The following is a 288,358-nucleotide window of genomic DNA, read 5'->3' on the forward strand; positions in this document are numbered from 1 at the left end:
AAAACTGTGATGTTCTCTGTGTTACTACTCCAAGGAAAGATTGTGCCTTAATTTTTCCTTCCCCTTTTATTTAATAAGAATTAAATCCAGGGAATCCCATTTATGTCTTACAAATCAGAAATTGGGCTTGAATTGTTTTTATTTCTGAGATAGAACCAAGTGTATTTTGTGTCAGTGATTACAAATGAAATATTAGCATTGTGGGTATTCACAAGGTCATGTTTCAAATGCAAATTCCTATTAATAAGTTTTCCAATTCATTCTGTGTTATTAGCCCTCGAGAATCTTTGTAAACTTCTAAAGATGGTGTCATTAATTACACGTTGAAAATTCAAAGTAAGGAATGAACTAGGTTTCCCCTGTGCTAGTTGGTTCTTATGAAATTGTATTATAAAGAGAAAGTCAACCCAATAGATTATTTTACCATAGGATCAGTTCTCATTTAACTATTGTTGTCATCCTGATCTTTATGAGAGTTACTTCTGATCTTTATTGAGAGTTTTGCTGTTATCAATCTCTTATTTCCTAAGGGCAAGTCCCTTAATGTTTCCTTGAGAGAAAAATAACTTTCAATACATAGACAATTAAAAAAAAAAGGTGGACAAGATCAAATCAATTTAAAGATGATCTAATAATTTCAAGTGTGGCTTGCATCTCTTTTATCATTGCTGAAATAATCTGTCCCTTTAATAAGAAGACGTATGCACTGTTCTCAACTCTTAAAAGAAAAATATGTTGAACCAACTTTCTGAGCTAGGGAATAAAAAGCCAGCAGAACAAACAGATGAAGCTTCAGTATGTTGTCAATCTGTAAATTAAGGATTCCTTACGTGGTCTTTATGCCTTCTGCCTGCATCAGACATCTGCTTGTTTCTCTGTTCCAGTGGGGCAGCACTTTATTCTTTCAATTTCTCTCCAAAATTTTCCTTTATTTTTTGATTTCTAGAAAGGCTACTAAATGATGGTTATATTTATTCTTTTTATAGCTCTTGGTATAATAAAATTTATCTCTGCATCTCATCTACATTTAAGCTGAGTGACTTCTCATCTTTTTGGTTAGTGTTTGCACCACTTAGGGTTTTGAATCTGTTCTGTGAAAAGGATGCTGAGAACCTCTTTCCAAGAGGTTAAGTAACCTTCTACTTAGAATCTTCAGCTCTATTATCTTTTAGTTGATTTTCCCTTAGTTCTTTTCCCTCCATTTCTCTGTCCTTTATTCTTCTCTCTGACCCTCTTCTTCTGGACTTCCTTATTATTCAAGAAAGGCTGAGAGAACAAAAATTACCCACTGGCTCTCATCCTCTCTTCTGGGACCCAAAAGGGACTCTGTCCACCTTGACTAGATAACTACTGGTAACATCAAGCAAGGGCACAGCTTCTACCTTGTAACCATGGGGATCTGATGCTGGGCTGCAGCCAATGATGACATCAGAACATCATACTTGTTAAGAAAAGGAGACATAGTAAGCAACTTATCACAAACCAATAGAAGTGGGTGAACTTAGAGAGAGGGATGTAGTTTTCAAAATTGTTGTGAACTCAACTGAACAGATTTATCTCTCTGCTTCTAAGGAACCTACCACCCTAATCCTGCTGAAGATGTCATTTTGAGAAAATATTCACTCATGGTGCAGAAGAGTCTTGGATGAATTCATGGATCTCTCCAGCACCCTCCAACTGAAGGCTAACTAGTGTTTTTATTTGGGTTTAATCTGCTGGACATTGCTCACTTTGTCCTCAGAGTTTTTGCTAATAGTTTGTCTCCTGAGTCTTTCTGCCCTTACTCCAAACACCAGGAATTATCTTCAGAAGTCCAAGTGGCAACAAAGTTTTGTGTATATTTTTACTCTTTGATCCCAATATACTAACTGTCCTTCTAAGCTGATGGCTGACTATCTGAATTTAAGGCTTAATTTATCAAGGTATATTCCATAACTAGCTAGGTCTTCCACTTCTCTAGAGAGGAGCTGTCACCAGCTATACCAGCTACAATTAATTTATAATATACCTTTTACAAATAAACATAATGCTTTCTGAACTTTTTAAAAAATTAGAAGAAAGAGAAAACATGACAACCATTAACAATACATTTTTGAGATTCTAGTTAGCTAAGGCCAAAAGGGAAAGCTGATGAATTGACATTATCTGACAAAAGGAAATACCAATTCCTCAAAGAACATTTTTCTAAATTTTAATTTCTTAATGCAATTGAATAGATTACAACATTTCAACAATCTCAGCATCTTCAATCTTCTAGAATACTCTCACATATACTCAAAATATGTAAAATAGCAATAATATAGTATTCCTTCCCTTATCCAAGATCCCCTGTGAATGCCTGAAACCATAAATAATACTGGACCCTATCTATATTATGTTTTTTCCTATATATACATAATTATGATAAAGATTAATTTATAGTATGAAATTAACAATAACAACTAATAATAAAAGAGAACAATTATAGCAATATGCCAGCATCACTACCATTGCATTTTATTAAGTAAAGTAATTGGGTTATTTGAACACAAACACTGCAGTACCAGGACAGCTGATCTGATAACTGAGATGGCTCCTTAGGCACTAACAAGTGGGAGTGTCTACAGAGTGCATGTGCTGGACAAAGGGATGATTTGCATCCTGGTCAGGAGGGAGCAGGGTGACATGCGATTTCATCAAGCTACTGAGAACAATGTTCAATTTAAAACTTGTGCTTTGATTACTTCTGAAATTTTTCATTTAATATTTTTGAACTAAAGTTGACTGTGAGTAACTAAAACTGTGGAAAGCAAAACTGTAGATGGTGGTAGGGGACAATGTCATAGTGACTGTTACAAATTATCATTTCTGTAGGTAAAAAAGAGTCAAATATTGCCAGTTTTATGTGAGTTAACCCAATACCTCATGGAGTTGAGAAAATTAATTATATAGAGCAAAATTCTTCCCACCTCTATCTCCATCCAACCCTATTGCTCCTATTAATGGTCTATTACGTCTCTTTCCAGAATATCAGTATATCATTATAAGCAAATAAAAATAAATATTCTTTATTTTTCTTTTCTAACACAAAAATGGAATATATCTACTCAGCACCCTTAGCTCAGTGGTTAAGGGACTGGCTATATGCACCGGAGCTGGTGGGTTGAAACCTGGCCAGGGCCTGCTAAAACAACAATGAGAACAATAACAAAAAAACAGCCAGGCATTGTGGTGGGCGCCTGTAGTCCCAGCTACTGGAAGGCTGAGGCAGAGAATTGCTTAAGCCCAAGAGTTTGAGGTTACTGTGAACTGTGATGCCACAGCACTTGGCTGAGGGCGACATAGTGAAACTCTGTCTCAAAAAAAAAAAAGAATATATCATATTCTTTATGTGCGTGGCTCTAAAAACATTTAACGAGTTCTACATGAGCTTTTGCTCACCTTCCCTCCTTTTAATTCAAATGTCTGTAAGTATTCCATGGTAAGAATATAACAAAATCTATTTTACCAGCCCTGATTGACAATTTTTCAGGTTGATGTTATTTTTTAAGGTCACTACGGATAACATCATTAATAATTTGCTATTATTAATATAAACAATGTGGTAGTAAATAACATTGACATTATATCCATGTATGCAGATGGACAATAAGATGAATTTTCAGGCTGGGGGTGGTGGCTCACACCTATAACCCCAGCACTCAGAGAGACTGAGGCAGGAGGATTGCTTGAATTTATGAGTTTGAGACCAGCCTGAGTGAAAGTGACACCCCATCTCAACTAAAAATAGAAAAATTAACTGGGCATTGTGGCAGGCTCTTATAATTCCAGCTACTGGGGAGGCTGAGACAGGAGGTAGGCTTGAATCCAGGAGTTTGAGGTTGCTGTGAAAAAGCTGATACCATAACACTCTAGCCTGGGACAACTCTGTCTCAAAAAATTTTTTAAAAAGATGAATTCTCAGAAATGGAGTTTCTGAATCAAATGGTAAACATATTTGTGATTTTGGTAGTTACTGCCACCTTTGCCTCCTCAGTGACAGTTTCCTACCAACATTGAATGAAAATGTCATTTCCCCACAACTTCACGGCCAAGGTGGGTGGATTGCATGAGATTACGGGTTCGAGACCAGCCTAAGCCAGAGTGAGACCTCATCTTTAAAAGTAGCCAGGCGTTGTGGTGGGTGCCTGTAGTCCCAACTACCAGGGAGGCTGAGGCAAGAGAATCCCTTAAACCCAAGAATTTGAGGTTTCTGTGAGCTGTGACGCCACAGCACTCTACCAAGGGCGACAAAGTGAGACTATCTCAAAAAAAAAAATTAAAAAATCCTATTGATAATTTTTAGATTACATTGCATTTCTAAATTCACTGGGGAAGAAGTGACATCTTTATGATGTTAAATCTTTCACTCAAGACTATCCTTTAATTTGCTTGTGTCTTCTCTTGTGTCCTTCTGAACTGCTTGCCTCGCATAGGAATTATATAGTTCTTACTGTTTTTCTCCAGGCATATCTTTTTTGATGAAATTAGAAATGGGACCTTTTTTCTCCTATTACATTTCCTAACTGGTACCTGGTATACATTAAAATCTATTGATTTCAATACATTAATTTTATACTCTGCTACCTTATTGCATTCTCTTACTACTTGTAGTACTTTTCTGTTCATTTAAAAAAGTTTTCCGGGCGGCTCCTGTGGGTCAGTCGGTAAGGCACCGGCCCCATATACCAAGGGTGGCGGGTTCAAACCCGGCCCCCGCTGAACTGCAACCAAAAAATAGCCGGACGTTGTGGCGGGTGCCTGTAGTCCCAGCTACTCGGGAGGCTGAGGCAAGAGAATCGCTTAAGCCCAGGAGTTGGAGGTTGCTGTGAGCTGTGTGATGCCATGGCACTCTACCAAGGGCCATAAAGTGAGACTCTGTCTCTACAAAAAAAAAAAAAAAAAAGAAAAAAGTTTTCCAAGTATAAAATCATATAATCTGCAAGTAGTGACAGTTTTATTTTCTCCTTCCCATTTTGTATAAGCAATATATGAATGTATTATCATTATATAAAATGGCAAACAATATAGGAATATTTTGAATCACAAACAAGAATCTTTCCTAATTTTTCCCATTAATTATCCTTTCAAAATGTAACCATTATTCATCTAAAGCTCTATATGCATATTTACATAGGTTTGTATGTAAAATAATATGTAATTCTGTTTTCTTATGCATAGCTTCAATATACTTAAAACATGTTTTAGCTGCAATATACTTAAAACATGTTTTTAGGGACAGGGTCTTGCTACATTTCCCAGGATGGTCTCAAGTGACCCTACACACTTAGCCTCCCAAAACATTGGAATTACAGGTATGAACCAACACCCTCAGCCTATATTTAGAATATACTTTATCTACTATTATTTAATCTAGTTGTCTTTTAAAATATTTTTTGAAACAGCTACAAACCTACAGAGAAATTGCACAAACAAAGGACCTATTTGCTAAACCATTTAAAAGTAAGCTACTGACCTGATTGATCCTCCATGACCCTGAATACAAGAATGTTATCCAACTGAACTTTCAAAAGTCAGGTAATTGGTGCTGGGAGAACTGGATAACCACATATAAAAGACTAAAACTGGACCCACACCTTTCATCACTTACAAAAATTGACTCAAGATGGATAACAGATTTAAATCTAAGACATAAAATAATAAAAAAGATAAAAAATAATCTTAGAAGAAAGTGTGGGGAAAACCCTTAATGATGTTGAACTGGGGAAAGATTTTATGACAAAGACTTCAGCAGCCATAGCAACAACAAAAAAAAATTAACAAATGGGACTTAATTAAGCTGAAAAGCTTCAGCACAGCTAAGGATACAACAAGTAAAGAAAAAAGAAAACCTTCAGAATGGGAAAAGATATTTGCAGAGTATCAACCTGACCAAGGGTTGTTAACTAGAATCTACAGAGAGCTCAAATTAATCAACAAAAAAGAACAAATAATCCCATCTACCACTGGGTAAGAGATAGGAACAGAATCTTCTCTGATAAAGACAGACAAATGGTTAACAAACATTTGAAAAAAATGTTCATTGTTCCTGAACAAAGAGAAATACAAATCAATACCACCCTGAGACATTACATAAGCCCAGTGACAATAACCCACATCTCAGAGTCTCAAAGCTGCAGATGCTGACGTGGATGTGGAGAGAAGGGAACACTTTACACTGTTGGTGTGGGACTACAAACTAATACAACTTGTCTTTCAAAGAAAGTATAGAGAATCCTTAAGGAACTCAAATTACATCCTGACATTTGATCCTGCAATCCCTTTACTAGGCATCTACCCAGAAGAAAGAAAAATCATTTTATCATAAGGACATTTTCACTAGACTGTTATCACAGCTTAATTAAGAATCACTAAAGGCCCATCAACCCAGGAATGTATTAACACACTGTGGTAGATGTATACCACAGAATACTATTCAGTCATTAAAAAAGATGGAGACAGATCATGCGGAGTGGCTTATGCCTGTAATCCCAGCACTCTGGGAAGCTGAGGCAGGTGGACTGCCTGAGCTCACAGGTTCAAGATCAGCCTGGGCCAGAGCCAGACCCCGCCTCTAAAAATAGCTGGGCATTGTGACAGGCACCTGTAGTCCCAGCTACTCTGGAGATAAGATAATTGCTTGAGCCCAAGAGTGAGAGGTTGCTGTGAGCTATGCCATGGCACTTACCAAGGGTGACAAAGTGAGACTCTGTCTCAAAAAAAAGAAAAAGAAAAAAGAAAATAAAAGAAATAAAGAAAGAAAAGAAAAAGAAACTGTATCCTCGATACAGTTGGAACACATTCTTTGTAGTACAGTATCACAAGAAAGGAGAAGCAAGAATTCAATGTACTCAATTCTAATATGAAGCCAGTAGATGATCTAATACATACCCACATAAGAAAAAACTCAAATCAATTCAAGGTAGGGGGCAGGGGAATAAGGGAGCAGGGAGAGGGGCAGAGGGAGGGGAAGGGTGGTTAAGGTGTATGGCACACCGTCTGAGGGCAAGACACAACTATAAGAGGGACTTTACCTAACACATGCAAACAGTGTAACATAATTCTTTGTACCCTCAATGAATCTGAGCCAATAAAAAAAGTAAATTCAGGTAATCAATATCAATATATCAAAACCGTATGTACTAGTAAGGTCAGAGAAACAGAACCAATAGATTATATACATACATAAAGAGATTTATTAGAAGGTACATATTGGCTCTTATGATTATAAAGGCTAAATCTCATGATCTGCTGTCTGCAAGTGGGAGATCCGAGAAAGCTAGTGGCGTGAAGATCTGAGATCCAGAGAGCTGATGGTGTAGATGCCAGCTGAGTCTACAGCCCTGAGAACGAGGAGCACCAAGCATAGGAGAAGACCAGTATCCTAGTTAAAAGTCAGGTGAAGGACAATTTCAACTTCCCCTTTTGTTCCATTCAGGCCCTCAGCAGACCAGGGCCTGGAGAGGGCCCTGTGCTCTACCCAGGCCACCAATTGAAATGCTGATGTCTTTTAGATACACCTTCATAGACACACCCAGAAATAACATTTAACCAATTATCTCTGCATCCCATGGCCCACTCAAGTTGACACATAAAATTGACCACTAGGCCATATCATCTGAGACCTCATTCATATTTCAAAAATTGTCTCCACGTTCTTTATGGCGAAAGGTTCCAGGTTCAGTATCACAAGTTGCATTTTGTTCTGACATCTCTTTAGTTATTTCAGTCTATCCTTGACTTCCCTGACCTTGATATTTTTGTAGATTACTGACCTTGTTTATTTTGCCTGTTCTTGAACTTCATAGTGATGAACTCATTTTTTTTTTTCTGGCTTCTTTCAATCAACATAATATTTTGTATGTGTTAGTGGTTCAACACCTTCTTTTTTCTTTCTATTTTTTTTTTTTTTTGAGACAGAGTCTCATTTGTCGCCCTCAGTAGAGTGCCATGGCATCACAGCTCACAGCAATCTCCAGCTCTTGGGGAGCTGGTTTAATTATGGCAAATTTCTTCAACATGTCTATGTCATTAAAGTATTTTATTTCTGCATCAAAAATGAAACTCAGTTTAGCTGGATACAGGATCCTGGCCAGGAAGTTGTTTTGTTTTAGGAGACTGAAGGTCAATGACCATCTTCTTCTGGCCTGAAAAGTTTCAGCTGAGAGATCTGCAGCCGATATTTCTGATATTTCTCCCTTTGTAGGCGATGCTTTTCTTATGTCTGGCTGCTTACAGAATTTTCTCCTTTGTCTTAAGTTTGGCAAAGTTAATCACAATGTGTCTAGGAGATGCTTTATTTGGATTGAGTCTTGCTGGGGTTCTGAAACGGTCTGCTATCTGAATTTCTGTATCTCTTGCAATGCTTGGGAAATTCTCCTCCAAAATTTCTTGGAGTACAGCATCTGTACCTTTAGGACCATCCTCTTCTCCTTTGGGAATTCCTATAAAACAAATGTTTGATATTTTGGAGTGATCCCAGAACTCTCTGTTAATTTTTATCATTGTTTCTTTTCTTTTCCATTGATTTTCACTTTTCTTTATTATCTTTCTTCTTTCTACTTACTTTAGGTTTAATTTTCTCTTCTTTTTGCAGCTTCTTAAGGTGAAACTAATTAAGACCTGTATGGCCTAGCAAAAGTTCTATCTCACGTGAATGTTCCATGTGGATTCCACAGTTGTTGGCTGTATTGATTTATGTTGCGTAGTGTGTTCAACAGGCCACTCAAGTTGGTCTACTCCTTAGATACTTAATACATAAACATTTTATTTTAGTTTTATATATGGTAAGAGGTGGGGATTTAATTTTTTAAAATGCATAGCCAATTGTTATAGTATCTGTTACAGTTGGTCTGAAATGCTATTTTTTTTTTCATATCAGTGACCTTTCTTGACTTATGTATTCCTTCTTGAGGGTCATGTACATAGTCACCTAATATGAGACCTGGCCAAAAAAAAAAAACCATTCTACTTATTTGCTAGAAGTGTATGTTCTGAATAAATGTAATTCACAAACACCATTATAGTTCCTCTTGGCTTGTCTTTGGTATTGTGACACACACTATACATTCTACATTATATATATTCTAACTATAAAATGAATAGATATGTTCAGGGCAATGCTAAAAATTCTTCCACAGCACCCTATGCAAGAAATCACTAAGAAATATCTGTCAAGACAGTGCAGTTTTAGAGAAACCATGACTTTTGCTAAATAAATGTTCAGCCTATAAAAAGTAATTTGATTCAGCTTTAATTACTGATATTCTTTCTTAACTCCTGAAAATAATACTATTCAGGGTGCTAGAATCTTTACATGATTGAACTGTTAAAGAAGTTTTAGCATGTCTAACATATTTCCTTGGAAGAACTTGTTTATTTTAAATCAGTACCTCTCTTTGAGATTAGCAGTGAGTCAAAAGCTCTACTCCCATGATATAGTGTGAGTCGGTGGTGTTGGTTGTTTGGACTAGGGAGTGGGCATGTGGTTGTGGGCTGACCAACACTTTCTTTAGACATTTTACCTTTTCCTGAGCCACCTTGGCTAGAATTAATTCTTCCCTTTTAGAATGATTAGAACTTCTCTCTTAGGATGTTGATCACATACTGATTTGTACTATTATTCAAAGACATGACCTACTTTGCCTACTGATATGTTCCTCTTGGGGACAAGAAGCATGTCTTAATCATCCTTGTAAGTGTAACTGCCCTTCTACTTCAGCATTTGGGATGCTGAAGTGATTAAGTCTTCTAGACCACCAGAAGATGAGGGCCAGGGACAGTGCTAGGGGCTACCAAGTGCTGTTTCCGCCTTCTTCCCCTGGAGAAGAGTGTGGCTTATTTGGTTATGTTTTAGTTTTAGAACCTGCTCAGTATTAACTCTTTTAAATGAGAATGTCTGGATTGTCAAAGTAAATTCTTGTGGACTGGACAACTGAAGTCCCACAATAAAGAGGCAGTAGGAGGCAGGTTTTCTCAGGAGCTGCAACTTGCAGCTGCTGTGCACCATCTGTGAGCCAAGGCTTCGGGGAGAAACTTCCCAAGACAGGCTGCATCTTTTCCTGCTCCATATTGCTACCTGTCTTCCCTTAATGTCAGGCTCCCCAGTTAAGTAAATTAGGAATTTCAAGTCTATGTAAATAGTCTTTTCCACCAAACTCTAATCTGAAAAAAAGAAAAAATGAGAAGCCAGAAAAAAAATCAAAACACTGAGCCAAGGGAGAAGAGGGAAGAGGAAAAGGAATGAAGCTCTCCAAATGGAACTACGGAGGAAACCAGTGGATGCCTGGACAGATTGTATATTTTCTCTACCTATCTTTCTGGGTGATTTTAATTTGTAAATAAGGGGGGAAAATCAAATAGCAACTTTGTATGCAACACAAAGATGGCAAGTGAAAAATATACTCAAGGATGCCCTCAGTTTTAAAAACCAAACTGATCAATTCAAGAGACAAATTTTAGTTATGAGTGATGTATTCACATGTGACCAAAGCTGTGTACAAACAGAAGAACACACAAAAACATGGCCTAGCCACCCTTACATTTTTAGCTACTAAGATTTCTGATTATGCCATTAGTAATCTTCATATCCTTGGTTAAGCAACTCAAACTCTTTAGTACTTTGTTTCCCATTCTACCAAAGGAAAGCTTTTATCAGGCTTCCATATTTCATTTATTTGTTTCTTAAATTTCAAACACAGTATAAAGACATGAGTAGTTCATGATGAGCAAAAGAGAAATTTTGCTCTCGAGTTTACTCTAAGTGGAGAAAATTCAGTCTCAAACTTCATACACAACCAAATCCAAGAAAACTTTTTTAGATTCTATCTATAGTTTTATCATAGTCTTTTTGTATTAAAAATTCTATGCCTTCATGGGAAATGAGGTTTATAAAAGTGGTTTGAAAATGAAAATTGCAATACGAATTTTATCATCACTATCCCTAACCCTAAAAGAACCCAAAATCAAATTAAATTTGCAATTGATTAATGGTTTTGTTCTTGAGGAAGAAAAATTAACAGACAGTATGTTGTAGTAAAGATTTGTGCAGAGAGAGATGTACCTTTGTTTAATAGAAAATGACCTATTGCTCCTTTATCCACTGACAGGTGGATATCTTAAACAGATTTATATGAAATTTGGACACCATTTGAATATTGTGAGAGGTGGTTTAGCTATGGAGTTTCAAATATATTCAATTGAATAAAATCATCTTCAATGGCAGACAGTTATATAAATTAGTAATATTGGGAGAAAATTTGGCAATTTCTATAAAAATTTCTGTCAAAATATTAAAAATGAAAATACTTTGTATCTAGTGATTCACATCCTATTCAAAATCAAATTACACACCAAGATACATATACAAGGCTGTTTAGTACATTTTTGTAATAGCAAAAGATATAAAAGGTTTAAATTCCAGGTGTTAAAGGAATACTTAAAATGCTGGGCTATTGAAACATTCAGGGTAGATCTAGAGATATAGATTAAAAAATATCTCAAGGTACATTGCTATGTTAAAAAAAAAAGACAAATCATAGAAAAATACATAGTCATTGACTTAATATGTGCAAAAGAGGCTAGATACATGTTTGTGCATTAAGCTATAGTCAGTGGTTACCTGTGAAGGAAAAAGAGAATTTTGGTGGGAGGTAAAAGAAGATTTTAGTTTTTTGCCTTATATAGTGATAGGTTGGTCTTGCTAACAAATAGAAAAAGTAAACTATCTAACAGAAAAAGAGGGAAAAATTCATACCAGATAAATGTCCCTTTGAAGAAGAAGATCATAGCACACAACTATCCCTTTGACCACAAAAAAAGGAGAAAACTCAGAACACATAAGTCTCCCTTTGAAGAACAAAATCACAGCACACAACCACCCCATTGATTAACCACCTCTGATGCTTAACTCGTTTTTATGATTAACCACCCGCAGCTAAAATTGTTTTTTCTGAGAGTTTTGTTTTCACAGCACTTCAGAAGAACTGAGCAGATAGAAGGAGCATTAACTTTTCCCCAGCTTGCCAGACCATATTTCAAGGACTCTGAAAAAGTCAGCCACACAGAAAAGAGAACAAAATTAAAAGGAAAAACAGACATAACTGCTTCTCAGCTTCTTCTGTTATCAGCTGACAGCAATCACTTTTTTTCTTTCCCTTTACCCCATAAAAAATTCTGAACCTCTTACCCTCTGTGCTGATACTTTTGTGTTCTTTCTTTTATGAACTGTGCCCTTCACTCCACCTTTGGAAATAAAGTTTCTACTTCTTTGTATTCTAATCTTTGTGTTAAGACTTCTTTTCTCAGCCCATGCCATGAGTTCTCACCCCAATATGTAGTTTTATAGTTTTGTGTTTCTTGATTCTTTGAACATGAGAATGTTGTCTTTTATTACTTCTGTAAATGTTTTTATTTTAATGATTAAAAAATAGAAAAAATGTGTAATGATTCATGATGTATTGTCATGCAGTATAATGGTTAAGACCATGAACTTCAAGTTGAAACTAATCTGTGATCCAAATCTTATTCTAATACTAACCAGCTTTGTGACCCTGTATGAATCATGTAACTTCTATAGTTCTTCATTTTTTCTATAAAATGAGGATAATAATATCTAAAGGAGATAACATGCATAAAGCATATAATACAGTGTTTGGTGCATAGGGATTCTTTTTTAAGTAGTTAATGCCTTTCTTCCCCTTCTCTTCATAATTATTATTATTTATATCACCAACATCATCTGTGTGTGTACATATATGTTATTTAGAGGTCCTATTTTAGGGTTTATAATGATGACTTCTGTTTGTTAAGTTTCTGAGACCGAGGGAGTTGACTGCAGCATTCCAATAAGCCCTAGGTATAAAGAGCTTCTGCCCTGGACTGAGGACACACATATAAGGCCCCTAAGACACAAAATTTCCTACCCTATGTCCTTCACAGAATACTTGATCATGAATATTTGTGCAACTATGGAGACAGACCCTAATTTGGAGATCGAAGAGAATTTGGGTCGCAAGAGTACAAGATAAGAGAAAAGGCAAATTAATTAACTTATCTAATCTTCCCTCTCAGATATCAGGAATGTACTAGATTTTTGTATAACCAAGCATCTTTCTCTAGTAATGTTCAACATCAATTTTTTTCTTTCTTTTTGTGTTCCAATTTGTGGTTCAGGAAGGACCTATGAACAAACACTATACTCACAGTGACTAAGAAGCATTTTATAATATAAAATAATCCAATATGTGAATATATGGATACATACCTATACACATGTAGATAGATAGGTAGATATATACTATGTCAGAAATTTGATATCTCCTCTTTACATTGGCAATCAGAAGGATATTTAAAGCTATAATTAGGTTGTAATTTTATAAAAACATATCATAAAATTAATAAGATTAAAACCATTAAAAGTTTAAAATGGCTTTTCGAAATAAATTAAATGGTCATCAGTGATAAGCCTATAATAATGGTACTAACATAATTGGTAAAGGAAAGATGAACAAGCCAAAAATTTGACTCAAATCCATGCCTATACTTGGCACTCTTTTGTGTAATTTTTTTGTTCTTGCTACTAGAAGGCTTGGCTTTCACTGTGCCCTTCTCAATGAAATTATTGGAAACAATATGTTGATTATATATGTTTTGGTTCCGTTAAAATATGAAATATTTTCATGAAACCTTATAGCCACTCTTGTACACATAAAAGGATACAAGGTTTACTGTGAGAATTAAATAAAAGATTCTCAATGGGAAAATCATACTCATCACAGAAATTCAAAATAATTTATTATTTTTGCACAGATTTTTGGTATAAGCTAATTAATTTTATTTATAATTATAGGTAAGTCTTAAAGACTTACCCAAACAGATTATAGGTAAGTCTTAAAGACCCAAATAGATGACTTCAGCAGTGATTCCAGCGACAAGCACTTCTCTGAGAAAGCTTCTGCTCATTCACACGCACAAGAACTTAAAGAGCAAGAGGAAGTGAAAGGAAAATTAGGGCAAGGAAACAGATAAAAGAAATCACTCATGAGGAAGAATCAGCAGAAAACGCCAGGCAACATGAAGAACCAGTCCAGAACAACCCCGCCAAGGGACCATGAGGTAGCTACTGCAGAGGATTCCACCTATACAGAAATGTTAGGAATGACAGAAAGGGAATTTAGAATACACATGTTGAAAACAATGAAAGAAATGATGGAAACAATGAAGGAAATTGCTAATAAAGTGGAAAATAACCAAAAGGAAATCCAAAAACAGAATCAAATAAGAGATGAACGATATGAAGAATATAAAAAGGATACAGCAGAACTGAAGGAAATGAAACAGTCAATCAGGGAACTTAAAGATGCAATGGAAAATATCAGAAACAGGTTAGACCATGCAGAACAAAGAATTTCAGAGGTAGAAGACAAAGTTCTTGAGATAACTCAGATAGTAAAAGAGGCAGAAGAGAGAGAAAGCAGAATGTTCACTGTCAGAATTATGGGACTTTATGAAGCGTTCCAACATACGAGTTATAGGAATTCCAGAAGGGGAAGAAGAATGCCCCAGAGGAATGGAAGCCATACTAGAGAATATTATAAAAGAAAATTTCCCAAATATCACCAAAGATTCTGACACACTGCTTTCAGAGGGCTATCGGACCCCAGGTCGCCTCAACTCTAACCGAGCTTCTCCAAGACACATTGTGATGAACCTGTCCAAAGTCAAGACAAAAGAAAAGATTCTGCAAGCTGCCAGGAGTAAGCACCAGTTGACCTACAGGGGCAAATCCATCAGAGTGACCGCAGACTTCTCTAATGAAACTTTCCAAGCAAGAAGACAATGGTCATCTACCTTTAATCTACTCAAAAAGAAAAATTTCCAGCCCAGAATTCTGTACCCTGCTAAGCTAAGCTTCAAAATTGATGGAGAAATCAAATCATTTACAGATATACAAACATTGAGGAAATTCGCCACAACAAGACCAGCTCTACAGGAAATACTTCAACCTGTTCTGCACACTGACCACCACAATGGATTGGCAGCAAAGTAAGAACTCAGAAATTAAAGGACAGAACCTAACCTCCACACTGATGCAAAAGATAAAACTAAGCAATGGACTCTCACAAAATAAGACGAATAGAATACTACCACACTTATCAATTATCTTAATAAATGTTAATGGCTTGAATTCCCCACTGAAGAGACATAGATTGGCTGACTGGATTAGAAAACACAAGCCATCCATTTGCTGTCTGCAAGAAACACACCTGGCTTCAAAAGACAAATTAAAGCTCCGAGTCAAGGGTTGGAAGACAATTTTTCAGGCAAATGGAATTCAGAAGAAAAGAGGAGTTGCAATCTTATTTTCAGATACATGTGGATTTAAAGCAACTAAAGTCAAAAAAGACAAAGATGGTCACTTTATATTGGTCAAGGGAAAACTACAACAAGAAGACATTTCAATTCTAAATATCTATGCACCCAATTTAAATGCTCCCAGATTCTTGAAACAGACCTTACTCAGTCTGAGCAATATGATATCTGATAATACCATAATAACAGGGGACCTTAACACTCCTCTTACAGAGCTGGACAGATCCTCTAAACAGAAATTAAACAAGGATATAAGAGACTTAAATGAGAACCTAGAACAACTGTGCTTGATAGACGCATATAGAACACTCCATCCCAAAGATAAAGAATATACATTCTTCTGATAACCCCATGGAACATTCTCCAAAATTGATCATTTCCTGGGACACAAAACAAATATCAACAGAATCAAAAGAATTGAAATTTTACCTTGTATCTTCTCAGACCATAAGGCACTAAAGGTGGAACTCAACTCTAACAAAATTCTCGACCCCACCCAAAGGCATGGAAACTAAACAATCTTCTGTTGAATAACAGATGGGTGAAGGAAGAAATAAAACAGGAAATCATGAACTTCCTTGAGCATAACAACAATGAAGACACAAGCTACCAAAACCTGTGGGATACTGCAAAAGCAGTTTTGAGAGGAAAATTCATCGCTTTAGATGCCTACATTCGAAAAACAGAAAGAGAGCACATCAACAATCTCACAAGAGATCTTATGGAATTGGAAAAAGAAGAACAATCTAAGCCTAAACTCAGTAGAAGAAAAGAAATCTCCAAAATCAAATCAGAGATCAATGAAATTGAAAACAAAAGAATCATTCAGAAAATTAATGAAACAAGGAGTTGGTTTTTTAAAAAAATAAATAAAATAGATAAACCATTGGCCAGACTAACGAGGAATAGAAAAGTAAAATCTCTAGTAACCTCAATCAGAAATGATAAAGGGGAAATAACAACTGATCCCACAGAGATACAAGAGATCATCTCTGAATACTACCAGAAACTCTATGCCCAGAAATTTGACAATGTGAAAGAAATGGATCAATATTTGGAATCACACCCTCTCCCTAGACTCAGCCAGGAAGAAATAGAGCTCCTGAACAGACCAATTTCAAGCACTTAGATCAAAGAAACAATAAAAAATCTTCCAACCAAAAAATGCCCTGGTCCAGATGGCTTCACTCCAGAATTCTATCAAACCTTCAAGGAAGAGCTTATTCCTGTACTGCAGAAATTATTCCAAAAAATTGATGAAGAAGGAATCTTCCCCAACACATTCTATGAAGCAAACATCACCCCGATACCAAAACCAAGAAAAGACCCAAACAAAAAGGAGAATTTCAGACCAATCTCACTCATGAATATAGATGGAAAAATTCTCAACAAAATCCTAGCCAATAGATTATAGCTCATCATCAAAAAAGTCATTCATCATGATCAAGTAGGCTTCATCCCAGGGATGCAAGGCTGGTTTAACATACGCAAGTCTATAAACGTTATCCATCATATTAACAGAGGCAAAAATAAAGATCACATGATCCTCCCAATAGATGCAGAAAAAGCATTTGATAAAATCCAGCATCCTTTTCTAATTAGAACACTGAAGAGTATAGGCATAGGTGGCACATTTCTAAAACTGATTGAAGCTATCTATGACAAACCTACAGCCAATATTTTACTGAATGGAGTAAAACTGAAAGCTTTTCCTCTTAGAACTGGAACCAGACAAGGTTGTCCTCTGTCACCTTTACTATTCAACGTAGTGCTAGAAGTTCTAGCCAATACAATTAGGCAAGACAAGGAAATAAAGGGAATCCAAATGGGAGCAGAGGAGGTCAAACTCTCCCTCTTTGCTGACGACATGATCTTATACTTAGAGAACCCCAAAGACTCAACCACAAGACTCCTAGAAGTCATCAAAAAATACAGTAATGTTTCAGGATATAAAATCAATGTCCACAAGTCAGTGGCCTTTGTGTACACTAATAACAGTCAAGATGAGAAGCTAATTAAGGACAGAACTCTCTTCACCATAGTCTCAAAGAAAATGAAATACCTAGGAATATACCTAACGAAGGAGGTGAAGGACCTCTGTAAAGAAAACTATGAAAACCTCAGAAAGGAAATAGCAGAGGATATTAACAAATGGAAGAACATACCATTCTCATGGATGGGAAGAATCAACATTGTTAAAATGTCTATACTTCCCAAAGCAATCTACCTATTCAATGCCATTCCTATCAAAATACCAACATCGTACTTTCAAGATTTGGAAAAGATGATTCTGCGTTTTGTATGGAACCAGAAAAAACCCCCGTATAGCTAAGGCAGTTCTCTGTAACAAAAATAAAGCTTGGGGCATCAGCATACCAGATTTTAGTCTGTACTACAAAGCCATAGTGCTCAAGACAGCATGGTACTGGCACAAAAACAGAGACATAGACACTTGGAATCGAATTGAAAACCAAGAAATGAAACTAACATTTTACAACCACCTAATCTTTGATAAACCAAACAAGAACATACCTTGGGGGAAAGACTCCCTATTCAATAAATGGTGTTGGGAGAGCTGGATGTCTACATGTAAAAGACTGAAACTGGACCCACACCTTTCCCCACTCACAAAAATTGATTCAAGATGGATAAAGGACTTAAATTGAAGGCATGAAACAATAAAAATCCTCCAAGAAAGCATAGGAAAAACACTGGAAGATATTGGCCTGGGGAAAGACTTCATGAAGAAGACTGCCATGGCAATTGCAACAACAACAAAAATAAACAAATGGGACTTATTAAACTGAAAAGCTTCTGTACAGCTAAGGAGACAATAACCAAAGCAAAGAGACAACCTACACAATGGGAAAGGATATTTGCATATTTTCAATCAGACAAAGCTTGATAACTAGGATCTATAGAGAACTCAAATTAATCCACATGAAAAAAGCCAACAATCCCTTATATCAATGGGCAAGAGACATGAATGGAACTTTCTCTAAAGACGACAGACGAATGGCTAAGAAACACATGAAAAAATGTTCATCATCTCTATATATTAGAGAAATGCAAATCAAAACAACCCTGAGATATCATCTAACCCCAGTGAGAATGGCCCACATCACAAAATCTCAAAACTGCAGATGCTGGCGTGGATGTGGAGAGAAGGGAACACTTTGACACTGCTGGTGGGACTGCAAACTAGTACAACCTTTCTGGAGGGAAGTATGGAGAAACCTCAAGGCACTCAAGCTAGACCTCCCATTTGATCCTGCAGTCCCATTACTGGGCATCTACCCGGAGGGAAAGAAATCCTTTTATCATAAGGACACTTGTACTAGACTGTTTATTGCAGCTCAATTTACAATGGCGAAAATGTGGAAAGAGCCTAAATGCCCACCAAACCAGGAATGGATTAACAAGCTGTGGTATATGTATACCATGGAATACTATTCAGCCATTAAAAAAAATGGAGATTTTACATCCTTCGTATTAACCTGGATGGTCGTGGAAGACATTATTCTTAGTAAAGCATCACAAGAATGGAGAAGCATGAATCCTATGTACTCAATTTTGATATGAGGACAATTAATGACAGTTGTGGTTATGGGGGGGGAAATAGAAAGAGGGAGGGAGGGAGGTGGGTGGGGCCTTGGTGTGTGTCACACTTTGTGGGGGCAAGACATGATTGCAAGAGGGACTTTGCCTGACAGTTGCAATCAGTGTAGCCTGGCTTGTTGTACCCTCAGTGAATCCCCAACAATAAAAAAAAAAAAAAACTCTCAAAAAAAAAAAAAAAAAAGACCCAAACAGATACAGTCTTATTTTTAAAAGACCTAATACACACATTTATAATATATATGTATATAATACATCATAGTTTTTAATTATAAAATATATTTCAATAATAAAAATCTACACGAGTTACACAACAAAAATGTTATTTCAATAAAATAATTTTTTTCAAGAAAATTAGAGGTTGAAAACAAAAATGACCCTAAGAAGAAGCAAATAATGTGCACGAATAATCCTAAAACTAATTTTTGAGGAAACTGTTTTCAGTTAGGTATAGATTAGGATATAGTCCCTATTAATAAGAAATTAAAACAAACCTTACAGCATGCTACAATTTTCAGGGTTTTTTTCTAATCATCCCACCATGAATGTATTTGAAATAAGAACTTTAAGAAATAAAGAATGCCTCTAGAAGCTGCATTAAGTAATGGTTAAAACTGTGACATAAGTGACAGCAATTTTATGATTAAATTAGATGCGTCTTTTTCTGTTAATTATAAATTTTCACATGTAAATGAGCAATTTTGTTTGAACATGATCTATGAAATTCGTGAGTTATACTTGAATCTAGGTATTGTTTTAAGCATTTTTTTGAAAATACCACTTGATTTTTGCCTCAGTACAAGTTTCTCAAGATTAAAATTCATAAAAGGTATATTTGTTAAACTGACTGAATAGAACATACTTCACTTAACAATTTGTAGCACAAAATATAACTTTGAAATAATGAGGCATATACTCTTGGTTCTCCATTTGTATTCTTCTCCCAAGCCCCATAAATTGTGAGGATGGCCTGGTGTGTTGTGAACATTTATAAAGATCATTAATTACATTACTGTTGAGAGATGTTCAAAGCATAGTAAGTATATTCTTTTATTTTTGATCAATACAATTTAAGTGTACCATAGAAGTTTAACTATGGGTTCAAGTGTTCCGTGACATAAAAAAAGGTTGAAAGTAGGGTGGCGCCTATGGCTCAAGAAGTAGGGCGCCAGCCCCACATACCAGGGGTGGTGGGTTTAAGCCCAGCCCCTGCCAAACAACTGAAAAAAAAAAAAAAAGATTGAATATAAAGGAGAGAATAGACTCTCTTCTCTATTCCTTTATTTTCTTCCTATTCTCTCTTCATGTGCCAATGCTGTGGGTTAAATTATGTCCCCTAAAACCACATTATGTCCCCTGGTACCCATGAATGTGACCCTATTTAAAAATAGATCTTTGCAGATCTAATCAAGTTTAGATGAGGTCACAGGGAGTAGGGTAGGTCTAAAATGCAATGTCTACCACCTTTATAAGAAGAACATGGGAAACAAAGTCAAGAGAAGAAGACCATATGGGTGAAGACAGAGGCAGGGGCTGCAATGATGAGGCCACAAACTGAGAGAAGCTGGAAGAGGTAGGAAGGATTCAGACTTCAGAGAGGGCATGGCCCTGAAGACAAGCTGATTTCAGACTTTCAGCCCTTGGAACCACGAGAGAACACTTTCCTGTGTTTTAAGTCACCCAGTTTGCAGCAGTGCTTTGTTACAGCAGCCTTAGGAAACCAGCACAACAAGCATCGTGGTGTTCTAAGCTTGTGGGCTGAACTCACAAGATTCTTTCTCCCAGAAATACCCTCTCATCTGTATTCACTTAAGTGTTTCCTATTTATCCTTTCCGTGCTATTCACGGTTTCCTTTGTTGGCAGCCCAAGGCAGGTCTGGCTTCATGCTGTCGGAGGGAGTGGGCTACAAGTAGATTGTGGCCAGGAAGATGGCCATGCTTCTTCCAGTCTGGCATAAGGCTCTTTCCCGCTTGCAGCTGGGAAGAGTCAGGTGCAGGCTGTGGCAGCAGCAAGTCTTCCCGATTTGTTCCTGGTAGCAAAGTGTAACTAATTAGACGAGTGTAGCTGTGGTTGAATGCTGGTTCCTTCTAATGCCACCCTTTTGGAAGGCAGCAGCCATGGCCAGAGCTATTCATGGTCTAGGAAGGACAGCTGTCTCAACACTCATGCATCTGCAGAAGAAAACAGCCTTTTGGCTCAGTGGATAGCCCCACCAGATGCGATGGCTCAGCACCCCAAATCTCCAATGCCACCTACCTGGTATTCATGTCAGGAGCAGCATTTTCTTTCTTTTTTTTTTTTTTTATTAAATCATAACTGTATACAATGATACGATTATGGGGCATCATTTTCAAAGGGACTCTGATGTCAGCAGCTGCTTGTGTGGAGAACACGAGGTATAATCATCCACTTACATTCTCAGATTAAGGATTGATTGGGCCAATTGTGTCCAGATCATTTTTCCTATATGAACAATGGTAGCTGTAGAGAATGTTTTTCAAAAATTTAGTCTAAAGTGCAAGAAAAGGATACTGTTTTCCTTTTTCTTGGAAAGGGGAAAAGAGATTTGGACTGAGCCCCTGAAATATATTTTATCTCTTCTTGGGTTTCAATAGCAAGCGTAATGTAGCAGTGTGTTGAAAAGCAGCATTTTAATCTGGAGAGAAGGAGTTTGCCCTCACAAGAAATTGAAATTTTTTTTACCATAAAACACTTGAGCTTTAATATGCAAATGATCCCCTCATAGGAATAATCATTTGTGATTTTTTCACAAGGAAATAATTGATGAACATTGTGGTGTATGACAGCATTAAGATTCATCAAGTCTCAATTCTTTGGATCTCTCCGCTTGTCAAAAAGAAGATGTTTGATTTTGTGGCCTTGCTGGTGAAACATTAGATTCTTTCTCTTGGTACACAATTTAGTCACCTCCTATAATTTGCTTTGAAATGAACACAATCTGGCATCATATATCTTCTATTTAATGAGCAATATTACAAACCAGATTAAAAGAAATGGCTATAAAGCTGTTATTTCTGAAAATTAAATTTGGCAAGATACTCCTATAGGCAACTAATGAACTTACTAGATACATTATCAAGACTAATGGTCATACTTAAAAATAACATCATTTTCTTTACAAACTTTGGTAAATGTGTAGGGAGATTTTGTCGGTCAAATGCTAACAATTATAGAAATTCTAGGATGAATTCCAGCAACTTCATGTGGTTAAGTTTTATTTTATTTATTTATTTTCTTTTATTAAATCATAGCTGTCTACATTAGTATGATCATGGGGCACCATACACTTGGTTCATAGACTGTTTGACACATGTTCATCACACTAGTTAACATAGCTTTCCTGGCATTTTCTTAGTTATTTTGCTAAGACCTTTACATTCCACATTTACTAAGATTCACATATACCCTTGTAAGAAGCACCGCAGGTGTGGAGGAAGGGGGATTAATGGGATTACACCTGTGGTGGTTCAGTTTTCGATGCAAATCAAAAGTGATCATTTGTTCACATAAATTTTATTGCTAACGAGCCTTTGAGACAAAATCGACAAACTATAAATTTAACAACTTTTACTGTTTATTGTTACTGTGTTACTCCATTTAGACTGCTATAACAAAAATATCATGGACTGGGTAGCTTTAACAAGAAATTTTTATTTTTTACAGTTTCGGGGGCTGTACAAGATCAAGTTGCCAGCACTTCTGCATATGGTAAGACCTGCTTTCTGGCCCACAGACAACGGTCTTCTCACTGTGTTTTCACAGGGTCAACAGTGTGCAAGAACCTCCCTGGGGTTTCTTTTGTAAGGCACTAATTTTATTCACAAGGGCTCTTCTCTCATGACCTAATCTCCTCATAAATTCTCCACCTCCAAATGCCATCACACTGGGGATTATGTTCTATCAGTAATTTGGGGGCAACATAAACATCTCAGTCTATAGCAACTACTGATGTTAATAATAACAGTTACCAATTAATTAAAGGTGGTTACCATATGGCAGCTATTGTATTTAGTGCTTTTCACTTAATCCTTACTGAAATATAAGGAGATAAGAAGTACCGTTGTTGCCATTTTCAAATGAATAATGTGAGGGCTTTAAACATAAACTTGCTTAAGATCAACAGAAAAGAATAGTCAGAATTCCACCTATGGCCATGTGACTCTAAAGCCTGTTGTACTTTTAGTTACTGGGTTAAATGTTTCAGAGCTAAAGAGGAGCATTGTACATTGAGAATTTCCACATATCCTGATTCCCTTAGACCACCAGTCTAGATACAGGGAAGACACAGCCCTAGGGAAAATAACAGATGGGCATGGTTCTCCTTTCAGGTTCTGGTTTCTCTTAAAGAACAGAAGTTTGGTACTTCTGGAACCAGTGCACAAAGGAAGCTTTTGGGTGTACTGATTAATGTGATTTTGATTCGGAGCTTTCTGCGGCAGTTAATTCAAAATGATTCTCCCCCAGATATTTGTGCCTCCCTTCTTTTTGCCATTTTCTGACCTCCAAATACTTGGTTTTCTGGTCTCCCTTGAGCGAGGTGTGGCCCTGTCACCCACATTTAGCCCATAGTAAATAAGTGCAAGTCCATGGGAGTGTGTTCTGATTTAGCTTCTGCTCTCCTGATGAAGGAGAAGGAGGAGACTGTTTATCTACACTACCAATTCCCGTAAGTGCCTGCTTTAGGATCGGTCTATGAGAAAAATAAACCCAACCATTAAAGTTGCTGTGAGGTGATTCATTTATTCCTATTTTTTTTTATTAAGTCTTTTGTACATAGATCATAAATACATTTATGCCATTTTCTTTTTTTTTTTTTTGGTTTTTGGCCAGGGCTGGGTTTGAACCCGCCACCTTCGGCATATGGGACCGGCACCCTACTCCTTGAGCCACAGGCGCCGCCCATTTATGCCATTTTCAATGTGTTGATTATTCATACAAATTGGAGTGCTTACATCATACTGATCAACATAGCTTTACCTCATTTACCCAATTATAGCATCAGGACATTTGTGTTCTACATGTGATAGATCCAACTTGTACTTGCAATGTGCTCCATAGGTGTGGTCCCCTACTATCTCCTACTATCCCACCCACCCCTCCTCTCCCCTCTCCCTCCCCTTCCCTCCTTCATCCTAGGCTAAAGTTGTGTTTCATTTTTCATATGCAAGTGTGAGTGATTATAAATTGGTTTCACAGTAGTACTGAGTACATTAGATACTTTTTTTTCCATCCCTGATCTACATTCCTATTAACTAAAACACATTCTTAATTGCTGCAGCTCCTGATATTTCATAACATTTAAAAATTTTCTCATTCAGTCTAATTAGGTCAACAATGACAGGGATTAGCATGATCATATCTCCACTTTAAAGATAAAGAGAACACTCTCTAGGGTGACAAAGCTACCCAGGACAAGATTCAGGTTCAGAACCCAGGACTTCTCACTCCAGCTTTGGAGCTTTTAAACCTTCAGTGCAGAGGCCTGAGAGGTGAACAGCAGGGATGCAGATGTGGTGGGTTATTTCCTGATCTTTGCCATTAGAACCACACAGGGCTCCAACTTCAATACAGGTTGAAAATGGAAAAGGGGAAACACCTATCAGAAACAGTCCTCTGAAAGATGAAGGGCATCATTTATGTAATAGAGAGAATTAGCTTACCAAATGTGATTAATAGGAGAGAGAATTCTTCACCTGAAAAGGGCAGGGAAATGGAGGAAAATGAATACAAGCTTCTATTACGATAGCAAATAGGCTAAGGAATTAGCCTGCATAAAGGGGAAAGGGAATTTACCTAAATCTTTCAATGTGAGCCTTTTATTCAAACCTAAGTAAAGAGAGCATGAGTTAATGAATGGAGACCCAGTAGACGAGATTAAAGGAATGGGAAAGAGAGAAAGAATTAATAGAAAGAGCAGAAGAAAAAGAGGATGAGAGTGTGTGAGAGCTCTGAGTTGGAGCAACCATGTGAATTTCCCAACTGAGAGAAACATGAATCAACACAGAACAGATTTTGACCTTCCTTTCCCTCTGTTGAGAATGGAGTCTTTGAAAGGATACTATTTCAAGTCCTCCCACTGGCATTTGGAGAAAGTTAAATGGTGTTCTACCATGATGATTGCAAGCTGTCACTTTTGTGATGCCTACAGACACTTTCTTTGTCAAAGAAGACAACTCCACATACCTGATAATCTGGCTGGCTCTGGTCCAAGACATTGAGTGTTTCATTTAAAAAGCACATGTCTGACAGGCAAGAGCCATTGCCTCTCAAAGACATAATAAGTCAGAATGCACCAAAGACATATAAGTCAAAAGATAGCTAGAGATTAAGGGCGTGGGTGTGCAGGCAGTGACAAATTTGGAATTTGAGGCCCTTATTATCAGGCCTGGCTGGAGTTAATGTAAGAGTAGGCTAAAGATTCGTAGATGAGTTGCACTACCTGGCCAAGATGACAGAGGGATGGTCAAAGAATTCTTTGTCCACCCTTTTCCAAAGTGGATGAGTTTAAAAACTCAACAACGCATAAGATTCCTGAGAAGTCTCATCCCTACCAGGGTTGTGGTTACCACCTATATGTCAATGACTCACAAAAGCATGTCTGTGGTCTGATGCTTCTGTTTGAGTTATATTCTTTAGTTTTTGCAGTATAACAAACAACTTGAAAAGCTTGGTGGTTTGTGACAATGCTCACGGGTCTGCAGATGAGTGAGACAAAGCAGTGCTCAGCTGGATCAGTTTGGACTCAGCCTCCAAATTGTATTGGGGTCAACTCCATGTCTTCATCCTGGGGTTAGGATGGAGGGGCAGTGGCTACCTAAACATGCTCTTCTCATGGAGGATCATAAGATCACAAGAAGACAGGCCAAACATGAAAGCATGTTAAAAGTCTCTGCTTGCATCTCATCTATGGACCTTCTACTGACCAAAGTGAGTTACTGGGCCAACTTCAAAATCAGTGGGGTAGAGAAATATGCTTCTCTCACTGCCACTGGTAAGAGGCACTGACAGGTAAAAGGCAAAGGATGTGGGTATAAAATCCTATTATAGGTGAGTAACAAATTGGAAGCAATAATCCAACCTCTCACAGAATTCTAGCCCCATCTATCTAGGTGCTGACTAGAGACAAATGCATTTGGAGACCTGTAAGTCATTTTAAATTCAACAAGAGCAAAACTAAACTTATGAGCCATCTCCTCCCCACCCCGTACATTCACACAGAGCCCATTCCTCCTCCAGTGTCCTGTCTTGTTAAATGGCACCACCATCCATCTACCCACCTGGGTAAGCCAAAACCCAGAGTTACCCTTGACATCCCTCTCTCTATCACTCCTTGCTAACTAATCAATTGCCAAGTCCTATCAATTTATTTCCCAAATATATCCTGAGACCATCCACTTTCCTCCAGTTCTAATACCACTGTCCTTTACTCCAACTGCCATCTCCTTTTGTCTGGGTTACTGCAGTACATCCTGACAGGTCTCCTTAAATACATTCTCACCCACCTCCATCACAGCCTTTGCACCATAGACAGAGTGATCATTTAAGCAGTGCATTTATATTGTATCATTCTTCTGTTTAAGGCTCTTCAATTTATTCTTGATTTCCTTGTGATAGCTACCAAAGTCTTAAACACAGCCTATGGCCTGCATGACCCCTTCTCTTCCTAACTGTTGCCCAATGCTATGACCTGCTCTCTCCGAAGCTCACAGCCCTGAGCTCCTTTGACTTAGGGCCGTGGCCTAGCTGTTCTCTCTTCTAGGAACCCTTTTATTTATTTATTTATTTATTTTTTAAGATTTTATTTTTTTTTTTATTTATTTTTTTATTTATTTTTTTATTGTTGGGGATTCATTGAGGGTACAATAAGCCAGGTTACACTGATTGCAATTGTTAGGTAAAGTCCCTCTTACAATCATGTCTTGCCCCCATAAAGCGTGACACACACCAAGGCCCCACCCCCCTCCCTCCATCCCTAACCAAATTCTTTGCCTGTTAACTTTGATTCATCCCTCCCATATGAGCTCAAATGTTTCTTCTGCAGAGAAGCTTCTTTTGATCATGAAGTCTAAGCCAGAGCTTGGATTGTCCTCTCTTTGCACAATATTTTTTTCTTTTTTTGGCCCTCATCATAGCTTTTACTCTTGTGTGATTTCCTGGGAAGAAAACCTATGCCAGGAGGAACCCAGTGAAGGGAATTGGCTACAGAGGTGCTGGATACATGGGAGACAACCTCTAGAAGCTACTGCCATCCTCGAGCCCAGAGAGAAGTGGGGAGCCTATGTCTTCAGAGCCCAGAGTTGGGGCCTGGCTGGTGGGTGCTGGGAGAATTAGTGTTGGGGAGAAACATCTCATGGCTCTTCCTTTCTTCCTACCCATCAATCTCCCACCAGTGTCTTGTGCTAATTGAATACACCAGAAAGGCAGAAGGCAAGGAAATTGCAACAGAGCAGGAGAAGAGCAAGAAATAGTTCTGAGAGCAAAAAAGCACAGGCCCACGGCTGGCAGGTTATGTATTTGTGTGGTGATTTGCTTGCTGTCTCCCATGCTAGACTGAGCTCTTTGAGCCAGAGGACACACTGATTTTACTGACCATTGATTCCTTAGCGTTTTTTTAATAGAGATTAATTCTTCTTTAATATTTAATGAATGAACGAATGAGAGACAATTGAGAATGCCTAGAATGGAAACAAAATTATCTATTGCAATCTTGAGAATGGGCATACTTTCTCACTCCACCTCTTTCTTTCCTCTATCCCAGTGTTTTTTAAGCTTTTTATCTCATGGCACACTTGAGCCATGTGATTAACTTCTGCATGCCCTGGAAGTTTAACTATAAACTTAAACTTTACCTTAAGTTTAAACTATTTAAATTATATTGATCCAAAAAAAAAAAAGAGTAAAAAAAAAAGAAGGAGGTTTCCAATTAGGGCTTATTGCTCACACTTTTGTTGGTGGTGAGATGATAAAAGTAGAGGAGACTGTGAGGCTAATTTTTCACATTCTTTCTCTCTCTTTCTCTGTTTTCAAAGAATAGTGTTCCTTTCTCTTCCCTCAGATACAAAAGTAGGGCCATGGAGAAAGTCTGGTTTACAGAAGCTGTTTCTGTCATGGAAGAGTCTGTGGAAAACTGGGCAGATGCCAGGCTGTTGTTCTCCATCATGAATATGAAAATGGCTTCTAGTCCCTCCTCTGATTACAGCAACATGTGAAATAAAATAAAAATGAAAGTGGTTATGCTTATAACCATGTCACAAAATGATCAAACAAGGTTATTTGAAAATGTGTTTTTGGCCCTATTTTCGGAACTTGTCATGGAAGTCTTTTCAGTGTTTGAGGGGGGCATTGGTATTTTGTGTAAACTTCCTTTTGGGAATTACAACTTCAAGGAGAGTGAGTATGAAGCTGGTGGCAGAATCTGGGAGGAATGTGAGACAAGCCTCAAGGTGTCCCTTCTAACTGATTATATTTTCTGCATAAAACTGTCTAAGAACTCCCCAGGACCACTGTCTCAGCACTAGTAGGAAAGTAAGGCAGACAAAGACCAGGCTCACGGGCCTACAGACATGCCCTTGCTTTCGTGTTGTTGCCTTGATTCCCTTAGTCACCAAAACGGGAGAGGCAGTGGTCTCCTCAAATATTCCAGTTGCTTCCTCACACCTCCCAGAAGCCTTGCAGGTAGGCAGGGTTGCCGGACTGGTTCTGGCTAATGCACTGTGGCTAGGAATAGTGTGTGTCACTTCTAGTCCCAAGCTTACACAAGCCACCATATCACCTGAATTGGACTCAGCATTAAGATGTGCAGCTTGGATTGCTGAGTCACACATGAAGGAAAGTTGCTCTAGAGAGCTAGTGTGGACCCACAGCAGACATTGTGTGAGCAAGAAGGAAGCATCTATCATGGTAGACAACTGAGATTTTGAGAATATTGGTTACTACAGGATAATCTAGCCTATTCTGACCAATAACATATGTCCAATCTCATTTCTAGACTGTTGTCAATCATGTCTATTCAAGGAAGTCTCCATTAAAGGCCCAAGAGGACAGAGACAAGTTCAAGATATCTCAGACAGCCGAACACATGGACTCCCCTAGAGGGTGGTGGGCCCAGGAAGGGCATGGAAGCTCTGGCTTCTTCTCATCCCTTCCCCTATGCATCTCTTCCTCTGTACATTTGTAATGTCCTTTATAATAAACCCATGAGTGAGTGTAAGTGCTTCCCTGAGTTCTGTGAGCTGCTCTAGCAAATTAATTAAACCCAATAAGGGGACCGTGGAATCCCTAATCTCTATTACCAGTCAGTCAGAAGCACAGGTAAACACTAGGGCTTGCAACTGGCATCAGAAGTGAGGGGGCAGCCTTGGGTGACTGAGCCTTGCCCTATGAGATCTGACACTATCCCCAGGTATATCGCATCAGAATTGAACTAAATTGGAGGATGTCCAGTTGTTGTTCACGGAAGAACTGATTGCTTGCTTGTGGAGGGGGAAACTTCCCCACATCTTTGATCAAAAAAGTCTTATGTGTTGATAGTTGTGGTGTGAGAGCAGAGGAAATAGAGTTCAAATTTTTTCACCCAGAGGGTGAAAGTTAACAAAGTCTCAAAGTAAGACTTAGAGTTTGTTTGTGACAGTCTTTATTCCTAATATATTGAAGTTAGGTCTAACAATAAAAGAAAGAAATCTTAGTTAAAGTGCACAGACAAAATTCTTCTTTTAAGGCCTTTAAACTTTACAACAGAATAGCTCCTGTGGAATATTCCTGGGTAGAATCTCCAGGCATCATGTGAGGTGGGAAGGGGTGTTGGACAAGGGGTTCTTTTACTTCAAATTACCTTCTACTATCCCTCAAGATGATGTATGTGTCCCTTATTAACATCCAACATTCATATGATGAGAATTTAGGAAGACATTGAGGATGAAAAGATGGAAGATTCCTTCGATGTCCTAAGGAGTTCATAGGGCAATAGTTTTATGGTCACAGCAAGACATTTAGTCTTATTGTCATAGCAAGACATTAAAACCAGGGTCAGCCATGTCAGAGTTCTGTGGTTAGAGTGTACAAGGCTGACCACATTTAATTACTTTGTTTGATTGTTTTATTTCTTCTGTATCCCTTAACATAATCTGAATTTCTTTTAGTTTATCTGCATGTTATCTCTGCCCTCCACAGTGCCACAGGAGCTAGGGAGTTATCTGTGTTCATCACTGTATCTCCAGGGTCCAAAGAGTGGATGCTTGATAATGTATTTGAAAAACGATTGCGTGAACAAATGATTGAATAAACGACATGCATGGAGAGGTGCTACTGTCTGCATTTGGAGACTCAGTACCTGGGGAAATCAAGGCTGGATGGGAGTTGAGCTCTCTTATGGATCAGCATTAGAATCTTGTGAATCTGAGACTCTGGCTAATAGGGAAGGTGAGAGAATTGTTGTCAAATAAAAAAAAATTGAGAGTGGGGTAAGGAAAGGCAACCCTCGTGTTTTTGCCTTGGAATCAGTGCTAGAAGTTCCACCCTGGTTAAAAGGGTAACACTAAATAAAGCCTTAGAAACACCCTCTTACTCCTCTACCAGTTTACCTTTCCTGATTGAGGGCAGCAAATCCTGTGGCTGCAGAGTAAAGCAGGGAGAGTTTATCGTTAAAAGAGACAAGAAATGTGTTCCATGAAGCTCAGTAATATTTCTGAGGCTAGGTGGTTTTTTGCCAGTGTCTGTGTCCATAGCCCCTACAAGAATTCCCAAATGAGTCATTTTGGTGGATTGCTTGATGACACTCTTCTTATGAAGAGTAATAGAAAAAAAAAATACAAATTGTCTATATTTTGGAAAAATGAAGTAATCCCTGAAGTAATTATGAAGTATGTTCTGAACTGACCCCTCTTAAGCACCATATAAGGTCCTGACAACCTTGCCTTCCACTGGGCTTTTGGTCACTTGTTTGGCCACAGGGGCTGCTTTTGCTTTGTCTGAATTCACATGGGTACAATCTGGTGGTGCTTGACCCCAGTTGGAATTGTCTTCCTTGAAAATTTGGAAGATGATGGACTATTCTGGTAGACACCACTTGGAGGTATGGGGAGTGGGGTGAACACAAAGTAAGAGGCAAATCTTTGACCAATGAGACACACAAGTTGAGAAGAAATATATTCTTCCTTTCTCCCTGGAGAGTGGTCCAACCTGAGTCCTAGTTATATAGAAGGCCTCCTGGATGAGTGCTCCTTGAGATCCAGCAAGTGGCAGCCAGCTTAGTGACCATTCCTTCCCTGCCTCTCTCCAATCTCCCTTCTTCCTTCTTCTTCCTTATTCCTGCTTCCTCCAAACTGCATTCTCTCAACACCACATATTAGCATATATGTTTTGCCTCAGGCTATACCTCCTAGGAACCCACAGTCAAATTTTGTTTAAACATTTTCTTCCAGACATTATGATAACCATCAAAAGAAAAATAGGACTTGAGGGCTAAATATTTATTGTGTATGTATTTTGTTTTATGTTTACACCTAATATAAAGAAGGTCAACTTTTTTTCGGATTCTGTGGAGGTTCAGATGAAATAAAATTCAAATTTCTGCCATCAGAATTGTTCCTGTGGATTGCAGAAAATAGTGAGAGACCATATAAAGAGAATTAGTTACTTTAATTGTAAGCTCTTTACAATGTTGATACACTGACACATCATTTTGTCTTTTACCTCTGTGACACTTTTACATAAGAGGAAATTAAAAATAAGAGGTTCTACTGAAGTGTTCAAAGACAAAGAATAAGAAGGCACTAGTGTGGCTTTTTAAAGTCCAGGTTTCCTGGGCTTCATCAAGGAGAGTCTTCTGCTCTCCTCCCCCACTTGTGTCTCCAGACCCAGCCCTGTTAAAAGTGCACAGAAGGATATACATGAATACCTGGAGGCAAAAAGAAAGCCCATTGGATGAAATTGGTAGAAGAACACTTAGTAATTTTAGTTTATACAAACCTCAAGTTTCAAAGATGATCCTGCTGCCTGGAAGAGAACTTAAATGCTTTGTCCCATAATATAATGTTAATAGGTTGGCTGGCAATTTATGAGTATAACCTAATAGTCCAGATACTTTGTGCCCAATTATTGAATACAAAGTGTGAGAACAAAGAAAAAGAATACTAATTTAGAATAATGATAGACTAACTAGTAAAGAAATCTTGAGTTATTATGAAATGAAGAGTCACGAGTCTGTAATTTATTTTGCCATTTAAAATGTTCAAAAGATAGTATTTTCAAGTATATTCCTCTAGGGAGGTGTTTGGCTGACATTGACTCTAAAAGGGAAGAGGTGACTAGGGCTCACTCAGGTTAGAATGGATGGGCTGGGATGAAGGATGCTGACGGAGGGCTGAGGATCTGAACTCAGAGCCCTTTTTGCATCCTTGAATAGAAAGGACAAGTTGGAGATGCAGAAGAAGTTTATTGACTGTTTTCCTGGTGTCAAAGAAAAAGGCCACAGAGGCCATCACTGGGTAAGAGTGGGGATAGAGATTCTCCCCACTAAAATAGATGGCTGCCACTCGCCCACACTGGTGTGAGCCTTTGCATGAAGTAGAAGGCCCAGTCCCCTCCAGAGACCTCTGTTGACACTGCCCTTAGGTGAAGACTGCTCAGCTGTCACATCTCCTTGATGGGAATTGCTGCTAGCTCACTAGCTTTAGGGGAATAAACAGCACTCTTGGAAACTCTCCCACTCAGCACAACCAAAACACATGGGGGTAGGATTTCTACCTATAGTTGACTATTGATTTGGGAGATCAGAAATACAACTCAGATTACAGCTTACAGTGGCTATAGGCTGAGCTTACAGATTCTAACTATATCATACAGTGGCTACCAGCAGGGCTGAGCTTACAGATTCAGTCTAACTAAAGCTTACAGTAGCTACCAGCAGGACTGAGTGTGCAGATTCTAACTGAAGCTTACAGTGGCTACCAGCAGAGCTGAGCTTACAGATTCTAACTGCAGTGTCCTCTGAGCAGGTCCTTGTCACCTAGTCCTGATCTGTAGCCATGTGGCAGGGACCACTCAAAATGCCTGCCTTCCCAGAAAGCACCAAGGAGCCTTCTTTCCTTGAAATTTATACCTAATCATCCTGTCTCTTGCTTTCAAAATACTTGCAATTCAAGGGAAAGAAAGAAGGCTTTCCCTGTCAAGTTTGTTCACATCCTGGAATTAGGATCATCCAAGGATGCTTGACAATGGGAGGACTTATTCCTCTGGGGTGGGGAAATTGTTTCTTTACACTCAGGATGGGATCTGGCCTAGGATGCCTTCCCAGTCTTGTTTGTTCAACTGTTCAGTGGCACAAGTGGAGACTGTCCTTTCCATCCCAGTAGCAAAGTGCCAAGTTCAGTCTTCTCATACCTACTGCCTTTCCTCCAGCACCAAGGGTGGAAAGCAGGTCTGTGTTCCCCTCCTGAGATCAGCTGGTCTCAGTGTTCATCCCTTAGGAATAATTAGTAATTTGAAAATTCACTTGCATCTCTCAATAACAAACCATAATTTTCAAGCAGAGGACTATTTAATCCTACTTTAGGGTGAAAAATTTATTTACCACTTTGGGGACACACTTTGCTAGAATGTCCAACTTACATTGCTATCCAGCTTCCTTACTATTTAGTCTTAAGAAGTTATATCTGCTACATTCAAAGCTTCCCCAAGGATGATATATGAGATATATATATATATATATATATATATATATATAAATGTAAACTAAAACTTAGTTTACATTTGTGTGACTAAAAAGTGTCATTTTAAGAACGAAGGGAAAATAGACCACAAATACAAATTAAGGTTTGTGGACCAGAACACCAGAAACTGCACAGGACCACATGACAGGTGCTTGACTTTAAAAATCCTGAACCCTCAGTCCCTTGGAGTGGTAAACCATATTCATCTGCATGAGGACACTGGGCGAGCCTTCATCAGGGGTACTCAAGGGACTGTTCTGGCTTTGTATTTGATAACTATTTTTGGTGTCCACCCTAGTCCCCATATTTCATACTTTAACGCACTCAAGTATTTACTTCCTTATAGCAGGGCAAATATTCCAGAGGTAATGAATTTCTGTCTGATTCTGATACTAAATACAGAGTGTGCATCAACTTTTTATGTGTCCCTAATACTTCTAGTCCTCTTAGCTGCAGTGAGATCCATGCAACCATGAAATAAAGAGGTTTATTCTGTTCGAATCCAGACCATGCCGTGTCTGATCAGCTGCCTGTAAATGAATGACTTTTGATAAAAAGAGGGTCTCTTCCAAATTGAGCGTCACCTGAATGCCCCACTGCCCAGTTCCTATACACAGGGCGCTCCTTCATTTGTACAACTGGAAATTTTCCTTTGACTGCAGCACTTTAGAATTGGCTGTGTGACCACTTTAAGCTAATCTATAGATGGGATACAATCTCTTGTACTTCATATCAGTGAAAGGTCTACGCAGCTGTGCTTCCCTATATTTCCGATCCTCCTTTTTCCGTCCTGGGCTTCAAACTACTGATTGCAAAATTTTTCTGAGTGCCTCAAAAGTATCACAAACCCAAATATCCAAAACCATGCTCTCCATCTTCCTTCATAAATAGGCTTCTTTCAAATCACTGATCTCAGACAAAGATCGGTTAAGCTAGTCATTCGTTTGCCACGTTTCCTGACTCATCTTAGAGGCCTCTCTCTCACTAGATATCTCATATCTATTCTGTAACCAAGCTCAAGTATTTCTTCTTTCTATCTCTGGATGCTCATTCTTCCTCGCCTCTACTGCACGGTTCTTCCTCATGCCTCCTGAAGACATTTCAGCCCAGTGATAATTGATCCCAAAGGCTCAGCTCATGGAGCTTGGAGGTCCCAATGCCAGGGTTCAAATCTGGTCTGCTACATCCTGGTCTTGGATTACTTCTCCGAGCCTCACATTATGAATTTATAAACTAGAGACCATATTAATTAGCATGACAATTAAATGAGATAATGCACTTAGATGTGTTTATAAGACTGTGTAGCACATATTGTGTGTTAGCTTAAAAACTCAGCGAAGCCAGAGACCTGTCCTTCTTAGCCACCACCCCCTTCCCAGGGCCAAGCACAGCAGAATGTATGGCCTATAACAAGTGCTTGGTTACACGGAACCAATGAGTAAGACTTCATCATGTCTCTCCAATCTATTCTCCACAAGCCTTCCAGAGAATGGTACGTTGTGTTATTGATGGTTCAAAATGTTTCTGCCCATCCCTCCCAGGGGATTATTCTTCCCTTATCCACAGTGTAGGCTTGGCTATGTGAGCTGCTCTGGTCAATGAAGTAGGAAGCAGTATGTCCTGTAACGTATTTAAGCAGAAACCACAAGGGCCTGCATATGGTGTACTAACTCCTCTTTTCCCTCTGCAGTGAGACCAGTAATAATATTCCAGGGAGAAGTTGCTCTATCACCGAGTCCTGGAGTGAAGTGAAGTAGAACTGAGCTGGGGACTAATAGCATCCAACATGTAGAATCAACAAGAAATAAACCCTTACTCTGTAAGCCACCTAGACTCTTGGCTTGGTTTTTTTCTTAGTTTATCCTGACCGATCATTCAGAAACACATTTATGAATATGTTGTTTTCCATTAGCTGCAGAATAAGGGCACGATGTCCTGAGTGTGACATACGTGGGCTTTCATAATTAGTCCACAAATCATCTTTTCAATCTACTTCTTCTGCTGTTCTGTTCTGAGACACGGTGTCCTATCCACACAGGCTTTTTTGATGTCTCCTAGAAATTAGTCTAAAGACCTGTTTCCACCTCTATGTGAGATCATCTCTTCCCTTGATGAATGCATTTAAGAGAAACAGAAATATCTTTTGACTGTAGTCAAAGCCTGCTAAGACAGGATTAATAGCAGAATACTAAACAGTTTGTAGGCTTGTTTGGAGGGCTAATGGATCTAACTGCAGACTGAGCTTCCAGGGGTGACTTCTTAAGCCACAATTCAGAGCTGGGCTAACAAGGACGCTGCTACTTGCACCTGTTACTGTGTATGGTGAAACTGCTTTTCATGTCTAGAAGCTGATCATTCATACGGCCACTGAACCTTGCCACTTCTGTTGTAATTGGTACCAGCCAAACCAGGGATATTCACTTAATCCAATTCCATACTCTAACTTTTGTAAATGTATATGATTGAAACAATCCAAATCACACCCAAACTGCTAGTTGCAAGGTTGTCTGAGAAATGTTTATGACTTTGTAGGTACAGAAAGGTATCCTAGAAAGAGATAACAAGGGCTGAGCAGACAGCTCTACACTCTCCAACACACTGTTTATTAATTTTTATGGTGTTCCACCTTCAATAAAGAACCTTCATACATCTTGTCTTATCAAGACCCTTGGAGAATTGAACAGGGATCATTATTCCCACCTCTAAGATGAGAAATCTGAGACTCATGGTGAAGCCAAGGCTCAGTTTACCTAAATTCTAATTAAATGCCCCTCCCATTACGTTGAGGAATCTAAGTTTTACTAAGTCCTAAGGCTCTGAGTATTAGACAATATAGTGACAATTGCTGTTTTGCTAAGGAGAGCTCCTCCTAGAAAAGTCCACTCACTTGTGGGTGGGGACAGTCAGCTCCAGGGAAAATAATTAATCCTACAGTCCTCTGATTCCTAGTAGGATAGCATCTCTGTCATTTGTTATCTTTAAATGAAGCGAAGTGGGTGCTATCAGAAAAGTGGTGCTTCCTGCTCAGCTTGTTGTGAAGTTGGTGGGTAGGGGTGGAGAACACAGAGGAAGCAAAAATATTTTCCACATTTTGATTTTCACTGGAAATTTCCCTTGGCAGAGGTAAGTCTTTGTGGGCCATTCATTTGCTTGGTAAATTCTGTTTTCTGTTTTATAAAATCTGACTAGAAAAGAGAGTTACTGACTTCCCTGGGAATAATAAAAAGCTATTAATGCACACAGTCAGTGTGATTAAAGAGTGCCTGCATGGGAGCGTTACTACAGCAGGTTAGAGGGCTGCTCTTAGAGAACGATTCAGTCCCAGGCCAAAGACATGAATTCTAAAATTCAAGGCTCGGGATTATTAATTCCATAGTTTCTAAATCTAGAAATTACTAAACCCTAAAATGTTTTAGGTGGCAGAAATCTCCCAAATGATATGTCTAGTAGATTTCAACCAAATTCAGAGCCAGGAAAACCTTGTTTCAAACAAGATGTTATAGAAGAACACTGGCCAGAAAATGACACTGTTCTGTATGAAAGGAGGCAAGACAAGTGAGCCTGATGCCTGGAAATTTTCACACAACATCCCCGTGTGACAGGATTCCAGGCTTCGGAAACCACAGTTGGAAGGCCAACAGAATGTCCAGCTGAAGGACACATTGATAGTATGGGCATTAGAATTTGAATCCAGGTGTTCTGATTTCCACAGGCTTTTGAAAAATTCCTTGGTCAAAGTTCTCTTTGTTGACTTTGGCAGCTCTCTCTCTGCCTCCTTCTCACAGCAGCTGGAGGGTCAGCCCCTTTGGCCAGGAAGTCAGCTGGGATTGTCCTGTTCACATGGGGCTTGTCTTTGGTTCTGCCACCTTGCTAGGGCTTAGGGATACACTGAAGACAAGACATGGCCCTGCCTTGGAGGGGAAAAAAGGTCAGGGTTTGCAAAATAGGGAAAACCGGAAACATCTAGAGGAATGACAAGACAGAGACATGGATTTTAGGGAAAATTTTAATTAATTGTGGACAACTCCTGGGTCGTGTCTTTTGTGCTCTCTTTCTAAGGTCTGAATATTTAAAGGGATGGAGCCAAGACAAGCTGTACTTTCTCTACCCTTTTCCATCTTTTCAACCCAAGCACTTGTTTCCAATCTCTCAAGGTGATGGCTTTCAAACTAGCTCCAAGGTTAAATACATGTATGGCATGCATTTGCATAAAAATTAAGTTAATTGGTAGAATTTTTCCAAACTAAAGATTAGCTCTCAAAGTGTTTTTTAGCCTTTAATGTCTGCTATTGCTTGTCTGTCACTGTGAGCTAACAGATGGCAAAAGTAATGAACATAGAGCAAAGGAATATTTATGTAAAACTTAGAAGCAACTGTTCCTACTCAGGTTAATAGCTGGTTTCTTTGCAGACCTGTGGGCTCACGGCTTTATGCTGCACCCATACTGTATAGGCTATTGTGTATTTAGTGAGAATAATAATTAGTAATTCATACAACAAGAATATCAATTTTTGTGCTTATATACACTTAGAATATCTATGCTTCATTGCCAAGAAGCCGGGAATAGTGGTAGTGTCTGGGAAAGATAAAACATCTTAGAGTAAGAGATGGGAAAGAGACTTACCTTTTATTGTATATCTATGTTTATGAGTTGAAATTTTTACCACATGCATCATTTCAGTTTTCAAATAAATTAAAATTGAAATATGTGTGCTTTATACATACCATGCTGGGACAACCCCTCACTCATCCTGACTTCATTGGTCTGAGATGTAAGCTGGACATTGGGTTTTTAAAAACTTTTCAGAGAATTAGAATGTGCCCTTAAAAATTAGAAACACCAAAGGGTATATGTGAAACTTGGTAAACGGTCTGTGAAGCTAGTGAATGATGCCCCATGAATATATCAATGTACACAGCTATGATTTAATAAAAAAAAATTAGAAACACTGCTCTAAGGTATTATTAGAGACTCTTTCATTGTTATATATCCATAATTATAACTTGTTTAAGTCAGGCATTCCTAGCCATTTTGCAAGGGGAAGGGCCTTCCCTTGAATGTCAAACATTTTCATAGTACCTCATACCACAGTTGACATATTCACAGTGACTGAGAACATAAAAAATGTCAGAGAGTTACTATGAATTAATCTCAACAAAATTGCTACAAATTTGAAAAATAATAGTATGTATATAAGTATAGGTGAGAACAAATTCTCTCTGTCAGTAATTTCACATTCTTCTACTTTTTATATAAGTTTTATCTACTCTATGTACAAAGGCTCCTTGTACAATCCCAGGTTTCCCAGAAATATACAGCCTTCAAGGTAGGAATCACTGAATTTAGCAATTCCTTTTTCTGAGAAAGACTGTACCTAGGAAGATATTTTTACCTCCTGGGTAGTAGACCACAAAGAGCTGATATTTCTATAGTGTTGACTTTAGATCTGCTTATTTTTTGTTATTGTTTGATTTAAATTTCTGTTCATATGTCAATATTCTCCAGAATATAAACTATGCCATTGGCGATCTTATTATGAGACCCTCCTAAATAGGCTTTTCTCTCTGGGTGACTTTGCTGGAGCTGTTTACTTGTTTGGAATGACCGTACAGTATGAACCTCCTTCTTTTTGATCTATGCCTTCCTCCATCATGGTGGCATCCCTTCTCCACATAGCTTTTAGTGGAAATTCTCTTTGCACCCTTTGCTAACGTTATGAGATAACTAGTGCTTTAAATATTTGATGCCAGACTGACTTTTCTCTTTGGTCTTTTGTGTTCCTGGTATAAGACACCCAATTCCTCAATAGGGAGGGAGAGGGGCTGCAAGGATTTTTCAGAGTTATTGGCTACTTTAGGGAACCCAAAGAACTTTTGAGCCTCTTTGTAAAATGATGGTATAAATATGAAACCCTTATTAGAAGCTCGTTAAAGGTCTGAAAATTGCCAAACCTGAAGGCTTCATGCTATGCTATCTCAAATTTTTTGTGGTCATAGATTTCCCACTTCCAATCAACAATCAATTTTCATTTAACCAAATTTAACCCACATGCTAGTCTAAGGAGAATTATTCAATATGCTGCATTGTTCTTAGATATATATCACCACACCTGGCACTTGGCATGGTTTGTACTAAGCCTTACACATTTTTTTTTCTGTCAGTTCTGAAAACTGTGGATATTTTTCCTTTTTTGCAAATATATGATTTTATCATTAAAAATCATTAAGGAACCAGAAAGGCATTTCACCCCTTGAATATGTAATAAATATAGAGTTCAAGTTCTATACATTTTGCAAGCAAGCAAGATTACAGCCATCAATCAACCTATAGTAACTTTTACTTAGTTGTATTTTAAAGGTATATGGGGTAACAGTAGTAGCAGAAAAAAAGCCTGTCTCACCTAAATTGTCACATCATAGTTACTAATAATGTTAAAGTATTCACCAGAATGTGCTCATAAGTCTTCAAAAATGACAGCTTGTTCTTCTATAGATTTTATTCTTTGGCTGTTTCTCAGCCATCCTCATGAAATTCTATGTCTATTATAATAAAGATTTTTTTCTACTTTATTTCCTTATAGTCTTTTTTATTTGATCACAAAAATACATGTTTATTATAGAGCATTTTGGAAGAAAAATATATATTAAAATAACCCTCTTAAAGTCAGCTATACCATTCAGAGATAGCCACTCTTAACACTTGGTGCATTTTCTTTTCTCTAGGCAAGGTAAATGTGTGTTAGAGTGTGTGTGCACACATATATTTATATATATATATATACACACACACACATTTATAATTCAAGTAGGAACATACTGAATACAACACATTTTTGTGTTCTGCTTTTTTCTCTATAAATCTCTGGTTAGCGTCTATTTCCCCATTCCCCATGCCCCAATCTTCTCTTTCCTTACATTCGTTTTATCCCAATTTTAGATCTCAATTTTTCTCTTCCATTTGGTTACAGAATTTTCCCTACTGATAGTTTTCTCAGTCCTCATCTTCCTATCCACTGATCCACCCTTAGTGCTGTGGTCAGAAGCAATATTCTACAACAGGGCACAAAATCACACGATTCCCCTGTTTTAAAAGCTATTGACATGTTGCCTCTGCCCACAAACTTAGTCCAAGTTCCCTGAATGACCTTCATCCCCCTACTCAGGCTTATCTCTCCATCACGCCAAGCTGCTCTCTCCCTCTGTGTATTTTATACTGTTGCAGCATTCCTCAAGAAGTGACCCACATACCACTCCTTCAGCATCACATGGTAACTTTGAGCAATGCAGGGTCTCAGGTCATATCCCAAGCACCAGAAACAGAAACTTCAGGCATGAATCCCAGGATTCTGTATTTTTAATAAGTTCTCCAAGTCATTTTTGAATATACTACAGCATGGAAACCTCTTTTCTAAGACTAATTAATTGAGGCCAGGGGTGGTGACTTACACCTATAATCCCAGCATTCTGGGATGGGGTTGCTTGAGCTCAGGATTTCAAAACCATCCTGCCCAAGAGTGAGACCCTGTCTCAAAAAATAGCTGGGTGGCATGGCAGACTCCCATAGTCCCATCTACTTGGGAGGCTGAGGCAAGGGCATCACTTGAGCCTAAGAATTTGAAGTTTAGGCTATGATGCTACAGCACTTTACTGAGGGTAGCAAAGTAAGACTTTATCTCAAAAAAAAAAAGAAACAAAAAAAGATCAACTAATTGAAAAACCTAAAAGTGATGGTTTAAAGGAATTTCCCATCAATTATATACTTCATTTGATCCTCATTGAATTGCTCTGAAGTTGGTTATATCATTATTCTATTCACACACAGATGAGAAAACATACAGATGATCAGATCAAAAGATATCAAGAGATTTGTCCAATTCGCACGGTAAGTAAAGTCCAGAGATAAGGTTCAAATCTGCTTTTCCAATACAAATTCTATGAGCTTTTTGCCCTACAATTACAACTTCCTACTTTTCTCTGTAGTGAGAGTGATGTTGTGTTTTGTGCCCTCGGTAAATTTTGGATCATCTGTTCAGGTACACATTGTGGGTGCCCCTATCATACCTATCCCTCCAGTACTCACCTTTCCAGTACATGTGGCTGGTCAGCATCCTGACACTGGAAGTGTCAGGCCGTTGGTGCCCGCAGGAGCCAATGACAGATGGGAGCTGAAGGATAAGTAACCCAGCTTCTTCCCCTGGAGTAGGGTGCAGAGACTCTGAGATGTGTTCTACACTGTCACCCTGAGTCCCCAGCAGAGTTCACAGTGATATATTGCTTATTAAACTTCCTTTCTTTTTAATTTAACTTTTTAAATTTCAGATTAGTATAAGGGTACATACAATTAGGTCACATTGTTTGCATTTATAAGGTAAAGTGTGAGTTGTAGTTGCGTCCTTCACCCAGGAGGTGTGCCATATAGGGTACCTGTTAGTGGGAACTTACCAAACTCCCTCCCACCTATGTTCTCCCCCCTTCCAGAATTTAATTGTAGACCTGAAGTTATTGATGTACTAGTTGCAACAGAGTACTGAGTACATGGGGTGCTTGCTTTTTATCTCCTTCCATTCTCCCTCTCTCATATTCTCATTCTCCTCCTGTACTGCCTGGGATCACCTCCCAGGTAAACTGCTTGAATATCATCTTAATATGATGCTCTGCTTCAGGGAACTCAGTTTAAGACAAAAACCCAGCTTAAACATGGCTTTTGAATTTCAAGTGGACAGAAACACAAATCACATTGATGGCAACCACCACAATAAACATCAGTGCTCATAGAGCCAAAGGCCCAGGTACAGATTTGGATTCTGAAGTCTGGTAATGTGATGCCTCCAAATTTGTTTTTATTTCTTAGAATTGCATTGGCTATTCAGGGTTTTTACTGTTTCTGTATGAAATGAACTATTATTTTTTCAAGTTCTTCAAAGTATGATGTTGGTATTTTGATGGGGACCGCATTCAATATGTAGATCCTTTGGGTAGTATGGACACATTAACAATGTTGATTCTCCCCAGCCATGAGCATGATATATGGTCAGGGTACAATATCTATAGCACACAGACGATCTTTAGAATGTAAAAAGGTATTTGCATGTTACAAATCTGACAAAGGGATGATAACTAGAGTCTGCAGAGAACTTAAGCTAATCAACAAGAAAAAGACCAAACAATCCCATTTATAAGTGTGCAAGAGACTTGAACAAAACTTTACCTGAAGAAGACATACAAATGGCTAAGAAACACATGAAAGAATGCTCTTTGTCCCTAATCATTAGAGAAATACAAATCAAAACCACTCTGAGATATCACCTAACCCCAGTGAGAATAGCCCACATCACAAAGTCCCAAAGCTGCTGATGCTGTCATGGTTGTGGAAAGAAGGGAACACTTTTATATTGTTGGTGGGGTTTCAAACTAATACAGCCTCTATGGAAAGAAGTATAGAGAATCCTCAAAGTGCTAAAAGTAAACATTCCATCTGATCCCACAATTCCATTACTAGGTATCTACTCTGAAGAAAAAATATCATTTTATCATAAGGACATTTGCACTCAGGAGAATATGTTCCAGGTCCCTCCATGTAAACATAAAAGAGGTAAAGTCTCCGTCTTTTTTTAATGCTGCATACTCCCTGTAGATTCTTGCTCTTAAAGTCTCCTTCATGATATCTAAATGATCACAATTTAGGTGCATAAGGTGAGCAAGGAGCTGAGATCTCCATATCAAAATAATAGTTGAATCTTTTCCCATAAAGATGCTTATTCTAATAAAACTATTTCATCACAGGATTCGCTCCTCTTGCAGTGCAGACTTTTCTATATGGGGCCCGGCATTACTTAAATGGTCATGTTTCCTCCAGACATAATTGTCTGTTTACTCCCATCTTTTTGAACAACTCAATAATTACCCTAGAACTCCTCTGTTTACTCAGTGCTGGATCCTCTGGCAGACATAATGACTAGCAGATAGCATGAAGCCAATTTTCCAAGTGAATGAGGAGTGCTTTATTCCTCATATTACTCTTCACACAACTAGGACAACCTGGCATCCAGTGTGCCAGGAAAGTAGACAGTCTGAGCTTCCTTTGAGGGAAGTATGCAACATGCTAATCTTCTTTCTCAAAGGCAGGTATATTTTTTAGAATTTGGCATGCCTGGAGAACTCTCTTTAGTTTTCTTGGATATGTGACAAGTGAGGATATTTTAAAAATCAATAGTATTTCTCTATGCTAGCAGCCAACAATCAGAACTTAAATTTTAAAAAGTATCACTCAAAGTAAAATAGAAAATATGAAAAATTCTTAGAACTATACTCAAAGACGGGTTAGAGCAATACACTGAAAACTAAACGTTGCTGAGAAAAAGTAAATATGACCTAAAGACAGATGTGTGCTGTATTTATGGAGCAGAAGACTCATTCATTATTGTTGAGAAGTTAGTGCTCACCAAATTAATCTATAGATTCAACAAAATCTTTCAAAATTCCAGCAGGTTTGCTTGTAGAAATTTAAAGGCTGATTCTAAAGTTCACATTGACATGCAAAGGATCTAGAATGTCCAAAACAATTTTGAAAACTGCGTAGTTATTATAAAGTTATAGTAATTGAGACAGTGTGTGGTACTGGCTCCATGACAGACAAATTAATCAATGGAATAAGATAAAGAGTAAAGAAATAGATCCACACATGTGGTTAGCCAATTTTTGATAAATGTCAAAGAGAATTGAGTGGGCAAAGATATTCTATTTAACAAATGATGCTGCAACAATTAGATATTCATATGCAAAAAATATAAACCCCAATGCATGCCTCATGCAATTTATTAAAATTAACATAAATGGATCAGAGACCAATATGTAGAACCCATGGCTATAAAATTTCTAGAAGAAAACATAGGGGATAATCTTTATGACTACGTTAGAGAAAATTTCTTAGATACACTACTAAGAGAACAATTCATAGAATAAAAAATAAATTAGACTTCTTAAAAATGTTCACAGCTATGATTTAATAAAAAAAAAGAGGGGAAAAAATTAAAAATGTTTAACATTTGGAAGATACTATTAAGAGAATGAAAAGCCAAACCATAAACTGGGAGAAAATATTTGCATTTGAAAAGCGTATATCTGATAAAGAATTTGTATTCACTTACAGATAAGGTTGGATCTCATTATTCACAATATTATGTTCTGTAAAGTTACCCAAACACTGAGTTAGTAAAGAAAGAATTATTGGAATTATTGCTCCTTGTGGAAACACATTTTTAGGTTCCTATGAGTCTCTGGTCACAATAATTTCATTAACGAATCAAAAGATAATTTGGTTTACATATGTTTCTGTTTAAGTATATACTTCTATTTAATACACATGTACATTGTTGATTCATTAACATTGAACTCACTGTCAATATCACTATAACTTATGCCTGACTGAAGCTTATGGAACACATGATTTTCTCCATAAGGCAAATCACAGCCTTTTTGCTCTTAGGAACACTAAAAGAATTTTAGCGCTAGACTTGGAGGCTATTTTAAATAGAGACAACACTAACAAAAACTACAAAAATGCAAAAGACCTGGTGCTAAGTAGTCCATGAAAAAAATATCTGAGAGTATGAGAGCTTAATCATTGACTTGTTCAACTGTAGCTGCAACGGAAAGTGGATGTCAGCCACTCAAATTTTTTACTACTCTTTGCATGTCCATAAATGATCTTGAAAATACCATAAGTATTGATTTTGAGATTATAAATACATCTTAGTAAGAAGGAAAATTTGCAAATGCAGAATCCATGCATAATGAGAAACATATATTCAACAACAAGCAAAAATTAACTTAAAAAAGACAATAAAATATTTAAACCCTTCACTAAAGATATATGAATAGCAAATAAGTACACAGTTGTTTAACATTAGTCATTAGGGAAATGTGAGTTGAAACCACAAATTTATACTACTACACATGTATTATAATAGCTAAAATTAAAAACATTGATAATATTGTCAAGAAACTAAAAAGACAACCTACAGAACAGGAAAGAAATTTACAAATTATCTATTTGATAAGATCTACTATCTATAATATACAGGTGTCCACAAAGGTTGTGCATGAACTTTGTGGACACCCTTTATAAAAACTATTGCAACTCAACCACAAAAGACAAAAAGCCCAACTGAAAAATGGGCTAATAATTTGAACAGACATTTCTCCAAAGAAGACATATAAGTGGCTAACAAACATACAAGGTATGACAATTAGGTTTGTGAATGATTCTGGAAAAATTGTCACATACCTCCTTGCTGAATATGACTATGGTCACCTTTGAAGTGCTCCCCTTGGGAAGCTGTGCATTAACACCAGTGCCCAGTACACCTTACAAAGCAATTTTGGAACTTTTTTTCTGAAATGGCCATCAAATCTGTCTTTGTATTACCCTTGATGTCCTGAACATCATCAAAAAATGTCTTCTTTTCAATATTTCCTTTATCTTTAGATAAAGAAAAAAGTCACTGGCAACCAGAACAGCTGAGTAGAGAGGCTGTTCCACTACAGTTATTTGTTCACTGGCTCCTTGTGAGCTAGTGCCTTGTTGGGATACAAGAGCCTGGAGTTGTTGGTCAAGATTTTCAGCTCAAGTATGGAAAAAAAAAAAAAAGTATCCTATGTACTCATTACTACTATGAAATCAATATATAACCACCTACACACTCACATAAATGGCAAAACATAACTCTAGTCCAGAAAGTAAAAGGGAAGAGGAGAGAGAGGGGAGGGGAGGGTATTGGGGGGACCTCACCTAATGTGCATGATGCAATGGTACATTTCAAAACTATTAAGAAATGAGTATAATTGTGATGGATGTGTTACTTAGTTCAATGTAAACATTTTACATTGTATATCGAAGCAGTACCCTGAACCCCATAAATGCATCAATGTACAAAGTTATGATTTAATAAAAAATAATTAAAAAAAAGATTTTCTTAAATTTTCTCAACAGATATTTACTTGGTGAGCTATGCTTCTCACAGTCAGCTGACAATTTTGATGCACGACTTAATGAATTTTTGCAATGTTTTCCTCACTTCTTCTGATTACTCGATTTCCTGATCTCTCTTCATCAGTGATGTTTCTCTGCTGTCAGAAAACATTTAATCCAGGTATACACTGCCATTTGCTTCATGGCATTATCCTTATAAAATGGGACTAACTTGTCCCTGTTTTCACTTTCACTCTTGCCAAGTTTAACTAGAAATTTACAAATGTTTGGTTATTCTTTCTAATTCAAGCTCCAACATTCTTGTGACAGCACACAAGACAACAGAATGAACACCACTCATCACGACTCTGCCATGCATAGACATGAGCACAACTACAAGACACCGACATTCTATGGTTATGAAACTTCACCAAGTTGTTGATTCAGTGCTCCTTCACGAGTGGTCGGTGGCAAGTTTACAAACTTATTTGTTAGACCTTCATATGAAAAGAGGCTCAACATCATTTTTCATTAGGGAAATGCAAATCAAAATCGTGAGATAAAACTTCACATTCACTTCAAGAATGCCCATAATTATTTTATGGAAAATAAGTATTGGCAAGATGACAAGGAATTAGAACCCTAGTACATTGCTGGTGGGGATATAAATTGGTTCCACCACTGTGGAAAGCATTTTGACAATACCTCGAAATTCAAACATAGAATTACCGCATGATCCAATAATTCTACTCCTAGGGATATGCCAAAAAACACTGAAAACAAATATGCAAATACATAATTGTGCATGAATGTTCATAATAGCACTACTCACAGTATCCGAATGTCTCCTAAAGGATGAATGGATAAACAAAATGTGATTATCCATATAATGGAATAAGATTAAACCGTAAAAAGGAACAAAGCACAAAGGAACATCTACATGCTATGATGTGGATGAACCTCAACAACAAGTTACATGAAAGAAGCCAGACATGAAAGATTATGATTATATTAAATAACGCCATTTCCATCAAATCTCCAGAGTGGGTAGATCCATGGAGACAAAGAGTAGATTAGGTCCCTGGGACCTGGAGGCAGGGGCAATGTGGACCGAATGTCTCACGGCCATGGTGTTTCTTTGGAGTTAATACAAATGTTTTAGAACTGAATACAGACAGTAGTTGCACACATTGTAAGGCTGATAATGCCACTGAACTGTACACTTTAAAAGTATCGGTGAGAATGTGGGGAAAAGTAGAACTCTCGTACAAGCCTGGTAGAAATGTAAAATGATCCAGTCACTTGGGAAAATTTGGCAGTTTCTTAAACGTTACACAGTCACCTGCTATATGCCCCACTGATTCCACTTCCAGGTTTTTACTCAAAGGAAAAGAGAGCGTAAAATATACCCAGACAGAGTTGTACACAAGTGTTCATGGTGGGTTTACCTGGAATGGCCAGGAAACTGGAAGCATTCTACATGTCTATCAATGAGTGCACACATAAGCAAGTTGTTTTAAATCTATATAATGGAGTCTTATTCTGCAATCAAAAGGAATAAACTATCAATATGTAGGCAATAACACAGATAAATCTCAAATTAATTATGCTAAATGAAAGAAGCCAGATTACAAAAAAGAACATACTTTTGACTCCAATTACATGTATTTCTAGAAAGTGCATACTAACCTATAATACTGAAAACAAAGCTATGGTTATGTGGGAATAGGGGCAGGGGATGGAGGACAAGGAATGGAGGGAGGAGGGATTAAAGGAGGGATTCGGGGTGGCACCTGTGGCTCAGTGAGCAGGGTGCCGGCCCCATATACTGAGGGTTGTGGGTTCAAACCCAGCCCCGGCCAAACTGCAACAAAAAAATAGCCAGGTGTTGTGGTGGGTGCCTGTAGTCCCAGCTACTCGGGAGACTGAGGCAGGAGGATCGCCTAAGCCCAGGAGTTGGAGGTTGCTGTGAGCTGTGTGATGCCATGGCACTCTACTGAGGGCAATAAAGTGAAACTCAGTCTCTACAAAAAAAAAAAAAAAAAAGGAGGGATTCGAAAATATGGAGGGAGGAGCATATTCATTACCTCCGCCCTAGTCATTTAGCAACATTTACCGAGCACATATGCATACAATATGGCATAGACTATATTAGGTACACAACGTTTTTAAATGTACACAACAACGTTAAGATGAACTTACAATAATTTATGATTTCCAATATTGTCAGGCATTGTTATTGGTACTTTATGTGCATTATGCCATATAATTCTCACAATGACCTTATAAAGGAAGTACAATTATTCTATCCATTTTACAGATATAGACAGTAAGGATGGGAGGAATTAATTTTCCTCTAAATTTACACATGTGTAAGTGATGAAAGCAAAATTTTGAACCTATGTTTCCTAGATCCTGTAGTTCAGGGATATTATTATACATCTGCCAAGAGTTATCATATTGCTCAGTTTAAAAATATGCAGTTTATTTTGGGACAAGTAAACCTCAACAAAACTGTTTAAATAAACCACAGAAGACACACAGCATTCTGTCTGCTCTCTAAAGGTTTTCTTATAGTATATGTGCTGTCATCATTCCAGTTAGTTCATTTAGTTCATTCTTCTTCTGTTTGCAGCAGGACTAAACACAAACTGTGTTAACCTTGAACGTGTGTCCCAAAGAGGTGAGCTAACTCACTGGGGTGGGGGGATCACTGTCATTTCTCACTTGAATCAAAGGAGAGCCAGAGTCTCACCCCTATATCCAAGTGCTACCTTTGCTTTTTTCTATCAGAAGAAAGTGCTTTTCACCTTTTCTTCACATTACTTTTAAAATCTATTAAGTTCATTGGTTCTCATAACCTGAGGGAGTCTAAAGCAGTGCCCTTTAGACTCGTGTGGTGCACAGATGTTTATCATCCTACAGAAAGGTAAGTACAAAAATTCAGAATAGGGGTATAAACATTATAATAGCAAGTTGAAAGAGCAATTTTACATGCATTAAATATAATATATTTATTTTATATGTCCTTTTAATTTTATTCTTTCTGTTTTTTTCATAGTAGTTATAAATTATTTTAATGAAGTGTATATTACTTTCAATTTGGTCGATAATTGAACTGAATATTGGACTAGAAAAGTGTTTATTGCTCCAAATGAAAATATTTTCTCTCTCTCTCTCTCTGTGCATCTCTCTCTCTCTCCACACACACACACACACACACACACACACACACACACACACACACACACACGGTATAGGAAGGAGTAGTTTCACTATAATACAAAAGATCAAGAGTGCTGACTCTGATATCAGACTATTGGGATTTAATTTCTGCCTCTCCCACTTGCTAATTGTGATTCTGGGAAACTACTCTGTGCCTTTTTATTACCTGTTAAATAATAATAATAAGATATTGTTATCAAACTTCCCTTATAGAGTTTCTGTGAGCATATGAAAATTGCCTAGAAGAGGAGCTGGCACATAGTAGATGCTTGAAATTAGTTAATATTTTTAAAAAACAATCAGTCAAATCAAGAAGGCAATAAAATAACACAGATTTTCTCACATTAAAATGTTCCAACTATTTATGATTATTAATTAGAGAATGACCTTCTCAACAGCAAGGGTGTGCCCTGTCCATCTTTGCAGCCCTAGCCTGAGTATGCGTGACAGGTGTGCAGTCAGCACTGCATAAGCTGCCTGGAGCACTCCTCCCCAGGACACGGCAGACCGTCTTCTCCCTGTCCATTCTCAGCTTTTAAAGTCCTGGCCTCAGAAATTAGCTCATCATTCTCCATCATTCTCTGGCCCATCACCTAATTTATCTTCCTCCTATCTCTCGTCACTACCCCAAATTATTTTTTCCTTTATTTATTTATTTATTGTTTTTTTCCTTCCTACTAGAATGTAAGGGCCGGGGACTCAGGAAATGTGCTTGTGTTTTTATTTGCTGTCTTATCACCTCAGGGCCCAATATAGTGTCAGGAACATAGCACAATAGTTTCTGCTCATCTTTTATTGTTTTTTAAGAAAGTATCAATCCACGACTAATTGAAATTTTTTAAAGTAGACACAAAAATGGTCCTTCACCACAGATACTGTGAGACATGGGTTTAATAAGGCTTATTCACTATTTTCACACATATGTAACTGAGCCACAGGGACATTTAGTGACTTGCCTGAGGGCTGACAGGTGGTTACAACAGAGGATCTGAATAAAACCCAGGACCACAGACTCCTGGTCTGATATTCTCTGCTCTCTTCCTGGTGACAAATCCCTCACCTTTAGCAGGATAAGGAATACACTGAGCTTCTCAGATGCCAGAGATGTGTGTGTGGCTAAACTTTTTGATGGCAGGTGGACGTCCATATGCCTCTTACTCTGAATGTTTTCTGATCCCAATATAACAACTGACACCCCACAAAGTTGTGCTGAAACAGTGGGGGTTCTATCTCTGATTCTCTTGGACAGGGCCAGTACTAGATTTGTCTTGATAAGTAAACATGCTTATTTGCTTTTACTATATTAGGCTTTGCTGGGCCAGTACTGATTTTTCATCAGTACTGGATTTGCCTTGATAAGTAAACATGCTTATTTGGTTTTAATATATTAGGCTTTGCTGTGCAGAACTAGATTAAGTTGTCAATCATCGCCCCCATATTTCATATTGTTTCCTCTGGGCAGGGGCATGTGTGATGTTATACATGTCTCGCCAATAAAACAGCCCTCTGGATTGAAATCTGTTCAGGACATATAGCAAGATGTCAAATTAATTGTACCGAAATAATGAGTTAGCACCAAATGCTAATTAAATATTGATGAAAGTCATACTTTCAATTATCTTCATTATGGCCCCCTGTTTTATGCTGGCATTAAATGCTGGTCTATCTGGTAATTAGCTGAGCACTATAAAAAAGCCAGAGTTATTGCCCTCAATATTAAAAGTGCTTAGAAAACACTTAGAAAATGGAAACTCTGAAAAAAATAGTAGTTTTTTTCTCAAAATGTTTGAAATTCTATAAATTTAGTATTTCCTATTTGTAGCACTAAATATTCCTTTATTTACTTATTCATTTATTTTTGAAACTGGGTAAATTAGAAGTCGGAAGGCCACAGAGGTTCTGGGTAAACTCTGCTGATTCATGTCTTTTTCTACTCAAGTTAACTTTTGGCATTTTTTAAACACCAGTACAGCTATCTACTTTTTTCCTTGCCCATAAACCAAATGGCTGCCTCTGGCAAATATCATTATTACCACCCACTGGATCGTGATCAGAAGGCTTCTCACAGCACAGTCCCTGCACCACTAGCATTAGAATCACCTAGGTTACTTCTTCTTCTTCGTCTTTTTTTTTTTTTTGAGATAGAGTCTCACTTTAGCCCAGGCTAAAGTGCCGTATTGTCAGCCTAGTTCACAGCCCTCAGACTCCTGGGTTCCGGCTATCCTCCCGCTTCAGCCTCCTGAGTTGCTGGGACTACAGATGCCCATCAGGACATCAGGCTACTTCTATTTTAGTAGAACCGAATCCTTGGTGGATTCAGAAGCAGACCTTGATAAAGAGTCAGTCATGTGTTACTCATCCACTGGTCTGGGGGCTGCTTTAAGACTCCTTCGATACTGTGGGGGGTTGTTATTAATAGTTCCTGTCCCAGGGTAAGTTTATCTGCATCCTTCACTAAGAGGACAGAGTCCGCTATAATGCGCAAACAAGGGAGCCATCCGAGGCTATTGGGTCGAGTCTTTTGGACAGGTAGGCAACTGGATGAGTCCAGGGTCCCAAAGTTTGGGTAAATACTCCCTTGGCTACCCCTTTATGTTCATCCACCTATAGATGGAAAGGCTTCATGGTATCGGGGAGGCTTAGTGCAGGAGAGGTTAACAGGGCAGTCTTGAGGTCTCTAAAATGCTTGGTCCCTGTCTGCTGACCACTGGAAAGGCTGCTCCTCCTTGGTGGCTTCATAAAGGGGCTTGGCAATTTCGGCAAACACCAGAACCCACAGTCTACAAAATCTGACTGTTCCCAAAAAGTCACACACCTCCCTGGTACTCCCTGGTGGGAGTTGGTATTCTGAGTACAGTTTGTTTTCAGTCTTCACTCAGCCACCTCTGACCACCTTTAAGCACATATCCCAAATAACTTAGCGTTTATTGACAAATCTGGGCTTTCTTCACTGATGCCCGATATCCTAGGTCTCCCAGGACAGCGAGCAGATCCTGTGTTCCTTGCAGGCAGTCTTGTTCAGTGGCAGCCGCTATTAATATGTCATCTACATATTGGAGAAGAGTCAAGCCAGGGTGTGACTTAAGGAACTCACCTAAGTCAGCATGGAGGGGCTCATCAAAAATAGAGAGTTCTTGAAGCCTTGTGGTAAGTGAGTCCAGGTTAACTGTCCGCTGATGCCCTCCTCTGGGTCACTCCACTCAAAGGCAAACATAGCCTGGCTTTGTGGAGCTAGAGGCAGACTAAAGAAGGCATCTTTTAAATCTAAAACGGTGTACCACGTTTGAGTTGGGGCCAAGGCACTTAGGAGAGTATATGGGTTAGGTATGGTTGGGTGAATGTCCATTACCCACTTATTGACCTCCCGTAAGTCCTGTACTGGACAATAGTCATTTGTGAGGGGCTTATTGATAGGCAGCAAGGCAGTATTCCAAACCAATTGGCAGGGGATTAAAATTCCCACCTGTAGGAGGTGTCTGATGTGTGGAAGTATGCCTTTCTTTGCCTCCGTGGCCATGGGGTATTGTTTTACTTTTATGGGTTCTGCTCCGGGCTTAAGTTCTACCAAAACAGGCGGCCAATGAATGGCTAACCCTATCCCTCCTGTCTCGGCCCATGCCAAAGAGTAGGAATGGAGCCATTCACTAATGTCCACTTGGGCCCCTGGTGGGTGGTGTTGATGAAGCTTATACTCATCTTCTAGCTGGACAGTCAGAACCTGTATAAGGTGCCCTTGATTATCTGTGACCTGAGGTCCATCCTGCTTGAAGGATATCTGTGCCCCAATTTTAGTTAACAGATCCCTTCCTAGTAAGGGATATGGGCAGTCTGGGATAACCATGAATGCGTGGGATACCCAGCCCGTGCCCAAATCCACAACTCTTCGGGTAGTCCATGAATATTGTTTCATTCCAGTTGCCCCTTGGACCCAAGATTTTCTTGTATCTAGCTTACCCTGATCCTTTATAAGCACTGAATGTTGAGCTCCAGTGTCCACTAGGAAGTCTATTGGTGTCCCCTTCCACCTTAAGGGTTACCATGGGTTCAGGGAGGGATGCTGAACCCTGACCCCTCTAATCACTCAATTCCCCCATTTCTAAAATGCAGGCTTCACTAGGCCTGCTGATTCTTCTTTTAGGACATTCTTTGGCCCAGTGTCCTATCTCCTTGCAGTAGGCACACTGGTCCCTCTGTAGACATCAGCACCCCCATCCCTGTTTTTCCTCTCCTTCAACTGTTAGTCGCCTTAGTCAAGCCTTCCCATCCTTTGACTTGGCAGCTGTGGCGGCCAGCAGGACTTTAGCCAGGTCTTGTGTTTGCTTGGCCCGAGCCGGAGTCTGCCTTTCTTCTGGTGTCTCTCTATTATAATAGACTTTTTCCACTACTGCAAGCAAATCCTATAAGGATTTCTCAGCTAACCTATCTACTTTCTGAAGTTTCTTGCTTATGTCGGGGGCAGATTGGTTAACAAAAGCCATGATAACTGCTGCTTTGCTACTGTCTTCTTCAGGATTCATGGGAGTATAAGTACAAAATGCTTCCATGATCCCCTCTAGAAAAGCAGCAGGAGACTCATTCTTTTCCTGCTGCACGTTCCTACCTTAGCCAAATTGGTTGGCTTATGGGCCGCTTTCTAGAGACCCCTCATTAGAGTCTGGCAGTAGGCTCGGAGACTCGTCTGACTATTTCCTGTATGAAAGTCCCAATCAGGGCAGGTAAGGGGAAAAACAGCATTAATCTCAGCAGGGTTAGTGGTCACAACTCCATTAGCACCCACAACCGACTTCCAGGCCTCCGACAGAATTCTCTCTCTTTCCTCCGTGGTGAATAGTACCTATAAAAGCTGCTGACAATCATCCCAAGTGGGCTGATGAGTGAAAAGAACAGAATCTAAAAGATTAAGTAAAGCACTAGGTTTTTCAGAAAATGTAGGGTTTTGCATCTTCCAGTTATACAAATCACCAGTGGCAAAGGGCCAATAGTCAAGGTCTTGCACCCGGAGCACATGTTGGGGGCTTGTGGCCCTCAAGGGAAGGACGGTTGAGTGGGCATTTGCCTCTCATTGGGCTTACTGTCTGGTGTATGGCGGACTTCCAGTGGCAGATCTTGCTGCAGTTTCGGCTTCAGCAGCGGGTTCCCCAGCTGCCGCTTCCCCGGGAGGCGTGGGCTCAACCTGTGGAGGGACTGGAGGATGAAACGGAGGAGGACAAAAGAGATCCTGATCCATACTGTCCTGTAAAACAGGGAAAAGTGGTGCAGAAGGTTTGGGTTTAGTGGACTTAGTGGGTTTCTCAATAAGGGGCTTCTCACGCACTGTGAGAACCACTGCACTGTGTTGGACATCATCCGTTGGGGGCAAAATGGCCTTCAGCCAAGGAGGGGGATCTTCCACCAGGTCCATCTAGGTGGTAATGTTCGGAACCTGGTCAGGGTGACCAGTCCGTGAACGATAGACAATGTCTTTAACCTGGAAAATAATGGGAAGGTGAAAGGTCCCCTTGGGAGGCCAGCCAACATTGAAAGTTGGCCACTCGCTCCTGCAAAAAGTAATTAGCTTAGCTTTCTTCATCATGAGTCCCAAGTCTTGAGCTCTAGACTTGAAATCTGAAAAATGATCAAGGAAAAGAGAAAGAAGGGTTGTCTGAGTCTGTCCCATATTTAGAATCAGAGGTGCCCCGTTAGGACCAACCACACTAAAATACCAATAAAACACATAACACACAAAAGGAGAAACAAGACTGATGGTCCGTGGAAACAAAACTGAAAGTAATCCAACGGTCTTTGACCATGCTGCGGGAGCGACCCATTATGCCCAGGCAAAAGGACCATAAGGGGATCTGCAGCTACAGTGCACCCTGGGGATTCCACGTCCCAGGTCAGAGGGCTTGGAACTCCTTCATTTAGTGCCGAGACATCTCCACGGCACTCCTGGCCGGCAGCCTCCAGCGCGTCCGCCTTGACTTTATGCCAACCACACCATACAGACTTACAATTTCAAAGGTAACCATGATAGACAAGACACACACTTACCACTTAATGGCTCTTTGGGTCAGGGGTCCTCAGGGGGCCTTGGGGATCCCAGATGAGCCCCCAAATAATGTGCCCACATCCTGAAGTTCCCAAAGATCACCAGGGAGCTGATTCCAATACAAAAGCAAAAGAGCCTTTTATTGCAAGCTCGAGCTTGGACTCCTGGGGGCTCCACTGCAATGGATCCAAGCCAGGAGCCCCGAGCTCTGAAGCAGGGGATTTTTATAATGCTGCACAGCAAGTGGGGTGTATACAACTTGAACAAAGGGGCTGCTTCTGGATTGGCTGCCATTGGGCCTGCCAGAAGGCAGATTCCTGATTGGGGGCTGGTGACTCATGATTTCCGGGAAATGCCTGCTTTTACAAGAAAATGAAACTTTCAACACAAAATGGTGGAGAAAACAAAACTTAACTCCTAAGATGGTGTCATCCATCCAAGATAGCATCAGTCTGGTTCTCTCAAGACCATGATGCCAAATGAAATAAATTGTCACAAAAAGACAAATTCTGTACAATTCCACTTCAATGAGGGAATTAGTGTTGTCAAAATCACAGGAACAGGAAGCATAATGGTGGTTGCCAGGAGCTGATGCAAAGGTAAATCAGCTTTGGGGAGTTTTTGTTTAATGGGTATAGAATTTACATTTTACAAGATAAAAAGAGTTATGGATACAGGTGGGGGGGGTGATGGCTGTGCAACATTACGAGTATTTAATACCACTGAACCATACATTTGAAATGATCAAGATAACTAATTCATGTTATGGGTATTATATGAAAATTAAAAAAGGAGGGGGATGGGCACAGTGGCTTATACTTGTAATTCCAGCCTTTTGGGAGGACAAGGCAGGGGGATCACTTGAGGTGAGGAATTTAAGAGTACAAGAAGCTATGATCACAACACTATACTCCAGCCTGGACAGCAGGGTGAGACCCTGTCTCTAAAACAACAACGATAACAATAATAATGATAAAGAAACTTTAAAAAATTGGACAAAGCAAAAATAAAACCAATATGTTCACTCTGCTGTTCTTTCAGCTTGGCAGGTTCTTCTCCCAGAGAGGGACAAGTCACATTTCCTCAGCCCCTTCAGATATCAGCTCAAATATCACCTTCTCAGTGAATCCTCCCCTGACCCCCTCTCCCCAGTTAAAACTGCAGCAACCTCCACCTGACTGTGGGACTACCTATGTCCCTTTCATGCTTTATATTTCTTCTTAGCACCTTACATGTATGACCAATTAAGCTGAGTCTGAAATGGTTCCATAAGAAGGAATTGATAAGAGTTTGAGGTGGCTGTGAGCTATGACACCATGGCACTCAACCCTAGGGAAATACTTTAATTAGTTTTAAGTGAGGCCAGAGTACACACACTCTCTCTCCCTCTTTAGACATTCTGTCTCACAAAAAAAAAAAAGGACTTGATAAATATTTGTTCAGTTGATGACTAAATAATTTCATTTCATAATAATTTTTTACGGTAGGGATTGTTATCATTATTGTAGAAATAATCTTAGAATGTTTAACTGCCATTATGTGCTAGAGCATTGACTTAAACTTGAGTGTGTCTGACTCCAAATCTATGCTATCTTCACTCATGCTGCTGCTTCTTTGGTCTCCTAATTGCATCTTCCTTTGTCTAACACTCAGATCCCCAAAGAAGCTGAGTTAGCTGACCAGCCATGTAGTGTGGTTTGAAGGGTGAGCAAAGATGCTTATAACCACCAATAACTCCTTCATCACTATGCTCAAACTGTTCATGACCCCTCCCTCCAAAGCTTTTCATTTTAAATAGGCCTTGGTATCTTCTCACCTAAGAGCATAGCTTGGGGAATGCACTTGATTTTCAGAACTTGATACATGGAGATGAAAAACAGGTAGGACTTACCGGTGAGAATTAGTGAATAAGAAATGTTCATCTAAATTGAGTTATGGCGGAAAGCAAGGAATGGACTAGAATATTTCTTAAGTGTTCCTGCATCCTTGGAGGAGCAGGACTCTTGTCCCACACTTGCCATATTTCCATTGCCATGTTAACTTAACTTAGGGCACTGTTGGCTGTGAGTTGATTTCCATCACATTCTGAAAAAAGATGACCAACTATATTGCTTGCCCAAGTTTCCCCCTTATCCTTGGAAGTTGCATCAGGATGCAAAACAAATGGATCTAGTGGCAAAAAAATTATCTAATTAAGGAGACTTCTCCAAATTTGCCACCCAGAGAGGAATGTGATTAACAATTAAACTGCAGAAAGTGTGGTGGGGCAGGGGTGCAGACCAATTCAAAAGTGTGGAGAGGTCAGTTGTGGTGGCTCGTGCCTGTACCACCAGCACTTTAGGAGGCTGAGGTGTGAGAATGGCTTAAGCCAGGTGTTCCAGACCAGCCTGGGCCGCATGGTGAGACCCTATTTGTATAGAAAATAAAAAGATAATTAGCTGACTGCAGTGGTGGATGCTGGTAGTCCTAGCACTTGGGTGGCTGAGGCAGTAGGACCACTTGAGCTCAGAAGTTCAAGGCTATAGTGAGGTATGATTGTGCCACTGCATGCTAGCCTTGGTGACAGAGTGAGACCTTGTCTCAACAAAATAAAACAAACAAAAACAAAAGTGCAGGATCCGGCCAGTGGGCAAGGTGTCTCTGCAATTCAAGTCTCCAAATTTCTCCTACTGTCAAACATCACAAAACCGGAGATTCCACCCTGGTGTTTGTTCTCCTAGGCTAAGTGTTGCTCTCAAAGTCTCTACTTTTAGACTGTTTATCAGTGCGATGTCAAAAACAGCATAGGATGATGAAAAGGATGGCAGAAAGACTGAAGTGAGAATAGCAAAGTGCCCTTTAGAAAGTTATTTAGGGTTTGTTTGGGTGTGTGCCTTGATTTATCTGTAAAAAAAAAAAAAAAAAAAAACTCATGAGTTATGTGGAGGTTAGGATTGATGTGTAAAATGCAACTAGTACATTAGACACTGGTTGATTCACTTCTGTCAGTAGCTGCTCTAGTCATTGTCATCACCTTTGGAGTTATGTTAGTGAGGTACTTTTTTCTAAGGGGCACTTAATAAACATCTTCTTTAGAATGAGAATGCACTTTTTTTTTTAATTAAATCATGGCTGTGTACAATAATGCAATCATGAGGTACATGTACTGGTTCCATATACAGTCTGAAATATTTTCACCAAACTGGTTAACATAGCCTTCGTGGCATTTTCTTAATTATAATGAGAATGCACTTTTATTTTAGTCATTTGCCTGTTTGTTTTGAGATCCATTCCTTTCAAAGCAAAACAAGCTCAGGGGGAGAATCAGACCTTAGTGGAACAACTTAGCATGGAATCATGAAACAATATGGACTTGAGTCTGAGAGCCCTGGGCAAATCTGATGAATCTTGATGAGGACACTTATTGGCTATGTGACTCTGAGCAAGGTACTTCTCTGGGGGTTCATGTCCTCATGTGTAAAATGGAGGTAATAATGGTAATAATGGAGGTAATAAAATGGAGGTAAATGAAGGTTCCCTTCCCAAGTTGTCATGAACGCTAAGTGAGATGATGTACCCACATGTTAACATGGTGGCTGATCTCCAGTGAAGGCTCAATGTAAGGGAGCTGCCAGGGGGTCCAACTATGACATGAGAAAGGGCCTGGCAGAGATTCAGAGTGAATCTTCATAAATGTCATTTAGGTGCCTTATATTCACTTATTGAGATGGAAATAGAAGGAAAAGAGAGCATTAGAGAGTTGGTTCTGTTGGTTAGGGCTCCAGGCACAGACTAAAACATTGTGTGCTATACAGGTGGCTCTCGTCATCCCTCAAGAGGCTTCTGTCTCCTGCAGGGAAGAGCCAAGCCCTCACCTCGGTCTCAAGTCCGCATACGATCTAGCCCTGGCTGCTGCTTTAGCACCAGTTCTACCACATTCCCCTTGCTCAGTGGTTCCAGCCAGGGTCATTACGATATTACAATATTCAGTGCCCTCAGCCTGGACTACTCTTCCTCAAGCCTTTCTTTAACGTGTGCTCCTCACTGCACTTGGGCTTGAATCACCTCTATGGTAGGCCTTCCCTGACACACCATCTCTGTAGCACTCTCTTGCCACCTCATCCTGTTTCATTTATCTTCCCAGAACTTAGCTAAAGTATACCTCTGCTTGCTTAGTTGTCTGTTCACCCCTGTTAGAAAGTAAACTCCAGAGAGCAAGGGCTTTGTGGGTTCGCTCAGGCATTTAGGCGAGTACTTCACATATATAAGAAGTCCGTGAATATGAGTTGAATGAATTAGTGAATGAGGACAAGGCAGGACAGGGGAAGGAAGCTGGTGTGCTGAACACTTGTTCCTCGCTGGGGGATGGACGAGGCTTCATGACCCCTCTATAGGGTAGTCACCTTCTCACCATCGCACATGTGGATTCAAGACTCACAGAGAATAAGTAGCTTCCACTGCAAAGTGAAAATGTCCAAAATCATAGCCAGGATGTTCCCCTTGAACCTGTTCCAGTGCAGCCTCACACAGTGAGTGCCAGCATCACCTTCCCAGTTATACCAGAAGTTGAGGTTCTCCCTGTGTGCACACACCTCCCTCACTGCCTGTGTCTAATCCATCATGAAGTCATACTGACTTTGCCTCCTAAATATCTCTCAAGTTCATTTGCTTCTCTCCATCTTTATAGTTAACATTATAGTCCAAGGCATAATTATTTTTCTCTTGGATCTTGCAATAGCTTCCTAATTGACTCATTTTCCCCCATGATTACCCCTCTAATAATCCATTCTTTTCAGCGGAACCAGAGCAATCATTACAAAATGGAGGACTGATTATTCTCTGCTCTACTCTTTGCTTAAATATCTCAAATATTCAATATGACTTTTTCTTGTTCTTAGTATAGCACCATGGTCCTAAATTTGGCCCACCAGGCTCTGGACCATCTTGTTCTTGCCTGTTTTCTAGGAATTTCCACTCTGCCTACTGTCTACTGGCCACACTGGCCTGGTGCCGGGTCTCTGACTACTCCTGCTAAGGAATAAAAGATGAATTTGAGAGGTGGGTAAGTGCTGAGGTAGGTAGCAGGTAAGGCCTTCAGGTCATGATAGGAATTTTGCATTTTTTCAAAGCAAATTTGGATGCTGCTGGAGGATTTAAATATTTTTAAAATGTGAGTTTGGTGGGATGTGCCTATAGTCCCAGCTACTCTGGAGGCTGAGGTGGGAGAATTACTTAAGCCTGGGCAACACAGGGAGACTGTTTCTAAAAATTAAACAAATAAAAATAAAAAATAAATATTTTAAAAGCAACTCGAGAGTTCTTTGGCAACCAGAAAGTAGGAGACAAGAAAAGTTACAGTAATAACTCATGGGAGAAAGGATGATGGCCTAGTAGCTCATAGCCATGGGGAAGTGCCAAGATGTGGTCTTATTTGGAAGACGGTTTTGAAGGAAAAGTCAATGGGAGTTCCTGTTAAATTGGGTGTGGAGAATAAAAAAGAATTAATGAAGTTCACTAATTTTTTTTTTTTTGTCTGAGAAACTAAGTCGACGATTGTATCATTTGTCTAGTTTCATTGTGTCGGATAAGAGAATTATAATTAAGGAAAATGAAATTCTAATAAACCTGAGGAAGAAAGTGCTGGGGCAGACACAAAGGATTCTCATCTAGTCGTTTGTAAAGCCTACTGAGTAGCCAATTGATGATATCAAGTGTGCAGTTGGAGATGGGGAGTTCACAATGGAAGGGAAGGAGAAATTGGGGCTGGAGATATAAAGCATATACAAAACTAAGGGAATTCATGAGATCACCTAGTGTCAACAGAGAAGAACCCCGAGCACTATGCTCATGAGTATTCTACCATTTAAATCTCAAATCATAGACTCCTGGCCTCATTAATGAAAAGGCTCTAAGAGGTTAGTTATCAGGTCCAACCTCTCATTTTTTTCAGCAAAGAAACTAAAGCTCAAATGGTTAAATTGCTCATGTCAGGTCACATAATGAGTGCTGACAGAATCCGGCAATGACTGAAGTCTTTGGACTATATACCCACTCCTTCTTAATCTATCTTGTAATTAAAAGAATAACTCCTAGGGTGAAGGATAAAGAGTGAAGATCAATGGTATGAAAGAAAAATAGTGGGGGAACAAACTGTGCTGAACAATCTGTTTGCCCACTCTTCACCCCTTTACCTAAGTACAGAATACATACTAGTGAAGCATAGGGTCTTGGATGACTTTTGTAATATTTCTACTAGGACGGGCCTGCAAAAGTCCTGAACAGCAGCCCCGACTGCAGGAATATTACAAGCATGTTTCAGATTAAATGTGGGAGAATATGAAGCCTTGGGGGTTGGGGGGGAAAGGCAAAACTTCACCCTTTGTTCTCATATCATAGGCCAGAATTTAGTCTGTGTTGGCCCTTGTTTGAGGGCTCTAAATTTGGAGTGTAACTGGCTGGTGAGCAGGGGCTAGGCTGGGCAAAGACAGGATGGAAGCCACAAGGGAGGTAGATAAGGTAGCATTGGTCCTACTAGACCAAATGGGAGGAGGTCAAATTCCAGGACTGAAAAATGACCTTAGAAAGTGATAAGATCAGCTGTATGCCAGGAAAATATTCAGAATGATAAATAAAGAAGAATGTAATAAAAGAGAAAGATGAACCTTGCCAGGGAAGAGACAGAGATTATTCCCATCTGCTATCTCTGGTTAATGCAATTGTTGAACCACACAATGACAAATCCTTTTTTAACTTTATCATTCCACCTGGATTTATTAGTTGGTAATCTCTTGCAGAGTGGGGCTTTATTCCTCCCCCCCCCTCAGATATTTATTCATTGACATTAGCAGGTACTCATGGATTCCTATTTTACTCAAGGATTATGATGTGTTGTGATTCATTTTTATCTCTAATTGTCCTAGGCTTTGCCAAGGGAGCCCCTTTGAACTGGTTCCTGTGCTCCTTTGATTCACCTGTCATTCTTGAGCATTCTTTACTTGTTGGCACAAAAAAGTTTTAGTCTCATTATGAACTTTCCTGATTGTCCTCTCTGGTTCCTCCTCTATTGCCCATTCACTCCATGGCCTGCAAGGCCACTTCTGAGTCCTCACTGGTACAACAGCCACAGGAAGAACATCGCTGTGCTCTCAGGAGCCAGGGTCCCTCAAAGATCTGCAGCCCAGGGACACAGTCCCTCCCTCGCACTTCTCCACCTCCTTCTACAACTCTTCCCAAGTGTAAGCTCGGAGGTGCAGGGTTCCACCTGCTCCTGACTCTCACTTGCTCTGATGTCTCCCTAGTACCTTCCTTAAATAACAAACATACCAGCCAAAACAGTTCCAGTCATAGGGCCTCAAACCCAGTTTACTGGGTGTGTAAGGAGCTGGGTCTTTTCTTCCTATTCACTCAGAGCTTCATTGTCCACACCCCCTTGTCCCTGAATAACAGAGTAGTGCCCTGCCCAGAATGCTGAGGCCCTTCAGCAGACTCCAGAGAGGGGAGTGTGGAGCTAAGTGTGGTCTAGGGCTTAGCCATGCCCACGTCCCACCTCCCTGATCTGTTGGTCTTTTGCTGCTTTTAGTGACAACATTTTCACTCAGCCATAAAAAGGAATGAATGAAATGATGTCTTTTGCAGCAACTTGGATGGAACTGGAGACTATTCTCCTAAGTATCTCAGGAATGGAACAACAAACACCACATGTTCTCACTAGTGAGAGATAAATGACAGACACACATGGGCACGAAGACACAGAGAGGACATTAGAAACCAAGAAGGGTGGAGAAAGACATGGGAAGGTGGGAGGAGGGACAGGCTATCAGGGACAACGGACCTTCACTCTAAATGTCTGGCCTTCAGCATTATACAATGTGCCCATGTAACAAAAACATTTGTACGCCTTTTTCATATTTTGAAATAAATAAATGCAAGTGATTTTGAAATTCTGGCCTTCAGAACTCTAAGATTAAAAAAAAAAAAAAAAAGATAGATTGGGTCACCTCCCATAACCAGCAGTGCCCTGTGGAGCTCCAGAGACAGACACTCTGCTCTAGAGCTGTGCCAGCCACTAGTGGCCTCATGCAGAACCAGGCTGAATGGAACAACACAGCTGTGGGGCTGATGGTGTTGGGTTTCAGGCAGCTGCCAGGGTCCTTGTTTTTAGAGTGCCCTTGTTCAAAGAGAGACCAGACACCCTAAAGGAAGAGAAAGATAGGTTTACAGAGCAAGGAAAAGTTTACAAAGCTAGATATATTCACCATAGAAGGTGAATGGGCCTCCATTGCCATGGCAAATATGTAAGGAGGCCAAGGCTATGGCCAGTGGTTCTCTTTTATACTGCCTGGAGTATACCTGCTAAGACAGTAGTCAGAGGACTAGGAAAAAAACCCACCCTGGTGTTCAGAGGTCACCCGGGAACCAGAGTTACTGCACATGTGGACCCCCACTGAGTCTCTCTGAGAGCCTATGGGTGGGGGTTTGTAAACAGAAATGTAGATTTAAGCTAATGACACAATAATTAGTCTTAAGGCTGCCCTGGTCATGTTTAAGACCCTGTTGTACTTGTTGTTAGGCTAGAAAGTCTTCTACATCCTTTCGTAGTGGGCATGCTAAGTTCTGATTGGCAGATTGGTAGGATAGGCCCTCCATCAGGTGTGAGTAATCATTTGGAACAAAATTAAGGTGGGCAGCACCAACATGGAGGTCAGCTGCTGCCCAACCTATATGTTCTTCTCAGGAGAGCTGTTCCTAGCTAACTACCTAACAATGGCATCCACTGGGTCATAGTATGAGAGTGGTCAGCTTCCAAGTCTCTTACATGTAAAACACAGTTCTGAGTACCTTCTGTATTTCAGACAGTCTTAAGTGGTAAGGTTATATTGATACTTATATACTGAATACTAATAATCTCAATCTTAATAGATATTGTCCTCAACTAATTCACTGTCCAGCATAAGAGACACAAGTGGACAAATGACTGCAATGTATCATATTAAGTGGGATGCCAGAGATATGATGAAAACAGAACCCAGAGAACCTGGCAGAGATGTGAGGAAATGCTTTCAAGTCAAGCTCATGAGCTTTGGATGGGAAGCTGGCATTGGCCAGGCTGAGTTAACAACAGAAACAAAGGCACACAGTGAACAAAAACTTGGAGACTTGGAAGGGAGGCTTGTGTCAGCTGACAGTTATACACCAAAGGTCAGCCTGTACAGTCTTTCCGGAGGACAGTTTACATTTCAATAATCTTGGCCTTTGACCCATTAACTCTGTTTTTATAGCTTTATGCTAAGACAATAGTCAGAGGAATAGAAAACAAAATGTATGCACAAAACTATTTGTCTCGGTATTATTTATAATAGTAAAATACTGAAAATAACTTCTTTGCCTAAAACACTGCACTGTACTGAGGGAAAAGACTTTAAATGTAGTGTTTTAACACATGATTAAATAAAATGGGACATGCTGACATGTTGTTATTCTCATACACAGTTGGTTGCTTTCCCCGTATCCACGTCTCTGCTCCTTCACCAGAGTAGCCTGATCTTCCATTTCTGAGATGTAGTCCTGCATCTCTGGTAAGTCCTGCATATCTGGTTAACCCTGCATCCCTGGTGAGTTCTGCATCTCTGGTGAACCCTGAATTTCTGGTGAGTCCTGCATCTCTGGTGAACCCTGCATCTCTAGTGAGTCCTATATCTCTGATGAGTCCTGCACCTCTGGTGAATGCTGTATCTCTGGTGAACCCTGCATCCCTGTTGAGTCCTGCATCTCTGGTGAACCCTGCATCTCTGGTGAACCCTGCATCCCTGGTGATTCCTGCATTTCTGGTGAGTCCTGCATCTCTGGTGAACCCTGCATCTCTGGTGAACCCTGCACCCTGGTGATTACTGCATTTCTGATGAGTCCTGCATCTCTGGTGAATGCTGTATCTCTGGTGAATCCTGCATCTCTGGTGAACCCTGAATCCCTGGTGAACCCAGCATCTCTGCTGAACCCTGCATCTCTGGTGAGTTTTGCATCTCTGGCGAGTCCTGCATCTCTGGTGAATGCTGCATCCCTGGTGATTACTGCATTTCTGATGAGTCCTGCATCTCTGGTGAATCCTGCATCTCTGGTGAACCCTGAATCCCTGGTGAACCCAGCATCTCTGCTGAACCCTGCATCTGTGGTGAATCCTGTATCTCTGGTGAGTCCTGCATCTCTGATGAGTCCTGCATCTCTGGTGAACCCTGCATCTCTGGTTAACTCTGAATTTCTGCTTGGGAAAGGAGTCACAGAGTCTGGGAAGAATAGACCCCACCTCCCCAATCCCCCTAGCCACAAGCCCTAGAATGGGCTCTGATGGTTTTAAGACCAACAGCTCACCCACTTCTCCACTAGGGAGGGCACCTCACCTCACTGGGGTCATAAAAATGAAACCAAGAGCTTCTGGCTCATGACTCAGAGAGGTCTTCTCTGGATTCCTTTCTGAAGGGAGTGGCACATAGGTACCAAGTCTGAAACTAAAAGGCTACATTTATTGCTATAAATAATGAAGGGAGCCTGAGAATTAAGCCAAGCCATGGGAAGGGCAGAAGTGACAGAATTTCAGAGAAAGGGAGATAGATTCTGGGGAAAAAAAAAACACTATTTTTGGAACTTTCTATCATATTAATTAAGAGATTTCTCTAATGGTTTAAGCCAGTCTGATTTGGAATTTTGGTTACTGACATATGAAAACTCTTCCCTGATGCATTTAAGTGACAACAGCAGTAAATAACAGTAAAAGAAACTGGAAACACATAGTTAATTCCCTACTGTCATATACAATTTATTCCTCAAAATGTTTTCAAAATTCAAATAAGAGTGGAGGTGACAAATGAACTGAAGTGGGAAGATTTAATGCAAGTTGAAGAAGGCAGTGCAGAGGATAGGGAGTCAAGGACAATCAGGGTGGCTGAAGGGGTGTGAACAAGGGAAGCGCAGGGCCAAGTGAGCCTGGGAAAGTTGGGAGGGTCAGATCAGGCAGCTGTTGTCTTTTAAGTCAATTAAGGACAGGTGTCTTCAATCTAAGAGCAGTGGCAAGTCAGTAAAGGTTGGGAGACCCAATAGTGAGAGAGTAATGAGAGAGGACCTGATTTACATTTCGAAAGAGAAAGATTACTCTGGCTGTAGAGTAGAGAACAAATTCAAGGAACAGGTCAGGAAGGAATGAGGTAGACATGCAGGCCTATGTTCTTGTACAAAGGGGCAGGAGACAATTGGATCACACATGGTGAGCAGTGAGGGGGCGGTGTGGGTGACTGGAGAGTAACATCAATGAGACTGCCTGATGGATGGGATATGGGCTGCAGGTCTTGTCGCCATTGAGTGAGCAGAGCATAAAAGCCACTGGTTAGGAATGGCACAGCAGAGAAATCTTTTCTATCAGCACGATTATATCATAATGCTTCCATAGTAGTCACAGACAGCTTACCTCTAGAGTTATTTTACATGAAAAATTTTTTACATGAAATAAATAACACTTTTATTTGCTTAAGTCATTGTGAGTTTTCTATTAGGTGCAGCTGATAAGATGTTCTCTGTCTGTAGTTAACTGTGGAGACCATACTTTTGTAACAGAGGGAATGTCCCCACCAAAAATGGCAAAAAAGTTTTCTGTCTCTTAAGCTTCCCTACTGTTTGGAAACTGAAACCTGAGTTCCTGCCTTGGGCAGGGGTCATGGGGGCAGAGGAACCTCTTTGTTTTTTGTGGTACAGGAGATTGGTAGCTAAACTGGCTTGAAGCCTAGTGCTGCTGGTCCTGCTGGGCCTCCCAGGTGGGCAGAGGTCATGGCAGAGACAGGACTATTAGAATCATTAAGGTAAACTACAATAGCCTAGGACTCAGGATCCTCCCTTTAAAAGATCTGTTTCTGCTTATGTACAGGAAATTTGGACTTTGAGATGGTAAGTCCTCCATTTTTCTTCGTTGCCTGCAAAGTAATAAATAAACTTCCTTTCCTTCTCTTCAACCACTTGTCCCATTCTTCTGATGTGGTTTCCTGAATAAGCGTTGAGCTTTCGGTAACACTTTGGTTATTGATCTGGAAGGAGACTTTAGACTTAAAGGGCATGAACATTTCATTATTGAGTGTTGCCTAAGACTTTCCCTTTTTATCATTTCCTGTGGTTTGTCTTGTTATTTAAAAAAATTGAGTTATCAAATTTAACGGTAGTTGTATGGCTTGTGCCTTAGTGTCATATTTGGAAAGACCTTTAACAGTACATGATTACTCACTTCTGTTTTCCTTAAAAACTTGGTTTCATTTTTTATTAATAAACTAGCATGGCATATCCACTATTTACCCCTCCCATACTCTTGACAGATGTTGCTAATTGATTGTCCCACTCATCCTTACCAGGCATCCACATAAACTACAAGTCTATTCCTATAAGCTGCCTTAATTGCTTTCTTAGACAATAGAAACAGAGAAATAAAATAATCTACTCTTACCTTTAAACAGTATTAGTGAAGTACCACTGAGTGCAGACAAGTAGCTATTAATATTTAACATACTAAGAAAGGAGGAAACTGTTTTTTTGCAGTTTTTGTCTGGGGCCGGGCTTGAACCCACCACCTTCGGTATATGGGGCCTGCGCCCTACTCCTTTGAACCACAGGCACTGCCCAGGAAACATTTTTTTTTCTTTTAGTTGTGTAGCTTCAAGTTTAAAGAGAAAGTACAATCCAAACGATGATAACCCCCAAATGACAAAATCACTGGTCTACAAAAGCAACCAATAACAATTATGTAGCCAGACACATATTTGTGCTTTCTTTTGGCCTCTTTAGCTCCACAATATAGGGTAGCATTGGGTACTCTAAGTGTTTGTGAAAGATATATGCCTGAGGTGTTCAGAACCATTTAACTGAAGGGCTTAAGGAGGATATGAGTTTCTCTGTAAAATAACTCAGACACAGGAGGCAATTATTCATGACTTGGAAACAATAAGTACAGATCTCTGGGAAGCAAAATATTCTTCAGCAGCATTTGAGGAACTAAAGGTAAGAGGAACATCAGTAGTAGATTCTGGAAATAAATTATCAAGATGACATTGGGGAGGGATACAGATTTTCCTTTGACTTTTAACTTGGCCCATTCTCTTCATTCTACCTGTTGTAATCTACCTGTCTCCTGTAGGACTTCCTCTTGCTCCCTGATTAGAATGGCAAATGAAGGTACAATGGCACATGAAATTTGAAAGAAATAATTTTTGAAAATACATATTCCATAGGTGCCTTCAGGGCTTGCTTTATATTATTGAGTCCTAAAAGGAAATGCTAGGACAACCTCTAAAAGCTTCTTTCTAGTCTGCCACTTTGCTACTAACCGAAGATGAGTGGCTTGCTGCTCTGATGTTATCGATGGTGATACCGCAGCATAAAGTAGGAAGAAATAAATGGGACTGGGCTTCATTGGTTTAACCTCAAAAAGAATCATGGAGCTAAGAAGAGAGGTTGTGGGAGGGGATCAATAGTTGACAAATGAAAAGAGTCTCAGTCAGTTGGAAAGGGCATTTATTTTCCTGTTACGTAGCAGAATAAATCACTTGTAGAATCCAAAAACTCCGGATTGTCTTTTGCAAAATAACACTCTCTGCTTTTTCTTTACCTAAAATCTTTGTGCCTTAGAATCAGCAGAAAGTTTTTTCTTCATCATATCATTGGGAAGGTAGGGATCTAACTACCCAGATTGGTGCTGAAAGAGATGCAAACCTATCATCATCATCATTGTCCTGATCAAGTACTTGATGTAACATACAAAATGCATGGAGCAGTGCTAGGTCCTCTGCAGTCTGTTTAGTGAAACATGATCCTTCTTCTCACTCCCTCCCCAGCATAGAAGTATATAGCTCACTCCCTTCTTCAACTTGCATTAAATCTTCCCACTTCAGTTCATTTGTCACCTCCACTCTTATTTGACTTTAGAAAATATTTGAGGAATAAATTGTATATGACAGTAGGAAATTAGCTATGTGTTTCCAATTTCTTTTACTGCTATTTACTGCTGTTGTCACTTAAATGCATCAGGGAAGAGTTTTCATATGTCAGTAACCAAACCAAATGCATCAGTTAAGAGTTTTCATATGTCAGTAATATGACAGAAAGTTCCAAAAATAGTGGGTTTTTTTTTTCTTTTTTTCTGGAATCCAGCTCCCTTTCTCTGAAACTGGTCTTTACATTGATTTGTTTCTCTTACTAGTTCTTTAGGTAAGTCAAATTTGTCTTTCACAATAGAAGGAGTCTTGGTTTGCTACATGTGAAATAGATCAGCTTGAACTATTTTTTTGTTTCTTCTCCATTTCTTCTTCTTCCCCTAGTCTCTGTCCATTTTCCACTACCTTGGTTAGTGGCTAGCACCTGCCACTGTCTTGCTCTATGGTCTGGGCTGCCGAGCCCTGTGGACTCCTTCTCTTGGGCCCTCATGTTGGTTAACCTCTGGTTGGGCTTGGCCATGGGAGGCACCATCATATATGAAAGCAAGAGGACAAAGAGGTCTGGCCATGTCCTTCTTTTCTCTGCTTTTATTTCAGCAGTGGCTGCATTTGCCTGGACCACAACTCCTGCTAAGCAGTGCAGCTCTTTTTTCACTACTCCAGCTTTAACCAGCTCTCAGAATTCTATTTCCCTCTTTTACCTTTGATCTAAGGATGGGAATGGCTTCCACCTGTTGGATATCTATGGCATCATCGCTGTACTTTTCAGCTATTACTGTGGCAACAAACACTAAAAATGTTTAGAATTCTGCTGTATTCTAGCTTAAAACAATAGATATTGGTATTTTTCTCGTGAAACAAGAGAGCTATGGGTTTCAGGTCCCACATGTCTTCTCATTTTGAACATGACGCTGAAGAATATGATGTTTTCATGACATGGTGCAGAAGCTCTCTCTCTGCCAAGAGAGAACCCAACCCAAACTGCGCAATTACATGTGAAGCTTCGACTTGAACAGGACAAATGTCAAGTCTACTCATGACACATGGCCAAACCAACTAACTTGGTCAAGCCCTGAGTCAAATAAGTGGGGACACATACTTACCCCACAGGATAATGAGACCATCTGCGTGACTCCTGGGTGTTACCTGCTAGGACTCTGACGAATACAGTTATTTATAGGGAAAAAAGTCTGTAAAGTGGAAAACTTATTACAATGATGTCTTGCTGAACTCAAAGGTGGATATTGCTGCCAGTCATTAGGAATGAGCCAGAAGGAGAGGTCTGAGTACTTCCAGGACATGCCTTTTGTCACCTCTGTTCCTTTCCATTTGCTAGCTTCTCTTACTTCCATACTGGAAAACCTCGTGGCCAACAACACTCAAGTATAATATTCCAAGATAAACTGTCCTAACTCTAAATTCTCAGAGAAGGCTTCTGAGGGGCCCAGTTGAGTAAAGTGTTCACTCCAGTGTGATAGACAGAGAACAATGGGTAAGGTCACTCTGTGCAAAGTGGCTGCTAAGACCCAGAGATGCAACTACATCAGTCATACAGAAGCAAAGTTCACAGAAAAGGCAAGACCATTCTCTCCCACCATACATACACATCACTTTTTGTCATGGGTTTCCCTTTAATGATCATTTCTATTGTTAAATAACATTTACTAATTAAGTAAAATTAGTGTTGTTTGTTACACTTTTTTGTTTAGTGCAATATTTATTTTCTACCTAAAAGAAATCTAGGCTTGCTTATATGACATTTCTTGTTTATTTAATTAATTAATTAACTTATATTTTTTAGAGACAAAGTCTCACTAAGTTGTTCAGGCTGAATTTTAACTCCTGGGTTGAAGCAATCTTCTCACCTCAGGACCTCAGTAGTTGGGATTATAAGCACATGCCACCTTGTTTTTTAAATCTTTAATTTTTTTCTATGCAAGACATTTTGTTTAAATTTTTGATTTATCCCAAATACAGTTAGAAAGAAAACATCTTAAGTAGACATCTTTCTGAGAATATGTGAGAAGTCCAATTACCTATTACTATACTTATGGCTTTGAGCCAGAAATTTTGGGGTTTGTTTGAAGAAAAACAATAAAGTCTTATTATTTAGACTGGACTTGGTATGTCTACACTGGATAAAATTATTGGTAGCAAAAAAAATAATAGAAGAAGTGTTCTTTAAAATTCTTATCATCCTTTACTGTTCATAATCTATGTGGTATTTACTCAATGTCACAACACTATGAGGCAGATATTATAACTGCATTTTGCAGATAAGTAAACTGAAGCTCAGAGAAGTCGAGCAACTGGCTTTAACACTGCTGTTAAATGACAGAATCAAACATAAATCCAGGTTGGACTTACTCCAAAGTCTATGTTTACACGTAAAGTATCTAAGACGGTGGTGACCAGAGTGGGCATCAATAAACATTAGTTTCTTTTCCCTGTCAAGGTCTTTGACGTCTCTAATGCTATAATTTACATGATTCTTTCATAAAGTGAGTGCAGCGGGATTATAATAATGATAGGCTCCATTTGCTACAATGGATGCCCACAGGGGCTCTGAGAACGAGTTGGCTTCCAAGATTCTATTTGGAGTGGTTCTGAGCTTAATCCTCTTAAGGAGGATTTGTAATTTCTGTTTTGACCAACCAATTTCTGCAAAATTATTTTATATTTCCGGGACAAGAATAATTTTAGCTAACCTCCAACATGTCATAGGGTAAATAACAAAAGAGAAGGTAGAAGGCATTCTATTACTCACATAACCCAGGGGATATTCCATTTGTACCTTCACATCCAGCCATGCACTATTTCCCACTTGTTTTTCTAAGGAATTTTTTTTTTATTTTCTTGTTTCCTTTTTATTACAGTTAAAAGTTTTATATATCAGATAGAATGGTGTATTTATTACATTGTCATACTACACATGATTGCAACTCCATAAAAATTATATGTATACACATGCATATGCATATATACACTCATCTATATGTATGGATAAAAATGAGAAGGAAAACGTAGAATAACTATACTTAATTTGCTGCCAATGGGATTATGGGTAGTATTTTTAATTAAACTTTTCTTTGTTTAACACCTAAAAGATTAAATTCAAAAAGCAGAGAATAATGAATGAATGCACCATATTGCTTCAGCTAACCAGAATGCACATAAAATGTGTCATCCTTAAGAACTATAAGAAATATTTTCGATCATCTAAAATACTTAAAAAATCAAGCTAAGTTATCTCTGCCAGGATATACAAGAAATGAATACTCTAATTGGTCCCTAAAGAAGGACACAAGTATCTACAGAAAAGGTGTATGTGTGTGTGTGTGTGTGTGTGTGTGTGTGGCGGTGGGGGGGTCTTCTGCTGTATATCATGTTGGCACATTTGAATTAGAAATCTGTGTGAATGCATTACCAACAAAAAGTAAAGACAGAAAAAAATTATGATCTTCTCCCTTGTCTTACTAAATAAAATAGTGTAAGAATAATTATTAAGTCTTTTTTATCTATTAAGAATACTCTACCTCTATTTTATATGCACCATTTGTAAAACAATTATTTGAAAGTAAATAACTTCCTATGAAATTTAACACCATGTATATATTGCCTAAAGGCAACAGCTTTATCTGGGTATTGTGGAACATTCAAAAAAGTACAAAATGTGATCTCTGGTTTTGGGGAACCTACTTTTTTTGGGTCAGAGTACACATGAAGCTGTATAAATAATAAAGCAAGCTTAAGCTCGGAGTTGTCCATATGAAATGATTACTGCAATTCCTAGCACAGACTTAAAGAAACAATTCAAACTGACAAAGATCAGAGTGTGCCAGAGAAGATTGCCTGAAATATTTGTCTTAGGTTATGCTTAGTTGCAGTAACAAATCCCTCCTAATAATTCAATGACTTAAAGAATAATGTATTATCTCTTATATGCAGAGCAGTCCAGGGTGGATTTGGGGTTTGCTGAGTGACTCTCTTCCATGACCAAAAAGCACTCGAACAGTGTGTTCCTCGGGGCTCCCATCCCAGCTGGTGGAAGGAAACAGAGAGGAGAGAGGCATGTAAGTGCTTATGTGGTGTTCACGCTTCCATGTGCACATGCCTTCTTTGCACTCTCTATTAACTGCAGCTCAGTGAGGCCACACGCCACTATGTGAGAGGCAGGGGCCTGCACACTAGTTGGCCAGTCACATACCTGACCCTTCCATTGCAATGGGAGAAATGAAATGCATTTTGGTGGATAGCTGAGAGTCTCTACCACAGATTCAGAGCATTAATGAATGATTTGGAAGATTAAAGATAGGAAAGAATGACTCTACTGAGGCAGGAAGAACAGTAAGTATAACTGGGCAATTAAATCTCATCAGGCCTCTGTTTCTTAAGCTGATGAACAAAATTCATTGTTTTTTTTCCTTTTTTTGAGACAGAGTCTTACTATGTCATCCTTGGTAGAGTGCTGTGGCATCACAGCTCACATCAACCTCAAACTCTTGGGCTTAAGCAATTCTCTTGCCTCAGCCTCCCAAGTAGCTGGGACCACAGGTGCCCACCACAACACTTGGCTATTTTTTTTTGTTGCAGTTGTCATTGTTTAGCAGGCCTGGGTTCAAACCTGGCAGCCCTGGTGTATGTGGCTGGTGCCCTAACCACTGAGCATAGGTGCCGAGCCTCAGGTGATTTCTTAAATTTTTTCTGTCATTTAAATCTTGGTGGTTCTGGAAGCTAATGTTCAACAGGTATTGTGTTCAGCTAAAGCAAGGTGTTCACATAGGAAATGGGGCAAGATAACTTATATTATGCAGATAGAGTAAGTCTTGAATAATCACTGGATTCCACTAGAGATTTTAAAAAAAGGAAATGGCAAATATTGACCAAGTGTCCACCTGTGGTTGTTAATTTTATGTGTCAACTGAATAAGGAATGCATAGCTGGTAAGACATCATTTCAGGGTGTGTTTGTGAGGGTGCTTCTTAAAGAGATTAACATTTGAATAGTCCAGGAAGATACACCCTCACCAAAATGGCATATCCTGTCCATGGAGGGCCTGGATAGAACACAAAGGCTAAAGAATGGCAAATGCACTTTCTCAATTCCTCTTTCTGAGCTGCAACATCCATGTTCTCCTGCCCTTGGATATCAGAGCTCCCATTTCTCAGGCCTTTGGACTTGGACTAAATTACACCAACTCTCCCAGTTGATATGCTTGCAGATAGCATATCATGGGATTTCTTAGTCTCCATAATAGTGGGAGCTAATTCCCATAATAAATCTTTATATATATATATGATATGTATATCATATTGGCTCTTTTCTGGAGAACTCTGACTAACATAGTATTACATACTGGACAATCTACCAGACACTGTGAAGGATGCAAAGAATTTAGCTCATTCTCTTAGAGAATAGATTATGTGGTACAGATACTCCTTAACTATGATGCTCCTTAACTCCTGTGTCCTGATAAACCCATTATAAATTCAAAATAGCATAAAGTGAAATGCATTTAATATACTCAACCCACTGATCATTATTAACTCAGCCTAGCCTACGTTAAACATGCTCAGAACACATAAATTAGCATATAGTTGGACAAAATCGTCTAAAACAAAGCCTATTATTTTATAATAGAATGTTGAATATCTCATGTAATTTATTGCATACTGTATTGAGAGTGGAACAGAATGGTTGTTTAGGTACTCGAAGTATAATTAATACGAAGTGTGTATCGCTTTCATACCATCATGAAATGGAGAAAACATTAAATCAAACCACTAAAGTAGGAGACTGCATTTATGGAACAGCTGAGTTGGGTGAAGAGAAGAAAAGATTAAAAATCAAGCAGAATGAGATATGTTGTCAGAGTTCCAGATTTCCAAATATGGGGCAAGAGATTAGGGTGAATATTAAATTATTTCTGAAATTTTAATGATACTTTTCTAAAGGAAAAAGAAATCTTTTATGGGAGCTTGTTCTCCTGCGATTTATCTTTTGCAATTGGCAATATTAAATTGTCATTGATAGAAAGTTCTGATTAATTAACTTTGGGTTAAGTAGGGTTTTATTACAAGTAAAAATGCATGAGTTCAACCTTTATTTTATAGACCAGTTAATTGATTTATGATTCTTTAAGAAGTAAAATCAGACTTGTAGGAAATCAAATTATTCCACACAATTTCATAGTTTCTATGAAAATATATTCTCAGGTGCTATAATCATTTGGAAATTTTTGCCAAATGTGGTGGTCTATTTCAAGTAATTCTTAGCCAGTCATATTTTTAATGTATTCTAGGACTTTTTGGATAAATATTGGCTTATACTGACTTTATTTTCCTATAGTTTTAATTTTTTAAGTTTTGTGTTCATAGATAAATTAGTATCCTAGGTATTTTGGAGGAAGAGAATTTCCACATTTTCCATTTTAGTTGTGGCATCTGGTAATTATTTTTGTTGTCTAAAATACCTGCTTCAATTTAGCTTTCTTATGTAACACAAGATCTGGGACCAGGAGTTGGGAGAAATGCATTTTGGTTGGGTTTACCACTTACTGCTTGGCAAGTCCTCTTGTCCTCCACCCTCATGAGGACTTCAGTTTGTCAAATGAGGGAATAGAAAATACAATGTAGGTTGCATTATTTTTGAAATACTACTGTTCTATAAGTTAATATTGGACTGGTCACTTTTCTTTATTTGATTATAAATCTGCCTGTGTAATTCTAAATTTTAAAAAGTTCTCTTGTTTTAATTTTTGAACAATTTGTGTTTTGAGTGCAATATTAACTTACATGGATGTCCTTCGCCTCAATGACAGTACTTAAAGGCAAAAACGGTTTTGTGGAAAAGTGCATATGTGCTTATTTAAGTGAGGTCTGATTTATACTGTGCCACATCCCATAACTGACAATTATATAGGATTTGGAATGAAAGTATGACTTGGAAATATATATGGCATATGTTCTACTCCAATTTTAAAAGTGCCTATGTAAAACTTAGACAAAAATTCTATAAACTCTACTAAAATCTAAGAGTTGTACAAATCAATGTACAGTTTTTTCTTTGCATAGAAGTTATGTTCAGATATCTCAACTTTTGAACAGCAGATAATTTTAAATCACCTTTCATGATGTAATAATGGTAACAATAATCACAATGGCAGCTCACATTTATAGAGTTCTTACTGAATGCCAGGTTGTGTATCAAGTGCTTTATGTGAATTACCCTTGTACTCTACAGTCTCCTTAGTCAAGCTGCCCTATTTAATATGTAGGCGAGGAAACCTTAATACTAAATTGGTATTAAACACACTAATCACACATACACAAAACAAATGCTTGTGAAGAAAAGAATCAAGGAAAACAGAACATTAAAAAAATAACTACCCTGAAGTCATGTGACAGATCTAGCAAATTCTTTTTATTTACATAGAAATGTGTACGCATACTTTCTCTGTACACAGATAATTCTAAGTATATATACATATATGGTTCCCACATATTTTACAATAAATAATGTTTTACTCTTGTTTCTAGATGAACATAAAAAGATGTCTCAAAATATTACTCACCAACCACAAAGTTACAAAAGCACTCGATGACCTCAGAGAAAACACTTCAAGCCTGTTCTACCACACACTAAGCCTAGGACAATTTTACAGAAGACAAAATTGAACATTGTGCAGGTATTATCAGCAAAAGGAAAGCAACAGAGATATAAGATAGAGAATAGAGCTCTTGGCTTTTGAAGTGTGTTAAGTGTGGTAAGAGTGTGTTTGTAGCTGAGGACTTAGCTTCCTTTAGTTCTCAATTTAATGTTTTACTTTCATTGATATTTTACAGATAAGACAGGGAAAGAAAAGAGTGACCATTCCATAAGTGTCCCGAGTTCCAGAAGCCTTTTTCCTGGCAACCCCAGACCCTGTTCTGTGCTAATTCAATGATTATCCAGTTCCACCATACAGGATTGCTGTGTCCCCGTCAGAGAAAATGAGAAGGGCCTGATAGAGATTTCTTATAATCTCACAGCATCAAATTTGGCAAGAGACTAAAAACATTCATTATTGTTGAAATGACTTATACCTAGATTTGTTTTGCCAATTCACCAGTATTATGACTCAGATGAGAATTATAAAGATGGTGAAGAACACAGAGCTAAGCGCGTGAACTACATTCCATTCAACACTAGCTCAGATGACAATGTACTCGGTTCCACAGTGACGCTGAAACTTCACATACAGTTTTAAAGCAAATTTCACCCTTTCATCTCTCATATCAATAGCAGCACAGATATGAGGGAAAAGATAGTAATAAAAAAAGAATCCGATGTCAGAAACTATTTGTCTTTCTGATACAATTGTTTCAGATACAATTGTTTGAGTTCCTTTACTGGATCTGCTAAAAAAAAAAAAAAAAAAAGGTTATCTTCCAGAACATATTGCAGAGGCAGGCTCCTTTCAAGAACAATGTTTATTACATGCATATTCCAGTTCCTTCTCATCACATGTGGCTACCACCGATGTTTCTTCAAAAGAAACAATATTTCTAGAACTTAGCTATCACACATGAAAATGATGGTTTCATAAATAGTTTGACTCTTTAAAGGTATTTATGATCAAAACAAACACATTTCACATTTAAAGATGTTTCTTATCCTTTTTTTGTTTGTTTTTGTAAATTTGAAAACCTGATAAGGAACTACAATTCATTGCCAGAAACAAAAGGGATCCTGCAGCGTGAAGAGCTGGGCTTGTTTCTTGGTCATTCTAATTACATATGTGCGCGCGCGCGCGCGCGCGTGTGTGTGTGTGTGTGTGTGTGTGTGTGTGTGTGTGTATACCCGTCCCTTGTTTCTATCACTGTGGAAAGATCAGCCAGAAGACAAGTACGGGGTCTCACTATGGTAGTTGTAGTCAGGACAGACCTTTTGCACAAGTTTATAGTCGACACTGTAAAAGGCAATGTAAATGCAAATGACCTTGAAGGGCTTGGAGCACAACCAAGACACGTGGCTCTGAGTCTGCTCCTGGTAGCAGATCTTGGATGGGTCAAAGTTGCACAGGGCGGTCTTCTTTGCCCGATCTGTTTTTTCATACTCAATGCGACAATTGAAAGATTTGGATTCCTTTGTCTCCAAGGTAGACTGGGGGGAAACTTCAAATTCTACTACCTTAGAGGGGGGTACCAAGCTCACCGAAACATTGCCCAGACCTGTTGAATTATGTCGGAAATAAACACTGAAGGTTCCATTTCCATGGTCGACAATTTTCCCTGTGATGAGGAGGTTGAGTTTGACAGTCTTAATGTTGGAATGAAAGTCACCCCATCCAAACATTTTCTTAAATTTTCCTGTTTTTACAATTGGCCGCCGTTTAGTTCTTGCCAGTGGCTCCTGAAGCTCTGTGATGTTGGCCAGCCAATCCCAAAAGTTTTCCATGCTGTCTGCATATGCCATGGGACCCGGCTTGGGCACTGGAGACTGTTTCACAAATAGGCGCAGAGGACTGATGATCCTGGAGTGCATTGTGTTGCCCACCAGTGTCCCTTGTGCATCTTTGTCATCCCAATCCAGTCCCTCTGTTGAATGCACCACTTCTTTACTGTCACAAAATAGCTGTTTGGAAAGAAGAAAGAAATAAACTTGAGGTTAACCTTTGAGTGTGCACAGACACTGCAGTCCATGCACAAGGAAGAAATTCATTCAATATTATTGAGATTCTTGCTAAACAGCATTTCACAAGCACACACATACAGGTGAGCTCAGCAGTGTAACAAGATGAGCATTTAATTTAAACGATGTAAAACTGTGAGTATAAAAATTAAACTGGTGAGGTTAAGAACACAGTATTCTATCTTAATGGTCTGATGTGTTTTTTGTCCCTGTTTCTTAATCTTCCCAATTCTATTTTTTCAGATTGAGAAAAGTAGCATATTTTGGATTTTCATTTGATAAAACCATTCAATTTGTTAAAGTTTTTACTTCCAAGTAGAATACAACTCTAGAATGCTGAATATTTCTGCCAAGAATCCAGAAACTACTTTACTATCATACTAGTAACTCTCTTAAGTGTATTCAGAAATATTAACAGTATTATTAGATTCAAAAGCATATAACATACAATTTCATAATTTTTAATATAATTCCATCCTAAACTCTGTAACAAAGAAGGCATTAGTACTGGGAAGTTCTACAAGAAGTTATAGTTGAAAAAATATAAGTAAAAATTTAGTTGTCTTTATAGAAATAGAAATAATGCAGAAAAGTATATTTTAAATTAATAAGCTATATATGATTTAATAAATTACATTACAACTGAATTGTATCCTAAAAGATAGAAATGCTAAGAAAGTAGTTATCTGCATGTGCTTTGTGGGTTCCACAGTATTTTGTTTCAAATTGAAGCCCCTGAAACATACGACTTTGTGCATTTTTGCATTTGATTTTCCTTTTTATTCTTTTTGTAGTACAAGAGTTCCCATGATTTGTAAAAATCATTTAGTTAAGTAAACATGGATGTTGACGAACAGAATAGTTATATGTAAAACCATTGCCTAGAGATGAATATTTATAAAGTCTGGAAAACAGAGGTTTCTAGTGGAATGCAGATAGCCTCTTATCTCTAATGGTACAAACCACTATTGTAATGATAAACTGTCAGCATGATGGAAAGGATGAGGAGATAATTGAGACTATGTTTATGTGCCGTTTCACCACCAGTTCAAACTTTGCAAAGCACTTGGTAAAACCTGTCTCAGATTATTCTAAAAATTATTGCTTTTAATCCAATTTTGAAAAAGAGAAAGATATAACCTATATTATAAATATTGCACCCAACCCTATGGTATAGTTTTATAACATGAAATCATCTTCTGCATGTTCATAAAAGTTCATTTGTTTATTTATTTGACAGAGTCTCACTCTGTCACCCTGGGTAGAGGGCCATGGCCCACAGCTCACAGCAACCTCAAACTCCTGGGTTTCGGCAATCCTCTTGACTCAGCCTCCCGTGTAACTGGGGCTACAGTGTCCTGACATAATGCCCAGATAGTCTTTCTATTTTTAGTAGAGACAGAGTCTTGATCTTGCCCAGGCTGGTCTCAAACTCTTGAGCTCAGGTGATCTACTCGCCTCGGCCTCCTAAAGTGCTAGGGCTACAGGCATGAGCCATGCGCCTGGTGTTCATAAATGTTTAGAAGTTTAAGGCCTAACAGAGCTTCGTGTAAAGTGTTTTCACCTACATCTAGTTCTGAGATCACTTACAGCAGGACTCCAAGGACTCAAAATGAAATTATTGGTAGTTGTTTTTTTTTTTTTTTTCTTTTTGGTTGTTGTTGTTTTTGCCCAGGGTGTTGTGTGTGTGGTTAAGTAATATACTTCTTTCTTGGATTAATTTCCTAAAGGCTTTTCTTCCTCATTTCTGGAGTTTTTAATAATTATTTTTTTTTCACTTAAATTATTGAGGCTAGTAGAAGAGCAAATTCATATGATGCACATTCTTACTTTTTTGAGAACTTAAATCCACCTCTCCTTAAAGTCTTAAACAAGCTGAATTGATATTTATTTCTCTCTCCTGGTGTTCAAGGGCACATATTCACCAGGGTGAGAGGGATCATTACTCTGTATTTATGGCTTAAAATATTTCTGATACTGTAATTCCAGTATAGTACCTTAATTATAAGGTACACAAACTTGATTCTAATCAGTTGGTCATAGCCCATAGAGTTCAGTACTCTATATCCACTTCTGACTTCAGTCTCCTGAGAATGGAGGCAGCGTGGTCCAAGGGACGTATCCTGGACTCTCTCCAGAGAAAGGGCCAAGGACACAGCAGAAAAGAAGCCTCTTGCTGACCAAGGTATGTTCCTCTTCTCTGGGATCATGATTCTTGCTGCACAAAGTCTATTACTATTTTTCACCTATTTCCTGTATTTCATGAGACTTGCCTTGTTGGGTCAAGGCTGACAGATATACCTACCATTTGCTGAGCATCTGGTGTACAAGAAATGCTCTTTTCCTAATCTATTTGTCTGATCCTGTACTGCTCACTCCCCCTTCCTTTCTTTTGTGGGTTACATCCCTTCTAACTTTTTCCCCTTGAAACTTTTTTTTTTTAAATCTTGATTCTTACTTTTATATATCATGCTACCAATAAATTCTTTATTAGCAGAAATATTAATAAAATATATTTGCTATTCAAAAACATTTTTTAACCAACACTTGTGTTTGTTTTATATCATTTTCCTGAATTTTTCTCTAACTTCATAATTTTTCCTAATTTAGTGCTTTGCCCAAAAAGTGTATCCTCACTCTTTCATTATAAAAACCTATAAACATTGAACTCGTCATTCAACAATAAATAAGTTTGCAGGGCAGCACCTGTGGCTCAGTGAGTAGGGCGCTGGCCCCATATACCGAGGGTGGAGGGTTCGAACCTGGCCCTGGCCAAACTGCAACAAAAAAATAGCCAGGCATTGTGGCGGGCACCTGTAGTCCCAGATACTCAGGAGGCTGAGGTAGAAGATATGGCATCACAGCTCTCAGCAACCTTCAGCTCTTGGGCCTACGTGATTCTTCTATCAAGGGTGACAAAGTGAGACTGTCTCAAAAAAAAACAAAAATTAGTTTGCAATCATGAGAATTGTTAGCTGAGCTTGGTCTGTTTCAGATACATGACAGACACTGACACCTTATGAGGTTCTTCTCTTCTGTCTGTGTCTTCTACTGGGGTAGTTCTGAGATTGTTCAATAATAATAAATAGCTATTTACTGAGACTTCTTAAAGATCTGAAGATTTTCTTGGTATTAATTTATGTTGTAACAGAACTTGACCCACATATATGTGATTCACCTAAGAAATATAAGTGTAAAAAAACTAAGCTTATTAAACATATAAATTGGTTGTGAATTATCTGCTTTTACAAATGTCCTTTAAATCATCAGAAAATATTGAGTTGTCAAAAATTTATTATAACATTCTACTCTGCAGGTCCAAACCTGACCAAGGAACCCTTGATTTAACGATTGGTCTATATAAAAGTAATAAAATTTAGCTAATAGTACAGATCTATAATGTTTTTTTCTTCCAGTGACAATACTTACTGGCAGTATCTTAGATTAAAAAGTACATATATACAAGGTCAAGTAATTAAGTTAATGAACTTATCTTAGAAAAAGTGCTGCACACCTCATTGCTGAATATCACTACATGATATTGAAGTACTGATATGAAGAACTCCCTCTGGGAAGCTATGCACTAATACCACATTATATAAATGTTATTACAGAATATATATGAAAGTATATACAGGGTTTCCATAAAGTTCATGTGCAATTTAAAATAGTTTTAAAATTTTAAATTGCACATGAACTTTATGGAAATCCTGTATATTTTATATTTTAAAGATATTATCACTTTTGTGACAACATTGACCAAGTGGGGACACTGTGTACAACTTCATGGCTGATTTTAACAGATGCTGATTTCCAAATCTAAGCCCATATCTCAAAAAGCTACCAGATAATGACGTACTGGTGGAAGAATGTAATTAGAAGGGTAAACCTATTTCTCTGTACTTTCATAAGCTGACTATTGCACCTCCTCGCTCAATTTTCTCTTCCTTTGGTATAACTTGTTCAGCCTTCCTCTTGTTATACATCTTCTCTTTACAACATCACTGCTAAGAGGGTACCCTCTCCTGTTCCAGGTGTACATAGATGATTGCATGACCTAAGTTGCTAAGGCTCACGCTACCTTCAGAAGAAGGAAGGTTGGAGTGCTGATGAGCCATACCCTGCCCCTCTCCTACCCCACTTATCCATATATTCTCAGTAGGGAACCAACATGATATGGTGGGAAGTATATAGCATTTGGTCACTCCTTGTGTAAGGAAATAACCTGAGCCTCAGTTTTCTCACCTACATCTCCTTTGCTGGTTGACTATGAGGATGAACTAAAGAATAAATGGAAATTACTGAGCCTAATCCTTGGCATTTAGTGACTGACTGCCATTCCATGCTCCAGTGGATAAACTTGTACCTTCTACTCAAGAGGCATCTCTGAAACAATGATTTTCAACTGGTGTGCTACAAAAGGATCTTAGGTGTGCCATGAAAAATTTTAAAGATCATAAATTAAATTATTTTCAAAAGAAGTTCAAAGCACAGTATTTTTAAAAAAAAAAATTGGGGGGGGCGGAGACAAGATGGTTGACTGAAGCCAGCTTTCCACAGAGGCTCCCATCCAGAAGGAACATTAAAGGACAGAAATTTAGCAAGTAACCTGGTGGATTTGAGCTGCACCAAGAGAGAAGTTGAAGAACGCACATCAACCCTGCTGAGGTGAGCTGTGACCCCAAGGATACAAAGAAAAGGTACAAAATCCATCACCAAGCGGACGGGAGTCCCCTCCCCCTTGAGAACGGTTCGGAGTGCCCCACAAACAAATGAGCAGAGTTCAAAGGTCCTCTCACTACACTCCACGGGAGAGACCCTCTGAAAACTGGACATAACTCCACTCCTAGGGTGCCATGGTGTTCTCCTGCTAGGCATAAAACTGTATAAACTGTATATATTCTCTACCTGCAACTCTGAGCTCCCAGCACTCCCCTCCACTCTCACTCTGAGGTCTGGAGGCCTGTCCCCCAGGAGTCCAGATTCTTGGGTGATTTCTCAAGGGGTTTGGACAGGGCCTAAACTGCAGCTGGTCAGTGCTGACTCTGGGGCATGGGAGTGAGGATAGGACAGTTGGCTGAAAGGGAACCACACCGGAGCGGCAGTGCCTCGAGGCGCAGAGCAGCAGCCATCTTTTAGCAACAATAGGGCTCACTCCCAGATATTCCGAAGCCACACCCCCGTCTTCCTGGCCAACCAGAGGAGGCTGGGCATCTACTCAGGTGGCAACCACCAAGGAACAGATCTGTGATGGAAATGCAGGCCCCGTGAGTAAAGGGTTTGCTTGAGGCAGTACCGGCCTGGGTGCAGGGTGGGGACTAGAAACACACGCACAGAGCCGGGAAGTTCCCAGGGCACGACTGACCCAGAGGACTGCTTCACTGAGCCTAAGACGCACCCGGCCCTCAGGGGATTGTCAGCCAATAGACAAAGGAAGACAGGAGGCTAAAACTGACAGGTAACTGAATAAAATCTGTAGGAGCAAAGACAGGTCCTCAGGAGCAGGCTCTGGGAACTCAAAACAGCTTATCTTCTGTGGGGAAATTTAGCAGGGACAGAAACAAATTCCCGCAAAGTTATTCTGTTCTGTTCTGTTCTGTCAGTAACATTAATTAGAGGCGGGGCTGGAACTGAGTAAACATCCCCCAGCTCCATCAAGCACCCGAGGTTGTCAGGCCTCACCTCCCCCTGCTAGATAGAGGCAGAGAGCAGCGGCCTGGCTGAGCAGAAATAGATTTCCTTTTGATTCAGGCCAATGCAAACCCCTGGAGTATCTATTCACTACAGGCAACTGGGTCAAAGCCCTGTGGGTATGACAGAGGTGCAAGGTGGGGAAGGAGGTATCAACCTTCCCAGACTAATCTATTTACTGGGTGGGTCCTCCACAGAGCACTGGAGCAAGCTGTATCAGAGTAGTCACCAGACCCCTGTGATCCAGTTGCCAGAGACCTTTCAAACTCTCCCACCTGAAATAGGTGCTGACTGAGACGATTGATTTGGATCTTTTGAACTGAGCCAATCGCCTGAGGACTATTCAGGTGGTGCCCTGGGTGTGTGGTTGTAGGAAGGTTTGATTTTCCTTTTCCAATTGTTGCCTGTGGAGGGCTGGTTGACTTAATTGCTTGTATTTCTCCACAGCTGAGACTTCAACCCAGAGTAACTGTTTCACTAGGGTCAGACAGAGACCAGCTAAAAACAAGACAGAACCACTTAGCCCCACCACACCAAACATGTCCCCAGTTTCTCAGGCCATATCACTGTATGGGTCCTTGACAAAGCTCCAGGGGAAAAATCAAACAGTGTAAAACAATCATGGGGTAGAATCAGCGGAAAAACTCTGGTAACATAAATAACCAGAATAGATCAACCCCCTCAAGGAAAGATATGGCAGATGTAACTGAAGATCCCATTCATAAATAGCTGTCTGAGATGACAAAATTCAAATTCAGAATTTGGATTGCAAACAAGATTAATAAAGTGGAGGAAAATTTGGAATTAGAAATTCAAGCAGCAATTCAAAAGTCGAAATTAGAAATTCGAGGAGAAATTCAAAAGTTGTCTCAAGAATTTAACTAATTTAAAAACAAAACCACCAAAGATTTTGATGCACTGAAGCAAGAATTTGCAGCCCTCAAAGATATGAAAAATACAGTAGAATCCCTCAGTAACAGAGTGGAGCAAGCAGAAGAAAGGATTTCTGACATTGAAGACAAAGCCTTTGAACTCTCCCAAACTCTCAAAGAGAAAGAGAAATGGAGAGCAAAAATGGATCATTCCCTCAGAGAGCTCTGGGATAATTCAAAGAAGGTTAATATCGGCCTCATTGGAATCTGTGAAAGTGATGAAGTGGCCTCGCTAGGCACAGAGGCCCTTCTCCATGAAATTGTGAAAGAGAATTTTCCACACATGCCAAGAGATTCTGAAATTCAGATAGCAGACAGTTTCAGAACTCCTGCATGACTCAATCCGAATAAGACATCCCCCAGGCATATCATAATTAACTTCACTAAAGTTAATATGAAGGAGAAAATTCTGAAAGCAGCCAGACATAAGAAATCCATTACCGGGCGGCGCCTGTGGCTCAGTGAGTAGGGCGCCGGCCCCATATGCCGAGGGTGGCGGGTTCAAACCCAGCCCCGGCCAAACTGCAACAACAAAAAAAAATAGCCGGGCGTTGTGGCGGGCGCCTGTAGTCCCAGCTGCTCGGGAGGCTGAGGCAAGAGAATCGCGTAAGCCCAGGAGTTAGAGGTTGCTGTGAGCCGTGTGACGCCACGGCTCTCTGCCGGAGGGCGGTACAGTGAGACTCTGTCTCTACAAAAAAAAAGAAAAAAAAAAAAAAAAAAAAGAAATCCATTACCTACAAAGGGAAAAATATTAGAATGACTGCAGATCTCTCTGCTGAAACTTTTCAAGCCAGAAGAGAGTGGTCATCGACTTTTAATCTCCTAAAGCAAAATAACTTTCAACCCTGGATCCTGTATCCAGGTAAACTGAGTTTCATTTATTATGCAGAAATTAAATACTTTAATGACATTCTTATGTTGAAGAAATTTTCCATGACCAAACCAGCTCTTCAGGATATTCTCAGACCTATCCTCCATAATGATCAGCCCAATCCCCTACCACAAAAGAAAACTCACTTAGAAACTTTTGATCCAACTCCAACTTCCACAGTGGTGAAAGGATTAAAAATGTCTCCTGGACTTCCAAAAAATTTGATACCCAAAATTTTACCAGACTTATCAATATTCTCCACAAATGTGAATGGCTTAAACTGTCATCTAAAGAGGCAAAGGTTTGCTGACTGGATACAAAAACTCAGGCCAGATATTTGCTGCATACAAGAGTCACATCTTACCTTAAAAGATAAATATAAACTCAGGGTGAAAGGATGGTCATACATATTTCAGACAAATGGTAATCAGAAAAAAGCATGTGTTGCAAGTCTATTTGTAGATACAATAGGCTTTAAACCAACAAAAGTAAGGAAGGATAAGAATGGTCACTTAATATTTGTTAAGGATAATACTCAATATGATGAGATTTCAATTATTAGTATCTATGCACCCAACCAGAATGCACCTCAATTTATTAGAGAAACTCTAACAGACATGACTAACTTGATTTCCTCCAGCTCCATAATAGTTGGAGATTTCAACACTCCTTTGGCTGTGTTGGATCAATCCTCCAATAAAAAGCTGAGCAAAGAAATTTTAGATTTAAACCTAATCATCCAACATTTGGATTTAGCAGACATCTACAGAACATTTCATCCCAACAAAACTGAATACACATACTTCTCATCAGCCCATGGAACATACTCTCAAATTGATCACATCTTAGGTCACAAGTCTAACTTCAGTAAATTTAAAGGAATAGAAATTAATCTTTGCATCTTCTCAGACCACCATGGAATAAAAGTTGAGCTGAGTAACAACAGGAATCTGCATAATCATACAAAAACATGGAAGTTAAATAACCTTATGCTGAATAATAGCTGGGTCAGAGATGAGATTAAGAAGGAAATTGCCAAATTTCTGGAACAAAACGACAATGAAGACACGGATTATCAGAACCTCTGTGATACCGGAAAGGCAGTCCTAAGAGGGAAATTTATAGAACTGCAAGCCTTCCTGAAGAGAATGGAAAGAGAGGAAGTCAACAACTAAATGGGACATCTCAAGCAACTGAAAAGAAAGAACATTCCAACCCCAAACCCAGTAGAAGAAAAGAAATAACCAAAATTAGAGCAGAATTAAATGAAATTGAAAACAAAAGAATTATACAACAGGTCAATAAATCAAAAAGTTGGTTTTTTGAAAAGGTCAATAAAATAGATAAACCTTTGGTTAACCTAACCAGGAAAAAAAGAGTAAAATCTCTAATCTCATCAATCAGAAATGACAAAGATGAAATAACAACAGACTCCACAGAAATTCAAAAAATCCTTAATGAATATTACAAGAAACTTTATTCTCAGAAATACGAAAATCTGAAGGAAATTGACCAATACTTGGAAGCACGTCACCTTCCAAGACTTAGCCAGAATCAAGTGGAAATGATGAACAAGCCCATATCAAGTTCTGAAATAGCGTCAACCATACAAAACCTCCCTAAAAAGAAAAGCCCAGGACCAGATGGTTTCACGTCAGAATTCTACCAAACCTTTAAAGAGGAATTAGTACCTATACTACTCAACCTGTTTCAAAATGTAGAAAAAGAAGGAAAACTACCCAACACGTTCTATGAAGCAAACATCACCCTGATCCCTAAACCAGGAAAAGACCCAACAAGAAAAGAAAATTATAGACCAATATCACTAATGAATATAGATGCAAAAATATTCAACAAGATCCTAACAAACAGAATCCAGCAACACATCAAACAAATTATACATCATGACCAAGTCGGTTTTATCCCAGGGTCTCAAGGCTGGTTCAATATATGTAAATCTGTAAGTATAATTCAGCACATAAACAAATTAAAAAACAAAAACCATATGATTCTCTCAATTGATGCAGAAAAAGCTTTTGATAATATCTAGCATCCCTTCATGATCAGAACACTTAAGAAAATTGGTATAGAAGGGACATTTCTTAAACTGATAGAGGCAATCTACAGCAAACCCACAGTCAATATCATATTGAATGGACTTAAATTGGAATCATTTCCACTCAGATCAGGAACCCGACAAGGCTGCCCATTGTCTCGACTGCTCTTTAAATTTGTAATGGAAGTTTTAGCCACCTCAATTAGGAAAGAAAAGGTGATCCAGGGTATCCATATAGGGTCAGAAGAGATCAAACTTTCGCTCTTTGCAGATTATATGATTGTATATCTGGAAAACACCAGGGATTCTACCACAAAACTCTTAGAAGTGGTCAAGGAATACAGTAGCATCTCAGGTTACAAAATCAACATTCATAAATTGGTAGCCTTTATATATACCAACAATAGCCAAGTTGAAAAAACAGTTAAGGACTCTATCCCATTCACAGTAGTGCCAAAGAAGATGAAATATCTGGGAGTTTATCTGACAAAGGACGTGAAAAATCTCTATAAAGAGAACTATGAAACTCTAAGAAAAGAAATAGCTGAAAATGTTAACAGATGGAAAAACATACCACGCTCATGGCTGGGAAGAATCAACATTGTTAAAATGTCCATACTACTCAAAGCAATATATAATTTTAATGCCATCCCTATTAAAGTTCCACTGTCATACTTTAAAGATCTTGAAAAAACAATACTTTGTTTCATATGTAATCAGAAAAAACTCAAATAGCCAAGACATTACTCAGAAATAAAAACAAAGCAGGAGGAATCACACTACCAGACCTCAGACTATACTACAAATCGATAGTGATCAAAACAGCATGGTACTGGCACAAAAACAGAGAAGTAGATGTCTGGAACAGAATAGAGAACCAAGAGATGAATCCGGCTACTTACCGTTATTTAATCTTTGACAAGCCAATTAAAAACATTCAGTGGGGCTGAAAGGAGGAAGGGAAGAGCAGCTCCAAAGCAAGGATGGTCTTCCAGGTGACACCAACACCTCACCTGCCTGCCCTCAGCCACACTGCCTGAGATTTGCAGTTCCTTCCTCCTGCTTGTGGACGACCCCCTCAGGAGCGGTCCTTCACTGAGGAGTCTGGATTTCCTGCTCCAAGGAGTGGGTAGCCACAGAAAGGTTTAAGAGGGAAAATGACTTTAAGAGGATTATTACGGGTCAGCCAACTGTAAACTGGATTTAAAAGGCAAGAAATTAAGAAAAGAGAAGCCAGCCCAGAGACGACACACTATCCTGAAAGGGGATGGAGGCTTAAGGGTCAAGCTGTGGAAATGGGGATACAGAGGCAGAAACATTTGGGAGATGTGAGAAAGTAGAATCCATGTGGGTGAAAACTGGATGGACGTGTTGGAGAAAAGTTAGCCGAAGGCGGGTCTAGGGTAGTATTTCCCTACAATAAAATTCACTCCATGGATTTTATTTGACTTTCCATTAAAAAAAAAAAAGTTTTGTGGTCAAAAAAAACATTCAGTGGGGAAAAGATTCCCTATTTAACAAATGGTGCTGGGTGAACTGGCTGGCAACCTGCAGAAGACTGAAACTGGACCCACACCTTTCAGCATTAACTAAGATAGACTCTCACTGGATTAAAGATTTAAACTTAAGACATGAAACTATAAAAATACTAGAAGAGAGTGCAGGGAAAACCCTTGAAGAAATCGGTCTGGCTATTTTATGAGGAGGACCCCCCCCAGGCAATCGAAGCAGTTTCAAAAATACACTGCTGGGACCTGATCAAACTAAAAAGCTTCTGCACAGCCAAGAACACAGTAAGTAAAGCAAGCAAACAGCCCTCAGAATGGGAGAAGATATTTGCAGGTTATGTTTCCGACGAAGGTTTTATAACCAGAATCCACAGAGAACTCAAATGTATAAGCAAGAAAAGAACAAGTGATCCCATCACAGGCTGGGCAAGGGACTTGAAGAGAAACTTCTCTGAAGAAGACAGGTGTACGGCCTACAGACATAAGAAGAAAATGCTCATCATCATTAATCATCAGAGAAATGCAAATAAAAACTACTTTGAGATATCGTCTAACTCTAGTAAGATTAGCCCATATCACAAAATCCCAAGACCAGAGATGTTGACGTGGATGTGGAGAAAAGGGCACACTTCTACACTGCTGGTGGGAATGCAAATTAATACATTCCTTTTGGAAAGATGTTTGGAGAACACTTAGAGATCTAAAAATAGATATGCCATTCAATCCTATAATTCCTCTCCTAGGCATATACCCTGAAGACCAAAAATCACATCAGAATAAAGATATTTGTATCAGAATGTTTATTGCAGCCCTATTCATAATTGGTAAGTAATGGAAAAAGCCCAAGTGCCCATCAATCCATGAAAGGATTAATAAATTGTGGTATATGTACACCATGGAATCTTATGCAGCCTTAAAGAAAATATGGAGACTTTACCTCTTTCATGTTTACATGGATGGAGCTGGAACATATTCTTCTTAGTAAAGTATCTCAAGAATGGAAGAAAAAGTATCCAATGTACTCAGCCCTACTATGAAACTAATTTATGGCTTTCACATGAAAGCTATAACCCAGTTATAGCCTAAGAATAGGCGGAAGGGAGAAAGGGAAGGGAGAGGGGGGGCGGTGGGCGGAGGGCGGGTGATTGTTGTGATTACACCTGTGGTGCATCTTATAAGGGTATATGTGAAACTTAGTAAATGTAGAATGTAAATGTCTTAACACAATAACTAAGAAAATGCCAGGAGGGCTATGTTAACCAGTGTGATGAAAATGTCTCAAACGGTCTATAAATCCAGTGTATGGTGCCCCATGATTGCATTAATGTACACAGCTATGATTTAATAAAAAATAATAATTTTTTTGATTGACATAATTTAAGTGTGATATGGAAGTTTAACTATAGGTTCAAGTGTGCTGTGAGATTAAAAAAAAGAAAAGGTTGAAAAACACTGCTCTAAAGGGTTGTATGCATTCTCAAGCCTTCGGGAAACTGACTAATGGTTAACTGAGCAACTTCTTCAGTACCATGTGATAAATTGATGACCAAGTAGAAATCAACCTTCTCAGCCACATAACATCAGTCAAATGTTTCCCCATGTTTCCAGTCTCACTGGCATCCAAGTTACCTCCAGATCACAAGCACAGGTGAGCTCTTTTGTCCAACAAAATGTGTTTGTGGACCTTTCATTCCAACCCACCAATGAATGAGCAAAGGGAGCAGAAAATGTAAAGTGTCTGGCAGGTGATCTGATACCCAAACAGATGATTTCTATGATAACAACCCAGTGGGAGAAATCTGCAGGTGGTTCTGAACCTACTGGGAAATGAGTGTGTCCAGAGCAAGATTGTTAGATGGTATCTATAAAACACAGACTGTATCCCCCTGGTTACTTCTGTACTTGCTGGGGATCTTCATGTTCATTTCAGAATCACTTCTGTCTTTTGTCCCATCATATTACAACAGCAATGCAAAAACATTTAACCTCAAGCACAAAATGGAGCTTTAAAAAGGGGAAGAAAGAGGAATCGCTGTGCTTTATCTGTTTGAACATTCCCTAATTTCAACACATTTATCAAAGCTTAAGTAATTTATGTCTTGGCAGGGTGTATCAATTTCACAAAATGCACACATTAGCCAGATACAATGATATCATATTAGCTTTTTTATGGATCTTACAGAAGAGCTCAAAAAGATTAATAAAAGCTCAAACCTTCATCAATTAAATGGAGCAGGTAGAAGGAAGGAAGTAGAGGAATAAGACTGTATTTCATTTGAATTCTTTTGTTTTTTAGGGGAGGAAAGCTGACAGGTTCAAATCATTCACCATGGAAAGCTAAAGTTGAATTTCACTGATAATTAAATGCATTTTTTCCCAGGAGGCAGAGAAGCTGCAATGAATTTTATAGTAGTAGATGTGAGAACTGTCACGAATTATGGAAATAATTTGTAAGCTAAAAAGCATCTTCTTCTGCAAACATTATATTAGAAGAGCCTTTTCTCTTACATCTGCTATGTATTTTTTAATAAACATTCTATTTTGGAATAATTTTAGTTTAGAGAAAAAGTTGTATAGTACAAGGAGTTTCCACACACCCTAAACCCAGTATTTTCTACTGTTAACTAAGACTACAGTACACTTGTCAGAAGTAATGAACCAATATTGATACCTTATTATTAAGTAAAACCCAAACTTTACTCACATGTCCTCAGTTTTTTCTTAATGTCCTTTATCTGTCCAGGTTCCCATCCAGGATCCCACAGTACACTGGTCATAGTGAATCCTTTATTGTGGCTGCAATAGTTTCTCAGACTTCCCTTGTTTTGGATAACCTTGAAGGTTTTGTGTGGTACTGGCCAGATATTTTGTAGAAAATATTTCCATGTGGGTTCATCTGATGTTTTTCTCATGATTAGACTTGGATTATGGGTTTGGGGAAGAAACAACACAGAGGCTAAGTGCCTCTGTCATCTTTTGCTCTTACGGGTATAGGCTAAGCAACTTTCATTGTGACTTGTCACTATGATGTTAATCTTTTTTTTTTTTATTTTTTTTTATTAAATCATAACTGTATACATTGATATGATCATGGGGTATCATACACTCGCTTCATAAACCATTTGACACATTTTTATCACAGTGGTTAACATAGCCTTTGATCTCTCAGTTTAGGCAAAGCAGATTTTTTTTTTTTTTAAGTTTTGCTTTTGGAATTTTCCTAAGGCTATAAACTTTTGTTATGAAAGATTGCAAACTTTTGTTATCATAACCTTAGTTAATTTCCCTTTAATTCAGTAGTATTTGGTTTAGGATTGACTTTATTTTTTAAGTCAGAAACTTTCAAAAATATCTATTTATAACTCTGTTAATATCACTAAATTATCTTAAATAATTGCAGAGTTGTTTAAGAAGTTGCAGACTGGCCAGGCATGGTGGCTTGTGCCTGTAACCCCAGCACTCGGTGAGCCTGAGGTGGGAGGATCCCTTGAGCTCAGGACTTTGAGAGCAGCCTGGGCAAGAGCAAGAACCCATCTCTACTAAAAAAGAGAAAAATTAAGATGTGGCGTGGCAGCTCACACCTGTAATCCTAACACTTTAGGAGGGCAAGGCAGGTGAACTGTTTGAACTCAGGAGTTTGAGACTAGCCTGAGCAAGAGCCAGATCCTGTCTCTAAAAATAGCTGCATGTTGTGGCAGATGCCTGTTGTCCCAGCTACTCAGAAGGCTGTGGGAGGAGCCAGGAGTTTGAGGCTTCTGTGAGCTAAGCTGATGGGGATCAGAGTGGGGCAACAGAGTGACTTTGTCTCAAAAAAAAAAAAAAAAAGAAAGAAAGAAAAGAAAAAGAAAAAAAAGAACTCACAGATTATTTCTAAATTATTCTGGCAATTTTATATTCTATTCATATGTTTGTTATCATCATTATTAGTACAGCTATTTTATTTCATATTCATTCCTCAAAAATTGAGTCCACTTTCATAATTGATAGCTCAATAAGGAAGATCTTATTCTCTGAATATCTTTCATAGAATCTGTAATTACTTGCTGGCTGTATTATTCAACCGGCCCTTCTCAGCGTAGGAGCCACTTGATTGTATCTGATTGTACACATCCAAAGAGAAAGTATCAGCCTTCAAGTGGGGCATTCTTTGCATTTCTGCCTGCTTACCAAAGGGAAAAGAGTAATGAAAGAAACCCTCACCAACCACCGTTCTGTATTCCTCCTGCTCAGGTGGTGCAGGGAATGAATGATAACTGGTTCCCTTTGGGTTGCAGGACAGTCACATCATTGCCGTAATATATAGAAAAGAGATATTCTCTTCTGTCTGTTCATCACCGTCATAGCTTTGCTGGTTCTCTGAAACTACATATCCTACCTGGCTGGGTCCTAACTGCGAGGAGAAAAGATTTCTCAACACTCAGTGAATAATAAAAAGGAAATGAAAAGCATTTTTAAACTTCAAATTCCATTGTGCACGTACACACAAATGTGCAAATGTGTCACTGTCAAAATACTGATAACAGGTGGTGTTTTCCTTACTTGAAGAGACATCAGGGAGGAGAAGTTGCCACCCTCCTTGGGGGTCCCAGGCCAGTGTTTAACAATTCTAATGGACACATTTATTTAGCACATGTATGACTCTTTGCTTACATGGAAGCGAGTAGAAGAGGCCTGAATTTCCTAAGTAACTCAACTAAGCCCTTTAAAGGGATTTAATCCATTGCCTCAAAATACACTTCTACTGACTTAGCAAGAACAAACTAGATGACATTAGCACAGCCTGTTTAAGAATGAGAAGCCTAGATCAGTTCAGAAGTATTTCCATGAAAATAAGACTTTATTTTTTCAGGATTAAGTGTGTTGCTTCACTGATTTTTGCCTATACCTGTAATCACAGGGATGTTACTATACTTCTACTTTGCACATGTGAATCATTGGAGTGGGAAGAAAAGTAGAGTATCCACACCAAATCTTGCAGAAAAGAATCTGTTGCTACATTCCCCAGGGGCTCAATTTACACAATCAGAAAAATTCTGCCAAGAACAAAGGAATGAGAGACAAAAAGCAATGGACTCAATAAGGACAGGTAAGATCCAACCAGGGAAGAGGAGAAGACGGAACAGGAGTGCTTTGATTTGCTAGGACTTGGAGTGAGGAACGCAGACATGGAAATTTGGCACTGTGACTTAGCCATCCTACCCTCTTTCTGAGCCTGGGTTTCTTTGTTTTTTTTTTTTTTATTGTTGGGGATTCAATGAGGGTACAATAAGACAGGTTATACTGATTGCAATTGTTAGGTAAAGTCCCTCTTGCAATCCTGTCTTGCCCCCATAAAGTGGGACACACACCAAGGCCCCACCCCCTCCCTCCGTCCCTCTTTCTGCTTTTCCTCCCCCCCATAACCTTAATTGTCATTAATTGTCCTCATATCAAAATTGAGTACATAGGATACATGCTTCTCCATTCTTGTGATGCTTTACTAAGAATAATGTCTTCCACTTCTATCCAGGTTAATACGAAGGATGTAAAGTCTCCATTTTTTTAATAGCTGAATAGTATTCCATGGTATACATATACCACAGCTTGTTAATCCATTCCTGGGTTGGTGGGCATTTAGGCTGTTTCCACATTTTGGTGATTGTAAATTGAGCTGCAATAAACAGTCTAGTACAAGTGTCCTTATGATAAAAGGATTTTTTTCCTTCTGGGTAGATGCCCAGTAATGGGATTGCAGGATCAAATGGGAGGTCTAGCTTGAGTGCTTTGAGGTTTCTCCATACTTCCTTCCAGAAAGGTTGTACTAGTTTGCAGTCCCACCATCAGTGTAAAAGTGTTCCCTTCTGTCCACATCCACGCCAGCATCTGCAGCTTTGAAATTTTGTGATGTGGGCCATTCTCACTGGGGTTAGATGATATCTCAGTGTTGTTTTGATTTGCATTTCTCTTATATATAGAGATGATGAACATTTTTTCATGTGTTTGTTAGCCATTTGTCTGTCATCTTTAGTGAAGGTTCTATTCATGTCTCTTGCCCATTGATATATGGGATTGTTGGCTTTTTTCATGTGGATTAATTGGAGTTTTCTATAGATCCTTGTTATCAAGCTTTTGTCTGATTGAAAATATGCAAATATCCTTTCCCATTGTGTAGGTTGTCTCTTTGCTTTGGTTATTGTCTCCTTAGCTGTACAGAAGCTTTTCAGTTTAATGAAGTCCCATTTGTTTATTTTTCTTGTTGCAATTGCCATGGCCATCTTCTTCATGAAGTCTTTCCCCAGGCCAATATCTTCCAGTGTTTTTCCTATGCTTTCTTGGAGGATTTTTATTGTTTCATGCCTTAAATTTAAGTCCTTTATCCATTTTGAATCAATTTTTGTGAGTGGGGAAAGGTGTGGGTCCAGTTTCAGTCTTTTACATGTAGACATCCAGTTCTCCCAACACCATTTATTGAATAGGGAGTCTTTCCCCCAAGGTATGTTCTTGTTTGGTTTATCGAAGGTTAGGTGGTTATAAGATGTTAGTTTCATTTCTTGGTTTTCAATTCGATTCCAAGTGTCTATGCCTCTGTTTTTGTGCCAGTACCATGCTGTCTTGACTACTATGGATTTGTGGTACAGACTAAAATCAGGTATGCTGATGCCCCCAGCTTTATTTTTATTACTAAGAACTGCCTTAGCTATATGGGTTTTATTCCGGTTCCATACAAAACGCAGAATCATTTTCTCCAAATCTTGAAAGTATGATGTTGGTATTTTGATAGAATGGCATTGAATAGGTAGATTGCTTTGGGAAGTATAGACATTTTAACAATGTTGATTCTTCCCATTCATGAGCATGGTATGTTCTTCCATTTGTTAATATCCTCTGCTATTTCCTTTCTGAGGATTTCATAATTTTCTTTATAGAGGTCCTTCACCTCCTTCGTTAGGTATATTCCTAGGTATTTCATTTTCTTTGAAACTATGGTGAAGGGAGTTGTGTCCTTAATTAGATTCTCATCTTGACTGTTATCGGTGTATACAAAGGCTACTGACTTGTGGACATTGATTTTATATCCTGAAACATTACTGTATTTTTTGATGACTTCTAGGAGTCTTGTGGTTGAGTCTTTGGGATTCTCTAAGTATAAGATCATGTCATCAGCAAAGAGGGAGAGTTTGACCTCCTCTGCTCCCATTTGGATTCCCTTTATTTCCTTGTCTTGCCTAATTGTATTGGCTAGAACTTCCAGCACTATGTTGAATAGTAAAGGTGACAGAGGGCAACCTTGTCTGGTTCCAGTTCTAAGAGGAAAAGCTTTCGGTTTTACTCCATTCAGTAAAATATTGGCTGTGGGTTTGTCATAGATAGCTTCAATCAGTTTTAGAAATGTGCCACCTATGCCTATAGTCTTCAGTGTTCTTTTTTTTTTTTTTATTGTTGGGGATTCATTGAGGGTACAATAAGCCAGGTTACACTGATTGCAATTGTTAGGTAAAGTTCCTCTTGCAATCATGTCTTGCCCCCATAAAGTGTGACACACACCAAGGCCCCACTCCCTCCCCTCCGTCCCTCTTTCTGCTTCCCCCCCCCATAATGTGCCACCTATGCCTATACTCTTCAGTGTTCTAATTAGAAAAGGATGCTGGATTTTATCAAATGCTTTTTCTGCATCTATTGAGAGGATCATGTGATCCTTATTTTTGCCTCTGTTAATATGGTGGATAACATTTATGGACTTGCGTATGTTAAACCAGCCTTGCATCCCTGGGATGAAGCCTACTTGATCATGATGAATGACTTTTTTGATGATAAGCTGTAATCTATTGGCTAGGATTTTGTTGAGAATTTTTGCAATGAAATTGAAAACAAAAGAATCATTCAGAAAATTAATGAAACAAGAAGTTGGTTTTTTGAAAAAATAAATAAAATAGATAAACCATTGGTCAGACTAACGAGAAATAGAAAAGTAAAATCTTTAGTAACCTCAATCGGAAATGATAAAGGGGAAATAACAACTGATCCCACAGAGATACAGGAGATCATCTCTGAATACTACCAGAAACTCTATGCCCAGAAATTTGACAATGTGAAGGAAATGGATCAATATTTGGCATCACACCCTCTCCCTAGACTTAGCCAGGAAGAGATAGAGCTCCTGAACAGACCAATTTCAAGCACTGAGATCAAAGAAACAATCAAAAATCTTCCAACCAAAAAATGCCCTGGTCCAGATGGCTTCACACCAGAATTCTATCAAACCTTCAAGGAAGAGCTTATTCCTGTACTGCAGAAATTATTCCAAAAAATCGAGGAAGAAGGAATCCTCCCCAACACATTCTATGAAGCAAACATCACCCTGATACCAAAACCAGGAAAAGACCCAAACAAAAAGGAGAATTTCAGACCAATCTCACTCATGAATGTAGATGAGCCTGGGTTTCTTAACAGTAAAATGGTAAAAGGCACAAGGTAGGGTTGCACATCAAAGAGATGAGGGTGGCTACAATGTGGGAAGTGAATTAGAGTGAGGCTAGTGTATGGGAAGGACACTTGTGAAGAGGTAAATGAATCCTGTAGTGCAGAGAAGTGGAGAGACCCTTAACAATGCTCACAAATGCATGCATTCGTTTTTTTAATTATTTATTTAACACACACTTTAAATGTGTTCCAGGGGCCCATGTCTGTCCTATAGGGATCAGGAGTATACTGCTGAACAGAACAGATCCAGTTCTTGTCTTCATGCAATTTGCAGAAGGGCAGTGAGAATAAACATTGAAGAAATGATCATACATACATTATAGTTCACTTATTTATAGTTGTAAGGACCTCCCTCTCTGTATATATATATGTATATATATACATATGTGTATATCTTAATGTATCAGGAGGTGGCCCGTGTTAATCCTAATTAAGGGAACAGGATAAGCAATGGGACAGAGAGTGAACAGGACTGAGCAATCACTATCTTTATATGGGTGAGAAAAATGAAATCCGAGATTTAACAGTTGATAGTGGATAAAGAATGAATTTGTGATGGGGAGACAAATCAATCTTTGCATTTATAATCTTTTTCTCTTGTTTGAAATTGTATATCGATTTGTTTGTAATTACTAATGAGAGTGTGATAACACTATAAGACAATAGTTGTAGTTTTTCTAGTGAAAGGATAATTTGGTGACTTTTTTCAAAACCATAAATAGCCTCTGACGTTCCGTCTGTGCTGGATTCCTGACTTGCAGCTGTGGGGCTTGGAAGTGACAGCCTTAGCAGACCTTATTTTTCGCCCTTTAACCTTCAAAGAGCTGTTGAAGGTTTATAATTTACATTCTTGGGTTCTGGGAGCCTTTGTCATGTTTATGTATAATCCTCTTCTACAATTCTACATGATTAATGTTATATATTAATGGTACTTAATATAATAATAATAATTATAATTATTATTAATAATTAGCTAAGTATTCTTTGGATAAATAAGAATACTCTGAAACAATAAAGGTTTGTCTTTATGTTTATAGGTGTGTTACAAATGTGTTAACAACAAATCTAGCTAATATCTCCAATTTTCATGAAGACTGATGAAAGTTCTATTCATCAATAGATTATGTGCTATTTCTGCCCATAATCATAACACTGAAGAGGCATCATACTTTAAGAGACTGTTTTCAGTTTTCTGTGTTTATGCTGAATGTAAAATATTTACAATATACACTGGTTTACTGTGAAAACACTTGCTGTAACATATTGAATGCACAATGAATACATAGACTCCATAGATCACTCACCATTCTGAAGGAAGACTGTAACTATCTTTTAACAGCAAATATGTAGCACTCTACTGACTTGTCAGGACTAGGCAGAATGAACTGAATGCTCCAAATGTGTGGATTTCCAACAAGCTGAGAGAATTGGCTTTTCTTTGATAACAGGACTGACATATGCTCTAAAAGATAAATTGATACAGATCTGTTTTTTTTTTAAAGATGTTTTTTAAAAGCAGCTGGCTTGCCTCTCTTGGGTACTCTAGAAGCATGTATTATTGTTCTTTCAGAATGATGACTATTGCTAAGTACCAGTTCAGAAGAATAAACGTTTTGATTAATAGATTCATTTACAGTGTTGTTAATGATGGAATCTATACAGCTGATCACTAATTATTTCACTGGGGTTACTAGTTTAAGTCAAGAACCCCAAAGTGACCACTGCTATACAATCTAGAGATGGCTTGCAGATCCCTTTATAGCTAAAGAATTACAGAACCTATAATGAAGGGTGGTCTGCAGCCTCATCTTGGTTGCTTATGTATAACTTATATAATTAGATTGCTTTAACAATTCTGTCCTGCCTCCTGCAGTTAAAATGAATATGACAAGCTTCTCAGCAAGAAAATCAAACAAAAACTCCTTAAAACCTATCACAATCAAACACAATATACTATTAAATTTGTGCTTGTACACGAATCTTGGAACGCATGTTATCTGGGTAGAAATTTTACAGAGTATCATTCCAGCTGACAAAACAGAAACACATATCTGCTGGACAACATACAATACTATATTGATGATTAGTAGTATGGCTTGCTCTAGAGACATATTTCTGGTGCTCTATTACAGAACTGTCAAAGCAGATTAAAAGAAGAATGATAAAAAGGAATTAAGAATAATAGCATCAAACATATTACAATATATTAATTGTACCTATTAATATTTTGTAGCATAACGTGGCATTTCAAAATTCATTTCGTAAGTTGAAAAACAAATGATTGCTTAGGAGAAGAAAGCTAAAAAGTGGACATCCTTTCCGCTGAGAGTGGCAAATTCATTTTACCTTCTAAATGCCTTTTAATAGCTACCCTTTACATTTTTCTAAATTGATACAGGAACTAACAGGAAACATAAATGTGAAGACAGATATCTTAACAGTAAGTGCCAAAAAATCTAGATTGCAATGCTTGGCAGTAGTTTTATTGCTAAGGTTAAATATGGCAATTCTTATTTTATCTTGATGACAGTAATCTGAAAAATCAGTGACACTAGCTTCTTCAAAAAAAAAAAGTAATCAGTACAATACACATGTACACACACAATCTAGACACAGAGAAATATTATGTGTACATGCACATACCATAGTTTTCTGTAAACATTTAGGGAAATAGTGTTAAAGAAAACTTAGATTTTATTTTGTATTAGAAAGCTTCATTAAAAAGCTCTTTAGCAAGTTATGAACAGGCTGGAAATAAATGTTAAAGATGCAAAATATGATACGGCCATATCTCCTAAGTAAAATAGGTTCAAATTGCTGTCTCATTGAATGCAAGTTTTGCAAAATAAAACAAGGTATTCTTTTATCTAATAGACTGACACAGTCCTTTGTTGCTAAGGAGTAAATGACTCAGCATGGTAAGCAGCACTTCTGTTTTCATCCATGCGTTTCCCTACTTAGAAACCTCATCCAGGTTTTCAATGAGAGAGCTGCACGTGTAAGAACACAAAAATACTTCTGGAATATTATGGCCCGGGAGAGACAACATCAATCTGTGTCATGACCGCAATATGATGACCTGGGAGAGACAATATGAGTCTGTGTCATGACCCCTAAATGTTGCCATTTTAAAAGGAACATTGCAATAGAGGGAAAAGTCCAATGAGGAGTGGAAATGCCAGAGGATTGGGTTTCGATGAGGGATAAGGAAATGTATGAGGGGACGTGGAGAGAGGACACTGGAGGTGCAGGTTAGAAGTGCATGTGGACACTGTTTTACCATCAAATCCATTTTCTTGAATGGATTCTTGGTCTTCAGGTACCATGAATTTGGAAATTAGCATGAATTAACTGTGCTGGTCAGTTTTGTGTTTCTAAATGTTAATCTAGGTGTTACTAGGAAGGGATTTGTGGATGTGGTTAATATCTACACTCATTTGAGTTTTTGTTGTTCTTGAGCATCATGTTTCACCAAACATGACATAGGTTAATTTAAAATAAATTTTCAAGCTGTCTTAGATACACAGCATAATATTTCACTTAAATCTAAATATTCATAGCATAGTGGGGATTTTTACAGGATCCTACATAGATGTACTACTTTATTATGATCCAATATTAATATGTTTTGTAAGATTGGTGACAATTTATAAACTGTAAAATACTTATTTAATAAAAATATAAAAGCTTATGCACGTACTACTTGTGCATTTGAAATCGATAATTGTGTTAAATTATTTTTACAACAGTCATTCCTGAGATTTATACTGAAAATTACAGAGCCTTCATAAATAACTTCATTTTACTTCTACACCTACTTTGTGAGGTATGTAGGGCAGGAAATAGTCTAAGAGAGGTTAAGTGGCTTGTCCAAGGTCCAAGTATTAAGAAGCAGCAATAAATTTAGAAATCAGGTCTTTGTATAAGGTCATTGCTCCTTCCACACGAATACTCTAATATACTTGACACCAAAAAACAAACCAAAAAAATTTGGTTAATATGACATATTTGCCTTATAAATACATTTTTTCTCATAAAGCAAAACATTTACTCTAGAAAATGAAACTTAAAAAAATTGGGAAAAATCAAAGTCTGTTAATGGCTGTCAATACTTTAATACTTAATTCATATTTTGTATATTATCTGTAATTATTTTTCAGGTAAATATATTACATGCAGTTGCAAAAATAATACATATTTTACATATTATCTTTATTTTTAAGGAAGATATATTGTATTCGGTTGTGTAACAGGTTAAACACTCTGAGAAAAGTAGTTAGGATTATAGGTGTGAGCTTCCCAAGTAGTCAGGATTGCAGGCATGAGCTTCCGTGCCCAGCCCTGCTTCCTTCATTTCTTCCTCTCTCTGTCCCTTTTAGGTCTAGGCTGGCAACAGTACTGATGGTATCGAATTCTAAAAATTTTGTCAGTCGTCCATGAAATTTACAGGAGTACAAGCTGTAGAGAAGAGGGTCCTCCACATATCTTTTCTGGCTAATCGTATCCCCACTGGTGGATTCTGCTGAGATAGAAAATTAGATCCATACATTAGCAAAAGTTGCCCAGTCACAATTTTGGTGTTTTCTCCAGAGTGACCAGTTGACTTTAACTGAGATTATGCTTGAAATTGAGGGTGGTACCATCTAAGTAGTTAGACTGCCTTAAAAGCAAAAATGCTTTTATAATAAAATTCTGCCCCAAGACCGCAACATCAGCTTCTGCCTGAGAGTTTCCAGTCTCCTGATGTGCCTGTGGATTTTGGACTTGCCAACCTGTATAATCATGTGAGCCAATTCCTAGAAATACAGCTCTTTAGATGTCTATTCCTTTATTCTACTGTTTCTGTATCTTTGGATAACCCTTTTGATTTTAATAATTATAATCATGTGTGTACATCTTATTTTCATGACTCAGTTATGCCTCTTGATTTGTTGTATCCTCCATAGTGATGTTCTTTATAATGGTGTTACAATCTGATAAAACATCAAAGGTGAAAATCTGTACAAAAAGCTGGAAATAAATTTCATACACCTAACCTACTGAACATTAAAGCTTAGTCCTAGCCTATCTGAAATGTACTCAGAACATTTATATTAGCCGACAGTTCGGCAAAGCATCTAAAACAAAGCCCATTTTATAATAAGTGTTGAATATCTTACATAATTTATTAATGTTCTACTGAAGGTGAATAATAAGTTGGGGACTGTTTGTATAGGGGGAATTGATGGTGACTTCGATTTAGGGTCAAATGCCTCTTCAGATTGCTGTCAGAGAATACCATGAAAGTATAGCCACTGTACTTGCCGCATTGTTTATTATTATCACTTATTTTTAGCTGGACTGTTCCTCTTGTAAACTCCTTGAAGATAGCTACTTTATCTCATTCAGCCTAGATCTCTAGCCCCTTTCACAGTGCTTGACCCATAACAAGTATCTACCCAATACAAACTAAAAAAATAAATCTGACTGGCAATGTGTTACTTCCTGGACCTTTCACATTCTTATTTCCTTAGACTTTAATCTTAGACCACTTGGGGAAATGTTTTAAATCCTAATTAAAATTTAGTCGATAAAGCAGTCAAGTAGGAAAAATAATGGAAATGGGGGTGAGGAGTTAGAAGTTTGGGAGAATGGAACAGAATAATAAGCAATGAAAATTTAATAGAATAATGAATCCTAAATCAAAATATTTTTTCATAGTATTGGAAAAGGTTGATAATAACTATTAAAAGGATTAATTTACAGACTGTATAAAAATAATGAATTCTATTACTTTCAAGGGATAATCATCCCCCACCCATAATCCAATGTTAACTCACAGTTTTCTACTTTTAGCCCACAGGTTTTCCAGAGTTTAAGAACTATATACCTAGCTTTATGATACACAAGGTTACTTTAATTGAACCATGAAATGTACACAACACCAGTTTCATGCTTTGTAAAATATAACATAGTTCCTCTATGATAGTGTAAGTAGTAATTAAAAATGAGGACAGATTTTTTAAAATGGAGAGAGAGGACTGTGAGCCCTTTGTTATAACCCAACTGACAGTAACACTTCCTCATACAGTCTCCCCTGAGCTAACATTCTGCATGCACAAGTCCATGAACTTTTTCTGCCTTGCTGACAACTGACACAGTTTGGTATACCTACTGACAGCTCTCTTGCATCATCTGATATTTGGCTGAGATCAGCTGTGGCTTCTTTCTTGGCCTCTGCTGTAAATGAGATCAAAATCAAAGCCTCTTGCCTCTCTGGCAATCTCCTAGCAGCCTTCCCTCCCTTGGCGCCCACCAAAGTCCCATGCCACACCTGGTTCAGAAGTCCTGGTAAAGGTCCAACAGGACCATCCTGGAATTGGGAGATGGTTCCAAACCACAGGCAGAGCCACAGGCTGTGTTCTGCCACCATTTCAGATCAAGTTACACCCATAAGACATCTGGCCCAGTAAATTTTCTAAACTTTCTAAATCTGATTGTGAGACTTCCCTATTTACTCCCTATTACTTGAGGCAGTGTTTTCACACATAGCAATGAAAATCTTTCCCTCTGAAGTAAGCTTTTGTAGAATCCCAATGTATACAGAAAAAAACAAATGCTGGTTATTAATGTACAATTATATATGAGTTAAACTGTGTATCCACTGTTATCATAAGTTCTTGATTGAGAGAAATAAGCACCTTATAATAAACATAATACTTGAAATCAGAGGTTACAGATGATCATCACAGCCAGAGTAACCTCAAAATAGCTCATGGCAGTATCTCTTCCATAAAGTGTTTCTTAATCACTCGATGGACCTTTTCGCCTCCCACCTCTTGGGCCTTCTGCTATTATACTTACATCACAGCATCTGAATTAGTTTGTTTCCCTTCATTAGGCTGAGCTCCTTAAGACAGGGACATTTTCTTATTGTTTATTTGCAAGACATGCACAATAAAGCACATATATTTAATAAACATATATTGCTGAAAACGTGTAACCCTCCCTGTGAAGCACCAACAAGCATTAATTATGGGGGAGGCTTAACTGACTGTGGTTTTAATAGGGAAACTGGAGAGAAGAGCCGTGCTCAAGGAAGAAACAAAGAGAGATGCTGCAAGCAATTGCTGATGGGTGTAGGGAGCCAGCCCTTGCCCAACCAGTGAATGTCCCCAGTGCTCGGTGGTGACGAGGGAATGAAGAAAATAAAGACAATGAAAATAGACTTGAATTTATAAAGTGGGGTCAGGGGGTTAATGCCCTTTGTGTGAGCAATGGCCCCAAACTTTGAATGTGCACGGTTTTTATTATTTTTCTTGATCAGCAAATGGATGCTTTTAACAACAACAACATATGTCATTTTGTGGTTTCTAATGTCTTAAGTCTTCATTACTCAACTGATTACCTTTTAGCTATTTTTATTATTTTTTCTTTTTAAAATACTTATCAATCCCTAACAGGATTACAGGAAACAAAAGAAAAGCGAATATGGACTTTGGAGCTAGGTGCTACCCAGTTAATAATCTGTTCCTATAGGGGCAGATAAATTGATGCCCTATTCATATCAGGAGCCAGGGAGAAAAAAAAGCTGAATTCTCTTATTTCATACCCACAAGAACTAGTCTTTCTAATTCATTGAATCAGCTGCACCTGCTGTCCTACTTTATCTTAAAATGGCTTCCCAAGCCTTTTCAGGCCCCAGCCAGGCCTTTATGGACCGTTTTCCTGAAGCCCTCCCTGACTTCATCCAGGCTTTGTAGGCCTTTTTCCTGAAGTCTTTTGATGTTCAGGCCAAGCTGTCTTGTGAATAAACCCCCAGAATAGTGTGTTCTTTGTGGAGGCTCATGTCCTTTCCCATTATCCTGCATACCTGACCCTGATCATGAAACTTTTTGTATAATCATTTTATTATTATATTAATCTAACTCTATTTCTACAATCCTAACTTCCCTAATGTTCATTCACAGATGGGGTCCTGGTAGCTTGGGCCTTTAAAGACTTAAAGATGATCCCATCCTCTGGGCTCCAGAGGAGAAGGGTTGTTGGGTTTGGTTGAGGGGTGTGGTCAGATTCAGTCTGGAAAAGGAAGGCTGTGGCTTGCCTTCATTAAACAGGGTGGGAGAGAAAGATTGCTATGAGGAATATCCTCTATGTCCAGGGGAGAGTTAGCATGGCTTCTACTCAATTGACAAGGAAGGGATAAGCTCTTCCAGGAGTGTCCATGTCAAGGGAAAAGACTAAGGAAGACATTATCCAGATAAACCCTGGTATTGTAAGGAGATGTGATTAGTTCAGACTAAACGTTTTCTGTACCTAAATCACAAAAGTAAATGTTCCATTTCTCATTATACTGCATTTGGCTTTTCTAGACAGATTAACAGTCTATTAAATAAGCCAGAATACTTAATACCTAGTGGAAATCTCTCCAGTGTTACTGGGCAGGGAGGAGCAACTAGTGACTCACTGGGTCTTTACGTAAAGAGAAATATTAAGACATAAGTTAATCAACTTGATTACTGAATTACTGAATTCACTGAGTGACCATAACGTACCAGCCCACTGGTGACATCTGCTAACAGTAAGAGCATGCACTGGAATAGATGAAGCTGGGCATTCAGGGAGCAGTTCAAAGAGCAGTAGTTGGCAGAGGGAGGACGTAACCAGAAAGTAAAGTCATCCATTGACTCCAAAAGAGTTTTGAATTCTAAATTTCTCCTCAAGAATGTCTGTCTCTCATGTGATAACAGGGTCATTTGTGCTTCTTTCCTTTCTGAATTCCCTTCCACACATTTCTTCTCCTCCATAGGCAACTCATCTTTCCCATCGAGTGCATCTCCACCCATCACTGGCTCAGCCTAAAACTCTCAGTTCTTTTTGAGACCTCTCTTGTTCTTACCCTCCCACATGGGATTAATTCGTAATTTTTCTATTCTGTTCCCAAATCCTCTTAAATATGTCTTCCTCTGTCTCTTCCATTGCCAACATGACCTCTCTCCTGGATGCCTTCAGAAATACTAGTTTCCAATGTTGCCCTTTCTATCTCTACACACACAGCATCTGGAGCGACCTTGACATATCTAGGGCACAGTGTTTGGGCATGAAGTTGAGTGTCTCCCTTACAGGAGGTGTTTAATAAATTTTGTTGAGATTGCATAATTTCCATGTAACCAACTGCAAAATTATATAAATTAAGAAACTTGAGACACTTAAAATTAAGAGAAACTTCTAGAACCAAGGTCTCCATAATCCCAGTTGAGTGTTTTTTCTAGAATTTCTGCCGATTGGCTAGCATGTATGAAGTCATGGTTGCAGAGGAGAAATGTGAATGCACAGCATGTGAAGATGATGCTATAGCCTCTATCATGCACAGACTGAATGTGAATGATGCATACTGATCATCTCTTATCACAATGTATGAATGCTCTTGATGGTTTTTCTGAGTCTGTCTTCATTCCAAAAGCAAATACTGCTCTGTACTTGACTGTTGCATCTTTCCTAATGTCCTTTGCCTATTTACCCCCGTGATTTTTCATCATAGAAGCTACTTCTCACTATTGGGACCAAGTTGTAATTCTCTAATACGTACACTCTTAGATCCTGGGCAGTAAGATAAAAAGTTTTATCGCTCTGCTAAAGAGACCGTATGTAGGGACCCTGAAATTCTAGAAAGGTAGAAAGGGCCCAGCTAAGTGCAAACTGCCATCCATCCCTTCCAAGACCTGGGCATGTGAATGAAACCATCTGATCCCTCCAGATTAGTTCAGCTGCCACCTGAGTACTAATGGGTGATCCCAGGCAATGCCTCATGGGGCAGAAGAACCAGTCAAGGAAGCCCTATGCAAAATTGACCCATAACATCACAGAGTTTAACAAAACTATTGCTGTTCTAAGGCACTAAATTTTAGGTTTTTGTGTATCCCATAATCAAAACATAGAAGGTATGTGTAATTCTATGAGGTGAGATGACAGAGTACTAGCCATAACGTGCAGATGCTAACCAGGTTGTCAGAGCTTTGCCCTGTAGATGAAGTTGTCTGAATGTGGAGTGACATGTAGAATTACCTTGCATAGCTCCATTCCAAGTCCTTCTGGTTTATAAAGCTCATGAATCCCCAGAGTCTGCCTAAATTCTGCCTCCAAGATTTCATGGCCTTCACTGCATCAGGTTCTTGAAAAGTCCAGACGCAATCCAGGGGCTTCCCTAAACACAGTTTTCACCCAACTGCTGGGTGAATTCCATGAGAGATTAAAGCCATGTTTGTGCCACCCAAAACCCGGAACTAATTTGTTATCAGCCAGTGCAGGCCTTTGGTCAATTTATACATTTCAATGATAAATAGTAAAGGTATAAGAGAAGCTTTAAAATTATCTTCAGATGCTAAGTAGTCCCTAATATACTTACTATTCTCACAACAGACATTTTTATGCATAGCCTATTTGGTCTTTAGATAAATGTCACTTTTCATCTGGATAATTCTAAAAACTGTGTGTCTCAGAATACCTAGCTAGATATTTGTGATATTTATAAAGGAAAAACATAAATAGCAGAGGATACCAGAGAAAAAAGTTCAATAGATTTGGTTTCTTAAGTCAGTGCCAGAACCTCAAGAAAGCTCTTTTCAAAATAAATTGAACTTAGAAAAATTTTTATATTGCATTTAAGTTATATTTCCATTCCTGCATATTCTGCATGTCCTTTTTTTAAAAGTAAGTTTCAAAGGAGGAATTAATGGATTGTTAACCTTTAACACCATGCACGCCTCTTTTCCATATTACCTCATTTTTAATATTGTTGCCTGATTTGCCTTCATGGTTTGCTCCAGGAACATGCTGTACTTCTCAGGCTCTATTACAACATAACTGAGACACTTAGAAGTAGCCATCTGTTCTGGCCACCATGTTCAATTATTATACAGGAAGGCTAAACAGCATAACTATTGATCGCCATTTCTTCACCAACTGTGCATCTATGGGAAAGAACTCTTAAGTGTGGGAGTCTTTGGTTAGGCTGAAAATGTAAGGTAAGTTTATATCTGGGAGTAGGCTGGACTGAGTAAACTAAAGAGTGACCAGATGCTCTGACACCATGTAAGTCATCAGGCCTATAATTTGATCTAGCAATCCCACTACTAAGTATTTACCCAAAGGAAAAAAGACATTTTATCAAAAAGATATTTGCATTTGAATGTTTATAGCAGCACAATTCACAATTGCAAAGATGTGGAAACAACCCCAGTACCCATAAATACATAAGTGGATTAATAAATGTGGTATATCTGTGAGCACCATGGAGTACTACTCAGTCATACAAAAAGGGTGATCTAGTATCTTTTGTAACAGCCTGGATAGAACTGGAGACCATTCTTCCAACCACATGTAATCAATACTAAATTGGAACTAGTCAATCAACACTTATGTGCACATATGGAAATAAAACTCAACAGGAATCAAGTAGGTGGGAAGGGTGAGGGAGGGATGTGTAAATTCAGACCTAATGGGTATCATGCACACTTTCTGAGTGAAAGGGACATTTATAACTTTGACTTAAAATGTACAAGAGCAAATTAGGTAACCAAAACATGTGTATATCCCTGTAACATTCTAACTTTTTTTTTTTTTTTTTAGAGACAGAGCCTCATTTTGTCACCCTTGGTAGAGTGTCATGGTGTCACAATTCACAGCAACCTCCAGCTCTTGGGCTTAGGCAATTCTCTTGCCTCAGCCTCCTGAGTAGCTGGGACTAGAGGCACCTGTCACAATGCCCAGCTATTTTTTTTTTTGTTGTTGTTGCAGCTGTTTGGCTGGAGCTGGGTTCGAACCTGCCATCCTCAGTATATGGGACTGACGTCCTACTCACTGAGCCACAGTTGCTGCCCACATTCTAAAATTTTTAAAAAGTAAAAAAAAAAAAAAGAAAGAAGAAGAAGAAGAAGAAGAATTAGGGATTATTAACTTCTGAGATAGTCTATAAAAATCAGGAACAGGATATTCAGAACTCACAAGCCCTGTAGCCTAGCTTTATTGTGTGCATTTCTAATGTATCTTCCATAAATTAATAGTAGAAAGTTGTCATGTAAATTATATGTTCTTGATTATGGCCATTTCTTGACTCTGTGACAACCTTTAAGCAGAGAAGTATGACAGCTGCTTTGGCTGTCCAGCAGTGGTCAGCTGAGATTTGTAGTGGTTCACCCTGTGTCTAACTATGGAAACAACAGGTTTCCATAGCAGACTGTGGCTTGAAAAAGGATGAAATTCTAACCATGAGGACTACACATTAACAGAGCAGCCTGCTCCAGCCTGCTCCTCCTACAGTCCTGTTATGGGTTGAATTGTGTCCCCCACCCTCTGCCCCCCACCAAAAGTCTGTTAAAGCAAAATTAAAATGAAGACTAGCCATGAGATAACAAGACAAGTCATGCCCTAAAAACAGACTTAATTTTTCTTAAACTGAAAGCATGAGTGAAACTTAACTTGGGTCATTTCTGGTAAATGAAAAACAACATTTAACCTCAGCTAAACAGAAGTAGCCAAATATTTGTACCAGAATGTTTATTGCAGCCCAATTCATAATTTCTAAGTCATGGAAGAAGCCCAAGTGCCCATCGACTCACAAATGGATTAATAAATTGTGGTATATATACACCAAGAAAATATGGAGACTTTACCTCTTTCATGTTTACATGGATGGAGCTGGAAAGTAGTCTTCTTAGCAAAGTATCTCAAGAATGAAAGAAAAAGTATCCAATGTACTCAGCCCTACTATGAAATGAATTTATAGCTTTCATATGAAAGCTATAACCCAATTATAACCTAAGAATATGGGGAAAGAGAGGGGAGGGGAGAGGATGGGCAGAGGGAGGGTGATTGGTGGGATTACACCTACAGCGCATCTTACAAGGGTACATGTGAAACTTACTAAATGTAGAATATAAATGTCTTAGCACAATAACTAAGAAAATGCCAGGAAGGCTATGTTAACCAGTGTGATGAAAATATGTCAAATGGTATATTGGTATACCCAATATACCAATGGTATATCCCCCCCCCAAAAAAAAATAAGTAGCCAAATATCATGTAATTATCAAGGTAAAACAAAAAGGCAATTTCATAACTACAACCAAAGAAATAACTGCTTTGTCTTACTTACATGTTCATCTGATAAGTAATCTGTCTCTCATGCTTCCTCAGCAGAGAATAAACCTCATTTGGCTTGATGCTTCCAAATTCATGAATTGCTGTTAACATACACTCTTTAAGTTTCATTTTGTTTCAGATTTTTCTGTTAACAAGTCCTGGGCCCTATACCTGCAAATGCAACCTTACTTGAAAATTCACAGATGTAATCAAGTTAAGATGAAGGCATTACAATCTGACTAGTGTCTTTGTAAGATGGGGAGAGAAGCACACTGGCAGGATGCCCATCATGACCACACACACACATGGTTACACTTCCATAGCCAAGCAGTGCCTGTGGGCTACCAGGTAGGGATACTTACTTGAAAAATATCAAATAAGTATCCTTTCCTAGGTGCTTCCGAGAGAGGAGCATGGTCCAGGGACAACCTGATTTCAAATGTACAACTCAAACACTGAGAAATATATTTCTGTTTTTATTTTTAATTTATTTTAATTTATTATTATTATTTTTATTTATTTATTTACTCTTTTTATTAAATCATAGCTGTGTACATTAGTGAGACCATGGGGCACCATACCCTAGTTTCATAGACCGTTTGACACATTTTCATCACACTGGTTAACATAGCCTTCCTGGCATTATCTTAGTTATCGTGCTAAGACATTTACAGTCTACATTTACTAAGTTTCACATATACCCTTCTAAGATTCACCACAGGTGTAATCCCACCAATCTCCCTCCCTCTGCCCACTTCCCCTCTCCCTCCCCTCCCTTTCCCCCTTCCCCCAATTCTTAGGTTGTAACTGGGTTATAGCTTTCATGTGAAAGCCATAAATTAGTTTAGTAGTAGGGCTGAGTACATTGGATACTTTTTCTTCCATTCTTGAGATACTTTACTAAGAAGAATATGTTCCAGCTCCATCCATGTAAACATGAAAGAGGTAAAGTCTCCATCTTTCCTTAAGGCTGCATAATATTCCATGGTGTACATATACCACAATTTATTAATCCATTCGTGGATTGATCGGCACTTGGGCTTATTCCATTACTTGGCAATTATGAATAGGGCTGCAATAAACATTCTGGTACAAATATCTTTCTTATGATGTGATTTTTGGTCTTCTGGGTATATGCCAGAGGAATTATAGGATTGAATGGCAGATCTATTTTTAGAACTCTGAGTGTTCTCCAAACATCTTTCCAAAAGGAATGTATTAATTTGCATTCCCACTAGCAGTGTAGAAGTGTGCCCTTTTCTCCACATCCACGTCAACATCTCTGGTCTTGGGATTTTGTGATATAGGCTAATCTTACTGGAGTTAGAAGATGTCTCAAAGTAGTTTTTTTTTTTTTTGTATTCTTATGCTTGGCAGCTTTTTTTTTTTCTTTTTTTTTATTAAATCATAACTGTATACAATGATATGATTATGGGGCATCATACACTCACTTCATAAGCCATTTGACACATTTTTATCACAGTGGTTAACATAGCCTTTCCGGCGTTATCTCAGTTACTGTGCCAAAACATTTACATTCTACATTTACCAAGTTTCGCAAATACCCCTGTAATATGCACCACAGGTGTGATTTGCATTTCTCTGATGATTAAAGATGATGAGCATTTTTTCATATGTCTGTAGGCCATGCGCCTGTCTTCAGAGAAGTTTCTCTTCAGGTCCCTTGCCCAGCCTGCGATGGGATCACTTGTTCTTTTCTTGCTTATACGTTTGAGTTCTCTATGGATTCTGGTTATTAAACCTTTGTTGGAGACATAACCTGCAAATATCTTCTCCCATTCTGAGGGCTGTTTCCTTGCTTTACTTACTGTGTTCTTGGCTGTGCAGAAGTTTTTTAGTTTGATCAGGTCCCAGTAGTGTATTTTTGAAGCTGCTTCAATTGCCCGGGGGGGTCCTCCTCATAAAATACTCGCCCAGATGGATTTCTTCAAGGGTTTTCTCTGCATTCTCTTCTAGTATTTTTATAATTCCATGTTTTAAGTTTCAATCTTTAATCCAGTGAAAGTCTATCTTAGTTAATGGTGAAAGATGTGGGTCCAGTTTCAGTCTTCTGCAGGTTGCCAGCCAGTTCACCCAGCACCATTTGTTAAATAGGGAATCTTTTCCCCACTGAATGTTTTTAATTGGCTTGTCAAAGATTAAATAACAGTAAGTAGCTGGATTCATCTCTTGGTTCTCTATTCTGTTCCAGACATCTACTTCTCTGTTTTTGTGCCAGTACCATGCTGTTTTGATCACTATCGATTTGTAGTATAGTCTGAGGTCTGGTAGTGTGATTCCTCCTGCTTTGTTTTTATTTCTGAGTAATGTCTTGGCTATTCGAAGTTTTTTCTGATTCCATATAAAACGAAGTATTGTTTTTTCAAGATCTTTAAAGTATGACAGTGGAACTTTAATAGGGATGGCGTTAAAATTATATATTGCTTTGGGTAGTATGGACATTTTAACAATGTTGATTCTTCCCAGCCATGAGCATGGTATGTTTTTCCATTTGTTAACATTTTCAGCTATTTCTTTTCTTAGAGTTTCATAGTTCTCTTTATGGAGATCTTTCATGTCCTATGTTAGATAAACTCCCAGATATTTCATCTTCTTTGGCACTACTGTGAATGGGATAGAGTCCTTAACTGTTTTTTCAACTTGGCTATTATTGGTATATATAAAGACTACCGATTTATGAATGTTGATTTTGTAACCTGAGATGCTACAGTATTCCTTGATCACTTCTAAGAGTTTTGTAGTAGAATCCCTGGTGTTTTCCAGATATACAATCATATAATCTGCAAAGAGCGAAAGTTTGATCTCTTCTGACCCTATATGGATACCCTTGATCACCTTTTCTTCCCTAATTGCGGTGGCTAAAACTTCCATTACAATGTTAAAGAGCAGTCGAGACAATGGGCAGCCTTGTCGGGTTCCTGATCTGAGTGGAAATGATTTCAGTTTAACTCCATTCAATATGATATTGGCTGTGGGTTTACTGTAGATGGCCTCTATCAGTTTAAGAAATGTCCCTTCTATACCAATTTTCTTTTTTTTTTTTTTTTTGTAGAGACAGAGTCTTACTTTATGGCCCTCGGTAGAGTGCCGTGGCTTCACACAGCTCACAGCAACCTCCAACTCCTGGGCTTAAGCGATTCTCTTGCCTCAGCCTCCCAAGTAGCTGGGACTACAGGCGCCCACCACAACGCCCAGCTATTTTTTGGTTGCAGTTTGGCCGGGGCCGGGTTCAAACCCGCCACCCTTGGCATATGGGGCCGGCGCCTTACCAACTGAGCCACAGGCGCCACCCTATACCAATTTTCTTAAGTGTTCTGATCATGAAGGGATGCTGGATATTATCAAAAGCTTGTTGTTTTAAGCCACTCAGTTTGTAGTACAGACTGTCCCTGACTTATAGTGGTCCAATTTGCAATTTTATGATATTTTGACTTATTCATGACATAAAAGTGATGTGCATTCAGTAGTATCAACTAACTACATGAGCTACTTAGCCAGTCAGCCATGTGCTTATGAGGGTAAACAGGTGGTACTATACAGCACACTGTGTTGCTGGGTGGTTGTGCACAACTGCAAGCTAAGGTAAGTGCATTGAGCATGTCAAGGCACAGTAGGCTATGGTACTCATGATGTTCAGTAGGGTAGGTGTATCTAAATACATTTTCAACTTTCAATATTTTTTGTGTACCATAGGTTTATGAGGACATGACCTCATGATAATTTGAAGAGCAGCTTTACTTCATTATGGTGGCCCTAGAAAGTTGGTAGAGATAGTGAATTTCTTTCCTTATCACTCAGGATTTTAAAGCAGAGTTATCTGAGGTTTTAAGGGAAATTCATACATATGTTAAGAGTTAATTAGGAAATCTCTATTATTTCTTTCAATCCAAAATTACCTTCATTACCAATCCTAAATTACCCTCATTGGTTTTGTATGGTCTGCAAGTGATATGTGAAGTTTTAAGATTGTTAACTACTATTTCTTTTATTATTTAAAATTGTTGCAGAAGTTTTGGCAAATTCATAAAACATAAAAATAAATGGGAAAATTCTTGGAAATGAAAAAACTAAACTGTAGTCATGTGTCACTTAATTCTGGGATTTGTTCTGAGAAATGTGTTGTTAGGTGATTTTGTCATTGTGGGAACATCACAGAGTGTGCTTACACAAACCTCGATGGCACAGCCTGCTACATTCCTAGGCTGTATGTTGTAGACTTTGCTAGTTGGCTACAAGCTTATGTAGCTCATTACTGTACTGAACACTTGTGCACTGCAATGGAGTGGTAAGTATTTGTGTGTCTGAACATACCTAAACATGCAAAAGGTACAGTACAAATACCGTATTACAATCTTGTATATGTGGTCCCTTATTGCCTGAAATGTTATGCAGTGCATGACTACATCATTACCTGCTGAGAAAAATAAGTATATCAATAGGAAATCGAAGGATATCAATTAAAAGGAATTCCAAATGGATACAAGTCCAACAAGGTGATTAGATCAAAGAGCAACAAGCAAAAACAAATCATTTTCTATAGTTTAATATTAACAGTATTAAAATGCAGTTTGAAAAGATGTTATTCATGGTGGCAATATAAAGTGTAATATATAGGAATAAACTTGACAAACGTTTAACACATTTATGAGTAAATTTATAGAATTCTGCCAAGAGAAACAAAGGGAAGTCTACACTAAATGACAATATACTATGTGCTTGCCTGGGAAGAATGGAGAGTGTGAAGATATCACTTCTGTCCACATAAACGTATAAGTGTGTATGTGTGTGTGTGTGTGTGTATAAAATTTGACTAAAAAATCCTAACATTAAAAAGTGATTTTAAAGTTGACTCAGGAATAAAAGATAAAGTATTAAATTTCTCTTGATATCAGAAACCTGACTAATAAAGTAAAAATGTAAACAACAAACTGATAAGCTATTTGATATAAACTTGGTAGAAAAAAGCTTAATATCCTTATCATATAAAGAGATTTTACATATTATCATGAAATGAAGTAAAACTCAACAGGGCAACAGAGACAAAAGATAAAACACATAATTCACAAGAAGAAACACAAATAGTGATACTGTGGGAAGCAACAAGCATTCATTTAAATATAATGACACAGTATTTTCCAAAAATTAAGTTGACTTTTTAAATATTTTTTTAAGTGTAACAACCAATGTTGAAGGTTTGGAAAGTGATTAAGGGATAAACAGATACAATCTTTCCAGAGAGAAGTTTAGGCACTTGAATAAGTAAATTTTAAAAGGCATGATACCTTTGAATTCAATATTCCATGCCTGAGAATTTACCCAAGGCAAAAACGATGCCTAACTACTGATACTGGAATATAGAAAGATACAGAGACCAATGGAACAGAATCCAGAATCCAGAAATAAACCCACATATTTAACAAAACTGACAAATTAACTAAAAGGAGAAAGAGTAGTTTTTTTTTTTTATTTTTGTTTTTGTTCTTTTTTTTAACAAATGGTGTTGAAGCATCTGGATATCCACATGGAATAAAATGAACCTCTGATACTAGACACAATGATAAATGGATCATAGGACCAAATGCAAAAATAAAAAGTGTAAGACTTGCAGAAGAAAAAACAGGAAATAACAATCAAGATCTAAGGGTAAGCAAAGACTTCTTACATATGATATAAAACACAAATCAGAAAAGGAAAAAATTGACAAGATTAACAATGTCTGCTCTTATAAAGATACTGTTAAGAAATGGAAGACAAACCAAAGACTGGGTCACAATACGCTTGTCTTATATCTAGAATTAGATATATAGAATATAATGACTCATTCAACTCAATAATGAAGAGACAATTTAATTTTAAAAAATGGAAAAATTATTGAGCAAAAGAAGATATAGTTCACTAAAGATATTCAAATGGGCAACAGGCTCATTAGCCATCAGGGAAATAAAAATTAAGACCACATGAGATAGCACTTTATGCCCACTAGAATGACAAAAATTAAAAATACTGGTAGTATCCAATGGTGGTAAAGATGTGGATTAACTAAAACTCTTGCATATTGCTTGTGGAAAAGTAAAAGCAAAAAAACCCTCTGAAAACCAATCTGGCAGTTTTGTATAAAGTTAAAGATAGACCTCCATTAAGACCCAGCAATTGTACTTCTAGGTCCTTATCCAACAGAAATGAGTAGATAATATCTAAACAAAGACTTTTTACACCAGTATTTATAGCAGCTTTATTCATAATAGTACCAAACTGAAAACAATCCTGATATCCAAGTAATGGACCATCAACTATAGATGATTAAACATTGGATAATCAAATGGAAACCAATGGATAATTAAATTAAAATAAAAACAATAAAATTATTAGATAAAAGTAATTATAGAAAAAATATAAATAATTTCATACAATGTAATGCTATTTGGCAGAAAAAGGGACAAACTACTGACAAAATGAAACACAAATGAACCTCCCAAAGAAAATAAGAGTATATAGACTGTGTGATTCTGTGTATGTGAGACTCTAGAGCAGGCAAAAGTCACCTATAGGCAGATCAGTAGTTGCCTTTGACCATAGTGGGGGTGAAAGGAGTTGGTGGTATTGAGTACAAAGGAACTTAAGAGAACTTTTTGAGAAGATAGAAGAAAAATTCTAAATCTTTGATTCAGGTGGTGCGTACATATGTGTATACATTATCAAAACACTTGGAACTGATTCTTAAAATATTTAAATTCTATTATCTGTAAACTATACCTCCTAAAAGGTGATTAAAAATGTTTTAAAAAGATGCTTACAATTTATGGGCAAGCACATTAATTGTAGCATTTTTCATGAAAAAATGTACAGTATACACATTTATGAAAGCATGTTGTAAGCCATTATAATGATGTAAATAAAGACTATTTAATATAACAATATTGTTAAGTGAGGAAAATGATATACTTTTATAAGAAAAATACGCCATATGCACATTAAAAATTATAGGCAGTACATATACCAAAACATTAGAACTGATTTTCTCAGTATGACTGATTCTTGGTAATTATTTTTTCTTCATATTTATCTCCATGCTTCATTTTCTATATTAAACTTACTTTTTTTTTTTTTTTTTGCATTTTTGGCTGGGTCTGGGTTTGAACCTGCCACCTCTGGCATATGGGGCTGGTGCCCTACTCCTTTGAGCCATAGGTGCTGCCCTAAACTTACATTTTTTATTTAAAAAATAATGAAAAATATTTGAGAAAAGCAAACATAATAAACTAATAAATACTTACCTTTAGCGGAAATAGAAATGGGTAATATTAATATTTAATAAAAGTTCAACTTCACTAATCAAATAAGTACATAAATAACAGATGCTTTTGTGATTAACAAATAAGCAAATATGTAATGTATGAAATCAACAAATATTTTTTCAGAATGAAATGAGAATATTTACTACTTGAGAAGTTATTTCTCTCATTTCATTAAGGCTATATGTTAGTAAAGCACTTCTAGAAAGAAATTTATGATTTGCACAAAGCCTTAAATTTCCTTATTCCTTTTGATGTAATAATTGTTCTTGTGAAGTATCCTTAAGAAATTTTCCATAATACCAACTGCACAATTACGTTCACTACAGTGTTATTTATAACATGATAAACTGCAAACAACCAAAATCACTAAAAATTGAGGAGAATTTCTAAATGATTTTTACATTTACTTAAAAGTTTATTATCCAGTATTTTTAAATTCTAATAACATGGAGAATACTTATTTTTATAATGTTAGGATAAACTAGTTACAAAATTAAATGTAGTTATTATTTCAACTACACTATATATTAAAATGAATAGAAAAAACTTAGAATGAATATCCTAAAATACATACAGTTATAACTTGGCAGAAAGGTCCCTGATAATTTTTTACAGGTCCTCTATTTTTAATGGATTTCTATACTTTGAAAATAGTTGACAATAAGCAAATATAAATTCAATTAACTTCTCCTAAGTTAAATTTCAAAAGTAAAAATATGCTCAGACCAAGGTCAACAAACTCAGGTAACTTGATCATCTAAGGTAGGATGTTAGTGTTCTGGTTTCTGGTGAAATTAAAAAGGGTAATGTCTTTGGGATTCAAACTACTTCTACTTCTGGACAGTAAACAATTAGGGGCTTAACAAATTTAGATTTGTATACCTGATGTCTAATGTAACACCTGGAAAGTGATGATCAGTAAATGCTCATTACAATAAACATAAATTAAAAAAACCTCTGAAAATGTTTATAAATGTGTGCTTGTATATAAACATATACACACACAATATACAACAATGTCCCAAACTGATCAATATGTAACAAAGTTTCGACACTATAGGTAGAGAAAACTGGAATGGATGCAAACCCATTTTGCAGTTGCCAAAAAGTGCAAATCTTAATCTTCTGTGAGCAGAAAGAATGAAAGTATCCACAGAAATGAAAACGCTGTCCTATAGCCCTGGGAGAAAAGAGCAAAGTAAGGTTTTTCTTTCCCCCTTATCCAACTGTGGCTGGTCCCAGGGTGACACTGTGAAAAAAGAGAAAGTAAAGGAACAAGATGGAGACTTTACGTCTGCTGTATCTACCTGGAAGGATTTGGAGAACATCCTCCTAAGTTGAAGAATGGAAAAGCAAGCACCATGTACTCAATGCTAATATGAAACTAGTAGATAAACAACTATACGCCCACCAGAGATAAAAACACAATTAAATTCAACAAGGGGTGCAGAGCCTGTTGCTCAAAGGAGTGGGGTGCTGGCCCCATATGCCGGAGGTGGCGGGCTCAAGCGCAGCCCTGGCCAAAAACTGCAAAAAAAAAAAAAAAAAAATTCAAGAAGGGGAGTCGGGGAGTAAAGAGGGTTAAAGAGGAGGAAGAAGGGGGATTGGGAAGCTCTCGCCGAACAGGCACAATGCAGGGGTATGTGGTGCACTTCCAGGGTGAAGAGCTCAAATACAACTTGGACTTCACCTGACAAATGCAAATATAACCTAATCCTTATATTAATCAGAAATTTTTTAAAAAGTTCAACACCACCACCACCACCAACAAAAAAAGAAACAATACAACCTGGGTTACCAATTGATACCTTGTGAATAATTCACTAAGAATCACCCTTAGCAAAGTATCTCAAGAATGGAAGAAAAAGTATCCAATGTACTCAGCCCGACTATGAAACCAGTTTATAAACACCCACACTTTCATATGAAAGCTATAACCCAACTATAGCCCAAGAAGAAGGGGAAAGGGGGGGGGGAGGATGGCTGGAGGGAGGGTAATTGGTGGGACTACACCTACGGTGCATTTTACAAGGGTACAAGTTAAATCTGCTAAGTGTAGAATATAAATGTCTTAACACAATAATTAAGAAAATGCGGTGAAGGCTATGTTAACCACTTTGATGGAAGTATTTCAAATTGTATATAAAACCAGCACATTGTACCCCATAATTGCATTAACGTACACAGCTATGATTTAATTAAAAAAAAAAATCACCCTCAATAGAGCAAGGGAAGAGAGAGCAAGACATGTCCCACTCAGCTTTGTACATTATCTAGAAGCAACTCCCTGTTAAAGCAGCATCCAGAACAGGGATGGCAGAGATGACCTATGAGCAGCAAGGAGGCCAGATGAATAGGGTTAAAGAAGTGAATAGGTTAATGGAGCTAGCCTAACTGGGGGGAGGTGTGGCAGGGAAAGGCCTGCTGAGCCAGGCCTCCATAGCTGCTAGCCCAGGAGTGAGTAAACTTTCCAACCTTATCCCTGCCAGGCTCCACAGCAAAGCCCCAGCTGTGGGAACATGCTCATGGGTATTTTCTTATGAATAGCAATCTTTAATTCACAATTCTGGAGGAGGCCAAAATATAGTAAGATATAAACTGAAGTTTGTGTATTAATATGTGATAGGGCTTCCTCCATGCATGCTCAGCGTAATAACATAACATGGTTCCATTTATGTGCCCTTGTGCTGGCCTGTGCAGTCTGAGGGCACCATCAAATTGTGTTTCCTTACTTCCCAGTTAGCCATGTAAGGCCAATGGTAATAACCTCATTTTGTTGATGAGAGATCAGAGCACAAAGAGTTTAAGCAACTTATTCAACTTCCTTATGCAAGTGAACCCTGGAAAACAAACAGAACTAAACTCCCTTTATTACCCATACAGAAATGCATCTAATAGTCCATTTTAATCCAGCATTCAAACTATTTTTAATTATTATCTATGGTTTTTCCTTTAATTATATAAGCTATATAACATCCACATCTTTAGTAAAATAGATACTTAGCACTATGTACATTTAAAAGGTAAACCTTAACAGTTTAGCAATCCTTTCACCAACTAACATCTAATTTCTAAAATTTCTACTTTGCTGAAGCAGTTGATGGTATTGCTAACACTCACTGCTGGGTTTCAGTCCACATAAATATTTAATAACACCATTAATTTCTGAAAGGAAAAAAAAGAACTTTGACATTAGACTTAAATGGATAAGGAATTTATTTCCCCATATTTTGCACTGATAATTAATTTGAAGTTCTTAGATTGAGGTCTCTGTCTAAGATTGATTAGAATTTGACATGGCTCTTTAAGCCTTTCCATTCACCTTTAAATATGGGCTTCCCTCCCCCTGGTGGAAGACATAAAAACAGGCACATCCAACTCTATCAAACTAACACCTGCTGACCATCCGTCTGTTGGAATTCTTGTTTAATGTCCTCCCTCCTGCTTGTTTCTTGGATGCCTGGGAGATTTCACTTTACATTTGCTAAGACTGCTTCATTAAAATACTAATTTTAAACTGTAATTATCTCCTGGTTCATATCGGTGGTTGAACCACAGTGGCACTGATATCTTCTAACTGCAGGAGAATTTCACATCTGTTCTCATCCCCTGGAGCCTCAAGCAAGATGCGGTGCCGGAAAGAAGGCTGTTCGAAAGAGATGGAGAGAACTGTGTTTTAAGAAAAGCAACAAAGGCAAGCAGGAAAAATTGTAAATATGGTAAATAGACTCAATTGTAAAACTATTCATGATAATACCTTCGGGGGGGAAGCAAAAGCAACCACACAGGAAGCTGGCAGGTAATAGTCCTGATGTCAGTTCGCAGGATTTTAACTGTGCAATAGGTAATCTAATTCCAGGGAAATGTGCAATCTGCTGACCATGTGGGTGGGAAGTGGGGTGGGGTGATTTATTCCTTGCTTTATGATAAAGGTCAATAATAACATCAGCCAGGAGTGGCATGAGCCAGCCTAGGAAATGCCCACTGTTTGGCAGAATGGAGTCCAATCATCAGATTTAAGGTGTAAATATGGGAGAAGACTTTTAAAAAGGTGCAGTAAAGAAAATAGAAAGTGTGATAAAGGGGATTAGAAATAAAAAGATGTATAGGAACAAGGAACAGAGCAAGGGGAAGAAAAACAACATCCCAGGGAGGATCATCCATAGTTTTTGAGCACCAACTGCATACAAGTTTCCATAGGAGGGATATTCACAACGGCACTAGTATGAAGTTAGCTCAAAAACATAGGCTTGTGATGAGCCTAATGATGTGGGTCTGTAGGTAAGATGGTATTTTCTGCATTGTACAGATGAAGAAACAAAGGCCTAGGGAGATCAGATTCTGAGTTTGAGACCTGGTTATCCAATTACATACAGTACCTCTTTTCCATTACATGATGCTGCTTTTCACTATTTCAGAAAGATACAGAGATGAATAAGACACAAATCCTTCCTTCAAAGAGCTCAAGGTCCAGCATACAAATCATAAAGCAGTGTCTTCTGTATGCTATAGAAACTTATCTCATTCAACTGAGGCTCTGGCTGGCTTACAGAACCTGTTTTATGGCAGGTAGGGAAATTCGCTAGATAACATTTCACTTCTATATGAATGCCCTCCCTTGCCTCCACAGGCATGCCAGAGGCTTCCAGAGGGGCCAGGCCTGGACTGTCTCCTCATCCCAGGAGAAGTCTGTTACTCTGGTTTAAGGCAAAGCAAGAGTGGAGACATATTGGGATATTTCTGTGCAACACAAAAGCCACTTGATCATTTTGAGATTATTTCTTTATATTTTAATATATTCCATACTTAAGTCCTGGCTTACCTAAAATTTTAAAATTGGCCCATAGTGTCTTATCACCTTCTGGCTGTCAGCCCCATCCATCCACCACCAGGAGCAACTATAGAAAATTCAAAATTTTCCTTGAGTTACCTTCCTACCTCCAACCCCCTGACCCCCCAAGAAAGAACCTGAATAAAGTAACTTGAAGAAAAAGAAATAATGATGGAAGCACAGAAGCACATGAGGCCAGGCAGGCCAGACTATTTTTTGACAGCAAATAGTCAGTCTAAAACGCTGCTGTCTTTGTCTGCACTGTGAGATGTAAATCTCCAGCTGCTACAAACAAAATCAGGTGAAAGTTCTTTAAATCTTTGAGCAGACTCATAAGAGCTGTAACAATGGCCAAGGCAAAGGGAAGAGAGAAGTTGAGAAAGAAGGAAGGGCAAAAGAGCCTCTCCTCTGTTCCGAGTGTACAAAGAGGTGTGGAAACAAGTGAGTATGGCACACAAATGAGAGCTAAATCAAGCTTAATGAGTCAAAAGCTAAAGCAGGGGATGTCCTATTGACAAATTAATTTGGATGTCATTCAAGAGAAATGGCGCTTTGGCTCTTATTGGTATCTGCTGGAGAGAATGGAATGTGTTCTCTCCCCTGTGTTAAATAACAAGTATTTAACCCAGGAACTTCAAGTCCATTTTTCTTTTATATCTCCAGGACCCAGTAGCTGCACTGTTAATAATTTTGCTAATTGAATAAAACCTAATGCTTCCAGTGTTGAAGCAGGGAAATAAAAATTCAAGATTTCCTGTAGGTATGGGATGCATAATATTCAATGCTTCAGAGATCATTAGTAAAAGACAATATTATAGCCATACACGCCCTCTGAGAATGTAACTAATGAACGTCTCCCAGCTGCAGTTGAAAAATCAGCAGCAGCATCAGTACCAATTTCGAGACAAAGCACAGCTGACAGATGTTTGAAGGGATAAATCAGGCTGTACAAGGATTAAAATAATAAGTCCCCGGTGCTTTTTAAAGGCAGAGGTGCCACAGTGAACTATTTCCAGTCGCTCAAGTACAAGTGAAAGATGGATTCTGCGGGTCATTATCCAGCAACCCCGTACGTATCTGGGTGGGTGGAACATTACTAAAGACTAGCATGGGTTCTACCCACACCCAGCTTTAAGGAAGTGCAATGTTTACTGTTACCTCTTTGGTTTAAGAGGGGCTCAGGGATTCTGCTGCATTTACATTTGGGACATGATGGTACTAAACAGGAACTGAACCAATATAATGGAAAACAATGACTGATTCTTTATGTACATGTTAACATATGTTTAGCATGGAGATATGGCTATCATAAAAAGTATGGCAACAACCTCCTCACCACAAAACATGCACTTATTGAGATCCCATTATGTGTTTCCTTATCTACTCCAATTTGTCCTTTGACAAGATGGGTTAAAGGGAACCTTTTTGTTTCAAATTAATATGATGATACAAATTTTTAGTTACATTGTTTTCAATTCTAAGGTAAAGTTTAAGTTGTAATTGATCCTTTCAACCAGGGGTTATACCTGAATACCCTCACGTTGTGCACATTAGGTGAGATCCCACCAATTGTCCTTCTTCCTCCTGCCAATTGCCCTCCCTCCACTCCCCTCCCTTATTCCTTTCTTGTCCCCCCCTCACCTTGCTAGACTGTATTTGTGTTTTATCATTTCTGTGGGTGTGCAGTGGTTTATCTATTCGTTTCATATTAGTATTGAGTACACTGCAGTTTTTTTTCCATTCTTGGGATACTTTACAAAGAAGAATGTGTTTCAACTCTATTCAGGTAAACATAAAAGATGTAAAGTCTCTATCTTTTCTTATGGCTGAATAGTACTCCACGATAAGCATATGCCACAGTTTCTTAATCCATTCATGAGTTGATGGGCATTTGGGTTGCTTCCACAACTTGGCGACTATGAATTGAGCTACAATAAACATTTTGGTGCAAATGTCTTTGTGGTAACATGGTTAAGCCTAATTCCAAATTTATGGGAACCCCAGGACTCACAGGCATTATCTCATCACTTACATTACCTCATCACTTACTAAACTACACTGTAATGGTTTGAATTACCTCATCACTTACATTACCTCATCACTTACTAAATTACACTGTAATGGTTTGAATTACCTCATCACTTACATTACCTCATCACTTACTAAACTACACTGTAATGGTTTGAATTACCTCATCACTTACATTACCTCATCACTTACTAAATTACACTGTAATGGTTTGAATTACCTCATCACTTACATTACCTCATCACTTACTAAATTACACTGTAATGGTTTGAATTACCTCATCACTTACATTACCTCATCACTTACTAAATTACACTGTAATGGTTTGAATTACCTCATCACTTACATTACCTCATCACTTACTAAATTACACTGTAATGGTTTGAATTACCTCATCACTTACATTACCTCATCACTTACTAAATTACACTGTAATGGTTTGAATTACCTCATCACTTACATTACCTCATCACTTACTAAATTACACTGTAATGGTTTGAATTACCTCATCACTTACATTACCTCATCACTTACTAAATTACACTGTAATGGTTTGAATTACCTCATCACTTACATTACCTCATCACTTACTAAATTACACTGTAATGGTTTGAATTACCTCATCACTTACATTACCTCATCACTTACTAAATTACACTGTAATGGTTTGAATTACCTCATCACTTACATTACCTCATCACTTACTAAATTACACTGTAATGGTTTGAATTACCTCATCACTTACATTACCTCATCACTTACTAAATTACACTGTAATGGTTTGAATCCATGCTAGTTGCAGTTCCCTTGCCTGTACTCAAATGTGTGCCCATTGAGGGCAAAATCTGGATCAGAGTTGCCTTTTGTCCCTAAGACCTTTAGACAATGTCTGTGATACAGGATATTTGATAAACTTCTCTAAGCCTGTGGGTCATCACTCCGGCTTTGTGTTAGAATCACTGCTCTTTAAAGTACAACCTGTCCATGGTCAGTAATTCAAGATAAATATGTCCATGTTGAGAAACTTTTATAGCAACTTGACATTGCAACCCTACCCAGTCACATCATTTTGAATTTTACAAAAGATTTGAATTTAAACAAACAACTGGCCATTTACACAGATGGTTTGAAAAACACCATTCTAGAAAGCTGGTGCCACCTCAGACCAATTAAATCAGGAGAGCCTGCTCATTTTTGAGGTAGTTAGGAGATTATAGTCTGGTGATGCTAAATTGATCTAACAGCTGGTTCAGCATAGGTACTAACCAACTGGGATGGAAGCTGGCCTGCACACACCAACCTGCACAGAGGCAGGATAAATAATCGGTATAAAAATCCCAGTACCAGCCAAAGGTCAGCTTTTTTTGTCAGAGCATCCAAATGGAGTGACTCATTCATTGAAGATATCTGAACTAATTTTGATAGGTGTGAGCAGGAAGTAGAGAACATTCCATTCTGGAATGAATTAAAAATATACTGGGGCTCAAATTATATCTCTCAAAATGTGACAGCTACCTAGAGTGAAAGCATCTATTAGCATCCATTGTGTTTTGTCCCTTGACATGAAAATAAAAAGACGTCTATGCTATTAGATTTCTCTATGCTGAGACTTAACAACTATAGCAAGTAGATTTTATTCAACAGCTAAGACCCATCAACATGTTTTTGGTATGTTTCAGGGCAAGCACTATGAAGCCTTATTGACCTTTTATATCTCTTTCTAGATTTGTAAGTCATTTGAAGTTCATACAACAAATCTTCATGTAGTAGAGATGCAAAATAATCCTATTTCCAGAACTAATGTTATTAATACTAATATTATAAAGATCTTTTTGGTCTCTTTCTTCTTGATTTGAGATATGAAAATTTCATACTACATATATAGGTACATTTTAAGTAATATTTATGACATATGGAGACAATAGTTCTTTTTTTTTTTTTTTTTTTTGCAGTTTTTGGCCACGGCTGGGTTTGAGCCCGCCACCTCTGGCATATGGGGCTGGCATCTTACTCCGTTGAGCCACAGGCACCGCCCAATAAATAGTCATTTTTTAAACAGAAAATTTTGCTTTTTAAAGTTACACCAGTGACATTTAGGACTACCCTTATTTTGGCAGTGTAAAGGCTCAAGGACCTCTTCTGTCTTTGTAGAATTTCTTCAGTAACTGATTTCCTTGCACTACCATTACAATCTGAGAAGTTTTCTTTATCTAACTGAATTCCTCACGATATCCTGAATTTGTTCCATACCATCACTCCCAAGTTGGTCATTTTGCCTGTCTTTGATCATGTTGCGGCAGGGAGCTAACTACCTCCCAAGGGAGTCTTTTTCATCTTTAAATTCTCCATTACAATTCATACTTCTACTGAGCAAAAATCTGTCTGCCTATAACTTTATTCAGTGATCCTGGTGTTCTCTTTCTCTCTCTCTTTCTGGAGTCTTAAGGAACAAGCTCAGTGATTCTTCCACTTAATCAACGTTTATATAGCTGAGGATGTTTTTATCATTGCATCAGCCCCTCTTAAGACCAAATGTCTCTACTTCCTTCAATTATAAAACATCCTTCAATTCCTGCAAATATCTTGTGACTTCACTCTGATTGTGATCCTGTTTGTTTTATATTCCCCATAAAAAGTAATGCCATCCATAAACTCCAGGAAGATTGACTAAAAGCTTACAATGTGGGAGGCTGAAGAGTTGAAAACCAGGCTTCCTGCTCCATAGGACTCAGTCTTATGTATCAGACTGTTCAAGAGAAAACAATCCACTCCTTGTGTAACAATCACAGAACATACTATGTCAACTTACATAATAATAAACATTTACTGAAAATTTTCTCTGTGTCTTAGACTGAGTCATCTCATCTGAACCTCAAAATTACCCTGTAAAGTAGGTGTTATTACTCTACTATCCTTATTTTACAGATGAGGGAACTGAGGCTGAAGGACTAAGTAGGCACTATAGTCTAAAATGTGGCAGAGCTACTATAGTCTACATTAAGATGTCATGCTGTGGAAGGGTTAAGAAATGGTTTAAACCTGCTAACCAACTGAACAGATTAACCAATGCTCTGCACTGGGTCTGGCTGATGCCAGAGGATCCTGAATCTTGTCTAGAACCCATCCACTTCTCTCAGTTTTTATGTGAGGCAGCTGTTTGTCCCCATCCTACTTATGCTAGATACGTTTTTCATTTTAATTACGTAATTAACAAAGTATCATATAAGCTGATGACATATATGACTGAGAAAAGAATTTGTCATTTATGGGTAAATTAAGTTGAGTGCTTGGAGGAATTTGTTGCAGATGAGTCTTAAAAAAAACACTGTTGAAATAAGTGAGGGTAAGAAAACTGTAAAAGGAAAAAAGTAAAAAAATGCAAAAATTCTGGCAAGATTTAGTTTGACTGAAAGATGCCGTTAGGTTTTTGTTCCATTATGAAGAAAAAAAAAAAGCAGCAGCAGCAATGACTAGAAATTTTAGATGGTTCCTTATGGATGGGGTTTATTTAAATATGAAAATGAAAAACTTTAGTTAGGGGGCCATATTGAGAGGAACTAGATTTCACCAATCAGAATGCATACCAAACACAGGAGAACAAAAGCCAGACACAAACCACAGACAAGGCCTAACAGTGCGTACCGACTCCACCCTCCAAGGAAATGGCTGATCCTTCATCAAAAGATTTATGAGAGAATTAACCTCCAGAGTTTAAGTTAAAAAGTTTCATGCATATTGGATATTGGTCCTGATCTGGGGGAGAAAAGTTTCTACTATACTGAGGTGAAGTAGGATCTAAAACAGGGTTGTCTGACCCCAAAGAGCATCTGCTTGACATCTGTGTGTACTGCCTCCAAATGCTTTGTGCTATCACTTTCCTCTTACTAAATACCATAGTCTATTAATATAGTCTAGGGTTGCATAAGCATTCGGGAAGCTTATGCACATTTGGAAAGCTTGCGCCATATTGATGACTCACAACTTTAGTTTATTTTCAACTGAAACTTTTCTATACTTGTTAACCATATATCCTTTATCCTCTGGTGGCAGTGTTCTTCTTGTATCCAAGTGCCAAACCTTAAAATTATCCCTTATAACTTTCTTCTTTATGGATTTGGCCCATCATTCTAGCCTGCTGAGATCCCTTTGAATCCTTGTCAGCCAACATAGTGCCTCTTCTCTCTGAGTCTCATGTCATTAGCTAATTTAGTAAGTAAGATGTGTGTCTGCCCTTTTAAAATCTGACCTTGTCAGAAGACTCCCTGGACAGTCAAGCTGATTACTGCAGATACTTGCTCCATTTCTCTCTTTACTGGAATAATTTGTGATGGCAGTCACAAATCTGAGTGTCCCAAGATGCCTGAGCTGCCTTCTCTAGAAAAGCCTCATGCATGGCACAGTGTCTGTCCTATGCAAAAATGCACCTTGCCTTATCACACAGAACATATAATAAATACATTTAAATCAGAGAATTTCATTGTTTTTCTTACATAGGACAATGAGGAGTGCCTATCTGGAAAACATCAACAAAACAGTTGCTGCTTTCCCCAGCCATTCACACAAATCAACTACTTCATGACTCTCACCAAAGCCATGAACTTGAACTTGAAAGAATGTATAACGATGAATTAAGATGTTTTAGACAGTATCTGAACATACAATTGAGCCAGCATCTGAATATTGCAAAAGACTGTGTTAATTGCCTAAATCTAAAAATAATTTCATTAGTGGAAGCAGATGCAATGTGATTTAATATACAAATAAATGCTGCATTTGCTGAGAAATATTAAGCCAAACCATTTAGCAATTTGACTGAAAATTGCTAATAAATTTCTAGAGAACTTTTTTCTTCCTCCACAATCTAACTGAAAACTCTTGAAAGACAATAAATGTCTGTTAGTTCTGAATATTGTACATAACAGTCTAGAAATAGGCCAAAGCTGATGTGAGCTAGTGCTTATTATTCTCTGTTGTTCTAAATTAAGGGGACAAGTTGTAAAAAAGTTAACTACTGTTAACTGGAAAACCTCCAATTAAGTAGTTGGATTCCAACCTCTCCTTGACTCAAAGGCTAGAGGACTTTTTATCAAAGCATAAGGACCTCAAGACTGAAAACAAGGGCTGTTTAAGACAACAAAAACTCTCACTCTCTCCATGTTGACAAAATATACTCTATGCCCACAAACTGAAGCTGTGTCCATGCACACACAAATCAATTTGAAACAAAAACAAGTGAGCATTTAAATTTAGACCAATTATGACAGCAAAAGCTGTGTTCTCTGGCATTCTACCAAACAAAAAGCTTCAGAAACCAGCGCTTCAAAAATTCCCCTGGTCCACACATGCATGCTAACAGCAGGGACAGACAGTGGAGCTAATTCTAATCAATAAGGAAACTGTTTAGGTCCCCTAGGACTGACTCCAAGAGCCCCTGGGAGGACACTGGGTGCCACCTTGCATGGCAGTTCTAGTCCTGATGGTACAGCAGCCCCTTCATGTTCTTGAGGCAGCAGGGCCGCCTGCCCTCAGGAGACTGAGGCAGCAGCAAGGCTCAGCCTGCATTTTCTCTCTCACACTTAACCCTACAAAGCCACCTTTGAAGTTTCTGGGGTTTTTTTAAATTTCTTATATTGTGATAAAATAGATATAGCAAAATTAGTCATTTAAAACATTTTTAATGGATTTTACTTTTTAGAGAAGTGTTGAGTTCATAGCACAACTAAGCAGCCAGAGCAGAGATTTCGCATATACTGTGCCACACCCTCACCATCCCAGTCTTCCCTGTCATCACATCCACTAGTGTGGTACTCTGGTTATAATCAATGAAGCTACATTGACACACCATTATCGCTCGAAGTCCATTAGGGTTCACTCTTGTTCTATTAACACATTCTATGATTTTGACAAATGTGTGCTATATCTACCATAGCACGCTGCCCTAAAAATCTTCTATGCTCTGCCTGTTCATCCCTCCCTTCCCTTTAACCCCTGGCAATCATTGATCCTTTTACTGCCTTCCTAGTTTTGCCTTTTCCAGAATGTCATCTAGATGGAATCATACAGTATGCAGCCCTTTCACATTGGCTTCTTTCATTCTTTCATATGCATTTAAAGTTTCTCCATGTCTTTTCATGGGTTGATAGCTCATTTCTTTTTAGCACTGAATAATATTCCATTGTCTGGAATGTACCACAGTTTATCCATTTCTTAATGAAGGACAACTTGGTTGCTTCCAAATTTTAACCATTTTTATTATACAATTCAGTGGCAATAATTCCATTCACAATGTTGTGCAACCATCTAGTCCCTGAACGTTTCCATCATTCCAAACAGAAATTTTGTTAACCATTATGCACTAACTCCCCATTCTCCCTGGTCCGTGCTAATCTGATTTTTGTCTGTATGGATTTGTTTATTATTGATATCTCATACAAGTGAAATCAGATGAATTTGTCCTTTATGCCTGGCTTCAATCACTTAGCATTATGCTTTCAAATTTTATCCACATTGCAGATGTATCAGAACTTCATTTCTTATGCCTCAATAACATTCAATGGCATGTATGTTCATTTATTCATCTGCTGATGGCATTTGGGTTGTTCCCACCTTTGGCAATTGTGAGTGATATTGCAGTGAAGATTGATATGCAAGTATCTGTTTGAGTTCCTGTTTTCAGTTCTTTGGGGGTATATATGCAGGAGAGGATTTGTTAGGTCATATGATAATTCTGTGTTTAGCTTTTAAGGAAATTGACAAAACTTTTCTATAGCAACTGCACTGTTTTACTTTACTACCAACACACAAAGGTTCCAATTTGCACCTTCTCTTGAGATCCCAGCAGAGTGGTTAGTTCAACTGTGGGTTAAATTGAACTAATTTGTCCTATTGATTAACCGGCATTTTCACTCTACCCAACACTCTATATGACACATTTTTCTATAAGCCATTATAATATAACACCCTCAGACCCACAGTTCTTCATTGGAAGACTTCTTGTTGGGGCGGCGCCTGTGGCTCAGTCGGTGAGGCGCCGGCCCCGTATACCGAGGGTGGCGGGTTCAAACCCGGCCCCGGCCGAACTGCAACCAAAAATAGCCGGGCGTTGTGGCGGGCGCCTGTAGTCCCAGCTGCTCGGGAGGGTGAGGTAAGAGAATCCCTTAAGCCCAGGAGTTGGAGGTTGCTGTGAGCTGTGTGACGCCACGGCACTCCACCGAGGGCCATAGAATGAGACTCTGTCTCTACAAAAAAAAAAAAAAAAAGACTTCTTTTCTATGATTTGAGTGTCATTAAGTCACTTTCTTTTTTTTTTTTTTTTTGTAGAGACAGAGTCTCACTGTACCGCCCTCGGGTAGAGTGCCGTGGCGTCACACGGCTCACAGCAACCTCTAACTCTTGGGCTTCCGCGATTCTCTTGCCTCAGCCTCCCGAGCAGCTGGGACTACAGGCGCCCGCCACAAGGCCCGGCTATTTTGTTGTTGCAGTTTGGCCGGGGCTGGGTTTGAACCCGCCACCCTCGGCATATGGGGCCGGCACCCTACTCACTGAGCGACAGGCGCACTTTCTAACAAAACCTTGATCCACTCATTCTGTTTCCCACTTTGCTGAAGCAATCCAATCCACTCCTGACTCCCTAACTCCCCAAACCACCCAGACCCAATACTTACTCAAATTGGTGTCCACACTCACCCACTTCCTCAGTGAATTGGTTGACTCAGTATTTCCTGCCAATATCGTCCCTGCTTTTTGGTTAATACAAATCTTCCTGTCATCTTCCTAGAGTCAGCTTCCCACTTACTAAAGTGAGCTGAGGTGATCCCTTGGACTCTGATACTCAAAATGCTATATCTCATCATTGCACATGTCTATTTAAATCTCAGCTAGAGAAAAAAGGCTGACTAATTAATGGACACTTTAATGGAGATTTCTTCCCTTTTTTTCTAGCACTTATACGTTCCTTTCATTCATCTGTCTGCCTCCATCCTACTTGATTATTTGCTGTCATAGTTATATCATGACAACAGCTTCCAAACTTGTGTCTCTGCCTCTAAATTGTACTTCAGTCAAATTCATCTTTTTTGGCTGCAATCACAGTACATATTCAATAAAATGATAGGCTTTTATTCAAACCTATCATTTTTCCTTAGCTAAATATGATTCAAAAGTCTGCTTCAAGCAGTTCAGTCCTCCCACAACAGCCCAACCTACCTTTCCAACCCACAATGTCTCCCACTAACTTCTGACAGACATCTTCCTCCAGCTCATGCCTGCCCATGCTGGGCACATCCCTTTGCACCTGGCTCTTGACCTAACCATGGTGGTTTCCATTCACCATGGTCCTCTGCCTAATAACTTGTACCTTTTGTTTAAGGACAATGTTTCTATGATCACTCTAGCTAGAATCAAATGCACTGTATTTCCTCTGCTGGTCTCACCATTTGGCTTACATTTAGCTTGATCTGAAAAACATCTAGGAATCTTGGGATGTCAGAAGAAGAGGGCAGATGGCTGGCTGCTAAATAATCTCATACCAGAACATCTTGGGGTATTCACAAAGGCCAGGATCTGATCCTCAGTTCAGTAGGGTAGGGAAAATGACTTGAACAGCACTCCTGGGTAAAACTGTCTATTACGAATAGATACAAATTACAACAGCTTATGGAACTGATATGTGTGTGTATGTGTGTGTCTGTGCATGCACGCATGCATGTGCACACCTGTGTACACACATTGCAGAATGACATTGGGTTAATTAATTTACAATGACAGCCATAACCTACAAGGATGGAGGCATGTGTGTCACATGAGTAGAAGTCTCCCAGGTGGATAGACTTAAACTAGAAGCCAATTTATAATAAGAATATTTAGTGAGTGCAGAATCAAGACAAACTGCTGGCTCAATGAGCCAAAATGGGGCTTCCTCTGCTACCAGGGCCGAACTGCTCATGACCTCAAGTCAAAGATCACGTTCTGCTTCTGGACTTAGGAGTTCCTACCTGGGCTGACCACCTCCTGCTGATTCACAGTTTTATTCGGAAAAGCCAACAATACCAATCACCCGGGTGTTACTTTCTACTTTGAAACAGGAAGGAGCCTTTGAGTGCAGCTCTGTGCTTCCCAAATTCTGCAGCAGCATGGTATCTTTCATTTAGCCCCAGGTTCAGCCACTGTAGATGTCTAAGTGTCCCAGAAGACAAGGTCCCCCTTCATGTTCTTGGGGTTAATTTATTGTTCCATCATGTACTGGCTGCCCTATGCAACTGACCACAAACTCCACTGCACTATAAACAGTTGTGTGAGGCTCTTATTTCCATGTGTGAATGAAAAAATCCACCAAGACTAGGCCAACACCTCATGCTACTGTCTGTACCATGTATGGCCTAGCACATAACAGGTACTCAGCCAGTATTGTTGAGAAAAGGAGCAAACACAGGTTGTACTAGTAAATACTCTGTGATAAATTCCCTCTCATTCTTCCTCCTCTCAGCTATGTCTACCATTGATGATTACCTTAAGGTAATTTTAAAAGTTGGATGTTCAAAAACATATTCTGAATAAAAAAATTAACTTAATTATACAGTGCTCCCAAGCCTTAAATAGTTAACTGCAGAAATACAGGAAGTATCAGTACAGAGATACAGGGGCTTCCTTCTGGAAGAAAACTGGATTTAGAGACCATTTGAGACCTGTTTCTACTCTGCCTCTGATGGTTTTTCTCACTTGCAGCTGTGACCAGGCTTTTGCCTGCTGCCCTTTATATTTGGGTCTGACCTGCCTTGATTCAGGCAGCAAACCCAGGACCGCAGGCTGAAGTTTCTGGGAGGATTTGTTGTGGACCCAGATGGTCTGTAGAGGGGCTGTGTATACTGTAAACTTCCAGAGCAAGGGACACAAAATACAAGCCAAATGAACTTCTCTCACCACTGTGCTGCACGGCGCTGGGTTATCCAGCGTGCTCTGTATTCATCCCTGATTTCACTAAGAGAAATGGAATACATAGGAACGGAGAACAGAGAAATATAAAACCCTTCCTAAAGACTGGCGTTAACAGCACTTAAAATTGATATTAGAAACCTTTTTTTAGAAATGCAAAATTGGTGCACAAAATGTCCATTTGCCTGGGATCCCAGGAGCTGCCTCAGGACTGTGGTCTGTGAGGAAGCCGTGGGCCCAGACAATAAGAGTGGGATGGGACAGTGGGCACAAGGGAGACTCCCAGCCTTTTGTTTCACGCAGTCACAATGGATTTGTCTGGAGAGTTCAATGTGTTATTATCAAACCTTTCTGTGTTCAGTGTAAATTGCTAAACAATCCTCCAGATACTGATTTTTATCTCCTCACAAGATAAATATTAGTTTCTACTGGCACATTTTTATTCAGTGCACCACTCTCAAATTATGTCAAAAAAAAAAAAAAAAAAGGAAAGAAACACAAGCAACAAAGGCAAAAAACCCATTACACTTAGGGAACTAAAATAGGCCAGAGATATCAACCAAAAGAACATCTTTTTTTTTTCTTGTTTTTATAAAAATGTAGGGGCTCAAATATATGTCCTAAAGTAATAAATCACTCACTTGTACTGTAGTTACTACTTATTTCAGGTCTCGAAATTTATAATGGAATAAATTGAATTTATTTTTTGTCTCTGCTTCTGTCTTTTTCTGTGTGTGTTTGTGTATGTGTACGCTGTGTCAGAGGGCACACTAAATAAAATAGCAAATATAATCTCAGCTTCAGATCATTGCTATTTGCAATATTTTTGTATTGTTGGGTCCCTATTTTTTAACACATTTATTCATAATTTTTTTATTCATTCAATAAATATTTATTGAGTGCTTGTCATGCTCCCCACTTGATGCTGGATTTATTTATTTATTTATTTATTTATTTATTTATTTATTTTTTTGCTGAACTTCATGTCTTGAATATCTCTGAATTCCTAGAAATGGGATAATGTTTCTCACATAAGTGGAAGATTTTCCCATTTGTGGCACCGCAAGAAGAAACTTGAAGTCTTTTTGAAGATCATATATAAGGAGAGACTGTTGGACTCTTCTCACACAGAGTCAGGAAGCAGCTTGTGTTCACTTGCTCATAATTAAAAATAACACACATTTTTTTGACTAGGCCTGATAGAAAAACAAAAGGTGAGGTACTGAAGATCCAAGTCCACCTTCTGGGATAATGGAATTAATTCAGTTGAATTGCTTTGCTTCTACTATGTCCTCTCAACTAATTACCTAATTTATGTCAATAGATTTATGCAAAAGAATACAAGAATAAAGTCCAGCGCTTGAAAATTATTAGACTATACGATAAAGCAACCTGCATTCACTCCAAATGTTATAATGTCTAAAGGCATATATACAATATAATATATATACATCCTTTGTCCCCCCCAAAAAATTGCGGATGTTCATTAGCATCAACTTTGTGATTTCTTTATTCAGAGAAACAGCAAATTGGAGAAGGCATTACAGATATGCAATAGAACTGGTAAGCTTACTTGCAAAGTTAGCTAAAAGGCTTATTAGCACATTTTTCTCACACTTTTTAATGAAAATCTGTAAAATGTTGTGGGCAAAAGATAATTTATTTATTTTTTTTCAAAAAATAAATTTAGAAATTAATTTGAGATGTTAGAAAAAAGATGTTGGACTAATGCAAAAGAGATCACAAAGAGTTATTAATATTTTCACTATGTTAACATGATAACCAGCTGATTCTAGTTTATCATAATTTACCAAACAGGTTCTTTCATCCTATATACTTTATTCCTGGATACCCAGAACATTGCTAAAAATATTTCATAGGATAAACTTCTTCTACCAATGCAATGGGCCAGTGCTGTTCTGATGGATTCACCTGCTGTAGATCCCACTTAGGGAATGCTTTTTGATAATTACAAAATCCAAACCATAAGCTATCCAGAACTGGAAATAGTTGGCAAATGACAGGGGGGAGGGGACTTGGTTGCCCTGAGGTCTTATACCTATAATGGCAAAATAAATTAGATACTAAGCCATGGGCAAATGAAGACATAGACAAGCTGACGCTGAGAATTCCATGTTAAATTATGACTCTCAAAGGAGCCCAAGAGTCCCAGGTGGGTGAATATCCTTGGTTCATAGCAGAAACAGAGATACTGTCTTCACAAAAACATCCCAGGATCCCCACAGATGAAAAACAGAAAGCTCACAAACAAAAATCAACCCCACACCAGGGAAAGCAAGCTTCATGGATGAGAGTAAGAGGAAACGACAAGGGATCAACGCGGACCTTTAAGAACTATAAAGACTGGAACTGCTGGATACATAATGTAGAATACTTGTGGGTGACTAATCAGAAGAAATAATAATATAGAAATCAAAAGAACATGCAAGAAAGAAGAGTTGATTTTGAATGTAGATATGCAAGAAAATCAAACAGTAACTCTAGAAATAAAAAATACATTTGGAAAAAAATACAAAAGTGCCATTTGGATATAGCTAAAGAGAGAATCTAAACAGAACAAGGAATCTGAAGAAAATGCCATTGACATAAAGTGACAAGCAGGTGAAAAGTATGACAGAAAAGTTTAAAAATGTGAAGGGAATGAAAAGGTCTAGTATATGTATAAAGAGTATCTCAGGACAAGAGAATAGAGAGAAAGAAGGAGAAACATTTGAAGAGGTAAACTATGAGAATTTTCCAGAACTGATGATGCAAATCTACAGATAATAATGCAGCCAGAATAAGTAAAACAGTAGAAACATGATAGGGAAATTCCTGAATGTCAAAAGCAAAGAGGAGATGTAAAATCTGAAAGTAAAATTTATCATCAGTGATAGAGACATTGATACTCCATCAACTCTAGGTACACTCATCCCAACATACTGAAAAGAATTCTTTTTCATTGCAGATCCACTATAGTTTTTTTTTTTTTTTTACTTGAGTCCCTGCAGATGTATTTATTTATTATTTTGATTTATTTTATTTATTTATTTGTTTGAGACAGGTTGGTGTCAGCCTAGCTCACAACAACTTAAAACTTCTGGGTTCAAGTGATCCTCCTGCCTCAGCATCCAAACCAAGACTATAGGCACCCATCATCATGCCCAGCTATTTTTCCATTTTTGGTAGAGACAGGGTCTCATTATTGCTCATGCTGGTCTTGAGCTTCTGAACCTCCCACCTTGGCCTCTCAGAGTATTGGGTTATAGGCATGAGTCACTGCACCTTGTGAGTTACTGTATATTTATTATAATTTATTATAAGCTAATATTACTAAAAGCTAATATGTCTCTTGACACATACTTTGTTACCTACTAAGTGGATTTAAAATTTGATTTTTCACATTCAACTCCACATTTTAAAGGGAAAAGTGATTTTATCCTAGACATATACAACTATTTATTTATTTATGTTCAGTTGTTTATAAATTAGAGCAGGTTTCTTAACCCTGGTGGCAACTTATACAATTACTTGGAAAATTTTCATAAATTATCAATGCTTATGCTGTTTCTCTAGAGATTTAATTGATCATTATGTGGGTCAATACATCAGTATTTATTTTAAATTTATTAAATATAAGACAACAAACATCATATTGCAATATTGGGCCGAATTATAACTAAGTGAACATATTCCTGATGAAGGTTTATTTACCAGATGCTTTTTCTGCTGAATTGGAGGGAAGAATTTATCCGTGTCACTGAGATTTCCCAGGAGGTCACTCTGGCTGTGAGCAGACAGGGAGCTGGGAATCCTCATAATAGTCAATGAAGGAGTGCCTTATCCTGGGGTAGGTGACTTTCCAGTGTCTAGTTTGGATGGAGCTGCTTCTTCAATATTCTCCCTCTAGAAGTCTAGAGTCACCTAAATCTCCCTATCTTTTCTCTCCCAGGTCCAGTAGAGTTACTACGACCCCCACCCAGTCATTCATCAGAGAGCATGTTTTGAACTTTACCAAGGGCAGAAACTTTCTGCACTAACTATGCATTGGCCTCTGTATACTGAGAGCTAGGGAAGTAGCAGGACTGGATGTTCTAATGTTAGTTCTTAATTGTCTTGGTCTTTGCCTAATGATCTATTTTGACTTTGTATTTGGAGTTTCTTTGGGAGCTCTATTGAGAAAAAACTGCTATCTCTCATGTTTCTGGCTTCAGTTTCCTAGTCTGCTTGCTCTCTCTAAAATTTCCTTGAACTTTCTGGCCTACTGTGGACTCCATTTTTTCTTAATAGCAATATTATGATTGCATTGTTTTTGTATGGACATCTCTTTTTTATTGTTTCAGTGAGACCATGAGGGATGAGCGGCATGTAGGCACAAACCACAGTCTGCATGATTGCATTCCTCTAAAATTCATTGTGTTCAACCATGAGCCCTAACAGAATGTTTTAGGAGATGAGCCTGTGGTGGGTAATTAGGTTTAGATGAGGTCATGCAGGTGGAGCCCCAGGGATGAAATTAGGGCCCTGAAAAAAGAGAAGACCAGGGTGGCTTCTCTCTGCCATGTGAGGATTCACTGACAAGACAGCCATCTGCAAAGCAGGAAGAATGCCATCACCAGATCCTGAGTCTGCTGGCACCTTGATCTAGGACTTCCTAGTCCATAAAACTGTGAGCAGTGTCTTTTGCTTAAGCCAGATGACTAAGATGGCAAGTGTTCAGGCCTTTCCTACATTCCGATTCGTGTTACTCTGAATAGCTCCTTATGACCAGTTCCACCAAATTAATCCACATAGCTCTAGTTCCTGCTCTTAGAGTACAGTGAAAAGCTCTGTGACAGAGTGGAAGAAACGCCAGGTGGAGAGTGTCAAGGCAATGTCCTCACCCTGGAATAAACTTGTTCTGAAACTATGACCAACTCTGCTCCTCTTTCTGGGGCTGCTTCTTCATGTTTAAAATGGAAGTACAATTTGCTAATATTTACCTATTTATCAAAATTAATAATAAACTTAACTTTTGAGCCAGAAATTCCTCTGTAAAGAAGGTCTCTTACAGGTATAACTGCACATGTGTGAAATGACAGATGGATAGGCATTAGAGGAAAGGATTCATTGGCTTGAGATTTGAAATAACTCAAGTGCTTCAAATTGTGATGAAGCTGCAAAAAGGAGGGAGCTTTCTTTTCTTTTTTTGAAGCAGAGTTTCACACTGTTGCCCTCGGTAGAGTGCTGTGGCATCACAGTTCCCAGCAACCTCAAACTCTTGGGCTTAGGCAATTCTCTTGCCTCAGCCACAACGCCCGGCTATTTTTGTTGTTGTTGTTGCAATTTGGCCGGGGCTGGCGCCCTACCCACTGAGCCACAGGCACCACCCAGGAGGAAGCTTTTTATATACTGATGAGGAAAAATATCTGTGGAACATATTCTTAGATAGAAAAAGACAAAGTGACGAAGAATGCAGACAATCATACACCTCCCTTATGACCCAGCAGCCATATGCCTAGGCCTTTACCCTGCATAAGAATCAGCTAAAGATTTTAATAATATTGATGGCATGGCATTTCAAGGCAATTGTCTTAGTCTGTTAAGGCTGCTTCCACAAAATACTGTAAGCTGGGTAGCTTATAAAAATCAAATTCATTTCTCATAGTTCTGGACCCTGAAATCCAGGGTCAAGGTGCTGGTGGATTAGGTGACTGGTGAGGGCCTGCTTCCTGGTTCACAGATGGCACCTTCTTGTTAGCTCCTTGCATGGTGGAAATGCTAAAAGGGTATCCCTTGGGCCTCTCTTATAAGGGTAATGAACCTTTTTGAGAGGGCTCTAATCACGTTCCAAAGTCCCCTCCTCCCAATACCATCACCTTGGGGGTTAGAGTTTCAACATATGAACTTTGCATGGGCACAAAACATTCAGACCATAGCAGCAACCTATAACATTCATAAATATGAATAGGAAGCAGTCAAGAGAAATACATATGAGGAAACAAATGACTAGAAGTTCTGAATATTCTCCTTGGAAAAATTAGAATCCTGCTGTATGTAAAAAAAAAGTCAAGAAAATATTTGCAGCTTAAAATATGATTGCTGAAATAAAGATCAATGGACCACCATGTGTTATAATAGAATTAAAAAGCAACTCATTTGTGAGGTGCTTTCCTACAACTTGAACTTACCTTGGAAATGAGAACAATGTAACCTAAAAATTTGTTCCCTGATATTAATTTAAAATTTAAAAAAGTTCAACTAGGTTAAATTGACACTGTTAGGCAAAAAATGATAAGCAACATAGAAAAAAAAATCTGACTCACTGATTTGGAAACTGAAGCAAAGAAATTCCAATAACCAAAAACATAAACAAAAATGAAGAAAATAAATTGAAGAGTAAGTTTAAAAATAGAAAGAATGGCTTCATGAGGTTTAAAAGTTGACTGAAAAAAGTTCTGAGAGATGAGAACAGATAAGAAATTGGAAGGGGCCACCCTGGGGTTTCAGTCTTCCAGTGGACGTTCGTTTGGGTTCTTGGTTATCTTCAAGGAAAGGAATTTCAGGACACTTTGCGGGAACTCTGTTGGTGGCTAAATGGAGCCAGAAGAGTGATCTATAGTTATGGAACATAAGAATTTTCTGGCCAAATTTAAGAAAATTGCATAGGCGCCCATCCGGACCGCCATAAGACCTGCGCCACAACCCATGACCTGCGCCCACTGGGCCTCAGCATGCCCTTATCAGGAACTCCGGGAGTGGTGCAACCCCGCGTCCTTCCTCCTGTACCCTCCTTGCCTCCACACCGGCCGCTCATCTGGCTAGGGACTCTGCTAGCCGCGTGCCCTCCAGAGCCCTCCCTCTGTGTGGAGCCCTTCTCCTAGTCAGAGACTGCTGGAGCCTCATGCCCTCTGTGCCAAATTCACTCTGCACCAGGCACTCACAGAACCATATGCAGCACCCACCACCCTGTTGCTGAATCTGGGTGTGTAACACTCTGCAGCTGCTCCCACAACCAGAACTCCCTGGCTGGGGCAGCCCCAGAGAAGCTACACAGGGTCACTCCCTACAAAGATCCAGCAACAATAGAGTGATCTCACTGGGGTCTAATCTTGGAGAGATACCTCCCCAACTCTGAGGATGCCCAGAGGCAATGGTGAAAAACAATCACGAGGCAAAATCAACGGAAATAATCTGGCAATATGAATAATCAGAGTAGATCAATTCCCCCAAGGATCAATGGGGCAGACACAGCACACGATCCCATGCACAAACAAATAGCTGAGATGTCAGAAATCGAATGCAGAATCTGGATAGCAAATAAGATCGAATTAGAATTCTAAGCAGTAACCCAAAAGATGTCTCAAGAATTCAATGAATTCAAAGACCAATTGACCAAAGATTTTGACACATTGAGACAAGAAGTTGTAACCCTCAAAGATCTGAGAAACACAGTAGAATCCCTGAGTAACAGAATGGAGCAAGCAGAAGAAAGGATTTCTGACATTGAAGACAAAGTTTTCAAACACTCCAAAAGTCTCAAAGAGGAAGAGAAATGGAGGGCAAAAACAGATCACTGTCTCAGCTCTGGGATAATTCAAAGAAAACCAATATTCGTCTTATACAGATCCCCAAAATTGATGACGTGGCTTCACAAGGCACAGAGTATCTTCTCCATGAGATTATGAAGGAGAACTTTCCAGACATGCCAAGAGATTCTCAAATTCAGATAGCAGACAGTTTCAGAACTCCAGCATGACTCAAGTTGAATAAGATATCCCACAGACACTTCATAATCAATTTCACTAAAGTTAATATGAAGGAGAAAATTCTGAAAGCAGCCAGACAAAAGAAAACTATTACCTACAAAGGGAAGAATATTAGAATAACTGCAGATCTTTCTGCTGAAACCTTTTAAGCTAGAAAGGATGGTCGTCGACTTTTAACCTCCTAAAACAAAATAACTTTCAACCCAGGATCCTGTACCCAGCTAAACTGAATTTCATTTATGATGGAGAAATTAAATACTTTAATGACATTCACATGTTGAAGAAATTTGCCATAGCTAAACCAGCTTTCCAGGATATTCTCAGACCTATGCTGCATAAAGACCAGTGCAATCCTCCACCACAAAAGTAAATCCACTCAGAAAATTTTGATCAAATTCCAACTTCCACAGTCACAAAAGGATTAAAAATGTCCACCGGACTCTCAAAAGGCTTATCAATATTCTCAATTAATGGTTTGTGAATGGTTTAAATTGTCCTCGAAAGAGGCACAGGTTGGCTGACTGGATACAAAAACTCAAGCCAGATATCTGCTGCATACAAGAATCTCTTCTTACATTAATAGAAAAATATAGACTCAAGGTGAAGGGATGGTCATCTATACTCTAGGCAAATGGAAAACAGAAAAAAGCAGGCATTGTAATCCTATTCACAGATGCAATAGGCTTTAAACCAACCAAAATAAGGAAGGATAAGAATGGACACTCATATTTGTTAAAGGTAATACTCAATATGATGAGATTTCAATTATTAATATTTATGCACCCAACCAGAATGCACCTCAATTTATAAGAGAAACTCTAACAGACATGAGCAACTCGATTTCCTCCAGTTCCATTGTAGTTGGAGATTTTAACATGCCTTTAGCAGTGCTGGACAGATGCTCCAAAAAGAAGCAAAGCAATGAAATTTTAGATTTAAACTAAACCATTCAACACCTGGACATAACAGACATCTACAGAACATTTCATCCCCAAAAAACTGAATATACATTCTTCTCATCAGCCAATGGAACATACTCCAAAATCTACCTCATCTTAGGCCACAAATCTAACCTCAGCAAATTAAAAAAAAATAAAATTATTCCTTGCATCTTCTCAGACCATCATGGAATAAAAGTTGAACTCAATAACAACAGGAATCTGCATACCTATACAAAAACATGAGAGCTAAATAACCTTAAACTGAAGGATAGATGGGTTATAGATGAGATTAAGAAGGAAATCACCAAATTTTTGGAACAAAACAACAATGAAGACACGAATTATCAGAAACTCTGGGATACTGCAAAGGCAGTCCTAAGAGGGAAATTTATAGCACTGCAAGCCTTCCTCAAGAAAACGAGAAAAAGAAAAGAAGTTAATAACTTAATGGGACATCTCAAGCAACTGGAGAAAGAAGAACATTCCAACCCCAAACCCAGCAAAAGAGAAGAAATAACCAAAATCAGAGCAGAATTAAATGAAATAAAAAACAAAAGAATTATATAACAGATTAATACATCAAAAAGTTGGTTTTTTGAAAAGATCAACAGAATAGATAAACCTTTGTCCAACCTAACCAAGAAAAAAAGAGTAAAATCTCTAATTTCATCAATCAGAAATGGTAAAGATGAAATAACAGCAGACCCCTCAGAAATTCAAAAAATGCTTAACGAATATTATAAGAAACTTTACTCTCAGAAATATGAAAATCTGAAAGAAATCGACCAATACTTGGAAGTACATCACCTACAAAGACTTAGCCAGAATGAAGTGGAAATGTTGAACAGGCCTATATCAAGTTCTGAAATAGCATCAACTATACAAAATCTCCCTAAAAAGAAAAGCCCAGGACCAGATGGCTTTTTGTCAGAATTCTACCAAACCTTTAAAAAAGAACTAGTACCTATATTACAAAATCTCTTCCAAAATATAGAAAAATAAGGAATACTACCCAGCACATTCTACAAAGCAAACATCACCTTGAAACCAAAACCAGGGAAAAACCCAACAAGAAAAGAAAATTATAGACCAATATCACTAATGAATATTGACGCAAAAATACTCAAAAGATCCTAACAAACAGAATCCAACAACACATCAAAAAAATTATATACCATGACCAAGTGGGATTTATCCCCAGGTCTCAAGGCTGGTTCAATATATGTAAATCCATAAATGTAATTCAGCACATAAACAAACCAAAAAATAAACACCATATGATTCTCCCAATTGATGCAGAAAAAGCTTTTGATAATATCCAGCATCCTTCATGATCAGAACACTTAAGAAAATTGGTATAGTAGGGACATTTCTTAAACTAATAGAGGCCATCTACAGCAAACCCACAGCAAATATCGTATTGAATGGAGTTAATTTGAAATCATTTCCACTTAGATCAGGAACCAGACAAGGTTGCCCATTGTCTCCATTGCTCTTTAACATTATAATGGAAGTTTTAGCCATTGCAATTAGGAAAGAAAAGGTGACCAAGGGTATCCACATAGGATTAGAAGAGATCAAACTTTCACTCTTCGCAGATGACATGATTATATCTGGAAAACACTAGGGATTCTACTACAAAACTTTTAGAAATGATCAAGGAATACAGCAATGTCTCAGAATACAAAATCAACACCCATAAATCTGTAGCGTTTATATATACCAACAATAGCCAAGCCGAAAAAACAGTCAAAGACTCTATTCCTTTCACGGTAGTGCCAAATAAGATGAAATATTTGGGAGTATACCTAACAAAGGATGTGAAAGATCTCTATAAAGAGAACTATGAAAAACTCTAAGAAAAGAAATAGCTGAAAATGTTAACAAATGGAAAAAACATACCATGCTCATGGCTGGGAAGAATCAACATTGTTAAAATGTCTATACTACCCATTGTTAAAATGTCTATACTACCCATTGTTAAAATGTCTATACTACCCAAATGTCTATACTACCCAATGACGATGATAAATGTTCATCATCTCTATATATTAGAGAAATGCAAATCAAAACAACCCTGAGATATCATCTAACCCCAGTGAGAATGGCCCACATCACAAAATCTCAAAACTGCAGATGCTGGCGTGGATGTGGAGAGAAGGGAACACTTTTACACTGCTGGTGGGACTGCAAACTAGTACAACCTTTCTGGAAGGAAGTATGGAGAAACCTGAAAGCACTCAAGCTAGACCTCCCATTTGATCCTGCAATCCCATTACTGGGCATCTACCCAGAAGGAAAGAAATCCTTTTATCATAAGGACACTTGTACTAGACTGTTTATTGCAGCTCAATTTACAATCGCCAAAATGTGGAAACAGCCTAAATGCCCACCAACCCAGGAATGGATTAACAAGCTGTGGCATATGTATACCATGGAATACTATTCAACCATTAAAAAAAACGGAGACTTTACATCCTTCGTATTAACCTGGATGGAAGTGGAAGACATTATTCTTAGTAAAGCATCACAAGAATGGAGAAGCATGAATCCTATGTACTCAATCTTGATATGAGGACAATTAATGACAATTAAGGTTATGGGGGGGGAGCAGAAAGAGGGATGGAGGGAGGGGGGTGGGGCATTAGTGTGTGTCACACTTTATGGGGGCAAGACATGATTGCAAGAGGGACTTTACCTAACAATTGCAATCAGTGTAACTGGCTTATTGTACCCTCAATGAATCCCCAACAATAAAAAACTAATAATAATAATAATAATAATAATAATACTTCCTTTTATATGGAAACTTCGAATAGCCAAAACATTACTCAGCAATAAAAGCACAGCAGGAGGAATAATGCTACCAGACATGAGACTGTACTATAAATCTATAGTGATCAAAACAGCATGGTATTGGCACAAAAACAGAGAAGTGTATGTCTGGAACAGAATAGAGAACCAAGAGATGAACCCAGCTACTTACCATTATTTGATCTTTGACAAGCCAATTAAAAACATCCAGTGGGGAAAAGATTCCCTATTTAACAAATGGTGCTGGGTGAACTGGCTGGCGATCTGTAAAAGACTGAAACTGGACCCACACCTTTCACCATTAACTAAGATAGACTCTCACTGAATAAAAGATTTAAACTTAAGACATGAAACTATAAAAATACTTAAAGAAAGTGCAGGGAAAACTCTTGAAGGAATCGGCCTGGGCGAATATTTTATGAGGACGACTCCCCAGGCAATTGAAGCAATATCAAAAATACATTACTGGGACCTGATCAAACTAAAAAGCTTCTGTACAGCCAAGAACACAGTAAGTAAAGCAAGCAGACAGCCCTCAGAATGGGAGAAAATATTTGCATGTTATACCTCCGATACAGGTTTAATAACCAGAATCCACAGAGACCTTAAATGAATTAGTAAGAAAAGAATAAGTGATCCCATCTCAGGGTGGGCAAAGGACTTGAAGAGAAAATTCTCTAAAGAAGACAGACGCATGATCTACAGACACATGAAAGAAAGCTCATTATCCTTAATCATCAGAGAAATGCAAATCAAAACTACTCTGAGATATCACCTAATCCCAGTAAGAGTAGCCCACATAACAAAATCCCAAAACCACAGATCTTGGCATGGATGTGGAGAAAAGGGCACACTTCTACACTGCTGGTGGGAATGCACACTAATACGTTCCTTCTGGAAGGATGTTTGGAGAATACTTAGAGACCTAAAAATAGACCTGCCATTTGATCCTATAATTCCTTTACTAGGTTTATACCCAGAAAACCAAAAATCACAATATAACAAAGACATCTGTACCAGAATGTTTATTGCAGCCCAATTCATACTTGCTAAATCATGGAAGAAGCCCAAGTGTCCATCGACCCATGAATGAACTAGCAAATTGTGGTACATGTATACCATGGAATATTATGCAGACTTAAAGAAAGATGGAGACTTACCTCTTTCCTGTTTACATGGATGGAGCTAGAACATATTCTTCTTAGCAAAGTATCTCAAGAATGGAAGAAAAAGTATCCAATGTACTCAGCCCTACTATGAAGCTAATTTATAACTTTCATATGAAGGCTATAACCCAACTTTAGCACAAAAATATGGGGAAAGAGCCGAGGGAGGGGAAGTGAGTGGGGAGGTTAGGGTGGAGGGAGGGTAATGGGTGGGGCCACACCTATGTTGCATCTTAGAATGGGTACAGGCCAAACTTACGAAATGCAGAATACAAATGTCTACATACAATAACTAAGAAAATGCCATGAAGGCTATGTTGCAGAATTTGATGAGAGTATTTCAGATTATATATGAAACCAGCACATTGTACCCCTTGATTGCACTAATGTACACAGCTATGATTTAACAATAAAAAAAATACTAATAAATAAATAAATAAAAGAAAATTGCATAGAACAATAAAAGAAAAGAAATTGGAAGGGGAATAGGATAATAATAAAAAGTATGGAATGGAAATACCCTAGAAAGAAGAAAAATAAGATCATTCATATTGAAGTCCTCATCAAAACTACGTGAGGTGGATTGAGCAAGGGCACCAAATTTTTCCAACATGTTTTGTTCACATTTCTGAACAATTTAAAAAATTTCCAGCTGGACCTTCCCTGTGTGTGGATTATTGGAGTGGACAGACAGCTGGAGACGCCCAGCGAACTGGTGGATTGCTATATATGAGGGGTAATTTAAAATCATAGACTCTGTTGTAGAGATTCTTCCCTGCTTGGCAGTGCCTGCCAGCAGGCCCCTCCCCTACGGAGGTCAGCAGCTTGTAAATGCTGACAAAACCCAATTGACAAATAATTATTCCTGAACTGAGGAAGGCATCCGAAAGGAGAGCCACTCAAAACCACCGGGAGCTGGGCAAACTGTTGGAAAATTGTAGGGAAGGGATCTTGCCTGGGAAACACACATTTTGAACTACCCAAAAGGGCGGGCACCTTTCCCCCAGGCGTTGGAGGGGGCTGGCAGTTTAGGCTGCCCGGTGAACTGGCGGGCGCCAATCTAAAAGAGAAACTCTGAACCATAAAACCCAGAATAAGTCCCCTGAACGCTCCAACCCCAGGACCCGGCTTTGGCTGCCAAAGCCGGGAAGCTACTGAAGCCACGGACCCGACTTTAGATGCTGAGGTGGCGAACTTGGTTTCAGCCCCAGGAGCCAGGCAGAACAGATAAAAACGCAAGCCCGCCAACGACCACGCGAACTCAGCACCACTACCCCTACAGCCGATTGCAGTCACCAGTTTGCAGGAGAACCTGGGAACAGAGTTCTCTCTTCAGAAGCGTAGACACCTGCACTGAGTGGGAAGGTGGTCCCAAGTGCTGTCTGGAAAAGAACAGCCAAGGTTACACAATTCTTAGGTGACAAACTTTTGCAGAAATTCCAAAATGGTGATTGGCCATGGAAGGTGGTTACCATGGTAACAGTATAAACTGTAAATCAGGTATAAGCCTCACAACCACTCACAGCGCCACCTGGTGTCCAGAAAGTATATTGCAGTATGAATATATTCCTATGAAAGTTGATCCCTACAGCACACATATAGATAAATATAGGTATATTTCTACATGCAAAAATATTTTTGTAGTTGATAGCTTTTTTTTTTTTGGTTTTTGTGTTTTTTTTTGTTTGTTTGTTCTGTTTTTGTGTTTTTTCCTCACCATTTTCTTAGAGGAGATTTCGATAATTTTTTATTATTACTTTTTATATAAATATATTTTTATTTCTGTGTCTTCTAATTTTAATTTCTTCTTTCCTCTCATTAAAATTCCTAATAACACCACTTTTTTCTATTTTTTTCTTTCTTTCAATTATTTTACGATTATCACTATTTTTATTGCAGTTGTTCTTATATTGCTGTTGTCGTGGCTGTTACCTATATGTCTATGTGTTTCCATCTGTCTCTGTATCTATGGGCCCGTGTGCCTGGTAACCTTTGTATCTGTTTATTTGTTCATTTGGTCTCAATGAGCTTGGTGTTACGACCTGCAACTCTGAGCTCCTAACACTTCCCTCCACTCTCACTCTATGATCTGGAGACCTGCCCCCCCAGGAGTCCAGATTCTTGGGTGAACTCTCGAGAGGTGCAGACAGGACATGGACTGCAGCTGGCCAGTGCTGACTCTGTAGCAAAGGAGTGAGAAGACGACAGTCGGCTAAGAGGGAATTACACTGGAGCGGTGGTGCCCTGAGGTGCAGAGCAACAGCTGTCTTCAGCAATAACAAGGCCCACCCCCAGATATCCCATAGCCTCTCCTCCTATCTTCCTGGGCAACCAGATGAGGCCGAGCATCTTTTAAGATGGCAACCACCATGGAACAGACCTGGGACTGAAACACAGGCCCCGTGAGTAAAGGGTTTGCCTGAGGAGGCACTGACCTCGGTGGAACATGGGGACTAGAAAACACACCCGCAGAGCTGGGAAACTCCCAAGGTGGGGCTGATCCAGAGGACCGCTTGACTGAGCCTAAGACGCACCTGGCCCTCAGGTGATCACCAGCCTATAGATAAGGAAGCCAAGAGGCTGCAGCCGACAACTGATCATGCTGCGAATACAAACCCACAGGACTAAAGACAGGGCTTGAGGCACAGGTTCTGGGAACTCAAATCAGCCTCTCCTCTGCAGAAGAATCTAGCAGGGTCAAAAACAAACTTCCACAGGGTTGTTCCGTTCACCCAGTAACATAAACTAAGGGTGGGGCTGGAACTGAGTGAACACTTCCAGCCTCCATCAAGTGCCTGAGGTTGACAGGAAATACCACCCCCTGCTGGATAAAGACAGAGAGTAGCAGCCTAGACGAGTAGACACAGACTACCCTGTGACTTAGGCAGGTGCAAACCCCTGGAGTATCTGCTTACTGCAGACAACTGACTGGGTCACAGCCCTGTGGGGCTAGCAGAGACTAGGTGTGACAGAGCTGCAAGGTGGGGAAGGAGGCATCAATCTTCCCAGACTGATCTATTTACTGGTGGCTCTTCCTGACTCCATGCAGCACTGGAGCAAGCCATATTAGAGCAGTCACCAGACTCCTGTGATCCAGTTCCCAGAGACTTCTTGAACTATCCCACCTGAGGCAGCTGCTGACTGAGACAATTGATTTGGACCTTTTGAACTGAGCCACTCACCTGTGGACTATCCAGGTGGTGCTGTGGGTGTGTGGTTGTAGGAAGGTTTGATTTTCCTTTTCCATTTGTTGCCTGTGGTGGGTGGGGTGACTTAATTGCTGGTATTTCTCCACAGCTGAGACTTCAACCCAGAGTAACTGTTTCACTAGGGTCAAATAGAAACCAGCTGAAAATAAGACAGACCCACTTAGCCCCTCTACACCAAACAGGGCCCCAGTTTCTCAGGTCACAGCACTGTACGGGTCCTTGACAAAACACCAGGGGAGAAATCAAAGGGAGTAAAACAATCATGGGGCGGAATCAGCAGAAAAACTATGGTAACATGAATAACCAGAATAGATCAACCCCCCCCCCAAAGGAAAGGTATGGCAGATGTAATTGAAGATCCCATTCATAAAGAACTGGCTGAGATGTCAGAAATCGAATTCAGAATTTGGATGGAAAACAAGATTAACAAAATGGAACTAGGAATTCGTGGAGAAATTCAAAAGCTGTCTCAAGAATTTAACGAATTTAAAGACAAAACCACCAAAGACTTAGACACACTGAAGCAAGAATTTGCAGCCCTCAAAGATATGAAAAATACAGTAGAATCCCTTAGCAACAGAATGGACCAAGCAGCAGAAAGGATCTCCGACATCGACGATAAAGCCTTTAAACGCTCCCAAACTCTCAAAAAGGAAGAGAAATAGAGAGCAAAAATGGATAACTCTCTCAGAGAGCTCTGGGATAACTCGAAGAAGGCAAATATCCGACTCATAGGAATTCCTGAAAAAGATGAAGTGGTCTCACTGGGCACAGAGGCCCTTCTGCATGAAATTATGAAAGAGAATTTTCCAGACATGCCTAGAGAACCTGAAATTCAGATAGCAGATAGCTTCAGAACCCCAGCACGACTCAACCCCAAAAAGACATCCCCCAGGCATATCACAACTAACTTCACTAAAGTTAATATGAAGGAGAAAATTCTCAAAGCGGCCAGGTGAAAGAAAAATATTACCTTCAAAGGGAAGAAGATTAGAATGATTGCAGATCTCTCTGCTGAAACTTTTCAAGCCAGAAGAGGGTGGTCATCAACATTTAATCTCCTCAAGCAAAATAACTTTCAATCCCAGATCTTGTACCCAGCTAAACTGAGTTTCATTTATGATGGAGAAATTAAATACTTTAATGACATTCATATGCTAAAGAAATTTGCCATAACCAAACCATCTCTTCAGGATATTCTCAGATCCATCCTCCATAATAACCAACCCAATCCTCTACTACAAAAGTAAACTCACTCAGAAACTTCTGATCAAACTCCAACTTCCACAACGGCAAAAGGATTAAAAATGCCCACTGGACTTTCGAAAAACTCAATACCCAAAATTTCATCAAACTTATCAATACTCTCCATTAATGTGAATGGCTTAAACTGCCCTCTAAAGAGACATAGGTTAGCTGACTGGATACAAAAACTCAGGCCAGACATTTGTTGCATACAAGAGTCACATCTTAACTTAAAAGGCAAATACAGACGCAGACTGAAAGGATGGTCATCCATATTTCAGGCAGAAAGTAACCAGAAAAAATCAGGTGCTGCAATTTTATTTGCAGATACAATAGGCTTTAAACCAACAAAAGTAAGGAAGGACAAGAATGGTCACTTCATATTTGTTAAGGGTAAGACTCAATATGATGAGATTTCAATTATTAATATCTATGCACCCAACCAGAATGCACCTCAATTTGTAAGAGAAACTCTAACAGACATGAGCAACTTGATTTCCTCCAACTCTATAATGGTCGGAGTTTTTAACACTCCTTTGGCAGTGATGGATTGATCCTCCAACAAAAAGCTGAGTAAAGAAATTCTAGATTTAAATCTAACCATCCAGCATTTAGATTTAGCAGACATCTATAGAACATTTCATCCCAACAAAACTGAATACACATACTTCTCATCAGCCCACGGAACTTACTCCAAAATAGATCACATCTTAGGTCACAAGTCTAACCTCAGTAAATTTAAAGGAATAGAAATTATTCCATGCATCCTCTCGGACCATCATGGAATAAAATTTGAGATGAGTAACAACAGGAAACTGCATACTCATACAAAGACATGGAAGTTAAATAACCTTATGCTGATGATAGCTGGGTCAGAGATGAGATCAAGAAGGAAATTGCCAAATTTCTGGAACAAAATGACAATGAAGACACAAACTATCAGAACCTCTGAGACACCACAAAGGCAGTTCTAAGAGGGAAATTAATAGCACTGCAAGCCTTCCTCAGTAGAATGGAAAGAGAGGAAGTAAGTAACTTAATGGGACATCTCAAGAGACTGGAAATGGAAGAACACTCCAACCCCAAATCCAGTAGAAGAAAAGAAATAACCAAAATCAGAGCAGAACTAAATGAAATTGAAAACAAAAGAACAATACAACAGATCAATAAATCAAAAAGCTGGTTTTTTGAAAAGGTCAACAAAATAGATAAACCTTTGGCCAACCTAATCAGGAAAAAAAGAGTAAAATCTCTAATCTTATCAATCAGAAATAACAAAGACGAAATAACAACAGACTCCTCAGAAATCCAAAAAATCCTTAATGAATATTACAAGAAATTATATTCTCAGAAATATGAAAATCTGAAGGAAATTGACTGTTACTTGGAAGCACGTCACCTTCCAAGACTTAACCAAAATCAAGTGGAAATGTTGAACAGGCCCATATCAATTTCGGAAATAATATCAACCATACAAAATCTCCCCAAAAAGAAAAGCCCGGGACCAGATGGTTTTACGTCAGAATTCCACCAAACCTTTAAAGAGGAATTAGTACCTATATTACTCAACCTTTTCCAAAAAGTAGAAAAAGAAGGAAGAGTACCCAACACATTCTATGAAGCAAACATCACCCTGATCCCCAAACCAGGAAAAGACCCAAAAAGAAAAGAAAATTATAGACCAATATCACTAATGAATATAGATGCAAAAATATTCAACCAGATTCTAACAAATAGAATCCAGCAACATATCAAACAAATCATACATCACGACCAAGTCAGTTTTATCCCAGGGTCTCAAGGCTGGTTCAATATATGTAAATCTATAAATGTAATTCAGCACATAAACAAATTAAAAAACAAAGACCATATGATTCTCTCAATCTATGCCAAAAAAGCTTTTGATAACATCCAACATCTCTTCATGATCAGAACACTTAAGAAAATTGGTATAGAAGGGACATTACTTTTTTTTCTTTTTGTAGAGACAGAGTCTCACTTTATAGCCCTCGGTAGAATGCCGTGGACTCACCCAGCTCACTGCAACCTCCAACTCCTGGGCTTAAGCGATTCTCTTGCCTCAGCCTCCTGAGTAGCTGGGACTACAGGTGCCCGCCACAACGCCCGGCTATTTTTTGGTTGCAGTTTGGCCGGGGCTGGGTTTGAACCCGTCTCCCTTGGTATATGGGGCCTGCACCTTACCGACTGAGCCACAGGTGCTGCCCAGAAGGGACATTTCTTAAACTGATAGAGGCCATCTACAGCAAACCCACAGCCAATATCATATTGAATGGAGTTAAATTGGAATCATTTCCACTCAGATCTGGAACCAGACAAGGCTGCCCATTATCTCCATTGCTCTTTAACATTGTAATGGAAGTTTTAGCCACCGCAATTAGGGAAGAAAAGGTGATCAAGGGTATCCACATAGGGTCAGAAGAGATCAAACTTTCGCTCTTCGCAGATGATATGATTGTATATCTGGAAAATACTAGGGACTGTACTACAAAACTCTTAGAAGTGGTCAAGGAATACAGCAGCATCTCAGGTTACAAAATCAACATTCATAAATCAGTAGCCTTTATATATACCAACAATAGTTAAGTTTAAAAAACAATTAAGGACTCTTTCCCATTCACAGTAGTGCCAAAGAAGATGAAATACTTGGGAGTTTATCTAACAAAGGACGTGAAAGATCTACATAAAGAGAACTATGAAACTCTAAGAAAAGAGATAGCTGAGAATGTTAACAAATGGAAAAACATACCATGCTCATGGTTGGGAAGAATCAACATTGTTAAAATGTCCATACTACCCAAAGCAATATATAATTTCAACACAATCCCCATTAAAGCTCCACTGTCATACTTTAAAGATCTTGAAAAAACAATACTTCATTTTATATGGAATCATAAAAAACCTCGAATAGCCAAGACATTACTCAAAAATAAAAACAAAGCAGGAGGAATCACGCTACCAGACCTCAGACTATACTACAAATCGATAGTGATCAAAACAGCATGGTACTGGCACAAAAACAGAGAAGTAGATGTCTGGAACAGAATAGAGAACCAAGAGATGAATCCAGCTACTTACCGTTATTTAATTTTTGACAAGCCAATTAAAAACATTCAATGGGGAAAAGATTCCCTATTTAACAAATGGTGCTGCGTGAACTGGTTGACAACCTGCAGAAGACTGAAACTGGACCCATAACTCTCACCATTAACCAAGATAGACTCTCACTGGATTAAAGATTTAAACCTAAGACATGAAACTATAAAAATACTAGAAGAGAGTGCAGGGAAAACCCTTGAAGAAACTGGGTTGGGAGAGTTTTTCATGAGAAGGACCCCCCAGGCAATTGAAGCTGCTTCAAAAATACACTATTGGGACTTGATCAAACTAAAAAGCTTCTGCACAGCCAAGAACACAGTAAGTAAAGCAAGCAAACAGCCCTCAGAATGGGAAAAGATATTTGCAGGTTATGTCTCCAACAAAGGTTTAATAACCAGAATCCACAGAGAACTCAAACGCATTAGCAAGAAAAGAACAAGGGATCCCATCGCAGGCTGGGCAAAGGACTTTAAGAGAAACTTCTCTGAAGAAGACAGGTGCACAGCCTTCAGACATATGAAAAAATGCTCATCATCTTTAATCATCAGAGAAATGCAAATCAAAACTACTTTGAGATACCATCTAACTCCAGTGAGACTAGCCTATATCACAAAATCCCAAGACCAGAGATGTTGGCATGGATGTGGAGAAAAGGGAACACTTTTGCACTGCTGGTGGGAATGCAAATTAATACACTCCTTTTGGAAAGAGATATGGAGAATACTTAGAGATCTAAAAATAGATCTGCCATTCAATCCTGTAATCCCTCTACTGGGCACATATCCAGAAGACCAAAAATCACATCATAACAAAGATATTTGTATTAGAATATTTATTGCAGCCCTATTCATAATTGCTAAGTCATGGAAAAAGCCCAAGTGCCCATCGATCCACGAATGGATTAATAAATTGTGTTATATGTACACCATGGAATATTATGCAGCCTTAAAAAAAGATGGAGACTTTACCTCTTTCACGTTTACATGGATTGAGCTGGAACTTCTTCTTAGTAAAGTGTCTCAAGAATGGAAGAAAAAGTATCCAATGTACTCACCCTTATTATGAAACTAATGTTGGACCTTCACATGAAAGCTATAACCCAGTTACAACCTAAGAATAGGGAGAAGGGGGAAAGGGAGGGGAGGGAGGGGGGAGGTCGGTGGAGGGAGGGGTATTAATGGGTTTACACCTGCAGTGCATCTTACAAGGGAATATGTGAATCCTAGTAAAAGTGGAATGTAAAGGTCTTAGCAAAATAACTAAGAAAATGCCAAGAAAGCTATGTTAACTAGTGTGATGAAAATGTGTCAAACGGTCTATGAACCAAGTGTATGGTGCCCCATGATCATACTAATGTACACAGTTATGATTTAATAAAAAAATAAATAATAAAAAAAAAAAATTTCCAGAGAAGAAAAAAAAAAAATAAGATCCCCTATAAAGGAAATAACATTAGATAAATAGAAAATTTATCTCCCTTCAGTAACAGTGGACATTAATACTCAAAGAAGCAAAGATAATCCAAAAAAAAAAAACTTAACTGGGATAATGACTATGAATTTAGAATTCTATATTGAAACTATTATTTTATGTAACATTTTCAATCATACAAGTTCTCAGAAAGTTTATTGTCCTCACAAGCTCTCCAAAAACATTACTCAGTAAGGCTCTCCAGCAGAACAAACAGAAAAGACATATAAAAAAAGAGTGCATGAGTCACAAGAGGAGAGCTGAATGTGACTTACCAAGAGAAAAAAACTCAGAGAAAATAAAAAGAGAAATCACTGGACCTTCATGCTTGGGCCATTATTCTTTGAGTAGCTGGAGATCAGCATCTTAACATTATATTTATTTCTCTATAAACCTAATAGAATAACTTGGTAAATATTTATAAGAGCATAATCCCATTAATGCTTTTAAAGCTGGTTCAAAAGCTTTGAATTAACCTATAGACTAAACATAGAATACATAATCATAGTCACTAAAAAATAGCTAAAGGAAAGTGAAAGGGAGGGGAGACAGTTTCCCTAAATTGTGTAGTTTACAAATCAGGAAATCAATAGCTACTCTCCAAATTTATGGGGATGGGATGAGGAGAAAAATGTAATTTAAGTTGTAATGGTAACTCCAGAAGAACTATAACACAAACACATTTTTGTATTTATTCCTGGAGAAAAAAAGCAAGACAGTCAAGCAAGAAAGATAGCTTGACTTTTCACTATTGATCTTCATATGACTTGACTTTAAAAAAATACAGATGCAAAAAATATACACATTTTATGAAAGGGAAAAACTGTATTAAAATTGTAATACTCAATAGATGCTGATAACAAAAGATGAATATGAGTCGCATTTGCCTTCTGTAGTTTAAAAGAGGTGCTCAAAGTGGTTACCATCAGTGTGTAGACATTTCTGATTACCGTGAACTACTGCTTGAGCTGTGCCAACCACTGTCCATTTATATCCCTGCCTATGCTGTTTCAATTTCTTCCTCAAGTGCCACCAGTGTAGTCGGTTTTCTACAGTATACCACATCCTTTAAGATCCCCCATAGGGAGAAGTCAAAGGGTGTTAAGTTGGGAGAAAGTGGGGGAAACTCAACAGCACCTCTTTGTCCTATCCATTGTCCTGGCAAATTCTCATTGAGGTAAGCTCTCATGTCTTGGTGCATGTAATAATCTTGGGATGAAAACATTTCATTCTGCTTTTCTAAGTATGAGTCATGTGCTTGTTCTGCTAACTGGCAAACTTCTGTGGAGAGCATGTGAACTGCTCTGCACCACAGCGGAAGCAGGATTTGCTGCTGTGCCAGGCCTTCCAGTTCTTTCCTTGTGCACACTTCACACAGTATCATGGGTCTCAAACTTACCATGAACGCGTGCAACTATTAGACATGCTGGAGGTTCTGCTGTATACTTATGCCCCCATTATTGTCTTTCTACAATGTTCTCGAATTTCAAATACTACATCAAACGCTCTTGTGCTCCTCTAACAACAACACACTCCTCGAACAACAGCCATGCTTACACCATTTTCTTTGACTATCTTGCCTATTGAATGGTGACACCAGCATTCATTTGATTAGCACTCTCTTTTGAATAAATATCGTATTACACATGGTACTATAATTCCATTCGACTTATAAAGGTAATACATAGATAACCCTTAAAATGTGTATACAGTTTTTGGTACCCTGGCATATTGAAGACTGCTCTTATCAATAAAGGATTTCTTAAATATAATGAAGTAGAATCATATAATAGAATATAGTATAGCCTTTAGGAAAAAAGAGATACGTCTCATTTTCGTGGAAGGTTGTCCACAATTATAATGTAAAAAATAGAATTTACAACATAATATAGTATCATCCCCATGAAAGTAAAATAAATTATATGTCTGTAGGCATGTCTATATGTAAACCCACAGAAAAACATAAAGGAGAAGAAACTACAGACTGAGGGTACCAAGCAAGAAAGGAGACATTCAGAATTTATTTGTAAAACTTGAATGTTTTAATGCTTGTAATATCTAACTATAATATGAAAATATTACTTTCAAACAAATTCTATCCTTTAAAGAATTTTACAAACATAGGGAGTACAAGTGCAATTTTAAATTTAGTTACATGGATATAGTGCATAGTTATGAAATCATGTGAACAGTATACATTGTACCCATTCAGTAGATTTTCAGCCTTCAACTCCCCCCCCACCACCACCACCCTCTCATCCTTTGGAACCTCCAACACCTAATATTCCACTCTAAGTCCATGTGTAAATTCTATCACTTTTTAAATTACAAAGGTAATATGTATTATAACAAGTATAAAAAAGTATTCAAAAACAAACACCAGATTGAAAAATAGTCTGTAAAAAAAAAAAAAAAAGACTTTGAATGTTTATATTTATTACTAAAATGAGGACTTTACTTTTTGGTTTTGATAGACCAAGAAGGCTGATATTATTTATTAAATAAATTATTTCCCATGGAATAGCAACACTCCCATTATTGTGTAATAACTTCCCACATGTACTTTATGTGTTTTTCTTGGTTGATTCTATTCCACTGCTGTATTTGCTTTTTCTTGTGCAAATCCCATTTTTTTTGTTATTATATTGGCTTTAAAGTAAATTCCAGTATCTGGCACTACATGTGCTGCTTCATTATTATTTCTTCTGCATATATTCTTGGAAATCCTTGCATTTATTTTTTCCATATGAACTTTCAAATCATTCAGTCCAGCACAAAAAGTAAATCTATTGAAAATTTTGGGGATTAGATAAAACATGCATTATTACTATAATAATAAAATTTAAAAATAAAAGAGTCCATATAGATGAATGAGGAGACATCAGTTTCCACCACTGTAAGAACAGTGCAGAACCGATCTCCTGCTGATGACAGGACGAACACAGGCCATGAGCGTCAGAGAACACCATCTCCATAAATAAAATCCTCAGGAAGAGAAAATAAGTATGCCTGCAAACTGCCCCACAGGCAGAGCACACAAAATATGAGTGTTCACAGACCCTGCATTCGGAGACCAGAGTCTTCATAACCTGAAGAAATAAATGAACTACAGTGTTGGTTCAGCAGCTTTGAAGGGTGGTAAGGGACAAGGCCACATGGTTAAGAGAGAGGGTTAACTTGACTGCTAGTGTGAAGACATCATTCATGGTCTAAATTAAATCTATTTACATAATTGCAAAACGGGTGGCACAGGTCATGGAGGCTCTGCAGCTACAAAGAGAAGAGAAAGCCTTTGCCAGGGAGAAGCTTGCAGCTGTGGGGAGGAGCTGTCTTCCTAGGGGCAGCTGAGCTGGTACAGCTCAGTGGGGAGGTGCCAGGCACTGGCGCTGTGGCAAGAAAACACTGTTCAGTTCCCTGCTCTCCCATTTCCTAATTATGGGATCTTGGGCTCTCTGAGCTTCAATTCCTTTCTCTATAAAATATGGATAAAATGCTTATTTGTAGAGCTGCTGTGAGCATTAAGCCATATACTGTAAAGCCGTATCAGACAGTGCCTGGCACATTGGAAGGTCTCAAGAGATGCTATATAGTAATGGCAATCAGAAATGTGCGACAGACAGAAATAGGGCAGAGAAGGTAGTATTTAAGAATGTCTGGAGAGAAGAAAGTGTTTAAATGTGAAACTGAAGGACATATGTTGGGCATTACTCAATACTTTCATATCACGAAATTAAAAGTTGCCAGAAGGAGAGAAGGCTGAGAGGAACACAGGAATTCAATTAGAAAGAGCCTGAATGCCAGGTCAAGGAATCATGATTTTATATTATAGCAGTTAAAATGGAGAATAAAAATAAGATTCATGTTTTATAAAGACCCTCCCGGCAACAATAGAGAGGATGCACTAGAAGAATTTGGAGGTAGCACTGTGCAGAAAGACTGCGGGCAGGAGCATCATTTTATTTTTTTAAAGTCACCGTGGGAGAGAAATGATGTGCAAAGGGAAAAAAACTAATTAAAAAAGAGCATGTTTAATAGCTTCTGAGGTGACACAAACTATGGCAGTTAAGGGATGTCCCTTGTTAGGCTCAGCATTGCTTTCTTACCTTTCTGCTCTCTCCCGGCAAACCTCTGATTGATAAAGGCTGAAACTTCCCCAGGCTGAGGATCCTTGTCAGCAAGTGGGTAATACTTCTAAGTTTGCAGGATTTAGATGCAGCAGGTAGATATGAATGTGTAGTGCGCTTTGAGTATTTGTCTTTATTGAATTTATAGACCTACAATAGCAATGGATGGAGCATGGCTATTTTCACTTCAAAGTCAGTTGCTCAATACAGCAGAGAGGGCACAGGCTGCAGAGACGGCTGGACTAGAGGTTGCAGTGTTGCTGCTCCACTTACACTGCAGAAAGTTAATCTCATCCATTAATGCCTTTTTCATGAAATTCTAATAATAGTGGAAGTAGACGGCACATCATTAAACAAACGCATATGAAAGAATGGTACACGTAGCACAGAACCAAGTGACCAAGAGGACAGAGAGTAATTGAGAACTATTTTTACATAACATAAGGTGGACAAGGAATGCATCCTTGGGAAGTTCATATTTGAGCACATGCTTGTAGGAAGCAAGGAAATCAGCTACGAAGGTACGCTGGACAAAGAGAATTGTAGGCCTAGAAAACAGCAAGTGTAAAGGTCTGGAGGTAGAAGAAAGCTGGACTTGGGGGAGGGAACGTCATGGAAGCACATTTGCTCTGAGTGGAAACCGGGCTGGATAAGTGGTGGAGGTGAGTGTAGGGAGGCGGTGTAGGCTGGACCATGGTGGGATGTGCAGGCAGTGTTTAGACTTACCCAGTGACCACGGGCAGGTGTTCAGGCAAGCATCTCCTCTGACTAACCAGAGGGATGGAAAGCTATCCTGGACAACATCTGACTCAGCTGAGGATGACTAGAGCTGCAGTGTTCAGTGCAGACTTTGGGGACAGCAGGAGAAGAGATCATTCCAGCAGTTAGGAGACACTGCAACAATCCAGTTGAACAATGGTGAAAGCCTAATCTAGGCTGGAAGATGGAAGTGTTGTGGAGTAGTTATATTCTAGATATTATGTAGAAGGTGGTGCTCATGGGATTTGCTGATGGATAACCAGCTCAAGGGATTTAGCTGGTTTTATAAAAACAAAACAAAGTAAATAAAGTGCCTACAATTGCACAAAAACATCAGTCCCTCCCCACCCTCCTCTGAAGTTCTTTAGCTTCTGCAGCTGCTCAGCGTATGCAGAACGCAGTCAAGGCAGGCACAGGGCGATTTTTCAGCTATTATCTACTGCCTCCTGTGTCCTTGACTACTGGTTTTCTGTGTGAACAAAAACAAAATGGTTAAGCATCACATTATATCTATCACTAGGGCAAGCTGAGGCAAAAACTGCTTGAGACAAGGTATTTTCTTTCCTAATGTAAGACCAAAGACATTCACTGTAGGATTTCACATGAATGCAAAACTGAGCAACACAGACAAGTGTGCAAGCAAACTCACTGTGTTTCTCCAGGCTCAAAGCCTTAATCAAGTCACTATGATGAAGCCTTGAAAAGCGACAAGCATCAGGGACAGAGCATTTCGTTCCAGAAGAAAGCAATGAAAAGAAGAAATTCACTGGAGATTTCAAATACTGAAAAATGGATCAAAAACTCATGATTGAGTGTACTTAGCAGAATACTTGGCATTTGAGAGGGAAAAGAACCCAACCTCTTTGGCTCAAACTCATCCCTAAAATTTAGTTTTCAGTGGTTATGCCACGAGATCTCTTTCTTTTCTGAGTGAAGTTTTCCCGTTATGCAAACTGTTAGGGGAGCAGCCTTGGTTTTTCTTAGTATCCTGCTTTTCTAGGCTGTATCTCTATGTAAAATGTTGGCCATTGCCCTTTCTTAGGAGCAGGCATCTATGTGGGCCCTCAGGTTTTAAATCATAAAAGGAAACTGATATGCACTGGGCTCCATCACCTGAGGTGTTTTGTACCCAGTTTAATTTTCATAGGACCACTCTTGTCATTATTTCCACTTGTCTGAGATGGAACTGGGGATTAAGTGAAGCTGGGCACTCACCCACATGTCATGGCTGTCACTCATGCAGCTGGGGTGTGGCTGCCCAGAGGAAGAGGAATAGGAAGGAGAGGAAGCCCAGGCCTCTCCTCTCTGGCCTCGGCTCTCCTTCCTCCAACACATTCTCCTTCATTGCCTGGTATTTTACACTCTCTGACCCTCTGGAGTATTTCATCAGTACTCCTAAAACATTCATGTCATGGTTTATTAATTCTTCTATCAGAAACATTTAATTAACTTTAGGGAGCACACTGCATCCACTTAGCATGACTATTTTTCCACCAGTCATTGCCTCATCTTCAGAGTTCACAATATCAGAAGAGGCTAGGGCAGGAAACGAACTCAGGGCACAGCTACTTGGGAGGCTGAGGGCAAAAGAATCGCCTAAGCCCAAAAGCTGGAGGTTGCTGTGAGTTGTGATGCCACTGCACTCTATGGAGGGTGACAAAGTGAGACTCTGTCTCTAAAACAAACAAACAAACAAAAAAAAAACCAAAACGCCACTGCTGTGGTAGGGAGTAATTGTATGTGTATATGTGAGTTGTGTACGGTCTGTGTCCTTTTAGGGCACAGCTTAGCAGGCCCACTGCTCACAGCTGGATACCTATTCTTTTCATCCTTATCATTTTTTCCTTTGAATTATTTATTGTTATTTCTACCTTTATGAAAAGTATAGCCTTACACTTTGTTTTTCCTTCCAATTGAATAAGAAAAGTATAGCCTCACAGGGTGGTGGGGACCTGAGTAGCTCATAATATATCCCTGCTTTGATGAGAGATTCACTTCATTTGGTGAAATGGAGAAACTTCACTACTCACAATCATATGTGTATGTGTATGTGTTTGTGTTCTTGTTGGTAGCTCAAGAAGAGGAATGTTATTATTAATTAGTGAGTTAATTAGACAAACAGCAAGAGTATTTGTTGTGGCACATGCATTATGCTGCATGCTCTCGTTGAAAGTGGGCATTCAGGCAGAGCCCCAAAGGAGTAGGGCTCAGGCCCCATATGCCAGAGGTGGTGGGTTAAAACCCAGCCCTGGCCAAAAACTGCAAAGAAAAAAAAAAAAAGAAAGAAAGTGGGCACTCATACATGATAAATAGCATTAGGAACAGTTGAAAACCAGTCTGTGAGTGGGAGAGGCTATCCCAGTGGTAGCAGGTCAGTGAGCTGTGACTGCTACTGTTACTGAGCTCTCTCACTTATTCTACTGTGCCCAGGGTTGTGGAAAACTCATTATCTTCTGCATTAACAAATGAGACTGATGAGAAAGCCAAGCCATAGCATGATTAAAATATAATTTATATTTGCTTTAAAAATGTAGCCTAAAATATAAACATAGATTATATCTACTTCACAGCAAAAGAGACCATTTCATTACTGGAATATTTTATCCTACAATTTTATACCTCTGTGAGTTTTAAAATGTGTGGTTATTGAGGCAATAAGCCAGAAATGTTTAAAAATAGGCTGATATTTAAATTTTTTATCTGATGCTTTGCGATGAATGGACACTGAGCCAACATCTCAAAATTGGTAAGACAAACACACATATTTACTTATCCTTTGAAACCTGTTCCTCCCTTATGCTACATTTTACTCATATTTATCCCCATTGGAGATACATGTAAACTTTTGGGGGGGAGGATGGAGAAAGGAGATGAGTCTACAAAGTTCTGATGTCTCATATGATATAGGTGTCTGAATCAGTCAAAAGTTGTTCACTTAATGGAGATTCATTCAGTAATAGAAGCTAAAATCACGACTTTTGTTTTACGTGAAGTTCATGAACAAAAACTTTTTCTTCATAGTTTTAATTTAAGATGGGGCAAAATGATATTATAGGCTTATGCTACACAACATTTGGCATTATAGGTGCACTCCTTTTTATTCTTGAGTTTGTCACACATTTGTCCTACAAAACTGCGTATATAGTTGTTCTTTGTATTTCAAAATAGTCTTCTGACAGTCAATTGTGTTTTCCAACTTCAGTGATTGGTGGCTTTCTTGACAGTCTCTCTGCGCCTTTTTATTTTCCTGCATAAAACCCCATTTACTGTGTATAAAGAATTTTGAAATGCCGTAAGAAGTATTATCATTGTTCCACTACGTCTGCTTCTGGTATTTACTGTCATTCACATTATCTTCATTTATATTCTTGTTTCAAGATGTATGAATTTGTCTCTGTGCTGCAATTTCCTGACTACATCTTGATAGTCTAGGTTTTTGCATATTGATGTTTCCTCTTCAGCAGCATTGGTAACACCTCCCAAAGTATGGCCAGTTTAAGAGTTTAATTAGTATAATGTTGATTTATTTCCTCCTAGATTATTAACCAAGATGTAGAAATTGTGTTACTAAAAGGGACTATTACTGTATTGCTATAGTTTCATAGGTTTTCTAGAGATTAAAAAATGCTCAATCTGTAGTAAATGAAATTGTTCAATTTGTATCTTTATTTAAAAAAACGGAAACACACACACACACACACACCCCTCTAATATAGCACCAAACCCCAATTTTTATAGACTGAGTCAATGAGATGTTTTGTTTGTTCGTTTGTTTTGAGACAGAATCTTACTCTGTCACCTGGGTAGAGTGCCATGACATCATCATAGCTCACAGCAACCTCAGTCTTTTGGGCTCACATGATCCTCTTTCCTCAGCCTCCCCAGTAGCTGGAATTACAGGCACCCTCCACAAAGGCATGCTAGTTTTTCTATTTTTCATAGAGACAGGGTCTCATTTCTGCTCAGGCTGATCTTATGAGCTCCCAAGCTCAAGTAATCCACCGCCTTGGCCTCCCAAAGTGCTAGGATTACAGAAGCGAGCCACTGTACTGGCAAAGATGTGTGTGCGTGTTTTTTAAGCTTTATGTTTTAGAGCAGTTCTGAGTTCATAGCAAAATTAAGCAGCAAGTACAGAGATTTCTCAGGCAAATGCATGGCCTCTCTTATTGTCAGCATCACAGCACCACAGCGGGACATTTGTTACAATCATTGAACCTACACTGACACATCATTACCACTCAAGATCCACAGCATTCATTAGAGTGAACATTAGGGTTTGCTTTTGGTATTGTACATTGTAGTGGTTTGCACAAATGTATGACATGCACGTACCACTGTAGTATCACACAGAATAGTTTCACAGCCCTAAAAGTCCTCCGTGCTGTGCCCATTCATCCCTCCTTCCCCCTCCATCCCTGACAAGCATTGATCTTTCTCAGATGTCCAATAGTTGAAATAATACACTATGTAGCCTTTTCAGATTGGCTCTTTCACTTAGTAATATGAATTTTTGGCTCTTCCATGTCTTTTCATAACTTGACAGCTGATTTACCTTTAGAGCTGAATAATATTTCATTGTTCAGATGTACCATAGTTTATTTATCCAATCATCTACTGAAGGAGATTTTGGTTGCTTCTAAGTTTGGGTAATCATGGATAAAGTCATATACATGTAGAGGTTTGGGCATGAACATAAATTTTCAACTCATTTGGATAAATACAGAGAAACATGATTGCCAAACTATCTCCCAAGTGGCTATACCATTTTGCATTTCCACCAGCAATAAATGAAAATTCCTATTGTTTCACATCCTCAGCACACCATTTTGTGTCAGTGTTTTGGATGTTGACCATCCTAACTGGACCATAGTGGTATCTCACTTTTTTTTTTTTTTTAATTTTGAATTTCCAATGAAATATAGTGTGGAGTATCTTTTCAAATACTTATTTGTCATCTGCATATCTTCTTTGGTGAGATTTCTGTCAAAATCTGTAGCCTATTTTTAAATCCAGCTGTTTGCTTCCTCACTGTTGAATGTTATGAATTCTTTATATATTTTGAATAGGCCTTTATCTTACGGGTCTTTTACAAATATTTTCTGCCAGTCTGTGACTTGTCCCTTTATTCTCTTGAGAGAATCTTTTGCAGAAAATAAGTTTTTAATATGAATTAAATCCAGATGAATGACACATGTTCTTATATTATTTGACCTAAACAAATTTCTGCCCACTCTGTTTACGCCTATATTCTTGTTCTGTGCTAAGGTTTCCAGAGACAAAAGCAGATATTACTATATGAATTCAAGTGAATGAAAATATAAAGTAGTAGGAGGCTCCAGGCTCCAAAAATGTCAGGACACTCAGATTCCAATCCTAGCTCCTATATTTCCTTGGTGTATGATCTTGGGTAAGTTTTATAATATCCCTGCTGTGGACTTCCTGCTGTGCTTCCCCTAAACTCATATGTTGAAGTCCTAATCCCCAGTGTGGCCATTTTTGGAGAGAAGATCCTTAAGGAGGTAATTGAAGTTAATTGAGGTCCTAAGATGAGGGAGCCCTGATCCAACAAGACTCGTGTCTTTATAAGAAAAGACAGAGACACCAGAGCTCACTTTCACTTGCCCCTCCAGCACTAGAAGTAAGAACACGAGAAGACACAGACAGGACAGCCATCTATCAGCCAAATAGTGGACATAGGCCCCATCAGAAGTCCACCCTGCCGGCACTTTGATTTTGGACTTCCACCATCTACAACTGTAAGAATGTAAAATTTTGTTGTTTAAGCAAGTTAGTCTGTACTATTATTGTCTTATTGCAGCCCTAGAAGACTAATACTGTCTCTAAAACCAAGTTTTCCATATTTGGGGTATAAATATAGCACATACCTTATGAGAACTACTTGGATTTTAAAAATCTTGGAAATTAAATGGGCTTGGCAGAGTACCTGAAATATGGGAAGATCTCAATAAATATTAGCTGTAATTTTCTTAATAAAAGGGTGCTTAATCTACTAGCAGTCAAACAGAAGGCTTGTACCTAAAACACATTCTTCCTTAAGGCGTAAGTAATCATGAGAAATGTAGACTATAAATTTAAAATTTTCTATATGAAAATACTGCCAGAACAACAATGGAGATGCATTTATTCTCTGATAGAAACGTCTGCCACCATCTAGACACAAAGTTATAATGAATAAAGCCAAAGTTATAGATAAAAATAGAAAACATCAGTAAAAAAGAAACATTTTTGGCTTTATAAAATATTTTAGTAACTTCTGTTTTCATCTTTTTCTCTAAATACTGGGAATGTGCAGACACAGTCCAAGTTTTGCTAATGGCTTAACACAGCTTCCTGGCCTACTATGTCCTTACACCTCACTTATGGTTTCCTACGAATCTAATTAAGTTTCCAGGGTTAAAAATATTATGACTTTGCTTCTATTTCTATACTTGATCTTAGCCCAAACAGCCAAGAAGTGATTTGTTTCTGTTTCTTCTTGCCCCAATTATTAGACACGATTATCTTCTGGAGAAAGCCACAGATTACCTTATATGGCTTCATTTTTCCTCCAAACTATTCTGAACAATTTTCATATTTTAAAAATTATTCCACTAGAGAACAAATTATTCCTATTGTTCCTAAAAATAAAATGTATTATTTCCTCTATTGAAAATGAGATTGATTTTTAATTTTGCTTTTAATTTCTTCTTTTCTAGATGTATACAGAGTTCTGAAAGCTTGCCAAGTATTGTCTCGAACAAATTAGATTTACTTGTTTCTTAAAAGAAGTTATATTTCTTCTTTTACAAAATGATATTGGTAATCAAATAGGTATTTTTTATTATAAGCACAATTTTGAATACACATTTACATATTAAGAATACATCTTTAAGTAGGGAGAGGAAGTACTAGAGGACAGTTTCTTGGCATTTGTTGTTGATAGCTCCAGATAATTTATTTCTACTCCTCTTGTGCTAAAAGGGAGAAATGTGGCTAATAATTAGGCAGCCTTTTCTGCTTTTGGTTTACTGTTTTAGGGGAGGTTTGCTAAACTTCATTTGAGGAAAGTTCAAAATATTTTTATTTATCCAAAATTACTCTTCAGATTGACCTTCCTCTTCCTGTCCCCTCTGTATTTCCTCATAAGTTTTTTTTTGTTTGTTTGTTTTTCCTCATAAGTGTCCTCAAGTTTTTTTCTGCCCCAGTAAGTATCACCAATAGTTTGTCAAGTCAGAACCTGGTATTACTCCTTCAGTTCCACTCATACATTCAGTTCCTCATCAGGTCTTTTCAATTCTACCTTCAAACCCTCTTTTGTGCCCATCCCTGGCTCTCTGCTTTCACTGCTACCACCTTCATCCAAGCCAACAGCTTTGGGCATTTGTGCCACTCATTGAGCCTCATAGACATCGCTCTGCTTCTTACTGTCCCTTCCCCCTCAACAACTTTAGTGCCTTTTAGAAAACAGAAATCAAAAAGTCACTCTCTGGTTTAACCTTCTAAAATCTTCCTGCTGCATTTAGAACACAATCTGAATTTTCTGCTATGCCAGAAAATGTTCTCAAATAGTTGATCCCAACCTGCCTTCCAATGTTATTTCTTCCACAGTAACATACTTTCCCCAGGGTAGAGCGCACCACACCTAAGTCACACTGGTCTTTTAGTTTCTCAAACTGTTGAGCTCCTTTCAACATGCTGCAGTTTTAAAACATGGAGGGCCCTGTATCTTTGGATGCTCTTCTCTGATGAAGAGGTGGTGTCTTTGTCTCCCTTGTTAGAATGTGGGTAGGTTTATGACTGCTCTTGTCAAGAAGCCACATCTGAAGTCATGTTGTATGATGTATGTGTCTGTTTGGGCTGCCATAACAAATACCAGAGGCTGGGCAGCTTAAGCAACAGAAAATAAACAAAGTTTTATTTTCTCACCATTCTGGTGGGTAGAAATCAGAGCTCAAAGTGTCCACAGGTCTGGTTTCTTCAGAAGCCTCTCTCTTTGGTTTGCAGATGGTCATCCTTCTACTGGGTTGTCCCCTGTCTGTATTGTCTGTGTACTAAATTCTTTCTCTTATAACAATACCAGTAATCCTGGATTAGAGCCCATTCAACAAATATCTTTTTTTAAATCTTAATTACCTCTTTACAGGTCCTGTCTACAAATACAATCATATTTTGAGTTAGGACTTCCAACATATGAATTTTGGGGGACATAATTCAGCCTGCAGTACTTCTTCTAAGCCAAAGCTATTAATGGCTAGGCATCATCTATTATTCACTCTTGAAGCCTTTAGCCACTCTGTAAGAACTATCCAAAGCACCATGCTATGAGGAGGCCCAGGCCGGTGGAGAGGCTTTTTATCCATGCTCGGGGTGATAGCCCCACCTGAGCCTAGCCTTCAAGCCACGATAGCACAAGAAGCAGCCATGTGAGTCAAGTCCTAGTAACTCCAGATGAGTTCAGTCCTTAGCTTTCCAAATTACCCAGAGGTTATGAATCTTTCTAGCTGATGTTCTATACAATGTGGAGCAGAGAAAAACCATTCTTGCTGTATTCTATCCAAACTGCTGACCCACTGAACTCATGAGCATAACAAACTGGTTGCCATTTTATGCCACTGGATCTGAGTAGTTTGTTACACAGCAATAGCTAACTGTAACAGAATCTTGGGGTCTTCACAAAGGCTCTTTTCTGTCCCTATCATGCTTTCTCTGCATTATTTGTGACCATTCTTCAGGTCTTTGGTTCAACTCCTCTAAATGCCAATGTAAAGTGTCCCCTTTCATTGTCTTATAGGGCCCTGTTTTCCTTCAGAGGGTCCACAAACATTTATCACTATTTAATTGTTTCTTATTATTTATCTGTTCAGTTTCTGCCTCCCCCACTGTATTGCTTGCTATTTAAGAGCAAGAACCACTTTTATTTTTTTTTTCACCCTGCATAGATATGCTTTCTGTGTTCACAATAAGAGACTGGAATATCATCGTCCATAAATAAGTGACTGTGTGTTCAGTACTACTGTGTTCTTGCTAAAAAAAAAAAAAAAAAATCATCATTAAAAGCAGACTGACAGGATTTAGGAAGAAGTTCAGTCAAGTTGAAGTAGTACACTTTTATTGTGTGCTTGCTCTTGCCAGCTCTCGTCTAGGAGCTATCAATGAAGTGACAACCAAGGAAACCCAAATGCATAAATATACTTTCTAGAGGACAGCACCATGGCAACTCACAGATAATCTTCTGTTTGGCATAGTCAAGTATTTGACAACTCAAGAAACTTCTGAAATTATTGGATTAAAAATGGTAACTACTATCTACACTTGTTGGGTAGGGCTCAGTTTCCAAGTTCTCCAGTAAGTCTATGGACACTAGAGATGACAGATTTTAGCAAACTTGATAGATAGACCACTTGGGAAATCAACATGCTGAGAGGACTGTAGAGCCCAAGGACAGGACTGGAGAGCCAAGATCCAAGGTTAGCATTCCCTGTCTACAGCAGACAGGGCCAGCAGACCATCACCGCAGGAAACAGTGGCCTGGCACTAATCAAATCCAGCTTCACAGTTCCTGACCTGAGAGTTACTTTCTTTTGAAATAATACTTCCTTGAGGGCCTAAAAGTTTTACTGTTTTTTTGCCAATTCTGTCATTATTCACAAATTATACATTGCCTCAACCTTTGATGTAGAAGCCTCTGACAAATTCTGAAAATGGTATCTGTATAGGATTCTATGAGTGGGCAAATGTGAATACACACATGGATGAGAGGAAACAGAAAGAAGGAAAATGTGACTAATGTGGCAATGTAGGTTAGAAAACTGGCTGACTGTCCCCAGACATGTCACTTCAAACCCAGACTGTCAAATTAGAAGCAAGAAACTTCGGATTAGATTACTTTGCAAGTTTGCTGATCTCACAGACGCCCTGACAGAAAAAGGACTCTGAGATTAGGGATGTAATCATCTTGGGCAATTAAAAATGTTTTTAGAACCCTGTAGAGACCATTGGCCTATCGAAAGTCAGAGAGAGGAGGAAAAGGTCAGAGGAAGCTCCTCTGATGATGATAATACACTGGAATAGAGTGGAATGTGCATCTGGACCTTTTAACAGGAACCTGGATGGTAGGTAAGGAGAACAAGTGGAAACACCCATGTGTGGACTTGTGAAGGGGGTATTCTTTACAGGAGGCGATCTTGTCTCAAATCCAGCCAATTTCTGTCTAGAAGTTGTGAGGTAGGATCTCAGGCTCTTTCAGGCCCCACAGGCCCCACCTTTGGGCTCATGACCTGCAGGCTTTGGTACGCCAGCCCTAAATCTCTCCTGATTTGTCACTTTGGCTTTGCAAGCCATGATGTATGCGTGTGGGTGTGTTTAACTTCTCTTTCTGAGTCTAGAATCTTTTTAAAGGTTATATGTGTGTGTATATATAGACACACACACGGAGACCATAAAGTTTATGTGCAATTTAAATAGTTGATACAATATTTAATAGTCACAACTATTTAAATTGCATGTGAACTTTATGGCCACCCTGTATATATTTTTATTTTGGCTTAACAGAAGCATACATACAGTTAGGTTACATGGTTTGATAGTAGTCTGTGGCCTTGACCTCACATTCTGAAATCCTAACAACTGATTGTTTGTAGTTCTTAATACTATGGCTCTTCTTGGTTCCATTCCTTATTTTTTCTATTCAACTTTTAGATGTTTGCCCACTGCTATTGATTATGGCACAAATGACATCAAAACAAAACCTGCAGATTAAAAAAGAAAACTTCTGAAGCAAGTCATAAGTATTTGATACTGTATAAAATAAACTTCTAAGCATTAAACACATTACCGCATTTTCAGGTAGCGTCTGTGACTGCCCTTAAATCATCTTGTGTCCTGTCTGATGTGCACAAATTCCTCAAATATCTTTTTTTTCCCTTTGGGGTATGGGGAAACATTTGAGAAAAGAGAATCATTTGACGTAAATCATGTTGCGTGATTCTTCTTTTGTGCCCATCTCATATCTATATAGTCTATAATGAAACGAATTGAAGGAAAAAAATCCCCTTAAAGATGTTTTTTCCATTGCCTCAAAAAATTTCTGAGATTCCTTAGTATGAATGGTCTAGTGAGAGTCATATTTAAAGAAATCAGTATAAAGAAAAGTGCACTTTGTTAACTGGTGATAGCTTAGAAAGAATGGGAAGTTACAGGTAGTGAGAAAGAACATCTGACTTTAAACAGGAATTGAATGGACATCTGAATATTTTTTTCTGTATAAACCTCTAGGGAAACCATTAATCAAATCTTTGGGTAATTCAGACTGGGAAAGATTGTTAATATGTCAGATGACATACCAAAAAATCAAAAAAAATCTTGAAAACCAAGAATGAAATTGTCGAAATTAACAAAGAGAAATATAAAACCTTGCACTTAAACTTGGGAAAAATTCTTCACAAATTGTCATTTCATGTGAAAAAATATCTGAATGTTTGATTGTCCTCTAGCTATAATTTAAGAAGAGATATAACATCTAAGAAAACTCTCACAACTTTTGGCTGTCTTAAAAGTACAGATCTTTCAGAACCATCAATGGAGTCTACTTTACCCAACCCACAAGGCTCAGATCATATCTTGATATTCAACCTTGAATCTAAAAGTAGCATTGAGCTGTCTGGGGAGATGGTGACCTGCATTTGGCAGTGTCCTGAAAATAAAGTTAAAAACAGTGGAAGGATTTGAGGGTATACATCAGAAAAAGAGAAGACTTAGGGAAAAATTCTTTGCTAATATTACAGGAAACATCAAGTAGAATAAAAATCGGACATTTTAGGTAGTCATAAGAGAGGTCTAGAATGCACAGAAGTCACTGAAAAGAAGTAATCAGGTTCAAGATTCTCATTCCAGTAACAAGTCTGCCTACCTATAATGGTCTGAGCATCAGGAATGTAGAAATACATGGGGCTTACTCTGCATTGTCAAGATTATAATCAGGACGGAGAGTAACTATTCCATGAGATAGGTGGTATAAAGGAAGAAACAGTCAAGCTAGGGAAAGCATCAGGGAGGAGGGTGTGCTTGAATCGTTAAGAATGACTATGTCCTTGTAGAAGGGTGGAATATGGAACAGGGTAAGTCTGGAGATGTGAACACCAGCTAAAAAGGTGTTTAAAGGTGCTGTGTTTTATTGTTTCACAGCAATAAGCCAGAGGGAGTCAATGGCAGTGAATGGGAGACTTGGAAGAGGGAACGTGAACAGGATTTGATGGCTAATGAGGTGTAGGAGGCATGAACCCAGAACGATACCCCAGATTTGCTCTGGGATGCTTACATAGCTGATGACAGAAATGTAGTGAGCTGAGAGGAGAAGAGAAGACAAAGAATTCAATATTGGGTAAACTGAATTTGTAGTAGCTCAGAGATACCTTGATAAAGATGTAGAATGAGATGATGGAAGTGAGAAAAATGCTCAAGGCCAGGATGTAGATTTAGGGCTCATCAGTTTCTAAGTGGTAATCAAAATCATAATCTGGGTTGTGATCAAGAAGATATCACCACATGATAAATCTGTCTAGGAATAAAAATGTGGTGATGCCAGAAGTTTGAGGTCAAGCAGAAAGGATGTTATATCCAGGTAAAAAGCATAGACATGGTGCTGTTCTAGTGAATCCATGATAATGCATATACCTGAGCTTGGCAATGATGGATTCTATGAGTTATGAGGTCATCAGCTCCTACAATTCTGTGACAATGAAAAGCAGTGAAGCTGGAGCTGATTCTTGAAGGAAGCTTTATAGTTATGATCCTATGATCGTGTCTGCTTGTCACTGCTGCATGTCTCCAATCCCCACACATTTTGGTATGTGTTTCAGAGTTAGTCTGTTTCTGGAATGTCTCAGCCACTCTGGGTCCCTCTCTCCCAAGTCAAGAGCAGCATGCTTGGATTAGTCAGGACTGCGTGCTCCCTGCAGCTCTTGAAATTGCTGGCATCCTCACCAGTATCTATAAAACACACAATTCTTAGATGACTAAAAAGTGGAGAGCTTCTTTAGTCAATATGTGGTACGTCATTCCCTAAAAGATACTGCCAGTCTATTTGTGATTAATGGTCAATACAAGGTAGTGGTGCCACTGTCTTTTAAACAGGACACCTTCATTTTCATATGTAGACACAGCCCAATATAGTAAAAAGGGAGCAGTTTAGATTAGGATATGGGTTCCAAATCTAACTTACTACTAGATCTATTTTTTTCCTCTGTAAAATGGGAAGGATATATATAAATCATGAGGCTGCTCTGGTCATTAAATAAAATAATGAAGGGAAAAACACTTGGAATAATGGCATGACAATTGGTGCACTCAACCTCAAATGGTAATTACTATTTCTAAGTTTATTTTGGAAACATATTTTTATCTTCCCTCATTGTGTGCAAAAATCTTTATCTAGCCTTTAGAGATATATCTACTGCATCGGCCCACAGGACTTTAAAGCAAAAACAAAACAAAACAAAACAAAAAGGGGGGGCAGGGCCTTGGTGTGTGCCACACCTTCTGGGGGCAAGACGTGATTGCAAGAGAGACTTTACCTAACAAATGCAATCAGTGTAACCTGGCTTATTGTACCCTCAATGAATCCCCCAACAACAACAACAACAACAAAAAAAACTTGTGGTTATTCAAACGATTTTTATGGCACTGATAAATGGGTCTTTTGTCCAATATAGATTTCCTCGATCACTTCAATGCTCATTATAGGAGCCCCTCTGTTCTAGTCTCTCTTTTACAGTTTTGTTCCTACAACAAAGGAAATCAAACCCAAGTTTAATGAGATGCAGTGCAACGCAGATCTAACTACACTGAAACAAAGAGTCAGAACCCAGAGACTCTCTAAATTTGCTCTCCTTGTTCGGCCTAGTCAGTGCTGCATGTGGGAAATATGTTATTGTGCACGTCACCTGTGCGGGAGCATCCCACAGCACAGAGTTAAGTGATCAGGAAGGTTTTCTAGCATCAACTTCTTTGGAGATGGACAGATCCAGACAGTGTCCTTAGAGCCCTTGTCTGCTTGCTAATCACACAGTCTCAATAGAAGTCAACAAGCCCTGAAAGACATATTGGCTCCCAAAATGAATAAGCTCCTGGAAAACAGAGTCTATTATTTTAAGAGGTAAAACTTCTTAAAAGAATAGGTTAAAGTACACAATGGACATGGAAGTCTGCGAAGTATTGCTTCCATGGGCAATATTTTATTGCCAGAGGAGCAGAAACAACAAAGCTTTAAGTTAGTAATAAAAATAAAATAACAGCAACAATAACCTTCAAAACCAGCACCACAATAATAATTATAATGTGTTTTCATTCAGCCAAGCAGTAATCATCAAATTTCACATTAAATTACTGTGCCAGGAGGCACTGAGGAGAGACAGAGTGGCACAGTCTCAGTACAAAGGAAACCATTAGACATATATAAACAACTATAGCATTTGACATCCAAATTGTGCAGATAAACACACACACACACACACATTCAGAAATGGGAGGAATAATTAATGGCTGGATGATCAAGAAAGGCTCTGTGTGAGAGGCAGCAATGAGGTAGAGTGAGGAGGAGCAACTCTGCAAACACAACATGAAATGAACTAGTGTCTGGAAGGCACAGAGGGAGATAGCAAATGGCCGAGGGAGGAAACAGCAAGTGATCCTCTTTGCCTGCCACATGGGGTACCCAAAGCCAGGAGAAAACAGGGGGAGCAGGTGACTGAGGGACCTGGATGCTAGGCTAGGGAGATGTGCCTTTCCTTTGCAGTTCAGTTGATGGGAAGTGATCTGTTCTCAAGCAGGGAAATAACATATGATCAAAGGGGCAGTGAAAGATTAACCTAGAAGTAGCGAAGCTACCCTGGGTCCTTTCATTGCAATGAAATAGGATCTGTATGTATATACTAAGACACAGAAAACAAACATAAGCAAACAGAAAAAAAATAGTGGCAACTGTACAGAATGGATTAGAATGAGAAGAAAAAAAGGGAAGTATGGAGATGAAATAGGAAGCAGGTGGAAGAAATAGTTCTTGAGCCTGTCATTTTTGAATATATGAACTTTGAGTTGTTTCTGTGATATATGTGGTGATTTTGCCCTAATCATCTGTCTCTGATCACTATGCCTATGCATAATGGTACAAGTTTGCACAGTGGCATTCCACACCCTCAGGAAAGAGATGTGCACACTGGGCTCAAACTCACTCTCAAGTCTTCACATTAAGGCCCTGAGACCACCAAGGATCTGGCCAGCTATAGATCACATGATATAATAAAAAAGAGTGAGGCTGGAGCAGATTTTAGTTAAGTGGATCGCAATTAACCTAGGAAGAGAGGAGGCCTTAGAACTACTTACTAGTCTATCCTTTGAAAAAGAATTAAGAGAAAAAAAAGTCTGGGCGGAGAAAGATGGCAGCCGAGTAACAGCTTCCTTGCATCTGGGCACCGTGAGTCTGGGGATATAGGACTCCAGGCATCTCTGGCTGGTGGGATCTGCCTATCATCACCCCTGAGAGGATACAGGGAGTCAGCGAGGGACTTCTGGACCCCAAGAGGAGGAATAAAACAGTGGAAAACCGGCAAGTGGTCGCGTGTGTTCAATCCGTCTAAACCCGCCCGCAACTGTAAGTTCAGTAGCAGCGAGACTGCAAACCAGAAAGGCCTTACTGTGAACTGTTTTGGTGTCTTTGGACTTGGCACTCAGCTGAACCGCCTTGGGGAGAGCCTGAGCAGGAGTGCAGAGAACTTTGGCCTTTGTCTAGGGCCCCAGTCTGAGCCGCTGAGCCAGACGGAGCTAATAGTGTTTGGCTCTGGGTCTCAGGCAGACATTGCGAGCGATCTGCCCCGGCAAGCTCCGCCCTCAGGGTCCCCGAGCTGGAATTGGGTGGGAGCTGGTAACCCAGCGACCAAGTAGCCTAAGGGCGGGGTTTGAGCCGCCTTGCAGTCCTAACCCTCGGGGGCAGAGGGAGACCAGTTTTGACACACAGGGTAAGTGGATAGCCACTTCAGCAGTGATTCCAGCAACAAGCACTTCCCTGAGAAAGCTTCTGCTCAGTAAGTGAACAAGTTCAAAGTGCCTTTTAAGTGGGCTGAAGAGAGATTTAGGGTGTCTACCTGCTGGGGTTTGAGAAACTAGCAGCCTCCAGTCGTATCAGAACTGTGATTAACATCTCATACCCCAGAAGACCACGTGTTGCCCAGACAATATTCAATAACATATACATACTGCTTTGTTTTTGGTTGTGGTTTTTTTTTTTTTTTTTTGGTTTGGTTGGGTTTTTTTGTTTATTTTGATGTGGTGGATTGTTGCTTTGTTTTTTAAGTTCAACCTTTTCCATACAGATCCTTTTTCTTTCTCAATTTCTCTACTTTAAGTATAATTTCCCATTGCTGCCTATTTCAATAATTAGAACTTCATTTTTGTTAGTGTTTCTACCGCTATTATTTGGTTTTTCCAGCCAATTTTATCCCGTAAAGTTTTCTGTTTGCTTGTTTTGGTTTGATTTACAGTATTTTTGTCTTTCCTCTCTACTTGGTGGAGGTGGGGTACTGTGTCTGATCAGGTTAGCAAAGAGCTGCTGACCTCAAGGGAACCACCCCACTGGGCACCCCCAGAAGGTGGTTTTTTTTTTTTTAAGGTTTTATCAAGGTACCCTACTGTACACCTATATTGCTCTGTCTCCCTCTTTCTGTGCCTCTCTTCTTTTTGTCAATTTTCCTTTTACCCACCCCCTCTCCTTTCTCTATTTTTCTTTTTTTTTTTTTTCTTATCACTCGGTCCTCCTTTCTTTCATCTCTTTTTTTCTCTTAAACCTTCTCACCCTTCTGGTCCTGTAACCCTTAGTCCACAGGCACGAGAACTTAAAGAGCAAGAGGAAGAGAAAGGAAAATTAGGGCTAGGAAACAGATAAAAGAAATCACCCACGAGGAAGAATCAGCAGAAAACTCCAGGCAACATGAAGAACCAGTCCAGAACAACCCCACCAAGGGACCATGAGGTAGCTACTGCAGAGGATTCCACCTATACAGAAATGTTAGAAATGACAAGAGAAAGGGAATTTAGAATACACATGTTGAAAACAATGAAAGAAATGATGGAAACAATGAAGGAAACGGCTAATAAAGTGGAAAATAACCAAAAGGAAATCCAAAAACAGAATCAAATCAGAGATGAACGATATGAAGAATATAAAAAGGATATAGCAGAGCTGAAGGAAATGAAACAGTCAATTAGGGAACTTAAAGATGCAATGGAAAGTATCAGCAACAGCTTAGACCATGCAGAAGAAAGAATTTCAGAGGTAGAAGACAAAGTTTTTGAGATAACTCAGATAGTAAAAGAGGCAGAAAAGAAGAGAGAGAAAGCAGAACGTTCACTGTCAGAATTATGGGACTTTATGAAGCATTCCAACATACGAGTTATAGGAATTCCAGAAGGGGAAGAAGAATGCCCCAGAGGAATGGAAGCCATACTAGAGAATATTATAAAAGAAAATTTCCCAAATATCACCAAAGATTCTGACACACTGCTTTCAGAGGGCTATCGGACCCCAGGTCGCCTCAACTCTAACCGAGCTGAGGCAAGACACATTGTGATGAACCTGTCCAAAGTCAAGACAAAAGAAAAGATTCTGCAAGCTGCCAGGAGTAAGCGCCAGTTGACCTACAGGGGCAAATCCATCAGATTGACCGCAGACTTCTCTAATGAAACTTTCCAAGCAAGAAGACAATGGTCATCTACCTTTAATCTACTTAAACAGAACAATTTTCAGCCCAGAATTCTGTACCCTGCTAAGCTAAGCTTCAAAATTGATGGAGAAATCAAATCATTTACAGATATACAAACATTGAGGAAATTCGCCACAACAAGACCAGCTCTACAGGAAATACTTCAACCTGTTCTGCACACTGACCACCACAATGGATCAGCAGCAAAGTAACAACTCAGAAATTAAAGGACAGAACCAAACCTCCACACTGATGCAAAAGATAAAACTAAGCAATGGACGCTCACAAAATAAGACGAATAGAATGCTACCACACTTATCAATTATCTCAATAAATGTTAATGGCTTGAATTTACCCACTGAAGAGACATAGATTGGTTGACTGGATTAAAAAACACAAGCCATCCATTTGCTGTCTGCAAGAAACACACCTGGCTTCAAAAGACAAATTAAAGCTCCGAGTCAAGGGTTGGAAGACAATTTTTCAGGCAAATGGAATTCAGAAGAAAAGAGGAGTTGCAATCTTATTTTCAGATACATGTGGATTTAAAGCAACTAAAGTCAAAAAAGACAAAGATGGTCACTTTATATTGGTCAAGGGAAAAATACAACAAGAAGACATTTCAATTCTAAATATCTATGCACCCAATTTAAATGCTCCCAGATTCTTGAAACAGACCTTGCTCAGATATCTGATAATACCATAATAACAGGGGACCTTAACATTCCTCTTACAGAGCTGGACAGATCCTCTAAACAGAAATTAAACAAGGATATAAGAGACTTAAATGAGACCCTAGAACAACTGTGCTTGATAGACGCATATAGAACACTCCATCCCAAAGATAAAGAATATACATTCTTCTCATCACCCCATGGAACATTCTCCAAAATTGATCATATCCTGGGACACAAAACAAATATCAACAGAATCAAAAGAATTGAAATTTTACCTTGTATCTTCTCAGACCATAAGGCACTAAAGGTGGAACTCAACTCTAAAAAAAACGCTCCACCCCACACAAAGGCATAGAAATTAAACGATCTTCTGTTGAATAACAGATGGGTCCAGGAAGAAATAAAACAGGAAATCATTAACTTCCTTGAGCATAACAACAATGAAGACACAAACCACCAAAACCTGTGGGATACTGCAAAAGCAGTTTTGAGAGGAAAATTCATCGCTTTAGATGCCTACATTCGAAAAACAGAAAGAGAGCACATCAACAATCTCACAAGAGATCTTATGGAATTGGAAAAAGAAGACCAATCTAAGCCTAAACTCAGTAGAAGAAAAGAAATATCCAAAATCAAATCAGAGATCAATGAAATTGAAAACAAAAGAATCATTCAGAAAATTAATGAAACAAGGAGTTGGTTTTTTGAAAAAATAAATAAAATAGAGAAACCATTGGCCAGACTAACGAGGAATAGAAAAGTAAAATCTCTAGTAACCTCAATCAGAAATGATAAAGGGGAAATAACAACTGATCCCACAAAGATACAAGAGATCATCTCTGAATACTACCAGAAACTCTATGCCCAGAAATTTGACAATGTGAAAGAAATGGATCAATATTTGGAATCACACCCTCTCCCTAGACTCAGCCAGGAAGAAATAGAGCTCCTGAACAGACCAATTTCAAGCACTGAGATCAAAGAAACAATAAAAAAGCTTCCAACCAAAAAATGCCCTGGTCCAGATGGCTTCACTCCAGAATTCTATCAAACCTTCAAGGAAGAGCTTATTCCTGTACTGCAGAAATTATTCCAAAAAATTGAGGAAGAAGGAATCTTCCCCAACACATTCTATGAAGCAAACATCACCCTGATACCAAAACCAGGAAAAGACCCAAACGAAAAGGAGAATTTCAGACCAATCTCACTCATGAACATAGACGCAAAAATTCTCAACAAAATCCTAGCCAATAGATTACAGCTTATCATCAAAAAAGTCATTCATCATGATCAAGTAGGCTTCATCCCAGGGATGCAAGGCTGGTTTAACATACGCAAGTCTAGAAACGTTATCCACCATATTAACAGAGGCAAAAATAAAGATCACATGATCCTCTCAATAGATGCAGAAAAAGCATTTGATAAAATCCAGCATCCTTTTCTAATTAGAACACTGAAGAGTATAGGCATGGGTGGCACATTTCTAAAACTGATTGAAGCTATCTATGACAAACCCACAGCCAATATTTTACTGAATGGAGTTAAACTGAAAGCTTTTCCTCTTAGAACTGGAACCAGACAAGGTTGTCCTCTGTCACCTTTACTATTCAACATAGTGCTGGAAGTTCTAGCCAATACAATTAGGCAAGACAAGGAAATAAAGGGAATCCAAATGGGAGCAGAGGAGGTCAAACTCTCCCTCTTTGCTGACGACATGATCTTATACTTAGAGAACCCCAAAAACTCAACCACAAGACTCCTAGAAGTCATCAAAAAATACAGTAATGTTTCAGGATATAAAATCAATGTCCACAAGTCAGTAGCCTTTGTGTACACCAATAACAGTCAAGATGAGAAGCTATTTAAGGACACAACTCCCTTCACCATAGTCTCAAAGAAAATGAAATACCTAGGAATATACCTAACGAAGGAGGTGAAGGACCTCTATAAAGAAAACTACGAAATCCTCAGAAAGGAAATAGCAGAGGATATTAACAAATGGAAGAACATACCATGCTCATGGATGGGAAGAATCAACATTGTTAAAATGTCTATACTTCCCAAAGCAATCTACCTATTCAATGCCATTCCTTATCAAAATACCAACATCGTACTTTCAAGATTTGGAGAAAATGATTCTGCGTTTTGTATGGAACTGGAAAAAACCCCGTATAGCTAAGGCAGTTCTCTGTAACAAAAATAAAGCTGGGGGCATCAGCATACCAGATTTTAGTCTGTACTACAAAGCCATAGTGCTCAAGACAGCATCGTACTGGCACAAAAACAGAGACATAGACACTTGGAATCGAATTGAAAACCAAGAAATGAAACTAACATTTTACAACCACCTAATCTTTGATAAACCAAACAAGAACATACCTTGGGGGAAAGACTCCCTATTCAATAAATGGTGTTGGGAGAACTGGATGTCTACATGTAAAAGACTGAAACTGGACCCACACCTTTCTCCACTCACAAAAATTGATTCAAGATGGATAAAGAACTTAAACTTAAGGCATGAAACAATAAAAATCCTCCAAGAAAGCATAGGAAAAACACTGGAAGATATTGGCCTGGGGAAAGACTTCATGAAGAAGACTGCCATGGCAATTGCAACAACAAAAATAAACAAATGGGACTTCATTAAACTGAAAAGCTTCTGTACAGCTAAGGAGACAATAACCAAAGCAAAGAGACAACCTACACAATGGGAAAGGATATTTGCATATTTTCAATCAGACAAAAGCTTGATAACTAGGATCTATAGAGAACTCAAATTAATCCACATGAAAAAAGCCAACAATCCCTTATATCAATGGGCAAGAGACATGAATAGAACTTTCTCTAAAGACGACAGACGAATGGCTAACAAACACATGAAAAAATGTTCATCATCTCTATATATTAGAGAAATGCAAATCAAAACAACCCTGAGATATCATCTAACCCCAGTGAGAATGGCCCACATCACAGAATCTCAAAACTGCAGATGCTGGCGTGGATGTGGAGAGAAGGGAACACTTTTACACTGCTGGTGGGACTGCAAACTAGTACAACCTTTATGGAAGGAAGTATGGAGAAACCTCAAAGCACTCAAGCTAGAGTGCTTGAGTTGATCCTTCAATCCCATTACTGGGCATCTACCCAGAAGGAAAGAAATCCTTTTATCATAAGGACACTTGTACTAGACTGTTTATTGCAGCTCAATTTACAATCGCCAAAATGTGGAAACAGCCTAAATGCCCACCAACCCAGGAATGGATTAACAAGCTGTGGTATATGTATACCATGGAATACTATTCAGCCATTAAAAAAAATGGAGACTTTACATCCTTCGTATTAACCTGGATGGACGTGGAAGACATTATTCTTAGTAAAGCATCACAAGAATGGAGAAGCATGAATCCTATGTACTCAATTTTGATATAAGGACAATTATTGACAATTATGGTTATGGGGGGGGGACAGAAAGAGGGAAGGAGGGAGGAGGGTGGGGCCTTGGTGTGTGTCACACTTTATGGGGGCAAGACATGATTGCAAGAGGGACTTTACCTAACAATTGCAATCAGTGTAACCTGGCTTATTGTACCCTCAATGAATCCCCAACAATAAAAAAAAAAAAAAAGAAAAATTATTAAGAGCATGAGGAAAATCATTAACTTTCAAATTTCTGACTAAAGGAGCTCTGGAATGGTGCTGTTTTTTCTGTTTCCTCTTTTAATATGCCACCAGGTGTCCAGCTGTTCTTGAACTTTGCTTGTTTGCTTGTACACCTTTCCAGACGATTTTCAAAATGTGACGAGGAGTTCTAGTCATCCTGAAATGAATCAGCTAATTAAATTAATTTTATGTTTGGGTATATTGCTCAGTTCAATGAAGTTACTAAGCCAATCACATTAGAATAAATCAACCATATTGTTACATAATTCTTTTTAATAAACAGAGTTATAATTATATGAAGGCAATTTTGAGGATGCCATATGCTACAAAGCTGGGAACCTAATTTATTTCATTGATTTGGAGAGACAAACTCACTCATGTGTAATCACTTTTATCATCCAAAATTTTAAGTCCTATTGCATTATAGTGTTCAAAGTCTCTTGCTTGCTTCATAGATCATAGTAAGAACTAGTTTACAATGGAGCTTGGGAGGGAAGGGAGGGCATGTATTAGATTTGAGTACAGTGTGTATGAAGCCACACTGCGAAGTCTGCTACAGCAGTGTAGGAAACAAGCTTGGGTTGCTCCTGCACCTTTGAGCAGCCACTAAAGTGGAAATGAGATTGTGGAATGATTGGGGGAAAATATGCCTTGAAAACAGATCCTTAAAATGGAGAACCATGTTGGGACAATCCTCTTGCTTCCCATCTCCCCCACTGTTTTCCTGGCAAGTAACAGGTGCTAAATCAACTCTTGGTGCAAATGACTTATTTTAAAATATAACTGAACAGAAACACCACTTGACAGGTCTGAGAAAGGGAATGAAAATACCTTAGTTTGACAACTTAGCAAATCCTCCATAAAGACTGTTGACTTTTCGTCTTTGTGGATGGGACGCATGAGCATGGGGGTGGGAGGTAGTTAGTCTGTGGCTGAATGACGTTCAGAGGCAGTTACTGTCTCTGGCTAAGAGTGTGCTAGAAGAAGTGTGAGCATCTTTGGCCCAAAAAACGGGGCTCTGGGCAACTTCACACACACATTCATTAGCCAGTCAGACAGTGCTGAGCTCAGAAATGCTGGTGGAAGAATGTGAGGTCCGAGTACTGGAGAACTGCTATGTTTACCTTCTCCTTGAAGTGATTTTAGAGAATGCTAAAAAAGCTGAAGTCTTCTCTCATATTTTCCCCTCATGTTTCTCAGTAATGTAATATGAAATTGATTGGTTCAAAAATTTCAGTGATTTCAGGAAGAGATACACAATTCTCTATTGTGGATAGCACCTCTTATCATTTAACTAATTTCCCTGTCGACAGAAGCAACTCCACTCATAAGCCTTACCATGAAATAACCTAGAGACAAATGTTCTAATTTAACTAGAAAAATCCTGGCAAGGCAGCAGAAATTGATGTGAAAGCCAGGTGCTTAGTAGATTATGAACTTTCTGTGGTGGTTATGTCTGGGCCTATTCTGGAAACTGCTAGAAATAACTGCTTATCACCTACATTGGCTTCTATTTCCTTCCTGCACTTACATAATTAATTAGATGCAGAATAGATGGAAGAAGAGGGTCCCCAAAGCAGAGAAAGACTTGTGTTGCATTCGATTTGGGCATTAACGTTAGCATAGTAAAATGCACTATTACTAATTCATGGTTACACTTTCCACAAAAGCAAGCATATTGCTCTCCATTTAGTGGGCTTGCTGAGTCAATCCCATGCCATCATTAGCCTGTGATTCTAGCCAACTGTCAGTGTTCCAAATGAAGGAGATCAAAACAAAATTTGGCTCGAATTGAATGAATTCATTATGAAGGTATTAATCCTGAGAATAACGACTCTTGGGCTCAGAATACAGCTTGTTTCATTGATCCTCAGCCACTCCAGATCTGGGGTCTGACAGCCTCACTGACATGAGATGCCTCAGAGCTGACAGTTGATTCTATCTTCAAGGCACTTCACTGTGGTGAGAAGTAGGAGCCCTAACAGGGTTTGGATTTATTTTGGAAGCCACATGAGTCCAAATGAATCCTGGGGTTAAGTGAGGGTTTTTTAACAGAGCATATTGGAAAATATAGATTTCTTTTGGATAAGGAAGAGCTGAATTTGTATCTTATGGGAACAAGGAGCACATCAGAATATATAGGGTGTCCATAAAGTTAGTGTGTAATTTAAAATAGTTATAGAACATTAAATTTCACATGGACTTTATGGACACCCTGCTTTTCTGACAGATATTTTCTCACTAATATTTTTGTCAATACCATGTATTCATTTCAAAAGCCCTGGCATGATTGTAGAGTCAGATAGGATGAGGTTAAAGGTTTCTTCCTGAGGTTCTCAAATGCAACAAGATTGTTTAGTAACAATAACTACATACAATAGCATGAATGTGACAGGAGAGTGTGTAAGATGCCACAGGGCAAATGGATGAGCAAGGCACGGCTCCAATTTGGCTGAAACTGTATCCACTCCCAGCAAGCAGGCATCTTCCTTTGCTATTGGGCCCAGAGCTAGTCAACTTTATCTGATGAACCCCTCAAAAAAGAAATATTAGCCTAATTTAAACCCTGACTCTAGTTCTGCAAAATAAAGTTGTTGAAACTCAGATATCAAGGGTATTCAGAATGCCGAAAGACTGACCTTGAAAACAATGGATTACATCACAACAGAAACATGGTAGTGATTAAAAATAACAGCAAATATTGATTAGTCTTGGATATGGTAACCACAAACAGCAACAATTTTTTTATCATACATTTTCACTTCAAATCCATGTGTGTTGGTAATAATTTAGTGAGATCATTATATATTCAAGATATCTTACATTCCCTCTGATAAATATTTATAACTCAAATTTCAAGAAAATGGCCAAAAGAAAACAATCACAGGTGTATTTCAAGAGAGTTTTGAGAGTTATGATAGTGTCAATGAAGTTCTTTTGTTCACTGGTGACAAAGGCAGTTAGCCTACATTGATTAAATAAAGTTACTTAATGTAAGAAGTGGACTTAACACATGCCACAAGGCATTTGTGTGAAGTCACGGTCATTTGGGTAGGATCTATTTTAGTCAAAAAAGGCTGAAATGAATGTCCATCAACTGGTGAACTGATAAGAAAAATGTGGCACATCTATATAGTGGATTCTCTCTAGGTATGAAAAGGGACCAAGTAAAGACACTTGCTGCAACATGGTAGAACCTAGAAATATCTTGTAACTGAAAGAAACCAGTCACAGCAACCACATACTTCGTGATTCCATTTATATAAAGCATTCTGAATAGTCTAATCCATAAATAAGTAAATTAGGGGTTGCTTAAGCTGAGGAGGGTAGGAAGGAGATAGGCAATGACTGCTAATGGGTATGGTATTTCTTTGGGGGTTGATGAAAAGGTTTTAAGATTTGATAGCAACACTGTGAACATATAAAATCCAAAGAACTATACACTTGAAAGAGTGAATTTTATCATTTATAAATTAGATCTCAATAAAACTATTATAAAAATGATTGAAGCTATTCTGTTATTTTAATTTTTTAACTGTATCTTGAAATATCCTACTTTCTATATGAACATTATTAGTAGAAAAGTGACTTGGCTGTAATAAGAAATGCATGTCTTCAGTAGGTATGTTACGGATTTGTTGTGTCTATTACAAAGTACTTTTCTTTTTTAAGAATTTTGTCTCCATAAATAAAACAACTGACAGTATTTTTCCTCTAACTGGTAGGGATAAATAGTATGTGAATTAATTACTGGCTTCATAACGAATTTCTTTTCTGTCAAAAGAAATACAAATGAAAATGAAAAGACAAACCTTTCTCAGAGGGAACAAGTGAAAGAGGACAGTAATCCATTGTTATTTTTGGTTCTGGTCTATTTCACATCATTCCTTAGAGGCTTGTATAAATTGGCTGTTCCATGCGTACCCATAGCCACCTCTTGGACTAATCTTTTCTTTGGGTAGCTCAAGGTTTTGGCACTGGGTAAGCGTCTAGCTTCCCCGCAGTTAATCTGCCCCTCCTTGTGTTTTCTTCCTCCAGATGCCCCAGACCTCCCTCCTCTTCTTTAGCCTCCCTTGCCTTATGAACCTTCTGGAACATGCTTTCCAGTCTCTCTCTCTCTCAGGCACTGGTCTTTAAGGTCTGGCTTTTCCACCTGTGTGAGGAATAGCGCTCTTCCTGGCTGTAGACCTACCATGTGAGCCCACAAGTCAGGCTTACTTCTTCCCTGGTTGGGTGGGGATCTCTGCTTCCAGGGGACTCTCCTGTGGGACAGTTAAATGGTCACATGTTCCTGAAGAGCCCAGGACTTTTAGCCACATGGCTTTAGGGTGCAAGTGCAAAAATGTGTGCCCAGCTGTCATCTCTCTATGAGTGCTTGGCAAAGACAAACAGCTGCAGCTGCTGCCATGCTGAACACAGGAGCTCAGTTCTCCCCAGTGCTCTGCTCCTGCTGCCCCCAGACTAACAGAGAGCCTCTCAGGCTGCCCTGCATGCTTCCAGGGTTGCAGCTGTCACTGGGCCTGCCAGGTTTCCAGGGGCAAACTGAATGAAGAATGATTCTCGTCTTATGCTGGACAGGAGAAGCAGTGTGAAGAGCCATCCCCTGAAACAGAATCAGGTTAGGCCATAGCGTTTCCATTGGATACTAACAAATTGCTTTCTAAGGTGGTTTTACCAAATTACCATCTCACCAGCAGCACATGAGAGTATCATTTTACCTGACTTCTCCCAACATGTACATGGATTTGGAATAGAATCTTTTTGCTAATGACTATTAACCTGAGTAGAATGAAGTAAAGCACTCTATCAGTTGTGTATGAGCCATTGACGTCTCCACTTTAAGGCTTTGCCTATGCACACACCCTCTGCCTTTTAAAAGTTTATTTTCAACTGAGTTTTTGCCCCTTTTCCATATGGATTTGAAATTTTATGAAGAAGTTATTTTCATAATAGCTTGAGATAATATGAAAGCACATAAAAAAGGGAATAGATAAATAAATTATGGTATATTTATACAGTAGTACACACAACAGGAATAAAAATGCAAGACAATATCTATTTTAAAATGGAAAAATCTTGGAAACATAACATTGAGTTAAAAAACAGTTGCAAATAAATGTTAATAGTATAATATAATTTAAAATTTAACAACACAGACAACAATCCTAAACATTAAAATAATTTACTTACATGTATTACAACATATAACATTCCAGGTAAGGCTACTCTACAATTTCAGGAAAGCTATTATCTTTGGTGTGAGAAAGAGAGCAGGTGAATATGGGGTTTGGAGGCAACAGTAGACAGGTGTTTTAATTTTGTCTATGATGTTTTAGTTACTAAATTTGACATGCTTCACAGTTAAGAAATGGTTTAAGGGCCATAACTCCACGTGGTGACATGTAGGCATCCTACTCACATGGGACGTCATGGCTGGTGGCCTAGTCCACCAGGAGGTGGTCCAGACCACCCATCCACAGAATCTGAAATTCTGTAGTGCTGATAATCATGGAGCTAGGAGGCAGGAAGGAGGTGGCACAGGTGGCACACAAGAGAATCCTTCCTCCTGTGTCTGAGTGAGCCATCTTGGCACCTTGAGCCCATGCAAGGAAGGAGTCGGGGACTCTGTATGTTGAGCCTACGACAACAGCCAAGCACACCAATTCTCCATCTGTAATTCTGACAAAATGATAGAGAGGCCCCTGGGTGCTGTGGAGGCCTCTCCATGGCCCTGCCAATCCCTTTGACATCTGCCTGTGCTTGTCCCCCACTGGGCCCTCAAGCCAGGACAGGCTAGAGACCGAAGAGCTGCTATGTGCCATGCAGGGCAGCTCACTTTGACTCCAAGCACCTGGGATGCAACTTTGCAACTGAGAACCTCACTTGGAGGTGGGGTGGAACTGGCCAAGGCTTTCCAGACTCAATCATGGTAGCTGGCAGCAGCCATACAGAGAAAGAAAGGTGACCTGAGTCTGATTTTAGGGTTAGTCTATGACAATGAACCTTGCCTGGATATCAGGTGTTAGGGTGCTTGTTGCTGTTGAGTACGTTGTTTGAGGAGAATCTAGTTTATAAGGATGAAGAGAGAAGCCACTAAGGGGTCCCAAGAGGTACACTTGGTCCCTGATTTGACCTGTCCCCTCCTGAAGCTTTGAGACTATCACAGCATTAATTGATCCTTTCTGGAATATGGAACCACTGTAATGCTGGAAGCCCTGACACACCTGGCTAGCTCTAAAAATGCAGGGGGCTATTAATTTCACTACACATGTGGCAGTACTTTAGGACTCTTCATCTCAAATCAGGCATATGTTGGCTGGACTACCCTTCCTGGGACAGGGTCTGAGGGCCCAGAATCCCCTCCCTTCTTGAAGCCCACCAGTTTGAGCACAGTAAACAAAGGCCATCAACTCATAAAAACTTCTTACAAATATCAAACATTTCTCCAGAATTTGTCCTGACTGCCTCCCCTTCCTCCGATTTCAGATTGCTGTCTGGACCTGTCCTGCCTTGGACCTGTTTTATTTCCTCCACCTGCTCCCCAGCTCCTGCAGACCTTAACTCTCACCCTCAGACCCTTCTTGCTCTCATCCATGTGGGGATATTTTTAACATCTTCCCTCTGATACAATTTTTGAGGTTAGGTGTGTGCATTTGTAATCACATGCTATGGGTTACATTACTGGCTTCTTTGTCATTACCAGGATAAGGTGCCTTATGTACTCATTTATCCAGTGTTTTATGGATGCTATTATGTGGCAGATACTGTGCTCTGGTGCTAGTGGCACACTGCGGTATGCCATGAAGACACAGGGATGGTAAACAATTACAGTTTGCTTAAGCTCTCTATCCTCGGTTTCCTCATCTGTAACTCAGAAACAAAACAGGAGGTTATATAAGGATCCTGTAAAGCCCTTTGCATGGTTGAGAATGAGAGGTCATTAAATGTTAGCTTGGTACCATCACTCACATCCTCTACAAGGTCAGCACCACAATGAGGCATCCTGTTGCCTAACAAGGCCACCATCTAGCTTGTGTCCCCATCCTATTCTAGTCATTAGAATGGAATAGTGGTACAAACCACCAAACAGTGTGCTAAGATACCGTAGTATCTGGAAGTTGTATTACTGAAATGAACAGAAGTGGGCTGGAAATGGAAAATGCTTGCCTGCATTTGATATTTATGCATGCGTGTGCACACGCACCACAGCATACCATGGAAAATCTACTTATTATTAGAGGAGAAGAAATTGTCATAGCTCATTGGCAAAAGAAGAGACCTTAATTTACTGATTTACTTACTTACTTGGATTAAGTTTTAGAAATCAAAGAGAGCATGTTACTCAAATCCAAGGATAAGAGAAAACAAGATGCAAAGCAGAGCACTTGAAGTTAGATTAAGGATGGCATTTTTTTTTAATTGAAAATTATACATTGTGGTCAGAAAGCTTAAGAAATGTTCTGTGATTATAGAATAAAAAAGTATAAAACAATTGTATTGCATTGTATTTTTTTGCTTTTTTTTTTTTTTACTAACTTCTTTTACAAAAATGCTGCGATTTCTTATGACTTAGTTCATTTAGTTCCGAATTTTTAGGTTTGATTAGTAAAGTTATTATTAATGATAATACCTTATATATATTACTTTATGTTTATCAAATTATTTTCATATGCTTTACCTCATGTTATCAACATATTTCTTAAAGTTTTCCGATACTAAATTATGAATGTCAAAAATAATCGAGGAGTAAATTCTTAATTTTTTAGAAACATAAAATTTAATGCAAGTTCAAGAGAAAATTTTCCCTATACTTTGTCTTTCCTCTGCCTCTTCATCTCAAGCAAAATTCTTAGTTTAAAAATAAAAAAACAAGAATATTTAGGTTTTGAGGAAAGTTATTTGAACTACAGAGAAAAAAGTGATGATTTTAAAATCACAAATTTACTGTATAATTTACAGTGCCAGAATAAAATAGTAATTTCTCTGACATGAATAATTTTTCTTGTAAAACATCACAGTCTATGTTTTGTTCCTCAGAAGAGAAACATTAAAATGAGCAAATATTTCTCTGCAAGCTTAATTGAAGATCAATGCAGTGTTTCCTGGTATCTAAATCAAACTAATAGGAAGGAGCATGTTGCTTATATAAAGGAATGTTTTGTTTTTCATTTCAGATGATCCTTAAAAGTCAGGTTGCAGCCAGGAATCTAGCCAATTGCCCATAAATCTTGGAGAAGACAGGCTTTTCATTGGTTGGGAAGCATTTAGGTTTAAACATTTCTCCCTCTTTGACTCCAACAGCAAGTCACAGGTAACACACACACACAGTGATGTTCAGGGTGACTTAGGCTCCCACAGGATGAAATAATAATGCAATCTTCTGTTGCTTCCAAAACATAGGTCTTCTTATTTTATTCTTTTCCATGGTAAAGACTGAAATGATGCTTCTTTTTATAGCTCATATTTAGTATGTTCAACAAAGCAAAAGTTGTGTTCTGATTTTCTCTCTCATAGAATAAAAAAATGAGTTAAAGTACATGCAAACAATTTAATTCTAAACATTAATGTTCAGTCCAAATATACCTGTGGTGAAATAAAATGAAGAATTAAATAATTCATCACTTTGGGTATTAAAATAAAAGGTCATCAAAATACATAATAAATAGTGCAACTGTAGAACTGCTGCATCTAGCCAGCAAGTAAAGCTATAAATGTGTACCATCAGAGTGAAGTCTCATCCATTTATCTAGTCATTCATTCATTCACTCATTCATTCAGCAAACATTTATTGAGCTGCCACAGTCCAGGAACTGTGCTTAGGTATCAGAGACACAAAGGTGAATGAGACAGTCCTCATCTATGAAGGCTTTATAAATAAGTAGGAGACAATAAATATACTGGATAATCTATGACTTTAAAAATTAAATTACAAGTAAAAGGAAACATGTGCATAGGCCCATTAAATTCAAGACAACCAAAAAATTAAATCCAAATATTATAGGCTAACATCTGAGCAGTTCGGGGTAACATATAAACCCCACCATTGTTTGTCCACAGATTTTTTTCCTTATTTCACTCTGATGATTTCCTTACCTCACTCTGTTCCAGAGAACATTCCCTGTAGATAAATTAAAATTATATCTTAAATTACTGTGCATTTTATTTTTTACAATGGTAAGTCCATTAATTTACAAAGTTTTCCTAATATTTTTCTAATATTGAATTTTAGCGTTATTCCTTGCTTTAAAAGTTTTTATTTTTATTTATTTATTTATTTTCTTTTTTTGAGACAGAGTTTCACTTTGTTGCCCCCAGTAGAGTGCCGTTTTGTCACAGCCTACAGTAACCTCAAACTCTTGGGCGCAAGTGATGCTCTTGCCTGAGCCTCCCAAGTAGCTGGGAGGCTACAAGGCCCAACTATTTTTTCTTTTTTAGGAATGGGGTCTCACTCTAGCTCAGGCCGATCTCAAACTCCTGAGCTCAGACAATCCACCCACCTCTCAGCCTCCCAGAGTGCTAGGATTACAGGTGTGAGCCACTGCACCCAGATGAAAATTTTTATTTTTAATAAACAGCAACTATGTGTCTCTCAATGCAAATTTTTTTGGAAGAAGTAAGCCTGTTCCTAGTATAATCTTTCCCATCTTATTAAAAAATATTCCAAGGAAAATATAAGTAAGTCCATTTACATCTTTCAGAGACAAAGGGACTTAGTCTCCTGTTTTTTAAAACCTCTTTCAAAAGCTGCATTATAAAAACATAATAACCATCAAAAGAGGCAAAAAAAAAAAAAAGATTCTTGTTGAATTAGATAATGTTGAACAGAGTATTGCCAAAGTGAGCCATAGCATCTCTCTTCTAAGATTTGTATCTTACCATTTCAATGTTATTGCTATCAACACCCAACATAGGAAATAAATGGGTATTGTCGCATTTTCTATTCCCTCTTCTGGGAGCAGATTACCTTTCTTCAGATATTCCCTGTCTGACTTCTTCATTTCACTCTGGTCTTCTCTCAGGCACTATAAAACAGTGCCCTCTTGCTCAACTCCACACCTGTCTCTTTCTCATTACCTGGTATTTTTCTTGCATAGTATCCTTTACTGCCCAGCAGTATATCTTGATGATTTATTGCAATTTTCTGTGTCTTTGCTGGAATATATGCTCATGAGAACTAGTTGTCAAATGTACCAGGATTTCTTAGGATATACACAGTAAAAGGTACTTGGAAAATAATACTTGTGCAAGGAATCAGTAGATCCTTGTGGTACAGATCACCTATTAGAGAATAGACCATGTGCTCTTTGAGATCCAGCAACCCACGGAAGCCCAGATGAGAAAGATAGTATTTACAGAAGATACTTCTAGGAACAGTCTATCTATGTCTTACTCTCAGTTGTCTAACATATCCTCCGAGCGAATTAAAATTTGGAATGCACTACACGGACTACATTACAATATCATCTCAAATAACTATGTGCATTGAATTGCCTTTTATTACGATGGCTTCAATCTGTTAGTCAGGTTTTATGAAAAACAAATGTATAAATTTTATTTCCATGTTGGCTATGAAACTACTGTGAATAATTCTTTTATTTTACCTCCTTAAAATAACCTAATAAATTTTTGCAGAATTTGAAACAAGGACAAGTTTTGCCTCTCTGGGAAACTGGTATGTTCCCTCCACAAAGTAGACATAATTTAATAATACTTCCTTGTTTGGGGGAGCCACCAGCTAAAGTAGTGACAGCTTTCATGATGAATTATAATAACTATACTAAATTTTATGGTTAAAGTATTTGTTTATCCCTCATAATTCTGTTTAGATTTTTAAAAATCAAGTGTACTATATTTTCATTCGAGGGATTCAGTATCATAAATTCTTATTTGGAAGGTTGTAAGTAATATAGATTTAAATTGTAATACTAAATCCTAAATGTAATACTCAGTACTAAACTGAGTCAGAGATCTCACTGAGATTGTGGGAAGATAATTCTAGAAATACCTGAGATATTTAAATTACCTTGAGTTTGGTTTCAAGGATACTTTGAACAATGCAACGGAGGCCTAAAGGGATGAAAATAAAATTTGAAAATAGAGCAATGAAAAAATGATTTAATTCTAGCTAACAACATGGTATTAAAGGCCTCCTATATCTAACAGAGTGATAAGGAAAAGTAAAAAGTCCACATATGATTTCTTATACACTCAAATCTTATTTACTAGACAAAGGATTCTGACAAATCCCTCATTTTCTTTCAGCATTAAACCCTTTATCCACAGATTGAAGGTAAAACACTATCACTATGGGGCTGTGGTGGGGACCAGATGAGATAAGAAAAGTCAGGCAGCCAGTAGACTTCCTGGCACAGAATTAATGATGGAGATGTCAGGAAAGGGCCTCTTATCTGATGCTACTAGCTGTGGCGTGTGGCCAGTTCAAAAGAGACATCTATATCTGAGACGTTCAACATTATGCATTGCACATACTACTTAAACATTTTTAAGCAAATTTTTTTATTGTAGAACATTTTTAAATATACAGACAATTGTGAAAATAAGACAGTCTCCTCACACTTAATTTCCCCTATTTTTAACATCAGTATAGTTATTTGTTATTATCAATGAGCTGATATTGATATACTATTATTAACTACAGCCTCTACTTTGTTCATATTTCTTTAGTTTTTCCCTAATGTCCCTTTCCTCTTCCAGAATTCTGTCTAGAATACACATTATATTTAGTTGTCATGTCTCCTTAAGCTCCTCTGGCTAGGGTCTTTTCTCAGAAATTCTTTGTTTTTCATGATCTTAGCAGTTTTAAAGAATAATGATTCAATTTTTGTAGAGTGTTCCTCAAGTGGAATTTATCTGATGTTTTTCTCATAATCAAACTTGGATTATGTTTTTTGGGAAGGAATACTACATTGCCATTTTCATCTCATTATATCAAGGCTATAAAAATCAACATGACATCATTGTTAATTTAACTTCTGTCACGTGCATGAAGTGGCATCTGCCAGATTTCTCCCCTATAAATTCATTTTTTCCCTTTTCTATGCAGAATTCTTTGCATGTAAGTCACTCTCCACAGCCCACACTTAAGTTATATCACCCCTCTTTCAACATGGAGAATTGATAGAAATCATTTGGAATTCTCCTGCATGGGAGATTTGCTTATTCTCCCTCATTTGTTTATTCAATAATTTATATCAGTAAGGACTTGTGGATTTATTTTATACTCTAGGTTATAAACCATCACAAATTTATTTAGTTGCTCATATTGTTCCAGTTTTGACACTGGGAAGCTCCTTCAGTTGGATCCTGTGTCCTTTTCGCATATCCCAGAATTAAGGGTTTGTTTGTTTTGAATTTTGTTTCTAAGTACTTCCTTACACTCTGAAACTACAAGATGCTCTGGGCTCATGCTGTATAATTCGTGCCCAGGTTCTATTACAGAATCAGTCATTTCTCCAAGAAGTCTTGATTCTAAGACTTGAAAAACGGTGTTACAAACCAAGATCTGTTTTCTAGGTATCTCATTTCTACTGGGCTATTGCTCCTAGGCCTTCTCAGCTGGTAGAGTTGAAAACATATTAGTAAATGTGTAAACTAACTTGTATATGTGCATATATATATATATAAATCTTCATATGCAGCTGTCTATATTAAGTTAAACATGAGTTAATACTGATGTCTCCAATTCTACTTCAATACCAAATGCCATTCTAGCTTCCTCTCCTTAATATCTGTACATTTCAACATCTAAGTGAGACATATAACTCCCACTATGCATTGTACATTTAATCAATTGATCTATTACAGTACACATGTATAGTGCTACAAAAATTGTTAAACTGTACTCCTACAGAAAAACTTCATTAACTAGAGTATAGTGCTTATATACAGTTTCTTGCCTTTAGTTTTACAGATTCCACTCATTTGTAAAATTACTTTGTTCAGAAACCAGCCCCTCTCCCAATCCTCTTCACCCATCAGCAAGCAAGTTTCAAATTTTTCTTTCTTTCTTTTTTTTTTTTTTTTTATCTTTTAAGGACCATGTCCTGCTATGTTGCCCAAGCTGGATTTATACTCCTCAGTCTCTTGAGTCACTGTAACTACTATTTCAAATATTTTTTAATACAATTGGATTATTCTGTCATATTCTGTATTCCATCCTTAAATCCCCTCACCTCTTTAATTATTTTCAATAATTTTACATAAAGATTCATTCTTTAAGCTGGAAAGTTGTATGGATCACAATTAAAGTATCATATAAAACACTTCACTGCCCTAAAATATATCCTGTGATCCACTATTCAAACTCTCCCCTTCATCCCAAGCCCTTGACAACTGCTGATCTTTTTAACGTGTCTATAGTTTTACCTTTGCCAGAATGTCAAATAACTGGAATAACAAAAAGTGCTTTTAGGAATTATCCATATATTTTCATGGCTTGATAGCTCAATTTTTTTTTATCACTGACTAATATTTCACTATAGGAATGTACAATTGTTTATTTATCTGTTCACCTATTGAAGAACAGCTTATGTGTTTCTAGTTTTTTGTGATTACAAATAAAGCTGCTATAAACATTTGCATACATACAGGTTTCTGTATGAAAATAAATTTTCAAATCTGTTGAGTAAACACCTAGGAGTTCAGTTGCCAGACTATATAATGAAACTATAGTTAGCCTTGCAAGACGCTGCCAAGATACAGCATTCCCGTTTGCATCTCACCAGCAATTGGTACTATCATATTTTTTGTATTTTTCCTTATTTTGATTTGAACATAGTGGTATCTTCCAATTCTTTTAATTTGTAATTCCTAATGACAAACAATATCAAGCATCTTTCATGTGCTTACTTTTCATCTGTATATCTTCCACGCTGAACTGTTTGTTCAGATACTTTGCCAATTTTTTTTTTTTTTTTTTTTTTTTGCAGTTTTTGGCCGGGGCTGGGTTTGAACCCACCACCTCCAGCATGTGGGGCTGGTGCCCTACTCCTTTGAGCCACAGGCGCTGCCCACTTTGCCAATTTTTAATTGTTTTTTATTATTGAGTTTTAAGAATTCCTTGTATAATTTGCATAACAATCCTTTCGGACATATTTTCAGCATATATAGTCTCCTAGTTTATGGCTTATCTTTTTGTTCTTTTAACAGTAATCTGACAAGTTTTTACTTTATTAATAAAGTCTTACTCTCCATTTTTTTATTCAAGATTGTGCCTTTGGTTTTGTATCTAAAAATTCATAAAAAAAAAACCCACAATCACCTAGATTTTCTCCTGTTTTTCTAAAAGTTTTATAGCTCTGCATTGTACATTTATGTCTATGATCTATTTTGGTTAATATTTTTGAAAATGTGTGTAGGTATATATTATACGAATAACCAATTAATTGTTCTAGTGTCATTTGCTGAAAAAAACTGTAGTTTCTCCTCTAAACTGACTTGGTTCTTTGGTCAAAGATTAGCTGGAGAGTCTACCATGTTATCTTGAATATAATGACCTCATAGTAAGTCTTAAAATACTGTAGAGTGAGTCCTCCAATTTTGTTTTTCTTCGTTGGTACTATGTTTGATATTCTAGGTCTCGTTTTCCATAAAAATCTTTAGAATTAATTAGTCAAAATCTACAAAACAGCCTGTTAGAATTTTAATTGGCATTGCACCAAGTCTGTAGATAATGATAAGAATAAATGACATCTTAACAATATTGAGTCTTCCAATCCATGAACATGTACTTTCTGCTCATTTTTTAAGACATTCTTTGTTGTCTTTTATCAGCATTTTGTAGTTTTTCACATCTAAATTCCATACATATTTTGTTAGATTTATACTTAAATACTTCATTATTTTTGGTGCTGTTGTAAATTGTGTTTTTATAAATTTCAAGTTTCAACTGTTCTTTACTGTTATGTAGGATAGAAACAAACTGTTATATATCCATTGACCTGTATCCTGAGACCTTGCTATACTCACTTACTAGTTCTGGGAATTTCTGCTATTGTTGATTCATCAGGATTTTCTAATAATACAAGAGTGTAATCTATGAATAAAGACAGCTTTATTTCTTCCTTCCTAATCTGCCCAAAATTTATTTCCTTTTCCTGTCTTATTGCCCTAGTTAGAACTTTCAATATAAACTTTCTAAAACATTTTTATCTACATGTGTAAACATGCCAAATTTTCACCGTCCAGACAAGACATTTTCTTTGAGAATAGGCTGGCTGATTTTAGAGTTATATTTCTTGCAGAGGCCACACTTTCTCTAAGATTTTCAATGTCAGTTCTTTAAAGTACATCCCATATTTGCAGTGCAATCTGGGTGTGGAATTTGATTAAAACTTTAGGAAATTCTTTTACCTTTTTTCTTTTTTTCTAGCTGGTTGGCCAACACTAATTTTCCAGCAATTTTTTGAAGTAAATTTTAACCTTTTAAAATCATCTAACTGAATTTTTTTATTAAATCATAGCTGTGCACATTAATGCAGTCATAGGGTACAATGTACAGGTTTTATATACAATCTGAAATATTTTCATCAAACTGGTTAACATAGCCTTCACGGCATTTTCTTAGTTATTATGTTAAGACATTATATTCTACATCTAGTAAATTTCACATGCACCCTTGTAAGATGCACCGTATGTGTAGTCCCACCAATTACCCTCCCTCCACCCATTCTCCCTCCTCCCCCTTTCTCCCCTTTCCCCTTTTTCTTGGGCTATAATTGGGTTTCTTGGCATGGATGTGGAGAAAAGGGAACACTTCTACACTGCTGGTGGGAATGCAAACCAACACGTTCCTTTTGGAAAGATGTTTGGAGAACACTTAGAGATCTAAAAATAGACCTGCAATTCGATCCCACAATTCTTCTACTAGGTATATATCCAGAAGACCAAGAATCACATTATAACAAAGATATTTGCACCAGAATGTTTATTGCAGCCCAATTCATAATTGCTAAGTCATGGAAGAAGCCCAAGTGCCCATCAACCCACAAATGGATTAATAAATTATGGTATATGTACACCATGGAATATTATGCAGCCTTAAAGAAAGATGGAGACTTTACTTCTTACATGTTTACATGGATGGAGTGGGAACATATTCTTGGCAAAGTATCTCAAGAATGGATGAAAAAATATCCAATGTACTCAGCCCTACTATCTAACTGAATTTTTATGAATGAAAATCTCTCTTTGGTATTAATTTTTACTAATTCACAATAATAATTAAATTATAGAATCATATTAACAATTAAAAGTGGCATAAATAAGTTAGATACAAAAGAAAACTGATGTGATAATAGTGACTCCACAGGCAGAAACAGTTCTCAGAACTGTAACCAAAGTAACTAATGGCCTCTGATTCTCAGCATTCTATAGATTAGTAGGTTTGTTCAACAGAGAGAGTCAAAGCTACTAGTGAGGTTGGCAAACCAGTTAAGCAGACTAATAGGTAATTTATTACATTAAGTTACAGCCTTAATTCTGGACCAATGAACAAATGATGCAACACTCAGCTGGTGTGTGGCCCACTCATTTTTTAAAAACTAAACTCCTACACTAAGAAGTGTGACACACAATCTTCTCATTTATTTTGTAGAATTGTGACAGTCCACAGAATGTGAAGCAACATGACTGAAATAGAAATGACTGAACATGAGTTTAAATCTACTACAATGCAAGCTACCAAGGAAAGAGAACTAGCAGTTTATAAGAGTCATATCAAGCTCTCAACCTAGAGATCGCCATTAATTTAAGCAAGCTATAGAGTTCTATGGTGCAAGAAATATGTTTGTAATTCCTCATATTCCCCACTGTGATGCCTTTGTAATGGGTTATTTTGGCTAGGCTGACCTATAGTTCTCAGAACTTTCTTCTGTGTTGGGTTAGATTGACCCTCAGAGAGAATCTCGCGAGACTGGAAGGTGTGAGAGAGGCAGAGATTGTTTTGCAGCTCACGCTTAGCACTGTGTGCACTCACATGAAGCTGCAGCTGGGCCTGCAAATTTCCACCTTCCCTTGGATCCTCCCCCACCTTCTCTGACTCCTGGGTGTCTCTGCTTAACTCTATAAGAAAAGGGCTCTAGCGTCTGCAAGATGCCCTTGTAACCATGATCAGCATTAACAAGAGCTCACATGGGTTTCAGTCCCCCTTCTGTGGGTTCCTGCTCATGCCTGTCAGTTGCAGCCTGCTGGTCATCACCCCTTTCTGACTGTTTGCCCTGTGGACTTCCAGCTACAGCATTAGACACAGAGACAACAGCTTTCCAGAGTTCCCAAATTGATATACTAGTTCCCAAATTGAGTAAGACCAAACCTCTATAATAAATCCATTTTATGTAGACACACACACTGTCGTACACTGTCGTGTGTGTGTGTGTGTGTGTGTGCATTTGTGTTTATCTAAATCTATCTACCTCTCCCCGGTTCCACTTGCCTGGTTGAAGTCCAATTGAAACATACACCAATGAGTCATGTTCTTCCAGAGTCACTATCCTGAGTGACAGGAATAGTGGCCCAAAAAGCACCATTGTTAAGACATAGCTCTCAACAGGCTGCATAAATGAGAGATGGGAGAGGCACAGAATGAGCAAAAGATGAACCAGCTAAGACTCTCAGACAGACTCAACTAGTTTTTAGGGAAATTTCTACAATCTCCTAAACCTAAATCTCATAAAAGATAAAACCCTTTTAAGATAGAAAACTTCAGAGAAATGTCATCATTGAGTAAGACTGCCCCTCTTTTGACAAAGCTGATCACTGATTTTGAATATTGTTACTTGGGCATTAATATTTATAATATTACTAAATATTATTACTGAAACTATATCTAGGGTCCAAGGAGGCCTCTACTTGAATTCTGTTCTGGCTTCAATGATCACTTTTCTCTATTCTAGTGAAAATTCCATAGAATTACAAAATTCTTAAAGCTCACATACTATGCTCTCATTTAGAGGGAAGTAAATTGAGAATTAGTGATATTTTTATTTACTCAGGGTCACTCAGATAATTCATTAACAGGAAGAACTAAGACTAAAGTTCAATTTCCTGCCCCCAGTCTAGAGATCCCCTGTGCCTGCCTCATGACTCCACCTGCTCCAGCCCTCGGTAGTCCCAATGAAATAGGCCCTGACTATCATATGTCCTTAGACTGCCAGGCTATATGTTTGCAAAATGTCCAATTCTCAATACTGAAAGACTCATAATGAGGAAGTGGGGCCTTGTAGACTAGTCCACTGACTGCTTTAACTACCTGGAAAATTCTGAAGTTATCAGGTTAAGCTTATACTAGTTGTAGCTCACTGAGGACACCAGCAAAAAGTTCACTCAGATGCAATTCCAAGCCACCCCATTCTTACTCTGAGGGGATATGAGAAAGCTGGTCCAATATCTATATCACAACACACTCTGTCATGAAAAAATATTTCTTCTGAATACCTTGGCAGACACAAAACTTACCCTCTCAGGTCCTGAGACAACTTTGCCCATCCCAAGTTATAGAGCGATTATGGCCATGAATGCTTGGGGAGGAAGAGACTGACATTTGAACATTCTTTGTAATTCTTTTGGAACCCTGTAAGACTCTAGTGCATGATTTTAATTTTTGTTTCCTTTCTTCCTCTTTTACTAACCAACATGTCCTTTTCATAATAATTCACAAATAGCTTGGCACCTGTAGCACAGTGGTTATAAAGCCAGCCACATATATCGAGGCTGGTGGGTTTGACCCCACCCAAGGCCAGCTAAATAACAATGACAACCGCAACAAAAAATAACCAGGCATTGTGATGGGCACCTGTAGTCTCGGCTACTTGGGAGGCTGGGGCAAAAGAATCGCTTAAGCCCAAGAGTTTGAGGTTGCTGTGAGCTGTGATGCCATAGCACTCTGCTGAATGTGACAGAGTGAGACTCTGTCTCAAAAAAAAATAATAATTCACAACTATCTTTGATAGTATGTGTCATTATTAAGGTGGAAGATTTTGCAAAATGTTTTCATATCCTGTATCAATTAGAGCAGTGTGAGATTTCAGAAGCTTACCATAAGGGCTTAAACAGGCAAGAAGCAAGAAGTCCTGAGGCAAGCAGGCTACCACTGGCACAGAGGCTCCACAGTGTTGCAAGAGCCCCGGGCCTTGCCCGTCATTCCTCTCTGCCATCCTTAAGGTGTAGCTCTCTCTCTGTGCTTGCTGCCTTGTGTTCACAGGATGGCTGCTGAGGTCCCTCGCTACAAGTCTACACTCCAGGCAGGAAGGTGGAAAATGGGCAAAATGCCAAAGACAAAAGGCACACCAGCCAAATTTAACCTTATTTTAATAATTAAAAAAAAAATGGTTGTCAAATAGCACACAGTAAATTTTCATTTGTATGCCACTGGTCATATATGTGTCTTACAAGCCATCTCGAGCTGAAATTTAACACAAATGGAAAAGGTTATGGGTAGAGATTGTGACAATCAGCCACTAGTATCTTCCGTAGACTCCAAAGACACTATTTTTGTATATGTGTTCAAGTTAACAATCATTCTGGATATGACTTTAAATTCAAAATCTACTTCTAGAAATTTTTTTTAAACAAGTTAAAACTCATTACGTTTGTTCATTACCAAAAAACTGGGAAAATTAACAAACTGAACTCTATATTAGATAGATATCCATATAATAACAGAGCAATAAGATGAACAGGCTACCCACTCGACTAATGAGAGCTCATCTGCAAACCGTCTCCATCGTTCCCTGCTGCACACTCACAGTCTGTCCGTATACACAATGCATGCTTAAGTTTTGAGCTATCTCGGCCTGATCCTTTGAAACAAACAAATGAAGGTGTATGTTAAAAACTTGATTACCAATGGTGAAATCCTGAGAAGTACAGAGTAAAGGGAGCTACATTTTATCCACTAGCCAAAGTCCCTGCTTTGGAGGAGAAATGTCGACAGGGTCCCTAAGTAAGTATCAGGTCATTGCATACTACAAGTTGAGAACTACTTTGTTAGACTAATATACCAGACTCAAAGACAAGCTAGCAAAGTTCTCAGTCAGATGACATGAACCTTCTGTCCGAAGCCAAGTGCTGGTGGGAGAAAAATTATTTCCATTCTGGACAGAAATTGACCTTAGAACAAAGGCCTGAACTCCCTTTGTCAAATAATTATCCAGGGCAAGACCAGCCCCTTGACTAAACACAGACTCTGCACTGGACAGTCCTGTAACTGATTAATAACCCTGCAGGTGATATCTATCCTAAGCAGATTCTCAGGGTGCTGAAGCTAGCTCTACCTGAAGCTCAGAGATCTGTAAAGGTCCAAAGCTTTTGTCCAAACCTATAGGTGTCATCTGCCTCAGCCCTCACTTTCATCTGAACATATCCAGTCCACACCTGTCTTCCTTACCTGGGCTCTAACTTCAATGAATTCTTTCATCAGTGATTTCTCTAAAAAGATGCGTAGCTACCCAAGCTTAACCCCCACACACCAAATGTATTCCTTTATCCATATTAGCAGATCTCACCAATCATCTATGGCAGTCAGTTGCTCTAGCAGCGCGGCACACTTGATGTCCAGTTCCTTGGCCAGGTTCCCAAGGGTCAGGGGTCGGGACACACTCCTGGTCACACTTATGCTTCTGAGCTTTTCAGTGTCATTTGGCTGCATTGCTTCACAGTTTGGAACTTCATTTGATTTACTAATACATCTGCTGTGCCTCCTGTTGGTTTCAAGCAAGAAGCCGAAGCATGTTCTGTCACACAAAAAGGAGTGCTATTCTGAGAGAGGATGTTGAAAATCTGAAGGGGGTTTCCTGTGTCATCTGAAGCTGAGAAAGGAGGATCCTGGTTTGGGTTTTTTAGTATCCAAGTACATTTTCTTCCACCCCCAAAGTTCACCAAAATAAAGTTGGGAAAGTGATTTTCCGGCCCCTTACAGATATATAAGAATATTTAACTTTCACAAAATTCTAGTTGAAGTAGATATCTAAAGCAAAATATATTTCTTTTTATGTATTCAAACATATGTATTATCTGAAGACAAAAGAGAAGGTTGGCAGACTTAGTTATAGGGAAGCCTAGCAGCCCTGAGATTTAGGAAACTAAAAGGCAGGGATCTGAAGCTAACCATTTAAATTACTGACAGGTGGTCCAAGAGGACACCAAGGGAATGATGCCCAACACACAGAAATGTCCTCTCATGTCAGAGGGCACAGGGCAACAAAGTCAGAACTCCTCAATTAGGCTGGTTAACATTCAGAGTAGGATGAGCACAACTGAAACTTGGAGAATTTTTCCCCATATTGGAGAATTATAATACATACAGAACTGGAGAGTAGCCAGGGCAATGTGGATCCTCAGAGAAAGAGCTGAGTAGGTATTTCTGTGACAAGCGTGTTAGCAGATTCAGAACTGAGTGTATGTGAGGGAGGAGAAAGGAAAAGTTGAGAGGACAAAAGTCACAGTTATTGCTTCTTTTATGATATTCCTTTGAAGTTACCTTTAACCTACCTGGAGATGAAGGCCCTGAACTACACTCTCTGATTGCATCAAAAAGCGTCAACTTGAGATCCAAGGACTCCACGAGCTAGTACCTTTGTCCCATCTCCAGATTTCACACCAATACTGAAACATCACCAGCCATGGTTCACACATGACCCAGAAGTCCTAAAATCCCAAAATTCTTAATGTAAACCTTCAAATCACTCTACAATAACACTCGAAGATCACAGACTTAGCCCACTACACACATGAATAAAATATTGCTCTTCCACATTAGGCATTTCATTTAATAATATCGTAGATATAGTTGCTTTGGTTCCATATCATGTCAAAATACATCCCAGCCAAACAAATAAGTCAAAAATTAAATATTATGGAAGGAATTTGCTTAATTACTTCACCACAACCTTTCCTGTGCCAATTTTGCTTTATTCACTTAAATGTGTACAACACCTAACGAGGGTTTACATACCCTAATATTCTTCTTGTTCAGAATCCAGTCATGAAATTGTTTCTGGATGAGAATGTAAGTCTCTTGTCTGACAGGGTGCTCTAGAGAATCAAAAGATACCTTCATCAAATGGAGGCTGCAGGCTGCATCCTGATTAAATTTAACAATAACTGTCTAAAGATGATGCTATTAAATAGAAAGTAAATCTACCCCAAATCGACTAGAAACATGCTTGTTCAGCACAGCGAGAAGAGACAGTGCTCCTTACAGAATTTTGCTGGGATCCTCCAGGCACTCCGCACCTATTTACATGCATCACTATATCTACTATAGATATATATATATATATAATCTATCAATAATCTATAAATACACTGTATCTACTCTCATATACAGAAAAGCTTGGGGATGTCCCATTGTTACAAATAAGTTACAGTGTTTATCTGTAGGTAAAGTGATGACTTAAAACCACATGTGGCCTCGAAAAAATTCAAAGTTTCAATCACAAAATAATCATTGTAATTAACACTAAATAAAAATCTGATGCACGTGGGTGGCACCTGTGGCTCAAAGGAGTAGGACACTGGCTCCATGTGTCGGAGGTGGTGGGTTCAAACCCAGCCCCGGCCAAAAACTTCCAAAAAAAAAATCTGATGCACAGCTATTAGAATTAAAAGATAGCAAATTAAGCTATACTTAATGAAGAAAGTGTCATAGTATATAAGTGGCATCAAATTAAACCCATTACCTCACCAAGTACTTAAATAAATAAATAAGGAAATTAATGGAGAAAAACACTAAAATATCAGCATTAAACACAAGATGAGAAATCTTGATAAATTTAAAATTGACTACCTAAATCCTTATTTTCATACTTTCCTATCAAATGATTGAATCTAAACTTTAGAAATAATACTTCCCTTTATTATTTATTTATTTCTCTAATTATATAAATATCAATATACTTAAAAGGACAACGGCATGGCATATTGTGCTACAAACTAATGATCCACTAACAATGAGAATAAGACATTTAAAGTGTTATAATGTGGATGTGGGTGAGTGAACATCAGATTTTATTTTGTGGCAATGAGATCAACCAGTTCTTTGGCTACTGAGAACATCCTTTATGCCACTAGATAAAAACGGAGTTAAGCTTGAGAGAATCAGGCAGAGCAAATCGTAGTTTATGTCAGTATGGCACTTTCAGGTAATTGTAGGGGTCCTGCCCCAGAGGATCCCTATGACCACACTGTTAAGAATAGGAAATGTTTCCTATTCTTAAAACTCAGAGCTAAAAAACAAAGAGGCTTAAGCCACTATGAAGGTGATCAGTGACATTGACCAGCAGACTTGTGGCTTAGATTTAATATCCACCCAAACTTTTTCATGATAATCTATCACAGGAAGTTTTCCCTTGGCTCTGAAGCATAACCTGTCGGAGGAGTTACTGAGTGATTTCTCTCAGCAGTTCATCCATTCATTCATTCATTCAAGCATTTTTTTCTGATGCTCACTATGTAGCTTGCTGTGGTGTTACAGAGATTGAAATCTATATTCTGTGTGTTCATAGATTTCACTTGAGCTAACTGGAATACACAAAGAAATGCACCCACAATTATAGTGCCACAAGATAACTGCTACAAGTGAGGTAGGCCCAAAGGTTCAGAAGACCAGAAAGAAGCACTTGGGTGGCTTTGGAGAGGAGGTCTGCAAAAGCTGGAAAGCCCTAACATGACCTGAGGCATCTCCCTCCCTGATTACCATCATGCAATCAATGTATCTGAAGCTCTTTTCCTATGGGCTGGCTTATATCCCACGTACCAGCAGCCAGGGCTCCAAAGGTGTTATAAATTCATATAGCCAAAAGACATCTAAGAGACAATCTGGTCCAGAGGTTCCCAAACCTGGTGAAGCCCCGGTATTACCTGGTGCCTCAGCGCCAGCCCAGAGACATTGAGGCAACACATCTGAACATTCTGAAAATATTCTCTTGCTATGGCTGTTGCAGCTGCCCCATGAACCAGCATTGGGGAATCATTGAATCTACTTCAATTTTCAGAAGGAAAAGTTTAGAGGAAATTTATATCCAGAGGATTAAAATGACTTCAGCAAATCAGTGTCATAAGCACATTAGGATATCCAGCAATGGTGAAAGGTCTAGCAAAATTTTTAGCACAAATATTTAACACAAAATATTTTGAAGCCTTCTAATAAAATTCATATGTAACAGGAACATTTGTAAAAAAGAATATAAAGCCAAACTATATAACGGGTGAGAAAACTTCAAGAAAATTAGGTTTAGTAAAGGTACTTGTTACAACTGAGCTATAAGTTAGCTTTTCTCTTCCTAGTTGGAAAATTATAAAAGAACGCTGAATATAAACTCTCATTTTTTAAATAAAAATACCTGATTCATTGGGAAAAGATATTTTTGTCCCCAGTAGTACATTCTAAAGAAAAGCTTCCAAGTGCCATGCTGATATAGACACTTAGTTTACCATTGAATGAAGAAACAAAAATGTGAATATGAGAATTACCAAAAAATATTTTCTTGGTCATTTCTTACATTAATCTATGGAAGCTAAGAATACCACATATATTAGAAAATAGAATATGAGAATTACCAAAAAATATTTTCTTGGTCATTTCTTACATTAATCTATGGAAGCTAAGAATACCACATATATTAGAAAATAGAACCTTGACTTGTTTAATGATTTGTACAAAGAATGATAGTAGCACAGTCTAGGTCTGTGACTTTCAAGCCATCTTTCTGTCAATGAAAAGGTACAGCCTTTCACGTGGTGGCAAGTCTGGTAGGAGAGTGTTATTGTGTACATGCGTGTAGAGAGCAGGGACAGGAATGAGCTGGCCTGCCTAGGCTGCCCCTGATACATGCACTCTGATGGCCACAGTAGCCTATGTGGAGACTCATCCTCCATACATGGAGAGGGATTGAATAGCAGCCCAGCTGCTGTCCACTGTGGTTCTCAGACCTTATCCAAATCAGTAAAGTCATTATGCATTATAATTTCATGAAAATATATTTCAGGTATAAATATCTTTGTTATGATGTGATTTTTGGTCTTCTGGGTATTTGCCCAGTAGAGGGATTACAGGATTGAATGGCAGATCTATTTTTAGATCTCTAAGTGTTCTACATATCTCTTTCCAAAAGGAATGTATTAATTTGCATTCCCACCAGCAGTGCAAAAGTGTTCCCTTTTTCCTAAGTCATGGAAGAAGCCCAAGTGCCCATCGATTCACGAATGGATTAATAAATTGTGGTATATGTACACCATGGAATATTATGCAGCCTTAAAGAAAGATGGAGACTTTACCTCTTTCATGTTTGCATGGATGGAGCTGGAACATATTCTTCTTAGTAAAGTATCTCAAGAATGGAAGAAAAAGTACCCAATGTACTCAGCCCTACTATGAAACTAATTTAGGGTTTTCACATGAAAGCTATAACCTAGTTACAACCTAAGAATAGGGGAAAAGGGGAAAGGGAGGGGAGGGTGGGGAGAGATGGGTAGAGGGAAGGGGATTGGTGGGATTACACCAGCGGTGCATTTTTCAAGGGTATATGTGAAACTTGGTAAACGGTCTGTGAAGCTAGTGAATGATGCCCCATGATCATATCAATGTACACAGCTATGATTTAATAAATAAATAAAAGAAAAAGAAAATATATTTTAGATTGTAACATCACCAGATCTTTGTCTCCTTTTCTATTGCTGTATTTACCTCTGGAGGTTAAGATGCAACTGTCATAGGATACCTTCATAGACACAACATTTTAAAAATGAGAATTGCTTTATAGGAAGGGGACTCCCTCCCTCTCCCCCCAGGATGCCAAAGGTTTTCACTTTTTTTCTCCTATTATCTATCAATAAAATACGTTCTTTCACTTAAAAAATAAATACATAAATAAACAAATAAATGAATGCACTCCAATGTAGAAAAAAGCGATTCATATCATTTAGGCAAATAGAGGAACTTCATAGTTTATATTTCAGTAAACTTGAAAATAGCCAATTTTTCTTTTCTTTTTTTCTTTTTTTTTTTTAGGAGATAGTCTCAATTTGTCTCCCTCGGTAGAGTGCCGTGGCATCACAGCAACCTCCACCTTTTGGGCTTAGGCAATTCTCTTGCCTTAGCCTCCCAAGTAGCTGGGACTACAGGCGCCCGCCACAATGCCCGGCTATTTTTTTGTTGCAGTTTGGCCAGGGCAGGGTTTGAATCTGCCACCCTCGGTATATGGGGATGGCGCCCTACTCACTGAGCCACAGGTGCCGCTCAATTTTTCAATAAAAAGAAATGCAGTCTAGCTCCAAAGAGTCGAACTTGATAGTCATAAGTTACATTTAAAAAATCTCAACAACACTGAGTAAAATTTTATACACAAAACTACTACAGTCAGTTTTGATATCCAAAATAAAATCTGGATTTGTGATAAACTGTTTAAAGAATGTCATCCCCATCACCTTTTAATTGTAACAAATTTGCATGTCAAGTGTGATTCAGTTCACATTTTTCCTAGCCAACCAATATTTACGAATGCCATTTTCAGTGTTATTTGCTATCTTCTACAAAATAATTTTCCTGTCATTACCACCTTTTAAAATATAGAAATTAGACGGCTTTACTAAAACTTTCAGAGCCATTCCTAACAACTAGTAAGACCTGTGTATCTAAGGCCAAAATGAAATGTGTGACACTTTCTACTAGGGAGAGAAATCTTGTCCAGGCAAGGAATATCAGAGGATTATTCATCATTTATTTCACTTTAAAAGGAAAGCTTATCAAATAGAGATGTGTGCACAATGCCTGACAGAGTTGGCACTCTTAAATAATAGTTGAATTTAACTGAATTGAAGGGAATTTGCCTGAGTTGTAAAAACAGAAGTGTTAAGAAAGAAACCAAGTCTATGCAAAATGCTGACTTCTTTCTTGCAGTTCAACAAGGAAGCATTTAATTGGGAGAGGCCAAAGAGGTCCTTCGTTCAGCCTTTCAGACAAGCCAAAAATCACCTGAAGCAGGCATTCTTAAATGGAGTGCTTTTGCTTCCCAGCAGACATTTGGCAATATCTGGGGATAGTTTTGGCTGTACTAGTGGGAGAAGGTGCTACTTACTATATCTAGTGGGTAGAAGCCATATGTTCTTTTAAACATCTTACAAAACACAAGACAGCTCCTTACAACAAGTAGTTATTTGGCCCAAAGTGACAACAGTTTTGAGGTGCTCAAGTAGATAAACCCTGCCCTTCAGCCCACCCTGACAGATGACAAACGGCCTCTGCTTTCCCACTCGTAGAGAAGGTGAAGTCATGGCTGTGGCTTATGTCCTTACTATTGCTGGAAAGCTCTCCTCGCTAAAAAGACCAACTTCATTCTGGAAATTACAGGGTAATAAACATTCACTGAAAGCACTAGGGAAAGAGAAGTCAAATGCAAAATCATATTTCAAGATCAAAGTGCCTTTTCCAGACACTAATTTTAAACCTATTTTTTAAATCTATTTAAGTTGTAGAAGAAATGAAAGTGCAAAGTAAAGGAATTTTCTTACTGGATTTTTGTTGTATTCTTGTTAATTCTTCTATTATTTGGTAACTTTCAAGACTTTCTGTATATTGCTTAATTTATTAACATCAAACAGCTTCTATTTTCTTACTTTATAAGATGAGGAACATGACATGCTTGCCCACCTTCACCTCTCAATTTTTATCATTTTATTTAGGTTCATCAATATTTATTATATTACCCTCCTCTTCTGAAGCCATATTTAAATCATTCATGCTCTGCGTATAAGCCCATTTCAAATACAGCAAGCTATTTATTATAGCACTTATAGAACTGGGATTATTTCAGTGGAGCATCCTGAAGAGCCACAGTGTGATCCAATCACAGAAGGAAATGGAGCCCCAGGCCTTCCCAGAACACGATGTGACCTTACCCCATGTCATCCCTTTGTTCTGTATCTCTCTGGCTTTGAAGAACCTCTTCAAGGATTTCTCCACATGGAGAGAACAGTAATGCCCTTAAAATCCTTGTACACGTCAAATGTCATTTCAGCTTCTCTGATTTTTTCCTCCTTTTCTTCCTCTTCCCTTTTCCTTCATATCTGATAATCTGGTCTCAGTTCAACATCTCTTTCCCCTCAAAACTTTAAAGATGTGATTCCATTGTTATACTATCCAGTTATCCAACGTGGCTGGACGTGAGACGTGGTTTTTTTTTGTTTGTTTGTTTTATTTCTTCATTTGAGTGTAGACATTTTGTCAAGATTCTTTCTTTAAGTCACACTACTCAACATTTAACTAAGTCCTTCTCCTCATTGCCCCTGTCAGCTTTTCTAGAGCTCTTCACTGGATCTTCTTGATTTATTCCTTGTGTCTCTTACTTCTCTCGTACTTTCCATCCTGATCTTTGTGCTCTCTGCCATGGGAAGTTTTCATGACAGTTCACCAACACGAGCTTTATCCACATTCTTCTCAGCCTCCTTGACTTCTTATTTTGTCAGTTATATATTTCATTTCTAAGAATTCTTTCTTGTTCCTCAGTTGATCTTCCTTCATAGCAACTTGCTTTTATTTTCAGGATACAGTTTCTTTTCTAATCTCTGAGAATACTAATTGGTAATTTAAAAAATTAGTCAGTTCTTACATCATTGCCTTCCTCCAAAATAAGTCGTTCTCTTTTCTCCTCCCTTTTATTCCTAATGATTACTCGTAAGTGTCTGCTGATCTGGTACCTATGACTATTTTGAGTGGAAGATCATGATGAATATCATGGCTTTTGGGGTCTTTGTCTGTCTGTCTTTCTCTATAAAAGAGTTCCTTCTCTAGCAGATGTGCTCATTACAAGTTCTCTAAGGGGAAGGCATAGTGTTGATTGCCTAGGAAGCATGGAACTGTTCCTTCAAGAGTCCTACCCTTCTCAAGCTCAGCCATATGACCCAAGCAAACCAGGTTATGTTAACCAGTACATAACATCTTAAATGAAGCGAAGTAAGAATTGGAAAGGGGGGAAAAAACACCCCCCCAATCCAAACAAAGTACAGTTGGCATTTATTTATCATGTTGGCTAATAGATAATCTGAACCCAGTGGTTCTCAACCTTCCTAATGCCATGATTTATTTTCATTGTTACAAAGGGGTCACGACCCACGGGTTGAGAACTGCTGCTTAATCTTTTCTAGATGCTTCCCTATATACTAAATGTCTTCCTTGCTTGAGTTAGTCGAAGTCTATTTCTGTTGCTTGCACACAAACAAACCTAGCTGAGATAGGTGGAAAGGAAGACTGTCATTTTTTAAGCTAATGCTATGTGCGTCAGGTATTTTATGTTTTTATATGTTTTTATGCAATCAGCATAACCCTATGAGATAGCTATATTTACTATTATTTTATGAGAAAAGAAACTGAAATTCAGTACATTTATTAGCTTACTAGGATCCAAGTCAGTCTCACCCCCAAACCTAAGCTTTTTCCTCCATTCTGAAGTATCCGTGGAGCATTAAGGATACAGGCCTGGCTGCAGTTAAGAATACGTGATAAATATTGTATGAGAGATTTAAGGTGAGGAAAGCCAAGAAGAAGAATTTAGACTCACTGTGTTAAGAAAAAGAGAATCACAATCCAGTCTCATTCTTAATAGTGGAGAGGCATAGTAAATCACAGGAGAATTTAAGAAAGATGATTCTGTGATACGAGGGATGAATTTAGAAGGCTCATGTTGGGATGAGACACACCAGTAGGAGGCTATGGTGGTGATGAAATGGCTAGGGACAGAGAGAGAGACAGTTTACAGAGAGATTTGGAAGGAAATTTCATAGGATTTTGTGACTGAACAGATATTATAGGGGATGAGAAAAGAGCCAAAAATGACTACAGGACTTGAAGTTGCAAGAAGAAAAGCTAAAGGAATACATGTACTTGCTTTCCTGCCAAAATCCCAATGAAACGATATAGGAATGTGAAAGCCAGAATGAGTGCACCGAGTCTAGAATTCAAGAGTCTCTGGAAGATACAAAGAGTGAAATCAGAATGATGCAGAAGCCAAGCATGCTGAGCAGCCTATATAACCAGGCAAAGGCAAAGGAGAACAGCACCTGAGCAGGAAACTGAGGTTTATCCCCCCACCTGGGCACCTCCTCCCACCACCAGGCTCAGCACAGCTGTAGTTGCAAGTGAAGCAACTACACCAGGCACCAGGGCAGCTCCCAGGAGATTGCAACACACTCCTCTGAGCATGAGGTACTGGGGTTCTGGACCACCACCCCTTCCCCCCTAAGCTTCATTCAGTTTGGGTCCCTGCCACTGAAGCCTCCTAGAGAGAGGGACAGGGTGAAGGCAGTCCCCTCGCTGCCCACTGCTTCCAAAGCAATTAATACACACCTATGTGGGGAAAAATAGGGTGTAAATTCACAGGTATGGAGTAGGTTGTTAAAAATTCATATAATTGTACATATAATTTTATGTTTAAAATTAACAAAAGATGGGTGGCACCTGTGGCTCAAGGAGAGGGCACCGGCCCCATATACTGGAGGTGGTGGGTTCAAACCTGACCCTGGCCAAAAACTGCAAAAAATAAATAAATAAATACAAATAAAAAAAATAAAATTAACAAAAGTGATTCACTAAGGGTTGAAGAAAAAAACCTGAATGGGCAGGTAGCCATAAAGCAAACGGAAAATTTATGAAAGAATTCCTTCTGAAAACAAAAAGGCTCAATGGAGTAAAATGACTCCCAACAAACTACCGAGGGAAAAACAATGCTCAAGTATTTTAACTTCTTTCAAAACTGAGGGAGAAAAAATAGAAGTCTTTCTAATTATGATCCTAGCATAATCCTGAGGCAAAAACTTGGCATATTTCACTTCAGATATGTTTTATTTATGAAAGTAGTCAAGGTCCCTGAACTAAATAACAAAAGCATATTTGCAAAATAAATACAAATAGTAAATAAATGTAAATAATGAACTTTATAGTTAGTAAAGTTTGTGTAATTCAACAATATTTTGAATTTTTTATCCAGTTCACAAGGGTAATAAATTTTAATATGAGATAAAATATTCGGTGAAGAGTCAGATATACAATTGCTTAAAGATGATATGATTAAACACAAAATCCAGAATCAAATAAAAATTATTAAAACTAATAATAATTAGTCCAAAAATAGAACAAATACAAACATAAATATACAAAAATAAATAGCTTCCCTTATGCTCTAGCAAAAGCCAATTTTAAAACATTAGGCATAAAAAAGATATCCACAACAACCATATAAAGTATAAAATATCCAGGAATAATAAGCTACAGAACAATTGTGCAGGAACAATATTAAAAGGAAACTGTAAAAATTTAAAGGCAATAAAAAAGACAGTTGAAAAATGGAAACTTATTTTAAAAAGCAATTCAAAAAATAAGAAATACAAACAGCTATTAAATATTAAAACAGACTTTACATTTTTAAAAAGCAATATAACAACACATTTTAAAAACAATGAAGTGTTTTCCTGTAATAACCTGGCAAAGTTTTAAAAAATGTATCAATATTTGAGTAGGAATACAAGCATGTACATTCACTCTGAGTAGTACCATATATCAGTACAATCATTTAGGAAAATAAATATATTTATAAAAATTCAAATTATAGAGCGGTGCCTGTGGCTCAAAGGAGTAGGTGCAGGCCCCATATGCCGGAGGTACAAATTATACATTCTCAGTATATGCTGGCACTGAGCCAGCATTTTCAATTCTAGGAATTTGTTGTAAAGACTTATCTAAAAATGTACTAAGGATTCAAAATAGTCAAAATTTTAATTGAGGACTGATTAAATATATTACGGCACATTGATGCAATAAAATACTAATACTATGGACACTTAAAAACACAAGTTGCTCTGTATCATACCAGAGCAGTCAAAACATATATTTGCATTAAAAAAGCATATTGTAAAATATTATATTATGCATTATACCATTAAGATAAGAGCACACATATCTATAATATCTGGAAAGATACACATTAACTAGCAATAGTGATTAGCCCTGAGTGTAAGGTAGCAAAAAGCAGGTGGGAGAGAAGATGGCTAGTTTAAAAATTTCTGAGTATTTAAAAAAAATTCAAAATAGAAATCTTAGATTGAGTTCCCCAGGAGCAGACACTGAAGCAAGTATTTGAGTGCAAATAATGTATAATGAAGGTGCTTCTGGAAAAGTCTGGTAAGGGCAGCAGGTGAGAGTATAGAAAGCCATGGAAATATATGATTGAGTCCAGGGAAGGGTTGCTCCCGCCTGCTCCCATGGGGACACCCAGAGTATCTGCTATGCTGCAGAGCTGTCCAGACTGCAGGCGAGGGAGCTCTTCACACTCTGACACCTGTCAGTCATTAGTCAAAAGCTGTCCAGGGGACATGAACAGCACCTGTAGCTCTAGAGTGCACTCTGGCAGGGCACATCCCCCAAAGGGATCTGTGTAGAGAACTAACAACAACAGAATCTACTATGTTACCTCCACGATAAAAAATATATACTAATAAAGAGAAAGACAGCAAGAGCTATACATAGCTAGAAAGCAAAATTAAACATTAACACTCCCAAATTCTGCACAAGTCTGGGCAGCTATTAGACAGCCTCCCATGCCCACCAACTCCATCTCATAGTCCTATTTGTCCTAGGATTAAGTGCCCCTTAATCATAGAGAAAACCCATAGTTTCTCTCTTCTTTTTATCTTTTCCATCTAGAGTGGTATAGGAGATTCTGAGAAGTGAGAAGGAGTTCTCAAAACCTCTACTGATTCTACCTGGAGCCACATAATGTGGCCACCAACTTAATATGAAACCTGCATAAAAGCTGGGACAGCTGCCAATCAGACTTCATGAGGTTAAATTCTAAATAGTACTCCAGATTAAGAAACATGTTCCCAGGATCTGTTTGTTCTATTTAACTTATTTGACTTTATGGCAAAACTTATTTTAAAAATCTCTAAGATGAATGAGGTTTCTACATTGGTGATAGCTCAGAGGAACTGTATGTTTTCCAGAAATGTCCTTCAACTCCATCATTCTGGACTTCAATGATGAGCGTCTAGAAAGATGGCACTCATGATCAACCCCACAATCTTCTACAAATGAATGCTGCCATGAATTAAGGGCTGAACTGAGTGGACAATTCAAATTTTATCATTTGTACTATCTATAGTCTGCTTCTGAAAACCCGCACTTTTGGTACTTCATCTATAAAATGGATGCAATAATTATTCCTCTACTTAGTTTTCACAGCAGATGTGAAGATGAACCATGACATTACATACTTGAAAGAATTTTGTAAACCATGTAGTGCTTTACACCGAGTCCCTTGTCTTAGCACAAAAACTCTGGATATTAAAAAAGGGGAAGGTGGTAACATTAAGATCTGAATCTAAGTATGTTGAAAAGACATGTGTGGCTTTGGACATGTTGAATGTGAGTTGGTAGTAAAATATTCAAGTCATAATAAACTAACAGAATGATAGAAACATGGGCTTGGAGCCTGGGCAATGGGATAACAACTGAGATACAAATTTAAGAGTCAGCAACACAGAAAAAATGGGTGTATTAGAAACTATATAAAATACACCTTTGACAACTTTACTTCCCTTTCCACATTTCCATTGTCATATTCCTTAATTTACTCCTATTTGTCTCTTGTTTGGACTATCCAAGAGCAAAACGTTATTAATAAATATTCTTATCACTATTATAAAATGTTAAGTGGTTCCTTACAATTGCTATTCATTTATTGTACACATTATCCACACAAAAGATCATACAGATTCTCACACTCATCAACTACTTTCACTAGTTAAACCTACACACACAGATGAGAAATAGAATCCTGGAAAAGAAATAACAAGAATTTTTAATAGCCATATAGATTACTCATGTGATCTTTCCCTTTGAATAATCCATACTATTTCTTAAATTAATATGCTATATAACATAAGATAAAATTGATGAGATTTAAAATTTTCACTATAATATGATAATGTTTGAACATCATAAGCTTACATATTCTTGCATGAAGATATTTACACAGATATTTTTTATGACCTTAGAATCACTTAAAAACCAGCAGTATCACAAAGGCAAAATTCATTTGTACAGACGTTTACAATGTTTATGATTGGACGGCACCCTAGGATGAGTTAGTCTTTCTCTTTCACTTGGATTTACTCTATTGGTGATTTTGTCCATCTCTGTCTCACATGCCCATTTTTTGTTAGTTCTATTTTAAAAAATCTTGTAATATTTACATTTGAACTCTTGAAACTTTTCAAGTTAGTTAAAAGTATTTCAAATTTAAATAAGTGGTATTCTACTAAGACATACAAAAGTCACATGCTAGATTTCTGGTTGAAGAACAGTATTAAGATGTAATGTTGCTTATCTTAGTAATTAGAATTTAACTGAGAGTTAATCTGGTTTTTATTTTGATTGAAGTAATGACAAGATGTTGGTAGTTTACGATTTAAAAATGGCACTGGGGGGAACCATGAATGCACCATTTTAATTTAAATTTTATTGATTTTTCTGGTTATATATGTTAAATAAGTGCTTATCAATTCCTGTGCTTAGTTTCACTAAATTTTCCTTTTCCATAAACAGAGATGACAGTAATTAGTCTTATAGTGTTTTAAATCTACCTCTAAGTATATGTGTCATTTATGATATAGTTAATAGCATAAAACACATATAAAATTTATATTTAAAATATACATTTTAATATAAAATGTATATTTATATTACATTCGCACGCAAGATATATTTTAAATTCTTCAGTAACTAAAGATGTAAATCATAAAAAGAAAAAACCCAGAACCTGCTGAAATACATGGAAAAAAGGAAAGCAATGTTAGAAACGATTTTTCATCTACATGGCCATTAATGACTTTTTTAATAGGGGTGTGAGGCTGTTAAATGACCTGCCCAAGATACAGACACTCACAAGTGCACACACACACTTGGACCAGTTCCGTTTTGTTTACTGCTGATTCCTACCGCTTGCTGTGATCTCAGTATAAAGCCAGGATCAAAACAGATGGTCAGAAAATATTTGTCGGATATTCAATTTATTTAGAAATAGAACTCCAGTCTTTTGACATCAAATTCAAGTTCTTCTCATGGATGGAAACATTTAAAATGCCCTTCTCTATCTTCTGGACTTACTAAGAGAACAGAATGTGGTAAATTTTCTGAAAGAAACTTGAAAATGGGTAAGTATATGCAAATCAAAGGCATTATTATCATCATATTTTAAGTTTATAAAATGTCCCATTTCTCTTACCGTAGATCTATGGATTTATGGATCTACGGTAAGAGAAGGTAAAATTGACAAGAATGGCAATTTTCATGTCATCTGCTGCTGAACTTTTAGGGCAATTTTAAAGACAAATACTGTGTTTGAACTTCTTGAATGATCTGACTGGGAAAAAGAAAACTGTCTCCTATACATTTGGGTTTAAATAATGAAAACTTTCATTATTGAAATTATATGAAAACTTTTATAGCAATTCTACAAAGAAACACATTCCTTATTATATGCTGGTCTTACAGCATAATGAATAAAACATTTGCTTAACAAATTTCATCTAGATTTTCATAAATTAAAAACAAAATGGAAGTTGTAAATAACATCCTAGAATTCTTTCTATAATATGAAAACCTATGTTGTAAATTGCTTTAGAGCCATTTTCTATTGAGCAAGGTTTATAAAATAAAGAATGAAGTTGTCAACACCATTGGTCATATCTCAAGTAATAAAAAAATATAAATAGTTCATTAGTAATAGAAACATAAAAACACTGACTAAGGCACCTGAATTTGGCACAATGAAAAATACTCATGATGAAATAACATTATAAAATCTTATGGCAGTAAAAAAAAAAAAGAATAGTTTAATTGGGAAAAGATTATCAAAAATAACTTAAACATACTACGACTGAAATTATAACCATCGTGCAAGTCAAAACTGTAGGATTATGCCTGTAAATTCAGTGATCAGGTCAATAATATAGAAATCAGTTTGTTCCCTCATCATCCTATGTATTTCAAGGATGCCTAGAGTGCACTGTCACATGAGTGAGTGCTCAAAATCTACTTTGAGATATCATCTAACTCCAGTAAGATTAGCCCATATCACAAAACCCCAAGACCAGAGATGTTGACGTGGATGTGGAGAAAAGGGAACACTTCTACACTGCTGGTGGGAATACAAATTAATACATTCCTTTTGGAAAGATGTTTGGAGAACACTTAGTGTTCTAAAAATAGATCTGCCATTCAATCCTATAATTCCTCTACTAGGAATATACCCAGAAGACCAAAAATCACATTATAACAAAGATATTTGTACTAGAATGTTTATTGCAGCCCAATTCATAATTGCTAAGTCATGGAAAAAGCCCAACTGCCCATCGATCCACAAATGGATTAATAAATTGTGGTATATGTACACCAGGGAATATTATGCAGTCTTAAAGAAAGATGGAGACTTTACCTCTTCATGTTTACATGGATGGAGCTGGAACATATTCTTCTTAGTAAAGTATCTCAAAAATGGAAGAAAAAGTATCCAATGTACTCAGCCCTAGTATGAAACTAATTTATGGCTTTCACATGAAAGCTATAACCCAGTTATAACCTAAGAATAGGGAGAAAGGAGAAAGGGAGGGGAGGGTGAGGGGAGGTGGGCAGAGGGAGGGTGATTGTTGGCATTACACCTGCGGTGCATCTTATAAGGGTACATGTGAAACTTAGTAAATGTAGAATGTAAATGTCTTAACACAATAACTAAGAAAAGGCCAGAAAGGCTATGTTAACCAGCGTGATGAAAATGTGTCAAATGGTCTATAAAACCCGTGTATGGTGCCCCATGATCACATTAATGTACACAGCTATGATTTAATAATAATTTTTTAAAAAGTTGGCAAAAAACTAAAAAAAAATAAAAAAATAAATAAAGCAGCTTTAAATTAACTCCCAAATCAAGATATTAAATGCCATCTTCAAACCGGCAATAATGTTTATGGCTAAGACAGAAATGAGATTCTTTACAGAAATGCTGACACAGCCTTAACTGTAGGCACTTGTGTGTGCAGCTATAATTCTTGTCTCAAACCTTACCCAGCAAAGCTCCAGGTAAAGGAGTCCACTGGATATGTAAACAGCAGGAGACAGTCCTAGAGCTTTTACAAAATCACGAACTTGTGACACATTTATTCTCATCTTTGATTGCTACCATAATTGACTAAATCATTCAAGATGTATTGATTAATTCTTTAATAGATAAAACGTGGCAATGTATTATTTTTAAAAAATCAACATTTCTTAACTTATTTGATTCGCAAGAACTACATATTTTAAGTTAACAATGTCAACCTTGAAAAGGTTTTCAAAAAAGCCTTTGCCTTATTTAGCATTCTAACAACTGAAAACAATAAAAAAGAAAATATATAGCATGAAGATTAAGAAGGCTCTTCTTTTCCATTCAAAAATTCATTAAACAATAACATAATTTCCTAAGAGGAGTCAGTTTCCTGTGTCAAAGGTATTTGAAACTGGACCAGATAACAACATAATCTCAGAATAGGCCATGGGAACACAACTTTTACTGGAAGGAGGGTGGCTGGAACTGAGGACTGAATTCTAATTTTTAAAAATATCTAAGATAATGATGCCTATAACGAGGGGTTAACTTTAAAGCTCAGTCAACTTTAAGTCATACCCATGATACAGTAGTATTTTTTCTCCTTCCCATTGTTATCTAGTTGATGATATAGGACTATCGATCCTACATTGGGTAATAACTGTTTTGATGTTTATTGACCAAGTCGTATGAGGAAAACTGTGATTTCTGAATGGAAGACAGGCATGAACTATCACTTCTTGTAAATACAGAATAGGAAGTAAATATGAATATCACACTAAACCCATATTCAAATTATCAATGTGTTATGATAAACATGAATGCCTTTAATTTGTAGGAGATATAACAAGGCTGAACTTAAAATTGTACCATTTCCATCATAAATATTCTGATTTTATAGCATTCTAAAAATTTGTTAACTTACCTCACTTTTAGCTTATATTTTACTTTATAAACTTAACATTGTATCACAGAAAAACAAGTTCAAATGTGTCACAGACTCATTTTTTAAATCATCAGTAAATGTTACCTTAAACTCTAATAATCCATTTTAATTAAAATTGAATGTTTTACAATCTGCTTTTTACTTAAAGGCAAAAATCACACTTATTACCAGTTACAAATTATCATGCAAATCTGTAAGAAGTTGACATCTGCGAAGTCTTTACCTTGTATTATAATGAAACAACATTCATTTTGTTGTTATATTCATTTCAAATGCTAATTTTTCTTCATTAGATGGCAGAAAAGAAATAAAGTGTTCTTAATACTCTTATAAAGAATATGTTGCTGAATAAGAATTTTTAAAATACATTCAAGATGAATATTTAAATTTTATAGATGCCTACTAATCCTAGTAATAAGGTACAGCAACTTATCTGTTAAAAGGACTAGACAGAGGCCAGGAAAAATGGGTAAGGAGCTATAATATACGTATAAACATTCTTTGTAGGCTACCTGCAAAATTGTGCAATTTAGCTTATTATTTTCTTAAAAGTTTAAATTTCACAAAAATAAATTTAAAAAAAAAAAAAACAGTCTAGTTATTTTGACAGTGTCATATGATTAGTAACTTATTTGGGCCAAACTCCCTGTGATCACTTTCAGATGAAGCAGGCAATTTTCATATAATTAAATTTTCAATAAGTCCAAATGAATCCACTACTCATTTAAAATATTTAGCATTTTTTAAAAAAGTAAATTCTTCAGGCTGGCAGTGCAGATGGAACAGTAAAATCTAATTCCAATAATAATGCAACTCCACTCCTCACTCCCCAAAAAATTTTTAAGAATTTTTTTTTTTTTTTTTTTTTGCTTTATATCAGCAGAGGGCAGATCTTGTGAATACATATGGTTCATAGGAAAGTAAAAGATTAGTTTTAAATCTAGAAAACATTTTATCCACCCACGTTAGGATTTAACAAAGAAGTTCAATATCAGCTGAAAAAGAGGAAGAACAAAACCAGGAGCCATCCAAAGGAGCAAATTAAAATCCGTCCTTTTTGCTACCTGCTGGGGTGGGGCCCTGTGGTAGGATTGGGGAATGTTTCAATTTAGATGTACCCTGCTCAGCCACTCTGTTTTCCTTTCACATCCTAACCCCCTTGTGCTAGAAGGCTGGCAAGGGCTCTAAGAACGTGGAGAACGTAAACAGCCTTTTATTGTCCAAAAGGATGGCAGTGTAAGGAATGTGTGCTTATCACAGGGCTGCAGATCCACCTCACTTACCATGATAAAGGGCTCTAGGAAAAAAAAAAAAACATTACAACCCAAGCACAATCCAAAAACGGATTAGAATTTGACATAAGCTTCCTTAAAAACTAATCAATCAATCCGTGCTGTAATATTAGAATCTAGCTCTTAAGGAAATATATAATCCCTTTAAGATTTATTTCCTAATTCCCTATTGACTATGGTGGTGTGGGGAAAGAAATCTAATTATTTCCAATATAGGTAGCTGATAGGAGAACTTTTCCCCAGCACATGCCAAAATACATTTCCTCATCTGTAAGAGACTAACACAGTGTTAATGGAGCAGATACACAGTTCATGATCTTTAAATGCAAAATTAATCAACTAAGATTCATGAAGATAATCTAAAGACCCCAGGCAAGTACCTGATTTTCCAGGCTCTTCCGTATACACGCCATATAAATGCTGCTTGGTTCGATCACCTTTTACTGAAATCCAGATTACATTTTTTAAGTAATTGATACTGAAGATCAATGTAGCATATATTTTAGATTTATAATGCCTAAGGTGTAAAGTTTACTTTGACATGCCGTCTTACAGCCAGTATGTATTGGCTTATTCAAGGATATTTAGAAAATCACTGCATTTTCTTCTTGATGCTATTCAAGAATTTCTGAGTTAACCCTGTGGAGGTGAAGCTAATCTCTGTTGCAACAAGGACAACTGGCCCTTCAGTGGCCATTCTCCTTCACCTTTTAGAGTCCCTTCCACCTTCAAAACTTGTGAAGTGCCTCTGGCTTTACTGTGTCATACATATCACAGAGAAAGAGAAACTTTCTTAAGTTGATTGTTTATTTTCCCTCTAAAAGAAAAAGGGACAGAGAGAGAAGATGTGGAGAGAGGAAAAGAGAAAGTGTCGTCTTTAACTGCCTGGTCAAAGTCTTAAGTCTGAGGACCAGAGACACCCTGCAATCAGAAGAAAGCCCTCTTAACAGCAGCGAGTGGAGACAGGTGCCAAGTGGCCAGGGAAATCCACCAAGGAGGCGGACCAAGCCAAAGCTCTTCTTGGCCGCCTAGAATTTTACTTTAAAAGTTTCTTCTTGACGGTCTTGTTTCCTGTCTCCCTTAAATACAATGCATTACCAATACATACAGTTTATAGGTATATTCCTAGAGGAGGAGAGCCTGGCACCTCGCCACCCGGAGACATTAAGAAGTCACCTCGTGCACCCTGAACCACCTTGGTATCCCTCACATTCCTCAGAGCCAAGAGCGGTCCAGGTCAGGCGGGAGGTATCTAGCAGAAAAGACCGCTTAGAAATGCCTGAGAGGAGGCTCCACGTGGAGTTGAGCGTGAAAGTTACCTTCTGCACCCCCAATTGGCAGAAAACCCTATGCCCGTCCCCAGCGCCAGACGGAAAACGAAGAGAAATCCAAGCTGTCCCTATAATCGGTCGCTGCCTAAGTTTTTCCCCAGCAAGACGCCACTACCTGGCTCTGCGGAAGAGGAGGCACGACGCTCTGCTTTGGAAGAAGAGTCTGTGGGCATCTGAGCAAAACGCCACGTGAAAAAGAAAAACCACCAAGAAGGTGTTTCAACCTATGCTCCTCTTAGCCATCTGCCCCCATTGACTTCTTCCTCTCTGGCACCTTCTTCCCCACGACCTTCTGCCTACTTTACCTAAGCCCGCATGTCCCAATCCTTGCCGAGCCCCTCACCGCCTCTAGTTCCCTCTGCTCCATTCCTCAGGTCTTCCCCTTTAATAACTAAGACAACCCAAACTCCTTCCACTCCGGTCGTCCTTTAGCCCCACTTCCCGAGCAGCCCCGAGTCCGCGGCCAGCGCGGTTTTCCCGCCGAACGCGTCCCCGCCGGGCACTCACCAGCTGTAGCAAGCCGGGGACTACGACGAGGGGCAGCGGCCGTAGGCGCATGGTGCCGGCTGGCGCGGCTTCTCACAGGCTGCGCGCCCTTGCCTGCCTCTCGCGCATCTCCACTTGGGGGGCAGGATTGAGGACACAGTGCGGTTCTTCCCTCCTGGAATCCCAGCGCAGGCAGCACGGCGCCGCTCGGGCCGGTGGGCGGGCCGGGAAGGGAGAGGCGGGAGGACCGGGGTGCCTCTCAGGGGCTCCGCGCGCCCTTCTCCGAGGGGCAGGAAAGGAGCGTGCGGGGCCGCTAGCGCTCAGGCACGCAGTGCGGGCTACAGCCGCGCCCGGGACTTTAGATGGAGCGGGGACTCTAGATGAGCGCGGGGGACGCCCGCGGGCAGGAGGCGGGGGCTCGGGCGCTTTGGTGCGGGTTCCTGCGCTATACTGCTCTCCGGATCCGGTGCCACTGGGCGATGCCTGGCAGAGCTGAGCGCTCCCGGCCAGCCGCACCCCGGAGCCCCGCGAGTCCGGGCGCCTCTTCTCGCCCGGACCAGCAGAGGGCCAGTTCGGGCGGCTCGGCGATGCCGGGCTCCCTGCTCACTGACTGGCTCTAGCTTTGGCCGGGGAGGTTGGGGGTAGGGGGAGAAAGGATTCTCCCTGGGTGGATATCCGGAGTGAGCCTGAGAACGCCCTGGGAGTTTAGGGAGGTAGGCGAAGGCAGGGTCCTGGGGCGGGGCGTGGGGCTACGCACGGGAAAGGCTGGGGCGGAGAGATGTGGCTGGAGCCCAGGACGCCCCGGAAAAGGGCCCTACTCCACCGCGGTGCCAAGCTCGCGGAGCCGTGGGCGAGGGGTGCAAAGTGTGCGTGGTGCAGCTGGAAGAATTTCTGGGTTTGAGAAGTAATGGAGACCTCGAGGGACCAGTGGCAAGGCTGTGAGAAAGGGAACCAGGGGTAGAGGTCGGGCTTACTCTGGTTTGGAGATGGTAGAGACAGGTGTCCTGAAGACCAGCGGAATTGTGCCCTGGGTACCTTCTGCCCCAGTGTTGGAGAAACGGAATAAAGACAGGAGACCCCGCCGCAGTCTCCTACTCAGGAAATACTGCAAAAAGTTATCTTCGAGGCCAGGCAAGGCTGCAGAACTGACACCCGTGAACCTAGATCTCATGTTAACTCCGAGAGATCTGTCACCTTTATCTCTGCGCCGAACATTTAAGCACAAAAGTAAAAGGCAAGGGGTCTTCACAGATCCGAGTTACATTTTCGGGGGGAGGAGAATTTAGTCATCGTACATTAACCCCTTTATTGAACAGATGGGAAACCTAAGGTTCAGAGGAGTAAATTCACTTCTCCAAGGATAAGACACTAGGTTCTTACATCTAAAGACACTACAGCTCTTACAGAAGAAAACATGTTGAGGCAAGGGAGTAGAATTGCAATTGATTTCTAGCTTTAAAAAAGGAAACACAACAAAAAGCACAATTTGGATTATAGCTGTGGGACAAAAAAAAAACAAGCAATAAAGGTTCCTTTTCCTTTTCTTACTACTCTTACCCCAAAATACAAATAAAGAGGTCTTGTAGTGGTTCCGGACTACATGTGAAGCAGAGAAGCTTTGGACCTAGGTTTCAAAGGCAGGAGGAATGATTTGGATATGGTAAAGTCCTGCCTTTCCCATCGCTGGGTGCCAAGATTGTACAGATGAGGCAGAAGGTATTCCAGAGTGTTCCGGAATCTCAATGTGTATTGGCGAGTGTGTTGTCCCTGAGGTGGGGCTTCTGTCCAATACTATCAACACTTTATTGCCTGTAAGAAGGGAGAGACACGGCCAAAGCCATGCACTCTTCCTAACCCAGGGGTCCTCAAACTTTTTAAACAGGGGGCCGGTTCACTGTCCCTCAGATCATTGGAGGGAGGGACTATAGTTTAAAAAAAAACTATTAACAAATTCCTATGCATACTGCACATATTTTATTTTGAAGCAAAAAACAAAACGGGAACACATACAATCACACCGCCTCAGGTGGCCTGCAGGCCGCAGTTTGAGGACCCCTGTACTTGCAAAGCCTGAATGAGTATTCTGTGTCAAAGGATGATCGGCTGCATCCCACTTCTGCTTGTCTTTAGACTCTGCCTGGCAATGGACTCAAAACAATTGAAATTTCTATTTGCATATCCAAATCCATAACTCACCCTCACTCTCTCTGCTCCTTTCTCGTCCTCCTAATTTTCTCTCTTTATCAAAGCTTAGAGCCCAGTTCTACCGCTGTTAAAAAATATGTGCTTTTAGAAAATATTAGAAAATTTTGCTTCTGTCCTAGAAGCATAAATAGATTTCAAAAATTGAGAGTGTCCCTATCTGTTGATCTTTTCGCCCAACTTTGGGTCCCTGGCTAGTGCTGCATTTTATTTACAGATAAACTGGAAACAAAAGGGACTTAACTGGGAAGTGTGTAACAAAAAGAGAGGAATCTCTGCCTGAGGAGGTATAGCTGGAAGGGGAAAGAATCAAACCACTTTGCAAAAAGCAGTATCTCATTGAGACTCAGTGTCTCTGCCTGGGCTTCAGCTGATTCATCTATAGAATTGGAAGGTGAGATCCATCCATTTAGTGGTTTACAATTCTGTTATCACTCTCTCTCTAAATGAAGAGGCCATGACTTTACACGTGCTCACAATAAATGAGTAGTTCAATGGCTGAAATACTTTTCCCCTTCAATTCATTCATGTTTCTTAAGTCATTTTGTGCTTTTGGGAAATGTATACATAAAAATTAAAAATAGCATCAAAACTTGTACTGTGCCCTTGTTAACACTAAGTATTCTCACAAAGGAATGTGTCAAGGTAAAAGCTAAGGGACACGTAAGAATTTACATGTCCCAGTGAACAGGCTGTGTAAAAGAAAAGCTCCAAGGAACCCAGTGACCTAAGTCTGGCATCACTCTATTTATATGTAAAGTGACTACTGACTCTACTGATTCCCCAGAATTTTGCTGTGTAAATTATAGGAAAGTTAAAGGAAAGAAGGAAGAAAGGGAAGAAGAAAGGAAGTGAAGGAGGGAGAGGGTGGAAGGAAAATAAGGTGGGAGGCAGAAAAATAACTAGAAGCATTTAATACATTGTCCTCCAAAAGCATGAAATCTAACTGGGAAACACACAATAAACAAAATGCATTAGACAATAGAAGGAAATATAAACACTGCTTAGTACAGCGGAGAAAAGAAAGATCATTGTAGGCCAGCACGAGTGCTTCTTGGAAGCAGTGAAATGTGAGTTGGCTAAGACTCTAAGAATGGCCCAAACTAGTCCATGTGGGAGAAAATGAGGAAGGCCATTAGACATGGGACGAACAGCATGAGCAAAGGCAGAGCAAAGGACCTTCACAGGTCCTTGAAGGACCTGTGTCATGGAAGGACAGACAGTAAGCAGCAGACCAGACTGGCTTAAAGAAATACATTGAGGAAAAGTGAGTAGAAAGATAACAGTCACAGTGCAAAAGTTTTGGAACAGCATTTAGACTTAATATACAGGAAATATGGAGACTCAAACCTTTTTTGGAGTAGACAAGTCATACATGAAGAGGCATGAACATATATGCATTTGTAATATGCGGATAGTCTTGAGGAGAAGGTGGCATGAGGAGTTGGTCGTGCTAGTTGGAAAGATTGGAATGGAGAATGAGGGGTGCAATGCATTGAACTTGGGGCTTGAATCTTTTAAAACTGTGCTGGCGTATTAGAGGGATTGCTTTGTAAACATCACCATTTTCTCTCTCTGAGTGTCAGTTTAACTACTAGAGAATCAGATTATCACTTTCTTATTTTTCAAGCATGATTTTCACAATGTGTAGGGAGTGAGAATGAGCTTTTCATGTAGACCTGTAGCAGTATGTGTAACCTTCCAAATTTCACTGCCACATGATTCCCTCATAGACTTTTAAAAAGGCAACTTGCATATGTTCGATGCTTTGAGAGCAAATTTGTCAACATGTAGCTCATCAGGGCCATTGGCTTTTTTTTGTGCTTCTGTTCTGTACTTAACATTCTCATATTTTGTTGTTCCTTAGCATCATTACTAGAAAGTGAATAAGAAAAGAGTATGCAGTGTGGCATTTCAGAATTACAGTGGATGTTACATGTCACCCAATGCTCTCACCTTGTGTGTAAGGATATAGAGGCTTGAAAGGTTATATAATATGCGCCCTGGCACCTGGAGAGGCAGGGTCAAATCTGTAACTTGATTCAAGGCCCTGAGGTTCTCAGTGCACTGCTTTTCCAAGTTTATCACACTTCCTCGGGTATTTTCAACTGCCCAGCAGTCATAAAAGTTTTGAGGTAGTCAACAAATGAACCTCTAGCTAATAAGAGATGTGGGGATGATCTATGAGGCAGAAAGCCAGAGTCTACCTTATTGTTAGGGAAAGAGGTTTGACTATATTGAGACTAAAGCACTGATCTGGCAATAATATTAAAAGAATGAGAGAGAAGGAGAATGACATAGCACAGGGCTCCTCTGCTGCCCTCGGAGAAGTGGAATTCAGTATTGCCCCTGAGGATAGAGAGACTTCTCGGGGAGCATTTCAGCCTCCCAGACCTCTGCAATAAGTGCTGATGGGCTATTCGGTCAATTCGGTCATCGTTTTTTTTGTTGTTGTTTTTTTTCTTTTTTCGGTGATAGTTCTTAAATGAAATCCTTTTGAGTGGACACTCTTTGAATAATTGAATATGCCTGCACTATTTAATAGACTATGATGCTGTGTTGTACTGAATATCAATGCCAATTGCACAGTCAACTCACTGGGGACTTTAAATCTCCCTGACAGCGGGCTTGAGCCTTGGTATTTTTCACCCAAGACATTTCAACTGACATCCGTGGTTGAGCACTACTGCTCTACCAGAAACTTGGGCTTGTTTTCTCCTTCCTCCTTCCTCCCATCTCTTTCTTCCTACTTGGATTTCTTCTTTCCAATACAGAATTGTAGCCTGGACTGCTGGAATATACTGAGGCTTTACCAGACTGTCATTAGGACCTATTTACATTCTTGGCTCTGTAGGACCTTCTCAGGAGAAACCATGGAAATTTTCTTTTTACGTATTTGTCATGTTGGTAGGATTTATAAGGTTCCATTGCTCAAATTTATTGTTTGTCCCAGGTTTAAACACATCATTCATCTGCAGTGAAACCACTTCTTTCTTCATCTTTAGTGGCTACAATACTACCTCTGCCTTATCTCTTCAGTTGGATGTTAGAAGAAGTAACAGGGGTGTGTTGGCAGTTGATGCAGCTGTCAGCAGCCAGAAGCAGAGGCTAGAGAGAAAGAGAGGCAGGCAGGATCCCAGAAGGCCTTGTGATGAGAGGACAGCTGGGTCAAGAGAACATCACTCAAGACTGACAAGGCAGCCGAGAGCTTCTCTTCCTGAGTGCTAATATTGCATCTCTACCAAATCAGACTGATTTTCATAAACCTGTCGTTATCTTTCCATGTGTGTTCCCATGTGTTGTCCATGGATAAGTGATTTTTTAACTGAATAATTACCTTTTCCACTTGCATATCAAATATGATGGCTTTTATAGTATTACTGGGGAATCATTTAACCTGCTTCACTTGTTACCTCATAGATGGAAAGAAAGCAGAGGAACAGAGGCATTGAAGGTTAGACTTGGAACACCTTACTTAACCCCTTCAGTTTATAGATGAAGAAACTGAGGTTCAGAGGGCAAAAGTGATATCCCCAAAGTCAGAGAGCCAGGTTGTGTAAGATCAAGAGTCAGTGGGTTTTGTACCACCATGTTTATAAAAAGGACATCAACAGGAAAACACATTCACAAAACACTGTCTTAACTAATGAAATGCCAATTTCTCAGTTCAAGAATGCATTACTTATGGCTTTTAAGAGGGGAAAGATAGAGACCTGGGATGATAACAAATTGGAATTAAGGCCAATCACCAAATCACCACTGCACTAATTCTTCACCATGTTTTAAAAAGGCACTTTTGGTTATAAGTGCCCAAACACAGCTCAAACAAGTCAAACCACCACAACCAAAAAAAATGAATAGCTTATATGAATAGGAAGTTCAAAAGTTCTTGAGCAGGATACTATGTTGGCCATTCTGGACATGTAAAGTCCTTTAAAGCAGAGTGGGGGCAGCAGCTCCAAATAGCTTGAAGTTAGACCTGGAGAGTAGAGAATGAAAACCTATCTACTAGAAACTAATTTGTAAGTGCCTCACCACCCCCATCACCTCTTAATATGGTCTTTCCTTGCTCGGGTGTTCCTGAGTTTTCTTTGACAGGCCCCCGATGACTCTCATCTTCTAACACAGGCATCCTCAAACTTTCTAAACAGGGGACCAATTCACTATCCCTCACACCGTTGGAGGGCCGGACTATAGTTTAAAAAAAACAAAAAAACAAAACTATGAACAAATTCCTATGCACACTATGCCAGACTATAGTTTAAAAAAAAAAAAAAAAAACTATGAACAAATTCCTATGCACACCAAATAATTTACTTCTTTTGAAATGAAAAACAAAACAGGAACAAATACAATTCACCCTGCTTCATGTGGCCTGTGGGCCGCAGTTTGAGGATGCCTGTCTAACATCTCACACTCCAGCTTTCTGTAACTACCTGGGCCCTTCATATCCATCACCTGTTTAAACACAGATCCACATTTACAATCGCATATAAAATGAGGTTACAACAGGTTGGGCCTTGTGGATAGGGCTCAAAAATCAAATGAGCAGCTCTTTCTACCATATCTTACCTCTATAGCTGGGGTGTCCAACCTATGGCCCACGGGCCACATGCAGATTATGTGAGGCCTCTTTTGCTTATCTGTGGTGTTGGATACAGTGAAAATTATGCACAGACATTTCTTTTTACTCATCAGCTGTTATTATTAGTGTTCATGTTTTTAATGTGTGGCCTAAAACAACTAACTCTTCTTCTTCCAATGTGCAGGAAGAAAAAAAAGTTTGGACACCCCATCAGGGAACTCAGAGTTGCTCCTATGCAACAAGGAAGTCATGGCTTGTGAAAATACAGTAGCAGCTGTACATACCAGCAAGTGTGACAACACACTAGCTACCAGCTTTAGGTAATTATGATCCTCTTTTTGTTTACAGCCAGGTTTGTAGCAGTTTAAACATTGCATTTTAAAATACCTGTGTCCTTGAGCAGTGTCAACGAGTACTAGAAGGCATTGCATTTTAAGTCTCCTTCATTCTTTCTGTGAAATGCAACTGGCAAGCTTTGTGGTCTTTCTGGACCTAGCATTACCATTCATGTGCAGCTTTCATGTTTTATTTCAATCTGAGTCTAATGCACAGTACTATCCCACCTTCAAACAGAAGTTGTGTTAGGAAATAAGTGGGCTAATTTTCTTATTGGATTTAGCAAATAAATAAATAAATAAACAAATAATCCCAATTCCTTAGCATTTGGGGCTTTGACTTTCTTCACTGGCTTATCTAAAATGAACTTGTCCGCGTTTCCTTGGCGAAGCGGTAATCACACCAAGATGTTTTCTCTCCATTTATTGGTATATCTTGAGTGCTATCTACTGGCCAAAAGTGGCACTGCCTCATAAAGTGTGAACTTCAGGCAAATTGTCATGGCTTTTTTTTTTTCCCTGCAGTTTTTGTCTGGGGCTGGGTTTGAACCCACCACCTCTGGCATATGGGGCCAGTGTCCTACTCCTTTGAGATATATGCTCTGCCCCTCTCATGGCTTTTTAAAGGATAAGTTTGTGGGTGGTTTGAATATATGCCATATGTTTTAGCACATTTAGGACCTGCCATGGTGGACAATTATCACTTGCAGAGATCCCTTATTGCCTTTAAGATCGAGGAATCCCTTCATTAGGAGTCATACTAGTTCTGATAGAAGTGAAATGTAATGGGCAAGTGGGTGCCTGCTTGTCTTTCCTTGAAATGGCTCACTATAAATAGGTTAAATCTAATTTACACTTTGCCGAGTAATGTGAATTGATAAAAATAAACCGTTAGCTTCAAATGAGCTTAGCTATTTACAATCAATCCATAATTCCATGTCCTCATAAAGGAAAAAAAGAGAAGTTAAAAAAACTCTTTCTAGTTATTTTATACTCTACACTGAGTGACTTATACGTGTATTGGTCCGAATATTTGAAAGATAAACAATAAACAATATTGTTAGAGTTCATTCAATTTTTACTAACCAGATCCTATTATCTCCCCAGGACCTTTTCTTTTTCAGCATCTTATAAATTATCCTGAGAGGTACATTCTCCTATACTCAGATATATATATATATATATATATATATATATATATATATATATATATATATATAAAAGAGTCTATCAGGACGGAAGTTAAAACAGTGCACAACTGAGAGTCAATGCCAAGTGAGAGGAGACAGAGTCAAAGAGCAGAAGGATCTTACTGTAACAAAATGAACAGCTGCCCCATTTAGGACAAATAGCTATAAGGGAAGAGACAAAGGAAGAAAATCACTATTGATTATTGGGAAGTAATGAAGAGAAGGGCCTAATGTGTTGACATTAACTTAGGCAAAAGTCTAGATTGTGAGACTGTAGTTAACAGAAACTTAAGGTAGGCATACAGATTTAGCAACCGATGGGGAAATAAAATGCCCTATCTTATCTTTTAAGTTTTTAAAATATAACTTATGTCTTTAACTCAATTATTTCTAATTGTTTATTCAGTCCCTTCAGTTACTTAAGCCATTTAATACCCACTTCAGGCTATACTCTATTTCAGATTGTAATTTTAAAAATTGAATATCTTGATTGAGGGACTGTATGATATATTTAACTTACTCAGTTATCAGTATTTTATTAAATATTGATAGATATGAATATTTTGATCAAAATGAAAGAGAAAAAAGTTAAAAATAAATAACTATAATTTTAAAACATTCTATTTTGGCATTATATTTAAAGATAAAAGCAGAAGTGTTGCTTATTTTTTATTGTTCCTAAATTAGCTTTTTATTTTTTTAACGTCAAGTGCTATACCTATATTATCCAGTATAAACAATACAACAAGATAGATGTTGGCTAAAATTTCCAATGACAATGCTAAAAATTAGCAGTATCAAGTACTTTGCCCATGATCACATAGCTATCATGTGACAGGACCCAAGATTTAGACCCAGAAACCCTGGAGCTTTCTCTCCTAAGCATTACACAGAATTATCTCCAACTGTATCGATGTTTGCATCTTGGATGTTTGCAGATCTTCCCAAACTTCTCTCCATTTTTCTTTTATTAGGACTGCAGAAATGGGGGTGGGGGTAGGATGTAGCATGTAATATAGTGCTGCAAAAGATGGTGTGTGTGCGTGTGGTGGAGAAGCAGGGAGAGAGAGAGAGGGGTGGGGGGAGAAAATCTAACATAATGTCTGACACTGAATGAGAATCTTCCCAAAGCTTGTCAGGTCCTAATCATGTAAATGCTGTTTTCAACCAGAAAGGAAATATGTTCTGTTTCTTCATTTCACTAATGACCCCTGTATGAGTTGCTCTGTGTAACTCCATCATGCTGGGGCCCACATTTTCCAGTATCTTTTCCCATGTGTAATTCTGGGTGAGTCAGAGTTGGTCAAAGAGGAACTTATGTTAAGAGCTGATCCAGAAGGCACAAGCTCTATAGTGGCCATTGCTCTCTGGAAAGTCTTCTCAGTTGCCCAGGCTGGAGTTGAGTGGCCATTCACAGGTGCAATCATGACACACAACAGCCTTGAACTCCTGGGCTGAAGCCATCTCCTGCCTCAGCCTCCCAAGTAGCTGGAGGCACATACTTGCACCCTAGCTATTCCTTCTTTCACGTACAGCTTAAAATTGGTCATAATGATCACAATCCGTCAATAAGCCCTGAGCCCCTCAGTCCCATTAATGTCAATTGTCTGATAATTTGCAGCTAAAATCCCTTCCTTTAGACAGTTATGCCTTCTTCTAGTATGTGATGGAATAAATATTACCACATGAGTATTTGCTGACTTGCCCTTCAATAATCTGCTAAAGAAGATTCCGCCTGGCTCTGCTGATATTCCCTGCATCCGCTCATCCTTTTTCTCCCTAAGGAAAGTCCTAACTTATCAGACTTCTTAGATTTCAGTGATGGTGATTCAAGAGTAAACAGGGAATGAAGCAGAACCAAAGGAAACACAAGGCAGTGAGGGTTGGAGGAGTTTTCCAGAAACTGCTCAAAAGAGAGAGGTCTAAGTAGTTTTAGTATAAATACAGTGGAAAGGGAAAAAAGGGAAATTTTTAAAAATATTGTACAGACTGTACATCCCTTTCATCATTTGCACAAAAATTAAAAACCTGAGTTATTTTAAAATAAGTTTAAGTTGCATACATTGAGTTTTTAAATTATGTCTCCTCTCTGGGACTGAACCATGTGGACTGTGGTTTTGTAACATTTTCATAGTATGAACAGAATTCATGAACATCCCATGATCTCTAAATTGACAGTAAGAACAAAATTCATCCAAAACTCTCAAATTCTTTAAGACCTCAACCCTTTTCTGATTCCAAATTGATAGTTTAAGTATTATACAAAGTGCAAAACTGTATTTCAACATCTGTAAGTATTTCTCAATGTGGGAAGAAAGCTCCAAGGAATTCTGAGCTCAATTAGGTCTGGGAAACATTGATTGATTCGAGAACTATTTAAATCCCTTAATTTTTGAACCTCTTTTTGAACTGGTGTGATCCAAAATACACTCTGAGGGGCACAAAGAGAGCCACGTAGTAGCCATGTGTTCCTACACAGAGGAGAAATTAAGGTAGGCCATGAGTAGAGCTAAATATATCTGGGGTTTTGCCTCTTCATTGATCATGGGAAAGAAATAATGGGCAGTAAATCATGTTGTACACAATAGAGATATCCAGTTCTTACTTGTCAAGGTTGTGAGTTGAGTTGGATCTATATATTTGACTTGGTAAAACACAGACCAACTTTTCTAGGTTCTTAATTATATTTCTGTCTAGAGAAAATGAAAATCGTGTGGACTAGAAATGGGTTTTGTTTTTGTGTGTGTGTTGTGTTTGGTTTTGGTGGAGTTGTATGTTTGTGTGTTTTGTTTGCTTTTGTAAGCTGTAAAATTCCCTCTTGGTTATGTACAGTGTCGTGGGGTTTGGCCAATACATACATTCATGTATCACAAAAAAACAGTTTTAATTCCCTCATAATTTTCTTATGCTCTCTTTATAGACAGCCCATCTCCACAACCGCAAGCCCTGTTAAAAAATGATCTGTTTCCCATCTAAGCAGTTTTCTCTTTCCCAGGTGTTTTTGACTTAGCCAAATTCGTTTAACTTTCATCCACATTATTGTACGAATCAATAAGTACTTCCTGCCTTATATTTTACAACTGCTTCATGTTTGTTTATCCATTCTGTTGTCAAAGGGCATCTAGTTTCTTTCCACTTTTTGATAATTATGAATAAAGTGGTGAGTCTGTGTGTTTTTCAATTCATTTGAATAAATACTTTGTAGGGGAATTGCTGAGTCATATGCTAAGTGTACCCTTAATTTAAATTGCTGAGTCATATGCTAAGTGTACCTTTAATTGACTCTTTCCCAAATATCTGTACTATTTTAGATTCCTACCAGCAGTGTATGAGATATGCAGATGTTTTTCCTCCTTATCAACATTTGATATTATCAGATTTAAATGTTTTTTAAACATTTATCTATGGCGGCACCTGTAGCTCAAAGGAGTAGGGCACCAGGCCCCATATGTCAGAGGTCGTGGTTTCAAACCCAGCCCTGGTCAAAAAAAAAAATTTCTCTCTGAGCAAGTAGAAGATAAGTTTTCTGATCACCAAAAATACCAAAAATTTTAAATATGTGAGGTAATGCATACATGCAATTTTATTTTTCAATTTAAGAAGTAAAATGAAATTTTAAATTGTTCTATTTTTGGCATAGTAGCATCTCACTGTGTTTTTAATTTGCATTTTCCTGAAGATTAATGAAGCTCAGCCCACTTTCATGTGCCTATTTTCCATACACATATCTTGTTTGGTAAAGTGTCTGTTTAAATGTCTTGCCTGGTTCTTTCATGTATTGTGGCACTGGGTTTTGTTGCTATTGTTCAATTATTGAGTTTGGAGTGTTTATCTACTTTTGGTACATGCTTTTCATCAGATATGGAAATTACAAATATTCACTCCTTTTCTGTGGGATGTCTGTTCATTCTTTCAACAGTCTTTCACAGAGCAAAAGTTTAATGTTTTGATGGAGTCCTAATAACTAATATTTTCCTTAATGGATTGTACTCTGGGTATTATATCTAGAAACACTTTCACAGAATCAATGCAACACAGAATTGTCCTAGAAGAGGTTTATACTTTTACATGTTACCTTTATACCTATGAACATTTGGAGGTTTATCTCTTCCTCATATAGATATCCAATTATTCTGGTACTATTTGTTGAAAAGGTTTTTTCCATTGAATTGCCTTTGAACTTTTATCAAAAATAAGTTAGCTATATTCATGTGAATCTATTTTTTTGGCTTTCCATTCTGTGTGATTGATCTGTGTGTCTGTCCTTTTGACAATGCAATATTGCCTTGCTTACTATAGCTTTAGAATAAGTCTTATAAATGATAAAGTGAGGCCTCTAACTTTGTTCTTTTCTTTTTCAGAGTTTCAGAATTGCCTATTCTAGTTCCTTTGAGTTTCCTTGTAAATTTTAGAATCAACATGTTAGTACATGTATCTATTTTTAAAAAGCTTTCTGGGATTTATATTGGGATAGATAGCATTTTGAACCTATAGATCAGACTGGGGAGAACTAAGGAGGAATGGAGTTTTGAAGATATTTTATTATTATTCTTTCCCTAAAACAACAAACAAAACCCAAACCTTAATGGCTCCTTTTTATGAGAAGGGAGAGTTTAATATTCAAAGTTGATATTCAAAGTTCTTTATTGTTCAGCAACAACCTATTTTCTCCAGCTCTATCTTGTATATCTTCTTGATCCTCACCTCCAGTAAAAGCACATCACTGCTCATCCAACATACTTTGGCATCTCATGCTCAGAAATTCTTTATTTTGCCTCCTCCAAAATCCTGCCTCTTCATTTATTTCTGTTCAATTTTTTTATTTTAAAATATTACTTGAAAAGTAAAAATTGTACATTTTCAAGGTATGTAATACAGTTATGTGATATAAATAAATATTTTATAATGATTACTACCATCAAATTAATTAACACATCTATCACTTTCTGTACTGTACATTAGATCCCCAGAACTTACATATATTTGAAAGTTTATATCCTTTGACCAAAATCCACCCATTTTCCCTACCTTTCAGCCCCTGGCAAACATCATTCCACTCTCTGATTTTATGAGTTCAAATCAAATCCATTTCCAAAAACTAACTCTAATGAAAATTTCTCTGGTTTATCCAATAGACAGTCATTTCCTTCTTTCTGATTTCCTTCCATAGATATTGTGAATACCACTCATTAGAATTACAGTGTATTGTTAGTATCATTTTTATCTGAGAATGTCTTATCAGAAGTATCACCTGATAAATTCCTTGAAGACAGAGGCTGTATGTATGTTCATTCTCCTGTCCTTAGGAAATAAGAGCATGTAGTTTACATGACTGATATTCATAAGTATTAATTATTAGAATAAACTAAATTTCAATGTTGTAAATGCTAATAATAAGATGTTAAGATTTCCAATATGATTACAATTTAAACATTTGGTCTCTCTTCCCCCACCCCTGGCGCGGCCGGGGTGGATCCAGCGCACTCCCCTCCTCTGAGCGGCAGCGGCGGCGGGTGCTGAATGAGAGACGCCGGCCGCCTGGGTGGGCTAGCGCTACCCTAGGCGGTGGCGGCGGCAGTGGCGATGGAGCGTGAGGCCGGCGCCGTCTTTCCATCCTCCAGGGCGACCGCTGCAGCTGCCCAGGAATAATGTATTTGTGGCCTTGGACATGAACCACTCAGTCCTCTGTTGCTGTTAACATAGCGTCAGGGACTGATGAGGGAAGCATGGACCTAATGAATGGACAGGCAAACAGTGTTAATATTGCAGCTACTGCTTCTGAGAAAAGTAGCAGCTCTGAATCATTAAGTGACAAAGGTTCTGAATTGAAGAAAAGCTTTGATGCTGTGGTATTTGACATTCTTAAGGTTACACCAGAAGAATATGCGGGTCAGATAACACTAATGGATGTTCCAGTATTTAAAACTATTCAACCAGATGAGCTTTCAAGTTGTGGATGGAATAAAAAAGAAAAATATAGTTCTGCACCAAATGCAGTTGCCTTCACAAGAAGATTTAATCATGTAAGCTTTTGGGTTGTTAGAGAGATTCTTCATGCTCAAACATTAAAAATCAGAGCAGAAGTTTTAAGCCACTATATTAAAACTGCTAAGAAATTACACGAGCTGAATAACCTTCATGCACTTATGGCAGTGGTTTCTGGCCTACAGAGTGCCTCAATTTTCAGGTTGACTAAAACACTGGCGTTACTAAGTCGAAAAGACAAAACTACCTTTGAAAAATTAGAGTATGTAATGAGTAAAGAAGATAACTACAAAAGACTCAGAGACTATATAAGTAGCTTAAAGATGACACCTTGCATTCCCTATTTAGGTATCTATCTGTCAGATTTAACATACATTGATTCAGCATACCCATCAACTGGCAGCATTCTAGAAAATGAGCAAAGATCAAATTTAATGAATAACATCCTTCGAATAATTTCTGATTTACAGCAGTCCTGTGAATACGATATCCCCATGTTGCCTCATGTCCAAAAGTATCTGAACTCCGTTCAGTATATAGAAGAGCTACAAAAGTTTGTGGAAGACGATAATTACAAGCTTTCATTAAAGATAGAACCAGGGATGAGCACACCACGTTCTGCTGCTTCCAGGGAAGACTTAGTAGGTCCTGAAATAGGAGCATCACCACAAAGTGGGAGAAAAAGTGTGGCAGCTGAAGGAGGCTTGCTACCACAGACATCCCCCTCCCCTCGGAACCTGATTCCACATGGACATAGGAAGTGCCACAGCTTGGGTTATAATTTCATTCATAAAATGAACACGGCAGAGTTTAAGAGTGCAACATTCCCAAATGCAGGGCCAAGACATCTGTTAGATGATAGCGTCATGGAACCCCATGCACCATCTCGAGGCCAAGCTGAAAGTTCTGCTCTTTCTAGTGGAATATCAATAGGTAGCAGTGATGGTTCTGAACTAAGCGAAGAGACCTCATGACCTGCTTTTGAAAGGAACAGATTATACCATTCTCTCAGCCTGGTGACAAGAGTGGCACGAAATGGCTATCGAAGCCACATGAAGGCCAGCAGTTCTGCAGAATCAGAAGATTTGGCAGTACATTTATATCCAGGAGCTGTTACTATTCAAGGTGTTCTCAGGAGAAAAACTTTGTTAAAAGAAGGCAAAAAACCTACAGTAGCCTCTTGGACAAAATTTTGGGCAGCTTTGTGTGGGACACAACTTTTTTACTATGCTGCTAAATCTCTAAAGGCTACAGAAAGAAAACATTTCAAATCCACATCAAATAAGAATGTATCTGTAGTAGGATGGATGGTGATGATGGCTGATGACCCAGAACATCCAGATCTCTTCCTGTTGACTGACCCTGAGAAAGGAAATTCATACAAGTTTCAAGCTGGCAATAGAATGAATGCAATGCTGTGGTTTAAGCATTTAAGTGCAGCCTGCCAAAGTAACAAACAACAGGTTCCTACAAACTTGATGACTTTTGAGTAAAAGCCTGAGGGAGAGAAAAAAAAAAAAAAAGGTGAACTCCTATGTGAAAACAGGGACCTAATAAAAGAGCGCCAGCTGTTAACTATCCTGTACCAGGAAGACCCCAGAGGCCGTGTCTCAGCCTTTGGAGCTCTGAACCAAAAGAGCACTAATTTCAGGGAATGAAGTGAGATACTCCCAGAGAACAAATTGGAATTGCAAAACAAACTGCCATGAACCATGCTTCTTATCTCTGAACTGACCTGTGGAAGCCACTGCCTTAAAAGAGTGAAAGGAAAACCAACTTGAAACACCAAATAGTGTGTGTGAATCTTCTGGTGGTGCTGTGCTTGGAATAGATTGTAGCTAATTTGCAAAAAAAAAAAAACAATTTAAACATTTGGCTGGGAGGAAGCATTGAGATTGCATGGGACCCTTTAGTTTGTCTCTGTAGTTCTAAACTGTCTCTTCATTTTTTCCTCTTCATCTTCCCCACTCTCTTTGGCATCTGGACAGGCTCACATGTTTTCATCCAGTATCTGGAGGTCCTCTATGTTGGATCCTTTATGTAGTGCCAAATTTCCTGGGGATTTGCTTACTTCCTTCTTCTAATCAAATATTTTATGTCTGCTGTACCAATTCCTCAAAGGATTCTTCCTTTCCCAGTAATGTGTGGAGATCAGAGAGAGAGAAAGGATTTTGATCTAAGGGACTAATCTTTGATGGTTCACTACCAGAATTAGAAATTTTTAGTGAAAAGCACATGGTCTTTAAAGTCAGAGATGCCTATATTCAAATCCAAACTCTACCAGATACCATCTCTGTGAGCTTGGTGAATCGCAGTTTACATAAGAGCACAGAGCTGGAGTAGCACAACACAGCTTAGATCTTTTACCCTGTTTTTACTGTAATTTTTCTCTGAAAATGCACTAATAGCTACTATTTATTTAACATTTTCTTTATGCCAGACACAGTGCATAACTTTTTGGTATTACTGTACCATTTCTTCCAAGGACAAACAAAGATTTCATTTAAAGACCACTTTGTAAGATGGTAAATAAGAAAGTAGTGTGTCTGGCATTTCACTTGCAGCCGAATTACATCTAAGACTTAGGCTCTTAGTTACTGTAGCATGTCTTGCTAATTATATGTATTGTGTCTTAGAAATTTCATACTAGGAAGTAAAAAATGAGAGACATTCATCATCTAGAAAATTGTGGGAGATATATTTTAAGTTGCAAGAAGTTTTCATATTTTATCTGATAGGAGAATAGCTACTCATGCTTGCTTTTGGTTTTCCTTTGCAGTTGCATGAAATACATATATATATTATATATAATATTACAATATATAGTTATATATAATATATAAGAATATTATTTATTGTTAATATGTATTATATATTTATATGTAAATATATTTTATATAAATATATATATATTTTTGCCTCTTTACCTGGAGTTTATAAGAATCTTTGTGAATTTAATAGATTTATTGGAGAAAGAACATATTTGGTTTGTGTTTACTCAATCTGTAACTTTTAAATGGAGCATGAAGACTATTGACAGTCAGTGCTAATATTGAATCTGTTCATCAGGTTGATTGTTAACTATTTGCTTTGCTTTGTTCCTTTCATTACTATTATAAGAGCTGTGAGTCTTAACTTCTGGATGTTTTTACTGTGGTGGGTATCAATTGTGCTGTTCCATATACAGAGCACCTTTAAAGAGTGCTATATATTTTATAGAGTAGATCTAGTGGTGACCTTATTGTTTGCTTGTTCATTTATGAAACATTTTTTTAGGATACAAAATTCTTGGCTGGCAGTTCTTCTGTTTAAGAAGACTATTTAAAAAGACTAAAAATAGGCCCCCAACCCTCATATCCAAAGTTTCTGTTGAGGAGTCTGTCATTATTCTGATGGGTTTCCCTTGCAAGTTACTTGAGGCTTTCATCATGCAGTTATAGCATTTCATCCTTCCCTTTAATTTTGGCCAGATAAATGACTATGAGCCTTGGTGATGTCCTATTTGGGATGTATATTCCAGATGTTCAATGACTTTCTTATATCTGACTGTCAAAATAAATAGCAGTATTTTCCTCAATTATTCCCTCAAATAAATTTCCCACGATTTTAGCTTTTTATTGTTGTACCTCGGGGATACCTATGATTCTTATATTTATTTGTATGTGACTTTACATAGTCACATATTTCTTGAAAAGATTGCTCATTCTTCTTGATACCTTTTTATACATACATTTTTGACTAAGTTAATTAGAAAGCCTGTCATCATACTCTGAAATTCTTTCATCAGCTTCATCTAGTCTGTTATTAAAACTTTCTGCTGTATTTTGAAATTCCCTAAATGACTCTTTTATTCCCAGAAATTCTGTTATATTCTTCTCATATTATCTCTCTCTCTTGCTCTCTCTCTCGGTGATTTTTTTAATTGTGCAGCTTTATCCTTCTATTTTTCTGCTCCTTCTCTTTCTATTACTTTTTAAATGAGGTTTTATTTTTCTCAAAGATACATAGTTTGCAAAACTTCATAAAATTTATTGATGAAAAAACAATACTATGCTTATCTGCTGTCCTGTTACTTCCCACAATAGAACTCTTTAATCTATTTGATTAGAATCCTTTGGTATTTATTCTTATTTTTAAATTTTTCTATTTTTTATTTTACTCCTTTTTTCCATTTCTATTTTTTTCCATTCATAGTGTTTCTATTTTTCTAAATATAATGGTTACTTTACCATTTCTCAATTTTTCTGTGGTAACAATAATTCTATAACTCTCATATTTCCTATCTTCTTACCACTTTAATATATTTGCATCAAAGCCTTGGTTAAATATTCAGTGTTTACACTAACACTACTATTATAAATGATTTTCATGGTTAATATGTATGAATAACTATGATTACTTTTTCTTTCCTATATATTATGTTTTCCTAGGGGAAATAATTGTCTCATATTTTTATTTAATTTTGTATGCACTTATGTCTAGTCTAACCACAAACTTCGCCCCAAATATTTAAATCTTCTCTCTGCACAAAGATGATTACTAGTCAGTCAGTAACATCTTCTTGGGTTATCTCCATTGGCGTCTTCCTGCCTGCTCCAGTCTTCTCTGATCCTCTTCTCTTATCCTACATCAGAGTATATTCTGGGATCTCCCTTCCTTTCTCTCTTGGGTTGATTTTCCTCTTGACTGAATCCCATGGCTTATTATTTCTTGGGTTAGAGCTTTTTCCCCCAGTAGTTTCCTGAGGAAATGTGCATGGAAGGTAAAATATTGCTGACATTGAATACCTGAAAGGTTATTTTTATTAAGCATCACAATGCAATGAGAGTTTGAGTGTAGATGTGTAAGTTGTAGGTTGTTTTCCCTCACCTTTTGAAGACATTGGTCTGCTGTCATCTAGCTATCAATGTTGTGGCTAACTCAAGTCATCTTGAGTTTTTTCCTTTGTGACATCTTATTTTGGTTTGCATCCTCTGGATGCTTTATATTTTCTTATTTGTATCTAGCATTTCATAATGTTGTGCCTTTTATGTGGGTGTATGTTTAAACACTGCTCAATTAGGTTTTTTTATGCTAGAAAAACAGCACTCAGTTCTGGAAAATTTGTCTTGAATTACTTATTTTTATCATTTCCTCCTTTTCTTTCCCTCCTTTTTCTTTCTTTTTGTCTTCTTTTCTTCATTCTTCCCTCCCTCCCTCCCTCCCTCTTTCCTTTTTCCCCCACACCCACACGTCTCCCTCTCTCTCCTCCCTCCCATTCTCATTTTGTCTCTCTTTCTATGAAGGGCCCTTTATTCAAATATGGGTCCTCCTAGACTGATCTTCTCTTCTTATCTTTTTAACTCCAGAATCCATCTCCCCATATTTTTTTCCTTTAATCTCTGAAAGATTTTCTTAATTTTGTCTTCCAAACCTTGTATTCAATTTTTGTTCATGTTATACTGCTATGTTACAAGAGCTAGCATCCTATTTTAGTTTACTGATGAAATAATGTTCTCTTATCTCTATGAGTATAATTTTCTTTTTGGATTTTATTTTTTACCCTGTAGCATCTCTGATACTTTTTTCCAAATTGCTTTGTTTTTATAAATTTTGGTGTCAGTCTTCCATGTTAAGAGTTCTTCCTAATGGTAGAGTGGTACTTGGCTGTCAGTTCATATTAAACAATGGGTCACTGACTATAATCAACATGTTGAAAATGTCATATCCGAGCTCCACTGAAAGTTGGTTTTCCTCGACCATTTTTTTAAGAATCCAATGTCAATGTCTTTAGTACTTCTGGTTTGCCTTTTTCAGAATGCTCAGAGAAGATTCTTCCAATCTCCCCTGGAGTCTATACGCCTTGTTTCCATAGTTGTAGTAAAGTTGACTAGTGATATAAGCCAGAAAGCAAGGCTGTCAAAGTTCAATGGAATTTTAACTTAATTTCTTTGTGGTGATTATGCATTGCCATTATGCATTTCTAGAATGTCTAATATTCTCCAGTCCAGAGACCCTCTGTTTTACAGATTCTAAAAGTAAGGAAGGAAAACTTTTTCATCTGTATGGAGTTGGAGAGAAGATTTGGGAAATATTCATTTTTTAAACACACTTTAAATTCATCTTTATGTTTCTGGTTACATCTGGAGCTATCTTTTCCTGAGCCTTTTCTGGGACATAGAAATCTGTTTTCCTCCCAGCTTTAACACAATCGGCTTAGGATTCAGCTTTCTCTAATCTATTGAGGCAGTTATTATGATTTCTTTTGCTTTCCTTAATTTGTGTTTTTAATACTTTTCCCCCCACTATTTTTGACCTATGATGTTAGCCTTTAAAATTAAAAATAATTTTAAATTTCATTAATTGTGTAAGGAAGAACAGAACTAAATGAATGTATTCTGTTTGATGCCTTTAGTTAGAATTCACTTTTTAATCTTTCCTGTCTCATACCCTCTTCTCTGCTGAATTTGAATGTCCTCTTTCCTTTATACCCCAGACCAGCTGCTCAGCGTGGCCCAGGATGCCAGACCTTTTTCTCATCTGACTATCTCAGGATCCCCATTTTTTCTTCCAAGTCTATCCATGTTTGAACCCCAGTGAAGCACTGGATTCTTTTCCTCTCCCTCAAGGTTTCTGAATCTATGCAAAACCAGAGATACAGCTGGCCTATTTCCAGTTCCCTAAGCATTCCTTCATCTGTAAAATACTTCTGTGATTCCATGTCCAGACGCTCCCAGGGCAACAGATGAGGTCTGCTTAGGGCACGTAGAAAACAAACCAGCCCCAAAGAATCTCATCTCCATCCAGCCAAAGTACTATTAGTTAGATAATTTTTCTTTGTGATATCTTTGCAATTACAGGGGTTATTATTTTAATTCTAGAAATGTATTTCACAGTTGGCCACATTTCCTTTTTTAATTGTTTTTCTTTCATTCTATATTTTAGGAAAAATAATTTTCCAGTGCTGCTCTTTCATTTTTGGTCAATAGCTCATTTTCCAAATAAATTACACTTTTTGTAATTCTAACACCTTGCCTTATTTATATATTATTTTAAAAATAAGGGCCCATCCTTTTACTTTATGGAATATGACTTTACTACATGAAGCACACTTTTTACTTCTAAAGTTTATTTATTTTTTTCTGATTATGAAACTGATGTTATATTCAGTGTGAAGCATGAAGTTCAAAGAGGTTAAACAATTTGCCTATAGTCATCAATTTAATGAATGTGAAACCCAGCATTCTTTTTTTTTTTTTTTTTTTTTCAGTTTTTGGCTGGGGCTGGGTTTGGCTGGGGCTTGGCCAGGTTTGGCTGGGGCCGCTATCCTGCATTTTATTAACCTAAACTATCTTTTGTACAAAAGAGCCACATAAATGGTAATTATATATAAATGATGATAAAAGTCTATCTAAATTATTTTCTTTTGGTTTTACTAACATTTTCTCAGAAGTACTTTACTTATGAATTACTTCATTATTCACCTGATATTCTTCAATATTAGAATATAGCAACATTTGGCAATGTGCCAGACTCTATGTGAGGTGCTGGTTATTTATTGGTGAAAAAATAAGAATTTTAAAGTGAGAAATTCTTTATTTTTAGTTGGGGGCACAGAGTCTCACTCTGTTGCCCAGACTAGAAGGCAGTGGCCTCAGGCTAGTGCATAAAAACCTCAAATTCCTCAGCCCCTGAAGTAGCTATGACTACAGACACCCACCATAACACCCAGCAAAAATGTGTATTTTCAGTACAGATGAGTCTCACTCTTAAAAAGGCAGATCTCAAACTCCCTACCCCAAGGATCTTCCCATCTTCACATTTCAGAATGCTAGGATTATGGAGGTAAGCCACTATGCCTGGCCTTAGAATGAGAAATTATTGATTTTCTTATTTGGGGTTTTTTATATTGGTACCTTGTCTACTTGGAAGAAGAATTCCTAAATGCCAAAAACTTAGTTTGGTGGTTCTGACAGTTTTCATTTCTTCAGCTGGGACACTGGGAGGCAATTAGTTTTTCAGTCTCCCCAGTATTGGAAGCACACAGTGGGCATCCTGTCAGCAGGCACTGTCATAAATTACCAGCTAGGTCTGGCTTAGGACATCTAACAGATGATATCTTAAATCAACAAGTTTTGACTTTTTCCAAATCATTCTCTGTATGTACCAATGAAAAATCAATGAACAGCTCACCAGGATATGTTATGGGGGTGGAAGAAAAGCAAACATTGAAGGGAAAATGACAAATACAAAAACTTCAAAATTTAGTATAAAAATAAACCAGTCACTTGCAATACTATTTATAATCATAAATTTATGCACCTTGATAATTAAAATGTTAACTTCCTCTAAAAAACTAAAGTAAAAAGGTACTTCTGAGTTCTGTATATTTTGGCCTGAGGACCTGAGGAGGTAAGCTTGGTTGCCCTTGCTGCCTTTATTGCTTTGCCACCAGGGGGTGTGGGATTCTCTAAAGGCAAATATGCTCTTTTTTTCCAGAACTTGTAAAGGAATAACATAGAAATGGCTTCCTGTAATTTTTTTCTCCTACTGAACTACTGTGTCACAGTTAGATTTTGTTCAAACATCAACATTTAGGGAATTTGCTCTTAAAGCAGTAATTTGTAACTCAGGCTACCCCTCAGAATCATTTTCAGAATACTTGAAAGCTTCAGGTGCCTGGGCTCTGCCCCTGGATATTCTGAAAATCTCCACAGGTGAGAGATTCTGCAGAGCAGTCAAAACTGAGGAGCCCTGTTCAGCAGCATGAACCTGACCAGAAGGAGATACCCAAGGGTTCCCAGGAGGCCCTGAGAGTTGAGTGAAGGCTAAGCTAGGCAGAACATCCAGGTTAAGAGGATATGGTAGGAATGAAAAGATATAAATGCCTAGAGCAAGTGACTCAGATGAAGTGTTGATTTAGTATGTCTCTCAACAAAAAAGTGTCAAAATAGAGACAAGATGTCTGACCAAATACACCGGCTGCCAGATTGTCTCAGAAAGAGGAAAACATTTTAGATAAAAAAGAAAGAAAACAATCATAAATTGGATATAATTCCAAGGGAAAATTTGCCAGAGCCTATAAGAGATTCTGTGGGAAGATGTTGTGGAGCAGAATAGGAAGCAAGATACCAGCAGAGGACAATCTTCAAGAGGCTTCGAGTCCAGAGAAAAGGGTAGGTGGAGCAGTTTCTCCCTTCCTCACATTTCTGGCAGCCAGTAGGCTCCCAAGCTACTGGAAAGCCTCTGATCCCTCATAAGGTCAAAAGCTGCTGCTGCTGCCAGTGAACTGAGAGCGTCTTAAGGATAAAGCACCAGGTCACCAGCCCTCTCGGGGTGCTTGCCCTCACCACAGACCCAAGCCAACATGACAGGTGTCATATTGGTTTTCCACCCATGATGCACCTTTGTCCTCTCCAGGGGGCTTCAGACCCTCAGTTGTCATCCTGAGCATTTCCACAAAAACATTTCCCCAATCCAGCTCAGACTGTAAGAGCCATAGGGGGCCAGTGGGTACTGGGGGATTTGTGTAACCTCAGAGCCTGGACATTCTGGCCAGCTTACTCTCTGGAGAGCAGAGCAGATTCTTTTCCTCCTCGTTCCCTGCCTTGCCCACAGCTGCCCAGAGAGCCAGGGATGTCGGGAACTGCTGCTTTCTCCCTGTTGGTGCCTACACCACACCTAGGCTTCTTGAGAGAAAGAGGAGCTCAAACACTACCTCTTAGAGACCCACAGAAGAGTAAGGGGTTCTTGGACTATCAGCTGCCTGCTCACCAGCCTCTATGCTGCTGCTCACCTGGCTGCTCCATCATTGCAGGGCACACCCTGAAGCAAAGAGGCTCCAACCTGCCTGAGAAGCCCCCATGAGCAACTTGGAATCAGCATGCTCCTCCCTAGCACATCAGGGATTGATCTTCAGGGACCCAGGGAAAGGCCCACAGGCCAGATCCCATACCCCTAAAACTTGGTCACATCACTCAGGGCCACAGAGGGGAGTTTTGCGAATTAATCTCAGGAGGTGAGGCAGCCCACCTAGGGAGAACTAAAAAAAGAGCATAGTGTGGGTCCCAGCTGGCACTTACTCTTACATCACCCTTCCCTCCACAGGAAAGCTGTGTGTGCTCAGGCCAGGGTGGGATCTGGACAGGGAACCTCCCAGCTGCAGTGCCATGCTGGGGAGCTCAGCTAGTTTGAGCTCCTGCCTGTTGGAAGGTGCCAGAAGGAAAGAAGACTAGAGTAAGGGAGGGAAGAAGAGAGCAAAACCCACTCCTGAAAGTCAGATTAGAATCTTAGACAAGCCCATCTTCACAAGCAGACTTTCCAGCTGTGTGGGGCTACTTCAAACCCTTTTTGGTGGCATTCCCCAGAAGCTGCCAAAATAGCTATTTTACAAGCTTTTCTTTTTTTTACAACCCAGTCCTGTCCAGCCTTACTCCCCCAAATGCCTTGGCTATAGCAGAGAATAAGGGCTCACCTAGAGGTTCCACCTACCTTCTGGGGCATTCAAGTGCTTCTCCAGAAGGGCTAGAGCTGATCACACGTCTACCCCAAACACTTCTTGTTCTTTCTGACAGGTACCACCTACTGACAGGGAGGTCAATCATTATACAGGGTATAGTTGATTGCTACCCACAAGTACCACTTACTATCTCAGAGATTAAACTAGGTGTGTGAATGCAATTCACATTGTTAAGAAAACCACAAAGGAGAAAGAGAAATAATTTAAAAAACTCCACCCTCTCTCACTGAAAAAATCTGCCCACACAAATAGCTCACCACTGCTACAGCCTACGAACAACTAGCAACTGAGAAAAACCACCACACTAATGATACCTATAACCAAGACATACATCTAGGACCTAAATCACCATCAACACACCCAGAAACAAAGCTGAAGGATTTTACATAACATATACTACTCACATCCCTAAGAGAGAAATTCATAGCCTTAAAAGCCTTCATCAAAAAGACAGAAAGATTAAAATTCAATGATCTAATGACATGTCTCAAGGAACAAAAAAAAGGAGAGAAAACCAAACACAGAACAGAGGAAAGAAATACTTAAGGTCAAAAAAGAACTCAATGAAATGGAAAACAAACAAACAAACGCTACAAGGAATCAAAGTTTAAAAAGTTGGTTTCTTGAAAAGATACACAAAATTGACGGAACTCTTACTAGATTAACAAGGAATAGAAGAGAAAGGACCCAAATTAGCTCACTTAGAAATAAAAAAAGGAGATGTTACAACTCCACAGAAATACAAAATATCTTCTATGACTACTATGAAAACCTCTGCACATATAAACTCAAAGAATTTCCTCAGATAAATTCTTGATAACATGTAAGATCACAAGAATCAATCAGGAAGAAACAGAGTTTTTGAACAGACCATTAACGAGCAACAATATTGAAACAATAATAAAAAAGCTTCCAACAAACAAATCCCCAGACCACATGGATTCACCACCAATTTTTACCAGACCTACAAAAAAGAGCTGGTAACCCATTCTACAGAAATTGTTACATAGCATGAAGAAGGAGGGGATCTTCCCCAATTCATTTTATAAAGGAAGTGTTACAAAAGCCAGGACAGGACACAACAAGAAAAGAAAACTACAGACCAATATCCCTTATGAATATAGATGCAAAAATTCTCAGTGAAATACCAGCAAACCTAATTGAATAGCACATCAAACAAATAATCCACCATGACTAAGTGGGCTTCATCCTAGTGATGCAAGGAGGTTCAACATATATAAATCATTAAGTGTAATTCACTACATAAACAGAAGCAAAAACCAAGATCATATGCTCATCTCAATAAATACTAAAAAAGAATTTACAACATCCAGCTCCCTTTCATAGACAACCCCCTCAAAAAAATAGACATAGAAGGAACATATCTCAAAATTACAGCAGCCACATATGACAAATCCATAGCAAATATCATACTGAATGGGAAAAAGTTGAAAGTATTCCCATGAAGACCTGGAACAAGACAAGGGTGCTTACTGCCACCATTTCTGTTCAACATAGTGCTGGAGGTCCTAGCCAGAGTGCTTATGCAATAGAAATAAATAGAGGGTATCCAAGTCAGAAAAGAGAAGGTCAATGATATCTTCTTTTTGCAGAAGATATCATTTGATATCTAGAAAAAAACAAAGACTCCCCCAAGTGACTCTTGACATAAATAAATACATTCAGAAAATTCTCAGATTGCAAAATCAATGTATACAAATCTGGATCATCCTCACATAGCAATAACAGTAAAGCTCAATACCATTCACAATAGCCACAAAGAAAATCAAACACCTAGGAGTATACTTAACCAAGCAGGTGAAATATGTCTACAGAGAGAGCTACAAAACACCAAGGAAAGAAATTACAGAGGACACAAACAAATGGAAAAACATACCATGCTCATGAATCAGTACAATCAACCTTGTTAAAATGTTCATATTAGCCAAAGTGATTTATAAATTCAGTGCAATCCTCATCAAAATACCAATGTCATATTCCACAGATGTAGAAAAAAATCATTCTATCCTTCTTTTAGAACCAGAAAAGAGCCCAGATACCCAAAGCAATCTTAAGTAAAAAGAACAAATCTGGAGGCATCCCATTATCAGACTTCCAACTATATACTATGATACAAAATTATAGTAACCAATACAGCATGATATTGCCAAAAATAGACCAACTGATCCGAACAGAGAACTTAGCTATAAAACCATCTGCATACAACCAACTGATCCTTGGCAAACCAGATAACAATATACACCAGGGAAAAGAAGCCCTGTTCAATTGATGGTGCTGGGAGTATTGGAGTATCCTCATTCAGAAAAATGAAACAGGACCTTTACCCCTTACCACTCACAAACATTAATGCTGGATGGATAAAAGTGCTAAATCAAGGCATGAAACAAAACAAATGCTAGAAAAAAATGTTGGAAAAACTCTTCTAGATATTGGCCTGGGCAAGGAATTTACAGATTAAGACTCCTAATGGCAATCAAAGCACCAATAAAACTAAATAAATGGGAATTTATTAAAATCAAAAAGCCTTCTACATAGCTCTATAAATAATCTTCAGAGCAAATAGACAACATACAGAATGGGAGAAAATATTCATAAGCTATACATCCAATAAAGGGCTAATAACCAGAATCTACCAAGAACTCAAGCCAACCAGCAAGAAAAAAATCAAACAACCTCATTTAACAGTGGGCAAAGGACATAAACAAAACTTTTCAAAAGAAGATAGACCAATGGGCAATAAATATATGAAAATACTGAACATCACTAATCATATGGAAAACGCAAATTAAAACCACAATGAGATATCACTTTACTCCAGTTAGAATGGCTTTTATTAAAATTTCCAAAAATAATAGATGCTGGCACAGATACAGAGAGAAAGGAAAGCTTATACACTATTGGTGGGGCTGCAAATTAGCACAACCTCTGTGAAAAATAGTATGAAGCTTCCTCAAAGAACTGAAAGTATATATACCATTTTATACAACAATCCCACTACTGGGTATATACCCAAAGAAAAATAAGTCATTTTATCAATAACCAGCGGCAGGTGAGCATTCACTATGTGGCAGACTCTGTTCTATATATGTAACATATTTCTTTGTTTAGTGTTGGCAGAATACCTGTGAAGTAGGTTGGAACCACAGCATATGGCTGATCATGGTGTAAATGGTGGGTGTCCTCCAGTTTTGCAATGTGGTGATCTCAACATTAGTACTATTATTGCGCACCATTTTACAGATGAGGAAAGTGAGACCTTTTCTCTCATTTTCTTCACTTTGATATATCTTCTCTCTTCTGTTCTCTGTTCTGCAGTGACCTGCCTTTGCCATTATTTTTATCTGATTTAAATTGTTTCCCATTTAGAAGAAAAGAGTAAAATACTTGATTCCCCGTCTTCAGTCTCTGCTTCCTGGCTTTCAATCTATTCAAACCTCTTACTTTGACTTAAATTTGATTGCAGTGTGGCCCTATGATAAGACTAATTACTAAAACAAACTAGTTTTTAATGACTTTTCAGACCACTAAACCCCAAAATGCAAATCACAACAAGAATAAATATTCAAAGAAATAAAAACAGATATTCCTATGTTATATCATAAAGAGTACTGATTGTTTTCTGAATTTGTTATGATTAAAGCACAATAGGGTCTTCAGGATTCTCCTTTTTAGTATCTTAGGTGATTAATACCAGATCAAACTATAGCATAAAAGGAAAGAAAGACACCATGCTTTCAGATAGGATTTTGGGATGTGTTAGCTAATTGCACCGGAGACTGCCCTTTCCCCAGAAAAGCCCCTCCTGCTTTCTACAGACCAAGATTAGCAACCTGCTGAAAATTTCAAACTTATGGCCTGCCCCTAATGCCTCTTCCAGTCAGAAAAATAACTCCTTATTGGCTATTCTACTATCCCATCACTATTCTAAGACTTTCCCTAACCGAACCTATATAGCTCTCTCTCACACGTGTGCTCTCTCTCCCCTCCTCTCTCTCCTCCTCTCTTCCTGTCTGTCTCAGTCTCTCCTCTCACCCCCTCTCCTTTTCCTCTCTCTCTTTTCTCCTCTCTCTCTTCGTTTCTCTCCTCCTTGGTGCTGCTCTGCAGCATCCCTCCCTCGCCAATAAAAACCTTTCGTACAAGCCTTGGTGGTCTGTGAGATCTTTGCCAGTAGAGTGGCCCCCCTTTCATCTGGTGTCAGAAATGGGATGTAATTAGGGAACGCTCCCATGGGTAACTTCCACCTCTTCTACGTGATTTTAGCTCCTGGGAGCTCCCTATCCTCTTCTGCATTTCTGGCTCTCACCACTTGTGTCCATCCGCCAAAGCTCTCTAACCAGCACCCAACACTGGCCTCATCCAGACTTGATGAGTACCTCTATGGGAGTAAATTTTCCCTAATCCTGGGCTGGGTTGCTTACATTCCTGGTGATTCACCCGTTTCTCCAGACTTGAGTTCCCTATTCCCCTTGACCTTGCATGGCTTAGTGCAGAGCTTCCATGCCTTTGCATGAAAATTCCTGGTGCCAGGTCTCAAGCTCTCCACGCCTCAAGGGCCTGACACTGATCTAGGAGGGTGACAACCTGTCCTAGACTGTGTTCTCATCTACACAGCCAGCAACAAAGTAACAAAGATGTTCATTTTTTGTCCTGGTCCTCACGTGATTCTACTCATGCTTTATTTCTGTGATGAATCACCATGAGTGCAAGCCATTCTAGCCCACGTAACTCCCCCTATGGTGCTTCTTATGCCACCTGGTAGAATTAAGAAACTCTCTACCCAGGTTTAACCACTTTATTTAATTTTTCTTTAATTCAAAACTTATTTAACTATTGTAAGTGCCTTGGCAAATGGAGTGAGGTCCCCTATGTTCAGGGCTTCTCATATCTTAAAACCAAGCCTAATTTATGTTTGGATAATTCCAAAATTCTCATAGCAAAAAGCTCTCCTATTGTCTATCTCCCTAAACCAAACCTATTCAACCTGATAAATAAACCTCTGCCATGCAGACAAGTGGCCACTTGTTCAAAACAGAAATAATTCTTATTCCGGCTCTGCGATATTCAACTCCTCCCTCAACCGCACAGTTGCCCCCACCCTCTATCCCTCCTACTTCCCCATAAACCAATCTGAGTGTGCCTCCTAACTCCTCCTCTCCAACTAGCACTCAGTTCTTCCATATGATCTCTCAGTTCACTTCCGGCTGCTCCAATAAACTCTACCGGACCTCTTTACCCTTTTCTCCCTCCAGCTCCTCCATATAATAATCCTACAATACCACCATATAACAATGTATTAGTATGTCCTATCAACTTACCTGGCATAATGTTTTTATTATTTTAACCAATACCCTAATCTCTGATGAGTGCAAACGAGTGTGGGAGAGGGTGAAAGAGGCAGCAAATCAATTTCATATATCAAACAATAAGCATCCTACAGGTGTCACCACGGTCTCTAACTCCCAGCCAAATTGGAATTATAATGATAATGCTGGGAGAAAAAATAGAAACATTTTTATTACCTACAATCTTTGCAGACTTAGAGCTTCCGCCAAAAAGGCTATCAACTATAATAAATTACGAGAAATCATACAAGATAAGTCTGAAAATCCTTCAGCTTTCCTCCAATGCCTTATCGAGGCTTTTATTAAGTATATTAACTTAAATCCTAAAACAATAGATGGGAAAAATGTTCTCATGACTTATTTCTTTAACCAAAGTTACCCCAACATCAAACTTAAGCTAAGCGCTTGGAGCACAGACCCCTGACACCCAGGCTGTAATTTTAAACACGGCCTTTAAAGTTTACATGGGACAAGATATTTTCCGAAGGGAAAATAAAAAATCTCAAACCCAAAATTATCAAATGCTAGCTTAAAACATTACAGTGTCTCTAAGGCCATTATTCCTAACCTACCTAAGTAATCAGTGACCAAAAACGGCTTCATGACTCAACCACCTAAATCATATTACAAATGCAATGGAGAAGGCCACTGGGTAAAACGTTGCCCCAATCCCAAACCCCCACCATGGCCATTCCCTCTCTGCAAAAAAAGGGTCACTGGAAGGCTGACTGCCCCTTGGCTCAGAGAGGACATGGGACCAGCCCACCTACAGCACATACAGCAGACTTACTGGGAGTTGTTTCTTCTGAAGACTAACAGGACCCTGGTTTCTCTCGCCCAATGAAGATCACCTCTACGGAGCCAAGAGTAACCCTGATGGTGACAGGTAGGATGATCACCTTTCTATTAAACACAGAAACTAGCATGTCAGTTCTTTTTTTTTAGCATCTCAGTTCTTAAAGAGTTCAGCGGTTCTACCTCCCTGTCGCCCACTTCTATTGTCAGAGTAAAGGGTTTTTCCCACTGTCTACATCAAACTCCTTTTTTACATGATTGGCAATTTCGCATTTATACATTCCTTTTTGGTACTACCTTCCTGTCCAATTCCCCTTCTGGGACGTGACATACTTTCCAAATTAGGTACCACCCTAACTTTTGATCTTAAATTGATAAATGCTGACCCCTCTCCTTCTGCCTCACTCTACCTCATCCTTTCCCAAGCTAAATCAAAGACTCATCTCCCTAGCTTATTCCACCAGAGTAAGTAAATCCTAAAATTTAGGATACTAAAACCCCCTCAATTGCCTCCTACTCTCCAATTCTTATTAAACTAAAAGACCCCTCTATTTTTCCTTCTCAACATCAATATTTACTTCCCAATCTAGTCTCCTGGAACTCCGACCTATTATACAAAATCTCTTGGGGAAAAAAACAAAAAGGGTTTTTACGACCTGCCCACTCACCATATAATACTCCCATACTAGGAATTAAAAAACCTAATGGCACCTATTTCTTGATACAAAAATCTAAAACTCATTAACTCTATGCTCATTCCTATACACCCAGTAGTCCCTAATCCATACGCCCTTATCTCAACCATCCCACTTTAAACCACTTATTTCTTCATAATAGACCTCAAAAATGCCTTCTTCTCCATTCCCTTACACCCTAATTGCCAGAACCTATTTGCCTTCACATGGACTGACCCTACTTCTCAAACTTCTTCCCAACTTACTTAAACTATACTCCCCCAGGGATTTCATGACAGCCCCCACTTATTTGGCCAAACGTTAGCACGAAACCTCCAATCCTATAATCCCTCTCCTTCAACCTTAGTTCAGTATATTGATAACCTCCTACTCTAATTCCACCTTACATGACTCTAAACAAAACACCTATTCCCTCCTCAATTTCCTTGCAAATGGGAGATATCAGATCTCTTCCTCAAAAGTTCAATTATTCCAACAGAAAGTCATGTACCATAATATCCTTTTATCCCCAAACTTCAAAACTATTACCATAGACAAAAAGCCTTCTTCGCAATTTACCTCTACCCACCACAAAACAAGAACTCCTCTCCTTTTTAGGATTAACTCGATACCACAGAGCATGAATTCCCAAATTTTCTTTCCTAACTGCTCCTTTATATAATACTACTCAAAATAACCCTCATAAGCATTTCCTAAACTCCATTTCCACTTCTTTTTTTTTTAATTAATTTATTTTTATTGTTAAATTATAGCTGTGTACATTAGTGCAATCAAGGGGTACAATGTGCTGGTTTCATATACAATCTGAAATATTCTCATCAAACTGTTCAACATAGCCTTCATGGCATTTTCTTAGTTACTGTATGTAGGCATTTGTAGTCTGCATTTAGTAAGTTTCACCTGTACCCATTCCAAGATGCACCATAGGTGTGGCCCTACCCATCACCCTCCCTTCACCATAATCTCCCCCCTCCCTTCCCCTTCCTTGGCCCTTTCCCCATAGTCTTGTACTATAGTTGGATTATAGCCTTCATGTGAAAGCTATAATTTAGCTTCATAGTAGAGCTGAGTACATTGGATACTTTTTCTTCCATTCCTGAGATATTTTGCTAAGAAGAATATGTTACAGCTCCATTCATGTAAACATGAAAGAGGTAAAGTCTCCATCTTTCTTTAAGGCTCCATAATATTCCATGGTATACATGTACCAGAATGTGCTAGTTCATTAGTGGGTCGATGGGCATTTAGACTTCTTCCATGACTTAGCAAGTATGAATTGGGCTGCAATAAACATTCTGGTACAGATGTCTTTGTTATCTTGTGATTTTTGGTCTTCTGGGTATAAACCTAGTAAAGGAATTATAGGATCGAATGGCAGTTCTATTTTTAGGTCTCTAAGTATTCTCCAAACATCCTTCCAGAAGGAACATGTTAGTGTGCATTTCCACCAGCAGTGTAGAAGTGTACCCTTTTCTCCACATCCATGCCAACATCTCTGATTTTGGGATTTTGTGATGTGGGCTACACTTACTGGGGTTAGGTGATATCTCAAAGTAGTTTTGATTTGCATTTCTCTGATGAATAAGGATGATGAGCTTTTTTTCATGTGTTTGTAGATCGTGCATCTGTCTTTAGAGAAGTTTCTCTTCAAGTCCCTTGCCCACCCTCAGATGGGGTCACGTGTTCTTTTCTTGCTAGTACGTTTGAGTTCTCTGTGGATTCTGGTTATTAAACCTTTATCGGAGGTATTACCTGCAAATATTTTCTTTCATTCTGAGGGCTGTCTGCTTGTTTTACTTACTATGATCTTGGCTGTGCAGAAGTTTTTTAGTTTGATCAGGTCCCAGTAGTGTATTTTTGATGTTGCTTCAATTGCCTGGGGAGTCCTCCTCATAAAATATTCACCCAGGCCGATTCCTTCAAGAGTTTTCCCTGCACTTTCTTCAAGTATTTTTATAGTTTCATATCTTAAGTTTAAATCTTTTATCCAGTGAGTGTCTATCTTAGTTAATGGTGAAAGGTGTGGGTCCAGTTTCAATCTTCTACAGGTTGCCAGCCAGTTCACCCAGCACCATTGTTAAACAGGGAATCTTTTCGCCACTGAATGTTTTTAATTGGCTTGTCAAAGATTAAATAACGGTAAGTAGCTGGATTCATCTCTTGGTTCTCTATTCTGTTCCAGACATCTACTTCTCTGTTTTTGTGCCAGTACCATGCTGTTTTGATCAATATCGATTTATAGTACAGTCTCAGGTCTGGTAACGTGATTCCTCTAGCTTTCTTTTTATTGGTGAGTAATGTTTTGGCTATTCAAGGTTTTTTCTGATTCCATATAAAATGAAGTATTATTTTTTTCAATATCTTTAAAGTATGACAATGGAGCTTTAATAGGAATTGCATTAAAATTATATATTGCTTTGGGTAGTATAGACATTTTAACAATGTTGATTCTTCCCAGCCATGAGCATGGTATGTTTTTCCATTTGCTAACATCTTCAGCTATTTCTTTTCATAAAGTTTCATAGTTCTCTTTGTAGAGATCTTTCACGTCATTTGTTAGGTATACTCCCAAATATTTCATCTTCTTTGGAACTACTGTGAAAGGAATAGAGTCCTTGACTATTTTTTCAGCTTGGTTATTGTTGGTATATATAAACGCTACAGATTTAGGGTGTTGATTTTGTAGCCTGAGACATTGCTATAGTCCTTGATCACTTCTAAAAGTTCTGTAGTAGAATCCCTAGTGTTTTCCAGATATATGATCATATCATCTGGGAAGAGTGAAAGTTTGATCTCTTCTGACCCTGTGTGGATACCCTTGATTGCCTTTCTTCCCTAACTGCAATAGCTAAAACTTCCATTACAATGTTAAAGAGCAATGGAGACAATGGGCAACCTTGCCTGGTTCCTGATCTAAGTGGAAATGATTTCAAATTAACTCCATTCAATACGATATTTGCTGTAGGTTTGCTGTAGATGGCCTCTATTAGTTTAAGAAATGTCCCTTCTATACCAACTTTCTTAAGTACTCTGATCATGAAGGGATGCTGGATATTATCAAAAGCTTTTTCTGCATCAATTGAAAGAATCATATGGTCCTTATTTTTTAGTTTGTTTATTTGCTGAATTACATTTATAGATTTATGTATATTTAACCAGCCTTGAGACCCTGGGATAAATCCCACTTGGTTGTGGTATATAATTTTTTTAATGTATTGTTGGATTCTGTTTGTTAGGATCTTATTGAGTATTTTAGCATCAATATTCATTAGTGATATTGGTCTATAATTTTCTTTTCTGGTTGGGTCTTTCCCTGGTTTGGGGATCAAGATGAAGTTTGCTTCGTAGAATGTGTTGGGTAATATTCCTTCTTTTTCTATATTTTGCAAGAGGTTTAGTAGTATAGGTACTAGTTCTTCTTTAGAGGTTTGGTAGAATTCTGACGTAAATCCATCTGGTCCTAGGCTTTTCTTTTTAGAGAGATTTTGTATAGTTGATGCTATTTCAGAACTTGATATAGGCCTATTCAACATTTCCACTTCATTCTGGCTAAGTCTTGGTAGGTGGTGTACTTCCAGGTATTGGTCGATTTCTTTCAGATTTTGGTATTTCTGAGAGTAGAGTTTCTTGTAGTATTCGTTAAGGATTTTTTGAATTTCTGAGGGGTCTGTTGTTATTTCATCTTTACCATTTCTGATTGATGTAATTAGAGATTTTACTCTTTTTTTCCTGGTTAGGTTGGCCAAAGGTTTATCTATTTTATTGATCTTTTCAGAAAAACAACTTTTGGATTTATTTATCTGTTGCATAATTCTTTTGTTTTCAATTTCGTTTAGTTCTGCTCTGATTTTGGTTATGTCTTTTCTTCTGCTGGGTATGGGGTTGGAGTGTTCTTCGTTCTCCAGATGCTTGAGATGTCCCATTAAGTTATTAACTTCCTCTCTTTCCATTTTCTTAAGGAAGGCTTGCAGTGCAATAAGTTTCCCTCTTAGGACTGCATTTGCAGTATCCCAGAGGTTCTGGTAATTCATGTCTTGGTTGTTGTTTTGTTCCAAAAATTTGGTGATTTGTTTCTTAATCTCGTCTATAACCCGTCTATCCTTCAGCATAAGGTTCGGTAGCTTCCATGTTTTTGTATGGGTATGCAGGTTCCTGTTGTTATTGAGTTCAACTTTTATTCCATGATGTTCTGAGAAGATGCAAGGAATAATTTCTATTTTTTTTAATTTGCTGAGGTTAGATTTGTGGCCTAGGATGTGGTCAATTTTGGAGAATGTTTCGTGGGCTGATGAGAAGAATGTGTATTCAGTTTTGTTGGGATGAAATGTTCTGTAGATGTCTTTTAAGTCCTAATGTTGAATGGTTGAGTTTAAATCTAAAATTTCTTTGCTTAGCTTCTTTTTAGAGGATCTATCCAGCAGAGCTAAAGAGGTGTTAAAATCTCCAACTACTATGAACTGGAGGAAATTGAGTTGCTCACGTCTGTTAGGGTTTCTCTTATAAATTGAGGTGCGTTCTGGTTGGGTGCATAAATATTAATAATTGAGACCTCATCATATTGAGTATTACCTTTAACAAATATGAAGTGTTCATCCTTAGCCTTCCTTATTTTGGTTGATTTAAAGCCTATTGCATCTGTGAACAGGATTGCAATGCCTGCTTTTTTCTGCTTTCCATTTTCCTGGAATATAGATGACCATTCCTTCACCTTGAGTCTATATTTGTCTTTTAATGTAAGATGCGATTCTTGTATGCAGCAGATATCTGGCTTGAGTTTTTGTATCCAGTCAGCCAAACTGTGCCTCTTTAGAGGACAGTTTAAACCATTCACATTAATTGAGAATATTGATAAGCCTTTCAAGAGTCCAGTGGACATTTTTAATCCTTTTGTGACTGTGGAAGTTGGAATTTGATCAACATTTTCTGGGTGGGTTTATTTTTGTGGTGGAGGATTACGCTGGTCTTTATGGAGGATAGATCTGAGAATATCCTGGAGAGCTGGTTTAGTTATAGAAAATTTCTTCAACATGTGAATGTCATTGAAGTATTTCATTTCTCTGTCATAGATGAAACTCAGTTTAGCTGGATACAGGATCCTGGGTTGAAAGTTATTTGGTTTTAGGAGATTAAAAATTGATGACCTTCCTCTTCTAGCTTAAAAGGTTTCAGCAGAGAGATCTGCAGTTATTCTAATATTCTTCCCCTTGTATAATGGTTTTCTTTCATCTGGCAGCTTTCAGAATTTTCTCCTTCATGTTAACTTCAGTGAAATTGGTTATGATGTTTCTGGGGGATGTCTTATTTGGGTTGAGTCATGCTGGAGTTCTGAAACTGTCTGCTATCTGAATTTCAGAATCTCTTGGCACGTCTGGAAAGTTCTCCTTCATAATCTCATGGAGAAGAGACTCTGTGTCTTGTGAAGCCACTTCGTCACTTTCGGGGATCCCTATAAGCCTAAAATTGGTTTTCTTCAAATTATCTCAGACCTCTCTGAGAGAGTGATCTGTTTTTGCCCTCCATTTCTCTTCCTCTTTGAGAGTTTGGGAGCATTCGAAACCTTTGTCTTCAATGTCACGAATCATTTCTTCTGCTTGTTTCATTCCATTACTGAGGGATTCCACTGTGTTTCTCAGATCTTTGAGGGCTGCAACTTCTTGTCTCAATGTGTCAAAATCTTTGGTCATTTGGTCTTTGAATTTGTTGAATTCTTGAGACATCTTTTGGGTTACTGCTTGGAATTCTAATTCGATCTTATTTGCTATCCAGATTCTGAATTTGATTTCTGACATCTCAGTTATTTGTTTGTGCATGGGATCTTGTGCTGTGTCTGCCCCTTTGATCCTTAGGGGAGTTGATCTACTCTGATTATTCATATTTCCAGAGTTTTTCTGTTGATTTTGCCTCATGATTGTTTTTCACTGTTGCCTCTGGCCATCCTCAGAGTTGGGGAGGTGTCTCTCCAAGATTGGACCCCAGCGGGATCACTCTGTTGTTGCTGGATCTTTGTAGGGAGTGACCCTGTGTAGTTCCTCTGGGGCTGACCCAGCTAGGGAGTTCTGGTTGTGGAAGCAGCTCCAACGTGTGACACATCTGGATTCAGCAATAGGGCGGGAGGTGGTGTGCACAGTTCTGGGAGGGCCTGGCACTCACTGACTTTGGCATAGAGTGCCCAAGGCTCCAGCCATCTCTGGCCAGGAGAAGGGCTCTGCGCAGAGGCAGGGAGGGCTCCAGAGGGTGCGCAGCTACCAGTATCCCTGGCCAGATGCTTTAGCCATTGTGGAAGCAGGGTGGATACAGGAGGGAGGATGCGAGGTTGCGCCGCTCCCGCTGTTTTTGTTCAGGGCATGTGGAAGCCTGGCAGGCACAGGTCGCAGGTCAGGGGTCACGGTGCAGCTCTTATGGAGGTCCAGGCAGTGCCAAGCCCAGGAGTTTGAGGTTGCTATGTGCTTTGATGCCATGGCACACTACCCAGGGCAATGGCCCGAAGCTCCAGTGTGCCAAAACCAGTCTCATTCTGCCCCTAAGGGTTAAGGCTCTGAGGCAGCTCAGTCCCCGCCGTTAGGCTGCTCAGTCACTATGTTACTAGCTCCTGTCCGATCCTTGCTCTGGAACCCTGAGGGTGGAGCTTGCCGGGGCAGTTCTCTCACAATGGCTCCCTGCGGCCCAGCTCAGCGGCTCAGTCTGGGGCCCTAGACAATGACCAAAGTTCTCCGGACTCCTGCTGAAGCTCTCCCCAAGGCAGTTCAACTGAGTGCCTAGTCTAAAAACACCAAAACAGTTCACAGGTAAGGCCTTTCTGGTTTGCAGTCTCACTGCTGCTTGTACTTATGGTTGCTGGCGAGATTAGGTTGATTGAACACAAGCAACCACTTGCCAGTTTTCCACTGTTTTTTTCCTTCTCTTGGGGTCCAGAAGTCCCTTGCTGACTCCCTGTATCCTCAGAGATGCCTAGAGTCTTATCTTCCCAGACTCACTGTGCCCAGTTGCCTCCACTTCTTTTAAATCTCTACAGTGTGCTTTATTAAAGGCTCCAGCCCTCCACCTTCCTAATCTTTCTCATCACTTCCTCCTATATATTACAAAAAATATATATTTTCTCTCAACGTACTTAAACATCAACTAGGCCCCACCTTTACTCCAGCTACTTATCTCTCAAAACAGATCACACTGTTCAAAGTTGAACCCCTTATCTCAAGACACTGGCAGCCACGATTACTCTAAGTAATCAGAGAAACTCACTTTTAATTCCCCTGCTACTGTCTCATCCCTCGTTTTCTATCTGATCTTTTAACATACAAAAATCTTCAAACCCTACCACCATACCGCATTCTTAACCTTCAAACCTCTCTTATATAACCCATCATTATCTTTTAAAACATATACACACTAAATCCTACATCACTCTTTTTTTTTTTTGGCCGGGGCTGGGCCTGAACCCACCACCTCCGGCATATGGGACTGGCGCCCTACTCCTTGAGCCACAGGCGCCACCCAATCCTACATCACTCTTACCACTCCCTCTGACTCGTTACCCACTCATGATTACCTTCAAACACTAGACACTCTTCTCCCTTACGTCTCCAACATACAAGAAAGACCTCTTAACTCTCACTTTATTATAAAACTACTAAGAGCTTCTAAATTGCCTAAAACTATAGGCATTGTTCATTGCCATTCACATCAATCTAACCACTCACCTATTTCAAAGGATAATAATCAAGCCAACCAGGCAGCATGTATGGCTACTCTCCAACAATCATCTCCTGACACATCCTCTCACATCCTACTTATTTCTACCCCTATTACTGCTACAGTAGAAGAAACGAATCAACCTTCCGCTCATGACCTCCTCATCTATCTCCACAAGTTATTTCACCCCAACTCTCAAACTCTTCTACAATTTATTAAAACTTTCTTTCCTCTCTCACAAATAGATTCAAAGTTTCGGAATCAACTTACCTCATCCTGTGAAATCTGCCAGCCCTCTAACCCACAAAGTCTTGCCTCCCACACTTTCCAACTCACCAGGCTAGGGAACTACTTCCTGAAACAGACTGGCAACTTGATTTCACACACATACCTAAAATCAAACGTTATAAATATCTCTTAGAATTAGTAGATACTTTCTCAGGATAGATTGAAGCCTTTCCTACTACAAACAAAAGGATTACCACTGTTGCCTCTATTATACTCCAAGACATTATTCCCCGCTTTGGAATTCCCTGTTCTATACAGTCCGACAATGGACCTGAATTCACCTCCACCATTTCTCAAACCTTAACCAAAGCCTTAGGTATCCCCTGGCATTTCCATATTCCTTTCCATCCTCAATCTTCAGGGAAGCTTGAAAGGTCTAACAGATCCCTAAAATCTATATTAACCAAACTTTCCCTTGAACTTCACTTAGACTAGATCACTCTTCTACCCCTGGCACTTCTATGCCTACATTCCCTTCCAAAGAAACCCTCCAAACCTCCTTTTGAATTAATGTTTGATAGACTCATTCTTCAACCAGGACTTACACCATCAGATAGCCCATTATCTCCCTCCATCTTATCCTCTCTTCTGCAGTATGTCCAATCCCTTTTATGGAAACAAACAGACACACTTCTTCCTATCCCAAAACCTTCATTACCCACCACCTTTCACCCAGGAGATCAAGTTCTAGTAACTCCTCCTAATCATCCCCAAAAAACCACTTGAGCCAAAATGGCAAGGACCACATAGAGTAATTTTATCAACCCATTGCAGTAAAATTAGCCTCATTTCCTGGATGGTTTCATATATCTCGCATTAAGCCTTTCCTTAATCCAACTATTACTACAGGTCAACAAACGACACCTGAAAATCTTCCCTCATACTCGGCTAAAGAAACAGGCCCCCTGAAACTTAAACTCACTCGGATTCCAGACGTCCAGGAAACCGAAATTCATCCTCTACCTGAGGTCCCAACGCTCTAAAAGATATATCTCATAAAATTTCAATCATTACCTCCCTTAATGCTCACCAATACACATCTTCATAGTAATAATAACTATACTCCTAATATTACTCTTTAAGGTTAATCCAATCACAATTACTCCACCATAATCACAAAAACAAAATACTCTCTATCCCTTTACTCCATATTCATAAAGTATTCTCTTACCTTCCTAAAATGCCTCTCATAATTTTCTTATTCCCAATAACCTCTCCTAATACTTATGGGTCTCAATCACAAAACCCACAACTTCTCTCACTCTCTGACCACTGGGAAGAAACATGGAAATTACACATCGACTCGTGATCTGACACCTGACAATCATATCACACCTCTATTGACAAAACATTAATTAGAAAATCAGATCACTCTAATATATTATTTAATATCACTTTATGTGAATTATTTAAAGGTGATTCATATACCTTAGTCTCTTTAAGCAAACATTGTCATCTACACTACACCTTCCGAATATATGCTAGTACTCAAAATCCTAACTCAAAATGCAGAAAAGAATCTACTTATTGGGGCTGTGAATCCATAGCCCCCTGGAAGGTCACCGACACTGATATACAACTGTCAACAACTACTTTTCCACACCCTTGACCATACTTTTATGAACTCACCATAACAGTATTAAAACCAAAAAATTTGTACCAGAATGTTTATTGCAGCCCTACTCATAATTGCTAAATCATGGAAAAAGCCCAAGTGCCCATTGATCCACAAATGGATTAATAAACTGTGGTATATGTACACCATGGAATATTATGCAGCCTTAAAGAAAGATGGAGACTTTACCCCTTTCATGTTTACGTAGATGGAGGTGGAACATATTCTTTTTAGTAAAGTATCTCAAGAATGGAAGAAAAAGTACCCAATGTACTCAGCCCTACTATGAAACTAATTTATGGCTTTCACATGAAAGCTATAACTCAGTTACAACCTAAGAATAGGGGTAAGGGGGAAAGGGAGGGGAAGGAGGGGGGAGGTGGGTAGAGGGAAGGGGATTGGTGGGATTACACCTGTGATGCATCTTACAAGGGTATATGTGAAACTTAGTAAATGTGGAATGTAAATGTCTTAGCACAATAACTAAGAAAATGTCAGGAAGGCTATGTTAACCAGTGTGATGAAAATGTGTCAAATGGTCTATGAAACTAGTGTATCGTGCCCCATGTTCACATTAATGTACACAGCTATGATTTAATAAAAAAAAAAAAAAAATGACCCTACTTGGCTTAAGGGACAAAAGTGGGAAATAAGAACATATAGGAAATGGGGTCCAAAAAATACATATTCAGAATTTACAATCACAAAAGATAAACCAAAATTTATTCCCCCTCCTTTAACAGATATTATCAAAATCATTAAAACTCAGCCAAAATCAAATCCAAAGTTTCAATCTCTTCATCTTCACACCCCAACTAAATCTTAATCTAACCTATGATTCCATCTTACGAACATACCCATTTTTAAAACATCACCCTAAATATAAACTGGGCTGCTGGATTGGATTAACTCTTCAAGATCTCTTACACACTAAACTTCAAACTGCCCCATCATAATTCCTAACATTTTATCTCTCAGTCTTTCAGACCCCATATCTCTTAATTTAACAACCTACACACATGAAACTAAACCTTTTGTACCCTCACTCAATCAAGTCATCCAGTCATACCCTCTTTGTTTCAACTTTACTGGCACCACTCCCCTATCGGGCCTAAACCCATCAAATTGCTCTAATATAGTCACTTTCCCTTTCAAACCAAAAAAAGAAGTTACACAGAAAGTGTCATCCTTTCCTACACAGAAACTGTCATCCCAGTTTCTCTGCAAAAAAGTATGCCCAATTCCCCCAATCCACATTCAGAGTCTCTATTCCATAGTTATGTTACTACCTAATTTTAAAATTGTTGTAGAAGATGAATCTGTTCCAGTGCCGCCTCTTTCTCTCTATCCAACAACGCACATGAAATGGGCTGCTCAAATTGCCATACTTCCCTTATTGGCAGCAGTGGGAATCACAGCTAACATAGACACAGAAACAGCTAATATTTCCTATTCAATAATTCGTTTTATTCAAACTCAATTCTCAAAGTTATCTCAACAGGTACTCAGTTGGTACTCCAAACCTACAACAAGAGAAACTGTTCTTTGTGAATGGACTACGCTACTCCGAACCACAAGACTTTCCTAAACACCACTTCTAAACAACCACCGTTTTTCTGAAAGGAAAAACTTACATCTTCCCAACAACAACAACAAAAAAATCATAATCGTCCTCTAGTTGGCCAATTGAAACTACAAGCCCTTCTCAGTAGGAAGAAGCTACAGAAGAGAGAACTCTACGTCCCCTATCCCAAGGCCAATCCCCTATTTTTAATAAATCAAGAAGGGAGGAATGTTAGCTAATTGCCCCAGAGAAAGCCCCTCCCCCAGAAAAGCCCCTCCTGCTTTCTACAGACCAAGATTAGCTACATACTGAAAATTTCAAACTTATGGCCTGCCCCTAATGCCTCTACTGGCCAGGGCAGTAACTCCCTATTGGCTATTCTATCATCCCATCACCATTCTAAGACTTCCCCTAACAAAACCTAAATAGCTCTCTCTTGCACGCATGCTCTCTCTCTCTCTCCCTTTCTCTCTCCTCCTCTCTCTTCCTGTCTCTCCTCTCTCCCCCTCTCCTTTTCCCCTCTCTCTTTTTTCCCCTCTCTCCTCTTTTCTCTCCTCCTTGGTGCTGCTCTGCAGCATCCCTCCCTCGCCAATAAAAACCTTTCGTACAAGCCTTGGTGGGCTGTGAGATCTTTGCCGGTTGAGTGCCCCCCCTTTCAGGATGTGTTAATAGAAAATTATTTCAGTGCCAGGACACTCTCTTCTGCAAATTTCTAAGTATTCCTTAAACTCTAATTTGGAGATAAAAGAATAGGATATCTTTATACAAACTTGTGCCATCAGATGACACACTGAGCATATTTTGAAGGGTTTAACATATCCATCTCCACTGAATATGTTTAACCTAGATCAAAAGGCTCTCATAAAATATACTATATTATTCCTGATTTACTGCATGTAATCAGTGGACTTTATCAAATCATCTTGGACAAATACACTGAGAAAATAAAAGAAAAAGAGAAATGAAGAGAAATTTAAGCTTCTAAAAACTTTAGCAGAAACAAAATAGAATTTTCTCTGATTATGTGTTGTTTGCTGTTATCATTATTTTTAAAGATTTTAAAAGCTTTCAATGTAATTATTTTAAATTTCCATTCATGTGATGGTATACTTATATGTTGCTAGAGTACTACTTCTGGTTTTCAGCCACCCAAAGTCAGTCATTTCTTTATTCAAAAAATACTTAAGGACTTCATTCTTCTGCACTGGCACCATGGACATACCACATCATGGAAGTCATTAATTTTTCTTTTAGAACTCAGATCTTTGATGTGCAAAGAATGCCAATAATGCTTGAATTACAAGACTGCAATTAGGATTGGAAGTAGTGTGTATTAGTAATATGCTATATCACATTTGCTAAGTGATATGTCTCAGTTCCTGGTATACAGCAATGGTCAATGAGAGTCTGATTTTCTTTACACAGACAAAATTTAAATAGGGGAGAGTAAACAAATGTACCAAAAATAAAAAGATAATTTATACGAGGTACAAAATAAGAGATACAGGTGAGACTTCAGCAGGGACAGAAGGATATAGTTTCATATTGTTGCTGTGGCTCTCCTGTGTTAGTCTGTGCTCTCCATGAGACTGAAGTCCTGCTCTGATTTTACCCACCTTCACCTCCTCAGCACCTAGTGTGGAGTTTGGCTCATAGTGGATGTTCAGTAAACACATTTGGACAATCATACAAAGTGATACATCCTAAAGTAGCAGTTAGTGTTACTTCTTCTCAGTGCCTTAGCGATCTAGGCAAGGTAGCTGTGGCTAAGGAAACCCAGGAAGGCATCACAGAAGAAGCAACCCTTGAGGAATTAACGTGGAATTTAAAGAATCAGAGTGGGTGGTGGAAGAACATTTCATGCATGAGCAAGGTGCAATAATTAGAATAGTATCTTTTGTGGAGGGAATATTGAGTAAAACCAATTTGACAAGAAGGGATACATTTTAATATTCACAAAAAGATAAAAATGGATGGATATTTGTGTTACATTTCAGAAAGCATTTAGTGCCAGGCTTATTTTTCTAGCTAAGGGCAGTGAATAACAAAAATTCCCCTTTGAAGCTGCTCTTATCAATAACTCTCAAACTCTAGAAGCCACTGAATATATAAGTGAAATATTTCCCCAAGATGTCCCCTCTTCATTTATATTAGAAAACAATTGCTGAAGGTCTGTAAGCAGAGACATAGAGAGGCTGCCTGTTTTGCATGGCCTCAGGCCAGGAAATCTCTCTGCCCAGCTGGGGAGACCTAGTCAGAACAGATTGCCTTTAAACGTTCAATCAAAGCCAGGTCAATTGTGTTCCAGAACAGATTGAGAACGATGAAGCCAAATATGATAAATTGGCTGTGAGAGAATTTGGCTTTGTGTGGTTCCCCACATAGTGTTCTGGGAGTGCTTTGTTTGTTGATCATGGGTGTGTTTTAAAAACAGAACTCATCTACAAATATGTCCAATATCTATTCCACACATGTCACATTATTCCCCAACTGCAAGGTGATGCTGATTAATATAAACATTCAGTATTGTCTGGCTTGGTCACAATTAGGTGCACTCTAGTTTCTGTGATATTAAGTGGAAATAACTCAATTACCCTCTCCCCTCCTCTAATCCACTTTTTCAATTTCTGTTTTACTTCTATGCTATGATTCGAGTTCCTGAGTTTTCTCCTAGGTATCATCTGGTTCCAAGTTCTTTTCATTGTATACTATTTCTTTTTGATATTTTTAAATCACAACTGCATTTAAATACATAAATGCCTATTTAAGTGAGGTTTTAGAACTTGATTGTCTCGTAGAACATTTTGACTGTTACCATTGAAGAAGGTCCATCTGCCTGTCATTGTTCAGCCAATAATATGCAGAGACAGAGTTTAGGTCCCAGTAAGCTTTATTATCATAAGGCCAGCAATTCTGAAGAACAGAGTTATTTCTCAATTCTGTTCTCCTCAGTTATAATTCTAATAAGTTTTATAATGGGAATACCATGAAACAAACCTAGAAAATTTTAACTTTATCTGACTTCTTCACTCCAACAACATCTTCACTCTAAAATTGTAAAAATGTTTAGACAACATAGAGATAATTCTCACTTTAACAAAATATCTAAGAGAACCATCAAAGAAAACAGCATATTATCAAAATAACCTTTATCTACCAATATCGCAACATTTATTATCTATGTGTGACTACTTCCTCAGTGTCTCCTGAGACAAACAACCTCACAGTCATGGTAAAACTTTAACTAGATAACAGTGGGTGAAGGTGTAAGGAGAAGTTGAGCTAAGCAGACCAGGTCAGCTGTACTGCTTCAGCTTAGCTTCTTACACTTCATCTTGTAGGCCACTTTTCTGGCTTTATTTCTATTACATCTAGAATTTGGGTTGGGTTTTCGTGTAAAACTAAATATGAGAAACATATATTTAAAATATACAATGCTATAGCCCTGTAACTGTTTTCATGGACAAATGTTAATGATTCTTATATTTTTTATAATCTTCTCCTATAACTAACTACTTGATCTTTTAAATTATTTCCCAGAAATGATGGATTTTCTTCTGCAAGACAAAGGATTTGAGATTCTGAAGGCCCCTGGGCAGACTTGGGCAGATGCCTAGAGTCACCATTACCCACAACCTCCTTCAATGCCGGCAGCCCCTTGTTAGTTACACCACACCTGCCCCAGCCATGTGGCCCCTCCTTTGAAAGCAGAGAGATGGATTTGAGGCAGCTTTCCTGTTCTTTTAACAGGATGCCTGTCTTTCCATTAAACATTCCTTTCTTCCTTGGAAATTCTTGTCATCTTCATTAATTGCATCTTCGAGCAATGAGTAACAGGACCCAGCACAAAACTGCCGTGTCATTTCAACAATAGTCACTAGTGACACATTTCAGAGTACATGCTTAGGAAGGGTATATTGTGTTATTTAAAAAATATTTTCTTTAAGAATAAGTTACTCCAGGATGAGGATGAATTAATAAACCTGGCAGCTACCTTTTCTAACAGTTGGAAGACTCTGGCAGGCCTTCTTTTGGATCAGCAGAAGCATTTACATATACAGTATGCCAAATCCTGGTTAAGCTTTTCTTTCCCCATGATAATAAATCGATATTTTGGGAGGCTCATACTTCTTTGGTAGGAGGATTAAAAAATTACACAACATTTTAAGTATAGAATGAAAGAGAATAACACATAATTTTAAAAAGAACAGAAGCAAATATTAAAGATTATAAAATAGAACAAATCAATCTCAAAACAATATTTAGACTATTTAGGTTTTTGAGTATGTTGTTATTTATAAGATTACTTACATTTGTGATTGTTCTCAGGAATGACTTTTATTCTTTTCTACATATAATTTCTATGTATTTTCATAGTCTCTACAATACGGTTGTATTTTAAAATCAGTGAAATGCAACATTAGGCATGTTATTTGATCTGTAAAATTCTGTTAGATTTGGCAATGATACATATATTTCTTTATGACGGTGGCTCAGCACCAAGCTATGATTAATCATGGTTAGATAACCTGGTATAAGTCATTTAAACTTTCTAAAGTAGAAATTCATTATCTAGAGTCATTTGCCACTGTGCTATCCAATATGGTGACACTGATAACTGCAGTGAGCACTGGTAAAGTGACTGATCTGGACTGAGATCTATTGTAAGAGCAAAGTAAGTTTTGGATTTTGGTGACTTAATACCAAAAAATTTGATGTAACTTATTGATAAATTGTTTTTGTATTGATTACATATTGAAATGATAATAATTTGGATACAATAGGTTAAATAATTAATATTTTTTAATTTTTCCTTCTGTGTCTTTTTAACTCTGTGACTATGAGAAAACTTAAATTCATCAATGCATATATGATTCACATTCTGCTTCTATTTCACAGAATTAACCTGGAGGCTGCAGGCATTTCACCTAATAAACTCTAAAATCCTTTTCCTCTTAAGTGTTCTATCTAGACAAGTGCATATTAACAACATGTCAAGATATAATAATAGAATGAAGAGGGAACATCTTGGGAATAGGGTGAAGGCAATTTATGAAGTAAGTTTAGGTGAACAGAAACAATATAATCTGGCATAGGTGCTTGAAACCAGTTGAGGAAAATGTTTGAAAACATTTAAGGAAAACAATGGGGGGGGAGGGGAAATGTAGGAAAAAATGAATAGTCTTGGAGGGCATTATACTATGTGAAGTAAACCAGAAATAGAAAGACAATACTTGCATGACTTCACTTATATGTGGAACAAGAAAAGCTGAACTTACAGAAGCAAAAAGTGGAATGTTTGCCAGGGACTGAGGGCAGGAATGAAGAGGTATTGGTCAAAGGATAGATAGTTTCAGTTAGGAAGAATAAGCTCTAGAAATCTATGGTAGGTGATAACTATAGTTAATAACAATGTACTAAACCTTTGTTGAGAGTAGATTTTAAATGTTCTCATTACAAAAAAATGATACATGTCTGAGCTGCTGGACATGCTGATTAGCTTAATTGTTCTAAAAAGCATACATATATCAAAACATTGTATACCATAAATGTATATAATTTTTATTTGTCAATTGTACCCTAAAAAGAAAATAATGAAAGTATTTCTGAAAAATGAATAGTGACATCTTATATCTAATATTGTAGATATTCTGACTGCTACCTGATTAACTGACAGTCTCTGTTTTTTTGACAAGACAAACTACTTCAGCTGGGGCCCACAAATGCACTAATTGTTTCTTTCATGGCTGATCAGGTGCCTAAACAGTTATGTACCCACTAACTGAGACATTTACTTATGGGGGTTATTGTGTTGGTTTTCAAGCCTGTTTATGTCAGTTGCACTCATTGTAATTAGTAACTTAATAGAATATTAGGTAAGTGATGAAATATAAGTGTGAAAAGACACTTCTTGTTTCTATGAAATATCAGCTTAATGCTTCAGAATCAATAAAGCCAAATTGTTAAAATATGCTGTGAAATTATGCTTAGCTTGGGAAGAACTACAGATATCTACAAGAATCCTATATCCAATTTGCTTTACAATGTTATTAAGCTCTATAAGGGAAGTGGAAACTACAGATGATGTACCATGAGGTGGTTTATTGAAGAACAACAATGAAGAAGTCTAATTACAATTTGCTCCTATATCAAAAGATTATCCATATATTTACTTTTATACACATTGAGAGAAATGATTAACGAGTACATAGTGTATTTATGCATAATGCCCTGCTAGAACATCTTCTAGAATGTGGAGTAAGTGTTGTGTCTGGCTGTGTGGGATTAGATGTCTTCTAAAGCAGTGTCAAGACGTGCTCCTTCCTCTTTTCTATTTTTTATAAATGACAACCCCTCCAATCCTCTTAAACTCCCAGGCATAATCCTGTGGTGTTTTTCTTGCTTCTGTCATGTTAATAGACTAAATTTGTAATTCTTGAGACTAGTATGCATCCCATTCACAATCCAGCCTCAGGTTAACTTGGCAGCCCTATGAACCCACCTCCCGCCCCAGGTTCTCTGGGCTCCAGCCAAACTGAACTAATCATCATTGACTGTACATAGTCTGCAATTTCCTATCTTGGCTCACCATGCTTCCTCTGGCTGGAATATTCTTATCCTTTCTTTAATCAGATTCTTCTATTTATCAGTTGTGTAATTCTGAAAACCTTATCCATTCTGTCTGGTAGGGCTATTATGGGAAACAGTGAGACAGTGCATGTGAAACACTCAGCACAGTACCTGGTATTGAGTGGTGTTCAACAAGTATTACCTTTGTTTCCCATTCTGATGGGAATTTTTCATTAGAATGAATTTTCTCCTTACTCCCTAGTTTTTATGGCTTTTAGAGTATACTTTAATTTTATTTGTTAATGTATAGTTTTATCTCAATGTGGTGGAGATTGCTAGCTTCCTATCCCTACTTCCTATTCCTATCTCTTCCTTCCCTTCTCAGTAATAAAGCCCCAAGTTATTCAGGAAGTCTTGCTTCCAGCCAAGAAATATTTCAAAGCCCCCCTTCGCTATAATTAGTTATTTAACTAAATCCTCTCCAAAGATACATAAGTACAAACATTGTCTGAGACATCTGAGAGTCTCCATAAAAGCTTATAGACAGCTATTCTTTGTCGCTTCTTCATTTGGGCTCCTTGGAATCCAGATAAGAGCTAAAATATGCTAGCTATTTCAGGCCAGATATTGACTTTGAAATTTATTTTGGTTAAAATACAATTATTTTGGTTTTGCTCATTCGCAAATAAAATCTTAATTGACCAATCTATTAGACTCTGTTTTGGAAAAATTCTTTGTCCGACTCACCTTTGTATATATAACAGTAGTGTTTCTCTAATTATGGTGAAGATCTAGCCTCTTCCAGGCCCCCAATCCACTACAAGTGGGCACTTTTGTAAAACAAACTAATAAACAAGACATACAAAAGGTGAGTTTCATTTTTTTATTATTAGATTTAACATATTGTAGAACTGAGAAAAACTATGATCTAATAAGAAGAACAATCCCCCTTGACTACACTACCCCTCTTCCATGGTGCTACAGGTCCCTATACAAATAGACTCATGGTTTTTACAGTGGAAAAAGGGCATTAGAGGCAGACACTTGGCTTCTCTATCAGTCCAGGAACCATTGCAAGAGGCCTACTCTTGTCTGGCCCTACAGGAAATGTTAGGTAGGTGAGGGATCCCAGCTCTCTCAGAGACAAAGGTGGGCACCTCAAGCAATTGCCACACCTGGGCGAGAAGGACAAGTATGAGTGCCCCAAACTGGTGCTGCACTGAGCAACTCCCACACCTGGGGGAAGGAGGAATGCACTGCCAATCCAGAAATTCCCCAGCCTGGCAGCCCAGGCACAATAGGATCTGGGAAGTAACTTACAATAACCTAAGGCTAATTATGTCATTAGCCATCCATCAAAGTAGTTCAATGGCGCCTCCTGAATTATGAGGAGGGCCCCATTCAGACACTATCACACAAAACCTGAGGCCATACCTAGGACCTCTTGCTATGACAGGGGGCCCGTCTGTCATCTGTGGCAAAAATATCTTGCTCTTGTTCTATAAAACTATGTTGCCCTTCTCAATAAATTTAGTTCCATGCTTGCCTTGTGTCACAGGTCTGGATCACCTGGGATCAATTAGAGACAAAGAGAGAGATGGAGCTCACAGCCACCAGCACACTGTTTTGGTAGTCCTGCTGCATTTTAGACAGTAGAGGCACCACACTGGAGAAGTTGGCAGGCTCATGATGTAGGAAACAAAGTCCATGGGTCTTCCCAGATGACTTCCTGGACACCTCTTCTACATGGTCCAGGAACTTCTGTTAAACATTTAATTAGCTACAAGTCAGGACTAAATTCTGGTGCTCAGATTAAGTCTTTTTCAGATACAGAAAGAGCTATAGATCAATAATTAAGTTATGGTGCAGCAATTAAGTTACAGTGTTTGCATTGTCATTCCCAGACCAGAAAACAATCAGGGTCAGAGATTAAATTCTGGTGCTCATGTTAAGTCTTCCCCAGACTGATGAATGACTGCAGATTGATGGTTAAGTTTCAGTAGTAAAGATCTAATACCATTGAAGAACACCTGCAAAGGCTGGAAGAACTGGCCTTCTCAAATGTGCAGGCATCAGTGTAAGGAGACAAGAAGTATGAAAAATCAGGGAATTATGACACTACCAAAAATAAACAGTAAAACCAATAAAGCAATAAAGCCCCAATAATGGACCTAGAAGAAAAGAAGAGCCATGACATATCTGGCAAAGAACAGACTAATCACCTTAAAGAAGTCCAGGGAAATATAAGAAAATACAAATAGAAAATTAAATGAAATTTGGAAAATAGTTCATAAGCAAAATGAGAAGCTGGACAAAGAAGTAGAAATAATAAAAAAGAAGAATACTGGAAATAAAGTCATAGTATAACTGAACTATAAAACTCAATAGAAAACACCAACAACAAACTTGATCAAGCAGAAGAAAAAATAAGTGAGCTTGAAGACAAAACACATGAAAATGTCCTATCAGAGGAACAGAGAAAACAGTATGAATAGACAGCCTATGGAAATGATGGGACACCATCAAGTGAACCAACCTTCACATAATAAATGTTTCTGAAGGAGGACAGAGAGAAAAAGTTCTAAAAAGCATATTTAAAGAAATAAGGGCTAAAAATTTTCCAAATCTCAGAAAAACTACAATATCCAGTTTCAGAGGTCACCAAAGTTAATGGAATAACAAATTTTAATTTAAAAAAAAATTAGAAAAAATAAAAACATATAAGATTATACACATTGCTATTTAAGTATGTATGTGTTTAAGGTAATTAATGTAGGGAATCTCTGTTATAATTCTATTTTTTCCTCAATCTTCAATACATAGTAATTAAACAAAAGGTCATGAATAAAATGATTTCAGATATTAAGCTTCTATCTGTTTATGATGAATAAACATTAAGTATATCAGTATTTCAAGTTTTCGATGTGGTGACTAATCTTGCTTGGTAATTTATTTACTCTAGTTTGGATTAATAATATTGCTACTTTAAGGAATAATGTACAGAGGACTATTGATGAACGTGAGAGTAGGAATTTTAAAACATTATTTAACTTCCATTCCCACTTTCTACTTCATTCATACATAAGGGCAGCATTACTGTTGCTGCATCTTGGTTTAGGTAAGAACCTGGGCTCCAGAACTAGCCCCTCTGGGTTTACATCTTCATTTGCTATTTACTACGTATCATACATTGGGCATTTGAATTACCTCTGTCTCATTTTCTTTGTGAATAAAATGGGGTTGATAAGCCTTTTTAGGATTATTTGTGAGAATTAAGATAATACAATGAAAGGGTCTCATAAGTGCTCCCAAATTGTTAGCAACTATTTTTCAGAGACTGCTTTTGACGGTGCCAGAATAAAAGATGGCAGGAACAGGAAGCTATTGGTTAAGGAAGCACCTCCTGTGTGGGCCTTCACTGCTGTGGTGGTACAAGCAAGGGGAAATCCTTCTTTCCTCCTCCTTTCCTGTATGTTTGCTGACCCATGGAAGAACCCTGCTGAGGTCCAATGTTCCTCTGAAAAAGGTAATGCTGGGGCCTGAGAGTGTTTGCAGATGCTGGACTATCTTCTGTCACTTATATATCTCTGATTCACTACATTCTCCAAGAAGCCTTCTGGCTTCACTTTCCTTTGCTTAGAACATTAATATACTGAGTTCTCAGACATTAATGCTAAGGAATTACCTTTGGAGATTGGACAAGTGTGAACTTCTCATTTTCTCTTCCAACCCAGGAACCCCTCTCCTTATCTTCCAGGGGTCTGCTCCATTCTTGTTCTCCTGGACCTCTTGCCATAGTCTCCTCTCCCCAAGTCTGGTCTGAACCCTAAATTCTCTACCCTGGCTTCTTCTCCTGATTCTTTTAATGGTGTGTATGTTTCTTGAACCTCTAATCTCCTGTTAAGTGATAACAAAGAATCATGCAGCCAAATACAGATTTTCATGTCTGCTGGATGAGAATTCCCTTTCTCCCTGAGGACCTATTTGAATTTGATTACCTCTAGCATTTTTGTGGGGTTGATTTTTGAGGGAAGAATGAATGCTACAAATCTGTATCTTTAGAGCACCCAGGCAGGCCATGGATTACATAGGGGTCAATACTGGTGGAGCTATGGTAAAAACTTCTTCAGTGGAGTCTCCGCTCAGTGGGAGTGGTCAAAGATGGCTGCAGCTGAGGTTTCTTCTAGTCAGGGAGCATCTGCAGCTCCTCTAGGGCTGAATGGTCCACTATTGGCTTATTTTCCAGGCTGTTGTTTTTAGTGTTGCCTTTGGTTTCTGTTTCCTGGATAGTATTTATTTAATACATGATTGTGTTTAGATTTCTTTGAATTGTATTCATGGGAATAATCCTGTAATTAATTCACTCTCAAAATACGGCCACTTCTTTGAAAGCATCTGTTATCTGAGTTCATTTAGTTCTTCAAGGTTTCCACTTAGGAAGAACGCTTCTCATTTTAGGTGCGTTTCAACTTATAAATACAGTAGAAACTATAAGTTGACTTTAGAGGGACTGTAACAAACTGGTTAACATATGGAGGTGGTCAGCATAAGGAAGTTGGCCTACTGTTCTGATCTGTACATGTGGTGCACCTCTGATTTATAAAAATTAGGTCAACTTAAGAGGTTGAGCAATGTAAGGGGGTGGTCAATTATGGAAGTTTGATTTTTACTTTAAAGATGAGGAAACCAAGAGTTCAAGAGGCTATGTGGCATACCCAAATCTATACAGATGGTTAATGGCAAGGGGCAAGGCTAGGACAAAATTCTTGTTTTATTTTTTTTCTTCTTTTTTTTATAGAGACAGGGTCTTGCTATGTTGCTGTGGCTGGTCTTGAACTCCTGGCCTCAAGCAATCCTCCTGCCTTAGCCTTCCAAAATGTGAGATTGCGGGCATGAGCCATTGCTCCCAAAATTCGTGTTTCTTAAAAATAATAGTTAAAATATGTTGATCAGATAAAACAGATTAAATATATTTTAGTTCTACAAGTTAGTTGTTATCATCACAACTACATGACAATAGAGATAATCAAGGTTTAGAGAGCTTAAGTAATTTGTACAAAGTTAAATGATAGTTGGTGTCTTGTGGGATTCAGGTCCCCTTCAGTGGCTACAAAGCTTTCTATCTTGTCACCAGACTTTGCTGCCACGGTCAGTCTCTTGCAACATAATGTGGTGCTCTGACCTCACTCTAATCCCCACCACAACCCTATAAAGCAGAGGTTCTCAACCTGTGGGTTGTGATCCTTTTGTAACAATGAAAATACATCACGGCATTAGGAAGGCTGAGAACCACTGCAAAGGAAGTAGAGAAACCCCCATTAGTGCTATTTAATTAATACAAGTGAGAAAATGGAGGGTCTGAAAAGAGAGCCTCAGGAAAAAGGCAGGAACAGGACTGCAGGGATCTTGCTATTCTGCAGAAAGGGATGAAATTCTGCCCTTCATGCCTGGTAAGGGGGATGAGACTTTGACACCTGTGTTGGCTGTTCAGGCAACTTTGTGATGACTGGGGGCCCTGTGTTGATTATTTTTAATATCATTCCTGGTAACAAAATAATCTGTGAGGAGGATTCAGGTTTCTAGTTTCTTTCCATTAACTAACTAACAAAAAGTATTCAGATTCATAAGTGTTCCTTTTTACTGCTTTCCAAAAGATACCAGTGAACCAGTCAATGTGTAAGAAGTGGATGTGTTTTCCTTTTATTTTCCATTTGCAACATTATAGTTTTCACTCTGAATTCCCATTGGCTGATGCACAGCGGTATTTAGAAATGTATGTGTCGACTGAGTTGGACTTGGCTTCTATACCCAGAGCAGAACCTATTATCAGAGACTTGCTACGGTTTATCAGTAGTGAGGATGTGCTGCAGAACAGAGGCTGCATCCTACTCAGAACTGCAGCTCTATGCTGCCACCTTCTGGATTTCTAAATGAAGTTGCTTTTCCTGGGTATATATTGGAAAGTGTAAAATAGAATTTCACAGAGACCTAGGAAGACAGGGGGAAAAAACCTAAAACAAAATAGATGTTTGGACACTGAAGAAGATAGCCTGAGAAAATTATTCCAAAACAATAATGACTGTCTTTACTATAATGACTTTTATTTAAAAGTAATGATGTTATACTTTCATTTTCTTTTCAACATTTACTGCACTTTTTGTTAGAAATTTTGGATTGTAATCAAATACCTGCTGTAGTACTGATCAGATAGAAGTTGAGCATTATCTTCTAGAGATGTGCAATTTTCTTCTTGGTTAAACCCAGTTCAGAACTCAGAAAGGCAACAGTGAAAAATTCTCCCAGGATTCTGCAGACAAAGATCACAGTAAAAGGAAATTCCTAAGATAAAATGGCATTTGTAATCCCTAAGAATGGCTTAAAAAACATTATTCTCACTATTAATCATGCTTTTACTTGAGACTTCATTTCTTGAATCTACAGATACTTCAGAACAATGGATTTAAGCAATTTCCAACTCCAAGACACCAAGAGTGTTAAGCATTTTGGGGGTCCTTAAATTTGGACACTCAAACTTCTCAAGCCTCTGAGAACAAAGGTAGCTGGAATTTTAATTTTTTTAGATTTTAAAATGGAATGAAATCATAAAAAATTAAGAGCTGTTGCTATAAAAATAATTGTAATTGCAGTTTCTTTAGCTTGGCTTTATTTTAAATGTCTGCTCCCCAAATAAGCCTTCTCTGACTGCCATCAGCCTACAGACCTCTGTTTTACTTTGTTACTCTCTGTTCTTATAACACTGAAAACAGCTGTCTGTGATTAAATATTTACTTGTGTAATGTTTTGTCAATTCCTCTTCTTCCCTCCTCAGACATGTTTGTTCTCTGTATCTGGCAGAAAGTAGATATTCAATAATTCTTTGCTTAATGAATTAACGGCCTTTTGGCATATGTCTCTGGGTCACTATTAATCAGCTTAGATCCCTCATGACTTCCTCATCCATATCTATTAACAATTCTAGTGTCTGTGCCAAATCTGAATCCTATAATTCTCTTATATTCAGCATCCTCCTAAAATATGTACTAAGTTGGAAAACTGAATCAAGTTAGAAGAATTCTGATTATAAGGGTTAAAATATAAAGTATTTTCAAATGACCAAAAGTTCAATTAGGTAACGCATCCCATTCTTCCAGTAATTCTGTTTGCAAGGTCATTAAATAGATACTGTCTCCACTACTCAATGAAGTAATATCTCAGCCTCAGTTGACAAATCAGGGTTAGGTTGCTCTCAGCTTCCAGTAAGAATGATTTACATCTTCACTTATCAAAGGAGCTGTTCCACCTGGATCCATCCATCTGTCATAAAGAATCTTTGCCATTTGAGGAAGAGATATCATTTGATGTAGTGTTTAGAGTCCCTCTGAAAATCCACAGTGCACTAAAAAGACACAATTCCACATGTTGAAACCATTGCAATTAGCCATGCTTATCAGAGTCAGTGTTGTCAGTGCCAAAAGCTTCATCCCTCAACTCAAAGGCTAGGTCTTGTTAGTTAGGGCAACAGACCCTTCATTGGGAACATGCCCAGGTCACTGCTCGAAGGCTGATGATCAAGCTAAAAGTCTGTGTGTAGCTTCTCAGAACTCAGGTTCTGAGAGCACTGCCACTGGGCATTGTTGCAGAAAGTTTCCTTCTCCCTCTGAATAGCATGATGTGGGCTTTTGAAACCTTCTGTACAATAGGCCGAGAATCTTCAGCTTTGTTCGAAAGTGCATTCTGATGTGTGTCTGTTTTCCCATTTGCTTTTTAGGTATTTATTGAGGTGAACTGTTAGGTCATTTTCTGACTCTCTTGTAGGAAAAAATAAAAAGAAGTTACTTTTTTTTTGTTTGTTTTTGTAGATTCTCGCCTCTATTGAGCTGCTAAAATGGAGTTACTTTCTAAATAAATTTTGCTACTTGTACAGCAACAGCATTTTTGATCCATGAAGTCCCCCATAGGTAACACAATTGATGCTATTGATGTGGGGCTATTCTCTAAGTTTCCAAAGCTTAAAGAACACCCAATAGCAAGGATCATTTTAAAGTCTAAAGTTAAGAGGAGATTAGACTATGATTTTATGAATTTATGCTGAAAACATTGACAAAGAGAAGAAAAAAACTACACACACAATGAGAGCAGAACAGGGTTTCAAAGTGTTTTTGTGTGTTCACTCATTTTAGTTTTGCTTGGTTTGAACTTTTTGTGGAAAGAAATAATTCCATTTAAAAAAAAAATTACAAGGAAGTTGTTTACTAAGTCACAGTTCACTCAATAGATGCTTCTCCAGTGCAGTTCAATTTTTTACGGTTTGGTCTCACATTGCTACCTTCATTTCCCACAGTTCAGCAAAAGCTAGCAATTTCCTCATCAGGACCTCTGCTTTTATTTTGTCCCCCAGACAGTCTTCATTCCTAGTCAAGTATTCCTTGGCCAGTGGAGAACCAAAGACAATTATCAAAAGTGAAGCAGATCCTTACTCCTACAATAGATACCTGGACTTTTATGAGGCTTGTTTGAAGTCCTTGTTCTCAGGAATTCTGATGATGTAAATACTGTTATTATACAAGTCTAATAAGCCCAAAATACCAAATATCTGGTAAAGGACACAGAGAGATTGTCTTAGCTCAAGGGGTTAGAAGGAATGAACTCAGGCCTAGGAAAGAAACTTGCTTGATGTGAAATAAAAGCATATCTCACATTAGGTAAAGGGAAGATTCACCTGAAATTAAAACTGAATGAGCTGTAATTATGGATGTTGTAATAAATATTTAGCAGGAAAAAATCTTAGCATCAATGTGTACTCAATTGCAGTGGACTAAATAAATGCAGAGGGTGGAATGTGTCTGGGTGTTTATAACAATGTGCAAAGGAGAGGATACTCTGAAGTTTTATTTCTAGATTAAGTTAGACATAAACAGATGTAGAATGATGTGGAATAGACTGGTGGTTTCTCCTCTCTCTCATTTTTAATATAATATTAACTGAGTACCTACCATCTGTAGCCAAAAATGTATTTTTAGCATCTTCTCAGCTGGTTGTGGTGTGGAATAAGGTGTTGGCCCATGTAACAGAAGAGTGGGAAAATTATGGGTTAAGTATTTAAAAAATAAAGTACTCAACTAATTCTTCTCTCTAATGGTAGAAGTTAGGGACAGGTATATAAAGAGAAGCATGGCAACAAGAGAGAAGGGGCTTGCACTCCTGAGGATGGCAGGATCCCCATGTCAGCCCTGGATCACCTACCTAGACTTTTACACAACTGAGAAATAAAATGTCTTTGAAAGATCACCACGATTTTGAGTTTCTCTGATTTCTGTTATAATACGTAATAGTGCATGTCCTAACAATATAGGTAGACATCTTTTATTATAATACCTTATCTTATTGGAAATAGTACTAGAAAGGCAGAATTGTGTAAAGATTCAGGAAAGACCTATATTCAATTCCAGGCTTCCTAATTTGCTTTTTCTGTATACTTGAGCAAAGTGCTAAATCTTTCTGTGCCTCAGTTTATCTCATCTGTAAAATGGAGATAATGGTAGTGCCTAATTCACAGAGTTGATATTAGTTGATATTAGTAAGATAAGATGAGAAAACTGTTTCCCGTATGGTAAATATTCAATCAATATTTGCCATTATTACTATTTTTCAACTATTTTTGTAATCACTATCAAACATGGCTGGTTATATAATTTCATCTCTCAAGTATACTGGTGTCTCTCTATATGGTCATTTTCCATTTTAATGAAAATATTAATATTTTAATATTCAAATAAATTATTTATTAGTTTGAACAGTGGAAAACAATCAAGCTTTAAAATCTCCTGAAAAGATGAGGCTCATGCCAGGAACTAGGTGCTTTTTGGAATGTGAATCAATTATTTTGTGATTAACAATGAAACCAAAAAGATAATGCTAATAATCAGTAATAATAGTATGTAAAATTGATTGAGGACTTTTATGTCCCAGACTTTGTCCTAAGTCTATAAGTGTGTTATCTCTTACAAATTTCACTACAACTGCATAATATTGCATAACATTGGGATTATTATACACATTTTAAGGGTGATAGAAGCCAACGACAGGATTGTTAGGTTTCTTGCCTCATAACACATAATCATTAGGGATTAGATATAAAATTCAAATTCAGTTATTATTGTTATTATTTTTTAACTCCAAAGCCTATTTACTTTCCATTATTTTACCCTCCTTCCTTGAACTCAAGTCTAAGGAAGGATACAAACCGCTTATGATTTGTATTCAACGTATTTGAGTAAATACACCATGTTGCACTTTTCCTTTGCTTTGAGATTTAGAGATTGATTCTAGTTCATTATTTCCTCTTGTTTATTAAGTATAGTCATGCATCACATAAAAACATTTTAATCATTGATGGACAGCCTATAAGACAATTGTCCCATAAGGTTACAATGATGCTAAAATATTGCTGTGGCATTTACAATCCAATGTATTACTCATGTATTTGTGGTGATGCTGGTGCCAACAGACCTACTCCTCTGTCAGTTGTATAAAAGTATAAAGCAAGACAATTATGTACCATATATAATGTTTGATGATGGTGATAAATGACTATGTAATTGGCTTTGTATTTACTAAAATATACTTTTTATTGTTTTGGAGTGTACTCCTTGTACGTATAAAAAGTTTACTATTAAACAGTAATGCCGTGTTCTGTGAGTAGCAGCCTCATACATATCATGCTTACCACACTTCTGGATTGCATTATTCTCCCTTGTGCTTGAAATAAGTGTTGTTTCAAAAGGGACCAAAATAAAAAAAAAAAAGTGAAAAGCCTATACAGTAAAAACATCACAGTAAGTTAAGGTTAATTTATTATTGAAGGAAGAAATGTTTATAAATACATTTAGCGTAGCATAAGTGTACAGTATTTATGACATCTACAGTAATGTACATGATCGGACAATTAAGTTTGCAAACTCATCCTAGAAAAAGGCCTACATATCTCACTGCTGAATATCACTACAGTCACCAGACAGCCCAGGGGAGTACTTCAAAGGTACTGTAGCGATATTCAGTAATGAGGTATATAGCACTTTTTCTAGGATGAGTTTGCGCACTTAATTGTTTGACCTTGTATAGTAATGCCCAGCCTTATCTGGTGATGCCCTAGGCCTTCACATTCACTCACCACTCACTCACTGACTCATCCACAGCAACTTCCTGTCCTGCAAGCTCTGTTCATGGTAAGAACCCTATACAGGTGCATCAGTGTTTAATCTTTTATGCTATAGTTTTATTGTCCCTTTTCTGTATATGTTCAGATACACAGACACTTTCCCTTGTGTTAAAACTGCCTAGAATATTCAGTGCAGTAACATGCTGTATAGATTTGTGTCCTGGGAGCAATAGGTTATACTATGTAGCTTAGCTGCATCTTACCCTGTACTACCGAGGTTTGTGTAAGTATACTCTGGGATAGTCACCCAATAATGACACATTTCTAGAATATATCCCCCTCATTAAGTGACATTTGACTGTGTACCCAGTTCCTTTTTTACTAGAATAGAAATACTGTAACTGAGGATTCTAGTGAGATCGAAGAAATCTCCTCTCTCTTCAAATCTAGTAGACGCCAGGTTGATTTTAGTGGACATTATAGTGTATATTTAATGAGAAATGTTGTTTCCTAATAGCAAACAAAAACATTAAAAAGTAGCAAGCTACTCCCAAACCATGGCCTCAGTTTTCCCACTTGAAAAAATAAATCAGTTGGGCCAGATCATCACCAACTGTTTTAATTGCAAATGCTATTTAAATAGAACCCTCTTTGTCTCTATCCTTCCTTCTTTTTTTCCCCTAAATTAGTCATATCACAATACTTTACTTAGCTTTAATCATCTTGAATGGGCCATCTGCTTCTGTATTTCATCAAAAGCAGAATTTTATCATGACTGTTATAGAAGAACATTTGCATTATTTATATTATAAGCAAATGAGTCTGACATTTATACCACCATGGCCTAAATTCACTTATCTCGTCTTATGTATGAAATGTGTATGATGCATAGTTTCAGAAAGCTCTTAAAAGGTTTTCACAGCTGAACAGTCCCTTTGATCTTCTCAAGACTTCAAAGCTGCCAGTGTAGAAACATGAATATTTCTCAAGTTCACAAATTGATTCACAGGTAATTCAAATTTAGTCTCAGGATTTTAGTATGATCTATGAAAGATGTATATATCTAGTGGACACCATTAATGCAAAGCATCAAATCTATGTTGATCCCTCAAATATTTAGTTATTGTACAGGATTAGGAAAAGACTCTCCATGTATTGTCAACTTTGAAAAATATGACAAGTGTAAATCTATGTTTAAGCTATTCAGTGTCATTTGAAAGATGGCACTTGTTGATTATTTCTTTTCAATGTAGTCATTTTAATATATTTACATAATTTCATAGATAGGTGTAATTCTATTTGGTTTAATTCCCTTCACTTAGAGAATAAGAATTTCCCAAGCACCAATTCTGAGCACAATGTTTTACAAGAGGCTGTGTATATTTTGGTAACTGCACTGGGTAGCTGGTGGAAAAACGGGAGGAGATTGACATGCATAGGAGATCAGGAATGTGAACAGCCCAATGACTTTGGTCAAATGGGAGGGGATGGGGCAGTCTTGACTTGGTAGCCAAGTAGTAGTTGGTAGCCTATTTTTTTTAAATTTTAGGTTAATGTGAGGATACAAACAACCTGGTCACAACATTGGAATTTGTTAGGTAGAGTCCATTTTGTAGTTGTGTCCCACATCC

The 288,358-nt window shown here is 38.3% G+C and overlaps 2 protein-coding genes across 2 annotated transcripts; one reads left to right on the top strand and one right to left on the bottom strand.

The window, feature by feature from the left end:
• Positions 1-78,706: 78,706 nt before the first annotated feature.
• NXPH2 (neurexophilin 2) lies at positions 78,707-226,347 on the bottom strand. Its single transcript, XM_053597526.1, has 2 exons — positions 226,217-226,347; positions 78,707-79,513 (listed from the first exon to the last, which is right to left on the bottom strand). The coding sequence occupies exons 1-2, from the start codon at positions 226,265-226,267 to the stop codon at positions 78,770-78,772; spliced, it is 795 nt and encodes a 264-aa protein (XP_053453501.1). The 5' UTR covers positions 226,268-226,347; the 3' UTR covers positions 78,707-78,769.
• A 13,637-nt stretch (positions 226,348-239,984) lies between these two features.
• LOC128590166 (ras-specific guanine nucleotide-releasing factor RalGPS2-like) lies at positions 239,985-242,281 on the top strand. The gene has a single exon (XM_053597384.1). The coding sequence runs from the start codon at positions 240,234-240,236 to the stop codon at positions 241,464-241,466; it is 1,233 nt and encodes a 410-aa protein (XP_053453359.1). The 5' UTR covers positions 239,985-240,233; the 3' UTR covers positions 241,467-242,281.
• The last annotated feature ends 46,077 nt before the right edge of the window (positions 242,282-288,358 follow it).

This window comes from Nycticebus coucang, chromosome 7, assembly GCF_027406575.1.
Source record: "Nycticebus coucang isolate mNycCou1 chromosome 7, mNycCou1.pri, whole genome shotgun sequence".
Classification (NCBI taxonomy): domain Eukaryota; kingdom Metazoa; phylum Chordata; class Mammalia; order Primates; family Lorisidae; genus Nycticebus; species Nycticebus coucang.

What these genes read in the sequence shown, in the direction of transcription:
- NXPH2 (XM_053597526.1), bottom strand. Translation starts at nt 226,267, where the DNA reads ATGCGCCTACGGCCGCTGCCCCTCGTCGTAGTCCCCGGCTTGCTACAG. An exon ending in TCCCCGGCTTGCTACAGCTG is followed by an intron (nt 79,514 to 226,216) that starts GTGAGTGCCCGG and finishes CTTTCCAAACAG; the next exon opens with CTATTTTGTGACAGTAAAGA.
- LOC128590166 (XM_053597384.1), top strand. Translation starts at nt 240,234, where the DNA reads ATGGACCTAATGAATGGACAGGCAAACAGTGTTAATATTGCAGCTACT.